The sequence below is a fragment of the Ictalurus punctatus genome, chromosome 8, assembly GCF_001660625.3.
Source record: "Ictalurus punctatus breed USDA103 chromosome 8, Coco_2.0, whole genome shotgun sequence".
In the NCBI taxonomy this organism is placed as follows: Eukaryota; Metazoa; Chordata; class Actinopteri; order Siluriformes; family Ictaluridae; genus Ictalurus; species Ictalurus punctatus.
In genome coordinates, this window is record NC_030423.2 from 14,397,730 (window position 1) to 14,676,402 (window position 278,673).

The 278,673-nt window shown below is 38.1% G+C and overlaps 7 protein-coding genes across 16 annotated transcripts; 5 read left to right on the top strand and 2 right to left on the bottom strand.

The window, feature by feature from the left end:
• The first annotated feature begins 7,598 nt into the window (after positions 1 to 7,598).
• fat2 (FAT atypical cadherin 2) lies at positions 7,599 to 53,143 on the top strand. The gene is made up of 24 exons (XM_017474089.3): positions 7,599 to 7,811; positions 10,533 to 13,826; positions 14,502 to 14,813; positions 16,601 to 16,659; positions 17,534 to 17,845; positions 18,018 to 18,228; positions 20,359 to 20,498; positions 21,404 to 21,679; positions 22,739 to 22,949; positions 26,234 to 30,280; positions 31,236 to 31,432; positions 31,598 to 31,751; positions 33,813 to 34,046; positions 34,861 to 35,250; positions 39,197 to 39,408; positions 40,042 to 40,179; positions 40,408 to 40,551; positions 41,479 to 41,676; positions 41,844 to 42,633; positions 43,148 to 43,302; positions 48,194 to 48,608; positions 49,396 to 49,546; positions 49,869 to 50,386; positions 50,515 to 53,143. The coding sequence occupies exons 2-24, from the start codon at positions 10,562 to 10,564 to the stop codon at positions 50,988 to 50,990; spliced, it is 13,005 nt and encodes a 4,334-aa protein (XP_017329578.1). The 5' UTR covers positions 7,599 to 7,811; positions 10,533 to 10,561; the 3' UTR covers positions 50,991 to 53,143.
• Positions 47,643 to 66,563, top strand: mtnr1al (melatonin receptor type 1A like). 2 transcript variants are annotated; one of them, XM_053682036.1, is made up of 3 exons: positions 47,643 to 47,659; positions 56,431 to 56,618; positions 65,571 to 66,563. In XM_053682036.1, exons 2-3 carry the CDS (start codon positions 56,432 to 56,434, stop codon positions 66,338 to 66,340), a joined length of 957 nt encoding a protein of 318 aa, XP_053538011.1. In that variant the 5' UTR covers positions 47,643 to 47,659; position 56,431; the 3' UTR covers positions 66,341 to 66,563. The 2 variants fall into 2 exon arrangements, with proteins under 2 accessions (XP_053538011.1, XP_017329579.2); XM_017474090.3 differs by lacking the exon at positions 47,643 to 47,659 and having other exon boundaries at positions 56,095 to 56,618.
• A 9,035-nt stretch (positions 66,564 to 75,598) lies between these two features.
• Positions 75,599 to 115,398, bottom strand: slc36a1 (solute carrier family 36 member 1). Of its 3 annotated transcripts, XM_017474501.2 has the most exons (13): positions 115,207 to 115,396; positions 112,352 to 112,432; positions 110,715 to 110,823; positions 110,275 to 110,395; positions 110,036 to 110,126; positions 109,722 to 109,810; positions 108,415 to 108,504; positions 106,565 to 106,649; positions 104,464 to 104,682; positions 102,123 to 102,221; positions 101,770 to 101,936; positions 100,072 to 100,241; positions 75,599 to 76,439 (listed from the first exon to the last, which is right to left on the bottom strand). In XM_017474501.2, exons 3-13 carry the CDS (start codon positions 110,740 to 110,742, stop codon positions 76,207 to 76,209), a joined length of 1,392 nt encoding a protein of 463 aa, XP_017329990.1. In that variant the 5' UTR covers positions 110,743 to 110,823; positions 112,352 to 112,432; positions 115,207 to 115,396; the 3' UTR covers positions 75,599 to 76,206. The 3 variants fall into 3 exon arrangements, with proteins under 3 accessions (XP_017329990.1, XP_017329989.1, XP_053538123.1); XM_017474500.2 differs by lacking the exon at positions 112,352 to 112,432; XM_053682148.1 differs by lacking the exons at positions 100,072 to 100,241; positions 112,352 to 112,432 and having other exon boundaries at positions 115,207 to 115,398.
• Positions 115,399 to 116,431: 1,033 nt separating this feature from the next.
• On the top strand, positions 116,432 to 119,426 carry atox1 (antioxidant 1 copper chaperone). The gene is given in 3 exon segments (NM_001200498.1): positions 116,432 to 116,548; positions 116,761 to 116,833; positions 118,794 to 119,426. Coding segments are annotated over 3 exon segments (204 nt in total). The 5' UTR covers positions 116,432 to 116,542; the 3' UTR covers positions 118,919 to 119,426.
• Positions 119,427 to 129,493: 10,067 nt separating this feature from the next.
• sparc (secreted protein, acidic, cysteine-rich (osteonectin)) lies at positions 129,494 to 138,871 on the top strand. Its single transcript, XM_017474751.3, has 10 exons — positions 129,494 to 129,645; positions 134,447 to 134,516; positions 135,099 to 135,125; positions 135,448 to 135,535; positions 135,949 to 136,070; positions 136,323 to 136,443; positions 137,011 to 137,144; positions 137,835 to 137,983; positions 138,129 to 138,277; positions 138,367 to 138,871. The coding sequence occupies exons 2-10, from the start codon at positions 134,460 to 134,462 to the stop codon at positions 138,393 to 138,395; spliced, it is 876 nt and encodes a 291-aa protein (XP_017330240.1). The 5' UTR covers positions 129,494 to 129,645; positions 134,447 to 134,459; the 3' UTR covers positions 138,396 to 138,871.
• A 6,688-nt stretch (positions 138,872 to 145,559) lies between these two features.
• On the top strand, positions 145,560 to 153,413 carry g3bp1 (GTPase activating protein (SH3 domain) binding protein 1). 4 transcript variants are annotated; one of them, XM_017474629.2, is made up of 12 exons: positions 145,560 to 145,716; positions 146,754 to 146,870; positions 148,708 to 148,786; positions 148,911 to 149,084; positions 149,348 to 149,438; positions 149,528 to 149,621; positions 150,666 to 150,876; positions 151,090 to 151,191; positions 151,742 to 151,862; positions 152,282 to 152,407; positions 152,517 to 152,626; positions 152,718 to 153,413. In XM_017474629.2, exons 2-12 carry the CDS (start codon positions 146,776 to 146,778, stop codon positions 152,943 to 152,945), a joined length of 1,431 nt encoding a protein of 476 aa, XP_017330118.1. In that variant the 5' UTR covers positions 145,560 to 145,716; positions 146,754 to 146,775; the 3' UTR covers positions 152,946 to 153,413. The 4 variants fall into 4 exon arrangements, with proteins under 4 accessions (XP_017330118.1, XP_017330120.1, XP_017330121.1 ...); XM_017474631.2 differs by having other exon boundaries at positions 151,745 to 151,862; XM_017474632.2 differs by lacking the exon at positions 151,090 to 151,191.
• A 7,839-nt stretch (positions 153,414 to 161,252) lies between these two features.
• Positions 161,253 to 219,142, bottom strand: glra1 (glycine receptor, alpha 1). 4 transcript variants are annotated; one of them, XM_017474634.3, is made up of 10 exons: positions 218,189 to 219,139; positions 212,357 to 212,481; positions 205,230 to 205,268; positions 197,789 to 197,856; positions 192,562 to 192,785; positions 188,723 to 188,805; positions 188,226 to 188,363; positions 184,519 to 184,733; positions 180,561 to 180,707; positions 161,253 to 164,962 (listed from the first exon to the last, which is right to left on the bottom strand). In XM_017474634.3, the coding sequence occupies exons 1-10, from the start codon at positions 218,242 to 218,244 to the stop codon at positions 164,678 to 164,680; spliced, it is 1,380 nt and encodes a 459-aa protein (XP_017330123.1). In that variant the 5' UTR covers positions 218,245 to 219,139; the 3' UTR covers positions 161,253 to 164,677. The 4 variants fall into 4 exon arrangements, with proteins under 4 accessions (XP_017330123.1, XP_017330124.1, XP_047013160.1 ...); XM_047157204.2 differs by lacking the exon at positions 161,253 to 164,962 and adding an exon at positions 173,566 to 176,991 and having other exon boundaries at positions 218,189 to 219,142; XM_053682149.1 differs by lacking the exon at positions 161,253 to 164,962 and adding an exon at positions 177,000 to 179,942.
• Between the last annotated feature and the right edge of the window lie 59,531 nt (positions 219,143 to 278,673).

The following is a 278,673-nucleotide window of genomic DNA, read 5'->3' on the forward strand; positions in this document are numbered from 1 at the left end:
ATCACTCAGCGACAATGTGACTGTGGCTCACTCAGCGACAGTGCGACTGTGGCTCACTCAGCGCCAAGGTGACAATGGATTACTCAGTGCAGTGGGGTTTTATGAGACAGTTGCCACGTTCCTTTTATGTTCCTTGTATTGCTTAGCATAGACACATGCTAAGAGGTCAGTCCACTTGCTGCTAAACACAGTGCAAACTGGGTGCATATCTGTCACTTGTTCAAGTGATCAATGAAGAATGTTATAAAGGTTATGAAACCCTTTTACTTTTATGACTAAGCCGTGGCCTAGTCATAGTACCTTAACTGTTCTTATACCAAATGGTTTTTGAATGTTTTTTAAACAGTGATTGAGTCAACCAAGTTTTTGGATTACAGTGAGACTCCTTCAAAAACAGAAACAACCTTATTACCTGTGGATTTATTTTCAACAATAACTTTAAAATATTTTGGTATCAGTATCTACAGCCAGTTCTGAAACACCTAGGGGCACTTTATACTAACCAATCCACTTACTGGCATGTAACCTGATCTCAGGATCATACCAGGAACCCTGGAGATGTACTGACCTATTCAGATATACAGTAGCTACCAGAATATAGTCATTATTCAATACGCCCATATACAATTGAGAGATCATGTTGCCTCTGAATCTAGTGTCAATTCATGATGTTAATTTTGAAATAGACACCACTAAAGTTATACCAGACATAAATAGGAGATGAGTAATTTTAACAGGTACTTGCACAATCAGCTGTGACACAATCTCAAACAGCATGGTCTCACTACACATTTCTTAATAACCTGCACTGGCAGCTGTGGCTCAGGTGGTAGAGCAGGTTGTCCACTAATCGTAGGGTTGGCGGTTCGATTCCTGGCCCACATGACTCCACATGTTGAAGTGTCCTTGGGCAAGACACTGAACCCAAGTTGCTCCCGCTGGCAAGTTAGTACCTTGCATGGCAGCTCTGCTACCATGTGTGTGAATGGATGAATGAGACAGAGTGTAAAGGGCTTTGGATAAAGTGTGCCATTTACGTTTATCCCACTCCAAAAAATTGACCTACAGTAGTTGCATTCAGCCATGGACATTTTTGGGTAACACTTAAGGGTGGTGTTCATGAGGTCAAATGACACTGACATAAGCTCATAAGCTGACATAAACTATTATACACTTATAAAATGTTATAAATTCATAAAGATTTACTCCAATAAGTATCAGCATTCATAAAGCCTTTTCAGTAATATTTTCTATCAAGCCCATATTCATAAATCATAATACCTATGCTTATAATTCTTTGGTTAGTTCCTTGTAAGCATCTTTATAAACACTAATAATGTAGCATAAAGCTTTAATAATGCTTGAAGTAATTCCTTTATAACTTATATTAATGTCATAATAAGTATAACGCCATGTAGTGCATCTGGAATTAAGTATTTCTTTATTACATTAGACAAATAAAGAAGATGCAAATAAATAGTGTCTCATAATTTGCTAGTAATAAGGAATAATGTGATATATTATTTACGTTACTTTAAGCACTCAGTGATGACATTTGAAATATTTTTAATGTTTTCATAACTGTTAATAAATAATGTAACTGTTTGAAAATAATTGACTGGTCATTAATAATGATAATGTTTTTGCAGTACACCACACTTTAGAACATGATTATAGATATCTAGGAATTACTTATTAGAGATTTATGAGGCATTATTTAAGTTCATGAATGTGCTTACAAACAGTCATTTCCAACTTACAAAGAACTGTAAGCACATTTATAAAGTGCCTTTTCTTTTTTCTTTGAAATAATTTTTTTTTAAACATAATACCTGAATGAAGTGACAATGATTTTTGATGATATAGGGCTGTGTTAAGACACGTTCCTGGTTGATTTACATTAGAATGACTATGGCTCAGTGCGCTTATTGTATATCAGTGTTGGAAAAAAATTAACAAAAATGAGAACGTTAAAAAGTCTTCTTACTCAACCTAACACATATACAAACTTGCTTGATCATCACATACATATAACATTACTTAGTTATTATGGAGTTATGACACTGTCATAGGTTTTCATCGCAATCTTCTCCAGGGTAAATCCTGAGCTAGGGTTACCCTTTGTGTAATGTTTCATGTTCTCCCTGTGTCCACGGGTGTTTCCCGTGGTTCTACAGTTTCCTCCAACTATCCAAAAACATTCCGGTTGTCAAATGCCCAATATGAATCACCCCTAGGTGTGAATGAATGTTTGAATGTGTTTTTGCACTGAGCTGGTGTCTGTTTCAGGGTGTGTCCCTTCCTTGCACCCAGTGTTCCCGGGATAAGCTCCTCCAAGGATCCACTGTGACCCTGACTTGGATAAAGTGGTTACTGAAGAGTAATGAATTAATGAAATGCATTTTATGTAAGTATAGTACTTATAGTATTATGGGATTGTCATATGCATCCATACACATGCATTCATACACAAGAAGAAATTAGTAGTAGAAAGTAAGAAATCACAATTTATTTATTTACAGGACGATGAGAGTTAGTGTCAAAACCTTCAGCATGCCATAATGCCAAACAGCAGGTTTTCATTTTTTTGTTATTATCAAGTGCTAACTTCAGGAGACACTGTACTTTCCCACTCAAAAAACATCATTCAACAAGGCTTGTCACATCATCACCATAATGTGATTCTGACATGCCAGAAGCTTACTGAACCCAAAAGTCATAACCTTATAAAAGATGTCACAAATGTGTTTTAACACCACCTTGTATTATGGAAACAACTTGACTCAGATGTTCTGTCAATTTGACATAAACATTGACAAGTCTTTGTGGCATCTGACATATGTTGAAATAAACCTTTTTAAAACATTTTTGTGCCTTTATCTCTTTTAAAGGATGAATATAATATAGGTGTCATGCAGTCTTTTGAAGACTGTTCTGTCTTTTCAACTTAGGTTATTTTTTATTGACAGTTTACAGTTTTTTATTAAGCAATAAGACAATGTTCTTGTTAGATAACATTTAAAAATAAATAAAATAAATATTAATCACACAATTGCATGTTTTGATTAAGTAATGCATTTAGCTTCAATTATACAGGTTCTTTGGAAAAGAAAAGGTAATATTTTTGTAATTTTTTAAAAATATAATTTAAGACTTGAAATGTGTCTTGAAAAATAATTATTTGTTAGGTGGGTGTATTAATACTTTTAAAGAAAAATCATTTATATCAACTGAGGAAAACTGTATTTACTGATGATCCAACTCTTCCTTGGCCTTTTCCTTATTTCACTGCAATTTCCATCACTCAATTGTACATCACTCTTTAATGCCTATTTTTGTCAGGTGTAAACACCAGCTCTAATGTGTAGTTTATCTGGCACATCTGAGTAACATTAGGGAGAACACGCCTGCCCACAGATACAATAAATAAACAAAGAACCCTGCAGGAAAATGGCTGTTTCTTGTCAGTTGATCCTACACCCGCCATGTTGACACACAGACTCTTCTTAGCTAGCTTATTTGCATATTTCAATGGAGGAAGGGAAATAATACAACGACCAGGATGGACACGAGCCAGTAGGCAGATAATTACTTTTTAGTTGCTGGATTTTTTAATTTTCAGATTTATTGAGAGATTTATTATTAACATTTACAGTGTTTAAAAGTTAATTTAAATTTTATGTTTAAATTTTACAGCGATAGGTTAAGGCACTAACAAGTACTAAATGGTAAATGGTAAAATGTAAAAAGTATTAATACAATGAAAATGAACATAATGTGAAAGCAAAGTGAACACGATTCCCAAAGCTTTATTACTTTTACTCAGAGCCTTATTTGGGGAGGTAGGATCATAAGAGGTCAGTAGTGTAATGGTTTAAGGTTACTGACACAGTAAAGAGTATTTAAAAAGGCGCATTAAAAGGTACATATACGTAGGTGTGCAATATTGTATTATTTAAAAAAGGTAAAGAAAAGAAGAGTGTATAATTGGGCATCTAAGATTCTGTATTCCCTTCTACCCAATACCCATTTGCTGTTCTCTCTTTATACTGTCACTCCAGTAGTTATTTCTGCCTTCAAATTTCAGTTATTGCTTCCTTTTACATTAACTCATTTCAATATGTTCAATATGATTGCAAGCAAGCAACAAAGCTAACTGAGAAAACAAAACAAAAGAAGCTGCTTTTTTTTTTTTTTTAGAACTTGTTCCAAGATATATTTTTTCCTTCCATGCTTGATGTATCTATACGTATTTAATGATAGGATAATTACAGGTTGGAACTAAATTTGAGACCACATATGCCATAGGATTGGTCTGAGGAATCATTCAAGGAATCATCATTTGTCTTTGTTGCATTTTCGTGTCATACCTTATTTGCATAGAATGTTAAAATCTTCATTTAAATGTCGTTTGTTATGTTGGCGCTATGTCACTTACTGTCATCACTGAAATGGCAGCTCTGTGTCATGCACATATGTTGCTTGATATTGTGAATATACGGTCTGGTGTTATGTCTCTTGTCAGTTCCCGACTTTCTCCTCCTAACCGTCGAACTTATGCTGTCCAGGCGCTCATACAATTCAAGTACAACTTTCATAGACTGTCTATTCAAACTTCTAATGTGTTCCTAATGTACCAGCTGTATTTTGGGTAATTATGTGTGGCAATTCAGAAAAAATAAGACAGCAGTGGGTGAAATCACAATTACAATCAATGATAGCCACAATTCAGCTGATGATGGAAGGTATGAAGGCATGATCTCTGTCTACGACACTATGTTATTAAGTGTCCAATTCTCAGGAGCCATGTGATCATTGATTGTTGGACACTGTTTAATTGGTGCAGACAGCTGTGACCATCAGTTATCTCATCACTCTGACAGACACCTGAAAGCCTGGCACACACTTAGTTAAAATGGATTGAACTAAAATGGAAAGAGAAACTATTATATTATGTATTATATTCCATCTGCATGCACTGATCATGGTGTTTTCATCCATTGGTCTTCTAAAGCAGTGTTTCTCAAAGTGAGGCTCATAAAGCATAACCAGGGAGCCTTGTTTCCTGACAGTGGTGGAAATTGCAATCCACTATTTTAAAAAAGCTATTATATTTATTGAGTTCTTATTGTTATTAGGCCTGGTTTGACCAGTTACTTGAATTTAATGGGTTTAATCCAAACCTCATTTACTCAAACAAAAGTAGGACTATAAATAATGTAGATTTGAATGTGTTCTGTGAGTGAAAAGGTTGGGAATAAAATGGTCTACACATTTAAACAATGAGCCTTATTTTAAGCATTTAATGTTGGGCTGTGTTTTATTTTATTTTTTTACAGTTAAACTGGATCTTGACTGCAAAAAGTTTGAGAATCCTTTGTTCTAAACCAAAGTGGTTCTAATTTTTTATGCCACTGTGGCTTTTTTCATCTGCTGATTAATCATGATAATCTAGGAGACGATCCTTCATGAAGAAGAACAAATACAGTATTATATTCAACTGATGATAAATTAAACATTTTAACCTACTGATGTGATAAATCTGATACAAGATATAAATCATGCAACTTCTAAGAAAGGAAAGGGCATTATTTGTGGAAAGACATGCCAGGACATCTGAGAGGGAATGAGAGTGGGAGTCATTCAAACATTTAAACTCTTCTTTCAAAATCCAGAGAATAACTTCTTTTGATAGCTAACAATAAGCCTCTCAGTTATAAGGTGTATTAAAAATGACTTCTTGTCTAAATAGTTGGTTTGGTGATTCATGACTCATCCATTAATCAACATCTGAGGTTTTAAACAAACAAGCCAATGCTTTAGGAGATTTAAATCACCAAGTGGCAGCAGAGCACAAACAAGGATACTGTTGTGCCAGTATGTACTTCAAATGCTGCCATGAAAAGACATTTTGATCCACTCCAAATATTTTCTTCATTTGGAGGCATTGCATAAACTGAGAGTTCCTCTCTATCTAAATTGTCCTATCATGCCCTAAAGGATGCACATTTTTCACTGTCTTCAAAGTGCACTTTTGCTAGGTCCACCTGCTGCCAGTGGCCCAATGCCCACCTTCTGTTGAGTCTTATTTGTGGGCCATGCGTGCTTGCTTGCTGGGTCCATGTGCTCATCCACTTCTACTTCCACACCAAAGTAAAGGTGTAATGCAGTGACACTATCTGTGTCTGTTTTTTGTTTAAAATATCCAAATATCTGTATCTGTATTCGGATTTAAACCCCAAGTGGTCACGGCCTAACCCACTTGGGGTTTAAATCTGAATGCATGACCTAAGAGGGGTTATATTAATAATTATTATTATTCTGTAATTTAGTTTTTTAAATCCTCCATGTGCAGATATTATTTTTGTTTATACTGACCTGCGATATTTTCTAATGAATATGGTTCATTCTTTTTCTCAAAATATAATAATATATCTCAAAATATAAACAAACTAGTAATCACCATGACCCTGACCAGGCAGTTACTAAGGATGAATGAATATTTGTTAAATTAATGAACATGGTCTTTGTTTATGTCACAAGCTTCAAATCTGACTCCAAGCTTGATAGTAAAAACCTCTTGTTTACACAACTTGTTGTGTCCAGGGGGGATCCTAGTCCTGATTCACACCTTTACTCTCAACCAAATGCCCTATAAATGTTTTGGGGAAGCTTCATAGAAAAAAAAAACTAGTACGTAAGTCCGTCTCCCATTCAAATCTGAGACTTTATCTATTCATTTCAAATAATGCATTCATAATGGTTAAATTCCTATCGAGTTTGGCATCGTACCTGGCCCATGATTATACCATCTCAACTTAGATAGGCAAGTGGGGCTAAAAACTGAGACCACCCCCTAGCAAAGCTCTGGAGCTGATGACTTTCTAGATTAAAATGGCTGGGGATAAAGCTGCTAACGATAAAACAGATCCTATCAGGACCATTTGTGACTTGAGGTATGATAGACCTGAAGTTTTGAGTTATCTATTTAGAACCTGTCCATGTCTCACAACTCACTCAGCAACTAACCTAACCAGGAGTAGGAGGCTTTGTTTACATAACAATAAACTGAAGATATTTAGCTTTATGGTGTAAGTGGTAGCAAAGGACCCAATAAAAGCTCACTTTCTAGTACCAGTTGGAATAGCTTAATTTTTTTATAATGTATTATTGGACTTACAGGCTAATTCTGAAATGATTTTAATGCAAACAAAAAGTCATGTCCGTTGAAATTGTAACCAGTGATTGAAAATCTTCAAAGCTTCTACAACATCTCACAAAGCGGTCTCTTGCCTTTAAGGAAATTTAAGCTCTCTGATTGTAATCTTAAAGAGCAAGGAGTAAACTTTTAAAAAGCAGACCAAGAGTTTAATCCTTACTACCAGCATGGTACTGTTCTACAAAGGGTTTTGCGTCACACACATCCATCCGTGGCCCAAAGCCCAAATGCAGGAAGGTACAGAGAGATAGAAAGAAAGAGTGAGAGAGACAGACATGTGTCTGCTGGGGTGTTGGAGAACGAAGGAGGGTGTGGGGTAGAGGGAGGGGCAGATTGGGGAGGGATGAACGTCCTGAGGGAAGAAGGTGTCTCACTAGCACGGCACTCTATACCACTTTTCACTTGTGTAAAAACAGATCAGCCGGTGAGAGGAGCCTAACTGTTGATTCATTGGGATTCTTTCCACTTTATTGTTAAACTACATTATGGACAAAAGACAACAACCTGTAATGCCACACTGGAATCTGAAATTACCAAAGCTCTAGGGTGTTGCAGGAAAGGTTCCATGAGGAGTTTCTACTCTGGACCTCAGGTATGTTTGCTGTCACAGGTGTGTGTGGTTAGCGATTTTCAGTGCCTTTATATCTACTTGGCTTTAACTGATTGTGTGACTGGTTGCATCCTCTTTATGGTTAAGCAAAATACAATAATGGGATAATTTATCTGGTCTATGGTTTTGTTAAGAGAAACTCAGCAAAGAAGTTCATTTTGCTCTGTGACGTTACAATTTGTATGAAGGACAGCGTGTGTGACTTCCGAATTTTGGGGGTTTAAAAGTAAGTTTAGACTCTAAAACAATCTGAAAGTAGAAAATACAAAATATATGTAACTGTTATGTAAACTTGCAACAGTTGTACTTTTTTTGTAACATATGTATATCAGTTACATAATATATGCAAAAGGAATTGACTCTGTATTAAAATAATTTACCACATCAGTGACAGTTCTCTTGCTCCAAACTGATCTGTATGCATGGCTGAGCTGACCTGAGATGCACAGTGCAGATAGCAGCACTGCAAATGATTTAAACATCCACTTCTCCCCCCTTCCAGTCCAGACACATAGTTTATTTAAGCTAATATGGACCTCAGAAGAGATAAGAACAGATCCTGAGTTAATCAAATACCTGAAAATGTGTGATAATGTGCAGATCTCGAGTTGTATGTAAGTCTACAATGGTAAGGGCTAGAGTAGGGGTGAAACTGTGCACTTTATTAACACCTCATTTATAAGAAATTGAACCAAATCCAACAACATCACTCCTGTTTATTCAAATTTGTACACACTTCTCAGACGATCAGGTTTTTCCTTTTGTAATAAACGTTAAAGTTCACAGGATGGTGTAATTGGTAAGTAAAATTATTAACTGACTTTTTGATTTTTTAAATAAAACTGTTTTGCCTAAGGGTCTTTTCTGTGGTCTGTTCCTGGTGATATGGGTCATTGTGGTACTGGGTGTGAAAACAGTTACTAAGCCTATGTTCGGTGCATTAAGTGGAAGCAGCACAATGAAGATGCTAATGAAATTACTCTACCCATATTATGCTTTGTAAAAGCTTAATCTTGTGAATTTTTTGCTAGTTTCTTTTTATAATTTATTATCACAGTCAGTCAGGTTGAAAAAACCAACTTTTTACAAGGTATATCATGAAAACCATGAGCAAGAACCCAGTAGTAGGTCTCTGCTGTAACCACATGGCCTCCTGGTTCTCCTGAAGAAGTCGCATGATATAGCCTGTGAGACCTATAATATTTATTATGCATATAACATACATTCTAAAGCTCAATCATGAAAGTATAATATATATAATATGAAGGCACAGCTTTATCAAAATTAACTATATGCTTATGGATTCAGTTTGAAACTACCATGCCAGAGTTTGATAGCTGCCACTAGTGCTAATACTAAATGCCATTTTTGCTTTGTATTTTCATGTCACTATGATCTGCACTTATACACAGTATACGCACACTGTAAGTGGACACAAAAAAGCCTGCTAAAAATGTTAGATTATCCTTAGGGTAATCACACATAGACATAGATATATCAAAAATAATGTTAATTTACTCAATTTATAAATACCATCCTGGAGTTTGATAGATACCACTAGCTCTAGTAACAAATGTCTTAAATCTTCACTTTTTCTCCCCATATAGTATAAGTGAAGAAAAAAAGGCTGTTAAGATTTTGAGATTTTTCTTTGTGAATAAAAGTGTCTGCTAAATGAATAAATGTAAATGTAAATGTAAATGTAATGAATAATATGAAGACACATCTATATGAAAAATAACTATATTTTTTAGCCGGATACATAGTATAAATGTGGAAACATTGACTGCTAATTTATAGATTGGTCTTTGTGGCACATACAAATGGCTAACATAATACCACTTATTAGTATATGCCTTCATGGTGAAACTATGGGGTTAAATTCTGGTCTGAGCATGTGGCTACAGGTAGATGATACTGTAGACTGTGACTTTGAGCAAGAACACAGGACATCCTGTTACTAACAGATATGTTCACTTGCTTACTCACTCGCTCTCCCACTTTTATAAACTGATTTTTCCCCGTGGGTTTTTTTCCCCCACAGTTTCGCAAATACAGCCCAAAGTTTGTATTCCAATTATACAGGCAAAATAACAAGGAAACAGTCAAGTGTTATCAACAACATGCTCAGTTTAACATGTATTTTGAAGCAGATCTAGTTAAGTTATACATTTAAGATGGTACAGAATATAACTCATGTGAAACTTATTGTTCGCATCATATCTTGTACAAAGAGAAAAAGAAAATTGAGAGAAAAAAAATATATATTTAGGGCACAGTGAAATGATCAGAGCTAAAGAGAGCAGACCTGTCGAGCACACGGTACTTCATAAGCTTACACGTAAAATGTTGCTTTTGTCAAGGCATGTTAGAACAGGAGTGAGAATACCTGCCTGTGGCCTTTCACTTAGTGTGTGTGTGTGTGTGTGTGTGTGCGTGCGTGTGTGTGCGTGTGTGTGTGTGTGTGTGCGTGTGTGTGTGTGTGTGTGTGTGTGTGTGTGTGTGTGTGTGTGGTATGTGTGCTGTGAGCTCAGTATTAAATATTTTATATGTATTTAATAATTATGGTATGAGTGCATTCATACTTAATAAAAATCTAATTAACAAGTCTACAAGCATTTGTGACCCTGACCACACACACACACACACACACACACACACCACACACACACACACACATATTCACTTATCTTGTCTTTTCAGGTCTGAGGGTCCATGAGTAGCTACTGAGAATGGCCTTGAAAGACAGGGCTGAACTGCTCAGCCTTCTAGCAGTCCTACTGCACACATCCCTATGTCAGGGGAGCCTTGAAAAGGACAGCTCTCCCTTGAGGTTCACCCATCACTTATATAATGCCACCATTAATGAGAACTCTGCCCCTCGGACCTATGTGGAGAGCCTAGTACGAATGGGCATTATAGTTTCTGATCCTTTATGGAACATCAAGTACAGAGTTGTCACTGGTGATGAAGATGGGCTTTTCAAAGCAGAGGAGTTAACCGTAGGGGATTTCAGCTTTCTGAGGATAGCAACTGGCAGTGGAAGCTCTCTTTCTCCTGTACTGCTCAACCGAGAAGTACGAGATGCCTACACGTTGACTGTTGAAGCTACAGAGAGCACCTATGAGTACCAGTCCAGAACAAAAGTACTGATCCAGGTGCTTGATAGAAATGACCTGAAACCCCTCTTCTACCCGGCTTCTTACAATGTAGTAATCAGAGAGGACACTCCCGTGAAGTCGAGCGTAGTGAGAGTAAGCGCAACAGATGCTGATATTGGTAGCAATGCAGAGTTTTATTACTCCTTCACCACTAGATCACATCCATTTGCTGTTGATCCTTTCACGGGCACTGTCACACTTGTTAAAAGGCTTAATGCCAGTCTGAGAGACAGGTATGAGCTCACAATTTTGGCCGAAGACAGGACAAAGAAAATCTCTGGCGTCCAGAAGTTTGGGAATGTCGCGACGGTGGTTGTAAACGTTGAAAAGGTCACTGACAATTTTACTCTTATCTCACCAATCACTTCAGAGGCTCCTCAAATGGATGCTGAAAGAATAAGTGTGAACGTCAAGCTCGAGCCCCATTTGAAGGCAGGATCTGCCTCTCTGAGTATAGTTGCAGGAGATTCAGAGAAGGCTTTTGAGATTATTCCATCTGCCTTCCAGAATAATGTTTTTCAAGTGGTCTCAATAAAACGGATTAACTGGGCAGAAAACACACTCGGATTAAATGTTTCCCTTCAGGCGAAAGACAGAAGTAATCCCCCACTGCTAACACCAATTAAGGAAATTCATATTCCATCCCCCCAATTTAACTCACTGACATTTGAGCAGAGCATATATCAAGTAACCCTTAGTGAATTTTCCCCACCAAAAACCCATGTACTTAAAGTGTCTGTCCATCCACATTTAGCAAATGTCACCTACCAGATCAAAAACAACCTGGATAGTCAAAAATTCAAAATTAATCCCAAAACTGGCATTATTGTTACTTCTGAGCATCTTGACTTTGAAAAGAAATCTCATTATGAGTTTGATGTCACAGTCAGTCCTTGTGAAACTGAAGCTCACGTAATAGTCAACATATCTGATGAGAATGACAACACTCCTATATTTACCTCACCCTCATACCAGGCCACTGTGCAAGAAAATGTTCCCATAGGAACTAGCATTTTACGTGTCTCTGCTATTGATGTGGACAGGGACAACAATGGTTTTGTCACCTATGCAATTGCAAACACAGTTCCACTACCATTTGTAATAGATCCATTAACAGGAGTCATTTCTACCTCTGAAGAGCTTGACTATGAGCTAATGAAAAGGTGGTACCATCTTAGGATCTGGGCTTCTGACAGTGGAAGTCCCTTTAGCCGTGTCAGTGAGTGTGCTGTGACCATCACTATGATCAACATCAATGACAACATTCCACTTTTTGAAAGAGTGGCATGCAATGTTTCAATACCACAAGATTTAAAAGTTGGAAAGAGCATTGTTGATATTTTCGCAGTTGACTATGATGAGCTAGAGCAAATACATTACAGAATCCAGTCAGGAAATGAGGATAAATTATTTGCAATTGATGCAGTTTCTGGCAACATCATTCTAGCTCAACCTATCCCGACTGAAATTGTAGTGACAAAACATCCTTCATTTACCCTACAAATCACAGCAACTGATGGAAAATATAGCACTGAGCCCACTACAGTCACTGTATATATAACAGACAAAGGAAAGGAAGTTATGAGACACTGTCATGAAACCGGAGTGTCCAGGCAACTAACTGAGAAGCTCATTGAAACAATCAAGCCTATCCTCTCTGCTGAAGAGGAAGAGACCTTCTCTGATGTCCATATAATCAATCATCACTCTCCAAAATTTGTTCTTGGCATTCCAAGCTCCATTGATGTGAGGGAAGACTTTGCTCTCAATTTGTCTATATTACACTTTACGGCCACTGATAATGATAGTGGATTTAATGGCAGGCTTGTCTATGCAATTTCAAGTGGGAATGAAGATGGATGTTTCACAATTGATATGAACACAGGAGAACTGAAAATCATCTGTCGATTAGACAGAGAAACAAAACAATTCTATATTCTGAACATAACTGTGTATGACTTAGGTACTCCACAAATATCTGCTTGGAAATTGCTTGCTGTCAATGTCCTGGATGTAAATGACAATCCACCATTATTTTCTCAACCAAGATATGTTCTGAGCATCCCTGAAAACACAGAGATTGACAAAAGCATCTTTAACGTGAATGCAGTGGATTCTGACCAAGATGACAATGGAATGATCAAATATTCATTGCTAACATTTACTAACTTGTTTGAAGTTGATGAAATCTCTGGGGATGTAAGCGTGAAAGGGAATTTGGACAGAGAGACCTTCCCCAGATATGACTTAAAGATTGAAGCCAGGGATGAAGCGAAAGAGGACCCTCAACTTATCTCAATAGCAGATTTAGTGGTTGTCCTTGAAGATGTCAATGATAATCCTCCTGTGTTTGTACCTAAGGTCTACAGGATTAAAGTTCCTGAAGATGCCCCTCCAGGCACAGTGCTGTTATGGGTTGAAAGCTATGACTTAGATTTGGGCAGTGGAGGCACTGTAAGCTATAATCTGAAGAATATTGAAGGAGGCACCTTTTTGCTGGACACATCCACAGGTTTACTCAGTCTTGAGAAAGAACTGGACTTTGAGAGAAAACAGTTTTATAATCTAACAGTTCGTGCTGTGGACCATGGAAAACCCAGGTCTTTGTCATCCTCATGTTTTATAGAAGTTGAAGTGTTGGATGTCAATGAAAATCTGAATAAACCAGTTTTCAGCTCATTTGTACACAACGCTACAGTTATGGAAGATGCCAAAATAGGCACTTCAGTCCTGACTGTGACAGCAGTGGATAAAGATCTGGGCAAAGATGGAGTCGTTAGATACCGCATTCATGATGGAACAGGACTTGGAGTCTTTATCATTGATGAAGAAACAGGTATGTTAGATTACTGCATAATGCCATATTCATAATGATCTCTTCTATCACAGAAATTCTAATGATTAGAATTCTTTATTTATTAATAAACAACACAGCATATATTTTAACCATTTATAGTTACATTTAAGTTGTGGAATGTCTAAAAAGAAGTTAGTTCCTGCTGGTTGAGTTACTGAGAAATTGCAAAACCGCAAGTTGTCTGTCCTGAAGACTTTCTTGTGCCTGTAAAATGAAAACAACAGCCTTACCTCTGACTGTTACAAAGTGCTGACTCTGGACACTCCTTTCACATTACTGTTCAATGTCACTGTTAAATATTGTAGAAAAATCTCCATGCGTCACCATATGAATAATTACATGTTTTTCCTGGTTCAATGCAAGGCACTGTGAAATAGCTGTTACTATAGACACAATAATGTATTAGAATGAGCACTTTAATACAAATTTGTGAATTACAGCCAGTACTATTATCAGAGCTACTGCTAAAGAAAACTAATCAACATCTTCTAGCCAATCAGATTTGAGAATTCAAAATTGCTGTGGTATAAAACCTGATATCAGGCAAATATAATGCTTGAATGTGATGATCAAAGAGTAGTTGTGATCCTAAATATATTATTAGGTAATACACCATATTTCAGTATCTGAAAACTGTACAACTCTCTATTGCAGGAGTGATTCAGTTGGCAGACACAGTGGACAGGGAATCTGTAACGCACTACTGGCTGACTGTGTATGCCACTGATCTGGGGACAGTTCCCCTGGTGGCCTGGACTGAAGTCTACATTGAAGTTTTGGATATCAATGACAATCCTCCTGAGCTGTCCCAACCTATCTACTTTGCTTCAATCCAAGAAAATTTGTCCAAAGACAAATTTTTGTTGAAAGTGGCCGCCACAGATGTAGACAGCTCATCTGTGGGGAAGATAATGTTCCAAATCCCAGATTCTCAGCGGACGTATTTTAACATCAATTCAAAAACAGGTACTGGATGATCTAAAGGTTTTTCATTTTTACTCATGATTTATCCTAAATGACTAAATTATCCATTTAGCAAATCTATTGTAATACAATTGCAGTGATGAGTCATGCAGAAGTTAGGTTTCTGTTTTGAGACAGTATATTTGATCAGATGTGATAAAAACTATTTGAGTAGAAAAATCACCTGCAGCATTTTGACGGTTCAGAAACAAGTTCAGGCACAAGCTAGGTGTAACCAAGGTGTGTTGAAAGAAGAAAACTGACTTAATAATAAATAATTACAGCGTGTAAAACTCCATTATTCTATGGAAAACTTTAATGCAAGACCCTAGACCATGCAAAAAATTTCTAAAACACCTTATCTCTGGCCTTTGATTGCAACAGAGCTCAATCAGGGTCTTTGAAGTGTGTCTAGAAAATTAGAACAACATTAACCAACATCACAAGTTTGTACTTGTCCGTTCACAGCTTCTCATTTCTTTGTTGCTTCATAAGCTCCACCCCAGGCTAGACAAGGCCACGCACAACTCACTCCATCTTGCAAAGAGGACATTACAAGAGTCTATGGCACATGGAGGGGAAGCTCCAAAGGAAGCTCCACAGATTGCTGGTCTGGTTAAGACAGCTATTTTGTGGGATGATAATTTTAGAGAGTCTACATCACTGTACTTTGAAGCATTGTATAGCAGGCAGTACTCTCATTGTCAAGTTGCGAAGTTTAAATGACTAAAGAAAAAGTCAGACAGCTGGTAAACACTGCATGCAAGTCGAAATGATAAGAATTATAAATGAAAGGATGTGATGTAAGCCAACTTGACACAAAATAGCAAGACATTTAACTGCTCTCTTGTTCAGATCTTTTCTTCCCTCAGATGAGGCTGGATATATCAATAGCCCCATGTTAAAACAGGGCCTAGATGACTCACATCCACAGAGACCAGTGTGACTAAGATAACCGCTAACGGCTTAGTGTAGCAAAATCTTCTCCTTGCCAAAGACAAAACAAATCTGGGGTGGATTGGGATTAGAGCCTCATCTTGAAACAAACCGAAGTAATATATTATATAAAAGTGTAAATGGTGCAACTGAAATGTCTGATGTGTATTAATTACAGAATCTGAATTTAGGCAACAAATTTGCTTGCATTCCTACATATATTAGAACCTTTCCCAAATTGTGTATATAATGAAGTTGAAGTTGTTGTCCAGCTGGATAGTAATGCTAATACCATGTGTTCTAAAATGACACCTGCCAAAATATGGAGTAGTGTAAAAGCCCAGCAGGGTTTGTTTGGAGTGTTGTAAAGGCAGAAGCTCCCTGCTGGTATCTACTCCTCTGTCTTGTAGAAATCACAGCATGAGATGTTTACATATTGCAACTTCTGCAAAGACTACAAACTTATGTTGACTTTGCATTTTAATTTATTTTTTTGCCTAGAGTTCCCAACAATCACTTATCTGTGTCCTCATAAAATATTTCTTACATGAAAAAACCTGCCAATTTAGCCCGTGGCACTTGTTGGGACAGCTCTGATTTTCTGCCAACATAGCTCCCTGATAGTAATAGTTTCTTTATTGTTAAAAGTAAAGATTTTGCTTTGTCTTTTGACAACTGCAATAAATTTGGACAGCAGATCTAGATAAACACTAAAAGCAAAACTGTAGGAAGTGAGAGTGAAACCTTTATTTTGAGGTCTACAAACAGGTGTACCTTCCATCTAGTGTCATTCCATCAAGTGTCATGCCGTTGATTAGCCTGTCTGCTGTCTACCTCTGCCTGTGTTTGCTTAGGTGCGATCAGCACTGTCTCAGCCCTAGATCGTGAACAAAAAGCAGAGCACATTATTGAGGTGAGCTTGCCTGATTATTCTTTCTATCTTATTTATTTATTTATTATTAATTGGGTCACACATCTTATATTTTTTTGTTATTGTTCTTATTGTTAAGCTTAATATCTGTTTTTACTGATTTAAGGCCTTATTTAGAATTGGCAACATAAGTCCAAAAAGTTTAATTAATATTTATGCTGGGGAAGTTGTACAAATTCAGACTTGGTCTAGTATGCAAGAGTCTAGGAAATTGCCAATTTATTGCTACCTGAATAATCCTAGCTGTGATTATCACATTAATTTTTACATTAATTATTATATTTATTTGGTTTAATTTAACAACATAGCTTCTTCCCTTTTTTTCAGCATCTTATAAAATAGCACTTTGCTCAGCACTTCTTAGAATTTTACATTTTATGTTTTTTAATTAGACAACATGTACACAATTAATTAACTTGTGCCACAAGGTAACCAAGTAAACTGAGATCATGAAATCATAATGTACATTTGGCATATGGACTATTTTATCACCCGTTTGATATTTGGGTTTTACGAATTAATAAAACAATGCCAATGATTTTGTTAATTCAATGCACTCTCCTGTAAAGAAAATGTGTCAACAGTTTGAAGGATAAGCTGACCGAGCAATCGTCAAGATCCCCTGGATCTCCTCTTAAGCACGCACTTAACTCAACTCTAAATACAGCCTTCAATGCGCTCAAAATTGACACAAATAAGTACTTTGGTCTAATTCAGATGTACCTTAATAAGCCAAGAATGACTTTGGAGGCTAATTGGAACCTAAATGGATAATAGAATTCAGCTACATTTTACACATGCAAAATAACCTTGCTCCTCTGAAACATAATCACTGATGTTATTCCTGTTTGTGTAGGTGATTGCATCGGATAATGGAGATCCTCCACTGCGCTCCACAGCCACAGTGGTCATTCAGGTGCTAGATGAAAATGATAACAACCCTCAGTTCAGTCACAAGCTCTTCCAGGTAAAACTGCCTGAATGCCATAACAAGGGATTGTCCCAGGAAGTCTACAGGATGATTGCATCTGATAAAGATGAAGGGCCCAACAGCCAGATCACCTACAGCCTGGAAGATAGCATGGAGGGGAGATATGAAATCCACCCCACAACAGGGGTGGTGACTGCCAGGGGGGAGTTTGCACGAGGCAACTACAACATCCTAACGGTACAAAATCACAAATAATACTGTTGATAAGACTTCCTTTTGCACATTATTTAAAACTCACAGTGTGTTTTTATACATTTAGTTAGCATAATAAATAGTCTGAATTATGAACCATTTTAGAAAATGGGACCCTAATTCAACTTACCCCCTTTTTATATCTCTCGTGTCTCAGATAAAAGCTACAGATCATGGCCATCCTGAGAGAATGTCAAAGTCACGTTTGGATGTTGAATGGCTGCCACAACCCGAACCCAGTTCAGAGTCTCTGGCTTTCGACGAGGCCCACTTCACCTTTGCGGTCATGGAGTCAGACCCTGTCACTCAAATGGTGGGAATCATCAGCACCGAGATCACACAGAGCCTCCTCTGGTTTGACATTGTAGGTGAGTACACTGATATCATCCTCTCTTCCATTTCAGCATGCTTCACTAACCACAAACAAGACAACCTGGCGAGAACCCAGTCCACTGTTTGTGCTAACATAATCTTGTGTTTGTGACAGATGCCAAAGCTGGCAAAGCTAAAACAAATGACAATGTTGTAGGAGCATTTTGTTGTTTAATAAGAAGAGAGTAATGCTTGATTATAATAATCCATATGGGTGCATTCAATGGCTTATTAACAGTACTTTTGTGGTGCTTTGCATTATGCACTTTAATAATGCTAATCAGTGAAAATAATCATGTATTCATAACGGGCTCAAACATTCAGCAGAAAATAATTATATTTCATGGATTGAAATTTGTTCTCCCCCTATCTATGTGGTTTCTCTGGTTTCCCCTACCTCATAAAAACATGCCAGTTGGTGAATTGGCTACTCTAAATCCCCCAGTAGGTGTTGAGGTTGTGTGGATGGTTGCCCGTGTCACATACAGGGTATATTTCCACATAGCGCCCAGCATACCCTAGATAGGTCCCACATCCACTATATATATAACGTGATATAATAGTGGGATAAAACATTATATTGTGGACTTTAGTAAATTATGAAACAGCTTTATGAATTGTGATAAATTGTGATAATCAGGAATTGCTCTGCAGAGGACTGGTTACTAGGCTAAACTGAATATGATGAAAACAATATAGATGCAGTTTTCTAGTTTTCTATTTTGTCATCTAAATAATAGCTAAGCAACTCTTAAAGGCTCATAATAAAGTCTCATTATGCTAATATCTGCTGTTAGCGCTTTCCCTAAACACTAGCGATTTTGTGTTAAGTGCATTATATATAGAATACTAAGGGTTTCTCGCCATGTGCTGTTGAGTGTTTAGCTGTTGGTATCTGAACCAGGTGGCAGAGCTAAACCATGCCATATTTTCTTAGATGGCAGGCCAAAGTCCCCAGTCTCCCAGCAGCAGGGTGACCAGAGCCATCCAAATGCCAGTGATAAGCGTATGATCGGTTTCCAACCACCTGCAACTCAGGAAATAGTCAGATTCAGGAAAATAGTCAGCAGCCAGAGAACTAACTGCCAGGGACAATGCTTACCTTTATGTGTAATGGTTCTATGATAGAAGGTTGCTACTACAGGAAAAATAACACAAGGTTCCATCTACTCAACAAGAAAAGTGAAAACCTGAAGTAGTTCTTAATATATGTAGCATGTAACACAGTGAGACCATGTCGGCTCATTCACCGTGCTGTGAATATTCATTTTCCACATAGCACACACAGTATATCGCCTAAAGTTATTCAGTGTCCTTTGAAATATGCTGAAGCCCAATGCTTTAATCTCATCAGTCACTTGTCTATTTAATTGAACTTAGCTTATTATAAATTCTGGCACTAAGTCATTATAACCAATTTTTATACTCCATCTATTTACTATAAAGTGTGTGCCTTCACTGTGGTAGTGTGAAGTGTTGGCCCCTGTCTGGAGAAGACCTATTTATTGATTAGAAACAGCGACAATATCAAACACATTCTTTCCTCAAAAATGCTCTAAAAGTTCATGGATTTCTATACTTAATGTGAACTAAATTAACTTAATGTGAACTAAATTCTATACTTAATGTGAACTACTGATTAAGATGGCTGGTCTGAGTGTTTGCATGCCTGAATCAGTTGTTTTTATTTTGCATACTTTGAAACTCATGGAGAACATTTTATATGACTTCTTTTGTTCATAATGTAGATAACAGAAGTGATAGTGCTGAAAGTCATCTCAGAGCTGGACATTCATGCACATACAATGAAACCCTAGTTCATTCATGTAGATGGAATTTGCTTTTCAATGAGGCTTGTTGAGGTCTACTATGCTAGAGCGGATGTCAATTAAAACGGTTGACGGTGGACAAAGAATAGCGCTGTCACTCTGTTAAATAGCCTTTGCTTAATTAAATTTTACTGCAAACCACCCTGTGCCTTACTGTCATAATATTTTGCACTCTTCACTCAACTATATATATAAGTCTGTAGAGCTCTACTGAGAGACAATAAGAGTTATCCTTCATATGCCCTGTGACTCCATTGATGGGTCTGGTGCTAAAACAAATTTGGTGTTATCTCTTAGGTGGTGATGAAGATCAGGACTTTTACATTGAGAAGAACACTGGGAGTATTGTGATAGCTAGGCAACTGGATGCTGGCAAAAGATCTAATTACAATCTCACCATCAGTGTTACAGATGGTTCACAAACCATAACAACTCAGGTAAGATCATGTGTACATTTGGTGCGAAGACATTATAATAACTCATTATACATACCCTCACAAAACTGAGTCTTTTTTTTTTTTTTTTGCCTCTGGCAAAACTTTTGATCCAGCACAAACATACATAAATGTTACTGGTATTTTAAAAGGCTGCTGTGTATGTCATTGTAGGTAGTGGACAAAACAAGCAATGGGAAAAAAATTACTAGCTACATTTAAATATGGGAGAGCTGGTATAATTGAGAACACAGCACATTTCTAACACAATTTTTTTCCTGCTACAGCATGTCCTTTTGGTTTCAGTGAAACTGAAACATAATATGGGTAAACTTCCACTTGTAAATGTAAACATACGCATGGTGTTATGTGGGTATGAAGTCTGTAATTTATGAAGTATGAAGTAAAATATGATGTATGAAGTCTGTAATTTAAATCAAAGAGTAATTTAACTTAAATCAAAAATTGGTACAACTGTACCAGCTCTATCCTACTTATTTTTAGCCATGGAAAATGGTTTGCTAAGCTAACAAAGCTTTCATTTCCCAAATATCTAGCTTTGGATATGCCCTAAATCCCATTTTATAAGAAGAAGAAGTTTGAAAAATGGATATTTTCCTGACTACTATTGAAGAAGTTTCACTAAACAGGGAAAAAAAAAAAAACTCCTAAACAAAACACACGTGAACTAGCTAGTTCACTAGCTATCTAACAAACCTCCTAAAGAGAGACAACAGTCACCGCTTTAAAATTTCTGAAGGTTCTTCATAATTTTATCACACAAAAAAGTCCAATAAAGGGGATGAAATCAAGTCTTGTGAAATACTCCCATCACATAAATGGAACATTTTATTTGAACAAACTTACACCCATAATCATTGCATTTTTTCCCCTCTTAACAAACACAGGCATATATCCGAGTGCTTGACATGAACGAGCATCGACCCATGTTCCTGAAGAGTATGTATGAGGTGAGCGTTCCAGAGGACACAGCTCCATGGAAGGAGATCCTGCAGATCAGTGCCCAGGATGCAGACAGCAAGGGCAGGATCATTTACACCATCCACAGCAGTCTCAACCCAGACAGCCTTAAACATTTCCACCTGGATCCAAAGAGCGGAGTTCTTGTCCTAACCGAGGAGCTAGACTATGAGGCCATCTCCACACACAGTCTCCTAGTGATGGTAAAATAGTTTTCATCTCAAAACATATTAAAATTAAGCTAACAGAGCAAATTTGTCCAAGAGCTATTAGATGTTAATTAAGCAATTATAATCTAGGAATTAGGGCAGTGTCAAGTGTTGGGTCTGGGCCAATGCACAGGGAATGTGGCTTGTTTTCGATCAAACTATAACCAGCACACAAATGAAAATATACAGGACTTGAATTGGCATAGCTGTTTATAACAGATTATTTCTGTAATGATTTGGAGTCTACACACCATTCAAAATCTTGTCTCTACCTGCTGTGCTTGATCATCTGCTCAGATTCAATGTTTGTACATCTGTAATGGAGACATAACTGGTAAATGAAATTAGGTTATCTGTTATGCATATATAAATGTGTGCAGACATGCACACATGTTATTGCAATTCATTTGAATAAAAAAGTGAATGTTGGCATGAGGTGAATATGTGTATACATGACTAAGACTGAGGAAAATGTTCTCCCAACATTTCTATACATTTAATTTGAACATTTCTCAATAAATAGAAAGTAATTTTATAAATAGAATGAGAAAATCTTGTGGTACGAATGTTTACTCCATAAAAGAGGTAATTACAATCAAATTAGTGAATACAAATAACCTATACATACAACAGGTGGTTATTGATGTTGTTTATTTCTATCAACAAGTCGTAGTCTTTGATCAATAATAGAATCATTTCTTGAATGTGCTCAGACAGATTTTAACAAAAAATTGTTTAATTCTAGTTGCCACTTTCTGCTTATGGCAAAAATATTTAAGATATATATGCCTCCCTTGCCACTCGTCATAGCTGATCCCCACCTGACGCAAGAGTATTGCACTCCATGTTGTTTTATTTGTCATGTGGCAATGTACACTCTGAGTAACACTGACTGATCTACAACATTAAAAATTTATAGAATTTTATGGAATTTTAGCTGATGTATAGCCAGTGTGAACTTCTCAAGGGACCCTGGGTGACAAGTCCTTTCAAGACTTTGATCAAAACCCAAGACAAGAAAAAAAACCTCTATATACTTTTTTTTTAATTTAGGTTCGTGATCAAGAGATCCCTATAAAGAAGAACTTTGTGAAAGCAGTAGTGCATGTGGAGGATTGTAATGACTACACACCCACATTCATGAGCACCCATTATGAGGGAATCATCAGTAACTTGGCTCCAACTGGAACAGAGGTGCTTCGAGTTAAAGCTTTGGATAAAGACAAGGGTAGTAATGCTGAGATTGTCTACTCTATTCACTCAGGTAAGAAAATAGGAGCTACAATTTTATGTCCGTGGTCTATATTATGGTTGTAATCAGCTATGGTAAATCAATTCAGATCCATAACTATAGTGCCTTAATTGCCAGCAAGTAAAATATGATGATTGAACGTTATGTATTAGCATAGACACACATCATGTATCATATCATAGAAATAAATAAAAACTTCAGTGCTTTTTGACCTAATCTCAAATATATAATAGAAAACTAAGTACACCCTTAACCAGAATGACTCATAGAAGTGCTTGGAAGTCTCTGTCAATAAATATATCCTCATACTGGTTCACTAGGTCTGGAACTAAGAGTACTATTAGTCTGAAAGCCATGGGGTGAGGTTAGTATAGTATGCAAAACACCCAAATCAAGGATTTTTTAAAATAACAAAATGGTAATTTAAGTACTTCATGAAGTGGCAGTTTTTTAGTTGCCCTTTGAAGATAGCCTGTTCGGACATCTAAAGCCAAGTTCACACTACACGACTTCCAATGTCGGCAAATCACTGTGCTGTTCACACAACATGACTTCCAACAGCAAATCACTGTGCTGTTCACACTACATGACTTCCAACATCGGCAAATCACTGTGCTGTTCACACTGCCTGACTTCCAACGTTGGCAAACAAGACTTGCTATCTTGTAATCGGGAATCTTGTAATCGTTGTGGTGTTCACACTACATGATTGCTTCGCGACATGTAGTGACATATAGTCACACACTACATGATCTGACAACAACTCTGTCACCGACTACTCTATCTGGTGTCCAAGCTATGTTTGGACACGAAAACACACGCAAGAAGTAACACGGATATATGACACGAAAACCATGCGTGAAACAGGAGTTGTTTAGTTGAAGATGGATGTAGGACAGAAACCAGCGGTGTGAGCTGTTTGTGTGATGATTTGTGCTGAGGAAACCTATTATATTATATTTATTATTAGCCTATTATATTATATTATGATATTTAGCATGCCAAATATTTGTCTGCCATCGAGTGGTTCACAAATAACGATCGACTGCTGATTGGCGAGCACTGACTGCTTGCTGATTTGCCTCCGATCAAAGGGTTTTTGTCAGCGAGATTGGTGACTTGCAAACCGAGCTTTAAATTGTGTACTGTGAAGAAGGCTTAAACCGGGTGCACACCCTGCGATTTTTAATAGTCCTTTGCAGCTGTTGCTTGTCAGACTGGATGCCCTGCTGTAAGCCATGTCACACTGTAGGATCTCAGTTGTCATTAATGTCAGACTGTACAACAAAAAAAAGATGCGAAAAACGGATGCACGCAAGACGACTCGTACGGAGTAGGAGAAGCCACACTACAGGACAGTGCCTCAAATCTTCTGACACTGCCGGACTTTTAACGGAGGAAAAATTGATCGCAACAGCATTAATCAGCTGTCAGGGAACATGTCAAACTAACGATCAAAGACTACAGATTTTGGTTTAGGATTACAGGAATCTTTTAGGATTCTCAAAATGTGTCTCAGACGACCAAATCGTGGCCAAAACCGTACAGTGCAAACTAGAGCTGCAACAACTAATTGATAAAAATTGATAATAATCGATTATGAAAATCGTTGTCAACGAATCTCATTATCGATTAGTTGGTCTGCATGCGGCCCAGGGGAGATTTACTCATTACGTTACTTCTGTTCCGAAAACACGCTTTGGAGAGTAGATACTAAAGTTGTGTACCCAGTGAAGTACTCTACACTTACACTATGCACTAGTGTCTAGTGTGTGGATTTTAGAAAAGTAATATCATCTCAAATTATAACACTAGTGGTTTTTTTACTAACCGGAAGTATAAACCACTTCCTAGGCGACAGTGCATGATGTCATACGCACGCTAGTATTAGCAGACATCTGAGTCACAGACAATGGTTTTCTTCAGTTTACTTTCTGTCAGCGTTACCTTTTATTCCCAACATGACCTCAGTCTCCATCAGACGGAGGCAAAATCATCACGTGACTGAGGAAGAAAGTCCTCTAAAGCAAGGGAGCATTATATATTAAACATCACGGAGATTAAACAGTGCTGCACGAGCACAAACATGTTTATATCCAAAATGCTCCACTGTGTGTAAGGGGCAGGGGAAACTGGTGCAAGCTGCTTAAAAGGTTTAGTTTAATTTAAGTTTATTGTGATATATGCTGTATTTGCGCGCTTGCAGTGTAAATTCTGTTGTTTATTATAACGGAAGTGATGTGTTAGTGATGTGTTAGTAACGAGGCCGTGTTGCTGATCACACGCAGTGTAGAGAGTGGGAGCGCGAGTAAGATCTGAATGTCTAATTAAAACATTATGATCAAAAGTAAACACAAGTAAAATAATATGTCTAAAGGCAGCGAGTAACAGAAACCATGCGGTACAGTGAAAGTGAGTTTTTATTATTCATTTAGGACTGTAGTTTAATTCGGTGATTTTTGTGCATCCATTGTGCATATATATATATATATATATATATATATATATATATATATATATATATATATATATATATATATATATATGTGTGTATATATTCAATTATATATATATAATTCATTTATTTTAGTTTATATTGTATATAAGTATTTATGCATTATTTTTTATGGATGCACAAACAGCACCGAATTAAACTACAGTCCTACATTTATACTATATATTCTGGTGTGTGTGTGTGTGCATGTGTATTGAGTTATTTCCTGTTTTGGACAAACAGTTGTGTAAAGTTTTAGTCTGAAGTTTATATTTGTAACACCCAGTTTGTGGATTTTATTTTAAATAAACAAAAAAAGGGTACTGAAAGTTTGACCCGCCCTATCCGATTAATCGAAAAAATAATCGGCCAACTAATCAATTATACAATTAATCGGTAGTTGCAGCCCCAGTGCAAACCCAGCTTAAGGGAAGTTCATTCCACCACCTACATGCCAGAACAGAGAAGAACCTTGATGCATGCCATGTCCAGTCATCAAAATATAAAATTGAAATCAAGGATTCAGTTTCAGAGCTTAATTTAAAAATACCTCTAACTGAAAACAATTATTGAAGCATTTTATATTAATGTTTATTAACTACCTCAATGACTGCTCTTAGACTACTATAAATAAGTAAACATTTTCTTCTGTTTTTTTCTCAGTAAGGGGAACTATGTGTTTGGTATTCACACATAAGCTACAGATGGAGAAAAATTATGGGAAAAAATTATGCTGAGAAAATCTTGGAATTTTACTTTAAAAAACATAATAGCAATGTATAAAATCAATGCTTTTCTCCAGGAGGGAGTGCAGAAGGAGCTTTCGAAATTGATCAGGAGACAGGAAGCATCCGTGTGGCTAAGTCATTAGACAGGCTCACCCAGGAACAATACCAGCTTGTGGTGAAGGCAACAGACCAGGGCTTTCCCCAACGCAGTGACCTCTGCACTGTTAACATCCATCTTAAGCTGTCTGAGCACACAGCACCCAAGTTTACCCAAGATGAGTACTTCACTGAAATAAGTGAAACCAGTGCTTTGGGCTTTCCAGTGCTATCTGTCTCAGCTAGCTGTCCTTCTGCTGTGAACTACAGGATCAAAGATGGTGACCCTAATGGAAGTTTCCACATCAATTTCAACTCTGGACTGCTATCTGTCCAAAAAGCCCTCAATTTTGAAGAGTGCATCTCTTATCGACTCCAAATAAGAGCCACAAATACAGCAGGGGTCTCATCAGATGCAGTTGTTTATGTGTACATCATAGATCAAAATGACAATGCCCCTGTTTTTCTTCAGGGCAGTTATTATGGGCAGATCAGTGAGTCTGCACCTATAAACAGCATGGTAATGGGAGAGAACAACACCCCACTGGTCATTAAGGCCTCAGATGCTGACAAGGACTCTAACGCTCTGCTGATCTTCCAAATCCAAGAGCCTGAGGCAACGAAAATATTTAAAATAGATGAAAGCATGGGCACAATCTCTCTGATATCTGCACTTGACTTTGAGACTGCACCTGAATTTAGCTTCACGGTTCAAGTGTGGGACTCAGGAGAGCCCTCTTTAAGTGCTGTGAAACCATGTGAAGTCACAATTCATGTCCTGGATTTTAATGACTGTCCTCCTAAGTTCACACTACCTGTCTATACAGCTTCCATCATGTTCCCTGTTTTCAAAGACATGGAAGTTATCCAAGTAATGGCCCATGATGCAGATTCATTGGTCTTGTACAGTATTGGCAATCACAACGATGCATTTAAAATACAGGAATCAACTGGAAAAATCTCAGTGAATAATGGGTCTGACTTTCAGTCCTATTATGTGCTCAAAGTTATAGCTTCAGATGGTGTATATGAAGACACCACTTTAGTAAATATCAATGTCACTCAAATGAAAAGGACTAGTCTAAAGTTTGAGGACAGGATTCATGTTGGTACTGTACTTGAAAACACTACATCTATAAAAACCTTAACTGTACTCAGAGCCATGGGCAGCTACCTCAATGAACCGTTGATCTACTCAGTTCTGAACCCAGTTGATAGGTTTTCAGTGGTTCAGTCTTCAGGCGTATTGCAGACGACTGGCATTGCCTTTGACCGGGAGGAACAGGATGAGTATGATGTGGCTGTGGAGGTCCGAGACATGAGAAATCCACAACGTATAGATGTGACTTATGTCAAAATCTATGTAGATGATATCAATGACAACACACCCATCATATCAAACCTTCCCCATACTCTTATGATATCCGACGAGACAGAACCAGGGGATGTTCTCTTCCAAGTGCTGGCGACTGATAAAGACACTGGTGAAAATGGATCTATAATATTTGCACTAGAGGAAGATTTCAGTCTCTTCAGGATTGATCCCTATCTTGGAGATGTGTCTCTTCAACGACCCCTAGACTATGAGACATTGAACAAGTATGTGCTTAATGTTAGAGCTTCAGATGAAGGCGAGCCTAGTCTTTCAACAGTAGCAGAGCTGTATGTTCAAGTGCAAAACCGTTCCCATCCGATATTTCAAAGTCTATTTTACCCTTTACGCCTACCTGAGAACATTCCTCCCTTCACAAACATCCTGCATGTCCAAGCAAAAAACCCGGAGGGCTATCGTCTTATCTATAACCTCGAAGAAGAAGAAAATGCCACACAATATTTTCACATTGACTTCAAAACTGGCATGTTAAGTGTCACTGACTTTTTAGACTATGAGTCTCAGACAAATCACCTGTTGACCATTCGGGCCACAGACTCTGTAACTGGCTCTTTTAGTGAATCCAAAGTACAGATAGATGTTGAGGACATCAATGATAATACTCCTGTTTTTGAGAAGCTTACCTACAAAGCAGAATTGTTAGAAGGTCTTCCAGTCGGCTCATCTGTAATACAGGTCTCAGCTTTTGACAGAGACTCAGGTAGAAACAAAGACTTAACCTATGAAATAGTTGACACAGGAAAAAATGAAACAGAATTTTTCAAAATCGATCCACTCAATGGACTTTTGCTAACATCACAGGTCTTGGATTATGAGATCACACAAGCATTCAATCTGAAAATCATAGTCACAGACAATGGTACTCCACCCCTGAGCAGTGAAGCTCAAATTATTATGAATGTTATAGATGTCAATGACAACCCTCCAAACTTCAGTGAGCCTCAGTATCGAGCCTCATTGGATGAAATGGCCACCTGTGGACATGTTGTGATCAAAATCCAGGCCTCAGATCCTGACAGCAAGGACAATCTGCAGTATAAAATTCTCTCAGGTAATGAAGGAAGGTACTTTGCTATGAATGAATCCTCAGGTCTGATCTCATTTTCCAATGTTTGCAAGAGAAATTTGCATCCTTTTTACAATCTTACTGTGGCTGTTTCGGATGGTGTGTTCCAAACGACTGCTCCGGTAAATATTGACATGACCAGCAGCAACAGGCATAGCCCATACTTCAGCCAGGATGTTTATGAAGCCGAACTGGCTGAGAATGCAGAGGCAGGAACACGTGTAATTCGCCTGGCTGCTATTGATCCTGACGATGGTCCATATGGCAGCATAGATTACACCATTATTAACAAACTAGCAGATGAAAAGTTCAATATTGATGGTGAAGGACAAATTGTGACCTCTCAGCCTTTGGACAGAGAGAATCCCTCACAAAGAGTGATTGCCATCAAGGTCATGGCTAAGGATGGAGGAGGAAGAGTAGCGTTTTGCACTGTGAAGATCATTCTCACTGATGAGAATGACAATGCACCTCAGTTCAAAGCCTCTCAGTACCAGGTGTCTATTAAGTCCACAATAAATAAAGGTTCTCCTGTTATTCAAATAATGGCTTATGATGCTGATGACGGCAAGAATGCAGATGTCACTTATGCAGTGGATGAAGCTGAGGAAGTGACTGAGGAGGTGATTGAGATTAATCCCTTTACTGGTGTGGTTAGTGTCAAAGAGAGCCTGGTTGGTATGGAAAACAAGATCTTTAATTTCAAAGTCCAGGCTCGGGATGGAGGAATTCCCTTTTACAACTCCACTGTGCCAGTCCAGGTTAAAGTAATCCCTCCAGAGGTCCCTCTGCCCAGGTTTACAGAACCACTATACACATTCTCAGTGTCTGAGGAGTTCCCCATTGGCTATGAGATAGGTACAGTCAAGGCTGATGCTGACACACCGCTCATATATAGCTTAGTAGATGGCAACACTGTGGAAAGCAACAGAGACCAAGTGTTTGTTCTTGATGAAGACACTGGAACCCTTGTGGTGCAGAAAAATATTGACTATGAGAAAACCAAGTGGTATCAGATTGATGTTATTGCTCAAGGTAGTCACAATGGCACAGGAATAGCTTCTTTAGTATCAGTTAACATCCAAGTTCAGGATGTGAATGACAATCAGCCCAACTTTGATGCTGACCTGTACAAAGCCATACTGGCTGAAAATATGCCTGCTGCCACCACAGTGATCCAGGTGACAGCTAATGATCCGGATAAAGATGATAATGGAGAGGTGACATACACTCTGGAGCCAGACATAGATTATATCAGTGAGATATTCAACATTGACTCACAAACTGGCTGGATAACCACCATGAAGGAGACAGACTGTGAGTTCAAACAATTCTACAGGTTCTATGTGGTGGCCACTGACCATGGAGGCACTATCAGGCTCTCCTCATCAGCTCTTGTAGAAGTGACAATCACTGATGAAAATGATAATCCACCTCAGTTCACAGAGGAAGTCTATCACGGGTCCATCATTGAGAACAGCAGGCCTGGGGAGCTGATAGTCATTCTGACAACTACAGATAACGATGTGTCACCTGACAACAGACAAGTCACATGCTATATAACAGGTGGGTACCAACATAGTCCTAGCAGTCAAGCAAAATAACTGTAAACTCATCCAATCAGTCAATCATATGACATCAGCACAATGCTTATACGTCATCAAGTCACGTCAAAAGCTTCAGTTAATCTTTACATAAAACATCAGATTGTAGAAAAAATGAGATCTTAATGACAACCCATACGGTGTGGATGTTGATGGGAGATGGGCTTGTTTGAGTGCTTCAGAAATGGCAGATCTATAAGCAGAAATGCTTTTTGATGGGAAAAGTCAGTGGAGAATGGGCAGACTGGTTCAAGCTGACAGGAAAGCTATGGAAACTCAAATAACCACTCTTTACAACCACAGTGAGCAGAAAAGCATCTTGGAATGTACAATATGACGAACCTTGAGGTGAATGGATTACAGCAGCAGAAGACCACATCGGGTTCCACTCCTGTCAGCCAAGAACAGAGATCTGAGACTACATTGAGCACATGCTCACTGAAACTGGGCAGCTGAAGATTGGAAAAACATTGCCTAAACCAGTCTGGCCATTCTGCTTAGACCTCTCTCATTATTAAGGCATATCTGCCTACAGAACTGCTACTAACTGTTTTTTTTTTTTTTTTTTTAAATTTCATTCTTTGTAAGTTCTAGAGACTGTTGTGTTTGAAAATTCCAGATCAGGTTGAAATATTCAAAGCAGCCCATGCCTTGGTCATTGTCACCGAGATTACATTTTTCCCCATTCTGAGGTTTGATGTGAACATTAACTGAAGCTCTTGACCTGTATTTGTGCGATTTTTTGCATTGCACTCTTGCCACACTGATTGGATAATTGCATGATTAAGCAGGTATACAGGTGTTCCTAATAAAATGGTTGCTGTCTTAAACTTGCACTATTCAATGAGTCAGTCAAATTGTTTTTGGACAGAGTTGGTATTTTAAATGTTCATATTTTGTGCCTAAATTCTTTAAAGATGGAGACCCACTGGGACAGTTCTCAGTCACTGTTGTGGGAGAAGAGTGTAGACTTACTTCAAAAGGGTCACTGGATAGGGAAATGAAAGACAAACACACCCTAAAAGTAATAGCCACAGATGGAAAGTTTCAAACTGCTGCCACAGTAGAAGTTCATGTTCTTGACAGCAATGACAACAGTCCATTGTGTGAACAAGTAAGTAATACATTATTATTCAAGAAGTACACAAAATTAATTTGTGTTAAAACTAATAATTTTTTCTTATTTAACTGAACTGTAGAATGGAAACCTGTGTGCTGTTATTAGCTGAATTTAACTAAATCATTTTAATGTAAAATATCCTGTTCATAATTCTTCCAGTTGCTTTACACTGAAGCAGTCATGGAGAACTCCCCATCGGGACTCTTCATCCTGAAGATCACTGCCTCTGATCCAGATATTGGCACAAACGGACAAGTCTCTTTTACTCTTCATGGGCCAAATGCAGACAAGTTTCATCTTCACCCCATAACTGGTAAAATAATTACTATATACAGTGAGGGAAAAAAGTATTTGATCCCCTGCTGATTTTGTATGTTTGCCCACTGACAAAGAAATGATCAGTCTATAATTTTAATGGTAGATTTATTTGAACAGTGAGAGACAGAATAACAACAAAAAATCCAGAAAAACACATGTCAAAAATGTTATAAATTGATTTGCATTTTAATGAGGGAAATATGTATTTGACCCCTCTGCAAAACATGACTTAGTACTTGGTGGCAAAACCCTTGTTGGCAATCACAGAGGTCAGACGTTTCTTGTAGTTGGCCACCAGGTTTGCACACATCTCAGGAGGGATTTTGTCCCACTCCTCTTTGCAGATCTTCTCCATGTCATTAAGGTTTTGAGGCTGACGTTTGGCAACTCAAACCTTCAGCTCCCTCCACAGATTTTCTATGGGATTAAGGTCTGGAGACTGGCTAGGCCACTCCAGGACCTTAATGCTTCTTCTTGAGCCACTCCTTTGTTGCCTTGGCCGTGTGTTTTAGGTCATTGTCATGCTGGAATACCCATCCACGACCCATTTTCAATGCCCTGGCTGAGGGAAGGAGGTTCTCACCCAAGACTTGACGGTACATGGCCCTGTCCATCGTCCCTTTGATGCGGTGAAGTTGTCCTGTCCCCTTAGCAGAAAAACATGCCCAAAGCATAATGTTTCCACCTCCATGTTTGACAGTGGGGATGGTGTTCTTGGGGTCATAGGCAGCATTCCTCCTCCTCCAAACACGGCGAGTTGAGTTGATGCCAAAGAGCTCCATTTTGGTCTCATCTGACCACAACACTTTCGCCCAGTTGTCCTCTGAATCATTCAGATGTTCATTAGCAAACTTCAGACGGGCATTTATATGTGCTTTCTTGAGCAGGGGGACCTTGCGGTTGCTGCAGGATTTCAGTCCTTCATGGCGTAGTGTGTTACCAATTGTTTTCTTGGTGACTATGGTCCCAGCTGCCTTGAGATCATTGACAAGATCCTCACGTGTAGTTCTGGGCTGATTCCTCACTGTTCTCATGATCATTGCAACTCCACGAGGTGAGATCTTGCATGGAGCCCCAGGGCGAGGGAGATTGACAGTTCTTTTGTGTTTCTTCCATTTGCGAATAATCGCACCAACTGTTGTCACCTTCTCACCAAGCTGCTTGGCAATGGTCTTGTAGCCCATTCCAGACTTCTGTAGGTCTACAATCTTGTCCCTGACATCCTTGGAGAGGTCTTTGGTCTTGGCCATGGTGGAGAGTTTGGAATCTGATTGATTGATTGCTTCTGTGGACAGGTGTCTTTTATACAGGTAACAAGCTGAGATTAGGAGCACTCCCTTTAAGAGTGTGCTCCTAATCTCAGCTCGTTATCTGTATAAAAGACACCTGGGAGCCAGAAATCTTTCTGATTGAGAGGGGGTCAAATACACATTTGCCTCATTAAAATCCAAATCAATTTATAACATTTTTGACATGCGTTTTTCTGGATTTTCTTGTTGTTATTCTGTCTCTCACTGTTTAAATAAATCTACCATTAAAATTATAGACTGATCATTTCTTTGTCAGTGGGCAAACATACAAAATCAGCAGGGGATCAAATACTTATTTCCCTCACTGTAGTCTGCTTTCTTGAAATTCTTTTGATTGTGTACACTAGATAACACTAGATAGTCTAGGTATTTAAAGACCCACTCCTTTTAAAATTTAGCGTTTACCTCAGTGATTGTATAATTTATCTTCATCTGACCTGGTGCTTCCTGTTTAAGCCCATTATCTCCCTAGAATGGCATATCAGGTTCCCAAGATCAAATCTATATAGTTTGGAATTATGTTAAAGGTCATCTTGGGCATGAAGGACTATTTATAGTATGTAGCTATAGTAGAGTGTTGTGTAGATAGGCTGCCATAAAAAACCTCTAAAATACCTTTATAGAAGAACTTTTTGGGAATTTTTTTTTTAATTTCCTTGTTGAAAACTTTGAGATGCTTATATTCTTTGTTACTGCCTAACATTTCTGAGTAAGTCATGACATAATCATGTCTTTGTCATAAACAGGTGAGCTGTTCACTCTCGCCTTCTTGGACCGGGAGAAGGAAACAGAGTATGACCTGGTCGTCAAGGCGACTGATGGAGGAGGACGTTCATGCCAAGCAGACATTATACTTAAGGTGCAGGATATAAATGACAACCCGCCACGGTTCTCCAGTGACCACTATGAGATAATGGTGTTTGACAACACCACTGTTAGAACACCTATTACTGTGATCTATGCCAAAGACCCAGACACAGGTATGTACCCAACTGCTGTAAATGTGTTCATGTAAAATGTCTGTAAAGCACAATGATTCAAATGTAATCCAATTATCTAGTTGTCTCATAAAGCATATCCACGATGGTTTTCATGAACAAAACTGAACAAGAAGTTGATATAAAGTTAGAGTTTGCTAAATGCTTTTGTTTGATGGCTCTATGACAGATCAGAATGAAGCAGAGAGAAGGTGTGCTGTGTTTGATCTAGGATTGTGAGTTGTACAGAGAAACACTAAAGGAGTGTCAGGACACACCTTGTGATGTGTGGGAACATGCATAGGATACAGGATCTACTATGGCTCCTTGCCCTGGGCTCCTATTTGTTTGCGAACAACCTTGACGCATACAAAGCAATTTTAACTGTTTTTTTTGTTGTTGTTGTTTTTTTATAATGAGATTTTTATCACATTCACAGATTGAAACACAAATTTTAGATTCACTAGGACAAACCATCTGACACACTGTAATAAAAGAAAAGTAATTTTTATAAGGTGTATTTATTATATTTTTAACTATAAAAACTCCATCAGCTGAACAAAAGAGTACATATTGGGAGACATGTAACCTTACTCAGTAAATTGAGTTAAGTGAACTACTTTGGTTAAAAGTTGAGTAAACTCAAAAAAGCTGTGCAACATGTTGCCTTGAAATTTTAAGTTAAGTCAACTTTTCTTTTCTTTTTTCTTTTTTTTTACAGTGCAGTTCTGATTTAATTAATATATTTTCTATTTCTATTCTGGACATAGAACTTTGCATCCTTTATCTAAGATGTCCTCTTCTCACACTCTAACAGGTATAAACTCAGAAGTGAGGTACTCCCTCCAAGGAGCAGACAGTGGTTTCTTCTCTCTGGATGAAATTTCGGGTATTTTGCGCCTAGAGCATTCTCTGGCTGACGAGGCTCAATCTACCTTTGAGTTGAGAGTCAAAGCCACGGACAGAGGTCTTCCTAATCACCTCTTCTCTGTAGCCAAGGTCACTGTGCATGTAGTCGATTTGAATGACTACCAGCCTGTGTTCCAGAGCTCTGAGTACATGGCCGAAATCCCAGAATCCTTGCCTGTGGGGACAGAGGTAATTAGTGTTTCTGCCCAAACAAGAGATGGCACTGGCACTGAACCTGTCCGATACTCCATCATCTCTGGCAATGAGGACGGAAGGTTCGAGATTATCTCTGATACAGGTGAGGCTACTTGATATTTCATATATGTCTGGTATTAAGCTGCATAGGCTGGTCAGCATAATGAACATAATATAAGAAATAGTCCCCTGAGCGATCACATATTGAAGGATATCTAACATTAGAAATGCATGAAAATTATGAATTTGATTCTCATTTAATGACAACTCTAGCAATACAGTATGTTGCATATATTCTGCTATCTGGAATTTGTAATTAACTTAATTTATTCCTGTAGCCTATAACAATTAGATTTTTAGATTAAATTAGAAAGGACTTGAAAATAATGCAAAACTAGTAATAATTTCATTGCATTTCATTAACCTTTATTGAGTTATATGATGTATACTGTATGTAATCTTCACAAATGTAACATATTCTAATTTATGTTGAATTTCCTGCAAACATGTATAACCAGCAGCAAAAGTACTATGTTTCATGCAAGTAAGTACTAATCAACGTTTCAACTGCAGAATGTAACATCATTATATTTAAACATGACCTTTGTTCAAAGAGTATTTCACAATCCATAAACATCAAAACAAAAATAGTATTGCAAAATACTAAAGAGATAGGGAGCGTAGACTCTTTTGTCTTCTTTTGCTCTCACAGGTAAGTTACGCTGCACCTACAGAGCCTGCCAAGCTTCTTGAGGATTAGTAAGGGCAGAGCTGGAGAGCCTGTACTAACTTGTTTTTGAACTGTTTGGATTCTCTTTCATTTTATCTCATTTCTTTACCACCTATTAAAGCTCTCTCCACCTCCAAATCTGCTTTTCCTTATCTCCCAATCTGTGTTTTATTTTTCTGACATGACTTTTCTCTCTGAATTTAGACAATTTATTTGACATTTTTCAAACAATTGAGAATTGTACAATTACTAAAGACATAAGTCATTAGATTATTATTATTATTATTATTATTATTATTATTACTTATACATATGGGTTTTTTTTGGGGGAATAATAGATTTACAAATAGATATTAGAGGTTAACACAAGTTTGCTAGTTGTGTTTAATCATCCTCTCTTTTCTTTTACAATATGTACTATATAATTGACAGCGTAATATAATCAGCCATAAATAAAATAATCAGATTTTCTGGTAGGTCACAGTCAAATGTTGTCAAATAGTCACATGATAAATGTATATAATTTTTAAAAAATCCAAAATAAAAACCAGATAATGTGCTTGTGCTTGTTGCATAAGTTGGCATCAGCCAGTAGATGTCACAGTTCTGTATTTTATCTTTACTACATTTGATTCCATGTAATGTACAGAGATGACGCTATGGGTGCGATTTCAACAATAGCATAAGCCTTCAAATAAGCATGAGAATAGGCTGAAACCTTATTCCCTTGTGTGGCTTTGCCTGTTACACTTATGGATCTGTCGTTTTTCATGAGTCATTCATTTTTCATGAGTCAAAAAACACATTTCCCCCTACTGACAGGGGTTTCATATTCATTCTACCTTGGTCAACACTTCCAAGGCAGGAGCTGCTTTAATTTGGTGTATTCATTGTGCAAAACAAGAGAAAAGACAAGAACATCAACTGCAACTGCTGAAGTTGTAACAGAATGTTGGCTAAAAGCTTGCTAAGTTAAACATTAGACCTTTTTTGAAATACATAATATAAAAAGTTTAATAGCAAGTAAGAATACAGTGAATATACCTAGCTATAGTATGAATTTGTGGATTCTTGTCATTCTGTTAGTTCAAAAAAAAAAAAAGAGCTAATTTCTCATTAACCCTTGTGTTCTTGTTAATCAGATTTAAAAAGAGTAAAAAATAATGTATTACTCAACATGTGATAAAGAAGAGAGCAAGTGGTAGTTGTTTAAGCTTTTAGGCAAACATAATACTGAAATGTCTGACAGATGCATTAAAGTTAATATTTGCATATTCAAATTTCTAGATTGTTAAACATGAAAAGTGCTATACTATACAGTAAAATCATATCCTTTTGGATTTCACCCACTGAGATTATATCAGTCAATAATCTGTGTGTTTGAAAAGCACATTTAGGACATTATTTATGAAAGTAGATATAACATTGCTTGACTTCAGTACATTTGTTTGAACTGTAACACAAATGTTGCAACTTACATATACCTCTTACAGCCCTGCTAAGTGTGTAAAGCAGCTTTAAGGACAGCTTGGCAGGACAACCAATGTAGAAGGTGCTCCCATAGGGAGAGAATTAGACTGCACCAAAGAAAGATATGCTTCTAGACCCTATTCTGGATTCTCCCTGGATTCACTCTAGATTAATTCCCAAGATAACAATAGCTACTACTTTACCTTAAGCCTCTACAAAAATAGAAGGGGTGGTACCTGCCTACTTACAATGACTCTAGACAGAGAAATTCCTACATGAGAGTTATGTATGTGTGTGCACCTGCTGACCTGTTCGTCCACCCTAGCGTTGCACCATGTGATGAGAGCCAAAGGGCTGGCTCGCTGTCGCTGCCATCCACGCTTTAAAGATAGGGCTCTTTGCATATTCAAAATCAGTACAATCTTGCCATGGCGTTTTAATACTAACCAAGATTCAAAATGCAAACATACATAGAAATAGAGATGTATGCATGACTTAAGTCAACTTTGTCAACTTTCCTATGATATACACTGGGCTGGATTATCCAATGGGCATTATAGGCACGGGCCCACAATGGCAACCAGCCACAATTCTTCTGGCGACTTTGACTGTCGCACTTGTTTCATATTTTTTGCAGCAAAACCCAGCTGCCTTCATTCTGTATTTTGTCTGAAAAGTGTCTCAAACATAATATGCTGCTTCCTCTACTGATATACAAACATTTTTCTGTAACATTTAATTTTGTGTTGGAAAATTAATTGATTTATCTAAAATTGTAAATGTTTTTTGCACTGACTTGATAATGTAGTAAATAATGTAATGTACTAAAGACCGTTTTCCCACACATTTAAGAAGAAATGACATGTACATGTGCGATTATCACTTTACAAGCTAAAAGATATTTTTGACCAATTTCACTGTTCAGTTATTCAGAGGAGCCTACTCAGAAAGCACACATCAGCATATCCCTTCGGCAAAAATACACTAATAAAACTTTATGGTTAATTAATAAAATATTTGACTGCTAACTGAAGTCAAATTTAGGCCAAAATAGTAAATGAAAAGGCAATAACTAAGTGGCCTATATTCAATCCAGCTGTTTAACTGACATTAAGTAAACCAGTTATTAATGTAAAATAGTTTAGGTAAATTGTGGTTCCATCTGTGATCAGTTTATTTAAATTCCACCAATACTTTTGGTTTTGTAAATACTTTGGTTTAGATTCATTGCTCGAAAGTTGCTCGATTCAGTGAGTCTTTCTGACTCTCTGCACATTTTCAATGGAAAGCGTTAGCATTTAATCCCCAATTCTAATCTTGGAACGTTGCACTACAGAAGAGTTTTCCTGCTCAAAGACACCTGATTAAACACACTATACAATGACCAGGTTTAGTACAATGATTATGATTTAGTAGTTGTCTTTGAGAAAGGAAATCCCCAATGATCCTGTCCCTGTAGAACTGATTTAATCAGTAAACATTTGTGCTGACTTGCCCATGAAGACATTTTAGTCTGTAACTATCTGAAATCTAGATACTGATAGACACATATTTCATGCATGTTTGAAAGCCAAGATCATTCATCACCTAGACTTTTCTCAGCTTAGAGCATTCCAATATGTAACTGGATGTCATTGCTAATGAATCATTAAATTAAATTTTTTCATGGTAGTACCTCTTTTCTTTGAATCAGCCTGCTGCTCTGCTGTCTTAATCCTAGTGCACAATAGGTTTACACGCACACTGTACTGTACATACTGTAGTTTTTATCCAACAAAGGGAGCAAAAGGATCTCTGTCCTTTGATCTTGAAGAAATGCCCCAAGTAATTTTGTTATTCTATGCTGCAGGTGTGTTGTGGGTGAAGGCTCCTCTGGACTTCGAGCTCTGTCGTGAGTATTACCTGTCAGTGGAGGGAACACGAGGCAAAGCGTCACTGTCTGACATTGCTATGGTTATAATCAATATCACCGACATCAACGACAACCCTCCAGTCTTCAGCCGTGGAGACTACAGTGCAGAGATCGCTGAAAATCTCCCGCCTGGAGACACAGTGATGCAGGTATCTTTGCGAGGCTCCCTCACCTGTCAGTGCTGCCTAACGATAACATTATCAAATGAGCTCAGGGCCAATGGGCTTCCTGCTCCAACCTGCCTTTCTCTCATGCCTCTGGATTTAGTGACAGTTACATATACATGAACACGCTCATCCAGTCTGACAGTCTCACATTTCTCACTTTCATTGTAGCAGTTATTTCTCACATTTCCAGAAATAAGAGCTGAAATTATTCAAACTAAATGCTAACATATTGTTATTTTGTAGTAATTGATTAAATCCAAATAACATGGTGATCTCATAAAAATAACTATTGATTGGGAAGCACAATGTGTGTATCCAAGGATTCTCAGTGAACTAATATTGTGATAATGTGAACTAGACTATAATGTAGCAGAGCTTTTACACAGCTTTAGCCAACCACAATAAGGTTTCCATAAGGTAGTCATGTTTGCTGACAGCAGATCTCTCATCCTCACTGTCTGTCTGTCTGTCTGTCTGTCTGTCTGTCTCTCTCTCTCTCTCTCTCTCTCTCTCTCTCTCTCTCTCTCTCTCTCTCTCTCTCTCTCTCTCTCTCTCTCTCTCTCTCTCTCTCTCTCTCTCTCTCTCTCTCTCTCTCTCTCTCTCTCTCTCTCTCAGGTGGTAGCTGTTGACCTTGATGGACCACAGAACAATCTCATCCGCTACTCCATCGTGAGTGGTGACCCATGGCAGCAGTTCAGCATTGATCCTCAGTCAGGACACATTAAAGTGAGATTCATGCTGGACAGGGAAGAGGTGAGCTCATTCATGCTACAAGTAAAAGAAGGCAGAACTAATGAGACTTCTTTCAACTTGCATCTTTCGACTTGTTGCATCTTTCTTCAACTGACAAGCACAGACTTGTTTCCTATAGTTTTAATTGCCATATTTGCATCTTAAGCTGGCTCACTGTACACAATGGAGCATGTGTGATTGCAGTGTCACAAATAAGCTGTGTTAATCCTCTTGACGTGTGTCTTTCAGATCGCACACTACTCCTTGACTGTACAGGCTGCTGATGAGGGGCAGCCTCCTCTCTCCTCGGCTGTCCAAGTGACAGTCACACTGTCTGATGTCAACGACAACCCGCCTGTCTTCTCTCAGACCAGCCACAACCTTGTGCTACAGGTATGGGAGGATATTCATCTTTGTTTTGAGATAAAACTGGCTTAAATATTTGGACACAGTGTACTAGACAGCAGTCTGAATCATGCCTAATAAATCAACAGACCTGCTCCAGTGCCATTTTGTCTGCCATTTTGTCGTCTAATCACAGGGCCAATTTTGCTGTCTTGGAAACTGTTTTCACATCCATTTACCTCCACCCAAGGTGTCTTCTCAGTGTCCAGAGTATTTGGCACAGTGGGGGTAGTTAGTAATAGTGAGGCTTATCTCTGCCCGCTGAGCACTTTGTTTCAATTAGGTGCTCCAGTTGTATTAGCTTGAGTGGAGCACAAAGAGGCAAGGTGCACATATTCAGGCTAAATTACATTTTAATACATATATCTTTATATTCTTGGACTTTTTTTTTTATACAATATATTATGGAGTCATATGGTTATGACTCCAAATCCTAAAATGTATCACTCAGCGAGACCTACAAATATGTCTGAGTATTTGAGTGTTGTGAGTTCTTCTTAAATGTCTTTCTTAATGTTATATTGTCAATATTTAGAGAACATAAATATTACAAAAAAAACTTGAATCAATGTAATACATTATCATTTAGTCCTAATAGTATATAAGTTTGAATAGATTGTGTTAATCTTTCTATTTCATAGAAACATCTTATTCTGCTTTCAGGGCCTATACTATTGGTGTTAAATGACAGAATATGGAATATGTTAAAAATTAATAGCCTTACATTATGGCCTTACAAAAACACTGATTTGGTCTGGGTCAAATTTAATATAAGCCACGATGCTCCTGATTTTGGATGATAATAGTAGATAATAAGAGGAGCACAGCCTGGAGTGGTAACAACAGAAAATTGAGGCATAATTATGCTGGTTTTAGACATAATTATGTTTTTAATCATGTTTAATTGTGTGGCAGGAAGAGGAATCTGTGGGCAGTAGCATTCTGCAACTGTTGGTCAGCGACAGGGACACACCTCAGAATGGACCTCCGTTTACTTTCCACATTGTCTCTGGAAATGAAGGCAGACACTTCCATGTAGACCAGGGGGGTCTCCTGTCTCTGTCCTCCTCACTTCAGAAGAGAGGAAAGTCTCAGTATGTGCTCAAAATTCAGGTATTATGATGTTGAGTTAAAACTGATTTTGATGTATGGCAATTTTTAAAAAATCTCACTCACACCTCAGTAGTTTTTGTGAGAAAAAAACCCTCAAAATACATATTGTAAAGCTACTAATACAGTTTGTTGTCATATAATAGCTAATAGTTTGAATATCTTTGTAGGTCACTGACAGTGGCCACCCGCCTCTCTCCTCCATATGTGTCATTAAAATCAACGTTACAGAAGTGAGCAAGTTTGCTCCTACAGTGGCCCCACTGGATGTGTTCATTACTACAACAGAGCAAACCTTCTCCAGACAGGTAATTGGTAGGCTACACGCCTCTGACCAGGACCCCCAGGATGTTCTGAGTTACATGCTAGAAACTACACACAATGGTCACTTCTCTATGGACTCTGTGGATGGAAAGATTGTAGCGGAGAAGGCTCTTTGGCCAGGCGTTTATTTTCTCAACGTGAGTGTGACAGATGGCAAATTCACCGTCCGTTCTGGAGTGCGAGTACATATATGGGCTGCATCTCAGCAGGAGCTTGATCAGGGCTTCTCCCTGGATTTGGCCGGCCTAAGTGCTGAGGAGTTTGTGTCCGAGTACTGGAGGATGCTCCAGCACAATCTGGACATACCCAAACTGGAGCTGCACATTGCTAGCCTGCAGCAGGAACAGCTGTCTCACAGCTCGGAGGTACAGGTCCTGCTGGTGTACAAGGCTCAGAACAACTCAGCTTGGCCTGTGGATGCCCAGCACCTAATGGCTGCACTGGAACGCGTTAATGGCTCTTTGGGAATGCGTATACTCAGAGTAAGGGGAAATGGCTGTGTTGGGGATGGCTGCCCTCAACCAGGCTGCAGAAGTACCGTACTGATGAATGAGGAGAGGGTGAAGCATTACAGCACTACCCGGGCCAGCTTCTTCACTCCACATCACAGCTGGGAGAGCGTGTGCAGCTGTAATGGTAGGCAAAAAACCCTCCATCAGTTACGGTTTGATAATGATTAACAGAATGATTAGAATCATCATGACCAATATTCATTCATAGTCAGCAATTTAAGTTCAAAAGATATGACAATTTTTACAGAGGAAAAGTTATCCATATTCCTTTCAATATGATATATCAGCAGAGACAATAAAGAAGAACAATTCAAATAAACAATAAAAAATCCAACAATAAAAAAAGTATTATGTGTGGGGTAAAGACATTAAATATTTACATTTTGTGCTAGTGACAAGTAATAGTCATATATCAGTTTTGTCTATTGTTATATTTCATCAACATTATAGCCAAAGATTGTTTTGCAATGACATCACGACATAATCATGAGATGCGTTTCTCTTTTTTTAAAAATTATTTATCATCAATTTATCATTAGAAGTGGTTTCTGCTTAGGCCACTGGTTTGTTTGCTAGGCTGTCAGCTAACTGATAGCATTTTTGGATTCCACTAGCATTTTGCACTCTATGTATTTCAGACTCAGCCATGAGATTTGATGGACATGGGTATCTGAAATACCTTTTTGAGACTGAGGAGGAAAAACACACCTTTCACCTCTCTCTTCGTATCAAAACATCTGATGCTGAAGGCACAGTGATGATGACTAATGCCTCTGACTGGGGAACATTACAGGTATTACAGCTCACTAACAACAGTCATTACAAAACTCAAAGACACTTCAGATTAGGGAAATCAATACATACTGCAACCAATGCAAGATAATAATAGGTTGCATGTAAGAGACTCTTGCCTGCTGAGTATAGTTTTCAAATGTCTTGCCCCACTTCATGCTGTTAATGTTTGTTTTTAAGGTGGTTATGTGAATCTCAAAAAGAAAATTCAGATGTAGATTAGCCTGCCATTTATGTGGGCTCTATATCTCTTAATTCAACTGCCTGGTATATCAGTCAATCAAGCTTTCCCAGAATCCCTGTTATGGCTAAATTGTAATGAGTTTTGCTGTCCTTCCATTCTTTTAGAGGCTTGATGTGGGTCCACTTCCTCTATCTAAAGCATTTATCTAGTGGGTCTGACAGTGTTTGGATATTGGATTACATGTAGGATGAAAAAAAAAAAAAAAAAAAAAAAAAGATTCCCCCAGCTATGTATGTGAGTAAAGAGTAACAATACCAAGAGTACTACTTGTTAAAACTATAACCTTTGCTTTAAAGTAATGTAACCGTACCCATAGGGGCTCTCATATACATATCATAATAGAATATTTAATTGACGAGGCTGGCAGATGTCTCTGCATCTCTGATGTATGCTTCATATTTTTGAATCCTAGCATGCAGGTTCATTTTAACCGCAGAGTAATATGATCACAGTTATATTCATATTAATGTTTCTAATTGTGGAGACTTGTGATAAGTTGCATGTGAAGCTCCAGTGCATCTTTATAATTTAATAATGAGCAATTCACAATCAGCCTTGGATGACTGTCACGAATCGAGGTTGAGCCAGAAGCAAGTGCAGATAATGATATTTATTGAAACAAACGTACTAAGAAACAAAGACACTAAGACAACGTGGAATAACACTGTGGCATGAAACAAAACACCAAGACATAAACAACCAGCGTCTAGGACAACGAAAGACAAGCAAACAGTGCAGACAAGGACTATATAGACACATGAGTGCTCATTAACAAAACGTGAATCAGGTGCAGGTGGTCATGTGACAGCTAGTGCAGTGCAGTTTCTTGATACGTGACAGAACCCTCCCCCAAGGGCACTACTCCCGGAAGGCCCAAAATTGTACGTCCTCCATCTGGTGGTCCTGGCCCCCTGGGTAAAATGTCCCCAGCAGAACCAGGAGGCCGGGCGGCTTCCACAACGGCACAGGGAGGCTGAGATACTTCCTCAGTTGAACATGAAGGCGGGGCGACGTCCTCGGCAGAACATGAAGGCGGGGCGACGTCCTCCACGGGACATGAGATGGGAGCGAGGTTCTCCATGAGACTCAAGGAGGGAACGAGGTTCTCCGCGAGGCCAGGGAGAGGAGTGAGGTTCTCCGCGAGGCCCAAGGGAGGAACGATGTTCTCCGCGGAGCATGAGGGGGGAACGATGCTCTCCGCGGAGCATGAGGGGGGAACGATGCTCTCCGCGGAGCATGAGGGGGGAACGATGTCCTCCGCGGAGCAGGAAGGGGGAGCGACACACTGAGCGAAGCAAAGAAAAGGAGCGACGACCTCAGCCGAGCAGGAAGGCGGAGCGACGACCTCAGCCGAGCAGGAAGGCGGAGCGACGACCTCAGCCGAGCAGGAAGGCGGCGCGACGACCTCAGCCGAGCAGGAAGGCGGCGCGACGACCTCAGCCGAGCAGGAAGGCGGCGCGACGACCTCAGCCGAGCAGGAAGGCGGCGCGACGACCTCAGCCGAGCAGGAAGGCGGCGCGACGACCTCAGCCGAGCAGGAAGGCGGCGCGACGACCTCAGCCGAGCAGGAAGGCGGAGCGACGACCTCAGCCGAGCAGGAAGGCGGAGCGACGACCTCAGCCGGACCGGAAGGCGGAGCGACGTCCACAGCCGGACCGGAAGGCGGAGCGACGTCCACAGCCGGACCGGAAGGCGGAGCGACGTCCACAGCCGGACCGGAAGGCGGAGCGACGTCCACAGCCGGACCGGAAGGCGGAGCGACGTCCACAGCCGGACCGGAAGGCGGAGCGACGTCCACAGCCGAACAGGAGTGCGGACCGACGTCCTCAGCTGAACAGGAATGCAGATCGAGAGCCATTATAGGGGAGGGAGGGTGGGAGTTGGTCTCAGCCCCGACCACAGACTCCTCCTCCTGTCGGCATGACATGACGTAGTCCTTTATGAACGCCGGGTGTGGCCTGGTGCATGGTCTGTCCAGCTGTGGCAGACCTAGCATGCGGTTATTCTGAGCGAGCAGTTCATCTGTCCTTCTTCCCTGCTCCAGTAGTCCTATATACCACTCCACATATGCTGCAAACCAGGCGTCCATCGTGGCGATCTGCTGCTTCTGATAGTAGGTCTTTCGTTCTGTCACGAATCGAGGTTGAGCCAGAAGCAAGTGCAGATAATGATATTTATTGAAACAAACGTACCAAGAAACAAAGACACTAAGACAACGTGGAATAACACTGTGGCATGAAACAAAACACCAAGACATAAACAACCAGCATCTAGGACAACGAAAGACAAGCAAACAGTGCAGACAAGGACTATATATACACATGAATGCTCATTAACAAAACGTGAATCAGGTGCAGGTGGTCATGTGACAGCTAGTGCAGTGCAGTGGCTGATGGGAAGTGGAGTCCAGAGTTTCTTGATACGTGACAGACAGTATATTTGCCAGTTAATTATAATTTCCTATACCCATCCATGATGGAGGGAAGAAAAATTGACATCATTTCTGTAGCTGTAATATCTATAGAAACTGACAGCTACAATCTAATATCACTGAAGCAAACATACTTCTGATGTATTACAAAAAATATATATAATGATCCGATGCATTTAAATGATTCAGTCAACTCAAAAAAAACAAAAAAAAAGAGATGAATGTGTCTGAATGTGTTGAATCATGCTTCTCTTTCTAAGTGGACTTCTGTGGATCAGGCATATACAGTATCATACTCATGCGCTCCTACCCTGGACTTGTAAATAAAAAACAAGAATATCAGATGATTTTCAAAGCACAAATTCTGGCTAATTATCTTCTTTGACTTCATCAATAAGATTTAATCAGTTTCTTTTTTTTTTTTATCTCCCACCCGTTGCCTAATAAGTTAGCTATACATCTTAAGTAGATTTAGAGTAATTTGCATTCATCCACACATGCACCAACAGTAGCAGCTTTCTCTGTTGCAACTTGTAAAGATTTAGCCACAGGCTATTTTGTAGGCAGACATCAATTTATCTGAGGCCCAGCGCTCTATTTATTTATTTTTTGTTAATGCAGACTCTGGAAAGAAAGCGAAGTTCTTACCTGTCAAATTCAGTAGCACAAGCAAAGAGCTTAAACTTCTCTATGAGGCCTCTGAGGCAAAAGTGCCTCATCCAACTTGGGCCAATATAGCACAACAGAACTGCAAGAAAGCGACCAGTCCAATGAAAGTGAACGAAGGACAAATCTCATGAGGCTGAGTGCTGATACATCAAAGGGCATCGTACTCTGAGTGAGGATTCTGCTGCAGCAATTAAATGTCTGGCACCAAAATGATTGCCATTAATAATACATTGACTGGCTTCAAAATCACTGTTATGCTTACAAATTTTATGTATATTTGCAAGGTTTTGCATTTTTAATTTAAGGCAAAGAAGCTGATACATGGTATAAAGCATATGCGTATACAAGCCCGAGTAATTTCATTATATATAAGTGCAATGGCTGAGGAGGCAAAAAACTGTCGACGTGCGTTGTAATACCTGTCCTGGTTTCAGCATAACCTTGGTGTAGCTGAAATGTGTGGTTTTCTGCACAGTTGTGCTGCTTTTACTTGGCTCCTTAAAGGCAAAAAAGTGGTTGAATGGCTGAAATTCAGAAATTCCAAAATGTAATGACTTACTTCATCAAAACATAAAAAAAACTGTTTATTCACTTTATTTACTGTTAACCCCTCAACTTTAAAGTGAACCAGTATGTTCACAGCAAATTCAGAGTTTTTAAACAGATTAATTTAGTTTGTACAGTCATGCTGGACAAAATCTGCATTTGGTTAATCTCTATATTTGTGTCAACGCCATATTATCTGTGTCATGACTGGAGGCAGAGACGGATGCAAGTGCAGATTAGCATTTATATAAATACAAACAAAACAAAACAGTATCTACAGAACTTGTGGCAAACCATTAAGGTAAAGACTAGCTGTGAAACAAAGACCATAAACACAGCAACAGAGACAACGGCAAAGAAAGACAAATGCAAGACAAAGAGTGGAGTGCAAACTGTGGCTATATACACAAGTGCTCAGTAACATGAATGATTCAGGTGCAGGTGGTCATGTGACAGTGATGCAGTGAGGTGCAGTGGCTGCTGGGAACTGTAGTCCATAATTCCTTCTCTGATATACATGACAATCTGAAAGATAATTTGGAAGTAAAACCTAAAAGCCCTTATACTGATAGTTGTCAGTGTTTTAAAGGTCAGAGCCCAGTGTAATGAATAATTTTAGAGTGAAATGTTGTATTCTAATCATTATGTATATTGTTCTTGTATTTATTTTTTTTTTTAAATATACCACATGTACTCCTGTTATTGGTGAAGGATGGCTTCTGTATACTTGGCCAATTTTCTGGAAAGGTTGTTTTAATAAAATCAGGACAAGGTTTCTGGGTGTTCATATTTTTATAGACTAGGACACAAATCTTTTTTTTTTTTAATATCAATTATTTTTAGTACATAGATAGATGGATGGATGGAACATGGAACAATTATTCTTGTTCTGGAAATTCAATGGGAGCTCATTGTTCCAAATTAAATAATAGTATGAAGATAAACAGTGTTGATGAAAATACAGTATTTAAAAAAAAAAAAAACTATTTAAACTTTGTGCAGGTGGTGGAGAACAAGCTCCAATTCCTGTACAGCTGTGGGAATTTGCATCCTGATGTCCTGCATCTAGCTACACATTTGGTGGCTGATGGCCAATGGCACGATGTCTCCCTGGAGGTCAAAGGAACTAACCTGAGGCTCACCATGGACCACATACACTCTATCTCTAGAGACCTGCAGGAGCCTTGCAGGCTGACTCAGGCCCAGGTCCTGATGCTTGCCAACGCCAGCCCTAATACCAACTCTCCAGGCTTTAAGGGCTGTCTGGAGCGACTGTACTTTAACGGGAAAACTGTTATGACAGACGAGGGCTCGCAGAAAAACCGACTCTTCGGAGAGTACCAATGTTGCAAAGAGGAAATCTGTGCCAGTAACCCTTGTGAGAATGGAGGTACTTGTCAGGAAAATTTTAACAGAGGTAAGGATAAAACTCAGTACATGAATACAGTTATTGTGTAATAATACATGTTTTTAACTGCCAAAATTTTATCATTTGTAGTTTGACTGATTGCTTGCGACTAATGTTCATTCTTGAATAAACCCATTATTTGTATTTCATTGTAGTGGTCTGCCTGCTTTGACTTTGTTTTCCATCAACTGATGAAAAACTTTCTAGCATTGATTCAGAATATTGGCTCCGCAAAAGCTCTGCAGTATTCAGTCTCAATTGTAACTTGTATGTCACTTTGGATAAAACTGTCTGCCAAATAATTTATATCAATGTAAACATAGCCTGTATGTCTGTCTGTATCCAAATGAAACTCTAAATTACATAATTAGCATTATGTAAAATACAGTCTAGTAACATAGTAGAGAATAAGTTGGCTTTTTGTTTATATGACCATCAAACATGAAAATAAGCATTTAGTTTCTATGTGTGGTATTTCTAAGTATGGTGGTGATATAAGCCTGACATCTGTATTTAATGCAAAAGTATTCTCCCTTTTCCCCCTGTTCTTGAGGTGCTATCTTTTTAAAATTTCTGTTCAGCAAATTTCTAAGCATATTTGTATGCAGTGACACTACTTACTGCAACTCTAATATGGTAATGGAGCTTAGGATACACAGTAATAAACCTTAACCTATTTCCCCTTCAAAAATTAGCAAGTACGACTCAGTGATTTACGTCATCCATCTTTGAACTCAAGTGAAGTAACTCCTTGTGGACTACGTGAGGATGATTGGGATTTTTTTTTTGTTCGCAGAGTTCAGCTGTAGCTGTCCACTTCAGTTTATGGGCACACGCTGTGAGCTGAATAACCCTTGTGCATCTCAGCCTTGTGGCCATGGCAGCCTGTGTGTGCCAAAGATTGAAGCTTATATATGTAACTGCTCTGAACAAATTCCTGGAAGCAGGTATGATGTGCATGTCACAGCGCTGAAATCTGAAAAAAGTAAAGTAATAACAAAGAACCAAAACTGATATAATTGCTAATTAGTTTTAGTTAGTTAACTTTGAAATTCCACAGTAACAGAGTCAACACAACTTGTCAAAAATTCTAATGAGCAAGAGTGAATTTGTGGCATTATATATGAATAAAGTCATAAGAAAAACTAACCCCATCATTCACACTATGCTTAACTGATTATAACTTTCCATATAAATTGGCCTGTATAAATTTTAAATTGTGAGACTGTATGGCTCACAGATATATCCCTTGTCTCTATTAATGTACAGATGTGAGCTAATGAAGGAGGAATGCTCTAAAGACTCCTGTCTCAATGGATTTAGCTGTATAATGGAAGACGGCTCCATCCATTGCAACTCTTTGCCTCTGGTATCAAGAGGAATTGGATATGCAGAGATTGCTGAGATCTGTGCTGGTGTGTTCAGCCTCATCCTTCTTGTTGCTGCTTTTGTGTGCGCTCGAAAACGCTACATCAGTTACAAGAAGCACAAGCCAGTTTGCGTGCAAGACTCAAATGGTTACTTCCCTACGGGTCTGACCAAAACCATGCTGCGTGATGGAGGAGACTCACCTCCTATGGAGATGAACACACTAATTGGTGTGAACGATCTGGACCACAATCTTTTCCGTTCTCTGAAGCCACGTGAGCAGAGGGAGATGAACCTCCGGGGCCACAAGGCTCAGGGCCCTGTAGTGTGCAGTGTAGCCCCTAACCTTCCTCATCCTCCATCATCTAACTCAGATAATGAGTCCATCAGAAAAAACAACTGGGATCCAAGCTATGAAGGTGAGTATGGAAGTGTTTACCGAGTATCCAGTAATTAAGAGGGTGGGGAATTTGGTTGACTTAAATAAATGTATGTACTGGAATTTTAAAGCAAGTTAAGTTCATCTTACTCTCCTCCCTGTTCTCAGTGTACCCTGCTGACCCAGACTATTTTGGGCGACCCACTGTGCAGGAATTCCCACAGTTTGACATTGTCGAGAGCACATACCCCACTTTGCCCTCCACAGACTCTCGGCGGAACTCTCGTTTTGGGGGTTTCCCATTCCCACTGGAGCGCAATGAGCGCCGTGCACCGCTACCACCCTGCTACAGCCATCAAAACCTGGATGACTTCCTGGGACCGGACGGCCTGCCATTGCCCAGCTCTCAGTGTCCTAACGAGTACACGGCCATCAGTTATTATCCCACAAATCACACACGCAGCATGGACAACGTCTCAGCTGGGTATAAACGGCTGAGCGTGCGGCTGAGTGTGGCCCAGCCCTCATATGCAGACTGTGGCTCCTCCACACGCTCTGCTATAGCCACTCGCTCTTCTCGAGGCCGTGCTGACTCAGACATGGTGGAGAGTGACTATGGCAGCTGTGAAGAGGTCATGTTCTAGCAAGCACATGTTTTCGAAAGACTCCCATCTGGACTGAGATTAAAGAGTAGATGATGAATTATGAATTTCAGGGAGATTTGTGATAGAGAGAAATTAATTAGTTATTTCCTGTCTAAAGCAGTCACATGTGAAGGTAATTCGCAGTTTTTAAATCGCAAATCCATGGTACAAGTTGGTAAACAACGTTTATATGTATGCTCATCGTGCAACATTTGCAAATTGTTATTCACACAATAACTTTATTGTCTACAGATATCAACATGAATTCATAGTTGTTAACTATAGTTGGATTGTGCACATGATCCTTGGAGTCACAATCACAGTAGTAGATTTTTCAAACTGACTTAAGATTCATAAAATTAATCAGTTAACAATCACATCAATGTAAATGTAAACTAAATCTCCCTGTACTGAACAGTATTATTATTTTTCAAGTAAACTGAACAACTATTGCTTGTAAATGTTCAACCAAGAACAGCAAATATTGTTCTTCTGTGCTGTTTTGGGAAGATGGCAGTTGTGTAGATCTGCAGAGTATCCATCCCTTTAAATGCTTCATCGTGGTTGGTGTTTACAGTTTCATTCATGTACTGATATGTAATATATGTTGCATGACTTTATAAAGAAGTCAAAAATGAGGTTTTAAATGGCATCTTTTAGTGTTTGAGCTGATAAATACTGCTTCTGTGTGTTTCATTTACTTTAATCCTTATTTAGCACCAGAAATAGAGCGGTCGCATATTATGTCCAAATTTTAAATCATGGCACCAAAATGAATGATTTGTTATTCCTCAGCATGTTATAAATTGCACGCTTTCTTTTTCTTGGTGAGACATAAATCTGAGAGCATGTTTGGCTTCGTGCGTGCTTGCGCTAAGCAGCAGACTAAATTTTTAAGGGGTCTGCAAATAAAAATAAATATAGATACAGAGGATATTAAATAAAAAGTAGCTTCGAGGGATAATCCCTGTTATTGGGAGTTATCCAAGCTTTTCCCCATGCTGTGCATAACTAAAGATTCAGTTAGTGAGAATATTCCCTGTTTTTAAAGCCATATAACTAGTGCTTGATTGCATTATTAACGTTTTCCTCGGAGCATGCTGAAGCACTTGATATTACCATGTGATTGGTGGATTGAAACGGTGTGGTGTTCGACTTTGTGTTATAACTCAGGCATTTGTCAGCTTTTACCTGTTGGGAAAAGGGCCACCTTAAATTGACTACAAATTGTGAGGAACGTTTTTTTGTTGTAAAAAGGAGATTACATTTATGTAGACTGAAACTGAGGCTGGTCCTTGGATATTTACATATATTGTAGAAATATTCTATATATCAAAATAGATTCCAAATGCTGAGTCTATAAGTGACCGATGTACATTCGTGCATTCTTCACAAGCACATAAGAAGTGCTTTGTGAATAGTTATCAGTTCTATGCAGTATTTTTGAATGTGAAAACATGCACTGTTTTGTTTCCCCTAATGTTGCCAATGTGAAGAGATTTATGATCAAATTAAAATTAGACATTAAAACCATTAATATGCAACCTAGTAGAACAACTACCATGCATTCCTGCCTACTGGTATCTGCTATGGCATTGGTGGAGTGTGAAAGTGTATAATACTGACCCTGCTATTTCACAATTCTGTTACTTTATCAATCTTGTCACTGCTTTAAATGTCATTTATGGTTCTATATCTGCCAACTTGTTTACACGTGTAATGTCATCAGTAGGGATTTGCAGCCCAGTACAGAATCAATGGGTTTAGACTCTGTGATGTGGACATGTGGAAATTGTATTAAAGCTGTACACACACAGCTACACGCTCATTGCATGTCCTATTCTCTGCTACTGATCGCTACATCGTTGTGGTGGATTGTGTGTCGTGTTTGGACACAAATAAAATGTTCTTGTCCTGTTGTTTATGGCAGCTCTGTCAGTTCAGTTGGCCACAAAGCCGTTGTTGTATATACAGTGAGTGCAGTGGTTCAGTGAGTTCAAGAAAGAATGTATTCTTTTGTATTTTCAAAATTCAATGTGGGACGAATCCCATGTTTTAAATCTGTTCCTCTGTGAGAGAATAATTTCCTTTAGGTTTTCATCATCACTGGAAATGAAATAATGCTATATGAATAAATGTCCATGTTTAATTAATGTGTTGTCAAAAGGTGTCATTGATTCCATTTTTTCCTGTTTAATCCTGGTGATTCCAAGTAATATGTCTCATGTACAGTAGCCTGTAAGTGCACAACAAACCAAAAAACACAACCACAAAAGACAAACATGACAGCAAAAACAAAAACACAACAGCAAACAGTTAGGACAGTGGTGGCTCAATGGTTAAGACTATTGGTTACTGATCAGAAGGTCAGGTGTTTTTAAGGCCCTTAACACTCTCTGCTCCAGGGGCACTGTATCATGGCTGACCCATCGCGCTGACCCCTGCTTACTAACAAGAAAAGAATTTCACTGTGCTGTAATGTATATGTCACAAATTTTAAAATCACAAAACACATCAGAAAAACCAAAAACACCATAGCAAAGCTATGCAGCCCCTGAAGTGACCTGTGCAAAAAATAAAATAAATCACAGACACTTTTGCGTGTGCACCCGAAACTTTTTGTGTTACAGTTTGAGTTACAGTGTGTGTAGCTCTCTTCCGATTGCGTCCTTGCCATCATTCATTTACACATAAAAAAAACCGAGAGCATGGATGCGCATGAATTTATAGAGGTATATTTTAAACTTGGCCTTCAATAAAAGACATTACAGGTGCATCTCAAAAAATTTGAATATTGTGGAAAAGTACATTTTTTCAGTAATTTAATTCAAAAAGTGGAACTTTAATATATATAAAGTAATATATATTTCAAGCCTTTTTTGTTTTAATCTTGATGATTATGGCTTACAGCTCATGGAAATCAAAAATCCAGTATCTTAAAATATTAGAATAAAGAATTTATGATACAGAAATGTCAACCTGAGAAGAGCGCTAATCAGCTAATTAACTCAAAACACCTGCAAAGGTTTCCTGAGACTTTAATCTCTCAGTCCGGTTCAGTAAACACAACCACAATCATGGGAAAGATGAAAGTAAATTTTGCATTTCATTTGGAAATCAAGGTCCCAGAGTCTGGAGGAAGAGTGGAGAGACACAGAATCCAAGTTGCTTGAATTCCAGTGTGAAGTTTCCACAGTCAGTGATGATTTGGGGTGCCATGTCGTCTGCTGGTGTTGGTCCACTGTGTTTTCTTAAGTTGAGAGTTAATGCAGCGTCTACCAGGAGATTTTAGAACACTTCATGCTTCCATCTGCTGACAAGCTTTATGGAGATGCTGATTTCCTTTTCCCGCAGGACTTGGCACCTGCCACACACAAACATACACAAATCCAGTGACCACATCCTTTCAAACTGCTGATCATGCAACATCAGCTGCTGAACATACATGGAGGAATGTGCTTACTGCCCTCTTCCACAAACATGAGCTCACATATTGGCTAATGTTGCTCTGATTGACAGGGAAGAGAGTAACACCATCCTTCCCACTCAAATAACACAGCCAATTTTGCTTGGTTGGACTCACGACCGTCAGAAGATAGCAAGCTTGAATATCACCAGTGAATTTTCACTCAGGAGCCCCATTAGCTCCATCTTTAACATTAATAAATAAATTAACCTTGAATTACATTTAAACTCTACTCCATTTCACTGACAGAATAATGTTTGACAAACTTCTAATGCAATTTATTTAATTCATTCTGTCAGTACAGTCATGTAGCAGTTGTTGCAGTAAATTATATGCGGTGAAACTCAACAAGTAAACTCAGTGTCCTATGGCATAATCGTGACTCATAGCAAGATCATATATGCCACATTAAAGTACACCAATTCTCTCCAGCACCTGACCTGTCACTCATGGCTTTATAATAAACTCTGTTGCTGAACTCTTTACAGCCTACCTCAGTGAACAGAACTGCAGTGCATCCCTTCTGAAGGCCTGTTCACACCTAGGTCACTGTACCTACTCACCTCTGGTAAGCATGTGTAAACTTGTATACTCTTAGTCTGACTGCACCTTGCCTGGATTATAATGCAAAAGCCAAATAATGCATCTGTTAATGGCAAGGAAAGACCCTTTCCTGTTAGAGGAAGGGGTGCTAGGTTTTTCATGTAAAGCTTTTATCTGGTAATGGAATCCAAAAGGAAGATGTTCACACAGCTTTATATGATGGGTTTCATAGTGTTAGATTCTGCAGTCCAGCACTATATGAATGAGGCACTAGTTCAACTCCCTGACACTTTAATGCACTGTTGCCAATCTCTATCCTCTGCCTGGGTGTCCCGTTAAACCCCATCTATTTTAGGTGCTTGAAATCAGAATAAAAAGTTGAGAAGAAAAGATGTAAATGACTGGAATTAATCCTGCCTGTGCACATGCATGTGCCATCAAGATGATGCCCATGTGCTTTTGTGTTACTATATCCATAAATATTGTATATGCAATTGAGAACTAAGATGAAGATTGAATGGCTATAAAATTGCATAGTGGAATAAAGTCTGAATTAATTACACTCAAGTAATTGACCACCCTGAAAGGCTTATTTACCAGGGTGGCACTGCAGGAGCTAGATATTTCTTTCGTGGTATACCGTATCTTTACTTCCACTTACCAGTGTACGATTTAATAAAATAATGCATTCATGTTAAACAGCAGATGCCAATTGCACACTGTGTCTAACCACTAGGTATACATCCAATAGTGCCTAATACATAGTATAGTGCATTGAAGTAGATGTAAATATTAAACAGTAGGTGTAAATTTTCCATGCACAAACTGCTTACTTAGATCGGTGCTGTATGCTGGCATTATTATAGGAAGATCACGAGTCAGGGGAACTTGGATTACAGGGAGGCTGAACACTCAGCGCGCGCAACATCAGCAGCGCGAGCAGACGTGCGGACACATGGAGAAGACACGCAGAGACCATGGCATCTGGTGCTTTTTTTTCTTTCTTGATTCTAATGTGAAATTCTGCACCAAAAAAAAAAAAAAAAAGACAATATATTTTTTAAACATACTGTCGTGAATGGAAAGAGCGTAGAAACACTGAATGAGCCGAACTGCACTTCTACCAGATTCATGAAGTAAATTTAGTTCATGAATAACATTGCATCCTTCTAAATTATATCACGACTCTAATGTGGACATTCACTATAATAGCCTGAAGCTTTTTGAAATGTTTGCAAAGTTGCTTGAGAGTTAAACAGATCATCAGTGCCGCTGTTACCGCAGAGCCTGAACGTGTTTTTCCTGTAGTGAAATTACGCGCGTGGCTTCATGGCTTCAGTGTTACAGCTGTGCGAACTCGCCCTGAATGTGCCAGCTGCGCAGAGGGCTGAGGCGTGTGCTGCAGTCCGGCTGCTCGCAGCATGATGTGAGGATGGTAGAGGAGACTTCCGCCCCTCTCAGGAACGTTTCGTCCTCCCGCGGAAACCACGAGAGTCTATCCTTCCCCTGGACGCTCACTCTACTGGCCAGCGTGCTCATCACCACTATAGCAGTAGACGTGCTGGGCAACCTGTTGGTCATCTTGTCGGTTGTAAGAAACAGGAAACTCAGGAAAACAGGTAGGCAATTTGTTTTTCATTAATTTGACCCCCATTCACATGGGTTTATTCTTATATCTAATCTGAAAATGATTTATTAATATCAGCTATCAGATTCCTAGCCTAAGAAATCTTTATAAATAATGATCAGTGAATAGTCTTAGAAAACATACTTCCATGCTATACCACATGTTCAAAACTCTGGTCCTGGAGAACCCCCTTATCCTGCATAATCAGTTAATCATAATTAACAGCCAATCCTGACTAGTCAGTGTGTTAATTAAGGGAAACCACTCAAATGTGCAGGACAAGGGACCAAGGTTGGGAACCTGTGCACTATACAATGTGTGACTGAAACTGTTCCAGATTTCTCAAGGGGTCTGTTAAGTTATATACTGAGTTGGGTGTAGAGTTGCAAAGTAACGTGTTACTGTAATGTAATTACTTTTTCTGATAACACAGTAATGTAATGCATTACATTTTATATTTATGTAATTTGATTACAGTTATTGATGTCAATAAAATTATGTTGCATTACATTACAAATTTGCATAACACATTTATTGTTAAGAAAACAGTATTAAAGTAAAATGCATTTTAAAATAAATCACATTTTGCCTCGAATATTTTTTTCTTTAGCCCCGAATATTTCTCCACTTGGAGCGGTTTGTCACTACGTAACTGAATGTAAGTAGAAAAAGACCGTCTGTAATTTTATACCTTCAGTGAACGGAGACGAGACCAATCAGACAGGGTTTACAGGAAAATACGTGGAAATACTCGTGTCTTATTGGCTGACAGTCTCTCAATTCTGCCAAACGCTAGCACACAGTCAGTGTAAGGAAAATGGATATATGCTGATTTTTTTTTTTTAAACCAGTAAAGGGGTTGAAACTGAAACACTAACATCCTCTGATGCTGAGCAGGAAAACGAGATGTGATTTCCAGTCTATATGAGTTCCAGTTTACATGAACATGATATGAGCAGAGCAGAAGGAAAGATAATGTACTTTGCATGGCACTGTTGCAGCTAAACCCATACAATGATAGTTTAGCTGTGCCTCCCCTTGGCTAGTGACACCAAACTAGCCTAATTTGAAAAGTTTGATATTTTATCGGTTTGCTAGGCCTACAGACAGTGACAACAAGTGAGGCATTTTTTATTATAAATATGTCCTTTTCTGATCATGTCATACATTGACATGCGCTAAAATTACTGAATGAACTATGAGTTTCACTTTGTTGTAGATTTGATAGGTTTTGAAAGTACTGTGAAAGTAAAGTAATTAGTAATCCGATTACGTTTTACAAACAGTAATCAGTAATGAAATCAGATTACAGTTTTAAAGTAGTAATTAGTAGTCTGTAGTGGATTACTTTGTTGAGGAACTTGTGACATTATCAGTTCATAAAATGTAAGCTTTTCATACACCATGTTTTTTCTCAGTATGAATTTGGAAATTTCCCCCTTATGTTTCTAGTATGTTGGTGGATTTACAATTTCTAGCTACGTAAATACTATTTGCCTAATTAGAGGAAATGTCTTACTATTCTGAAGACTTATTTAGGGGTTTGTAGGACCACTGGTGCTGGAACTTTACTGTAATTTCTTTCTTTCTTTCTTTCTTTCTTTCTTTCTTTCTTTCTTTCTTTCTTTCTCTCTTTCTTTCTTCTTCTTCTTCTTCTTCTTCTTCTTCTTCTTCTTTTTCTTCTTCTTCTGGGCCAAATCAGCCTACTGGAGGCCCTGTAGAGCAGGGTTTTACATTTTGCTCCATATCCTACAAACAGTTTTAGTCCCACTGATTCCTTGGGTTTTCCCAAACAAACTCAAGAAACATCTAGCTTCACACACTCAGATTTTTGTTCATTTGAACTAGTCCTAAACCTATACGCAGGAGACATTGAACCTCAATTATGATCAAAAACATGTTTACATTTATAAGCAATATAGCCACCATATGTCTATCAATGTCTAAGGAGGTGGAGCCTAAGTTACTCAAACAGCTATAACTCATGATTTCTTGCATGGTTTCATACACAACCTGAAATTCATATGCAGGACAAGAATCTGATGTTATATGCATGGCTTGGGGGTGTGGTCATACATAGGGGCAGAGCTAATACCAGATAACTGTTTCTCCAAATACTCTAAGGCCAGGTTCTATAAGTTTGGCCAATCTCAGTCAATGCTATAATGTTAAAGAGTTGAAGGATTAATACTAATATAGTACTAATCTACTAATATCTTTTTTAATAGTAACATACTAATATCGTTTAGGATCAAATATCTCCTTGGTTATGTTACAAATTTCAATTAGCGCAAACCTCATTAACACAAACCAGAGTACTGCTGAAATTCTGCACTGTAGCCTCACACCTAGTACACATTCTCTCAGACTCAGTACTTATAGTTACATTTGCACATACTGACATGTTCAGAACTGTCTATTCTGTACATACTCTTCACTTGTACTACACACTTTAGAATTATATTCATCTTTATTTATCTTTGTATATCTCGTTCTCTGTCTTACTCTTTCTCTCACGCCTGATACTTTCACTGGCTCGATACATTCAAGTGGATAGGGCCCCCACTTTGTTCTCAAAACAGCCTCAGTTCTTCATAGCATGGAATCCACAACGTTCTGGAAACATTCCTTTGAGATTCTGGCCCATTTTGACATTCTGGCCCATTTTTTGCATCACAATAATTGTTGCAGATTTGTCAGCTGCACATTCATACTACTCCCATTCTACCAAATCCCAAAGGTGCACCGATGAATTTAAATTGGGGAGGCCACTGTACATGGAAAACTGTACACTGAATGGGTATTGATTTTATATCATTGTCATGTTCATGGAATCGCTTTGTGCTTTATGACATTGTGTATTATCTTGCTGGGAGTATTCATTAAGTTGGGCATATTTTGGTCATAAAGGGATGTACATGGTCAGCAACAATACTCAGATAGTTTGTAGCATTTAAATGGGACAGTCAGTAATTCCCACATGCTATAAACAGTCCATTATAATTCTTGTCCGAAAGAAACCCCAGCTGGCCTGCCTCAATAACAATCACCCAGTAGCACTGACCTCAGTTGTGATGGAGTGCTTTGAAAGGCCGATTAAAGACTTCATCACCTTGTCATTAACTGACACTCTGGACCCATTACAATTTGCATACTGTCCCAATCACTCCACCAAGATATCAGTACACATCTCCTACACACAGCCCTGAGGTATCTGGACACCATGAATGGAAATTATGTTAACCCTTTCATGCATTGTGGTCGCTACAGTGAACAGCTATTCAAAAGCCATTTTTTTGCAAGGATTTCAATAGAATAACTGCACAACAGTCACTAGAGTGGACACTAATTCTTTATTTGAACACATGCAGTGCACTGGAGTGGACACCTCAATAACTTTTTGAAAAATGTAAACGCAAAAGGTAAAATGATTATTTTTATGCCTAAAGAAGAGCAAAAACACACAGAGAAAAAAATCCTTGATCAGGATTTCATAATTCATGCATGAAAGGATTAAATGCTCTTTGTTGACTACAACTCAGCATATAATACTATAATTCCTGCCAAACTCAAGACCAAGCTGGAGGACCAGGGACTTAGCCTGCCCATGCATCAGTCGATCTCCGACTTCCTGACAGGCAGATCACAAGCAGTACGGGTGGGCAGACATGTCTCACCCTCCCTCACCCTCAGCACTGGAGTCCCCAAGGGTTGTGTCCTGAGCCCCTGCTGCACTTATTGTTCACTTATGAGTGTGTGGCCATTGTGACATTGTGGTGGGCCTAACATCGGATAATGGCAAAAAAGCCTACTTGGAGGATATTAAAAGCCTGGAGAACTGGTGCCAGGAGAACAACCTCGTCCTGAACAACAGCAAGACAAAGGAGTTGATAATGAAGCAATTATGATCAAATTATTGTTTCATTAAAACAAATTACACGGCATAATTATAGTCCAAATGAATGCACACTGTAACTGATTAAAACTTATACACATCATTTAGTGTGAATAACCTTGTTGTTGATAATAATGGGAACTATTAAGATTTTACTCTAAATTTAAGATTTTACTCTCAATTTTTCTCTAACTTGTGATATTGATAGTTATGGCTGAATTGCAATGAATTAGCTAGACAGCTACAATATATGTGGAGTGTTGTTAGCTAGATTGCACCACATAATCCTACCTCCTGAGTACATTTGATATTTTTTACTGTCCTTCTCTGACAAGCAATGCAAAATAGTCTGCTGGGCAGTGCTTATCTTCATCTTCAAAGCTACCTGTGCTCTCCCAGTCAAATGGCAGAAATCAAGTGTTGTGTTGCCAGGCAATAGTTGGGCATTATCAATTTGTGCAACGGAGTGGGGCTTTTAGTATTTTTATCTGATTTATCAATTTGGAACACCAATAATGTTACAAAATAAATTACTTCTACATATGTTTCAGTTGATCATGGGGGGTTACTTCCCCCCTCGGAAACTACGCCCCTGTTCCACAGCATTCAAATTCTCTCAGTCTGCATTTCAGACCACTCGCAAAATAGATTTGCATTCGTACTTCTTCTTCAGTGCTTTCTTGCTGAAACCAGAGACAGTATAACCACCCTGACCAACGCAGCACTTCAGCAATGAGCCTGTTCATTAACTCACTGTGTTGACCTCAGGTAGTGTCTTAATTCAATGAAAAATTCACACTGTGGCTCACAGGTTTTCCCCAAGATGACTTGCAATGCATTTGAAAGCTGCAGAATCTACTCATGCCTGACTCTCCACATTTAGAGCTTCCAAAACCATATATGTATAGTTTGTTAGTCCCTAAAACTGAACTGGTGAATATAATGTTAGTGATGTAGTCCACGTAGCAGTCCATCAGGCTCATACTGATTAGCTGTGGCATGGCTAGGTGTGAAATATATACTCAGTAATTCTGAAAATTCAAAGCATGGCCTCCAGTGACACAAATTCAAAAAAAAGTAAATCATGCCTATATTTGCTTTTTTTAGCAGGCAACAGAAGCACTGCTCATCTAAGAATGACAAACTTTTTTTTAATGGAAAAAGTTTTCATTGAAACTGTTACTAACACTTTGGGATCTAGGTAAATGGGCTCAGCAAGAAAAAATATATTGAATTTGAGAGCACAGGGCAATCATTTGTGAGTCAATAGTTGTTAGAGCTTCTCTTAATTGATTTTCCTGCAATTTTGTAGTGTTGATTGCTCACAAAAGGCAGCCAGTTTCCTCATGATTTCACAGCGGGATGCAGACTGGTCCAGTACTGTGTGGGGAAGCTGTTTCTAAAAGCACCATTTTGGTTCTTGATTTGAGTCACTTTAACTTGTATGGTGTTGAAACCTCTGTAATTTCTGTAGCCTGTTCAAGGTCTTATCCAGAGATGTACTAATAGCCACATGGTTCCTGGATCCTTCTGCAGGCAATTTAATTTATTTATAGAGCCAGAATCAAAAAATATTACTCACAAATATTGACATGGCAATTCAACAAAGGAAAATTCCACATACATACACACAACAATAAACAATAAATAGTAAAGTTGTGCACATACACAAATACTGAGTGGGTGTCATCGTAGCCATGAGTTGCAGGTAAGATGAATGTAATTTTCAGTTGGGTGGATTGTGTGGCAGCGGTAATGATAATGGGATTAAAACAGACCTTTAAATCCCAATTTTTTGTTATTGCAAGCACTGACTTTGAATTACAAACTACAATAAAAAAAATATGTGATGGTTAACTAATCAAACTGGTGCAGGCTAGTTTTCCCAAAATTAATTTGAGATTATTTGTTTAATAACATGCTATGCATGTGTATCGTAAATTAGCACAAAAGCTGTCTTTGGCACTTCGTCACAAATCGTGACGGGGCAGAGATAGGACGGATGCAAGTGCTGGATGAACAGTTGTTTATTAGAAAGAGAGACAGGCAGACAAATCCAAAACGTGATCCAAAACGTAATCCACAAACATGCAAGAGGTCAGGCGATTGGCAAACAGGTATACACAGGGCAAGGCAGGAATCTAGGTCGATAAACAAAACAAGAAACGAACTATGACGAGGGACTGGAAGCGGATAATCCAGCGCGAACTAACTCTAAACATGGACCGTGACTGTGACTATGACCCAGACTAAATTAACTCTAAACATGGACCGTGACTATGATCCAAACTAAACTAACTCTAAAGTATTGATCTTCCGCGTTGTGTGCTGGGAGGCACGCGGTATATATGCGGACATGATCAGCGTCTAAACTGCTAGCAGCTGAGAGCAATTCAGACCCATGTGAAATCCCAGCCAATGACAGAACAGGGAGGAGACAGAAACATAAACAAAACACACGTGTCCAGATGTCATTACAGTCAACAACGGAAAAGCAGGTGCTCGCCCATTCGCGCTTAGAGCACGCTGCTTCAAGGGGGAATCGTGACACACTTGGAATAATAATTCAGAACTCTTTGTTGAGAGGTTCTGATTTTATAATTTTTTAAATTGTGTTAGTGGGCAATTGGAACTAGAACCTGTAAACTTAAAGGAAACCATCACCTTGGCATTAAATATGTTTATATTGAAAAATTTGTGATGTGCTTAGAGATTCTTGTGCTGATTTGTTGGTTGGTGCTGTATTTTCACTTCTGTTGTGAGAATTCAGCAGTTGTGCGCTGCATTGGTACCACAGACAGGTACTGTTAGCACAGTCACAATGGCATTTAATAGGAGAAAAAATGTCAGTGATCTCAAACATAAGGGATAATGGTCAGGTTTTACTGATGGCTCCTAAAAACAAAAGAGCTAGAGCTGCTTTTCTCACTCACCATTTTTCAGTGACATTCATTGTCATATTCATGAGAAATCCAACATAGAAATAGCGGCAAACATCAGGCTCAAAGTTCCAGTGTCACTGATCTACAGATTGACAAACACAATGGAACTGATAACCATATTAGCATAAAAGGTGAAGCTTTGGAACCTGATCTGTTTGAGCAGTGTATACGGATGCCAGGTGTTGAATTTGAGAATTGAGAATTTTCGGGTTACGATTCTTAAGAAGAGAGAAAGTGAAAGTACACAAAACAATTGTGCTCTCACTCAGCTACACAATTCCTGCACCAAGCGCTTGGGAGAGTTTACCAAATGGCACACAAAGTTGAAATTGGAAGATCTCTAATTTATTCACAGTAAGGCAGAGTATATATCATGCTTGACACACAACAGACAATGGGTTAATTATTGATTGGCTAGGTGGAAGGGCATATTTGCCTAAAACAGGAAGCATATCAATGTAAGACAGGAGCAATTCCGTATATGGTTTTCAGGAAATCATAGGAATACTAGCAAATGTTATTCGGGAAGGTATGTAAATACTCACAAATGGTGTTTGAGGAGACAAAGGAATGCACAAATGGTGAGATGCTTTATCTGTACCTGGTTGGGAAGAGTTAACAGAGGAGCAAAGAATGTGTTAACAAGGGAACAGAGAGGGAAGAGTGTTCACAATAAACTTATCAATGCCCTCTTAGGTCAAAACAGGACTTGCATACATTCTTCCCATAAGTGTCGAGGAACACCTAGGGATCCATGAGCCTAGAACAGCTCCCTTCAGACATGGCACGAGTCATTGCTTGTGTTCTCAAAAATATATATGTGTATGTGTTAAGGTGAGAAGAGAAGAGCCCCCCTAAGGGCTGCTTGAGTGTGAATTTTCTCCTTTCTCAAGTAAGCTGGTTCTGGTCAGGCACCGTTTCCGTCTACTGGCATAAATCAACTGTTGTTGAGAGTCAGTAAGTACGGCTGTGCGAGCGACGGCTATCACTGTTGTGGGAGGCCCAAAGGTTTTCTAGTACTGTATTACCTGCAGAAAAGTGGAGTAGGTTTCTCTGCAAGTAAAGGGAAAGAAGCAAAGACATTGCGATGCATATTGATACATTTTTTCAGTTAGTTTTTGAGTGTAATTGCCGACAATCATGTCCAGGCGTCCTGTAAAAGAAACACTACGGTTAGCTTTAGTCCACGGGGTTGGAACTGGTCTGCCCATTATGATTTCAAAAGGAGATAATTGAGACATTAGATTTGGCTTTTTGGATGTGAGGAGAGGGTCAGCCCTCTGGCAGACCACTTAGCCATCTCTTGCATCAAACAATTACCATCCTGCGTAAAAGGTGTTAAGTTTAACTTAGCATGGGCATCAGAGTTACGATAGTTAGAGGGCATGAGGGTAGTGGAGTTAGCTGTACTTCCTGAATAGTTGTCAGTTTGAGTGCTATCACTGATTTAGACTGACCACTTACACCCATGTCTAATGAGTTACATACTGAACAAATAACACACAACAAGGAAAAAATACAGCAAAGACGACACAGAACAACGACAACAGGAAGGTGCAGAGTGGTGGTAAAGTATGCTCAAACAGCAAGAGGAACAGCAAAAAAGAAAACAATAGTGCACGCGACCAAGATGGACTTGGTTAATCCTCATATTTTAAAATTCTTTGAAAATAGGGTTATACTATTTATTTACAATAATGCCAAAACACTACTCAGCATCCGGAGCCAAATAAAGCATACACAATAAAGCCTTTTATCTGTCTGTACCCATTTGGGAAGAGTTAACAGAGGAACAAAGAAAGTGTTTAACAAGGGAACAGAGAGGGAAGAGTGTTCACAGTAAACTTATCAAGGAGTTGAGAGAGCTGAAGAGACTGAAGGATTAAAGCACTGCTGCATCTCTGCATCAGTCCTAAATTCCAGTGATATCACTATCAGCAGGAAGGGAACCTAAGGCATTGCAAAATAAATCTTGGCTGTCACTGAAGAGTACATGTTAATTATAAATACTTATATGTGAATTGATCAGAGGGATTTTTTTTATTTTATTTTAACAGTCAAAGAAGATATGACGAATTTACAACAGTTTCCTTTTCCCCCTCCCTAGGAAATGCCTTTGTGGTGAATTTGGCTGTGGCAGATCTTGTAGTTGCCATCTACCCTTACCCAATGGTCTTAACTGCTATCTTCAACAATGGCTGGATTGCAGGAAACATCCACTGCCAAATCAGTGGCTTCCTGATGGGGCTCAGTGTCATCGGCTCCATCTTTAACATCACGGGCATCGCCATCAATCGCTACTGTTACATCTGCCACAGCCTTAACTATGACAAGATCTTCTCCAAAATGAACACTGTGTGCTATATAGTGATTGTATGGGTCTTCACCATCCTGGCCATTATGCCCAACTGGTTCATGGAGTCTTTGCAGTACGACGCACGTGTCTATTCATGCACATTTGCACAGTCAGTCAGCTCTCTCTACACCATCATAGTAGTGGTGGTGCACTTCATTCTGCCTATCAGCATCGTCACCTACTGCTACCTGCGCATCTGGATCTTCGTCATCCAGGTGCGCAAACGCGCCAAGCCCGACAACCAGCTTAAGATCAAGCCACATGACTTTCGCAACTTTCTCACCATGTTTGTGGTGTTTGTGCTGTTTGCTGTGTGCTGGGCACCACTGAACTTCATTGGCCTGGCAGTGGCCATCCAGCCCTCGCTGGGCCAGGCCATTCCTGTGTGGCTCTTCACAGCCAGCTACTTTATGGCTTATTTCAACAGCTGCTTGAACGCAGTTATCTATGGAGTACTCAACAACAATTTTCGAAAGGAATACAAAAGAATTGTGCTCTGTCTTTTTAATTTTCATTGTTAAGGTATTTTTTTTCCAAAGAGGATACGTGCACTGTGAATTTACTAGAATACAAATAATATTCAACCAGACAGAGATGGACTATTTGTTTTCCATAGGCTCATGGCAGAATGCTTTCTATTTACTCAAACGTTACAAGGACAGAGAATCAGTCATGTACGTTTGAAAATATTATATACAGTAAGCTTAGGTTTGCACTAAGTAAACAACATGCCTCTTTACAATATACTTGGATGAATGCAAGAAATACCCCCATCCTAATGATGAATGATAGTGGCTACTGTGAGAAATGGCAGCTGCATCTCCAAATGAATGTTTCAGTTAGCATAATGTCTTACTTAATTAACCTTAACTTCAAAAATTGACAGCTAAAACACTGGGATTCCATCAGTGAAATGAGTGTTGGGTAGAAACACATGTTTCCAAACAGAGATTGGATCTAATAGAATTATGTTCCATAATTTGACTATAGGTATTTAAATGATTTTTTAAAGATCCAAAAATAATGTATAACAATACCAAAATTGTTATTTGACAATAAAGGTCCAGTTTTTTTATGCAAACTAAAAAAAAATAGCAGACTTAACATTTATGGTTGTCAGAAGTCTTTTCTCTCAAAATGAACAAATACATCCTCTCAGGAATCTTTCAGATGAGCAAAAGATGAAGTGTGGAGGACTTTTTATCCACACACTCCTGCAGTTATTTTTGTTTGTAAAAAATAACTGTTTCACATGCATGTCAGGCTGGATTCAGGTCAACCTAATCATTTGAAAACACAGTCATTTTAAAAGTCAGAGCTGAATTAACAGATCTTCCAGACCAAAGGCACAAGATTATTACAGACATTGTAGGCATAAAGACCACAATTAATCAAAAATTTAAGTCATTATAGACATATCAGACAAGAGAGAAAGTCAAGACTTGAATCTTATTGGATGATGCATTTGTACAGAGAATGGTGAATATTATAATAAGGATTTAATGTTATCTTACTGTATGAACACTTTGTTAAAGGAACTTTAAAGACTTTAATTCCTCAATTTGATATTATTGCATGCTTTATCTGTAATAATCTTTTATTTGCATTTCACAATGGTTATAATGAACTCTTATAATGGTGTCATGAATGCATATCAGAATCTGCACGCAAAATTCCAGTCCAAAATTAATCTTCACAAAAGCCAATAAGTAGTGAGTTTATCTCCATAAGAAAACTAAATATTCTATGTTTTGAAATGCACAAGCAATGATTAATTTATTCTGCATTTGCTTGGTGTTTAATCCCATTCCTACCAAAAAGAACACTTTGTACACTGTAGTGTAGTGTGTGTGTGTGTGTGTGTGTGTGTGTGTGTGTGTGTGTGTGTGTGTGTGTGTGTGTATGAGAAAGAGAGAGAGAGAGAGAGAGAGAGAGAGAGAGAGAGAGAGAGAAACAAGATTGATGCAGTTACAGAAACCTACAAAGCACTATTTCACTCTCCATCCTCACACATGTCTTGGTAGTTAATAAGTGTTTAAAAAGAATTGAGAATCATTTAAATGTAGGTAATGTCATGACTACAGACATCTGTAATGTCTATATGTCCATGATGTCAGTTAAAATGTTCAATATAATAAATGGCTATCACTATGCAATGTTATAATATGCATATTACCTCACTGTGAAACGTTAAAATGTTAATTTGTCACATGAAGACATACTGTCACTGACATTTGTCATGTGAAAAAATAAGTACACCCCATGGAAATTGTTGGTGTTTTGACATTTGGACAAGCAAACATTTGATCCTCTTTGAAACAGTGTCTATTAATAAAGTTGATACATTATCAAATGACAAATAAAACTTACATTTTGTGGAAATTTTCACAATTTAAATTAACAAAAAATAAAACAGATCAGTCAAATGGAATAAGTAAGTACACCCCTACATTTATCACACCTTCAAATCCATAAAATTGGAATCAGGTGTTCAAGATTGGGTGCCAGTGATTAGAACCTGCTTAGGAAGTGCAGGTGGAACCCGTATTTTTTATACCCCTCTGATATCTAGTGTCTGGTGTTCCCTTTGTTATTGAGGTGTGTGATGTCATCATGCCAAGATCTAAAGAGTTCTGTAAATCCTTTGGAAAAAAGGTTGTGGTTGCCTATGAGTCTGGCAAGGGATTTAAAAAGACCTCCACATTATTTGAAATATAGCATTCCACTGTAAGAAAAATCATCTACAAATGGCGCAGATTTCAAATGACTGCCAATTTGTCCAGGAGTGGCTGTCCCAGCAAATTCAGCTCAAGAGCAGATCATTTGATGCAAAAATAAGTCTCCAAGAACCCCAAAATTTCATCACAGGATCTGCTAGGAAGTCCAACTGTTGGTATCAAAGTTCATGGTTCAACAATCAGAAAGAGATTGCACACATTTGACCTGCAGGGGAAGCATGCCAGGAAGAAGTGTTTGCTGTTTAAAAGAACATTAGAGCATGACTACAGTTTGCCAATGAGCATATAGGCAAAGACCAGCCTTTTGGAATAATGTGCTCTTCGCAGATGATTCAAAGGTAGAGTTGTTTGGCCACAGTAACAGCAGACCTCTTTGGCACTGACCAAAGACAGCTTTTCAGGAGAAGAACCTCATACCAACTGTAAAGCTCAGTTGTGGAAATGTTATCCCTCAGAAATTTTGCAAATGAAATAATATTGCATGGAAGCCTGGTGGAAAATTATGCAAAACGCCTAGAAGATGTTATTTCTGCTAAAGGGGGCAATACTAGGTGTACTTTCTTTTTTCACAGAAGAATATCACTTCTATTGATATTTCTGTTGAAAATTTCCTTGTGGTTTTATTCAAGTATATCAATTTTATTACTAGGCACTGTTTCAAAGATGATCAAATGTTCGCTTGTTCAAATATGTCAAAAAAGCCAGCACTTTCTATGGGGTGTACTTATTTTTTCATACTTTAAGAAATTAATTGAATATGTTATTTTCAAATTGCAAACTGTTTTTTCCCCCAGTGAAAACATGTATTCATTGTTAGTTTTACAGCCAGTTATTATTTATTTTGGCCTGAAAACCAGCTACTGTGCAAAGAAAATAAAATGCAAAAAATACCGAAAACTCTCATAAAAAATGTCTGTCTGTTTTGACGGGAGCAATTTGGCAGGCATTTCTTTGCATGGTGCCTTTCTGTCATCATAGTGCTCATCACAGTGTAAATCTCAGTGGAGGATTCCTTGGGTGGCAGATTTATGCCTCTGGAAAGGTGGGGAAAAAAACAGAAGTAGTGAGAAAGCTGTAGATGAAATACACAGCTAAGGCAGCTAACATATACCCCAGCAACTGAAGAGGCATATCCAGTTATCTAAACACAAATTATGGTGCAAAGAATAGAGAATCACTTGATGGTTTCCCTTCCATATCTTTCTACCATATAAACATGAATGTTGCATCTCACCAAAGGTTTTTGGTGAAAGTGGCTATGATTGTATTGCTGAGTAATTAATGATGCCCTCATCCTTCACACACAGATTTAGCATTACACTATACTATACTATACTACACTACACTATTATACTAAACATTTACTTCAGGACAGCTACATATAGATGAGGGGAGATACAGTAGCATCCAAAAGTCAGTTTTTATTTAATAAGTATTAACTAAGGAATAAAACACAACAGGGCATGTTGTTATAGTAAAACAATCCATGCAAGATCCATGGTGTGATGCTGTTAACACCCTGAACGTGATTATTCTTCAATAACAGCATGTCCCTAAATGTTTTATTCCTCTTATACTACAGCAATTTGCCAACCATTACACATTTACATTTTTAATTAATATGTAATAAATTGTTATGCTTTTAAGAGTTTATTACTATATTTAACATTTAACACATGACAAATTAGTTCCTGTTATCGCTTACATTATAGCAGCTATAAACATTCCTTCCCTGATCCTGTCTTTTTCTCTATCTTGATGTTAAAACAACACTTTATATTAAAAGATTAATAATTTCAGTGTTTATACATTTTTTTATGTTAAATAATGTGTTATCTTTAAGAACATTAAGACACTGGTGCATATTATACTACATACTGACTTCACTTGTAGAAAAAGAAAAAGTTTTGCAATTGTTTTTTCTGTGAAAATAAAAATGTGATTTTTTTTTGGTGATCTTCTGAAAATGCTCCCTAATGGGAAAGGTGTTTATGTCATTTGGCGTTTGCCTTCTGACATATTAGTGTACAATAAGCATAGAACAGATTTGACATGCAATTTCTCAGGTATATATACTTTTTATAGATATATTCCAGTAGATTATGAAGAGTGTTTGCATTGGGTACAGGAGTGGTGCTGATATGTTATTAACATACTGGTATAATTCACTGTATACAGATATGTTAATAACAGAACCTAGGAACTTGCTCTTTACATAAAAATGTATAAATACTCATGTTAAAAAACATAAGCTAAAAAGAAAGTGTTGTATATTTGTAATGCTGACAAACATTTACCATTAACAATAAAATAATATTAAGCCACTTCAACAGTTGGTCATTTTCATCAAAACTGAACCTTTTAATTAACCCAGTTATCATGCATCACAGGAAACAGGAAATATAGAACACATTTATAACTAGAGCTCACGAACAACACTTCAGATAATAACAGTGTTGTAGCAAGTAAATGTAAACACAGGCCTCCACTAAGCATGACATTTAGACACAGCAGACTACTTCATTCCAGTTTCTGGAGCATTTTGAACTTTTGTTTCAGTAAATATATTTCAAATGAGGCTATTCACATGAAATTTTCACCAGACTTTGGGATTAACTCAAGAAATCCACACATATAAAGAAATCCAAACATTAAAGTCCATAAACGAAGTTATGAGTAATAAAGTGGAATGGCAAAGGAAATTTATTTAATACTTATTGGAGAAGCCTTCGTTTGTAATGACAGAATCTCCCAGTAAAGGGTTCCGTTCATCATTCCTTCAATTATATGAAGTCTGCCAGTACCAAGTGATTAAAAACAGCCCCACACCATGATACTTCCACCTCCACACTTCACTGTTGGTATAGTGCTTTAAGGGTGATGTGCAGTGCCATTTCTTCTCTAAACATGGTGTGTAGTATAACAGCCAAAAAGTTAAATTTTGTTCTTGTCTGACCAGACTACACTCTCCTAGTATTTCATAGGCTTGTCCAAATGAGTTGCAGCAAACTATAAATGAGCTTCGACATGCCATTTCTTGCGGGGTGAGTGTGCATAGAGGCCATGGCGGTGGAGTGCATTTTCTATTGTTTTCTCTGTGACGATGGTAACTGCTGCCTTCAAGTGTTTCTGGAGCTCTTTCCAAGTGGTCCTTGGCTCTTGGGCTACTCTGGTCAGAAATCTTGTTAGGAGTTCCTGTGCATGGCCGGTTGATGACGGAGTGATGTTGCTTCCACTTGTGGATAATGGCCCCAATTGTGATTACTGGAAGATTCAGAAATTTTGAAATACCTCTTTATCCAATTCCATCAATATGTTTTGCAAAAATAAGGTTGCGAAGGTCTTGAGAATTATAGCCATTTAAATAAAAGTGTTATCCTCACAAGGGCACATCAAAAAGTTTGAAGTGGGCATCACTTAAAACTTTTTGATGTGCCCTTGTGAGGATAACATTTTTTTTTTTTTTTTGATAATTATTGATCTAAGGCATCCAAAGAATTGTTCTGCAATAGCTTAATTTCAGTTGAGCGAAAGACCTAGGACTAGTTTGCAAAATTAGGTTTTTTAAAAATAATCTCAAACATATAATGAACAATTTGATTGACAGCAGTGATCCTAGTAGCAAATTTGTTCAAAATCAGGAGATCTAATATAGTTTACAAAGATGTGTATTTCTGAAACATCAGATCATGTACAATCATATACACACAATTTATACATAATAATAATAATAATAATAATAATAATAATAATAATAATAATAATAATCTTAACCTTAACAATTACAGTAGGGTTCGAGCACTATGTGCTGGAAGCCCTAAAAAAAACATGCAATGATCTGGAACAGAGTGCTTTCACTTTTAGCTTTCAGTATTTACAGACCAGCTAACAGTATCTAACAGTAACTATCTTGAGTTGAAATTTTATCTTACACATACAGACACATTTAGACTGAAATTTTACACGGTTTTATGTCTTTTACAACCGCATAACACTAATTAGTTATACATTTAACTAGAAGGAAGTATTGTGAATACAAATTCCACAAAACAGCATTAATATCTTACAGCAAAAATGAACAAACAGTACAGTAATGCAATATAAAGTACAGCATAAGAGACTCAGAGACATCTTTTTTATTGGCACTGACGTTGGATGATCATGAAAAGTAAATGAATAATAAAATCAATCAACAGGAAAAAGAAAATACTGTAATGACCTGCATGATTTCTCTCAGAAACTCATGATATGATAGTCTCTCAACACTATGTTTACTCTTTCATATTTCATGGTGTGCTTGGTTTAAGAAAACCTCCCAGATCTACTGTAGTTACACAGCCAGAGCTTAAGCATTAGTACTGAGGCCTATGTCATCCCTTGCTGGGAGCTGATTGCTCCTTTCTTCATTACATTTTACATTTACAAGGGAACAGAATGGTACAGGTTGGGTCAGGTTGGTACGGTAACTGACAACGTGCTTTCAGTTGATGGACACCCCATTTATGTTTTTGATGAGCTGCAGAGATATTCAAGACTACTATATTATATATTTTTGACTTTAACATAGCCTATAAAATAGTTTTATTCACAAGTTTGTGATTTTTATTCGTTTTGTAGAATATTAAGATCAAGCAATGTCCATAAATAGGTGCAGTTTTATAGCCTACCATTTACTTTTCCAGTTTAATTTTTATTTAACTGTAGATCAAAAATAAAAGTAATATTTGCAATATTATTTTACAATGACAATTTTTTTTTTCTAAAAGTAATGCAGTTTGTTTAATTGTTTAAACCAGGGAGTAAAATGCATATGCTCACTTACTGTAGCTTGAATAGCTTTGGATTCACATGTAAATGTACTGGGAGATTAATAAGAAATTATCATCTTTAAGTAATCTTATCTTTGGCTCATCAAATTGAAGGGGAGGAGCAGAAGCATAAAACTTGGAGAGTCACATAAATTCTATCCAGGTCAAGTTATGTGTACGTATTTACAGTCTATGACATCGCAATGGAGGCAAAATCATTTTACTCAAAGAGAAGCGCTACAGAGAGGTGATAATAGTTGGGGGGAAGGGGACAGCCACTTAATTCAATCACGTGGAGATGTACGAATTTGAATGAAGTAAATTCAGTGAGCTTCTTTAGTGTGTGGACTTCTCTGTTCACTTTAAACCAGTTTTTAAATAGTAAAAGTCTTAATCTAAGAAAAGAAGTTTCCATTGGAAAGGAAATTTCAGTGGAAATAGGTAGCACTTAATAAAAATATGTAGCAAATATTCATCATTGTACATGAATACCACATGCCAAAATAACTAAGGACTGAATGTTTTTTTGGCACTCTGTAAAAAGATAGCTCTGAATTATTCTTGAATCTGCTAGCACAGTCACAACAGCTTATTCACACTGTACAATAATGCTGCTGTGGGTGTGACCGCAGCGAGTTCTGGCTACCATGACGTCACATGCATACACTCTATAGAAAATGGATAGATGGATAAAATCATATAAATTGTTTTTCCAGGTTCCCTGGTGGATTAGTGGCTATCAGGGATGTCCCTTGAGATTTATGAATGGGGTGGGGTGGGGGGGTCTAAGCCTCCTTTAGGGGGATCTTGGCATACTCCCCCCACAAATTTTTTAAAGCCACCAAAACATATTTCTAGTCATATATATTTTAGAGTAACAATGGGTGTAAAATCTATAGAAATAAGGTTATTTTGGTCAAGGTATACCTGTCTCATATGTCTCACGTGTTAGAGACACGTATCTCACGTAACAAGAGATCTTAAATTATATCAAAATAAAGAAATTAAAGTCCACTTTGTCCCCATACATCCAACACCAACAGAAGGCAAAAATGGCTGTACTATGTAACCAAAATACTTTTTGGATTTTATTTAGAGAGTGAGTGAGTGAGATTTGTTGTTTTTATATTGTATTTATATTGTATATTTTTTCTTGTCATTATTTGTTTTGAGTTAAAGCTTTGGCAATATTGTTAAAAAAAAAAACAACAACAAATTGCCAATAAAGGCATGATTTAAACTGAAAAATTTACATAGAGAGGAGGAAATGAGAAGACATTCTGTGCTCTCTCTGCCTGTGTGTGTGAGTGAGCAGCCGAACTGTAACTGTGATAATGGTCAGCATAATTAATAAAACCAATGTACAATGTCTAAACAGTGAACTATGTCGTGTGTGGATCATTCACTGACCAACAGAATGGCTCCATTAAAGTGTATACATTAAAGTGTTTACAAGTTCGATTTCGGAAGTCCGATTTCAGTCGGACTAACGCCTTTACATGACATTTTAAAAAGTAGAATTGTTGCTTTAGCTAGACTGAAATCGAACTTTCAACGTGCATGTAAATGTGCTTGCTGTCCGGCGGTCCGGCGACGGGAGTTACCCACAGTAAAGCCGCTGGATGTGTGTACACCCCCAGGTCCTAGTGCCTACCTGAGAATAGGTTTAAAATGTGATGGAGTAATACCGTTGAAGAAAAAAATAATAAAGGAAATATATTGGCTGATATATTGATTTGCTTAGGGGGGTTGTGGTAATGAATATTAATAGGCCTAGCGACATCAGTGTCGGCCATCATGTGCCGCTCTCACCACTGCGGCCCGGGTTCATTTCCCGGTCAGGGAACCTACCCAGTGCACTCTCAGTCCTGGTCCCAAACCCAGAAAATGGGGAAAGTTGTGTCAGGAAGAGCATCCGACATAATTCGGATCAAATCAGAAGCAAATATGTGGACGGGTGATTGGTTGTGGCAACCCTGAGCAGGAGGAACCGAAAGAGGGGGGAGAAAGCGCATAAATAGAGGTGTGAAATTGATCTTTCCTTCCTTACCAGTCTCTCCAAATTACTTGTCTTTCGAAAAGGAAATTAAAACAATTTTAAAGATTGGTTTGTTAAGCAGTGAGTTAAAAAAAGATTTTATTTATACACACACACACACATTATCTATCTATCTATCTATATATATATATATATATATATATATATATATATATATATATATATATATATATATATATATATATATATATATATAAAGAATAGATTTTATCACCAAAAGGGTGATACCTTGTAATATAATGGCAATAATTCCCTGCAAGTAAATAATAAGAATTTTATAGAAGAAAGCAATTTGGTACTGTCCTTGTTATAACAAAATTCGGCACAAGACAAGATTACCCATCAGCCCTAGCATGACCCTGTCCCATATCTCACCAAGCACTCACACCAGTGTCTGGTCTCACCCTCATTAGCACCCCTATATAAATTGTACTGTTTCTGCACTTCATGGTCAAGCTTTTGTTGTTATCTTGTGTATGTCATGTCATACTGCCATAGCCTAGTTCTTAGCCTTTGTGTTTTTGCCTAGTATCCATTGTTATGTTCATATCCTTGTTTTCAAGGTTTTGTTGTTTGTTTTGCACTTTATTTCAGTGAATCTGCACTTGCATCCGCCACACATTACATGACATGTACTGACCGAATAATACTGTAAACAAATAGTGACGTAAAAAAAAAGGTCAAAGTGACCATTTTAAACTGCACTTTGCATTTGCTCAATATTTTCTTCTTGATTATCCATAATGAGAAATGTACTATGGCAGTGAGCAATAAATTTAACATTAACTACGTTTGATGATCTCCATGATGGAGACATAGGTCCCTGCTACGAAGCCCACCAGGCCAAGAAAGCTGATGACAATGTTCTTAATTATCACCCAGACTAAAATTCCCTCTGTGTGGAAGGTGAGGATATGCAGCAGAGGAGGAAATATGAGCGCTAGCGCACTGCTGCTGATAGAACCAACCAATGAGATGACCAGGTCCAGCTCTGGAATCAGAATAGCCAATGCACCTGCAGAAAAAAAAATAGGGCAAGGAAGTTATTTTCTCATACTGATGAAAATATGATCTGTGGACATTGCAAAGCTGGGGTTCTCAACCTTTTTCTCCACTGACCCCATTATAAGGACTCAAAATTCTTGTGACCCCAACAAATAATTCCTAGTGGAAAATATAAATAGAAGCAGAAATTAATTAAATGAAATTATATTAGTACAAGTAGAAATGATATGCCTATTACTTTATAAATTCACAGTGCATTATTCTGAAACCACAGAATGTTTTGTTTTATATTGAAATTAATATTGGGGGAAAAAAATTACACAAAAACAAAAAATACGCATCACAAATCACATTAAATGGTTATACACCAAAAAGGGAAAGACAGCACATGGATGATCTATATTAACACATTTAACAATGCTTTTATTGATCACTGTTTGTATGCATGCATTATGACTGTTACATCCAATTCAATCCGATTTTTTTTCCCCCATTTCTCCCCAATTCTCTCCTACTAGCCAGGTCTCAACAACATACAACAACTAACACATGCTTCCTCTGAGACGTGTGAAGCCAGCCAGATGCATCTTTCAAATTGCTGCTCATGCTGGGTCACAGAACAGCACAACACATTCAAAGGAAAGAGCTTACTGCCCTCTTCCACATACATGAGCTCGAAGATGCACATAACTGATCCGCGTCGCTGTGATTGACAGCAAGGGTATGGACTCCCCTCCATTCCAGAGAGTGTCTACAATTTTGCTCCCATAGCTCCCAAATGTCTGTGGCATCATCAGGATATTAACTTGCAATATCTCAACTATAGGCATTAATCTAATTTGATGAACACAGGTCCCTGCATCCCATAAGAGCTTGCAAATGGTTGGGTTCATCACCACATTACAGACTGAAATATCTCTGATGTGCTCTTTAGATTATGCAAATATAGTATGAATTTTTAATTTGTAGCTTATTAGTTTGTAGTACTTCTACTCAAACAATGGCTGTACCACAAAAACTGTTTTTTTATTTTATTTTTATTTTATTCTTTTTTTATTTTATTTTTTTTATAGCTGCTGTTTTGTCAGTTTTCAGTGTCAAGGTAACTTTGGTAAACATAAACACGTCTGTTGTAAAATTGAAGAGCTATAAACTGACTAAAGGCTAATAAAATAAAATAATAATAATAGTTATTATTATTATTATTATTATTATTATTATTATTATTATTATTATTGACAACAACAATCATCATCATCATCATCTAACATAATGCATAAATAATAGATGCATCACTTTTATATACATTACAATTTCATTGCAAATAAAGGTTGGTAAAAATCCCCAGGGTTGAGGAGCTATGTTTTAAAGGTGTGTGGGGGCAATGAATAGATGCCAAAGGCAGCCTAACAAGCATTGTGCTGATAAGTGAATGCTTTTCATGTCTGATGGACTTTAATCAACTTCTAATGAGGCTGGAAGAAGCATGAACATGCAGCTTCGCTCATACAAATATCTTGACTCTGTGGTCATGCTGCTCTTCACTGATGGGTTCTTCTTTTGCTTAGAAAACTAGCAGCAAATCAAGAAATCCTAATTTCTTACCCTCATTACTTAAGCACGCACAGCTGCTAAGGGCCTTGTTGCCACTTATAAACTGCTGTTGGAGTGCCTGTTAAAAGACTGGTTGAGCAAACATGATATATTTAGAGCAATTGATGCAAGACACTTGTATGTTAACTCTAGAGGCTGTAGTCCATTTTAGAAAATTTCTCAAATTAAGCCAGAAGGGAGATAGACGGTTGCCCTTTAATTTGGAATCCAGGAAGCCACCCTAAGGCCAAAAAATCTCATTTACAGCCAGCCTTAGGTTTCTGGTGGTGTAAGAAAATTGTGAGGCTAAATTATAAGGCTCAGGGCTCAGAAACATGGAAAGGTAAAATGCTCTGCCAGATCAGGATATCGACCACATTGCAAACTTGTACACAGTGCAGAAAGAATACAACTAAATAGAAAACTGAATCCCCAGGTGAGCAAGATAAAGCACAAAAAGGCAGTGAAAAATTAATTCAACGCTATGATATGTCCAAGGCCATCAAATGAAACCAGTGCATAATGGTCCTCACTTAATACAATACTTGGAGGAAATTACTTGCAAATTATTGAGCACAAAGAGATGCAAATCTGGAGGGTTTCTGCAGCCTTTGAGAGGATTCATAATGATGTCTTTTCCTCACCAAGGCCTCCAACCATATTTATAAATCAGCACCTGAATTCCTCTTCAGAGAAGACTAAAGCCACTAAAAGTTCATTTGTCTCTGTTGGGTCATTAATCAGCTTGCAAACTGTTCACAATGGCTTGTTTAACTAAAATTGAGCTTCCTTTAATGCACATCTGTCTACTTCAGACCTGGGCATTCTACGGCCCACAGGCCACATACGGCCCTTTGGTTGACTCTGACAGGCCCGCGTAAGGTTAAGTGGAAATTACAAAATAAACATATTTTCCAATTTTACCTCATGCATGGACTGAAGCTGCATTGCTTTTATTTTTAAATTGTTTTTTTTTTATTCATGTGCATAATGACAATACGTAAATTAATACATGCGCATGATTGAATCAACACAAGCAGGTCACAAGGCGATTTTAGCCCTTAAAAATGTTCGCTCATGCTAAAAAAAGAACGGTAGATGCGGAATGCAGGGTTTTCAACAAAAAATTGACAAAAACTTGAATGATGCTGAAAAGGCGCGGACATCAGAAGCTTTGCTAGCTAAGCTACAACAGCAGCAAGGCTTTTTTACCAAACTTCACTCATCCAGGGATGCAGCAACCTAGACCAGGTTTATGATATCCCACAAAATCACCAAAAACAGTAAGCCATTCTCGGAGGGGGAGTTTGTCAACGAGTGCTTGGTGGACTCTGCAGCACTAATATGCCCTGAAAAAAAAAAAGGAGCATTTGAGCAAGTTCCGCTGTCCAGGCGAACCGTGACGAGAAGGATCGAGGACATCGCGGGGAATTTGGAGCTTCAGCTGCGACGTGAGGTGGGAAGTTTTGACTTTTTCTCCTTGGCTTCAGACGAGAGCGTTGATGTTCGTGACACCGCCCAGTTACTCATATTTGTCCGTGGGATAACGGGCTTCAAGATTACGGAGGAGCTGGCAGCAATGCGGCCAATGAAAGGGGGGACGACAGGGAGCGATCTTTTCACGGAGGTAAATACATGCATGGAGACGCTGGGACTGAAATGGGAAAGGCTGGCAGGAGTCACAACGGACGGTTGTCCAAATCTAACAGGGAAAAATGTCGGACTTTTGAAACGTATGCAAGATAAAGTGACTGAAATTGACGCAGATCAGAAATTGGTAATTTTGCATTGTATTATACATCAACATGTGTTGTTCAAGTCAGTGCTAAAAATTAACCATGTCATTGATGTTGTAACCAAAATAGTTAACTTCATCAGGGCACGAGCATTGAATCACAGACAGTTTGTTTTACTTTTGGAGGAGCATGAGACTGAACATAGTGACATCCGCTACCACACAGCTGTCAGATGGCTCAGCCTGGGCAAAATACTAAAAAGAGTTTGGGACCTGAAAGCAGAGATTCGAGAGTTTTGTGAGAAGAAAGGCAAAAACATCCCAGAGCTCTCAGATGAGGACTGGATGGCAGATTTTGCATTTGCTGTTGATGTGACTGCACTGATGAATGAACTAAACACCAAACTGCAAGGCAAGGGCCTTTTTGTTCATGAAATGCACAGCCTGGTGAAGGCTTTCATGAGAAAGTTGCAGTTTCTTTCAAGCCAACTGGAGAGCAACACTCTCACTCACATGCAAACCCTGAAAGAAGTCACACCATCAGCTGATCACCTCCGCAGGTACTCATCCATGTTAGGAGCACTGCATGTTGAGTTTTCAAGGCGATTTGAAGATCTCAGAACAATCGAGGATGAAATGCACTTGATTTCCTCTCCCTTTACCTGCAGTGTGGATAATGCACCCAGTGATGTTCAGCTGGAACTCATTGACCCGCAGTCTGATGCAGTACTAGCAGAGAACTTTAATTCAGGATCACTGCTGGATTTTTACTCTTCTCTCAAGGAGGATAACTTTCCAAACATGAGGAGACATGCTCAGATGATGTTGTTTCTCTTTGGCTCTACCTACATATGTGAACAAACATTCTCAGTGATGAAGTTTGCCAAACCCAGGTATAGATCCTCTCTCACCGATGCTCATCTGTCAGCTGTGCTTCGCATCTCCACCTCAGACATTCAACCTGACTTTGATGCACTCGTTAAAGCCCAACAGAGACTAGATTTCTCTCATTGAACAAGAAAAAAGAACTGAAAAACATCAAATGTGGTGGTTAGACTACAAATGTAGGCATTTAAAGGCACCAACTAGCAGTGAACTGGGACATTTTCTTTGGAGGCCTTTTTCTCAAAATTACAGTTCAGTGACAATCATTATTATAATATGATGTATCTTGCTTAATATTTGGAGTACAAAGACAATGTTGTTATGTCTTTAGAAAGCCAAGAATCTCTTTCCAACAGTATATGAAACTCAGAATGTGTTTTGGGGTGAATGTAAATGAAAATGATCACTAATATAATAAGTAACAAATGGTAAAAATGTTCACATTTTGTTTACCATTGTTTTGGGAAATTTGATTGAATAAATGACACTTTTTATAAGGCAACCTCACTTTTTCATTGATTAATCATAACATAATCTCTTACCAAACTTACCAACTTGTCAAAACAGTGCTATTTACTGCTTTTTTATAAAGAAATACAATTAATATTATGCAGAATTGAGTTAAGCCTTTTGGTCCGGCCCTTCACAATATTTTGTGTTTCTCATGTGGCCCCATGGAAAAAATAATTGCCCACCTTTGGTCTACTTGAATGGTGTCTGTTCTCTGTGATTTGCTTCACTTTCACAGGATCTTCACTGTGATTTAGGCTACTGACAAAACCAGTCTTAACTGCTTCAACCACAGATCATCCCGAAGACTCTTCTGAAGACAGAGTCCATTAGACATCCTTTGATTGGCTGGGCTCATCCGTGCTATTCATTTGTGGCGTACGTTCAACTCGTCCATTTCACAGCTTTGGCTAACCTTGTAGTGTCACAGTAACAGTGAACAGTGTGTGTGTGTGTAAGAGCACATTTTCATTCTGTCAGGGACACAAAGAGAATCTATATGGAGAAAATCCATTCAAGGTTTTTTCATCAAAAAGCAAGCACTTAAGTAGATATTTACTTAGCTATTAAAGACAGACTCAGAGGACCTTGTGTTGAACAGGGAAGGATGATGGTAAGAGTGAAGTCATTATAAAAAATAAAAGAACAAATATGTATAAGGCCATAATAATACTCATTAGGAAGTACTGTAGTTAATGTATGCAAGATTGTACCATAAATTATACCACAACACTTTTGAATTCTCAAATGTGATTGGTCAGAAGGTGCTGATTAATTTTCTATAACAGCAGCTTTGATAGTAGTTCAATCTAGAATTCAAATAACAGGTTTATGTACATTAATGCTCTCTTTCCAATATATTATCATTTCTGTAGTAACAACTCATTCAATCTAAGCTGACTAGTAAACAATTATTTAACAAACGTATAATCTTTAATGTGGTGAGGCTATTTCGAAGGGCAGGTTTATTTAACATTTACGAAAGGACTCTAGTGTCAAGCTACATTTTTTTTATTAACTTCAAAAAAGAGTTTAAACAAACAAACAAACAAACAAACAAACAAACAAAACAGCATGACACACTGATGACCAGTCTCCAATAATACACCACAGCATGTGTAGCATCACAGAAATGAAAGAGACAACTGGCAACAAATGCAAACCCTATAGCTCATTGGGAGACAGATCTGATGCACTAAAACTGTACTTCCTGGGTCAAAGCGGTTAATCTATACTGAAACTTATGCCCATACCAATCTCTTCTTTTAAAGGCCTGTCAGATGTAGAGCACAGAATATGGAAACCGGAGAAAGTCCACTCAAATTTAAGTCCCAGACACTTTGAAAGTTCTCGAGTCACAGGGCCATGGTCATGAGGTAATTGAATAACAAGGTGATTGAAAGGCAGTTCTCATGAAAGCTCTTAAAACTATTCATCATATTAATATTAACAGGCAAAAGTATGTGGACACCTGACCATCATACCTATATATTCCTGAGAGAGATTATATATATATATATATATATATATATATATATACATACACAGTGAGAGAAAAAAGTATTTGATCCCCTGCTGATTTTGTCCGTTTGCCCACTGACAAAGAAATGATCCGTCTATAATTTTAATGGTAGATTTATTTGAACAGTGAGAGACAGAATAACAACAAAAAAATCCAGAAAAACGCACGTCAAAAATGTTATAAATTGATTTGCATTTTAATGAGGGAAATAAGTATTTGACCCCCTCTCAATCAGAAAGATTTCTGGCTCCCAGGTGTCTTTTATACAGGTAACGAGCTGAGATTAGGAGCACACTCTTAAAGGGAGTGCTCCTAATATCAGTTTGTTACCTCTATAAAAGACACCTGTCCACTGAAGCAATCAATCAATCAGATTCCAAACTCTCCACCATGGCCAAGACCAAAGAGCTCCCCAAGGATGTCAGGGACAAGACTGTAGACCTACACATAGAAGTTGAAGGATAACACGGCTATGGAAACGAGTTTCTTCCTGGTCATTGTTGACAGAAGGAACACAATGAATTTGCCTTGCTAAATCATTTAATACACATTTACTGAAATACTAGCACCAGAGAACATAAATTACACACCATCAATCTAATGTTTGAAAATCTTGGCATGAACTAATGAACTCACCTTTAACAGAAGTAAAAGAAATAATATTAACTAAATTATTAAAATAAATACTTTGCTTCAAGACCACCACCGTACCACTCAACATTGTAGTTGGTGGAAGTGGATTGTGCCAAGTTCTCAGACCCATAAGTCTACAAGCGTGAGTATCTGTGCCCAGAATACTAGCCATGATTTTTTATTACTTTGATTGGCTTTATAGTGCCTTCAAATATTTAAATCCTAGGGCTGAGCCACTTCAGAAACTAGTAGATCAGTCAGTTTTGTCTAAGGAGATTTACCCCATATTTGACTCATCATCCTGCATGTTTTGCACCTCTGCTTTAAGATCACAAACACAATTTATAACCAGAAAATGCAAACCAGATATAAAAATTAATTGAATTGATTTTGGTTATTCCAAGGGAATTGGTTTGATTCTATTATACTAGTTAAGTACTGGCATAATGTAGTATACGTGTGGATGTAAAAATAAAATCAGTGTTAATGTAAAGTGTCTCCTGTTAGAGGATTCATCGATCTCCCAGTTTCACTATTTTGTTCTGGATAAGGCAGAAGACTGGAGAGAGACATCCTTTAAAAAAATAAAATAAAAAAATAAATAAATAAAAAATAAAAGACATACGCAGAACCCGTTCATACTGAAATATGACTGAGCTTTGTATCTAATGACTACCTTTGTATGACTTAATGAAGATTTTTGACGTGCTTGTCCAGGGTTCATTATATGTCAAATGGTAGAACTTTAATCTCTTTGTGGATGAGTTTGGAAAAGACCCTTTTCAATGGTATTCATGGTAACATCCATCCATCCATCCATCCATCCATCCATCCAACTTCAACCGCTTACTCCTTTTCAGGATCACGGGGGAACCTGAAGCCTATCCCAGGGAGCATCGGGCACAAGGCGGGGTACACCCTGGACAGGGTGCCAGTCCATCGCAGGGCACACAATCTCACACACATTCACACACCCATTCATACACTACGGACACTTTAGACTCATGGTAACATATCAGCAATTAATATACCAAGACATTTTAAACTGAAACCCGCCATCAAAAATAGATTTGTTCGACTTGGTGTAGCATTTCCTACTGACCTATCTAAATGTTTGCTTTAAAATGCCTTACATGAGGCAGCAGACATTCATACACAGCTGAACTGACTGTGTCCATGAGTGACCACGATTTAATATGGGTGAAGGCAAGGCAAAGTGTTCCTTTTTTAAATGTGACCAGTTCATTGTGGGCTCATGGACAGCTGAAATGTTTACCAACGTTACAGTAATTACTTTTACTTGCCAATAAAAATGGAGCATACACAATTTAATGAACAGCTTTTCTCCTTCAGCTGAGAAACCAAATAATTTTCTCAAACCTAAAAAGAGTCCATCAAAGCACTAAGGCTGAAATGCCTCAGCTCAAACCACTACAGAGCCTGACTGAGTAATAGAAAAAATTCAATCTGCTTCAACAAAATAAATTTTTAATGATCTTGCAACTAGGAACATAAAATAAAATGAGACAAGCTATACCATCAGGGAGTCATTTTTGCCTTCCTTGATGCTATTGGAAATCTTTTTAGGTCAAAATGAAGAACAGAAATGTTTAGTAGAGAAATAAAGAAACTGGGGAAAAAAACACCAATATTTGTCAAAAGTCATCTGCTGTCTGTATTTTTTAAAATCACTCCATTTTGTTCACCCCTCAGTACTCCACTCCGTTTATAGAGAGGGACAAAGAAATTGAGTGCTTTAAAAATGCACTTCAGCTGGAGATGGAATAAAAAAAAAAAATGTTTTCAACATTTAGTCATGACATAGTTGGGCAGGATTCTTGTTCCTCAAACAGCCTACTCTGCTACACCAACTCTCATCTACACACCAGTGTTCTCACCGATCGCTGCAGCTCCAGCAACATGACCCTGCTTCAGCCACATTGACCCGCTTAACAACACACATCTCTGTCCACTCAAACAATCTCAGTTACATACCAACACTCTCAAATCCATTCACATCAACACTCAGCTACACACAAACCTTCATCTCCAACCACACCAACCCTCTCAGCTCTAGCAACATCAAGTCCTCTACAACCAAATCTCTCAGGTCTAGCCATACTAACCCCCTCTGCTACAATCACACAACACTTAACTACTGTACTAGTGCTCGACCGATAGTGGATTTTACCAATATCTAATTGGGCAGTACCTGCCGATAACCAATGAATCAACCGTTTGTAAAATTGATACTGAATGAAAAAACACTAAAAGTAAAACATTGCTGAACTTACAAAAAAACAAAAAAAACACTTCAAATAACACAACAAAAGTTGTCAGCGAGTTTTCATTTCGCCTCTAGAGGCCACTCTCGTACTGTATAATGACAGTGGACCCTTCTCAGCCGCTCTCTAAATGGACACAACCAGGAAAAACTATTGTGTGGATTTTTGCAGATGACCGATATTTCCAGCAATTGGTCATTGGTGCCAATTAATCTGTAAAACCGATCAATCGGTCGACCTCTATTAACTACACATCAATGTTCTCAGCTATATTGACACCAACTCTATCATCTTCAGCCATACCAACCCTCTCAGCTCCAGCCACAGCAATTCTCTCTGTACCTGTGACCTTCACCCTTCACATCTGTGAAAACAGACGTTAATGTCCAAGAATCATGACATGACAGTGCCACTATTAGCCAAGTAAATGAGAGCTAATAAAACACTTCTCAGCATCAAGAGGATGCATACACTCTGAAAAGCAAATATGGAAATTAAAAGATGAAATTACACTATTATGAAAAAAGAAACTATACTCTGGCAGATACATCTTTGCAAAGCAACTGCAACAACCAAATAATTCTACAATTACATTTTTGAAATCAATAACTGATGCATGTGTAATTTTGTTCTTTACTTTCTTGCAATCTCATACATTTCAACTTGTTTAGCTTCTTGCTCGACTATTTCATAGCTCTTGCTGTTTTAATAAAACTTTTGTGACTTTTTATTATTTGATCATTCCAAATAACATGTTCCTCCTTTACAAGAGGTACCTTCTATGTAACAGCACAGTGCAAGCAACTGCTTCAACTACATTCCTGGATGTTTCTACTGTTATGTTTGTCTATGAAGTGGTAAACACATCACACTCTTCATATTCTGATAACCAGCTTTCTTACCTCCATGCACCTGAATAAGTAGAAAGCACTTGTCTGGGGTTTAAATCATTATTCTCAGTTGTTTGTTATGTCAAAAGAATGGAGTAGCAACCCCTACTGTTAACAATCATTCCTCGATATCCACAGGTAGGCGTTTTATTTTGCAAAGATTGTGGCATCAAAACCCACAGGATTTTTATTAGGTTTTATTTTGATAGGTAGATAGGTTTTATTTTTTTTTGTTCAGGCTATGATGGGAATGCATACACAATGACAAAGCAAGTGCTCTTATTACTCTGCACATAGTAGACTTGTGCACCCAACAGAGTGGAATAGTGTCACCCACTAGGGTTGACTAAAAAAAATAAAAAATAAAAAATAAATAAATAAAAAATAAAAAATAATAAAAAAAAAACAATTCCTGATACACTTGTGAAAAAAAGTCAATACTTTGTGCTACCTCTCTTTGCCAAGAAAACAGCCCCAAGTCTTCTCCTATAATGCCTGATGAGGTTGGAGAATATATGGCAGGGGATATGAGACCATTCCTCCATACAGAATCTCTCCAGATCCTTCAAATTTCTAACTGGGTTCTTAAAACGCATCAGAGAATAATGATTATTATAGCTGGTTTGAGTTGTGTACAATAGCTGTTTGCATTTTTTGGTGACAAATAAAGGCTTTCTTCTTTCTTTTCTACTGAAACCTCAACAGCATTTGTCTTTTGGCGTTTCAGTTGGGGTTTCAAGTTAGCTAGACAGCTAATGATACCTTTCTTTATATGCTGTTGATAATCAAGGTGGTGTTCACTTCAGCATAGCTTACTTGCAAAGTTAACATAAGAACAAAATGAAAAGAACGTTTTTTGATTAGTTGTGTCAATAGACATGAAAAAGTAATTTGTAAAAATTGCTCAAGTAGTTTTTCACCAAATAACTTGTTTACTTGACTACTTTTACTTAAATTAATAATGAGACTAGAATACCAACACTTTTACAGTCAGTGTGTTTTGTACTCTTTCAATCATTTATTTTTAGGGACTCAATTTAGTTGAAACTTTTAAACTTCACTCTATATTCTGTAACTGTTCTATCACTATTTTTTATCTGATCTTTAGAGTCATTTTGAGCCTTTTGAGTCATTAATTATCAGTAGACTTTATAAATGACATTTTAATATTTTGACTTAAAAAATGAATTACAAAATTTAATGAGATTCACCATGGAGCACCTCCAGCACTGAAATCTATTTACACACACCTGGAAAAATGGATTTTAGTAAGTGAAATGTAAAACTGCCCAGACGTACATTAGAAATCATTCAAACCTAGGACAGTATATCAAATATGGATGGAAATATAAGCTATTATTATCTGCTTACTATTAAAATTCCACTGTCTGCCAATTATTCCCTTGCTTAATTGGTTCCAAGTCTGTAAAATCTTGCTTCAAATTCAGACATGGTTTATAGTATGCCCAGAGTTTGTACGCACACGTTTGTCTTCCAATGACATTATTATTAATGAAGCTAATTTAGGTCATGCCCTAACCTCTAAAACCAAATTAAAACTTTTTGGCTTTTTTAATGCTTATCCAAATGTCCCCCCAATGTCAAAACTCTCAGATATTCCCATCAATGTAGAGACTTTTGGTCCCCACCAAGATATAAAAACATACCAACCTCCAACACACAAGTGTGCATCTTGTGACTACTGCATATTCTGATAGAAGATGTATTTCAGCAATGTTCACCTGTTCTTATCTGGCATTCTCACAGACTCTCTGTTTTCAGTCATCTGCTTTAGCTCCACACATGGCTGAATAGCACGCAGTCGTGCTGATGGGAAAAATCTACAGGAGGTCAGTCAAGCAGCTCCAGGGCAAACACCACACCATGTTCCAGGTGCTCAGCAGTCACTGTTCTGCCAATGGTGACAGGAGAATCCAGGACAAAGTACATGACAAAAGTGGGCACGGGCAATGATCCCTCCGGTTTCCATCAACAGAATACACATACACAGAGGTCTACCTGAGCCAAGACCACTTCTTCCTGTAGGGAGAATGCATTCTGCTACAATAATAATTGTGCTAATTTTGTCAGTAACAATTAAAATAAAACATGTTTGTCAACAACCTTTTGTCTCAGGGAGTTTTTCCACTACAATCTCTGGCTTGCTCATTAGGTATTCATCTGGATTTATGTAAAGCTGCTTTGTGACAATGTGTATTATATGTTACAAGTTTTATACAGTGACAATTTAACTAACAGTGCTTATTTGTCCATGAACCATCAATACCTAAACACAACTGCAAGCAAGGAACCAACAGGGAACACGCTTGGAAAATTTACATTTTAGTCAAGTGATAAATGTTCAGTTTAACCATGTGCTGCAAAGACTATGCCAGTTGGAGCATGAAGCTTACACCATCACTTTACTACAGGCGAAAAATTAAAATTCATGCATTTGACATGCACCATGGAGAAGGCCAGTCAATTTTCCAACGTCCAAAAGCATCAATTACACTGCCTCATTTTCTTTTAGTGAAGCATGCATATCACTTTGTGAATATGCAAAATTACATATGAATAACACAATACTATGTAATTAAATTCATACCAAAAGAAGTGAACGCAAGTTTTCAAGAAACAAACAAAAATATACAATGAGAAAGAAGAAAAACACTGAAATGGAAAACTGTGAACTTAGTGGCAAAGATTTTACATGGTCTTCAAATAAACAGCACTCTTTGTTACCACTTTTCTTAGCTTCCTTTTCGCTAATAATGGTTTATGAATGCGCTGCTGGAGTTTTTGTTTACGCTCCACAAGTTAATTGTCTCGTTGTATATTTGTGTTTGTTTCTTGAAAAAAGTTATGTTCTTTTTGGCACAAATTTCATTCCATACAATACTGATATTGAGGTAGAACAAACTGCAAATAAATAATACAAAAAGGTGGACTATTGCTACAATAACAAAAAAACAATATTTTTTTTCCATTTGTTAAGGCTAAATTGCATGTCCTTGTGAGTTACCAATAAAATATATGAGGTTAGACTAACAAAAAATGAAGAAGAGAAAAAGGGACACTGATTATTGCAGTATTTTCTTTTGTGCATTTTCTTGATATTATTGCTAAAATTGCATAACAGATTTTATCCCCCTTCAAAAACCATGTACTTACAAAGTCAAAATGAGTTTCCATTGCATTGTTAGTTAAGTCAAGCAGCAACTATACTGCTACCCCTAAATAAGCCAGTCTCATTTCCATGTCTTTTTAAAAAAAAAAAAAATAATAATAATAATAATACCATTCTTATTGCTCTGCACAGTATCAGCTCAACCCAGGCTCTGATTTTCCTTTAGTGTACACATGCAATCTTTTTGAGGTAGGAACGGAGCTCCAGTTCCACACACCAGATGAAACCCTGTGGCTTTTTTCAGCAGATCTGAGGTTCCTGCAGTACATGCCAGAATACTTTTCCTCCTCCCCCTCTCATCTCCCTAAAGGAAAAAAAAGGCAGCTCAAAGCAGCCCTCTCCAGTGATTAATTCAGTGGAGAGTCTTTGGTGTTTGATGCTGGTTGCAGACTTTGCTGAGTCTAACAAACTTGCAGTGCTGTTATTTCAGTGTGAATATTCACACGATTCCCCCCCACCCCCCCTTTATTCTGTGTAGAAGGTTTTTAAATGACGAACCATTCTGGAGGGTATAAAAGATATTAAAAGTTTAGTTTAAGGAATAGAAAAAATTTGTATTAAGTGCAGTCTCAAAATAGTTTTTGTACTGTTTTGGCTCTGTAATATGTGGAGTTTGCATGTTCTCCCCTTGCTTGGGGGTTTCCTCCAGATATTCCGGTGTCTTCCCCCAGTCCAATGACATGCGTTATAGGCTGTTTGGCATGTCTAAATTGTCTGTAGTGTGAGAATGTGTGTGTGATTGTGCCCTGCGATGGGTTCGCACCCTGTATAGTGTGTGCCCTGCCTTGTGCCCAGTTCTCAGGGATAGGCTCCAGGCTCCCCCACGACCCTGTGCATTGTAGGATAAGCGTATGGAAAATGGATGGATAAAGCTGTCTCTCCTTTGCACAGTCACCACGATTCTATATCACTATGCAACTTGAGTATGAACATAGTAACAGGGCTTCACCATTGTGCATAAGCATTGTCTGTGAGATCCTTTCCCATCCTTTAAAAGTTTAAACAGGACCACTTCTGATGAAAATGAATATCTTTACTAACCTTATTGTCAATAATAATTTATTATTTATTACACTACTTATGCATTGCTTTTATTTTGCAGGTAGTGATAACATCAATATTTATTTATAAAATGATACCATTGGGTAATTTGTTTCATTTAGTGATATGTTCAATTTAATCCTTTAGTAGGTCATAGCATTTATGACCTACTCAAGTATATATGTACTTTATATAAACTTTCCTCCATATTTTTTCTGTGACTGAATATCAAAACAGTGAGCATTGGGTACAAAACTATTGTTATTTCAGAGGAAGTGCACTGTTTATAAATGGAAACATTTCAATCAATGTAAGGTAAACTTGTATGAAATCTAACTGATGATCCCTGCTCAAGGCCTAGTTCTGTCAAACAAGTGGTTGAACAAGCTTTCTGGAGACCCCTAAATCTTTTAAAAGAGAAGCACCAATCATGAGTGCAGACTTACACTACCTGCCCATGACGTGCTGGATTGCATCAATAACTTTCAGGAACACCTATATCAGATTTGTTCCTTGGCTACAAATACTGTCTAATAATAATAATAATAATAATAATAATAAAAAATTCTCTCAAACATGGGAGATAAATTTGAAAAGAAATTCTTTCAGATGGAAGCAAATATTAGCTTTAGTCAAGTTTAGTTCAGTATTTGGGGAAAAAAATGATTGGCTTATAGGAATCTAATCAAAACTTTAGTAACACAGAGGTACATATATGAGGAGGCACAGCAAACAGATACAAAATGTGCTTACAGAGTGTCTGAAATAACATTCAGTTAACTAAGGTACTAGCTCATCATGCAAACTGCATGTGGGACTGCCTACTGCACATGCTCTGCATTAAACACAAATTGTTTAAAAAGGCACTGTGGGGGAAATAGTGGGAATGATCAACCAGAACTGCCAAAAAGGTCGGCGCTTAAGAGGAAGCGCAGTATTGAAGATACTAGGCTAAAAAATAAATACATGTGTCAGGACAACGGTGTGGAGAGCATTAATATGACTGATACGCCATTTATGTCAATTGAATTGATTTAAATAAAAAGATGTCTGTGTACAGAATGAGCTAGTTACTTCATATAAAAATGTACAATTAACCTCTTCTATTTTTCATTGTGATCGACTATTGATAATATTTGAAAAATTGGACATGTGATCTTGTTTAATGTGAGGAAAACTGATGCGTGCTCCTGCCAGACATGCTATGAACACGGCTGCCGTATCCCCTTGAGAAAAATGGCCAAACTGAAACCAGGAGTTCTTTTACCAAGGTTCCAAAATGGTTCTATAGTATTACAAATATTTTGTCATATATTTCAAAACCTGACAAGTATCCCAGTTTTGCAAGGCTTCTAGCAACACACAAACTGACTGCCATGAATTGGCCAAACTATAGCACATGAAACAGAATATGTAATCAGCAGCTCTTTCCATCTCTCCACCCCATGCCAATTTCTGTCTTTGTTTGCGATCCGATGCATATGTATGAAGGCGATAAGTGCACTTTGTGTGTTGTCCTAAATTGCACATTTAAGTTTGCACCCCACTCTCATGCATAACATGACGCATGAACCGAATGCATCCCAAGTTCACCTAAAAGCAGATGCAAGCAGCTTAGCTTGGCTATAAAACCCTTGACCTACTTGACCCATCAATCAGTGCATAATGCCCCCTATGGGTTCAAAGTGATTTACTTACTTACTTAGAGAAATAGAACAACTAAATTTATTAGAAAATACCAAGACAGGCAGAGACAAAAATAATAACTGCACAATATTGCATGAACAGTCTCATGCATGAACATTTATAATAGAGACCAATTATGAACTCGACACATTGTTTTTCAGTGTGTCTGTGGGCATAGTTGTAGGTTTTATATTTAGTTTAAAAAAAAATAAAAATAAAAATAAAAAAACACAACAACAACAAAAAACCAAAAACAAAACACAACCACAAAATAACCATCAACATCTGTGTTAAATCCGAATACAGATAAAAAATGTTTGGGCCACTAAACAGGTACAGATGCAGATAGTAGCATTGTATTACTCCCTTAATATTCCTTCATAAAACTAATGACTTCTGTCTAATCTGGTGCTGTTGCTATTTTTGAGCACAATTAGTGTGCTCTGGCCTCCACCTCTCTCTAGTCCATTTACTATACATATAATTGCACTGTAAATGTGTGGCAACATGAGTTTTCAATGGCTACTGATGATCTTGTACCAATTTAAAATGAGTAGCAGCTCCACGTTTTCATTAAACACACTACTCAACATACTTCAAAACAATTCACACTGCATATGATAAAGATTCAGGTTACTGACCTACAGTCAGTGGCCCTGCATCCTTCAATTAACCGTTCAATCACAAAAAATCATCGGTAACCAAAATGACTATGTTTACATTTTGGTCTATTTATGCCTAGTTTGAATATGTTAAAAAATGAAGCAATTTAAATAAGAGATGTTCAGAGATGTGAAAATAATCTCCAAAGGATTTTTCCAACTTCCCTTCTCATATACAAATTACATTCTGTAACTCCTTGTCACGATTCCCCCTTGAAGCAGCGTGCTCCAAGCGTGAATGTGCGAGCACCTGCTTTTCCGTTGTTGACTGTAATGACATCTGGACACATGTGTTTTGTTTATGTTTCTGTCTCCTCCCTGTTCTGTCATTGGCTGGGATTTCACGTGGGTCTGAATTGCTCTCAGCTGCTTGCGGTTTAGACACTGATCATGTCCGCACATATACGGCGCGCCTCCCAGCACACAACGCGGAAGATTAATACTTTAGAGTTAGTTTAGTTCGTAGCGTATTCATAGTCACAGTCCATGTTTAGAGTTAGTTTAGTTTGGATCATAGTCACGGTCCATGTTTAGAGTTAGTTCGCGCTGGATTATCCGCTTCCAGTCCCTCGTCATAATTCGTTTCTTGTTTTGTTTATCGACCTAGATTCCTGCCTTGCCCCGTGTATGCCTGTTTGCCAATCGCCTGACCTCTTGCATGTTTGTGGATTACGTTTTGGATCACGTTTTGGATTTGTCTGCCTGTCTCTCTTTCTAATAAACAACTGTTCATCCAGCACTTGCATCCGTCCTATCTCTGCTCCGTCACGATTCGTGACAGAATCTTCCACCAAAACATGGATGCAGCAGGAGAATGGAGGAGACGCAGAACCTGGAAGTGGACGCCAACCGTCCCCGCTATGGACTCCGTCCACTTCCCACAATGGACATTTATGGAGCTTCCTGATCCATTTGATGGATTTTTCGGTGCCCCTGAGTATTTTCTGGTAGACTGTCGATACTATTTCGCCAGCCTGTTAGACCCTAAGCCAGAGGAGAAGCATTGGCTCCGATTCATGTGGTCCCGGTTCTTTGGACCGGCCAGTCAATGGGTGCAGCTCAAACTGGATAAGCACTGTAGGAACCTGGACGGTGTAGAACAGTTTGTGGGGGAATTCATGGTGCGATTCGGGTGTCCGGAGGCGAAGGATGAGCTAGAACAACTTCTCAGGGGGGTAAGTCTGGCAGGCGAACCTGCCCTGCCGTTTACCTACTACTACAGGCAACTTCATGCAGAGCTCAAGTCCCTGAGATCCAAGTCAAGTCTCAAGTCCCTGAGATCCAAGTCAAGCCTCTAGTCCCTGAGATCCAAGGCAAGCCTCCAGTCCCTGAGATCCAAGGCAAGCCTCCAGTCCCTGAGGTCCAAGTCAAGCCTCCAGTCCCTGAGGTCCAAGTCAAGCCTCCAGTCCCTGAGGTCCAAGTCAAGCCTCCAGTCCCTGAGGTCCAAGTCAAGCCTCCAGTCCCTGAGGTCCAAGTCAAGCCTCCAGTCCCTGAGGTCCAAGTCAAGCCTCCAGGCTCTGACGCCCAAGTCAAGTCTCAAGTCCCTGAAATCCAAGTCCAAGCCAGGCCTCTCGTCCCTGAGGTCCAAGCCAGGCCTCTCGTCCCTGAGGTCCAAGCCAGGCCTCTCGTCCCTGAGGTCCAAGCCAGGCCTCTCGTCCCTGAGGTCCAAGCCAGGCCTCTCGTCCCTGAGGTCCAAGCCAGGCCTCTCGTCCCTGAGGTCCAAGCCAGGCCTCTCGTCCCTGAGGTCCAAGCCAGGCCTCTCGTCCCTGAGGTCCAAGCCAGGCCTCTCGTCCCTGAGCTCACGTTCAAGCCTGCTGATCCAGATGGCCAAGCTCTGCTCACGCCCCAGTCTGCTGACACGCCCAGCCAAGCTCTGCTCACGCCCCAGTCTGGTGACACGCCCTGCCAAGCTCTGCTCACGCCCCAGTCTGCTGACACGCCCAGCCAAGCTCTGCTCACGCCCCAGTCTGCTGACACGCCCAGCCAAGCTCTGCTCACGCCTCAGTCTGCTGACACGCCCAGCCAAGCTCTGCTCACGCCCCAGTCTGCTGACACGCCCAGCCAAGCTCTGCTCTCGCCCCAGTCTGCTGACACGCCCAGCCAAGCTCTGCTCACGCCCCAGTCTGCTGACACGCCCAGCCAAGCTCTGCTCACGCCCGAGTCTACTGACACGGCCACCCAAGCTCCGCCCATGCCCAAGGTTCACCTGGTGACCTCAGAGCCTCAGTCCCCCTGTTCAGCTGAGGTCGTCGCTCAACCTTCCTGCTCCATGGCAAATATCGTTCCCCCCTTCTGCTTCGAGGAGACCCACGCTCCTCTCCCTGGCCGTACGGAGACCCACGCTCCTCTCCCTGGCCGCACGGAGACCCATGCTCCTCTCCCTGGTCTTACAGGGGACTTCGCTCTGCCTTCCAGTTCAGCTGGGGACGTCGCTCCGCTTTCATGCTCCGACGAGGACGTCGCCTTGCTTCCCTGCTCTGCCGAGTACAGTGCTCTGTTTCCCTGCTCCTCCGAGGACGTCGCTCTGCCTTCATGCTCCGACGAGGACGTCGCCCTGCTTCCCTGCTCCGCCGAGGTCGTCGCTCAGCCTGCCTGTTCAGTCGAGGATGTCGCTCGGACGTGGAAAATGAATACTTTAGAGTTAGTTTAGTTTGTAGCGTATTCATAGTCACAGTCCATGTTTAGAGTTAGTTCAGTTTGGATCATAGTCACGATCCATGTTTAGAGTTAGTTCGCGCCGAATTATCCGCTTCCAGTCCCTCGTCATAGTTCGTTTCTTGTTTTGTTTATCGACCTAGATTCCTGCCTTGCCCCGTGTATGCCTGTTTGCCAATCACCTGACCTCTTTCATGTTTGTGGATTACGTTTTGGATCACGTTTTGGATTTGTCTGCCTGTCTCTCTTTCGAATAAACAACTGCTCATCCAGCACTTGCATCCGTCCTATCTCTGCTCCGTCACGATTCGTGACACTCCTACCCAATTTCAGTTATTCCAAGTGCGCGGAACAGCAAAAGCAATCAGCTTACAAACAAACAATTCTGGATGCAAAAAAAAAAAAAACTGCCTTCTACTAATGATATGGACTATGTGAGCTGCCATGTGAAGAGTCCACAGCCTGATGGGGATTAAGAAACCCAAAAACCAATACATCATGAAAATAGGAAATGTCATATTTTGGAGCTCCTAAAAATAGGCCACCTATAAAGGGAATGGTAAGTATACGTGCCATGCAAATCACTGGCAATACACAGCAATTTCTTGTGTTTTCAGCAGGATTGAATGTGATTGTTTTCACCACAGACAAACACTCACACACTCACAATGCACACTGCAACTGTCAGTATCCTGCTGAGAACCCCCCCCCCCACACACACACACTCATACAGTCACACCATGGCCCATCAATTAAACATCACACAACAGTGAGGACATTTCAGTAGTCCTCCATTCAAAAATCCTATATTAGGTGTAAAGCTTTACCCTCAGACACAAAAAATGAATGGTAGCTAAAGATTGAGGGAACTGGATATCTAATGAACCATCGTCTGAAGATTGAAGTTGATCCATGCTTTGATACAATATTTCTGAAGGATAAACTTCCACAGCACAGAGGTTCAGAATGTGATGTTGGATAGATGGCATTTTTGCTCCTAAACAAACCATATTCCAATTCACCCAAAATGAGGGCTCTCACACCAACAATTGTGTAGGTTTAATTTTTTCCCCCTTTCACATGAGTATTTTAACAAGGTGTCTAGGAAAAGAACCTTTTACAGTGCACATCTTTCACACTTTGTGAAAGGAAGTTCAGAATAGAAAATTGCATTTCGACTTTTGAAGCAAGTCTACAGCTCTCCAGCTATACAAGTCCATACTTCTGCAACAAAACTCACAGAGTAAGAAAGTTCATTAAATTCATTCTTTCATCTTCAGTAATTGCTATATCCTGGTCAGGATCTTGGTGGATCCAGAGCCTACCCAGGGAACACTGGGCTGGGAAAGAAATACAGCCTGGATGGAACACCAATCCATTACAGGACACCATGTACATACTTATTCACACACATCTAGGGGGACATTTGGAGTAGCCAACCCACCTACCAGTATATCTTTGGGAAGTGGGAGGAAACCGGAGAACTCAGCACACAGGGACAGCATGCTAAACTGTACACGGACAATTAACCCAAGCTCAGAATTGAACTGGAGACCTCGGAATTGTGATGTGGTAGCACTACCTGCTGTACCACCGTGTCATCTAACCAAAAGCTGTTGTATTACAGACAGTTAGGGCTTTCTACGCTCCTTTTACACAGGCAACTCCAGAATTATTGGCACCCTTCCAGTCTATAATGAACTGATGTGAAGGCTAGATACACGTAGAGTATGAAGATCCACTGATGAGAACATTTCAAGCTCCTTCGGCATGCAATTGACAGATTAAATTTTACCCAAGAAAAGTAAATAGCACAAATATCAATATCTGCTTCAGGACTGTGGAAGATGCATACAGGGTACAGTTATAGAGTGCCATTACCCAGTGTGGTGTAATGTGTAGTGTGGAATGTGTGAGATTTTATGAGATGAGGAATATGTAAGCTTTTGAGAAGTGTAATATATCCAATGTCTAATAGGTGTCAAGTTTGAGGCTTAGTTGTAGTTTAGTTGTGAAGTGATGCATGATATAGTATATTTGAAATTTAGTGTAGTGTAATACACTTTATGGCCAAAGGTTTGTGGACACCTGACCATCACACCTATATGTAGTTTTTCCACTAACTCTTACCACAAAGTTGGAAGTACACAATTGTATAGAATGTCTTTGCATGCTGAAACATTAAAATTTACCTTCAGTGGAACTAACAGGTCCAAACCTACTCTAGAATGATATTGCCTCTGTGCATAAAGCGAGATCCAAGAAAACATGGTTTGTCAGGATGATGTGGAAGTCTAGTGGCATGCACAGAGCCATGACCTCAATCCCAGTGAACACCTTTGGAATGAACTAGAACACAGACTGCATGCCAATGGGAAGTTCAACAAGAATAATTGTGTATGACAGTCAGTTGTCTACAACTTTTTGGCCATATAGTGTACATATGAGGTTCAGTAAGTTGTGAATTATAGTTTAAATGTCCAAGGTGTAATATAATATGTGCAGTGGCCAGGGAAAACCCCTCAATTTTGACATTTTCTACTACATCTACAGTTATGTGAAAAAATAAGTACACCCCATGGAATTTTTTTTTTTTTTTTTTTTTTTTACATATTTGGACAAGCAAACATTTGATCCTCTTTAAAAGTGTCAATTAATAAAGTTGATATATTCTATCAAATTACATAAAATTGATATTTTGCAGTAATCTTCACAATTTAAATGAACAAAAAATAGATCAGCCATATGGAAAAAGTAAGTACACCCCTACATTTATCACACCTTCAAATCCATAAAATTAGAATCAGGTGTTCAAGATTGGGTGCCAGTGATTAGAACCTGCTTAGTGAGTGCAGGTGGAACCTGTCTTATTTATACCCCTCTCATATCTAATGGCTGGTGTACCCTTTGCTATTGAGGTGTGTGGTGTCATCATGCCAAGATCTAAAGAGTTCTGTAAGGCCATCAGAATAAAGGTTGTGGATGTCCAAGAGTTTGGCAAGGGATTTAAAAAGATCTCCAAATTATTTGAAATACATCATTCCACTGTAAGGAAAATCATTTACAAATGGCACAGATTTCAAATGACCTTGTAGTCCCAGCAAATTCAGCCCAAGCAGACCGTCTGATGCAAAAAGAAATCTCCAAGAACCCGAACATTTCATCACAGGATCTACTAGTAAGTCTTGCAATTGTTGGTGTCAAAGTGCATGCTTCTATAATCAGAAAGAGAATTTGACCTACGTGAGAGTACAGTTTGCCAATGAGCATGTAGTCAAAGCATATAGTCAAAGACCAGACTTTTCAGAGTAATATGCTCTAGACAGACGAATCAAAGAGAGTTGCTTGGCCATAGTAACAGCAGACATGTTTGGTGCAGATCAAAGACAGCTTTTTAGGAGAATCACCTCATACTAACTGTGAAGCACAGTGGTGGAAATGTTATGGTTTGGGGTTGCTTCACTGCCTAAGGGACTGGACAGCTTTCATTTATTGATTCAATTATGAATTCTGCATCATATTGAAGAGTGCTTGAAGATCATGTGAGGCCATTTGTTCAAAAGATGAAGTTGAACTGAAAGTTTACCTTTCAACAGGATAATGATCCTAAGCACACTTGGAAATCCACCAAGGAATGGCTCAAAAAGAAGAAATGGAGGGTTATGGAATGGCCCATTTCATCTGATATTTCTGTTGAATATATTATTTTCCTTGTGGTTTCATTCAAGTATATCAACTTCATTAATAGGCACTGTCTCAAAGATGATCAAATGTTTGCTTTTCCAAATATGTCAAAAAAGCCAACCATTTCCATGTGGTATACCTACATATTAAAAAGTACAGGCTTTCCTGAACTAAGCATTTCTTTTGCACATAACTTAATTAAACAGTAAGCATTTTAAAATCTGGTCACTCCCCAAAAGTGAAAAACTGCTTTAAAGATTCTGTTCTAATTGCAGCATATGAGCATCATCTATATTTTTGACAGCTGGTATCAAACTGAATTGATTACGCTGATGTCTTTTTCTATCCGACAACCTGATGAAAGCTTGGAATTCATGGTTTCAAGAAATTACACTAAGATAGGACTGTTATTATTGATGTGTTAGTTAAACTGGCACCAATATAATATTTGCAGATAGACAACCAAGGCAAGTTTAGAAAGTAAATAAGATTCTCCACATTTCCACAGAGTTTCTTTTTTGGCCATTTTCCAAAATTCTTCCACAACAACATCCGACAGGTTTTTACAGGTTGCCACATATATAGATTTTTACAAAGTATTATACTTGTGGGGTTTTTAGAGGTGGGAATGTGCTAGGCTTTTTGATGCGTTTTTTTGTATTTTGGCTCACATGTAAGGAGGACGAGGCCCACACGGATGCTGAGGTCCACAAGCAGTGCCCACCTGGGCCTGACCCGTGCCACTGCTGGGGGAATCAGAATTTCGGCTGGCACATAGAACTGCAGTGCGTATGTGATGTAGATCCCAAATGAGTACAGCAGCTTCACAATCTGATACATCCTACAGAAGCATAAATACAAAAACAGTAGATCCAGAAAATCAGGTTCAGTAAATCACAAAGCAAATATGCCACCAAACAAAACCCTGGCAACCTTGAAAGACCTCCCATCCTCCATCCAAGGAAGGCTGAACCTTAATCAATAGGTAGGGCACTTTAAACGGACATGAGCTTCCATGCTGCGCACTCTCATTTGCGGAACTCACAATTTCAGCTGCCATGCATCCATGCAAGTGCCAAGAACTGGTGCATCCTTAAATAGTGTAATATTTAATGATACATTGATGTATTACTATGATATATTGATTTTCATCATTAACAGTGTAGCTAGTGTACTGCATTTAATCCCACTAAAAAAAGTCTAAAAATAGCTATGCTTTGAAACCATTTTTACTTTAACTATGAAAAAAAAGACTAGTTGACTCGTCAGCTACTTTTCTGAATTGCTGGTCAACCAGTAACATTGGTAGTCATGCTACCCCTATCACATACTGGCTTACTATAGAAGCACACTACTTATTCTTCACAAGTGATTGATGCTCTTAAAACTACTTCTAACTAAAAACTAATTTAAACCACAACCAAGTGCTACTCCTTACAAAAAGATAGAAGTGTAATTTCTTTGGTCAGTTTTGATTCTACCATACAAGAGTTTCACAATAATGTTTCACCTTTAAAGAGATCATTAATCATTAAAGGAGTATTAGGTGAGATATGTAAAAATTTGTCAAGATTATGTCTCTAATGGTTAAATGAAATTTGAATTATTTTTTTTTTTACTCCTTTAGGATGCCCCCACATACACAAGGCTCTGCCCCAGAACCTAGTGTTTATTTGGCATTCAGTTGATTCAAATCCATGTTATAACCCAATAAACATTTGCAATTGAGCTCATACTGATTTATGAGAAAGGTCAAGAGTGCCTTTGCGGTGTTGTTTTATTTGTAATTAAATATATTTTTTACATTTTGAAAGTGTAAAAATGCAGTTGATGAACTGGAATATGAATACAAAAAGAAACACAGAAATATGACTGCTCCTTGACATTATTATAGGTTTATCTGAGCTTTGGCAGACATCTCTTTTTCTGCCTGTGTAACTTGAACACAGTTTACATCTTCATCGTTCCCCGAAGAGAACAGCGCACATACAGGTTTGAGAGGTCAGACTATATTCTGAGCCACGTGCTGAGGTTTGCAATAGCTATTCTGGTCAGCTCCATTCTCAGTGACCGGTTTAGACCACATATTGGCACAGCTGGCTGGAGAGAGGCTGAGAGCAATCTCCTGCCTACGCTGTCAAACTCGATTACAGAGAGCAGCAGATGGCACACTCCTGCAAATTAAAATGAAACCATGTTTGCTTTCAACACCTGAACACTCACTCAGCCGGTGGTGCTTTGCTTGTCCGGACCATACAGCATTATATAATATACAGGAGATTAAAATACAAAGAGCACACTTTTTTCATCAGCAGGCAAGATGTGGCGTTCAGCCAACTGTAAAATGCAGACGTGTGCACAAATCTCACCAGCAGTCAGGTAAGTTGAGTGTGATGCTGCCCCCAATGCGTGCACCAAAGCAGATGTAGCCGATGGTGCCGAGGGAGATGTACAACATGGTGACGATGCCCATTCCCAAGTACAGCACTTTGCTGAAGTTCTGAGGTTTGTGCATTTTGTTCTCTAGTGGCAGGACCTGTGGGTTTACATATGAGATTATGAAAGAAAAATATAAATAAATTATATTTTTGAGACACACACACACACACACACACACACACACACATACTTTTGATGAGTTTAATAATTCATAATTCTAGCAAGATATTGGATTAAAAGCTGTAAAATGGTGTAAAAAGCAAAACAAAAAAAACCAACTCACTACACCGATTCCTTCAAAGGCAAATATAGCAGTTCCAAAGAATAAAGGGTAGTCACCAGGTTTTCCAACCAATGGAAGGTTAACAGGGTGTGGAATATGCTGAGGAGGAAAAAACAACAACAAAGCATATTGAAAAAGCTAGTCAGATAAGCATGTGAATAGTACATTGTTCTGCATGAAAACAAAATAGACAATTTTCAGGCAAATAAATCAATGCTAGATTCAGGGTAGCTCACTAGTAACCCCATGAGAAATGTCACAAGCTGGCAGAAAGATAGCATTGAGAAAAAGAAATCTTCAATCGATAACTGAAAGGCAGTGAAATGGGGCACATTGTGGAATTTAAATGATTAATTTTTACCCAATAATCTGTGAGACTTATTCCCCCATTTAAAGCTTATCAGCTAAAAGCTATGATTCTCCTTTTTGAAGAACAATAGAGTCGATTTTTTCACCCCCAATTTTCAGCAAATTTCCCCGTGGGGATCAATAAAGTATTCTCTCAAGCTAGGTCCATGTAATTATGGACTTTTCTTTGTCACCTGCTAGTGTCAAATCTTCACCTCTGAGCCACTTGAATACCTAACAAGGAGGAAAGGTCAGTGGTGTGTTGCGGCATGTTGCAGGGAGGAGGAGGAAGAGGAGGAGGACGAGGTGTGTACTGCCTTTGAATCTCAATAAGGGAGAAAATGTCTGTGCTGCAAAACTGCTTGCACCATTGCAAATCCAATGCAGATTAAAGTAAAATACCTCTCAAGGAGCTGTTGCTTTCACTTGCCTTTTCATCCATATCAATCACTCAAGAAAGAGAAGAAGTGTGTCCGGAGAGAATTGGCCTAAGCACACTCACTACTAGATATTTTATAATCATTGTGAAATTAGGTTTCACTGTGTGCATCACTCCGCTCGTAAAATTTCCACTTCCTAATTCAAAACCGTTATTACAGCAGTGCTAGTGACATTATCAGCAGACATGGCAAACAACGTCAGATGAAGATGAAAAAGGAAGAAGGGATGCCAATTTCACAGGAAGCACCTTTAACAGGAATGTACAAAATCAACATGGGCTAACTAGCAAGCTATAAAGTGAAGGCAGCTTCTTTGGGATCAAGTATTTCCACTAAAAATAAATAAAACATTTGGGCATATTGTGTCTGAAATGTAACTTACTGGATATTAATTTCTTGTTTAGAGAACTGTTGTGTAAAAGCAACATTGCACTCGCAATCGTGCGGTTATACTGATTAGCTACGGCACTCAGACTTCGGCTTCATGTCTACGGCCACTCACAGCCATGCTGATATTCAGTATAACTGCTCTCTTATTAGTGCGATATTGCTTAATGATACTACAGCGCTGTTGAATTCTCAACTTTGATTCTTCAGAGGGTGTTGATTAATTTTCTATAACAGCAGCTCTGACAACAGTGCCGGCTGCAATTCAAATCACAGGTTTACATTATCGCTCATTAACAGCTCATTCAAATGGACTTGTATCCATAAAATCTAAGGCTAATAATAAACTAATAAACACATTATTTAACAAAGAAAAGTGTATAGTTGTTGATATTGTGAAACTTTAAAACTTTGTACACTTTGTAAGGTCAGTACATTTTCCACCATGGGAAAGTTTTCATCACAGAGAGCTTTGCACTTTTTGTGGTTTCTCAATAACATGACAAGCTGCATTTTTTTGTCTTAATGGTTACATTAAAGAAAATGAAGAAGGGCTGGTGACAAAATGACCATTTATATAGCATACATACATGGTATAATATAAGTTACTTTCACAATATACCACGACATTAAATGTAAGTATAAACAGTTTTAAAAAATACATGATTAAATACGTTTCTAATTGTCATCAATGCCAAATTGCTGCTGTTTAACAGAATAACACACTTCGGGACATGCTGTTATTGGAAAATATTCAACCTCAGCGCCGATAGAACATCATGTCCCGTCATGTTTTATTCCTTCCAAAACTAATTTTTAAATCAAGGCACCTAGATATATAATAAAACAAGCATGAAAAATTATTAAAGAAAAAAAAAAAAAAAAAAAAAAAAAAACCACAGTAGAAACTGTATAAAAATAAAAAATAAAATTCATTAAACTGATGAGAATAATGCTTAAGTAATTCAAGTAGTATAAAAGTTATTATATAACATTTTGGGCTTTTATAGTGAAAAAACATTGAACTAATTCTTATTCACTATAAATAAATAGGAAAAGCATCTCAACGCTTATGAAAGGATGCTAATAACTGGTGCATTTGTACATCACTATTACAACCTTGAAAGCACATCAGAGTGTGTATGTGTGTGTGTGTGTATATATACCGTTAGGCAGTAGTAGTAGATGAGCACCAAGCTGGCAGACATGACCACGTTGGCCATGAAAGAGAAAGGGGTCAGGAACTTAAGGTTGCGAGTAAACACCAGAGCAATGATGAAGGGGAGGAAGATAACCATGTAGATGCGAGAGTCAAAGCTGGGAACAATCACTGCCGTCTCATTGGTGTTGCAGTTCATTGTGGTCCCATTGGCTGCCTCAATTACCTGACCAAAACATGACTTAATGTGAATTTCTGAAGGTGTGCGTCTAAAAGTAATTCATTTAAATAAATCCAGTCACAGAATTATATACACCTATACATTGACAGGTTTTACACATTTTGCAGGAAAACTTATTTTTATAGGCCAGTATGTAATATAATATTTTTGTTCATATGACAATAATTGAATTGTGTTCACACACTTATTGTGTTTCTCAGTGTTTACTACAGAGAAACAGCTGTATTCTGGGTCGATAGAGGAACCACAGTGTTGTGCAAGTACATTACTGACTAGCCTAATTCTTTGACAAAAACAAGAATACCAACAAACACCTCCAGTGCCCTCTGGTGGTAAGGAAAATCGCAACAACATAATAAGCAAAGAGACCCAACATACAGTATATTCTTGATATTGGAAAAGTATTTGCTGATTTCTTCTGTTTTTGTGTATCTCACACTAAATTGTTTCAGAAAACAAAATCCAAAATAAAACAAAGGCAACCTGTGTAAACACAAAATACAGTTTTTAAATGAAAATGTTATTTATTGAAGCAAAAAAGTAATCCAACATCAACAGGGCCTGTGTGTAAATGTATTTCCCCCCATAGTTACTAATACCCCAAATCTATTAAAATGGCCTGATTACTGCAAACTCTGTTCAATCAAATCAACACTTAAATAGAACTTATTCAACAGCATGAAGTTGTTTAAAAAGGTCTTACCTAGTAACACACCATGCCAAAATTGAAAGAAATTCCAGAAATGATGATGAAGAGGGTGATTGAAATACATAAATCAGGGAAGGGTTTCAAAGCTATTTCAAAAGGCTCTGGGACTCCAAAGGACCATAGTGAGAGGCATTATCTCCAAATGGAAAAACTCGGCACAATAGTGAACCTCTCCAGAAGTGAATGACCATCCAAAATTCCTCCAAGAGCACAGCAAGTGCTCATTTACTCATCCAGCAAGTCAAAAAAGAGTCAAGGACAATGTCAAAGGACCTACAAGCCTCTCTTGCATCAATAAAGGTCACTGTTCATGACTCCACTATCAGAAAGACACTGGGCAAAAATGGCACCATGGAAGAGTGGTGAGGTGAAAACCACTGCTAACCCAGAAGAACATTAAGGCTCGTCTGAATTTTACCAAAACACACCTTGATGATACTCAAACTTTTTGGGAGAATGTTCTGTGGATATTTGAGTAGAAAGTGGAACTGTTTGGAACACAGAAATCCCATTTCATCTAACCAAACCCAGAATTCCACAAAAAAAACATCATAACTACAGTTAAGCATGGTGGAGGTAGTGTGATGGTGTGGGGATGCTTTGCTGCTTCAGGGCCTGGGCAACTTGCAGTAATTGAGGGAAACATGAATTCAGCTCTCTACCAGAAAATCCTAAAGGAGAATGTCCAGTCTTCAGTCTGTAAATTGAAACTCAAATGCAACTGGATTATGCAGCAAGACAATGATCCAAAGCATAGGAGTAAATCCTAGTCCTAGAAGTAAGTGAAAGACTGATCTCCACTTATCGGAAGCGTTTGGTTGCAGTTATTGCTTCTAAAGGTGGCACAACCAGATTATAAGTTTAAGGGGCCAATCCTTTTTTCCTCATGGGTGATAGGTGTTGGATAACTTTTTTTGCTTCAATAAAAGAAAATAATAATAATTAAAACTGTATTGTGTGTTTACTCAGGTTGCCTTTATTTTATGTTGCATTTCATTGAAGATGTAAAACTATTTAGAATGCGATATACACAAAATCAGAACCCCCCCCCCCCCCACACACACACACACACACACACACACACACACACACAAACACACACAAACACAGCAACAGCATGAGTACTGACTGAGGCATGTCTTCTGACTGACTACTGACCTGTTTAAAATTGTCACTCAGGAATACAAAGTACACACAGCAGAAGCCCAGCTGAGTGATGATCAGGAACAAATTTACCAGACGTCTAGCAACACAAACAATTCAAATGTATTTTTAGCTAATTTAGCCATGATCCACATTTTTAATACTTAATAATATAAAACAAGCAGGAAAATGTAACATTAGTAAGAGTCTTCAATATCACATGATATCAATGTGGTTTAGGACAAGTGCTCAGGTGGTCTGTTAAAAGTTATAAGTCTGCTATATAAAAGTCATGTGATATGTCTGCTAAACTTTTCCAAGATCAGTACCAAACTACTAACATTAGCATGCATCCACAGGATACTTTTGCAGTGTCTTGATAATAATTATCATTCTCACAGTGTACCAGAAGTAGTGGTGTGTGCAGGATTATTTTTTAAAACCAGTTCCCGCCTTCTCCCGCTGACATTCCTGCACAATCCTGCCTGTTCCCACAGAAAGTTTGGCCAATCCCACCCAACCTCTTATTTTTGTTTGCCTCATTCTTTGCTAATGAAATCTGTTGGTTCTATTTCCAAAAATACAGGCAGGACCATGACCAGGATAAAGCAGCAACTAAAGGTGAATGAGTAAGCATGACATGTGAGCACCCTGCTGAAACTAATATGCTGCTATATTAATGAACATGGTCTTTCTTTGTCCTGTAAGTTTCATACCTGACCACCCACTCCTTTTATTTTGTTGGCTCTCAGCCCAGATATACACCTCTAAGTGGAAGTACGCTACAAGATACATAATTCAGACGAACCCATTTAAAATCTAACCATTGTTGATTTTCTCTAAACTACAACCATGTTGTATGATTACATAGTGGGTGTGTGCTGTCTCAACAGTGTTAAACCAATAGTTGTTATTTTGCACTCAGACCCATTCAGCAGGATTAAATTCCACTAAGCTTTCAGCTTGATTATTCTTTTGCCACTTTGATACAAATTTATTTTATTTTATTAATTTAACTGCAAACTTAGAAGCCAACACTACCACTGAACACCTAAACCTGCAAGCTTAATTCATCTTTATTCCTATTCATACTTGAGAAAATGATCATTTGACAAATGATTTAAACACGGTAGTTTGGTGAATCAAATTTACACAAATTTCCACTTCAAGAGAAATCTTAGCCCCTATACAATAAATATACAACTGTTTAATCCAGTTTTCAGTAATGTCAGATTTGGAATGGTTTAGGATACAGTATGACTCACTGTATTCTTTACAAATAAACAGAGCCCCATTGTGTTGTGATAAATGCTGTACTGTTATAGGGCAGCCATCTTGGACACTTGAATCACCTTATTTATATTTATTTATTTATTAGCACAGTATGGTAGTAGAACTGTATTTAAAAACGCTGAATGTTATGTTTCTGATAACTTAGTTTCACTTTAAACATTCAAATCATTCATTCATCTTCAGTAAGACACCAGGCCATTACATTGCACCATGCACACACACACACTGTTTTAAGCAAGTACGAACAGGAAAAGATCTGGGCATGTAGTTATAGAAAGGTTTTCACTGAGATAGACTTCTATTACTTCTTACCCTCATAGATCAAGTGCAAAACCAAAGTACTGGATGCCAATCATGTCCATACATGTTTTAGCCGATCCACTACAATTTGACTAAGCAGGAAATTGTGCACATTTGACTTTTCACCAAACTATTCCTTTAAGGTGCATATGATTTTGAAACTACTTTACATCAACACAAAAGAACCAAATAGAAGATTAGAGGATATACAACACCATCACATATTTTCAATCATGTATCATCTTTCCAATATAAAATAACCGCACAATCACCTTCCCCATATAGAATGCCTTCTCAACCAAGACACATTCTCCATCCCATATTCCACTGCCTCTCCATAGGACAGAAATGGCTTTCCTAACCTAAAAAAAAAAAGAATCAGCAAGTCAAACTTTCTGTTAATTTGAGGATTTGGATAAATGTCCCTAAGCACAGATGTTTTAGATATTTCAGTCAAACCTGTTCAAAAAATTCAAAATAGCCAAGAATGAATTTTTCAGAAAACATTGTAGTTTCGTAGTTATGCAAATCTATGAATAACTATGTATGATTGTGTTTTTTGCCATACTAAGCTGCTTTGGTTTTCACTGAATTTAGCTATAAGCAATTGTCCATAGTTCTAAATACACATGACTGAACTTTGTCAAATAGTAGAGTGAGAAGCTATGACTATAAATGTAAGTGATGGGAATAGGTCAGACGCTGCTTTGCACCCTTTACGTCTAGTCGCTTACATTTTAGTTTCACAGATAGAGTTTTTCCTTGAGCTAGCTGTTCTGCTTTACTGTGTTTACCACAAACTGCTTTAGGGTTGTGCAGCTTCACTGCGGAGATCCTGCACCCATATCCACGAGATCAAAGTCAAATTACCTGTCATTATATTTATTAAGCCTCTAGGCACACTGCACTAAGCACAAAGCTCAATTCATGGCATATAATCGTCAGTAAAATCAAATAAGTCATATCCGATTCACTACTGGTTCAGTGTTTCAGTCCATTATCAGCACTGACAGTGAGGTACATTCATTAGTACATTCCTAATGATTCTGACACTCTACTAAATTTGATCCCTCCAGTAATCATGTGTCTTCTCTTTAGTTAAATAAAATACTTTACCTAAATGATCAAACTACACAAATTAAAGTGAACATGACAAAGCTTTAGATTTGCTTCATCTCAAATATAATAAAATCATGTTATGCAGTGTTTCTATTCTAGCTGAGTATTTTTCACACTCGTATGTGTAGTACAATTTTCACATAGCCCAAGAAGATTCCACACAGAAAACTGCTGATCACTGCACAAGTGATTCATGTGACCATGTATTAAACAGTGATTTGTCTAGACTTGACTTTTCCTTTCTCTCTCCTGTCTTTTGAACAAGCCAGGACAATATATTTCACATTCTAATGTATAAGTTTAGTTATAGCTACTATTTTTATTATGTTTACATTTTGCTTATTTTAACCTAAAAACTGTCTCAAATCAGTACATTAATGTAATATGTAATAGTAATAAACAAGTTCCACGGGCAACTAATAAACAGTAAGTAGCCATTTTGGCCAGGATGCACTCTTACTTTGTGCTTAGATGATGCGAACAGTTCACAAGGATGTGCATGCAATGTACAGCCACAATGCCCATCACCAGCAGACTCAGAGGGCCCAACTGCCAAGAACAATTTAAAGAGATGAATGAAATCTCATTTGAAACGGTTATGCATTGGTTATTTTAACAAGTTGCACATAAATTCGGTCTTTTCAATAGAATGTACATGAAAGTTTACAGAGTTTACAATGTAGCACAATCAAACACATGCAAACTGCAGAGCAGAGGTAATAGCTGAAAATGCATATTAATGTAATAGAGTTGAAATGATCTGCTGTATCCTACCACGAGCCCTGCATTCTTCACAGCTAGAGGCAAGCCGAGCAGTCCTGTACCGATGTTTCCTTTCAGTAAATGAATTAATATCTGTAAGAAACTGCAAAGATGATAAATAGAACACCATGAAACATCATCTACCTGTTCACACAAGAATAACAAATGTTAAAAAATAAATAAATAAATAAATAAAAAAATAAAAAATAAAAAAAAATAAATAAATAAATAAAATAAAAAAAGAGTCTTACGAGGATCCAGCTCTGCCCCCAATTCGCTCGTACTCGCTCTGCCTGCGGGAAGGACTGTTCGGGTGGATGGGTTCATCATCATTATCTTCTGGGCTCTCGTTTATTTGGGAAAACACTGGTCCTGTGTCAGGTATACAAAAATGCATAACTAATAATAAATATCATGATGTGCACATATGCTTGTACACATTTTATGTTTTCTAGAGACAAAAATAAAAAAGCACATTCTCAATTAAATTAGGTTTGAAATAAATCTCCTAATAAAACACACCAAAGCACAAAACAGTCAAAAATAACCTGTGAATAAAGACATTCTTATAACCAATAAGAAGAGGAAAAACAAAAAACCCAAGTACACTCAAAACACCTAAAATCATCATGCGTTTAAAATGAGCAGGCCTGCGAAAACCAGGCTCCTAATGCACATTAAATTCAGTTACCATCCTGATAGTTGATATCTGAAGCCATGGCTGTGCTGCTTGGCTGTGTTTGCTATAAACTGACTCAGCACTCTGAAGCTTCACTGTGGAGATCCTGCATCCAGGGTCACTAAGATCAAAGACAAATCAAATATTATTATTTTTATTAACCCATCTGCTACACAGACACAGTGCCGGTTGCCTCAGTTGAGCTTCAGTGCACGCAAAATTTGCTCAAAGGACAAAAAACACTGAAACGACGGTATCTGAGAAATGCAAGAACACGTAGGAATGATTTATTTTATTTATCCGGTTCTAACTTTGAACTAGATGAAAACAATTATGTGCATAGTGTATCACAGTTGCTGAATCACAGTGGATTTAAATACAAAAAATAAATAAATAAATACATTTTTTTTAAAAAGCAAAAATCTCCAAAATACCAGTAAAAAAAAAAAAAAAAAAAAATAATAATAATAATAATAATAATAATATACATATGACTGTGGCTTCATTTCAAGTGATATTTCAATTATTTGGATGCTTCTTACAGCGGTACAAATCCCACTTAAAAATAAAAAATAAAAAAATAAAAAAACACACACATTACTTCAGAGCTCTAGGAATAGATCAATACTCTATACAAGGGGGGTCAAGCTAATTTCAGGTAACCTTTAGTGCACACTTGTGGCCTGGTCTAAAAAATCAGTTTAGTGACTCATAACATAATTTCTCTTAATTGTGTTAATTTAACTGCATTTAACATGGTGCTTTGTAAACCGTTTAGGATTTTCTACATTTCTGCATAAATATGACCTAAAACATCATCATACTTTAACACAAGTCCTAAAAATAAATAAAGAGAACCCAATTAACCAAAGGAGACAAAAATATTATACTTGGTCATTAATTTATTTAGGAAAATTATCAATTATTGCATATCTGTGAGTGGCAAAAGTATGTGAACTTCTGCTTTCAATATCTGGTGTGACCCCCTTGGGCAGCAATAACTGCAGCTAAACATTTCTGGTAAGTGTTGATCAGTCCTGTACATCGGCTTGGAGGAATCTTAGCCCATTCTTCAATAGAGAACAGCTTCAGCTCTGGGATGTTGGGGGGTTTCCTCAATGAACTGCTTGCTTCAGGTCCTTTCACTACATTTCTATTGGATTAAAGGTCAGGACTTGATGACTTTTCCATTTCAAAACATTATAGTGCTGCAACTAGCGATTATTTTCATAATCAATTAGATGGCCAATATTTTCCCCCCTCCTTTCCCCCCCAATTAATCAATTAATGGGGGGGGGGGGGGGGAGTTCAGTACTTTTTTGTTTATTTAAAATAAAATCCACAAACTAAGTGTTACAAATATAAATTCAGGCTAAAACTTTACACAAGTGTTTGTCCAAAACAGAAAAAACACAATATGCACACACACCCCAGAATATATTTTTCATTTAGGACTGTAGTTTAATTCGGTGCTTTTTGTGTGTCCATAAAAAATAATGTATAAATACTTATATATAATATAAACTAAAGAAATTAAATAATAAATAAATAAAAATATATTATATATATAGTATTTGTGCATTATTTTTTATGCATGCACAAAAAGCACTGAATTAAACTATAGTCCTGAATTAATAATAAAAACTCACTTTCACTGCACCTTGTGATTTCTGTTACTCGCTGCCTTTAGGAATATTATTTTACTGTTGGTAACGACTGTTGGTTTAACACTGTTGAGACAGCACACACCCTCTATGTAATCACACAACATAGCAATTAGACATTACAGATCTTACTCGTGCTACACTGTGTATTACCGTGCATGAGGGGCAACACAGCCTCGTTACGAATACATCACTTATAATTATAATAATTATAATAAACAACAGAAGTTACACTGCAAGCACACAAATACAACATATAATGACAATAAACTGGAATTAAACTAAACCTTTTAAGCAGCTTGCAACAGTTTCCCCAGCCTAAGTTTCCCCAAGTTCCCCAAAGTGGAGCATTTTGGATATAAACATGTTTGTGCTCGTGCAGCACTGTTTGATCTCTGCGGTGGTTAATATAAAATGCCCCCCTGCCTTAGTGGACTTTCTTCCTCAGTCACGTGACGATTTCGTCTCCGTCTTATGGTGACTGAGGTCATGTTGGGAATAAAAGGCAACGCTGACAGGAAGTAAACTGAAGAAAGTCACTGTCGGTGACTCTGGGTATCAGGCTAAAGCTAGCGGCATCGCATTATGTGCGTATGACGTCATGCGCCGTAGACTAGGAAGCGGCTTATACTTCTGGTTAGTTTTAAAACGCTAGTGTTATATTTGAGATGATATTACCTTTCTAAATTTCGCAAACTAGACGGTAGAGTACACATTACATAGTGTAAGTGTATAGCACTTCATTTGGGACACAACTTTAGTATTTACTCTCTGGCATGTTTTCAGAACAGAAGTAACGTAATGAGTAAAAGCACCCTGTGCCACGCGCAGACCAGCTAATAGATAATGAAATTCATTGACAATGATTTTCATAATCGATTATTATCGATTAGTTGTTGCAGCTCTAAAACATTACCTTTATTATAACATACAGTAGGGGAAATAAGTATTGGTGTATGAGTATGTGTGAATGAGAACCAGTGTAAAGTGCTTTGGAACCGCTAAGGTTAAAAAAAGCGCTATATAAGTGCAGACCATTTACCAACACGTCAAAGATTTTTTCAGTAAATATATTTCCATTGAGGCTATTCACATGAAATTTTCACCAGCCATCAGTATTAACTCAAGAAATCCACAAATATAAAGAATTCATAACATTAAAGTCCATAAATAAAGTTATGTGCAATAAAGTAGAATGTAAGGTAAGCAATTATACCTCCTATCTGTGCAAATTAATATCAGCTAGGTTAGTAAACTGATGGTCTATAAAAAGGCTTTTCATTACCAAGGTGTCACACAAGAATCATCTCATGATGGGTAAAAGCAAAGAGCTCTCCCAAGACCTGTGCACCCTTATTGTTGTGAAACATATTGATGGAATCGAATACAGACTTATTTCAAAACTTCTGAATCTGCCAGTTAGCACCATTGGGGGCATTATCTGTAAGTGGAAGCAACATCATCCTGTCATCAACCGGCCACGCACGGGAGCTCTTCACAAGATTTCTGACCAGGGAGTCAGAAGAATAGTCAGAAGAGTAGCCCAAGAGCCAAGGACCACTCAGAAAGAGCTCCAGAAACACTTGTAGGCAGCAGGTGCCATCGTCAAAGAGGAAACAACAAGCAATGCACTCCACTCCGTTTAAAGTTTGCTACAACTCATTTGGACAAGCCTATGATATAGTGGGGAAATAATGGGAGAGTGTAGTCTGGTGAGACGAGAGCAAAATTGACGACCAAAAAAAAAAAAAAAAAAAAAAAAAAAAAAAAAAAAAAATTTTGGCTGTCATACTACACTCCATGTTTGGAGAAGAAATGGCACTGCACATCACCCTTAAAACACTATACCAATAGTGAAGTTTGGAGGTGGAAGCATCATGGTGTGGGCCTGTTTTTCATCACACAGTTTTTCATCTTTACTGGGAGATTCTTGTGAAGAATCTGCTGCCATCCACCAGGATGATGAAGATGAGACGTGGGTGGACTTTCCAGCAGGACAACAATCCAAAACATACAGCATAAAAGAAACTCTCACTTGGTTTCAGAGAAAAAAAATCAAGGTGTTAGAATGGCCCAGTCAATCATCTGACTTGAATTCAATTGAACAAGATTTAAAGACAATATGTTTAGAAGAATGGGCCAAAATCACACCTGAATACTGCAGCTGATTAATTTCTTCATACAGGGAGTGTCTTGAAGCCGTCATTACAAACACAGGCTTCTCCACTAAGTATTAAATAAAGTTCTGTTAGAATTTTCAATAGTTTTTCCCCGTGTTACTCTTCTTTATTAGACATAACTTCATTTATGGACTTTAATGTTTGGATTTCTTGATATGTGTGGATTTCTTGAGTCAATCAGTATGAGAAGTACTGGTTTCATATACCACAAGGAGAAACTGTTGACTGCTTACTAAGCAGTGGTTTGCTGAGATACAGAAGTTTCTTCCTAGGCTTCCAGGTTTATGTCCTATGAAGAAACTACTGTTACTTATTCAAGGAGAGAGGCAATTGGTGTTTTCTTTACCATTAATAAACAGCACAATAACACGATTCACAAGAAAACATTAAGAACATCATTTACCTGAATATAGTTCAAGTTCACATGAGCTTCAAATACTCTATCATATAGAGTTTAAATGAAACATAATCTAGATTATATTATCATAATACTGAGTCACATATAATCGATCTGATCATTATAACACTTATCCTTTCCATTAAAAACGCGTTTTACTGGCATATATTTCAGTTCACCATTTACTCGGTCATTTCAGCACAATCAGTGAACACACAGGCTGGATCTTACTGTGTGAACTGCATTTATTATATCAGACTTACCACAAAGTCGAGACCAGCAGCAGTCAAATATTATCACTTAAGTAGCTTAAAATATTATGCAAAAATATATACATGTAAAATAACTGGACATTGTGTTATCAAAACCCTGACTTCTGATCATTTCACTCCACAACAAGCCTGTTCCCGGTTAGGTTATTTCCTGCTAAGTAGCCTGACTGTGGCCAGTCACGTGATCTGCTCAGTCAGCTGGTACAACTTCCAGGGAGCGTCTGTGTAAAATATATCAGTGTGTCAGCGTACAGCGACCTCAATCTGCTTGCGGTGGGGCCTTTTTTAAATCTGCGTTTAAAAGTCGAATCGATTAATAAAGCAGCGATGGCAAACTAACGCTTTGTGAAGCATTGGAGCTCCGGACTGTTTCGGAAAATAATTCATTATTAGTCGAAGCTTTTTCAAGAGTGTTCAAACTAGTGACATCTGGTGGTTAAAGGGCTGAAGCGCAGACAATAATCTACTGCATACCGTGGAGGCTGCAGTTGGTTTCGGACAATGAACAATGAAAGGCAACTGTGTAATGCTGTATACAGTAAAAACAATGCCCTAATATGACATTTCTAGCATTGAATGCATCTATGTATGGTGAACCTACTGACAAACACACACACACACACACACACACACACACACACACACACACAAATAACTAATACATCTTTATTTAACCATCTCTAGTCCATCTCTTATTACTGAATGAATAGATGAAAAGCGTGAGTTTAAGTGAATAAAATGCAGTATGAGGATTTGATTGTGCTTGTTAATTTTGTCCGTGAAATTATTAATATCTTATGCACATACATGTTTCTTTAGTGGATTATGAGTTTCTTCCCCAAAACTTCAGAACGCTCTCGTTTCTTTTCTGTTTATATAACAACAAAATACTTTTATATCACTAATTCAATCTTCTGTGGTTTGTGTTGCTTTAAACCAGTTCAAGGCAACCACGTGGTTGTGTCCCCGGAAACGCGGCGTTGAACGTCACTGGTCACGTGTTTGTTCAAGAAGGAATACAGTGTTTCCACTAAAGTATATAGATTTTTTCAAACGGAATAAAGGTTGACATAACTATAGAAAAGTGCATATTAATATACATAAATCTACGGATTTATGCCTGTGCTGAGAATATGAAATTACTGTTCAAACAATAAGCATAATATTCCTTTAACCAAATCAAGTGAATGTTCATAAACACTTTAGAATTGTTCCGGGAATTTATCGATTGTCCCTAAAGTCACACGTCTACAGTCAGCTCAAAGTGCCCGAGTTTGTTATTCATTTGTGTGTTTCAGCGGTATATCGAGTTAACGCTGATCGGATCATGGCTGTAAGTATGTATTTGGTCTTTGAATAGTGAGTTTACCAAAGCCGATGGGTTTGCTATTGGTTTGAAGACCAATAGTTAATTTGAATTCTGTGTTTAGATCATTTAGACCAGCTAGCTACTATGAGCAGTTTATAGGTAACTTCAGTTTGTTGAAGTCGACTCAGTATTTCACCTCTTCTAGTGGACTCATCTTTTCTTCTTTTTCTTCACAGACCCACGAGTTTTATGTTGATATGACCTGTGAGGGATGCTCTGGTGCAGTAACTCGCGTCCTTAAAAAAATAGGTACGTTAACGCAACATAGGCTAATGTGATGTATTTTACTTTATATATATATATATATATATATATATATATATATATATATATATATATATATATATATATATATTGCGCCAAATAAGACTTAGGCCTAACTGCTTTAAACTAATTATTGTATCCATAGTATCAGTACAATTGTTCTAACTTGCTAATGCACGTTACATGGCTATATTAAAAGCACCTTAACTATTAACAAATGTACATTCCATGTAAATGACTTTGAGATGCAGCCCTTTTTATCTGTAAGAGTACTTTTTTACTTCAGTGAAGTTCACAATAAGAGGGCATTATTGCCAAGAGTAATCACACATTCAAGAAATTTGAGTTGGAAAGTGAAGCTTCCAGTGCATACACAAATATGTCAACATATTAGGGATGTGACGGTGAGGAAATTTTCCCACCATCGACATGGGACAATACCGGTATGACCTGCAGGGTGGGGCCAGGGGCAGGGCATGGTTTTCCCCTGTTTATGAATTCCTGTGCAGCCCTTTCACTTTCGAATTTGCGGCAATTGCTTGAATGGTGGGTTCATTATTATTCTTCATAATGAAAAACACAACAACTACAAAACAGTACAAAGACTTGCTTATATTAAACAAACTTGCTTATATTAAACAGAACTTTTGAAAATAAATCTTCCGCCATCGTCTTGTCAGTCAGCTCGCTTCACTCTTGTCACGTGATAAATGAAATCTGACTCCTGCTGTTCTGTGCTGTGACTCATTAGGCTCATGCTGAATTGAGCAGATACATTCAGTTTTTAACTGTTGTGCCCATTCTGTAACTGAACTAAATGATTTTTATTACTATAAAAAGGCAAAACAAAGGTGGGGGTGGTCCCGCGGTGGGCAAGTGCTGTAATCAGTGTGCGCCAGAACACTGTGTAACACTGGGAGCCCCGACTATTGCAGCAAGCCTACAACGTGTATACAAATATGACAGTAACTCATATAATAAGAATTAAATAAGTGATTGTGTGTGTGTATATATATATATATATATATATATCTCATACAGTATTGCAAAAGTTTTAGGCATCTTATTTTTTCAGTACAAACTTTGTTATAGATTTTTATTTTATGACACATATTATTGAGTCAGATTTCCAGCACAAAATTAAGTTTCATAGAAAAATGTCAGTTTGTATGTCAGTAAAGAAAGAAGTATATTACATAAGAGGCCACTTTTCAGACAAAAACACAATTAAGGTTGCTGGCTTTTGCTGCAAAAATAAGAAACAAGTGCAACAGTCAAAGTCTCCAGAAGAACTGTGGCTGGTTCTGCAAGATGCTCAATAAAACATCTAAAAGATATCCTGCACCGGAGACTACTAATTGTATCAGAGACTACTAATAACATTTTTTTTAAGCAAATGTTTGACATGCCAAATATCGACTTTGTTTCATATATTTCTGTGTACTGCTCGCTATAGTATTTATTTATTTATTTTTAAATGTAGAAACATTTAATTTCATTATGTTTGAATGCATCTTTGCTCTACAGCATTTCTTTGCATGTGCCTCAAACAATTGCATAGTTTTATTTATTTTTATATATATATATATATATATATATATATATATATAACACAATAAGCTTAAGACAGAATGGACATGTCATGGTGCTGTGCTGTAAGGGTAATGCATTGTACAGGAGGTAGGAGTATATACAGGTAATAAAATAATAGCAGTGAATTTACAGTTGCAAATAAGAGTCTATCTACAGGAGGCAGATAACTGTTCATGAGGGCAATGGCATACGGGGGAAAAGTTGCTCTTGTTTTAGTGCTCAGTACTCTATAGCGTTGGCCAGATGGCAGCAGGGCAGCAATTAATGTAACAGTATACGTAATACAGTTAATTCTGAACATGTGCATTTGCCCTAAACGTGTTCCCCCCCCCCCCCCCCCCCATATCAACAGACGTCAAGTTTGACATTGATCTTCCTAACAAGAAGGTCTTCATTGAGTCGGACAAAGACACAGAAGTACTGCTGGAAACCCTGAAGAAAACCGGCAAAACTGTGACATACATTGGTCCTAAATAGACCAGATGTTAAACATTAACTGTCCATATGGTACAACAACATATATTCCAACATGTATTCCTATCATCCTCCATTTGTAATCCCTTAGTATTTGTATAATTTTTAACTTTAAAATTGCTTTTGCATGTTAAAGTTGCACGTTATTCCATATTGTACTACTAATGGTATGTCTATATACTATTTTTCATTCTTAAGGTTCAGCCCAACTCATTTGTAATGATTATGCTGACAACATGAAGAAGGTCATAAAGGCTGGACATATGTGAAATTAGTCATAAGCTGATTAATGGACATATATTATATGTCTCATGCCAAATTGTAATAATGTAAACTGTTCTATATATTTGTGCATTATACCACTTTATTATGTTGACACACACTGCTACTGGGTTGTGAAATATCTGTGGCTTTATGGACTTTTTGCTCTTGGGCTCATGCTAATTGAACATTCATTATTACATGTAACCTGAAAAACTATGTAATGTATTAAACAGTTGAATGTAAGGAATCTAGATCAAATATATTTTCTGAGTCTCTAAAGCTTATGCATATTATAGGAAAAATATAATTACCTTCAACTTTCCAGTGGGGGGCAATATTACACTTTCATTACAGTAAACCACACTGGGGGGAAATTGGTATAACCCTGTGTGTGATTCCTACCAAAATAAAATAAATAACACTGGTAAATTTTTTGCTATTTTATATATTATCAGTTTATTGTAATGCACTACAGTAGAACACACATAAAAATCCAGTCTATTTGCTGCAAACTAAGGTAATTATGCAACAAAACCATCTGACTTATGTACACAGAGTATTTAGGAGTATGTCGAAGGCAATATGGCTGGCACTGGCGAGCCCTGACCTCCATCTGGGTTTACTGGATCAACACTGGAAGAGCCTTCTACAAACCCCAATGCCACAGATACCAGTGAGGCATAGACAAGAGTACCACAGCAGATGTAAAAAGCCCAGCCAAGGAATTTGGCCATCTCAGGCATCTGTTCCTCGATGGACACTATGAAGGTGATGAGAGCACTGGCACAAAAAGCAACTGAAAAAATAGAAACACTAGTCAGTACACAACATAAAATAATATACTTATTTCATGGGATGCTGATCATACAAGCCACTATCACATGGTATATAGTTTATAGTAATCATTTAATGTTATGGAAAGTCCTCAAGACAAGTTCCTGTTATCACTCATATTATAGCAGCTATAAACAGTCATTCCCTCACAAGCCTTTTTCTTTAATAAGAGTTAATAAGAGCAAAATACACAGCTTGTAATGTAGTAAAGACTTTTTCCATAAATGTTAAACATCCCCTTACCGAAAGCTTCACCATTTCAACAATAATTATTTTCTTTGTTAAATCACATATTGTTTAATTTCATTTAATATTTGGCTTAGATTATTTGTAGTGTGCACCACACAAGTCCACCTGTTACTATAGAATCAATAACGTGTTACCGGACCGACTGTCACGGTCACCTACTGTAATGTAATGATTATTCAACAGTTAGTTCCAGGGCACTAGTTTGTTTGGTCGAGCGGTGTTCCATGAGTGCTTATATTTAGTATAACTGCACTGGGACGTTTCACTGTGTGTCACTCCGCTTGTCTGTGTTCACCACGTAAAATTCCATTTGCTAGTTCGAAACAGTTACTAAAGTAGTGTTAGTGACATCATCAGCGGACATGACGAACGATAATTTTCAGGAATATAACTTTTGGCTTAAAATATGAAAGCTCGTCAGATGAAGATGGAAAGGAAGAAGGGACGCTAATTTTAACAGGAAAGTACAAATCAAAGTGCTAGCTAGCCAACTAGCTAATGGGTTATAAAGTGAGTGTAACTGCTTCAAGATCTATTTCTGCTAGCGGAAGAAAAATAAACAGAACATTTGACCATGTTGTGTCCCAAATATCACTTACTTGATATTAATTTCTTGTTTATAGAAGTGTCGTATAACAGCAATATTGCACTTGCAATTGTGTGATTATACTGAATATCGGCATGGCTGTGATTACCTAAGGCACTTGCCCTGTGGGCTCGTGCTTGCACCAAATCTCTCTCTCTCTCTCTCTCTCTCTCTCTCTCTCTCTCTCTCTCTCTCTCTCTCTCTCTCTCTCTCTCTCTCTCTCTCTCTCTCTCTCTCTCTCTCTCTCTCTCTCTCTCTCTCTCTCTCTCTCTCTCTCTCTCTCTCTCTCTCTCTCTCTCTCTCTCTCTCTCTCTCTCTCTCTCTCTCTCTCTCTCTCTGCCTCTCTCTGCCTCTCTCTCTGCCTCAGCCTGTCATTTTACTGACAACCCAGAAAGCATACTCTGATTACAGTTGGTGTAAACTCTCGATAAACTTTGCAAAACACTATGACTGTCACAAAGCCTTTGCAACCAGGATAAATAAGCACTTACAATCCTTCCATAAAAAACATCACCACATCAATTATTACAGGTTTTACTTTTTTTAAACAATACATTTTTGAAATCCGTTTATTATTAGTCTTAGATTATCTTGCGCATCTGCCTTAAAATTCCATGTGTATGAGCTGTTACTAAAGAAAACAATAACGTATTGGAACGAGCACATTAATATTAAGCTATTATTCCTGTTACAGCTGGAACTACTTTCTAAGCCTTGCTGTTGAAAATAATGCACACCTTCTGACCAATCAGATTCAAGAATTCTACAGTACACTTGTATTATTTTACTTAGCTAAGTTGCAGGGGTTTTTCCCCTGATATGTTCTTCACGAGATGCTTGGAAATATATTTGTGAGTCCATAATTTATACTTGTATATCTTAATAATAATAGTGCAACTATTTCAGATTTGCTGTCATACAGGTATCCCATGACACACCACCTTCTGAGCAAATCATAAAAAACATCTGTAATGAGGAAAAAGATCAACTGTGCATGACTGCATAGGCACCATCTATGATATTTGTTATTTTGTTATATTAGGCACCAGATGTTGCTGAGTGAGGGAGGAATTCAGTAATGCAACATGAATGCCCTTTTGTTAATTGTATGAATCACTGAAATTACAAAAGTGAAAGCAGAAGATGTAAAGCTTCTTACCTGAAAAAATGTTTAAAAGAAGAGCTACAATGGCTCGTTTTCCATTGCTAAGAGCTGGTCTAATGGTGATAAGCGTGAACAGGGAAAGTATAGAGGAACTTGACAGGAATATCCAAGTCAGGCTGTATGAGCCTAATCAGGAGAAGCAATGTAAAACTTTTTTGCATTGGTTTTTCATATTAACTATTGAACAAAGGTACAGTAATGATCTGGAAGTACAAATTCCTTGCTGTCAAGTATGTCTGTTATCAGGAATGTCTACAGAATGGAAAGATATGATGCAAGACACACTCACCCATCCAGGCTGGAAATGTAGTGCAGCTGGAGAAGCCTTCATAAGTGTTACAGATAGCAAAGAGGCCTTCGCACACTCCCCCTGGTTTCACGAGCCACTGCGGCGCACACAGACATATAACATACAACAGGAACTCCACACAGACCAGAGAACTCATCACATTCACTGAGCTCTTCATGATCAGCCAATGAATCAACATCCAACTCTTCCTGTTTTGCTCAGGTCTGCGAAACGTTCTATTCAGTATTCTGAATTAAATATCAATTCATCACCATCCTGAGCAGATTTATCTCTTAGAGATTTAAGTATTTTCTTCCTTGACAATCCACAAGGAGATGAATTGCTGTTTTAAAAGAAGTGTCGTCTTGTCTTTTTTACTGAATAATACAGATAATGTGGTGATGATGATGATGATGATGCTCTTCTCACACAGGCTGTAATCCAAAGAGCATGTTGAGCATAAAGAAGGTAAGATAAATCATGAACCCAGATTGCCTGAAATCGAGTCTGTTTGCTTTCATGCTTTTCAGCAAACACACCACATATTGACACACTGCAAACACATATGTATGCTGCTCTGTGGCCTTTGTGCATTATCTGCCTGAGAATAATAACGTGTTATCTAACAGACTATTTATAGCACTTGAATAAATTTTAACATAATTGACAGCAACACATTAATCTACTTTCTTCTATCTGGGAAAATATTCAACCAATTATTAACCAATTTGTATCCAATTTTTCTTTAATTATATACTTACTCTATATGGTGACAATCAGATCATTAGGTGAAATCATACATAATCATATTTGTAAGTCAGGACACTCAAGGCGAATTAGGTTTTTTTTTTTAATCAATAGATATCACAATCTTTTTTCAAAATTTTAAATCCATTTTTTTTTTTACTTTTTTAAAAATGCATTTCTTTAATGCTTTATATAATTAAATATACATATATTTTCATATTTTATAAAACCAAAAAGCTAAGCAGGAAGAACTTTTATGTAACAGTTTGTTGGAATATCATATTTATAATTGAATTGGGAAAATAGTATGAACTGTTATGCCATTTTCAGTATGAAATCTATCATAACAAAAAGTGGACAAAACTGTGAAATAAGCATATTTCTATTGAGTTTAGATTTTTTTTTTATTGCTACAGTTTAAGGGTAAATACAGTTTAACCAAAAATCTGAAAATGATTAATATGGACAAAATCGTAAATTCTACCAGTAGTGTTCTGCCCTAACATGACTGACTTGCCTTAAAAAGCCCCTGCCCTCTCCTCCCAACCCCCCGCGCCACCACCTCGAGATTCCATATAAAACAGATGGCTGCTGAAAAGACCCATCTTGTCTCACCAGCAGGTAGCACTGTGTAGCCAATCAGAAAAATTCCACTTACATTCCATGTACTTTGGCAGAATTAAAGGACAGACTGTACCTGCCCTGATAAGGACAAACATGCAGCAGACCATCATTTCAGCTTGCTTTCTAGTTGCTGTACAACTAATCATATCTGCAGTAGATCAGTGTATATGATGAATAGATCACAGAGTGAAAATGCAGAACAAAAAAAAGAGTATAAATATCTAACACACTACAAAGTAAAAATGTCTGAAATCTGAAGATTTATTTATCAAGGTTTATTATATATAAAAGGTTTGGCAATGACTATGTGATTAAATCAGTGTATTTAAGTGAGCCAAAGACTCAACAGTTTCTTGTTTAGTCTACCCTCTTGAGAGTAACTTCATCTATGCAAAGGGAAAGAGTAGCAGGCATGCCATAACACTGTTCTCTCTGTTCAATCTTTTCAAGTCTTTTCACTTCTATAATGAGATCTGAGTTGGGCATCAGCATCAGGACAGAGAGAAGACATCTCAAACAACCCAATAAACATTAACAATGTTTACTGCTCCATGACAACGACATTCACCCCTGATATACTGTATACTGTATTTTAATTGCTCCCTTTATTATTGCTGCTGCTATTTTCTGATGCTAATTTTATGTACATCTGTTCTACATTGGAGATAATAAAGGTCAATATTCTCATTTAACAAATGGCAGGATAAATAAAAGTTTATTAACTTCAGTTATATTCAAAAGACAACAACAATACAACTGACAGAAAGCTTGAATTTAATTTGCTTGGCTTTAAGGATATGACATGGCAAATTGGGAGGTATCACAGCCTCAGCTTTCCAACTGAAGCCATTTCAACTTTGCTGCTACTGAAAACTGAAATTGTTAAAGAAAGTGTTAGTTGATAAGCCTGCTGCTCACAATTTTTAAAAATCTTTCATTTTTAAGTCTACAGGACAGAGTGTGTGTGCAGGCATGCCGTACATGCAGAGGCAAGTGCAGTCATGCACTGGAGACTCCACCGTGTCCATCACACAGTGCACAAAGTTTCAGGATTTTCCCTCTCCACATCTCACAGTTTAGGTTTCAAATGTTTCCTTTTTACAGTCACCAGAAGGTCAAAAGTGATTATCTTACTTTACAATATTACACTAATTCATATAATGTTCTTTAAATATCAGTCAGTGCGCAGACTTGCTGGGTCAATATTTAAATGCAGATTAGACCGTTGAAATAAAACTGATGACGTGCCAATAGGACATTTTATACTGTGTATCATTTCTTAACATTATAATCATGAAAACATTATAATTTGCTCAATTGGAAAACATTTATTCCAGCCATAACATTTAACCCAGTCATATCCTCTTGCTGATCTGGAAGAATGATATATTGGAATATAGTGAAAAGCTAAAATTTTCCAATACATTTACTTTCATTTTAAATTGGCATTAAAGAAAAATAATTAGAGAAACAGAAAGCCTCCCAAGGCTATAAATCATTTAGTCATCTAAACTAAAATATCATCTAAAATATAAATTTTCATAACCCAGTTTATTCCAAACCAAAATTGTGAAATATTACCTCATATCCACCATATGTAAAAGCTACTTAAGATATCAAAATTGCAGTGTTTTCATTATACCAGCAAACAATAAATATTTCTTGTTGTTTTCAGACATCCTCTGAACTTTAACTTCGTGCTAAAACAGTTAAAACAGAAAAAACAGAATGTGCAAGCCATGTCTGCTGTACACGTCACCTCTTCTGCAACAGCGAAGTTCTTGCGTTTACAGTCATCACACCACTCATCCACCCTTCTTTTTCAACAAAGTGCTGCCCTGCTGCTATTACACCCACTTAACAGCTGCAGGAGAAAGCTACCGACAACGCAAACCCACCACGCTTGCTATTCTGCTCATATCCTCCATCTGGCTCCCAGTCATTATTCTCTGCTTTGATGGATTCTCCAGATGTTTTCATTTCGCTGCTGTCAATCCTCATAGGAAAGTACACAGGGGAAGGAAAGGATGAGCAGCCACTGTGTTTCTCATAGTCTGCTCAAGATTCTTTCTCCATTAACAGCAGACAGACGTCCTGCAAGAAAAACGTTGTCCCACCCTTTGTTTTTTATTGTTATACTGTTGCTATAGTTTATGTGGAGTGTTGTCATTTTGTAAACATGAAGAACATGAGATGATATTTAATATGCCAATCTCAATCACCTCCTAAATGGCAGCTAAAATTTCCTATAATGTGGCCATTTCAGAATAAAAGACTTTGAGACATTGATCAAATTAATCCTGAAATAGACTTTTTTGGGCTGCTTTTGAGGAGATGTAATGGAGACTCATTTTATAAAAATGAAGAATGTCATACGATGTCAAATGAAGACTCAAGACCCAGCCCTTCACTAAACACTATCTATGTGGCTTATAAAAGAAAACATATTACTAACTCTTATGTAACAGGGTTTTAGCCTTATGGAATTTTTATGCTGTGTTTGACTAAAACTCTTAAATCTGAATTTTTTATCTGGGACTAGGGAAAAAACAAAGAAAACATCTGCTTAACTTGGAATTCCTACTCAGAAAAGTCTTGAAGGTCTTCTCATCCCCAAGTTAAGCATGTGATGTCAAATCAACATGTCTGCTCACAGCATCAACCATAAAAAAGTAGCACTTCTTTATTTTTAAGTGATTTAAGCTGTATGTAAGGGATAGTCCATGGCTAGGTGCGCATTAAAATCATATAACGCACACCTAGCTGTGGATTATCCCACTTAAAGCATAGTCACTAGCCAGCATTGATAAGTTAAAGTTGTCAATGATGTCTGCAGTGCAAAATTTGATAGGATAAAAGTAACAGTTTATTTTCGTTAGTTATTTTACATACGGGTCATTAGATCTAGAATTGTCCCTGCTCTAAATCATACCCACAAATAAAGTAGTGTGATAAGATTACATTTATTTGAATGAATTATAATAAATAGTTATTAGAGAGAGAGCGAGAGAGAGGTGTGCATGTGTGAATGACCTACATCTATGCCTCATCTCTACTAATGATGAAGCTATGAGTTTAACTACTGTATACAACCGTAACTGTATGTTACTATAGTTACAGTTTATAGGCAGCACATTAATTTAGAGCAGTGATTAAACTGACTGGAATTACCTGTGCAGTGTACAGTTTGAACGCACACCTTCCAGCCAATCAATATCGAGTATTCAGACAGACCGTGGTATAAATACAAATAGATCAATCAACACACTGAAATATTAGCTTGTTAAATCTATCTAATTGAAAACATTGAACACTGAATATACAGTTTAGTGTTTGAGGAGGAAAGGATACAGTACATCACTCATTTTGTTGCTAACAAAAGACGAACATGGAGACTTCCAAATTAAGTCGAAGGCAGCATAAGATTATGACTTATTTGTACTAATGTTTAAGATAGAGAATTCTCTCTGCCACTCTGTATAAGAGTGTCTGTTAAATGCTGCAAATGTAAATGATATTTATGTTACAGGAATGTTTCATATCCCTGAGGAACTTCATGTTATATTGTATTACCCTACTAGACTCTCAATGGAGATTTCTCTCAAAGTTTACAATTATGTGTTTTACATGTGATGATGATGAAGCTATATGGTTATTTACCAAACAGAGCCACAGTAAGGCTGGTTTATCTACATTATAAGCACAGGTGCTATGGTTTATTCTGCTCCCATGCTCATATTATAGTTTATTTACTATGGCAGGATTTCAGTATGCCCAGAGTTTACACAGGGGCAAAAACAGGAACCAGAATGAATAGAAGCCTTGTTCAGCTGAGGTTGTGATCCTTTTAAGAGTCTGGGTAGGAAACCATGGTCGACGTTGTATCATTTGCTGCATGAATCAGAATCTAACTATGTTCACACAAGCCACTAGAGAGGTATTTCCCATAAACTGGCCCTGAAGGGGCTACATTCCAATTAAATCAAGCCCCCACAGCAGTGATGCAACAATCTGATTCCACTATAACTTAAATTAGCATTATCAAATTTTGAGTGCATCCAAATAACTGATCGCTAAGGTGTCCCATAATTTATAACCTCACACAGTTTAGGTCCTTGTGCCTGCAGTTTTGCAGATGGCAGCAAGTATAATTAAGCTTAATTATAATTAGATGGGGTCCCAGGGGTGGTGGGTGAGGAGTATGGGTATAGGATGGTTGGGTTTCCCTGAGCCTATGGTCATGTGAAGACATGTTAGGCTATTGTAGACAATGCCACGTCTGCAGCTTTGGAGAAGTGAGTAATTACATCTTCTCTATGGTTTGATCTGCTTTGACGCTCTGTGTCTGCTGCAGCCAGAATGGAAAATGCCACGTTGCATAGCTGCTACTTTTTTCCAGCCTTTTTCACATCCAGATGTTTCTCTACATACTCCTCAACAGACGCTGAGAGGACAGGCATTAGCAATCCAGAGCAGAGTATCTCTGACTGCAGTCTCTGAGGCAAAGGGTGCCAAAAGCTGAATGGAACAGCATATAGGATTACTTTAGCCTGATAAATTCTTAGTAACCCACAGTACACATATCCAACCTCTGTCTACCCCCCCCCCCCCCCCCAAATTCCCCCACTCACTCTCACACACACACACACACACACACACACACACACACACACAGAAGGGAGAGAGGGAGGGAGACAGACAGACAGACAGACAGACAGAAGACAGAGACAATATGAAAGTTTACTCTAGAAATACTGTATAATTACTTCAAGTATTTTCACAAAGAGTAGTATTAAGATATATGTGCAAGTTTATATGAAGTATAATGACCATTAATGACTCTAGAATCATATATGAGGACCACTAATTACTTTTGTTGAAAATTTACTAAACATATGTGTTTTTCTCTTAAATATCACACCCACTGCCTTTTTATTTATTTATTTATTTTTAACTGTGCTATTTTCCCTTCCTGAGCAACTGGGTGAGAAGAGTCCTTGTATGCCATGTTTTCATTTTTGAGAACTCAATATAACATCCCTACAGAATTAACACTGATGATCACAGTGCAAAAAACAATATCTTGGCAAGTGAAATATTTCAAATATATTAATATAGGCAAATTCAACTAAAATTTCTCTTTACTAGAATGCTTTAAAAAATAACAATATAAGGTTATTAAGACCAGTTTAATAAAGTAAAGATAGACCAGTGAATGGTCTATTCTATTGCTATTCTATTGGCAGATAAATAGCTTATTTTAAGCATTTAGTTCTAGAAGGAAGAAATTTTTAACTTGAAATGAGTAAATATGTCTAGAAATAGGCTTAATTGTCCTACATTTTTTATATCATAGTCTCATAATGTGAAATACTGCATTAAAGTATAGGAAAAGTATAGGAATACTTTTCCTTTATTCAATTATTAAATATCTTCCCTTGCTAAGATTTTTATTTATTTTTTGCCCTGTAAAAACAATACACAAAACACAACATAAAGTCACACTACAACATCATGATTTTAGGCAAATTGTAAGTTAATTACAATAAAGATATGGCATTTCAGGAGCAATATCTCAGTCAAACAACAAATCTGGTCGATTCAAGTCTGAAATAAAACATTTGCAATTTTGCAAGCTGTACTTTTGGTGCATTCTCCCAAAGTAATTTAGTTTTTCTTTAAAAAAAAAAAAAAAAAAATATTTGCAAACTTTTAAAAGCAAACCTAAAACATTAGAGTATGAAATCCACTCCTGTACTCATTTAAACATGCACAGCAGGCCTGATTTATAGGGCCTGAACCAGAGCTTCAGCTGACTACATAGAGTTAAACAGTGGGACGTCCCACTCCAAGGTTTGACTGGGCCTGCCCACTGCAAATGTCTTCTGTGTCAACTTGTGTTGCTGTTAGATAGTTCCAGACCCCTGCTCTAGCTGACTTCTCCATTGGCTTGCCTGCTTGCTGAAGCGAAGGTAAGACCACTCCATCATTTCCTGACTCCTAAGTTCTTATGCTGGCTGTGAGGTTTTGTTTCTTTTTTTAACTTGCAAAAGAGAAATACATGTCTTCTAATATCATCACTGCTTTGATGCTTTGTTTAATGCTTTTATATGCAACTTAAATATATCAGATAAACTATTTTGATACTGTCATATATTTCTTGAGAACAGCTTCAAGGTTCCAGTGTTATGTTATATGTCTATAAGCTTCTTGTGTCTATTTTGCTTCCAAATGTTACAATCTCTCAATTTTTAAAGGCACCATTTGAGGACACTTTAATAAAATGTTTGCCAGAAATGAGAACATCTCTATCTATTGTTGACACTCAACTAAGGAGCTATGTTAAAGTATTGTGTGCCACATAGGCAATGGGAGGGGTGACCATGTATTTGGGGGAAAGTGGGAGGGGAAAAGGAGTACAAAGCCTGAGAGAGACAGAAAAAAAGCAGACATAGAGAAAGAAAGCAGGTCCATTTTCACATAGATCCCTCCCCTCCCAGTTACTCCCATCGAAAGGAATGCGAGTTGCCATGGCCATTCACACCAGCTGTTAAAATTGTGAGATGTCAGTTCTCTTGACAAACAACAGCACTGTGAGAACAAACTAAATGTCCACAGCTGCTGGATGGACTGTCTGATAAAAAAAAAACATGGAAGTGGGATAATGAGAAAAAACAAAAAAAGAAACAGTGTTTACACAGCAGCCGGTTTAATCCAGGCAATATTCATTTATTATTTAATGGGGAAACATCAGGCTTACTTTAGACACCTGCACAGATGTTTTTCAAAGTATCATTAGAGAGGAAAAAAATGTCACCCAATAATAACAATTTTATCTCAGCTTTTCTTTAGGACTGTAAAGAAAGAGAAATGAAAATCTGAAACTGAAATTGTGGTATATTTCAAAACCACTGGGTAAAAGGTTCATTTCATTTGTCACTTCATAATAGTGATCTTTTGAAAGTCACGACCAGGCTGCAAATATAAGAAGACCATAAATGAAATGTCTTGGTCTAAAGACTCGCCAAATAAAGCATTTGTGCAGTGAGGGCAGGGACTTCCACATGCCATCACCATTTCACTTGGATTACACTGACATGTGAATGGGAATGTTAAATTCAGCAAGTAACAGCTTGGCTTGATGTCTGCTCTGAGTTAAATGGAAGTCTGGATGAAGGCAAAGAGGGCTTCTGGTTTATAATCCCCAAAGGGGGATTAACCTGTAGAGCAAACCAATCCCATGGCATGTAGCCAGAATGCAAAATGGATGTGTCTTGTAATCTAGGAGTGGGCCAACTGGCTATATTTCTGACTTCACCATAATCACCTCATCGCCTTTAAGTCTTATTGAGATAAGAGACTGCTCATAGCATGAATTCCACTTTTAGAGAAAACCATGGGAGCCCAAATTTCCTCAATGGAAAAATTTCCCATTTCCACAGATTCCACAGCTGTTCTTTTTGGCATGAGAAAATTTGACCAGAGAGTAAATCACTTAGAGTTTTAATGTCCCAGCGGCACTGGGGGAAGGGCGAAAGGGCTCCAAAAGGTCAGCTGACTAGAAACTCAGGTTACATGGATTCCATTGCTCTTCTCTGACTCTCTTTTGTCCATGTCTGAGCTCCCTGGGATCAGTATGCTTAATTTCTATCAACCCATTTAACAGAGGGTGGGACAAAGACTACTTCCTTCTCTTGACTTTTGATTGCAGTAAAATGAAGGCTACCTGAAGGATATTCTTAAAATGCAGGGAAAAGAGGAGAGATAAGTATCCATTCATTACCTTCAAGCTACAAATAATCAGAGTCAAACCAAAACAAGTTTGGTGTTTTGAATAGAGCGCCTGCCGTGCTGTCTGTGGTTGTCCTTTGTACCTCTTTCAAAAACCTTACTGGCTTTTGTCAGGTTGGATCTTATTTGTATCTGACCAGCTGACTTGCTGGCAAGTGTTCTGTTTTGTATACTCAGTGGAGATATCAATGCTCAGCAATGAACATCATCCAGACGAAGCACAGTAATTACCTGGAAATGGACAGGTGGCTTGCTCAGTGGTTTCCTGTTCCAAATACTGAACTCTTGTGCCACCCTTTGTGCCCACAGATGCAGGACTAGGCAGAAATTATGGTGTTTTAACACTTATTGAGAAGGGTAAATATTAGCGTTGATGTTTTGAGGCCATGGATGATACAGAATAGGCTTAAATATTCTTTCCTAATTATTTTGGACTCTATAATTTGGAATAAACTTGTTTGTTTCACATTTGAAGAAACAAGGTTCTTTGGGCAAATTGCATGGACAGTGATAAAGAGTGACTCTCTTTATTTTGTGGATTTGTACAGTGTGTCAACGCTACTATTTTTCCAGACCACCTGTTTAAGTCACTCTAGAAAAGCAGAAGGAATTTCCTAATTCTGGCACTTTGAGGGGAGAAAGTGTCTTTGAAGAAGCAGAGCACTGTGCCTCTGTTTTCGTCTCACAGCTTGCTTACCTAACTAACCTCTAAATCAAATAGTGAATGCAAAAAAGGCATCCTTTATGCTGCTGCCACCCCTTAATTTCAAGCTTGTTTGAGTATGAGCACTACTTTCCAAATAAAACAGCTTGTTTTGCTCTTACGTAAGTAGGTCCATCGAACTAACAGCGTTATGCCTCATCTGTGAAAATAAACATGCAAATTTATGTACAAATGTCTCTCGAAGGGAAAGGAATGATCCTTCCAAGCTAAACACTACAGATGATGTGAAGTATTTAACTTTTTTATAGGACAACGTATTCCTAGGGAAATTGTGCTATTTTCCCCTTCCTGAGCAACTGGGTGAGAAGAGTCCTTGTATGCCATGTTTGGAGTCATCAGCCTTTGCAGGGCAAACTCTGTGTTTTTCCACGACTAAATCCATTAGAGATGGCTGGCTGACATCAGTTCCTGAGCAGAAGCTCACTTTTACCCTCTCCAATAAAAAACAGATGGGGGAAGAGGCCTCGATTGGGATTGTTTTGAGTTTGGCTGGCCCGAGTGCTATTTGGCACAAGTCTTCTTCCCCAGCAGCTGCTTGGAGAAACGTGAGATCATGCCACATCGACACAAGAGCAAACATCTGCATCTACAGGACTTGTCAAGGCACATTTGGAGTATTGAATCTCAAAGTGCTCATCAGATTAAATACTAATGATGGGCTACTCCCTGAACATTGCACACTACTGAGTCATGTGAATGCTTACTCTGAATTTTTTCAGAAGATATTGAAATGCCAATGGACACTCAATGGCTGTAAAATATTTAAAGATATAACATAACAAAGCACACAAAGTGTGATTCACATCTTTAATTTCATCCCACCACGCGTATTTCCCTAAAGAATGTGAACTCTTTGTTCATGGAACAAGGATTCCTCTGTCTGTGGCAAAGCACCAGAAAAGATCCTCCCCAAGTTAATCAAGAAGCTTGTAAATCCCATGAAGAATGTTACAGTTCTGCCAATCATATATGTGTACATAAAGTGATATAATCTCTCTCCATATTCAGTCAATATAGCATGTAATTTTAATGCCTTTCCCAAGCATATAATCATCAATACCCTTCTACTGTGTAGCCTATTCATATTCAAAATGAGTTTGAAGAATACATGCTTCCTGTGGTCCCAATGAGAAGCCACCACACAAAGCACAGATCCCTCTTAAACACTGCAATGTCTCAGTTTCTATTTGAAAGGGAATGTCTGCCATGTCATAGTCCCACGAAAAAGCTTCTCAATTGTGAAGCTTTCATCTATGCTGACTTTTAGAACATGTAACCATGATCATCTGATGCATTAGCACAGCACAGCAGACATATGGCCTTTTTTGAACATAAACAAAGTCTCTCTTTATTTATTCACTTATTTTTACTCCCATTTTCTCCCAGTTTGGTCATTTGCCAGTTCCTGCTCACTAACTGCCTTGCCACTATCATACAACGCCTACCAACCAGGGAGGAGGGCTAGCATATTCCTCCTCCTTCTCCACCACTGCCACTGCTTTTGAAACTGTTGCTCATTTTCAGAGAGCAGCTGAACATGTTCAGAGGAAAGTGCTAACTGCACTCCTCCACATACTTAACCTCACAGAAACCCATGATTATGGTCTCTTGTTCTCGCTGACATGGATGGCTGTGGCATCTTTTGGATTCAAATTGATCTCCTGAACTCACAATCTACCTTTTATATGAGGGACATGTCTGTATAGTGCTTTTAAATAGACATTGTCACAAAGCAGCTTTACATAAATCCAGATATAGATTTAGATCCTATTGAGAAAATCAAACCTCATTTTTAATTTGAATCTGGTGGGGGTGTGCTTGTGTGTGTGTGTATTCATAAAGAGAGCACATCTCTTTTAGGGATCTCCCTGAAAATGAAGCAAACAGAACACAGGCACTCAGTGTTAAACATCTCCTGGCTATGGACTCCCAGATGTGAGAGTTAAGCAAGCTGACTCATTTGTGTATAATTACCTCTCAGAGAGAATAAATGGCCGATCTGGTTGGAGAAATCACTTCTAATCGGTCCACTGAAGGCCGCTATAAGGATTATATAAGAATATGCATGTGAACAGGAGTAATATATCTCACAGCACAGACCTGGGCACGTTCACGCCTGATTGTGAACGTGTCAAGGTTGAAATGCACAAATATCATGTAAAATACATGGAGCATGTTCCTGTAGCCAGATCCTTGATATGAATGTATGCACTAGAGCACTGTGATATACTTGGGTCTTTTGGTTTGTTTTACTGCAGCCTGAATCCCAAGATGAGGGTGTGGATCGTCTTCCTTTTGTGCCTTGCTGGAAAGGCCCTGGCTGCCCCAGTAAGTTCACTATCTTTACTGTGTGTGTGTGTGAGTGTGTGTGTGTGTGTGTGTGTGTGTGTGTGTGTGTGTGTGTGTGTGTGTGTACAGCATGTTTATTTTATATATCTGTGGGAACAAGTGTCCCCACAAGGATAGGAATATCTGACAGTTTTGACATTGTGGGGACATTTGGCTGGTTCTCATGAGAACAGCTTTTTATAAAAGCTTAAATGGTAAAACAAACAAACAAACAAATACATAAATAAAGAAATAAGCCAAAATGTCTTAATTTGTTTACTGAGGTTAAAGTTATTGTTAGATTTAGGTGTAGCATAGCAAAAAAAAAATATAGCTGCATAACTGTGTCATTGGAAGGTCCTTACAAGAATACTAAGACAAACGTGTGTGTTATGCACTTGGAGGTCGTAATATTCTCACTAATAAAAAGTGAAGGTGATGATTCACTAGTTTTATGAGGAGTTTTATTTGCTTAAGTTAATTAAATTAGCCCAAGTTTCTGAGGTCAGCTGTAAGGACTTAAACAAAAGTGAGCATCTAATCACACAATTTTTTTTTTTACGGTGTACATTTATTTTGCAGGCCGAAGAGGAGCCAGTCATTGATGAGGTAAGTGCCATTTAATCTGGATATAAAACAGACCAGTCAGGTTGAGATCTTGCAGCTCAGTTTCTCTACAATAGTTTGTTGGGTTTTAGAGAATGAGCACATCCTCTATATGGGATCAGTCATTTTGTGTATAAGGACATCATCCAATCCTGACCCCCTCAAACCTCCTTGCCTTTCCAGTTCACACCTATTATTTTCTTTCAGTCTTTATTCAGATAAAACAGTGTGCAGATTATAATAGTGACTGAATGTTTCTGACAAATATCGAGTCACCATCAGTTATACACACTGTTCCAACACTGCTCTTTATCTCATAACCCAGCAGGTAGAAGTAGGATCCAACCCAGTTCAAGTGGAGACCGGAGAGTTTGATGAAGCCATTGAGGTTGTGGAGGATGTTGCTGCAGAGAGTAAGTAAGCTAAAAAATCCTAAAAAAACCTCAGGAGCTGGAGTTATTAGTACAGATGCATGTAAGAACACAGGCTCTCCAGTGAATCTTACTTTGTTACGATATTCTGAATTCTTTACTTTATAAAAATCTGTGTTTATTTCTCTGTGCCATTTGTGTGATGATAGCATGAGGAAATTATATAGCAGCAAGTTGATGAAAGCTCTGGTAATGATAGGCTGCACTTAAGCCTAAACTAGACTAGCTATAATTATGGAGTGCATTGGACTGTGAGTCTGGAAAATCAGCCACATGGCATGTCTCACAGTTGTGTCATAGAAATGTCTTAACCAGAAAAACGGTATTTTAGAACATTTACTCAAGATGGAAATGGGCACTGAAAAATTTTTTTTTTCTTGCGCTTCCTCTCCCAGACCCCTGCCTCAACTATCACTGCAAGAAGGGCAAGGTGTGTGAGCTTGATGACAACAACGAGCCCCTGTGTGTGTGCCAGGATCCCCTGACGTGCCCTGCCCCAGTAGGAGAGTTTGAGCATGTGAGTTTTTACTGAAGTGATCCTGAGACACATTTCTTTCCTTTCTAACTTTAAAAGGCTATAAATGGGGTTTGGCAATGATGCCTAGTACTACAGAGACATTTTTCTGAGAGAAAAATTTAATTCAACAAGTTCCAGTCAACAAATCACAAAGGAAACAGCCAGACCTCTTCCAGACATGCCCAAAATTTTTTGAGGAGTATCAATCCTGTCATGCTCTCCTATTTACTTTAACGTCCTTGTATCTAACAGGTCTGTGGCACCGACAACAAGACCTATGACTCCTCCTGCCACTTCTTTGCCACCAAATGTGCTCTGGAGGGCACCAAGAAGGGCCACAAGCTGCACCTGGACTACATTGGACCCTGCAAATGTAAGTGCACATCATTGCAGATTTCAGAAAAATGCCATCATGCCAAAATGTGGGCCTTTTCCTCCAGAGAATGTTTAACATTTAAGCCAGTCACAGCATCATCCATAAAAGTTGTGCAAAGCTGAGTGTTTCACTATGATTGATGAGCTCCAGGCTCTAGGCCTCCCTCATAGGGAAAACTACAGGTCCTGACAAGTCTGCATTACTCCATCCCACAAAGCAAGGAGAATTCGCTCCTAAACATGTGCAAGAGAGAGTGTGTGTATGCAGAATCACCTGACTGTCTGGCCTGAAGGGTCCAGATGGAGCTACTCCTCTGGTAAAGCCATGCAACAAAGTGGAGCTGCATAGTCACAGATAAACTGAGGAAAATTTGTTTTGACATGACTTAATATCATTAATGCGACCCAGGGCCCTAAGGTTGTAAATTATACTTTAATTATATATTTAGAACTAGGACCATGGCTGCATAAATGTTTCGTTTACAGTCTGTCAAGATGTTTACTATATAGTAAGTGCGAAGAAGCATGTTAATTACTTTTTACTGTTTGTCTTCATCTAATCTAGACATCGCTCCATGCCTGGAGAATGAACTGGGTGAGTTCCCCCTGCGTATGAGGGACTGGCTGAAGAACGTGATGGTCACTTTGTATGAGCGTGATGAGGACAACAATCTGCTGAATGAGAAACAGAAGCTAAGGGTTTGTCCAAGTTCTCTCTGCCTCATTAGCCCTTCAGAACCTCATTAGTTCCCATACTATCCCTAATACCTTATTGTATATTTGAATTCCAGTGAGGGTACTATAAATTTCCTCAACATGCACTAATATCAAACATGCCAGCTAACAGAGAACGTTTTTCAATATTCAGTAAGGTATTAAGCAGGCTTAAAGGTGAGACCACAATGATTTTTCAGAACGAATTGTCTTGCAATGTTTGCAAAGTACATGTTGCAATAAATTCCCATTTCACAACCCAACTAACATTTTTAGTTTAGCAGAATGTTTTCTGAATGTTCTGGTTCTAGGTTTTAAGACTGTTCAGCATGTCAAGTTTCAGTGAACATTTGTCATAATATAAAGTGCACATATAACGTTTTTGTAAAAATTCAGTCCTAAAATTTTGCTGTAGCATTTTTATTTGTATCAGACTTAAAGTTTCAATAATGTTGTTTTTTTTTGTCTAACCATAAGTAAATATGTCATCAGAACACCCAGGAAAAATGACAGATTAAACCTAAAATTGTTAGCTGGAATGCATTAGGATTATTTTGAAAAATAAAATGCATAGTAATAATGGATGCAAAGTACTTTTTATACAAACGATGCATTATAACTGTTGACCACAGTTGAAATGCTCTAGGTTTTAAGAAAGGTGTGTTTTGTCTCCAGGTAAAGAAGATCTTTGAGAACGAGAAGCGTCTGCAGGCTGGTGACCACTCTCTGGATCTGCTGGTCCTGGACTTTGAGAAGAACTACAACATGTATGTCTTCCCTGTGCACTGGCAGTTCGGCCAGCTCGACCAGCACCCCTCTGATGGGTATGTTCTCACAGGTTTTAGTATCCGTTTGCCAACAAAATAAGTGTTTGCTTATTTTACAGGTACAATACTCTCAAAATACTCTCCGCTCCCCCTCCAAAAAAAAGACCATCTTCATTACAAATGTGTGAATGATGTGTTTCAGCTTTCTGTCCCACACTGAGCTGGCCCCTCTGCGTGCCCCTCTCATTCCCATGGAGCACTGCACCACCAGCTTCTTCGAGGCATGTGATGCTGATCAGGACAAGTACATCGCTCTAGAGGAGTGGGCCAACTGCTTCGGCATTAAAGAGCGTGAGTTTCAAATATTTTTGGAGGTTTCTTCCTTGTGGTTTAAAAAACGATTTATTGACTTTAATCCATTTTTTTGTTTCTGTTTGCAGAGGATGTCGACAAGGACCTTATTGTCTAAAAACTGGCCACCATTGATGCTTTCTAGTTAGCCTGCTATTGGGACAAGGTGCTAACAATTCCCATTAATGGTGCTATTTGCAATTTCCAGTAACCTATGTATACCACTAAGATTTAAAAAAAAAAAAATTAAAAAGGAAAAATGCACAGTCCACATCTACAATCACAGAAAGTGATAATAGCTTCCCATTAAAAAAAATTCTTGTTGGCATTATTTTTTCCAAAATGTGCAAATGGTAAAGCTAACTGAATGAATAGAGTGGACATTTAAAATGTCTGAACATCAGAATGGCAAGATAAACGATGGACTTTGAACGTCGGAAGCCTTGTTTGGATGTTTATGCACAAAGAGTTAAATATGTTTTAAAAGAATCAGGGCTTGATTTTAATGTCAGTTTTAAAGATATTGAGGAGAACTTGTAAAAAGGAAAAAAAATAAAGTTTCCAAATAAATGTCCTTTCTGCTTGCTTTATAAACCTTTTAGTTTTGTTTATTGCACTCTTTGCTGGGGGATACACTGTCTTTGGTTCTTTGTTAGATTTGAGCTCTGAGTAGAAAAACAGTTGATGTGTATTTTCCTGTTGATTCTTGTCAGGGCGAAATGTTGAGCGTTTTAAAAATTTGGACAAGAAAAGAAAATATTAATTGGACTCAAAGAGGAAAGTATCTCGCAGGATGAGAAATTTCTCCCTCCATCATGTTCACGTGCATTTGCATTATTTGCCAAATTGTGAGCTCTTTGAACTCCTTTACACGAATAAAGCTAATGAAGTGTCCAAACCCAAACATTGCATGCATTCTCTCAATGTTTCATCTTTCTGCTCTGGATATCTGCACTGTCTCCCTTTTGCTTCAGCGATGAGATTTCCCATATCTTTGTTTGTATCCAACACAGCTTGCAAAACACTATTAACAAGCTGAGTGTTATATAATGACCCTTTTTTTCTTGCTTATTTTTTGGGACTTGGATCAGTAACTGTATAATTATATGTTAATAGTTCTTATGAACCCTTTCATGCATAAATTATTTTAAAACATATCCAGATTCTTTCCATCTTAAACTTATATTTCCATCTTAAACTTATATTTTAATTTATTCACTTTTCTTGACTGTCCATGTTTTGAATACCATGTATAAAAAGGATTCAACCTTTTACATGAAATTTGTTCATAAACAAAAACTCAACATTCAGGTCTAAAATATATAATGTTGATTACCAAAGTTATAGAATATATCGTTCTGTAAATACGATATAGTAATATTACGGTCAAGTACAAAATCTACATAGTTTAGGACTGTTACATGATGCAGCTGATTTCTGAAGTTCAAACAGCAACAACAGAACTTCCATTAAAAAACACATAATAAAAAAAAATAAAAAGCTAAGGTGTTCCTTGGAGACTGGAACAATTTTTTCTTTTTACTTAACTTGAATTTTTGTATAGAATGCTTTTAAAGACAAACCAGCACTGAGAACAGCAAACAATCGAGACAGCAGCAGAAATCAGGATGATAATATTTACATAAATTTACAGTTATGTTAAAGTCTCAAGTGATTTGGAAGTGATTTACATCTTATATTTGAATTTTAAAAAACTAGCTGACTGGCCATAAGTGTGGACATTATGCTTGAAAGGGTTAAAGCACAGTATTCAAGGGGACAGCATAACTGTGAGAGCTACATAAAACTAGGCTACTGTATATAAACAAGGGCAATCCAAAATGATATTATTTAGAACTTTGGGAACTTGCATTTTAAAAATCTAGCAACGATTAACACATGTGCAATTTCCCTTTTGACCAAGGGTGGAGTAAGCATCTGTGTTATGTTTCTCTTGGGCAAAGAGGGTATTTCTGTATCCTATACTTAAGAGAATTTTTAAAAAGGAACTTCCTGCTTCTTCCACAATTCAAACATTGATGTTTAAGGATATACATATAAAAACAGCCATAACTGCTGTTTAGAGGTATATGTTGGGGTCAGTGTTGTAATAACCAGTCAAAATCTAAATTCTACCTTTTCTACCTATAGCTAAAAACCAAATGTAGGACCTTGTCTTATTCTGTAAACACACGTCTGTTAGAACATATCCTGGGAAATGTGAGACACGGCTCTGTGTTGAGTTACAGTGTAGCAATGCAGGTAAGGCAATGGCCCTGCTCTAGTGAGAACCAATTTCACCCAGTCTCCAGCTTTACCCTTCCAGCCAGACACGCTGGTCAGGAATCTCAAACAATGGCAGAGCTCCAAACACAAAGAATTGGAGACGGAGAGGCCGGCCCCTTACACAACAGGGAGGAAAGAGCCTCAGCTTTCCAGTCCTCCTCCTACATGGCAGCAAATGAGCAAAATGCAATTCAGAATAGCTTAAGCCCATGGAAAAAAGTCAGAAAAGTGTATTTGCATGTAAATCTATACAAGAGGAATGCACTATCAAAGAACATTGCTAAAAAGCATTTTTATTTAGTTAGTGTAGACGTGGGCCTAAAAGATTGTTAGTGCAAATACAAATTGAATCGTGGCCTGTTAAACATGAAAACGTTTGCTTCTATTCTTTTCAGATAAATACTTAGTCAAAAATTAATCATTACCCATTGACTGAATGGCTGACCTTATATAAGTAGATTATGTTGAGACTTTTTCCCTGCTGACTGGGAAGTGTCGCCCCCAAGTGGAAGAACAGCTTCCATTACGATTTTGTGTTTATTTGAATAGCGCACTCATACATTTCTGCACGTACTAGTGTACTACTCTGTGTACATGGATTACACAGGACACACATAAACAAACACACATAATACAAAAAATGGTACACAAAACAAATTAGACAAGTGAGCTATTTAAACATGCAAATACTATTGTGTAATTCAGCTAATACGGTAAAACTTTGAATGTTGACATGATTCATTCATCTTCAGTGACCACTTCCTGGTCAGGGTCACTGTAACTCCAGGGCCTAATCCCTGGGAACAGCATGAGGAGGGAATACACCATGTATGGGATGCCAGTCCATCACAGTGCACCATCCACACACATGCTCATACACTCATTCAAACAGTACCTAGGGATAATTTAGAGTAGTAAATTCACCCACTGGTATGTTTTTCGGGCAGTGGGAAGGAAACGGGGAACTCATATAGACAGAGAAACTCTGCAAATACATTAACTCAAGCTCAGGATAGAACCAGGGACCCTGGAATTGTGAGGCAGAAACACTATAAGAGTGATACAGTGATAATTCACACTAAAAAAGTGAATATTTTAATGGACTCTCTATGAATACAGTAATTTTTTTTGCAGAGATACAGTATATTTCCATATATTTACAAAAAAAAGCAGATTGTTGGAAAGGGCACTCAGTGTTCGGAAGTATAAATAATCACTTTCGCCATAGTATACTGTACATACAGTATTTGGAGGACATTCAATTACGAAGTTTGCATCAGTCAGATTCAATCAGTTTCTAACAAAAGTCACAGCATATTTGACAACACAAACAAGGGGGTGAATGATGTATTTCTTTGTAAAGTTCCACATTTCCTGTGCAATCACCTATCTGTATATATACACATGCAAGCACTGTGATTTGCACCAAAATATATGTGGGGAAAACAACCAAAAAAACTGAGCTCATGTCTCTCCAGAATTCTCCCTTAAATCTGAAATGTTGCAACAAAAAGGACCTACTGTCAATATTCCAGTAAATGTTAAGCTTAAACACTATTTTTTCAGTGATAATGTGGATTTCAAAAGCTTTAGTGTCTTGTTAATAGTCACATACTGCTTTTATCACAAGTGAAACAACTCCATAGCTCTGTTTATGACACTGTTCATTTGTAAAAACCCCATCTGAACACAGTAATTCCATATTTGGATAAAATCTATTTATACATACCAGCTGTATACCTGTAACATGTAACATGATAGATCAGGGTTCTTTAAATCTTATCCTTGAGGTCCACTGTCGTGCAGAGTTTAGCTCCTGATATCTGCTGATACTGATATCCTGTTTGTTGCTCGCCTGACCCTCTGCTTGCTTTTGACTCAGAACTTGCCTTTTGTTTAGGAACTGTCTACTGATTCTCTATTTAAAAACTGTTCAATTGTAACTGCATCCATCGCAGCCTCTCCATTGTGACACAAACATAATTACTGTAAAATAACATTAACTTTTATTATTTGTTATGCTTATATTACATATCTCAAAATGCATGAATAAAGTAGGCTTTTTCCCAGATTTCTACTAGCCCTAGCTTTGTAACACGTGGAATCTAAATCTGGAATCTCAGCAGAATGTTATTATAGAGGACTTATTGCTCTGAAAATGTCAGGTTTGTATCTGGTATCCCACCAAAAATATTCAACAGGAAAGTGAGAGGAATTTTAAAAATTGTACTCTCACCTTTGTAAAAAAAAAAAAAAAAAAAAAAAAAAGGACTTCAGTCTAAGGAACAAGAATGCGCAAAATGATTAAGTAATTATATATGTACCTTATAATGTGCTATATATATGTATATATATTACTGTGTGTATATACATATACAGTGGGAGAAATAAGTATTGAACGTGTCAACATTTTTTTCAGTAAACATATTTCCAATGAGGCTATTCACACGTGTGGTATTTCTTGAGTATTAACTCAAGAAATACCACACATGTAAAGAAATCCAAACATTAAAGTCCATAAATAAAGTTATGTGTAATAATGCAATAATACATTTCCATTAGCGTGTTCAATACTTTTTTCCTGTGTCATTCTGCTTTATTATACATAAATAAAGTTATGTGTAATAAAGCAGAATGACACAGGAAAAAAGTATTGAACACGCTAACGGAAATGTATTTAATATTTAGTGGAGAAGCCTTTGTTTGTAATGACAGCTTCAAGATGCTTCCTGTATGAAGAAATTAATAGGCCTCAGTATTGTTGTCTTTAAATCTTGTTCAATTGGATTCAATTCAGGTGACTGACTGGACCATTCTAACGCCTTGATTTTTTTTTTCTCTGAAACCAGTTGAGAGTTTCCTTTGCTGTATGCTTTGGATCGTTGTCCTGCTGGAAAGTCCACCCACGTCTCATCTTCATCATCCTGGTGGATGGCAGCAGATTCCTCACAAGAATCTCCCAGTAAAGGGCTCCATTCATCATTCCTTCAATTGTATGAAGTCTGCCAGTACCATGTGATTAAAAACTGCTCCACACCATGATACTTCCACCTCCACACTTCACTGTTGGTATAGTGCTTTAAGGGTGATGTGCAGTGCTATTTCTTCTACAAACATGGTGTGTAGTATGACAGCCAAAAAGTTCAATTTTGCTCTTGTCCGACCAGACTACACTCTCCCAGTATTTCATAGGCTTGTCCAAATGAGTTGTAGCAAACTTTAAGTGAGCTTCGACATGCCTTTTCTTTAGTAATAGAGTCTTGCGGGGTGAGCGTGAGCAGTGGAGTGCATTGCCAATTGTTTCTCTGTGATGATGGCACCTGCTGCCTCCAAGTGTTTCTGGAGCTCTGTCCGAGTGGTCCTTGGCTCTTGGGCTACTCTTTTGACTATTCTTCTGACTCCCTGTTCAGAAATCTTGCAAGGAGCTCCTGTGCGTGGCCGGTTGATGATAGCGTGATGTTGCTTCCACTTGCGGACAATATGTTTCGCAACAATAAGTGTGCACACATGTTGGGAGGGCTCTTTGCTTTTACCCATCATGAGATGTTTCTTGTGTGACACCTTCGTAGCGAAAAGCCTTTTTATAGACCATCAGTTTACTAACCCAGCTGATATTAATTTGCACAGATAGGAGGTATAATTACTTACCTTACCTTGGAGAACTGATTTTTCTTAGCGTGTTCAATACATCTTTCCTGTGTCATTCCACTTTATTACACATAACTTTATTTATGGTCTTTAATGTTGTGAATTTTTTATATTTCCAGATTTCTTGAGTTAATACTGATGTCTGGTGAACATTTCATGTGAATAGCCTTATTGGACATATATATTACTGAAAAAAATGTTGGCACGTTCAATACTGTATGTATGTATTTTTTTCAGTATGTATTTTCCCTATATAGTTATTAATTCCCCAAATCTATGAAACTGCATTCATAATGGGGTTCAGTTGGACTAGACACAACCAGGCCTGATTACTGCAAACCCTGTTCAATCAAATCAATACTTAAATAGGACTTTTTCAACAGCATGAAGTTGGTTAAAAGGTCTTACCCAGTAACACACTAAGCCAAAATTGAAAGAAATTCCAGAAATTATGAGGAAAGCTGATTTCAGGTGATACATCAGTCTGGGAAGTGTTACAAAGCTATTTCAAAGGCTCTGGGCTGCCAAAGGACCACAATGAGAACCATTATCTCCATATGGACAAACTCTGCACAGTAGTGAACCTTCCCAGAAGTGACCAACCTTCCAAAATTCCTCCAAGAGCACAGCGACTACTCATCCAGCAAGTCACAAAAGACCCACAGACAAATGACCTACAGGCCTTTCAAAAATGGCATCCGTGGAAGAGTGGCGAGGTGAAAACCACTGCCAACCCAGAAGAACATTAAGGCTCCTCTGAATTTTGCCAAAACACACCTTGATGATCTTCAAGCCTTTTTGGAGAATGTTCTGTGGATTGATGAGTCGAAGGTGGAACTGTTTGGAAGACAGGGGTCCTGTTACATCTGGTGTAAACACCAAATTCCACAAAAAGAACATCATACCTACAGTCAAGCATGGTGGTGATGGTGTGGGATTCTTTGGTTTGGATTTTTGCAGATTCAAGGCCTGGGCAAATTGCAATAATTGAGGGAAACATGAATTCTTCTTTCTACCAGAAAATTCTAAAGGAGAATGTCCAGTCTTCAGTCTTCAATTTTAATACAATGGTATTGGTATTTAGTACATATTTATCATTGGTTTCTGAAAATACTGTTGTGTTATTTTATACAACGATTATACGATCTCTACGTCCTTCTCACACTGTCTTTGAACGCTGCCTGGAGAGCGCCGTTCTAACAACCTTGCTTGTGGATTATACCACCCCAATTCAATTTAATAGGTTGTTGGAAATAAGAACGTTGGAGATGATTGGTTAATTCTTGGAACGTTTCGACAGTTAGATCAGTGATTGGTCGGAGCAGCCCTGTCTTGGCCATCTATTGGTTCTCATTAATTGCGGCCCGCTCCAGGGCGTGCACGCAGTTAGTGCCAGTTTGAAACCGGCTAAGCACGCGCTGCCATTCTTACTCCACCCGGTGGCGAGGCGAAGTCATTCAGCTCACTCAAGATTTCTTCTAAATAATTACAACACCTTACTACTGGTGAGTAGCGTGAATAAGTAGAGGACATGTACGAATATTACTTGCAGGTTTTTTTTAAGACTAACACAGCGTGCTAGTTAGTTAGCCGTGTTGGCTAACGTTTCGTCTTAGCTTAGCGACATCGGTGTAAGAGTGTTAGCTAGCTGTGTAACGTTACCAAGCTAATTAGCGAAATTGTTAACACCGGCCGTGTGAAATACATATTCAGTTTTGACTCGGAATTGAGTTTGTTTTTATATCTGATATTACTGCGTCTATCAGGTAGTCTAACTGAATTTCACTACATTAGAAATGCAGTTTGTTAGACTGTAAGAAGCGCTAGCGCGCTAAGCTAAACCATTGTACTGAACGCAGCGCCGCATTCACTTAACCGGATACAGTTAAATTAGCTGCAGCATATCAGTGTGAAGTTAATCGCCAGGTTGACGCTTGTCGATTTTTTTTCCAATACGAGTCGGAACCTTTTTAATTTTATTATATCACTCGTGTGTAGTTGGATATGAAGCGTGACGTACATTGCGACTGCGGTGTCAGATATCCGACGCAGCGCCTCACTGATTAGCTATCGAGTCTGATCTGAAATAATGGGGAACACGTGCTTTAAAAAAAAAAAAACTATCAAATTTATTCGACGCCGTTTATCAACCGGATTTTTTGTTGTTGTCTTAATTAGTATCTCATAGATCGATCATGATTCTCAACCTGACGTTATAGCAAAGCCAAGCTGGTAGCGAGGCATCCTTCTCCATGGCCGACACTCTCGGGCCTGGCCTGCATACCGTCAGCCCCAGCGGTAACGCGTAATCTAACCGCGCTACTGTTTTACAACTGAATGTGTCTTGTGTTGCCATGGAAACAAACGTTTACTGAAGGTCGGAAACACAAGTTTGATGCTGACATCGAGTTGATCTTAGATAAGGGCACACCATGCGCCTCCATCTTGGCTTATAAAGGATTTACTTGTATTGGTAATGGGACATATGGCCTTGGGGTTTTTTTTGCCAGCAGGTGTGATTTTTGAAGCCTTTCTGTTTCAGTTTAAACCCGCTGACCAAAGAAATGGTGATGGAGAAGCCAAGTGCCCAGCTTGTCGGGCGAGAGTTTGTCCGACAGTATTACACCCTTCTGAACCAGGCTCCTGACTACCTGCACAGGTAAATGCTCAAAATATGACCCAATAAGACAATGAAATGTTAATTTTTTCCCCCACAGGTGTGGTTGCTCTCGCATGATATCACAATACTTGACATCTTTATGATGCACAGTATGTATGGTATCATGTATCATGGTATCGAGGCAAAAATATAAGGGTCTGACATTTTGTGGCAGAAAAGAAGGAAATAAACATGTTTACATCAAATTGTATTATGGGTGGAAGCTGTAACAAAAATATCACATTATGATACTTGCCAATTTCTACAGTACGTTCTGCTCACTATATAGGTTTAATGCCAATCTGCTGCCGAAACCCTGACAAGGAGGAAAACTAAAATTTTTGCAAACAAATTACAAATCTAATAACTTCATAAATTTGTGTAACCTTTTTTAGACCTTCAGAACAGCAAAAATTTACATTGAATCAGCTACTTTTAGAGTTTGCCATTGTTATTTTTTGATACTATCCATCACAATACCTGTAATATCTCAAGAAAAAAATGCATTATACTGTTTATATCGTCCTACTCCTCTGCCCTTGATTCTTGGTGAAATGAGATCTCAACTATATTATTATATTTGTGTATATTAAACTATCGTATTGCAGTAGTGGACCTACTGGCTCTTTGTGTACGACTTCTCATCTGCGTTTTGAATTACTGATTTGTACTGTAGTAGGTTATATCCTGAGCTAGGAAATTGCTATTTAGTGTCGTAAAGTTTATCATATTGGCGTGCTAAGAGTGTGCAGTGAGTTACCTAAAGTTAGGAAACCAGACATAACAGCTGGTTAAGTGATTAGTAGTTATTATATATGAATCATAAATAAGTTAGTTGTGGTAGTATTTCTGATCTGCTGAAAAGTATTCCTAGGCCACTTGTGTAAGAAAATCAGTCTTTATTAAGACGTGGCATGTATAATGTGTTGCTGGCAATTTTTGACAAGACTACACATGTAGCCATGACTCCCTCACCTCATTCCTTCATTACACATTTAATAAATTATTTTGAAATCAGGAGAGTTAATATTCGGTGTAAAGTATTAAACATTTTATTTGGGACAAATTTTCCCTTCATTACAAGCAGGTGTTTGGGTCATTTTTAAAAATGTAAAAACCTTTTGTCCCTCTTTTCCTCCTGTAGATTCACTGTACTTCAATTTTGAGAACATGTGGTACAACATCTATTGAGTTACTCTGACAAACAAACAAAGATCGTTACATTAATAATTTTGTGCAGACTTTGTAGGTTTATGATTTTGTTCTTTGACACAATTCATTCTACACAGACGCTGGACCTCAGGGTGGCTAGTGTGACTGCGTCGAGGCAAAGTCTTTGATAGTTTTTGGGTTCTTGTATGGGTCTGCAAAAAGCATTACTTAAGAAAAATTAATTCACTTTTAAAGAAATATGTCATTATGGGTGTTGTGCAGATGAACTGATAAAGATTCAAGTCCCTTTGGTTGTAAATGTCTTATTATACATTCTGTTATTCTCATTAATATGACCTGATGGAGGTCTCATGTGTTTTGGTTAAAAATGACCTCTAAAGATTAAGTGCTCTCACTAAATGAGAACAAGCCTGGAAAGTAAAAAAAAAAACAAAAAAAATAAAATTGATTGTATGGCTTTTCATGAGGAAATGACAAGAACTCTGCAAAAACATCCAAAATGGATGTTTATATCCTGTTGACCAGTTGTTTCTGAAATAATGTAACTTTAACCATAAAAATCCTGATGAAATGAAACAATTATGTAACGTATTGCTGTAGCAAAGTAATATTTCAGTAGAACTCTGCTTCATATGTTATGCCTTAATCTAAAAAAAATTTTCAGGTTTTATGGCAAGAATTCTTCCTATGTGCATGGTGGTTTGGACAACGGCAAACCTGCAGAGGCAGTCTATGGCCAGTCGGTATGTACGCCGCCTCTTTATTTATTTATCTATCTATCTATCTATCTATCTATCTATCTATTTATTTATTTATTTATTTTTCTTGAAGTGTGGTGGTTTCTAAAAAAAATATCGTTCTGGATAGGAAATTCATAAAAAGGTGATGGCTCTGTGCTTCCGTGACTGCCACACTAAAATCAGGCATGTGGATGCTCATGCCACTCTGAATGAGGGGGTTGTGGTGCAGGTGATGGGAGAGCTGTCCAACAACATGCAGCCCATGAGGAAGTTCATGCAGACCTTTGTGTTGGCGCCAGAGGTACAGCATCCAACATTTTAAAGCTTTCATCATTTTATAACCTCATGCATCACTGGAGTTCTTAGAAATGTCATTTGCCATAAGTTTCATCTTTTTTATAAATATAAACTCAAAATATAAACTGTTAGTACATTTGTGCAGCCAACCAGTAGAGTTGGTAAAGATGCATATTGAGGTGGCTAGTGTTCATCTGTATTTTTATGATCTTTCGATCATGTCAGCTTCACTTACTTGTTGTTTGCTCCAAATATCCTTTGATTCAGGGCACTGTTGCAAACAAGTTCTACGTACACAATGACATCTTCCGCTATCAGGATGAGGTCTTTGGGGACTCAGACTCTGAACCTCCTGAGGGTGAGCCCCTTGCATGTTATTTTAAGGTGCTTTCATGCAGGCAGCCTCTGTGCATTGCAGATGGCATCATTCATCTCTTACCTTTCCAGAGTCCGAGGAGGAAGTTGAGGAGCTGGAGGAGAGGGTGAACTCGCCTGAGGTGCAGCAGGAAGAGGCGGCTGCATTCTATGAACAGAGTCCTTGGTAATGTCCCATTTTCTATTTTTGTGCACTTGCCGGAAAAGAAGTCTTGTGCCAGTAACGCAGTAGTTAAGTTTGATGGCCAGAATTGTAGATAGATGGCTGTACTTTAAATGATCCCCAAGGGAAAGTGTGGCTGTTGCAGTAATCAGATTATGCATTATGTATACACACAGTCACATACTTGCACACTACATATTTACCCACACAGTGCAGTGGGGTGTGGTTTATTTTTGTTAATATGAAAACATTCAGTGGAATGTGGGACATGGAGTTTTATTTATTATTTTTTTTCTAGGTACTATGTGTGGACAAGGTTGGGTTTTAGTTTATGGTATGGTTTAATTTTGCTTGTTATTAAAGTCATGATTAATCAGTTGCTTGGCTAAGTTTGACCTATTTCCTATTATGTTTAATGAAGCCATGTTTGTTTCACAGTGTTAGAAATACAGTTAACACATGGCTTGAGCTTGTGGTTTAAAGGGCAAGTCCATAAATAAAATAAAAAGTCTTAATTGTACAAATAACCTGGAGCATATCGAAAACATGATTCAATTGAAGAGTTTAAACAATGGCCCCTGCATAAGTGTATTAAGTGGCTGAGAAAACCCATTTGGAAAGCTGGTTTATAGTCCCGAATGCTTGTGTATGATGTGCCTCCTGTCAGTCATTGTATAAACACTCGACTCTACAGGCCACCGTAGATCCTTGGGGCAGGGCTGTGTTCTGTGAGCATGGGTGGGAATGGTCGGTGTGTTCAAGGAGTAAAAAAAAAATTAATTCAGATGTTGAATCCACCTAGGTAACTGTTAGAGACCTGATCTTACCTAATGCACTGAAGTCAATTGATGCCAATATCTAATGTCAGCCAACTTGAGCAAAGTGTACATGCCTTGAAGTTGATCGTTTAATTGTTTGTGGGAGCCAAAATTGTCTGCATACTGTAGTCTTTACCTTTTCTCTAGGAGGCTACAGTTTAGCATGTAGTGCAGCATCAATCAATTCACAGAGGTCAAAGTGTAATATTTTAAGTGTGTGTCATTTCAGTGTGGAGCCAGAGGTTCCTCAGGAGGAGCTGTCTGTAACCCCTGAGCCCCAGCCTGAACCCGAGCCAGAGATGGAACCTGAGGCAGCTGCTGTGGAGCTGAAAGAGGATTCACCAAGCCAGGTTGAGCCCCTTAGTGTGGAGAAAAGCCTAAGAGCTCCTCCTTCACCTACTCCTGCTGAGTCTGCAGCCACCATACCAGATGAAAACCGGGTATGTGCCCATTCCAGTTACTGACCTAGCCTCCATATAAGGGCTTGGAAGCTCTCAGGAAGCTTAACTACTTTTAATTAGGCCAACTTTAGCCTTTTCTAATTTCATTTGCTTAATACCAATAATAGTGTATAAGATTTGCTCAACGTAATATATAATATAGTACAAGTATAGACTGGGCTTTAAGACGCAACTTTTTTTTTTTCCCCTCAGCCTTTTTCATGGGCTTTAGTCACCAGTAAGAATCTCCCCCAGGGAGGAGTGGTGCCAGCTTCAGGAATCCCCCCTCACGTAGTCAAAGCTCCAGCAAATCAGGTGTGCCATCATAAACAGCTCCTTGTTTTAATTCAGTAGTGGTCTAGTCTGTTGGCAAGTTGCTGGGTTCACTGATTGACAGAAGGAAAATCCACCCTGAAATGACTTCATAGTACATTAGTCTTTTCAACATGTTGGTTTATTTTCTTTGGTTACCCACAATGCTTTTTCATTACCTGCTGATAGTGGTGCCAGTAGAATTTAATCCTTGCTTCATCTCTAGCCCTTTAGCTTTATCCCTTACATTTGAGTTTAAATGTTATATTGAACGCTATTGTAACTGTGCTAGCAATGTTTGTCACGTCAGAGTGGTAAAAACTACTTGTGGAAATTAAGCACCATACAACTAATTATCACTAGAATTGCTAAGCACATCATCTATTTCAGTATAAAGGTTTGTTTCAGGGTGAACTTTTCCTTTAATAGCAGTTCTGGTTTATTTAAGATAAACGGTGAGATTTTGTGCACAGTGAAAATATTAAAAACGAAACTTGATGTGTACTGTTTTGTTTGTTGTGTGTTTGGGTATATATTGATTGTCTTCTTAAAGCAGCCCAGAGTTGAAGTTAAACCGGAACCCCAGACCACAGTACAGAGACCTCAGAGAGACCAGAGACCACGTGAACAAAGACCAGGGCCCCTTCCAGCACAGAGAGCTCCGAGACCAGGAGGTATTCAATACTATAGACACAATGTGCAATCCTAAATGCACTCTGTGTAAATCGTTTTAAATGGTTTGTTCATTGACAGTCGATGTGAATGCTATCTGCTGCTTAAGGGTTTGCCTTTGCCAGAAGTAATTAGGTCATTTTAATGAAAGTAATTACATAAGACCCAGGCTTCATAAGTAAATGGCTTTTTATTTTTTTCTTTCTCTGGTGTGATTTGAAACTGCCTTCAGCCAGCGTAACTATATGCAGTATCCTTTCTCTGCCCTCACTAAATAAAATTGCATCTCTTCCAACTAAATAAAGTTTTTATAATGTAAAACACTATAATACAGATAGGCTAGAAGCAATTTTGCATGTGGCAGGGTTAATGTAATGTAAATCATGGCTTCATCTCTAAAAGTGCAGTTGTGTGTTTGTAGTACGGGAAGGAGAGAGTGGAGAGCCTGAGGTAAGGCGGGTCGTTCGGTATCCTGACAGCCAGCAGCTCTTCGTAGGAAACGTGCCACATGATGTTGACAGGGCTGAGCTGAAAGAATTCTTTGAACGTAAGTCTGCATCCCTGTGTACAAGGGGAAAATTTGCATGCATGATGCCACATGGGCTTCAGTGTGTGTTGATTTTAAGTGTGATTAAGTGTTGTTTGTCTGACTTCAGAGTATGGAACAGTACTGGAGTTGAGGATCAACAGTGGTGGTAAGCTGCCCAACTTTGGATTTGTGGTTTTTGATGATTCTGAGCCCGTACAGAAGATCCTGAGCAACCGGGTATGTCTGACATGGGAATTATTTATACTTTGTATTCTTGATGGTGGTGATTTTGTGGATATGCCAGTATTGGTCATCTTGTGTGTTGTAGCCCATTAAGCTGCGGGGAGATGTTCGTCTGAATGTGGAGGAAAAGAAAACTCGTTCAGCGCGTGAAGGAGAAAGGCACATCCGTCCCAGGGGCCCTGGAGGACCACGGGACAGGATAGGAGGGCCGAGGGGCCCACCTCCCCGAGGGGGCATGGCTCAGAAGCCAAGTTTTGGTGCCGGGCGTGGTGCAGGCACCAGTGAGGGGCGTTATTCCGGACCACGCCAGTGAAGCAGCTCTCGTCTCAAATGCTGATTCAAGTCACCCTGAGTAACAGCTTTCCTCATCCTGTTTGCCATGCTGCTCCTGGGCTGCAAAGTGGCATATCCCCTTTATCTGGACTCCTCCTGTATTTGAGTTTGAACTCGAATTTGTTGTAGACAAACAAACTACTTGAATTGTGGAAAAGGAAAAACCCAGTGTTTCGTTTTCTTTTGTTTTAGCGTTCTCTCCCTGTTTCTTAAAGGAACGTGTTTTTACTGCTCGGGCAATCCTGTGTATTGCTAGCGCCCGCTTGTCAGGTCAAAGTGCAAATATGGTTTTATTTGGAGTTGTCCCCAAGTCAAATCATGGTTGTGTCGGAGTGACTAGCATGTAAAGAATCCTGTTTGCCTTCTACTGTTGCACTTCATCAAGAATAACATATTTTAACAACTCTGCTGATGAGAGAACAGAATAAACTTGATGTACTGTTTTGAACCCTGTGTTTTCTTTGATGTGCTGCAACAAATTTTTCGAGCTGTAATCTTGAAGTGCAGCTTGGTTGTTGGAAACTGCTCAGTTTGCACATTCCTGCAGATCCCTAAGGCAACACCTCAAATAGGTAGAGCTTGTTTGTTTATGACATAAGTGTACCTGTTTACACGTGCTCCTCCAACCGAATTTACAGTTTTCTGCTCCCACTCAGTGGCATCCCAAAAATGTTACTTGTGTTATTCAGGAATACCCAACACATTGCACAGAAGTTTGAAATTTGTGTATATATAAAGAGGGAAAAAAAGTGGTTTTTGGTTCTTAAAAAATTGTGCCATAAAAATAGCTAATTTGGACCCCTGCCCACATAATACTTAATTTTATTGAAAATAAATTCTGGTGTATCAAGTGCACCATTTAAAAATTTCTGTCCCCTTCATGTTGCTTATTTGGGTTTTTGGAACATAATTTTGCTGTTCTAGGTTTCCTATGGCTGGCTAGGAATGATCTCCATGTACCTAGTTAACAAACTGACAACTTAGTTGGAACATAACTTGAATAAATCTGCTTTGCTGTCCTGTACTTGATAGGGCAGTGTAAATATTATAGCCTGTATAGAATGACTGCTCCCCAAAAAGTGTGGAGAAAACTCTGAAATACTTTTTCATAGCACAGTTACAACCAGCAGTACTGAACTTGCTTCCTTTTAACCCCTACTTAAACAATGGGGGAAAAAATTAGACATGTGTAGTACCTGAGAAATTGGATTAAGTGTAGGTGGCCGCTGTGTAGAACCCTTCAACAGAGTGAGGTGAATTTGTCTCAGCAGGTTGCATGAGATTAGTATTCAGAAAGACCTTTGCCTCCCTCTGTCTCACACACATGCTGGAGTCCTCACCCCATGACCCACATGAGCTCAAGATGTCCTCCTCAGCTGGCACTGACCCACAGAACAGATGGACTGCCCTAATAAAAGCCTGCAATTTGAGATGCATTATGCAACTGCATACTATTTTGCTTAGAGACTAGATATTAAAAGGCATCAGTATATTCTGAAGTAAGGATAGATTTATACACTTAAGAAATTTAAAACCTTTAATGGTTCTAACTAACACAACCTTAAAACAGTGTTTTCTTCTCAAAGGGTCCAGCCCTTTCTTGGACCTTAAGGACCTTTTAATAATCCAACAAATCTTTAAAAAGCCCATATGTTCTAAAAGTATACAATAAGAATCCTGCTGTGTTTGAGTAGTGGAGTTAAATATATTTATTCCACAGTGCTCAAATCTGACTGGTCTGAAGGTGATTTATTTTCTGTAAAAGCAGCTCTGACAAAAATACTGACTGTAATTCAAATCACAGCTTTATATTAATCTTCTTATTCTAATGCATTATTGTTTCTGTAACAACATCTAATTCACAAGGACAGACACTCCACAAAATTGAAGACTACTAATATACTAATTTATTCAATGGCATGAAAAATATACTGCTATTTAACAAAGAGCTGACATTGATATGGTGAAGATTTTTGTAAGGAGAACATTTATGGAAGGAATCTCCAACATCAGCACGAAGTAAAGCTGTTTTTAAGTTTTCTGACATGTGAAACTCTTCTGGATGGAGGACTTTAAACTTTGTTTTTTTGCAGTACCATGAAAAGCTGAATTTAGTTATAATGCTGTGATTTCTTATGTTTTTGTGTATATCTCTTACCAAATATTTTAAAGTGAGTAAACCCACAATAGTTTATTTTTATTAATTTTATTGAAGGAAAAAAAAAAAAGTTATCCAACACCTATCACCTATGTAAAAAACTAATTGCCCCCTTAATACTTAAAATCTGGTTGTCACCTTTAGCAGCAATAACGGCAACCAAACACTTCCAATAACTGGAGATCAGTCTGATTATGGAGTCATGAACAGTGACCTTTATGATGCAAGAGAGGCCTGTAGGTCCTTTGATGTTGTTCCTGGCTCTTTTGTGACTTGCTGGATGAGTAGTCGCTGTGCTCTTGGAGGAATTTTGGAAGGTCGGCCACTTCTGGGAAGGTTCACTACTGTGCCGAGTTTTTCCATTTGGAGATAATGACTCTCACTGTGGTTCTTTGGAGTCCCAAGCCTTTGAAATAGCTTTGTAACCCTTCACAGACTGATGTATCACCTGTAATCACCTTCTGCTTCATTGTTTCTGAAATTTATTTCAATTTTGCCATAGTGTGTTATTGGGTAAAACCTTTTAATTGAACAGGGTTTGCAGTAATCAGGCCTGGTTGCATCTAGCCCAGCTGAACTCCAGTATGAATGCAGTTTCACAGATTTAGGGAATTAGTAACTATGGCAGCAAATACGTTTTCACACAGGCCCAGTTGGTATTGGATAGCTTTTTTGCTTCAATAAATTTACATTTACATTTATTCATTTAGCAGACGCTTTTATCTAAAGCGACTTACAAATGAGGAAATACAAGCAAAGTGATATATCAAGCAGAGAACAATACAAGTAGTGCTACCATACAAGATTCATAATTCAGTTCTAGAGAAGCAAAGTGCACAGAGTAGAGGTGAAAGAGTAAGTTAAAAAAAAAAAATAATAATGTGGGGGTTGGCATTTTAGTGGTTCATTAAGTGCTCATGGATGAGGTGGGTCTTTAGCTGTTTTTTGAAGATAGTGACAGATTCTGCAGTCCAGATTGAGGTTGGCAGTTCATTCTACCACTGAGGGACAGTTAGTTTGAAGGTTATGGAAAGGGACTTTGAGCCACGCTGAGTAGGCACTACTAAGTGTCAGTCGATAACCGATCGCAGATTGTGTGAGGGAACGTAAGCCTCAAGGGGGATGTTGAGGTAGGAGGGTGCTGTTCCAGACAAGGTCTTGTAAGTGAGCATCAAGGTCTTGAATTTGATGTGGGCAGCAACAGGAAACCAGTGGAGGGAGTTGAAGAGGGGTGTGACATGGGTTCTATTTGTTTGAAGATGAGGCATGCTGCTGCATTCTGAATAATTTGTAGGGGTTTGATGGAGCTGTCTGGGAGGCCCGAGAGTAGTCCAGTAGTTCAGTTTTGAGATGACAAGAGCCTGGATTAGTAGCTGTGTAGCCTGTTCGGTGAGATAGGGCCTGATTTTCTTGATGTTACACATAATGAACCTGCAGGATCTTGCAGTTGTTGAAATGTGGTCTGTGAAGGTCAAGCTATCATCAAAATTCACCCCAAGGTTCCTGACTGTCCTGGTTGGCTTCAGTGTGGTTGAGCTGAGCTGTACAGTGAGGTTGTGGTTGAGTGAGTGGCAGGCTGGGATGACGAGAAATTTTGCCAAGTTGAGCTTAAGGTGGTGTTCCCTCATCCAGTTTGAGATGTCAGACAGGCAAGCAGAGATTCATGCAGAAACAGATGTATCATCAGGCTGATAGAGCTGGGTGTCATCAGCATAGCAGTGATATGAGAAGCCATGAGTCTCAGTCACAGGCCCCAGAGATGTAGTATAAATAGAAAAGAGCAGTGGACCCAGAACTGACCCTTGGGGAACCCCATTTGTAAGTTGTTGAGTTTCAGAAGGCCCCCGCCTCCACAATACCTTGAAGGATCTGCCTGTCAGATATGATTCCACCCAGCGCAGAGCCATTCTGATGATGCCTAGGCCAAAGAGAGTTGACAGGAGGATCTGATGATTCACAGTGTCGAAAGCAGCAGAGAGTTCGGGTAGGATGAGGACAGATTATCTTGAGGTTGATCATGCTAGTCGTAAGGCTTCAGTGACGGAAAGCAGAGCAGTCTCCGTGGAGTGACTGCTTTTGAAGCCAGACTGCTTGGTGTCCAGGAGGTTGTTCTGTATAAGAAAAATGGAGAGATAAATAACTAACTATCATTTAAAAACTGTATTTTATGTTTACTCAGATTGCCTTTGTTTCATCTTAATTTTGTTTTAATTTCCAAAACAATTTAGTATGAGAGATCCACAAAAACAGAAGAAATCAAAATGAGGCAAATACTTTTCACAGCACTGTATGTGATCAGAGAAACTAATTTGTTTCACTGACATTCCACAACAGTAAATGTAATGCAAAACGGATAAAAAAGTACTGACGTAGGTCTTTATATCACGAAAGTCACTGGTCCACATCTCATCTCCCATGCCATGTTCAAGCACTGTGCAGAGCAACTAGCACCAATATTGCCAGATGTTTTTAGTGAGTCTTTGAGGTCTTGAAGCAAGCAAGAACAATGTACAGTTCCAATCATCAACCCGGTTCCAAAGTAGCTTAAGATCTCTGACCTGTATGACTACAGGGCAGTCACTCTGTTGTCCATTGTAATGAATGGATGCAAATGAAAATAATAAAGACCTTTGAGTGACTTATTCGTGGATATCATAAAAACATGACCAAGGACTTCTTGAGGCCCCTACAGTTTGTCTAGAGAGCCAACAGGTCAGTTAAGTAGTTATTAAATCTCTTATTCTTTCGGTTGCTCTCATTAGGGGGTCGCCATGCCATCTCCATTATTGAAATTCAGTTTATGACACATCCCTTCCATTTGATCTGGGCTTGGGCAACCCCCTTGGCTGGGTTTGGTGCCCAGCATGGTTCTCAAACCCATGATTCTGAAATGTGTTAAATATAGGCCTAAATTTCATCAACCAGCATCTTGACACAGCTGGCACATACGCAAGAATCTTGTTCGTTTACTTCAGCTTAGCCTTTAGTATGATCATTCCAGAGCTGCTGGACTTGAAACTCACAGAGCTCAATCTGCCAAACTCCATCTGCCATTGGATCATAGACTACATGACAGACAGACAGCAGAATGTGTGGATGGTAAATTGTATGTCAGGTGCAATATCCCTCAGCACTGGTGCCACTCACTGATGTGTGGTCTCCCGTCTATGTTTCTCCCTATACACCAACGATTGCACCTGTAAGAACCCATCCGTAATGCTCCTCAAATTTGCGGACAACACCACTCTTATAGGCCACATATCCAATTATGATGAGACGATATATAAACAGCCGGCGACCTGGTGCCACAATAATCTGGCCCTGAACCTCCCCACCCCCACCCCCCACATCAATTTCAGGAAAAAAAACAACCCCATTCATACTCAAATTGCTCTAAGGGACTCATGGAAATAGTGGAGTCATTCAAATACCATGGTACTGTCATTTAACGCAATCTCAAGTAGGACAGAAACATGGTCAGTACCATAAAAAAGGTTCAGCAAAGGCTAGTTTTCCTACAACAGCTGAAGAAATTGAATCTACACCAAGCAATACTGGTCCAGTTCTACACAGCTATCACTGAGTTCATCTTGACATACTCCATAATTGGTCCTGCTTCTGCTCAGGCCAAGAGAAAAACACAGCGAATCATTTGCTCTTAAGAAGAGATAATCGGGTAATGCCTGCTGTCCATCAGACAACTATACGAGTCCAGGTTACAGAAGAGTTCAGAGAATATCATTGCAGACCTTTCCCATCCTTCCCATCATCTATTTGAGCAATTGCACTCTGGAAAATGCTTCAGAGCAACTAAAACTAAGACAGCACATCACTCAAATCATTTCTTCCCGCAGGCAGTATCCTTTATAAATAAACTCTAAACTTGTCCATCGTGTTATACCTGTGTACCTGCACTGTGCCTTTTGCAACTCACATTTCCGTATAAACATTGTACTTTAAACCATGACTATCTATATTTGCACACTCTTGCCTTGTGTTTATAATTAGCTTTACTTGTACTATGGCAGAATTGTTGCAATGTTGGTATTGGAGGAATTAAACTCTTTAGATGTGCTCTTATAGGAAAATAATAAACATCAGCCACCATGAAGTTATAGGAGCACACGCTGTAGTGTTTTTCCTTAACTGTTTAAAAGAAACAAATTTCTGACACCATGTGGGAGGGGTTTCAGAGGCTGAGGTGGCCTGAGCATCGAGGAGTCTGTACTACAGTTTTGAAGTTAGCTATATGGACAAAAGTTTGTGGACACCTGACCATCATAACCATACCCATAATTATGTGCTTTCCTAAAAGGCTGGAAGCACACAATTGTATAGAATGTCTTTCTAAGTTGTAACATTACATTTTCCCTTCACTGGAACTAAGGGGCCCAAACCTGTTCCTGTATGACTGTGCCCCTGGGCACAAAGCGATCTCCGTGAAGACATGGGGAATGTCTCAACCATCTCCGTGAAGACATGAGGAATGTCTCAACCAGGTCCCTAATTCAGTAATCAGGGCACTGATCAGCGCTTAAAATAGGGCTGTCTCAATTGCAGAATCCTTCCAGTGGACTGGAACATTCACTCCATAAAAGATCCCACAATGCACTGCAAAAACCAGGGAGCATCGATGCTCACTATGTTCCCTTACTGGAAATGACATCACAGTCATGATTTCTGAAGCCTCTCAACGGGGGACGAACTCTCAGCCAACTTCCAGCAACGATACGTTTTATATACATTTTATGTGAGTCTAACGACTTTTAAGTGTAAAAAATCCACTAGTTTGTGTATGATTCTGCTTGACATATTATCAGAGAAATTCATGTGATTAACCTAACAAATTTATATTGGATATAAAACCTAAATATTTTTAAGTTTTTAATTTTTGGGGACATTTTACAACACGAGTACATAGTCATGTTGCAGGAAATTCAGTTATCAGTGTACCAATGTGTAGTGAGCCAGGGTCCTTACCAGTGCTGAACTTGTGTAAACTGATTCAGTACCTACTGAACGGAGCTGGTTGAGACATACCCATGGTTTGCCAAAGTTGGTGTGGAAGAAGTGAAAGTGGAGTGGCCTGCATTAAGCCCTTACATCAACCCCACTGAACATCTTTGGGATGAACTGGAACACTGACTGCACACCAGGCCTCCTCATGCAACATCAGTGCCTGACCTCACTAACGTTCTTCTGGCTAAATGAGCAAATCTCCACAGCCATGCTCCAAAATCTGGTGGAAAGCCTTCTCAGAAGGGTGGAGGTTATTATAACAGCAAAGGGATGGGATGTTAAACAAGCACATATGAATGTAATTTTCAGGTGTCCACAAATGTTTGGCCATATAGTGAGAGTCTTTTGCCACAATCTACTTTAATTACATTAATATTTTAATGTAATTTAAGACAAACAGAAGACACACAGATCAATTTTATATTTATTCATTCTGTGTAGCTATAAAGAGACATATCATTATTTGACTTTCTTTATGTGATTGATAATTTTTTAAACTTTCATAGTAACACAAATCATTATGATTTGAGACAAAACGTCTTGAACTGAGGATAATTATTCAACATTAAGATTCATTTAGCTGCATATCGGTATTCTCTACAGTGATATTTTCCAATAATAAACCCATATGCAAAATTGATTAATATCATTTATATTCAGCAGTAAAGCAGGATGAATTGTTAGTTATCCCTCTGTCATCATTTTTAATGCTCATTCATAATGAAATGATTGGTACTCATATTTATCCTTGGTAAAATAGCATAACATCAACATTATTTATTGATAGTTGCTTTTGTTGCATTGGTAATTGAACAAACATACACTTGCACCATCAATTTAGTCTTACAAAATCACACAAGAGCCTCACAGTAATTATGTCTTTATGAACAAGTACAAACAAGGGAGCTCTTTTCTTTTGGACTTTCAAAACTCTAAGATTACAAAGCTCTTTGTGTTTATTAACATAAATAAACTATCCAAATGCCCACAATCTCTCTCTCTCTCTCTCTCTCTCTCTCTCTCTATATATATATATATATATATATATATATATATATATATATATATATATATATATATATATATAAAAAACAGTTCAGAGACTTTGTTCAGAAAACCTTTAATAGTAGAATTAGCTTCAGCATAATGACATATTTCAATAAATATTTAATTATATACAGATACAGCAGAAATGGTACATTCCTTTTTTTTCTTCAAATTGCTCACATTTCTGTACAAGCCAAAAATATCTGCCATTATTTATGTTCATGCAAAATATTCTATGCTTCAGATTTAGAAATAAAAAAGAACACATTTGCTATTTTCTTTACTGCATAAAAGGGAATTGCACACTTTAATTATGATAATTAGCAAATGAAGAGGTGCACTTTGTGCCAATACATGATATACGCAAGTAAAACAAGAAATGAAAATATTGATTAAGGCCATACAAGCTTATGCAAAAAATGAACCCCCCCCAAACCTTCTCCAAGGCTTTGTGCCACAAAAAACAATCATGCCTAAAGTCACTCTCACTGCTCGACCTTCAACAGTTAGTAATAAAAAGGTATCAATAGAAAATAAGAAATCATTAAACAAATCATATCATGCCTCATAAACTGACCATTTAAAGAACCAATGCAAAGTTCTAATTGATATTTGCATGAGAGTTTGGCCTCATAAAGGCTTGGTTGCACATAGCAAATGTTTCAAATTGCACTGTCCTCATTTCCAAGTCACTATTAGTCCTCTATGAACTTCCAGTCTCTAGTACCATAGCTAGCAGGATCCGAATGTGAATGCAGTCTTAGACACACAGGACAAAACAGCAGTGTGAGTACGATAAGTGGCTTGAAGCATCGTTTATCATCAAGGGCATTTGGGGAAACAGCAACATTTAGCTAAGCATCAGTTATACAAATGCTGACAAGTGTTAAATCATTGTTGAAGATGTTCGATTTCAAATTTAATTTCACAGCTGACAGAAATGTATAAAGCCAAAATGTAAATTGTACAACATACTACTATATGAGTGGAACATCTCAATGCATGTCAGCATGAAGAAAGGAAATGATTCTTAAATTAAATGCTACATATCAAAAAGAAAATCTACACATCTAATGATAGTGAGAAGGAATCACTGATCAGTTTAATAACTGAATTGCTACAAATTCTGGAACTGACTGAATACAATGGCAGCTGTTATTGATTAAAACTGTGTCAGAATTCGCTCAAGTCAAATCATGTTCTGAACGGTTAAGGTACATAAAGAGAGAGGTTAGTACTTGTAACTTTCAGCAGGACTTTCATACATAAAAAAACTCTAAATAAATAAATGTGAGAATTCCTATGAATTTAACATGAGAGAGTGGCTCGGTGGAGGCGCACAGAACAACACGGTTTAGTATTTTTCCCATTTCCCCTGTCATGATTCAGTGCAGCACACAATTTTCATTCCTTGCACAAGCTGAATCATCTGTCCTGGAGCGAGAAGGGTGTTAAACCGGGTAGTTCTGCGATGATTGCAGTCTGACACACCATGCCAGTCCCACTCTAATGCAATATCTAATGCGACATTTGAAATATACTTAATAAATGAATAAATAATTAACCTTATGCAGTAATTACATCTCTTATTAATTTGACCATGTTTCCCCAGGCAATGCTACAAAAACTCAAAAATGATATAATGCAATGTTGTGATTTTTTGTTGTTGTTGTCAGATCTAACCAAGTTAAGGGATAAACAACCTACTGTCCAATGAGAAAGTTAGTATGCATATTTCTCATAAACAGATAGACGCTTTATATCAGGTACTCGCTTGCACAGCTGAATGGCAGTGGCAACGCTTTAAGGAGATTACTCTTTGGCCAAGAAAACAAATCAAGTGGATAAACAGAATGTAGAATGGAGCGAAAACACTGCACCAATGTCATGAACGGTAATGAATCATAATTCACACTGCCTCCAGGACCTTGCATGGGGAAAATGTACTTTCATTTCTGTCAAGAAAATAAAACATTAGCAAAGTGGGAAAATGGAAAAAACAAACCCCAACAACAAACAATGTGCATAATGTAAAGAAGGTAGCCTTGTCACGCATAGTGTACTGGGTGCTTCTTGAATGAATGAATGAATAAATGAATGAATGAATAAATAAATAAATAAAAGACAACATACATATAATTTTGGTAATGCGACCCTAGGCCACTTGAGGAAATAAAAAAAAAAACTAAAATAATTGCATATATTCTTATTGCATAGAGAAGCCAGATGAGGATGTAGTCCATGGAAGCATGTTGTAACCAAAATCAATATTTAAACACATTGCAAATTATTTACTCTGCTGCACGATACATACTTTGATTTAGAGTTAAAAGTCACAGTAATACACATTTGGTTGTTAAATATATATTTAAGTGTATGGCAGCACTGGCTGCTTATAAAAATAACACTTTCTGCTGGAGCCGATGTCAATGCAGAAAACAACATGATGCTGTTAAGGGGAAGAAAATTATAACTTTTTTTTCCCATGATGTCTATGCTGTGAAAATGCAAATCGATGTAGCTGAGAGACAAAAATACTTCTCATATGTTTTCCTCTTGTTTCAGTCATGTCATAATACATAGCTTGTAAATATGTCCGTTGTCTGAATAAATAAAGCAACAAAGGGTTATAGCCCAAAGTTTCTTTTTTTTTTCTCGTTGACCACAAAAGCTGAGGAAACATGGTACAGCAACATGCTGTTCACTTGGCACATAAGTAAATGACATAATTTGGACAAAAAATTCACACTGACCACAGCTGGTATATATAAACAATATATTTTTTGACGGTCACTCGTCAAGCTTCCACTGTTGATGTGACATCATGACAGGACTTTGTCATCATGACATCCTGTTTTTCTGGGCATTGACAAGTGCTTGCAATACATATATTGAAGCAAATCTAGATATAGATATATTCCAGTGACTCTTGCATTACTTATTTATGGAAGCACCAAACCACATGACGTTCTTTAAAACCTTTCAATTTTTCCAGTTATCTCTCTTGAAATAATTTGAGTTTTGTTTTAAATACTTGATATATTACAGTGCTGCATGTAATCTCCTTCATATTCCCATAATGCAGCATGTCTTCAAAAAAAAAAAAAAAAAAAAAAAAAACAATTTCTCCCAAGAGCAACATCCCCTTGAATTTCAGTTTGCTCAGAGGTTCTCTGATGTATCTGTAAAAGTCTAATATTTATGTTGCCATTTTTATTTAGATTTTATTTTTTTAGTAAATATATTGCCACATTCATATATCATGCATTTTACTGCATTGCTATTGCACAGGTCCAGATTATTCAGGAGAACAGTGAGGGAAAGGACAGAAGAAAGAAAAGGAATATGGAGAAATACCTCTGCTAAGGACTCGGCACTGAAAGCGAGTGAGTGCTGAGGAGAGGAAGTGGGCACAGGGGAAGTGGGGGTCGGTGGGTGCGACAGCGGCAGCTTTTTTAGCTTGGATCTCACCCTTTTCTCAGGAATATTTACTGCTTGTGAATATCCTCGCTGCGGATGATCTTGTAAATGATCCAGTAGAAAATGTTAAAAATGAGGAAGACGAGTGGGAAGGCGACCCGTGACACCGTGTCAATGCGCTTGGCGCGGCTGATGAAGAGCTTGCGCATCTCCTCTACACTCTTCTCAGGTGGCATGCTGGAGGCAGGCGCATTGTTGTTGCCCTTGATGGCCATGCCGTCTTTGGCCTGCAGACACGCAGGGCCCATGCCATAGGCGGCAAAGCTGAAGCGCCCTTCACCTGCATCCTCCTCCTGCAACACATATATCGACATACACCATCTGTTAGCAGTCCAAATGGCAGTTAACTACAGGTTAACATTCACATTTTAGCTTTGTCTTCACTGCTTAGTAATGCGTGTTCTACACTGAAAAAGTGAAAATATCTTGGTTTATCTAGTATTTCCTGTTATAGGATTACACTAAACCAAATATAAGATTAACCTATTTCAAGTCAGTTATACTACATTTCAAGCTTGTTCCATTGTCATATATTTTTGAAAATTTTACGCATTTAGTTCTAGAAAGAAGAAAAATTATCTGCCAAAAGAGTAAGACAATTTTATGTTTGAAATTAAACAGGTTTAGTAATCTTATATTTGGTTTATTGTAATCTTTTAATAAAATCAATACTAATACTAGATCAATTTAACTATATTCAAGCTAATTTAACTTGCTAAGATGTCATTTTTTTGCAGTGTATTCTGGCCCTGCTGTATATAATACTCAGGCCACCTAAATATTTTGATCAAATAGGCCTATATCATGTGACAGGATTTTGTGTGCCTGGTTCTGAGACAAATTCCATGTTTGTGACAGCGGGCCATCCCAAGCCATTTCTGATGATTTTACAGTAGTTTATCCTAACATATACATTTTTTTTTTTTAAACATGTAAATATAAAAAAAATTCTTAGGAGGTATATATGCAGATGGAAGTGCAAAAAAGAGATGTGACAGGGATTAGTCATGCTAATCATACAAAGTAAATATAATAGTAACCATTTTTAAACATCATCTTGTTAGTCTCAATTTGAAATAACCGTAATTTAAGCAGTGTTATAAATATATTTGTTTATTTAAAAAAAGTACATATAATTTAATAATGAAAAAGTGGAACCATGTTCCAAATTATTATGCACATGCCATTTTTGTTTGTTTTTCCTAAACAGTCAGTATGATTAAGGATTTAAAAAAAAAAAAAAAAATCCTCAACAAGTGGATGTTATGACAGGTGAAAGAACTGATAATGACAACAGCTTTATTGACATTTTGAAAAGAACGCAACATACATTGTTCCAAATAATTACGCAGAATGCAGTTTGAAAACAGTCAGTGGGTTATTATGAGCTCAAAACAGAAATCTGTCATATGTGCTGCATGGACAGATCATTTTTCAAAAAATAAACACAATTTAAAACAAAAAACCTATTTACAGTTCAAGTTAAATATTAATATATGAATCCTTCTTTGAGATGACTAACAACTCTCTCATCCATTGAAGACATTGTATAGTTTCTGCCTGAATTTCATTTGAGGATGACAGTATTACCTCTCAGAGCTGATTTTTCTGAGGTATAGTGCCACCCACCCTCATAGATTTTAAGGATGTTACACAGGTGCTCAATAGGATTGAGCTCAGAGGATGATGGTGGCCAAACCATAATTTTTTCTCCTTTTATGCCCATAGCAACCAAGGAGGCAACAGTGTTTTTTGCAGCATTGGATGGTGTGTTGTCCTGCATGAAAATAATTTTATTTTGGAAAGCATGATTCTTCTTTTATACCATGGCAGAAAATGGTCCGTTAGGAAATCAACATATCTTACAGAGGTCATTTAGACACCCTCAGGGACTCTAAACGGACCTACTATCTCACTTCCCAATATTCCATCTCAAATCATTACTCCACCACCTCCTTGCTGACATGGCAGTCTTGTTGGAACAGTGTGGCCATTCACCAACCATCCAGAACTCCATCCATCTGGACCATCCAGTGTAGCACAGCATTCGTCACTGAATAAAACTGTTTCAAAATTAGTCTTTATATATTTCCAAGCCCACTGCAAACGTTTCTCTTCATGAGCTTTGGTGAGGGGTGGCCGAAATGCAGCTTTATGCACAACTTCCACCCTCTGGAGGATTTTCCATCGAGCAGTTTTTGGGACTCCAGAGACACCAGCAGCTTCAAATACCTGTTTGCTGCTCAACAATGGCTTTTTTATAGCTGCCTTTTTAATACCATTAATTCTCTGACAGAAACTTTTGTTAATAAACCTTTATCTGACTGAATTGCTCTGTGCTCTCAATCACTCACAAATCTTTTGACAGTTCGATCATTTCTATTCAGTTTTCACGAAATATCAGTTGTTTTCATGCCTTCTGCAAGACCCTGCACTATTTCACGCGTTTCATCTTCAGAAAGATCTTTCTTCCTCCTCATATTGCATGAGAACTGTGACTTGCTTAATAATGTGGAACAACCTCTTTAAGTAGGTTTCCCTTTAACTAAGCTCACCTGGCAAACTAATTAACAAACCTGTCTGAGATTGACACCAGTTATCTAAAAAGATATGAGAAATAATACAAACAAACATTTTCTTTGAAAAACTAATGTTTATTTTACTGAAATCCTACTGATATGTCACTTGCATAATAATTTGTAACATGGTGTATTAATGTTCAAAAAGCCTTTAAAATGAATGTTACTGATCCATACACAGCATAAATACTGTCGTGTTATTGACTGGATTAATCCTATTTGGTTGAACTTATGCCATCCCTGCCACATTGTGAGGCTTTTTCAGACTAGGTGTGTTCATGGGAATTAATTATTGACATAGCAGGTCTGTAAGAGCAAGGGGTGTGATTTAAGGCATCATTTTTTTAATAGGTGAATTAATGGAACAACTACAGTACGTTTGCACATGCTTATTCGAGACTGAGCAGATGCTTAATATATGCAAACCCAATGCAAGTGCCAAGATTAATTACATTTTGGTACGCACTGATGTTTCACTACTTGCTAAAGCACAAATTGTTAATGCAAAGCAGGGTACTTATCTTTGTGCGAAGCTTGGTGCCCAGATGTAAACACTGAGAACTGAGATACGGTAAGTCTGCTTCGCCTTAGTGAGAGACCAGACGCGTTCTTTTTTTCTCTCCATGGCTCCATTTTTAGCCGCTTCACCCTCTTTTTGTCCTTGCCTTCTTTTTATTCCATTTCTATCCTTTAATGTGTGTATGGGGAAATGGAAGAACATACTCACATGTACGTGTGTGTGTGTGTGTGTGTGTTTACATTTCCTTTGCCCTCCAGCTTGGTGCACAGGTTTCTCTGTGATGCCGGGTGCAACGACCTTGCATTGTCCTTGAGCGCCGCACCATTTGTACCCATTACAGATGCTCCACTTTATTCCTGCTGCCATATGATTAATGTGGTGGCGTGGAGACGTGACATGGTGCTGTAAAGAGGAGCAGGGCTGCGGTGCTGTATCACTCCCCTGCTTTGTCCTTCGCGGTTCTGCTGGATTCATTAGCTCCCTCCGTAATTAAAATGGTGCCATTACCAAACACTGCAACATGCCAGGCTTCTTCCCAACCTCGCTGGCAGACAATACGATAAAAACAACAGGACGAAAAAGCAATATGCATCATTAAAAGCTCCTTTTAAAATACAATTACGTCACTGGCCATTAGAATGCAGCTCACTTCTGCATTTCAGAGGCATGAGCATCTGGTGCCATGTACCTCTTGGGTCTTTCAGCCACCATCCATCTTTTTGCTAGGGAGTGAGGCATCTATAGTCTCGCCTGAGCTCGTGTGATTAATATCACATATTAAACATCCGACTATGTGACAGTCAGTCAAAGCTTTTATCGCATATGCGCTTTAATATTTTTTGCATGCCATGAACCTCCTAGGAAAGCTTGTTTAGTGAACAATATGAAGACTGGGACTATGCATAATAAATCTGCACTCTCAGCCTGTGTTCCATTGCAATATATTAGATTTACATAACGTCCCCAACCTCTGAGTTTTCTATCGATTATTATTATGCGCTTCTGCATATGATTACACTGCATTTTACTACAAATGAAATGGAATAAAATAGGCATGTATTATGCAAATATACATAACAATTATGATTCTGTTGTGAATATATGTTTCCAAAATGAGATATTATTTTTGGTTTGAATTCCATTTGAAGCGATAACTCAAATTAATTATTTCAATTATGCTGGAAAGAAACAAAACATCCAAACAAACAGGAACCTAATGGGTTCTTGCACGCCAAGAGTTTTTACAGGCTGTCTTACTGCGCAAATCAATCTCACTCAATCATGTAATGTGCCACCACTTATTCATCCCTTCAGCACACACAACACACTTCAGCTAATCGTACTGTACTGATCATAACCAGTCTCATTTTACTGTCCATTCAAGTGGCCACAAGTCACAAACTTCTACATACTACAGTGCACCCCACCCGAGGACAGTGCAACCCAAAACAGTGGCTTAGTGATCTCTCCATTCTTATTTACTGTACATAAATACTCCTCACCTGTATCTGTGCTCAGGGCGGGTAAATAGCCGAGCCTGAGATAGGGGAAAGGAGACTATTCTGATTGAGTGCTCCATCTGAGCAGCAATCAACACTAACAAGTTGATTGATCACCATCAGTATGATACTCCCTAATCCTCACTTAACAAGGCAAAGGCTTCGCCTTCAGTCAAAAGCCTTTCAGATAGTTAGTAATGCTCTGGATGAGCATAATGTGGAGCAGCTGGGGACGACTGAAAATCTCATGTACCCTGTCGTGTCCCTTGTGTGACTACAGAGCTCATCGTTCCGATAGTCTGAGCCTGATGGTTACACCAGAATGTGTGCTAAAATTATACTTCTGCAGAAATCTGTTTGGGGGTTATTTTACTGCAAATTGTACTTTTTGTGGCCATCAGCCACAAAAAATCTTGATTGGAATGCAGTAAACACAACTTATCTTTGGGATTAAATTCAATTAAAATGTATAGGTTTGTGTATTTGTATGCACAGGTTGCAACCTATATTAAATACCACTTTAGAGATACACTTTTTGCACTGCAGCACAAGGCTTTGCTTATCTAAAAACCTCTTGTAAGCTGTTCCCACTAGATTAAACTTCCTTCTCCGAATGGAGATGCTTTTACTCCACTAGTGTCTGTCCAGCAGGGGGAATCCTGTGTCTACTCTGTGAGGCAGCATGAGACAAAAGGGGTTGAGTAAGCGCTTGTAACAGCACTGAGATGCAGCAACCAGTCTGAATGATGACCCCTGCAAGGTGCGATGGAAAGCTTGAGCCCAGCTGTGGCTCACCTCTGCCAGCGAGCTTCATTAAGAGAGGTGGTGATAGTGTTTCAACCCTGCTGCTACCGCTCAGTCTGCTCAACATCGATCATGTCACTGCGCTCCACCGGACAACTGGGACACTACACCGACAACATACACAGCCATTTTGTGCCTCAGATGCTATACGTTGTATACTCTTGTATAGCATACAACTGGTATATCACACAGTATATCAGAATTTTGTTATATGCATTTTTTTAAATATATTGTGCAAAAAGCCAAAGAGAATGGCCAAAAAATGGTGTGAGCAGATTTATTAAAAAAATCTATTTGAATGCTAGAAATCATATTTCAATGGTGGTCCTAATTGAAACACATGCAAACTTGATAACGGCAAAAGTTAAAAAAAATATACAAGCAAGTTTACTAACACGGTCTAATGGAGGAACACGTAACATCCGTCTCTAAAAGAAGAGAACACAGGGTGGTGTCTATGCAGAGATTAATGAATTTAGCGCTAGCAATATGATCTAATGCAGCCTCAAAGTCACATTGGGAATGACTGTGTGTGCAAATTAATAATTGACATTTTGTAAGCCTGTTTCCACTGTTTAAAGACACTAAAACCAAAATGTTATTAATTTTTTTCAATATTATAAGTTATTACTTAATATTACCAAAGTAAATTGTTAATACTTGATATCCGTTACATGTTTGCACAGGCAGAGCCAACAGCATTTAAAGGCAGCCTGTGAAAAGGTTTTCTTTATATATTTAATTAGGAACAGGACTGGAAAATACTTGAGTGATTGTACTTTGTTACTATAGTTTAGTATTATTTTTATATAGGTTGCTTGAGTATTACTGAAATGAGATACTTGTAGTCTTTAAGGTTTCTTGTGTGCTCATCCAGTTCATGACTGCACATCAATCCAATGGCTCAGTTTAGTATCCAATCATTTTTTTTAATGTAGAAAAAAAACCTATCAAGAATATTGTTAATTTGACCATGACCTTCTCATGCGACACAATGTAGTTAGTGCTCTAGCTGTCCGTGTGTGCTTGAAGGCACTGGACTAGCCACCCTGGCATTACCTCAGTAAAATGTTACAATATGATGGAGTAAGCAATTCAGTACTAATTTGCTAACATTAACTGGCTATACTTAAATATGTTAGCCTGTATTCTTTGCTAATGCTAGGTTAGACTAGCATTGATTCCAGTAACTAAAATAATTGGCTAGGCAGCAAGTTAAATTCTAGCTAATGGTAAATATTTCAAACTTAGAGAGACTGAATGATGTTTTCAGATCAAATCATATTCTATCATTATAAGATATCTAATGCAGTTAGTTTTCTCATGACAGTTAAAACATTTCCTTTTAACTTTTTAATATTTGAGTACTTAAAGTACTTATTTAAAAGTAGCATTTTTTTTTTAATTTCACCAAGTAAGATTTTGAAACATGATCTATACTTTCACTTAAGTCTAATTTCTCTAATTTCTCTACATTATTTTATTTTGTATTCACATTGTATTTTGAACACTTTAAATATATTATTTATCCTTGATGAGTAAATACACATAAATTTCTTTAAGACCTGAACTCACCAGATCCCTCATTTGTTTCCTTCCCTACATTTCATGACATCATTTACACAACTATTCTCTGAAAATTCCCAGCAACATGCCTACACAATATAGTTGGGATTGATCAAATTACCTCATAAATCAGAGCCAGAAAAGAAACAGTCTTTTTTATTTTTAGTTTTTTCTTTCTTTCTTTCTTTCAGTAAAGTTTAGAACATTTTAGTAAATTTTCTGCCAGATTTACAAAACTTTGGGAAAGTCCCATTTTTGTAGTCGCGTGCATATCAGCTGTAAAGTGCAACACACATTCCCAATACAGCTCATTTGTATGTAGTGACACCTACAAAACTCCATAAATGTTAGTCAGGTTATGAGCATACAAATGAATGATCAGGGTAAAGACTGAAAGGCAGAAGTGGACATTATGTTGACTCACTATGCCATTAAAATACGTAAGAATATGTAATAATAATAATAATAATATTAAGTGAGCTTATTATTATTATTAATAATAACAGCTGAGGCATTTGTTTACAGATTATGGCCATACACAGACAGACTGACCTGTCCTCCATTTATATGGTGCCATTTCGTTTGTCATAAGTGAATAATTTGTTTTATCTGTCTTTATTTAGGGGTTTATGTTGCCTCACATGGTTTATTTTTCATATTGTTTAATTAAAGCCAATAATATAAAACAACTGGGTTTTATAAAATGTTCTTTATGGTACTCTCAGTCCCTGACCTAGTGAACTGGCATGAGAATGTGTCTTTGATAGAAGCTTATTTCTATAAGTTGCTCTAGATAAGGGCATCTGCTAAATGCTGTAAATGTAATAAAATAAACAATTTTACCTGTCCACTATATTCCATTTATAAAAGTGTAGTAATCCATTCAAATTATATGATTTGAAGTCGATGATTTGAAGCTGTGGTTTACATTAGTTAGTATTCTTATCCGTAAATTTACACACACTCAGGAGCAGGAGTAGGATGTGAATGTTTCCAAATTTAAGGGAATATTCATGCATACCAAATTTCTTGTGCAACCATTCATATGAACAATTAACAAATATATCTATTCGTATCCAGTTTGAAAAATGAGGCCCATTGTTACCATCGAGTTGTGGGTTATTATGTCAGTCGGATTTTTAAAATAGTATACAGGTATATAAATTGTATAATGATTTCTCTAACTTAATTGAATGTTTTTTCTTTAGTATACTCTCTGTGAATATTCTATATCCTCTGCACATGCCTAAAATACTGTAGTTCTTAGTTCTGCTAAAATGCAAACTAATATTTCTAGCAATATCACTTAGATTCCCATGACCTTGTGCAAAAGGTTGCATCTTGTATTGGATAGTGAATCTGGAGTGAAACAGCAGGATTTGCAGCTTGTGCTGTTAGCAGGTAACTGGTGAATAATGCAGGATGAGATCAACTGAGTACTTTCTCTATGTTGGATTTACCTGGAGATAGCTGGGAGAAGAGTACATTGTTGTTATCTGCACCTATTGGGTTATGGATCAGAGTAGGATTCAAGATTTAGGTATAGCCCTATTTTCTTTTTAAACTCTGTGAATAATTGTAAATCCTCACATGGCAAAGACAGCCAGCTTACAGAGTGGCTACATTTCAGCTTTCCACCACTTTACTAATGAGATACTTTTCAGTTCATAGGATTTAGCAATATACGGTTTAAGGATTTATATTAATAGTATTTTAAATTATATTATTCTGGTGTTACAATAAGGTACAGGGGCTATAAGGATACCATTAGTTCTATTAAAAGTGTCTCTGCTGTATGTGTTAAAATATAACAGGATTAGGTGATTTACTGTCCTATATTTCCTGGTATACACTACAGTATGGTTAACAAGGTCCTTTGTTATCCCCCCCCCCCCAAAAAAAAAGCTTAATTTAAGCTTTGTCCAATGTTTCAGATTTTCGTTTTTGTAATGTCACACATCATATGCATTGGGTACAACTATGTACACAACACTTGCAGTATTCAGAAAATGTTTTCGTGGAGGATTTTAACAATTTTTGTACCATTTCAAATCTTCCGTTTTTGGCAAAAATACTTGAGCATGTTGTTGCCTCTCAACTATGTAAGCATCTTACAATTAACAACCTCTTCGAACCACTTCAGTCAGGTTTTCGAAAACTTCACAGTACTGAAACGGCGTTGGTCAAAGTTACCAATGACTTGTTGATGGCCTCTGATTCTGGCGCTACATCCATTCTTATTCTTCTTGATCTTAGAGCTGCTTTCGATACTGTGGATCATGGTCTTTTACTTACCTGCTATGAAAATGTTTTTGGTGTGTCCGGGACAGATTTAAACTGGTTTAAATCCTATTTTACTGACCATTACCAGTTTATTTCTATGGGTCTGACACAGGTCTGACACAAGCTCTGTGCTCACTGGTGCTCCTCACGGTTCAGATTTAGGCTCTTTACTTTTCAATATCTATCTATCTCCACTTGGGCATCTGCTGCGATCGCTCAGCTTCTATTATCACTTTTATGCTGACGATACCCAAATCTACAATCACTCAAAATCTGGTGAAAAGCTTGATGTTCGTTTTCTTTCTGACTGTATTTCTGAGATAAAAACATGGATGAATAATAATTTTCTGTGCTTGGACAGCATGAAAACCGAAGTTATGCTTATAGGCTCCGTCATCAAATTTGCAAAGCTGGTCCACTGTCTTTGTTTGTTGATGGCTCTGTTCTAGAGACCCAAAGTAAAATGAGGAACCTTGGAGTAATTTTTTTATACCAGCCTCACATTTGATTCTTTTGTTCAGAGCACTGTGAAGGCATCCTTTTTTCACCTCAGAAATATAGCTAGAGTGCGCCCAATGCTAAACTTCTCTGTGGCTGAAAAGCTGATTAACTCATTTGTTGTCACTCGGCTGGATTACTGTAACGCCGTTTTAGCCGGAGTTTCTAAATCCACAATCAACAAATTGCAATAAGTTCAAAACTCTGACGCCAGGAGCCTGACGGGAACCAGGAAATGTGAACATATTACTCCTGTTATGGAGTCCTTACACTGCCTCCCGGTCAGGTTCCGTGTCGATTTTAAGATCATGATATTGACATACAAGGCACTACATGGCTTGGCTCCGCTTTACTTATCTGGTTTATTAATCCCTGTGCTCCTCACAGTGCAATTTGTTAACTGTTCCACAAACCCACCTAAAATCTATGGGTGACAGGGCTTTTTCTGTCTATGCTCCTTCACTTTGGAACTCTCTTCCTCCTGAACTCAGGAAGCTCAGACTTTTGGCATTTTTAAAGCTCTACTTAAGACACACTTTATTAAACTTGCATTTGACTGCTGATGTCTTCTTTTATTAATATTATTATTTTATTATTATTATTAAGGTTGTTGTTGTTCTTATTAACTTTTATGATTTATTTTTCTGTGTATTGCTTATTTTGTGTACAGCGCTTTGAGAAGCTGCTTTTAAAGGCGCTTTATAAAATAAAGTTTATTATTATTATTATTGCAGGGCCCCTCACCAACACTATACAAACGAAGGAAAATAATTAGGAATTAAATATCTAAACAAGCAAAATTATGCAAATAAACTAAATAAAAAGTCAATAAATAAAATGCCATGGCTAGTAGTAACATTCTAGCAACTTAATGTGTTAGCCTAACAGTTCTTCCTCTAGATACTAGCTGGCTGATTAGTCACTAAATTTTTCCATTTCAATTACATCAACAAAACAGAAGTAAGAAAGGGGACAACTAACTAAATCCAATTAATCAGGACTAAACCCTTCATGATCACTGCTTCTTTGTGCTGTTCTGATCTTTGTTACCTAAGTTAATCACATAAACTGCAGTTTCTATTCTTTTCACAATACAAGGGAGCATGATATGTAAAGCTTTTTGCCAATTAATTGGTGTTTTGCATATCTATTTAAAAATTATGAAGCCCACTTGTGGTCTAGAGGCTCTAAGCTATCGCTTATACTGCTTATAAAAAGAAACGGTCCTGAGTATTTCTGTAATCATTAATTAGATGAATTCTTTGTAATATGGGTATTTGTCCAGCAGAAATCTGGACCATCTAACCCAAAAAGAACTGCTGTGGTTGCAGGTTTTCATCCAGTCAAACAGGATACACACCTAATAATTATTTGAAGATCAAGGTGAAATAATGAAACAAAGGGAATCAGGTGTAGCTCTTGAAATGAAAACCTGCAGCCAAGCCGGGCCTTTCCAGATAATTTTGGACTCCTGTCGACCATCATTTGTCCTGCTAGGATTGCAAGCGGGTAGGAAGCTACACTCTAAATAACGAAGCTTCCTAAGTTAGCAGTTTTCAAGCAAGGTAGAAAGATATCACTGCCTGATGTCTAAAAGGACGCATGTTTATTTATTTATTTATTTATTTTTTAAAACACAGCACTGTTGTACACTGTTGAATCTGATGTTAGAAGATGTTGATTAAATTCATATAAGAGCTCTGACAGTAGTTACGGCTACAAGGAAGGCTCATACTGGCTTGGAAACACCTTATGTTTTGGCTGAGGTAAGGTTGAGTGAGTTCAGAACAAGCTTGAAAACTATTTTATTAATCAGTTATATTAATATAGAACTATTACTGCTCAGGTAAAATAGTTTATGTAACCATGTTTATATTTACTGACTCCCATATGTAAAAGAATGGGATGAAATGAATGTTAGCAGAGAGTCTAATATGTAAGGAATAGAAATTGATGGGGCATGCTGTTACTGTTACCACTCCAAAGTTTATAAAGATTATTCTGTCACCAACCTCTTTTCTCTCTTTCTGGTGAAGTTAAAAAAAAGCTTATAAGGAAAAAAAAACACAGCTTGTCATGTTATTAAAAAACCTCAGAAAACAAAGTCCTCTGTTCTGAAGACTTCCTGTGGTGGAAAACTTGAAAACGTACTGACTGTTACAACGTGCTGACATATAATTAAACTAATATTAAATAAATATCTCATTACAGAAAATTTCACCATATCAATGATTATAATTTTCTCTGTGTTAATCACTTTTTTATCCATTAAATTAGTAGTAGATTATCTGGAGTATCATACAAGTCCCTCTGAATTAGTTGTTAAAATAGAAACAATAAAGTATGAGTGCATTAATGCTATCAGTGTGCTCCATCCATCCATCTTATATCCTTTAGGGTCACGGGGAACCTGGAGCCTATCCCAGGGAGCATGGGGCACAAGGCGGGGTACACCCTGAACAGTGTGCTAATCCATCCATGTCATCGCAGGACACAATTGCATACACATTCACAGTAGCATGTCTTTGGACTGGGAGAGGAAACCAGAGTACCTGGAGCAGCACGGGGAGAACCTGTAAACTCCGCACACAAAGGGCAGTGGTGGGAATCAAACCCCCAACACTGGCGGTGTGAGGCAAACATGCTAACCACTAAGATTTTAGAGTTCAGATATAAATATAGTTATTATATTTATTATACTACATTGTTCTGGTTGCACTATTTAGAATATTATTTTCTTGTGGGTTTAATAGCTTTATCCTATTGGTAGGTGTTAGGACCAATCATGATTAAACGTGTATGACGGTGTGAGAGTGCACTGTATGCCTGTGGGTTACACACAGGAGTGTGGATAGAGCATTATGAAACCTGTGTAATTCTGAATGGGCTAAGCATATCTAATTGTGTATGGGTGCAAATTAGACATATACTTCTATATGTCATCGACGAGTGCAGCATATTAACAAGAGCAAAACAGGCATACAGTGCACTTTCAGACTCACACAACACACAGTCATGATTAGTTCTGATACATGCTTATAGGATTCACCTAGGACAAGAATATCCTATATAGTAGGATAATCCAAACATACAGTCTAATAAATATAAAAAGTGTATATGTTAATGGTTAATAGTTAAGGTTAATAGTATTTTAACATCACAAAGCACAGCCCTAATTGGTTATTTTACATACTGGCAAGTTTGTCATCAATTCCAAAGCTTAAAAATAGCTAAATAGAATTGAAAAACAGAGCAGAGGCAATTAATTTAATGCTACATGAGACGCCTGGCCTCCCCTAAAGTTTCATTATGTTCAAATGAAATGTTTGTACAGGGTGTCCCAAAAGTCTCCATACATAGGGGAAATTAACTCTTAATAGCAAAATGTCTTTTTCATACTTTGTTTATATATATATATTTCAGATAGCCTTTAAGAATGACTTTGACAGAAGAAGAACGTACTGAAATCATTCTCATGGTTGGATCAGGAAGCTGTCGCAAGGTTGCGATGGAATTTATCAGGAAACATGTCAAGCACATCACACACATGATACTGTTGCCAAACTTATTAACAAATTCAAAAAGACTGGAAGAGTTGCAGATCAACCGAGAAGTGGACGTCCACGAACATCCACTGAAGAAGGCACAACCGATGTGGTGCTGGAATACATAGTCCCCTATGTATGGAGACCTTTGGGACACCCTGTATATTAAATGTACAAATGTGTCTATATTATTCATCACTTTTGGTGAAATTAAATAATTTAGTAAATCAAATGATAAAATACCTCACTGCAACTTCAATGCGCTGTTCGTTCATTTAATGCAAGGTTAAATATTTCAGCACCAGTCAGACTCGAGTACTATAGTGCTCAGTAACCTGATCCATATTCTGTTATTTTATCATTGTAATCGGTAAATATTGTAAATCAAGCGGATAAAGTTGTGTTTGATTATTTGATGTGTTTTCTTCATTTATAGGTCTAGATAGCTAGCTGTCTTCTTCTGTAAAATTGAGTTAGTTAATTAGCAGCTTAACGGGCAGACAATTTTGTCGACCTGATTTTCAAAAGGTCTTCTGATGCTTTTACTTATGAGGAAATACTGAGAATTAAACAGGAGGCCAGAGCAACACATGAAACAGATCAAATAGAATGCACACGCACATACAGTATATGTCAAAAACAGACACCTTTGCTGCCCCTATTTTAAAAATCACCAGGCGCCACTGGAGCAGAGAATGGAAAAAGGCTGCTGAAGCAATAAGTACAAAAAAGTACAGGTTATATTATCTGCATGGGCTATGAAGTTGACATTTGGCACGTTTTATTTAGCATTGGGTGTTTGTCTGTAATTTCATTTTAATTGAGTCAAGCAGGTGCTAGATTGTTTCTCTGTATAACTGTTGGCAGGTATGGGTCATAAAAGGTCTACTGGGCATGCATGTAGGTATTTGCAATTACCTAATTTCTCCATAATGATGAGAATACATAGCACAGAATACATATTTTTTTTATTGCTGAGAAACTTAAGTGTTTTAAGCAAAACAACAGAAAAAGAAAAAAAAGGGGTTACAGTGTAGCCATAGCATTATTTAGCTACAGTACAAGCCATAAGCCAATGTGTGTGTGTGTGTGTGTGTGTGTGTGTGTGTGTGTGTGTGTGTGTGTGTGTGTATGTTTCGTCATTTTTGTTATTTTTATAATCTCCAAAAATGCATGTATTTCATATACAACCCCAATTCCAAAAAAGTTGGGACAGTATAGAAAATGCTAATAAAAACAAAGAGGTGTGATTTGTAAATGTACTTTGACTTGTAATTAAACAAAAAATGTATAAAGGCGTTTTCAAGATATTTGATGTTTTACCTAATCAACTGCATAGTTTTTTGAAGGTAAACATTTATTTTGAAATTGATGCATGCAACAGGTTCCAAAAAATTTATGACAGTCTCCAAAACAGGCCTAATCCTTCAAGAGCAAGGATGGGTCGAGGCTCGCCAATCTGCCAACAGATGTGTCAACGAATAATCAACACTTTGAGAAGAACATTCCCCAAAGACAAATTGGTAGGATTTGGGGCATTTCACCATCTACAGTGCACAATATAATGAAAAGATTCAGGGAATCCGGATAAATGTTGGTACATAAAGGTCAAGGCCGAAGATCACTTCTGAATGCGCATGATCTCTGATCACTCAGACGTCACTGTCTTAAAAACCATCATGAGTCTGTAATGGATATCTTGAAATGGGCTCGGGAATACTTTGGTAAATCTTTCAGTCAACACCATTCACCTCTGCATCCACAGATGCAAGTTAAGGCTTTACTATGCAAAGCAGAAGCCATACATCAACACTGTCCAGAAGCACCGCCGACTTCTCTGGGCTCAGTTTCATCTGAGATGGACAGTAGCACAGTGGAATCGTGTTTTGTGGACCGACGAGTCAACATTTCAACATTTCAGCGCATGGTTCCGTAAGCAGAGAGTGCGGGTGCTAGCATGGCCTGCCTGCAGCCCTGACCTGAGAATGTGTGGCACAATATGAAGCACAAAATAAGGCAACGAAGGTCCCATACAGTTGTGCAGCTGAAGAAATACATAATGGATGAATGGGGGAAAAATTCTGCTCGCAAAACTAACCAACGGATGATTTACCCAAATGAAGTGCCCAAATGCTTGTGTTATTTAAAGAAAAGGTGATGTTACACAGTGATAAACAGTCGACTGTCCCAACTTTTGTTGAATGTGTTGCAGTCATTACAATTGAAATGAGCATATATTTTCAAAAATAAATTAAATTCACCAAATAAAACATCAAATAATGTGTTAATAATGTGTTTTCAATATAGTACATGGCAAATTGAATTTTCAAATGACTCTTCTTGTTTTTTTTTTTGCATTTTCCATACTGTCCCAACTTTTTCGGAATACGGAGGCTGTAGCTTCTGTTCACCTTAACATTCTATTTCCTGCAGTGTTTGTGTGTGCGCATGTGTATGTATGTGTGCGTCTCAAAGAGAGAAGTTCAATGTACCCCACCATTTTTATCAATTTGTGAGTTCTCTGTGTGTGTCAAGTTCACTGTAAGATCCCATCCACTTCAGTGTGTGTGTGAGTGTGGCTGTGTGGGTTCGGTCACCTTTAGGTGTCGTCTCCTCCTGTGGAAGCGCAGCAGCTCTTTGTGCTGGCGAGCGATGAAGTTGACAGCAGCATACTCCAGCAGAGCTGAGAAGACAAACAGCAGGCACACAGCCATCCAGATGTCAATGGCCTTCACATAGGAGACCTGTAACAAAGACATGGATGTAGATTATGTTAGCAATGAGACACAGTACAGTGAGCATGTCAGTGTGGAGTCATCGTAAGTCATTTCCTTAGACATAATTCACAACTGAGGCATTTGCGCTTTTAAAATGGTGCCATGTGTCATAAAATATGACAATTCTATTCAACAATTCCTCCAAAGCCATAGAGAGAGAAGGAGATAAAAGCAGTCATCTTTTTTTCACCCAAAATAATGTGTCACTGAATAAAAACACAGCAAGGTTACATTTTAATGTATTATTGCTCCTAATTCTTCACAAGTCTGCCTCTTAGAGCATGATTAATCATCAATGACTAATGCCTCAGGACCAGTGGGGTCGGCAATTAAGATATGCCGTGATTATATGTCTTCAAAAAAATTAGGAAAGGTGAAAAAAAAATTACGCGTCTGTCTTTCAACCTATTTCTTGGACTGGATAATTGAGTCTGAAATCCGAGCATTAAAATATTTCCACAACACATTTTTCATGTGTTTGGAAAAGTGAACTGGTTAAATTCACATGATTATGCATGATGGTGATAATGCAAAACACAAAGAGAAGAAAAAAGAGCCAGAAAGCACAATGTAATTTGTTGCAATTTTTCAAAACTGACCCGTTAATGCATATGTCACAGTTAACTTAATTATAAGGTATTAAAAAACCATTAAATGGACAACAGTGACAGGTCCTGTAAATAAACAAGATGTATGGAAAATATACAGAAGAACAAAAGAATGCTTCAAAACAGCAGGGATACCTTTCCTAATGAATTTATTTATAGAAATATCATAATTTAACGGTTTTAACAGGACTGCTTTTTTACTACCCCTCTCCTGTCAAAAAAAGCCTACTCATAATAGTGGTGCCAGCTAGGTACACATGGAAAACAGATCATGTCGAAAATAATAATAGATTTCTGTAAATAAACACAGGTTTGGACAGACAATATAAGTAAGAAAAATATCATAATTTATTTTCAATCTTAAATAACCATCTAAAAAATAGTCTGCATAATCAGCTAGGTGTACGTTTTACACTATGTCTTTGAAACTTGGAAATTGAAATTTACAACCAGAAAGATACTAATGAATAGGAATATGTCTAGTTAGTGCAATGGGCCACAGTATATATATATATATATATATATATATATATATATATATATATATATACACACACACACACACACACACACACACACACATATATATGTGTGTGTGTGTGTATGTATATATATATATATATATATATATATATATATATATATATATATATATATATATATACAGTATCTCACAAAAGTGAGTAAACCCCACACATTTTTGTAAATATTTGATTATATCTTTTAATGTGACACTGAAGAAATGACACTTTGCTACAATGTAAAGTAGTGAGTGTACAGCTTGTATAACAGTGTACATTTGCTGTCCACTCAAAATAACTCAAAACACAGCCATTAATGCCCCACAGATGCTCAATAGGGTTTAGACCATCACCTTCACCCTCAGCTTCTTTAGCAAGGCAGTGGTCGTCTTGGAGGTGTGTTTGGGGTTGTTATCATGCTGGAATACTGGCCTGCCGCCCAGTCTCCGAAGGGAGGGGATCATGCTCTGCTTCAGTATGTCACAGTACATGTTGGCATTCATGGTTCCCTCAATGAACTGTAGCTCCCCAGTGCCGGCAGCAGGCATGCAGTCCCAGACCATGACACTACCACCACCATGCTTGACTGTAGGCAAGACACACTTGTCTTTGTACTCCTCACCTGGTTGCAGCCACACACGCTTGACACCATCTGAACCAAATAAGATTATCTTGGTCTCATAATCCTTGTCCTTAGTCTACTTGTCTTCAGCAAACTGTATGCCGGCTTTCTTGTGCATCATCTTTAGAAGAGGCTTCCTTCTGGGACGACAGCCATGCGTACCAATTTGATGCAGTGTGCGGTGTATGGTCTGAGCACTGACAGGCTGACGCCCCACCCCTTCAACCTCTGCAGCAATGCCTGCAGCACTCATACGGCTATTCATTGAGGGAACCATGAATCCCAACATGTACTGTGACATACTGAAGCAGAGCATGATCAGTATGCAGTATTCCAGCATGATAACGACCCCAAACACACCTCCAAGATGACCACTGCCTTGCTAAAAAAGCTGAGGGTGAAGGTGATGGACTGGCCAAGCATGTCTCCAGACCTAAACCCTATTGAGCATCTGTCGGGCATCCTCAAACGGATGGTGGAGGAGCACAAGGTCTCTAACATCCACCAGCTCCGTGATGTCATCATGGAGGAGTGGAAGAGGAATCCAGTGGTAACCTGTGAAGCTCTGGTGAATTCCATGCCCAAGAGGGTTAAGGCAGTGCTGGAAAATAATGGTGGCCACACAAAATATTGACACTTTGGGCCCAATTTGGACATTTTCACTTAGGGGTGTACTCACTTTTGTTGCCAGCGGTTTAGACATTAATGGCTGTGTGTTGAGTTATTTTGAGGGGACAGTAAATTTACACTGTTGCAAAAGCTGTACACTCAGTACTTTACATTGTAGCAAAGTGTCATTTCTTCAGTGTTGTCACATGAAAAGATATAATCAAATATTTACAAAAATGTGAGGGGTGTACTCACTTTTGTGAGATACTGTATATATATAATATAAAAATAAATAAAATTTTCAATTATTTTAATCTCTAAATAATATTCGTGTATTTAAGTAAATTAAGTGCACTATAAAAAACATTCTATGTATATAATTATATGTATATCGGACAGCCATATCATTAATTTAATAATGCTCATATCTGTAAATCAAGAACGCCAGCGTTTTCATTTATATGGCAGTAAAATATCAGTCTGTATCACTCTTTAGCACAAATTGAATTATTAATGTGCATCACTTCTAGGGTCAAGGTTGTCAAAGAAGACAGAAAGAGACAGCAGAATCCTGATGAAGTGAGAGGGTGTGTGATAGATGGCAGAAACCGGGCTGAATGGTGGCATTTCTATCCATGACCGTCACCAAGGGAGCAATTCCATGTACCAGTGTGTGCCGTGTGTTCAGTGTGTGCACGCAGATGCACCTCTGCTGTTACAATGATTAGCATGACATCAAAATTGTATGGGAGAGAGTTGAGGAAACCATTTAACCTCACAGTTTAATCTCCAAAGAGAAAAAGAGTGAGAGAGAAAGAAAGAGAGGGCTAAATTCCTTAAAAGTAGACAGTGTACAGTTTTATTGTAGACTGAATCATTGTACAATATAAGCATTACTACAGCTAAGTTGTATCATACATAGTTCATATTGATTATGTTCAGTAGCTGAAAAACATGATACATAAACAGTTATATATGATTTTATATGCTGTCAAAGGGAGGCTCACATTTTGATAGATATACTACTCAGAATCATCAGGTTCTGGTTCTTGTAATCTCTTATTTTGCTTTCATAAAACAAAGAAAATAAAAAAAATCACTTTTCCAGGTCAATTCATATATCTATTAGTAATTCAATAAATGGTCAATTAGTAAGTCTTTATCATGAAAAGCGATAAAGTCTCTTGAATAACTGGCCAAGTCAATATCTAATCAGTCTAAGTAGTCTTATCAAAGACTCAGCAAGCGGTCTGAACTACTACTGTTTTAACACTAGCTACAAGATATGTTCATACATGCAGTCTTTATTGAAATTTATACATATTCTCTAAATGAGAGAGAGAGAGAGAGAGAGAGAGAGAGAAGAGAGAGAGAAGAGAAGTGAGAGTGGAGATCTAATGGAGTTTGTCATGACTGACCTTTGGCAGAGAGGCTCTGGAGCCCGAGCTCTGTGTTGTCATGGTGAGCACAGTGGTAATGCCCAGGCCCACACGAGCAGGAGCAGCATCCATGTTGATCCAGAAGGACACCCAGGACAGGATGACGATTAGCAGACTGGGGATGTACATCTGAATCAGGTAGTAACCCATCTGCCTCTCCAGATGGAAGCGGGCCTCGATGCATGTGAACTTCCCTGAAACACGCACCAGACAAATATGGTTATCATTACAAAGACCCAATTTCACTGGTACATGGCAGAAAATATTAATAGGTGTGAATGAATTAAGCTGCACACATACTGAAAGTAAATTGAATGCATTGTTTTTGATATAATGAATGTAAGGAATGTAAATAATATATGATCTTATGTGTTATAAATCTTATCTGGTGATATTATTCAGCCTATGTCTACCAATTCTAAACTTTTTTTTTTACCCAATTCTACTTCTTTAATTTAATTTATTATATAATTTTTCTTTCATTTATACAGAGTTGTCACTTGTGGTTTTAGAATAGGGAAAAAAGATCAAATCTACAAAAAGAGAATTCCAAAATGTTAAAAATGTGAGGATATTCTGCATACAGTTTATTTGAGAGTATTTATATCACAATGAGATACATATCCATGAGGGTTTCCTCCAGGTTCTCTGTTTTCCTCCAAACTCCCAAAAACATACCCCTAGGTGTGAATGAGTGTGCGCCTAGTGTGTGCAGACCCTGTTAACCCTGTGTTACTGTGGCAAGGAGCACCCATGGTGATCAAATTGAATGAAATGTTTTGAAATGTTTGTTTTTGTTTTGTTTTTTTTTACATCGTTTTTGTAACTTTTTAAGCAGGTAAAAACGCTGATTTATTCATTTATTTTACACAACTGATAGCTACAAAGTAGCAGGGTTATTCTCTCCTCAAATACCATTTGATTTATTATTCAAAATCCATTCCTTGTAGCTAAATCTTGAAGTTTAAGTGCTATAAATGCACCTGCTCCATGTGTCTATAGAGTTTATGCTGCTGGAATGGTGGCAATGTGTGCCAAGCAGAAATAGCATACACCAGTTCTGCTGTGCTTGTTTTTTTTTTAAATGTGACAACAATATATGGGAATGCATTGAAGCTGAGACACCACTTAAAGCATAATCACCCACAATATCTTCATATACCTTCTCCCAGAGACCAGAAACCAGCAGCCTCAACAAGCAGAGAGATGTATCAAATTACCATTTCCGAGGAAGTTACAGATGTACCACATACACTATAGGCAGAACTAGGTGGAAAACATTAACTGACTCCATAAAATACTTCTTAGCTCAAGGTATGCTACATTTCAGCACAGTGGAAATGCCAGCGTTTAAAGTAATTTGTGAATAATTCGACACACAGTATGGGTTCCCACTGAGAATATGTTTCTCCAACAAGGCAATTCCCGGCCTTTTATAGTACAGAAATGCTTTGAATGCCTAAGGTTGAGGTAGCATAACTGCTGTGTAGAAACATTTTGTGTCTAAATCATTTTCCAAATTAAAACAAAAACAGCATGGCTGTTATTCAGTTTTCATCACACACTTTCATGGCATGTGGGGGCAGTGGCTTAGTGGTTAGCATGTTTGCCTTGCACCTCCGTGGCTGGAGGTTCAATTCCCGCCTCTGCCCTGTGTACGTGGAGTTTGCATGTTCTCCCTGTGCTTCGAGGAGTTCCACTGGATACTTCGGTCCAAAGACATGCATTGTAGGCTGAGTGGGTGTGTGAGTGATTGTTTACCCTGCAATGCAGAGCACCCTGTCCAGGGTGTACTCTGCCCACCTCAGGGCCCGCCCTGAGTCACCTGGGATAGTCTTTAGGCTCCCAGCGACCCTATGTAGGATAAGTGATGCAGAAAATGGATGGATGGACTTTCATGCTATGCATTAAAACAACAGAGTAGTGGATTAGATAGGGAAATATACCAAATACAATCTAATACCAATTCAGCATTTTAGGCCAATATCAGTCAAGTGTCAATGCTCAGTATCAGATTAATTTATTCAATATCCTGATTAATTTAAATTCATTGTAACACTACCTTTGCTGGCGCAATGATGAAAATTATATCTAAGATCTGTCTTAGTCACAGAGACCCATAGGAGACAGGACAGAAAGAAGACAAACTATACAGATGCCAGAGACAATGTCTGCACTCAGCAAATCAAACAAGACTGCAGCTAATAAATCAGAATGAAGACATATGAATATCTGTAGTCAATGGAGAACCAGGGACCAGCGGTACAGCTAGAACGATGAAAATTCAGGGCCAGCTAGGGAGAATGTTTGTCCTTGAAGAGTGAATTAACATTGGTGGGATAAGACAAGAGAAGTGAGGGGTGAAGATGGGAGGTGAAGGAATAGATAGGAGGGAGGCACCCTCAGGATTTGCACTGGTGTTGTGCCATGAAGCTAAAATGGAAAGGTGAAAAGGGGAGACAGAGACAGCATATTGCAGCAATCTGCTCCTCAACCACATACAAGGAGCAAGTCAGCAAAAGACACAGAGAGAAAGTTAGAGAGAAAGTCAGAGAGAGAGAGAGATTTTACTCTGATCTCTTATATTATGCTATAGATGAAGCACACGCAGAGTGACATAGCTCAACTCTTCATAGACAAGCAGGCAGATGACACTCATTTCTGACTCATAGTTTTATCTCTCAACCAGTGTCAAACTAGGCCATTTAATTTATGAAAAATATCCCAAATTTGATGTTTCAACATTGAACTATATATTTAAACCTTCTATATATGTGACAATATAATGTCACAAATGTGGTAATGCACTCAAGAAACAAACTGAACATTTGTATGTACCAGCTATAGATATATGCTACTAGCAATTTCACAAGACAGGACACAGATCAAATCACTCCGCTGACCTTCGTTTTTGCACAAATTCTACACCTCTTAAAGTAGCATTCCTGATGGAGCAATACACCCTGTGTCCTTTCTGTTTTGCTATGTTTTATATTAGAGCCCAAGTAGATTAGCCTTCAAGTCTAATTCCCACTTTATCTTGAGGGTAACAAATCCTGACTGGCGAGAATGACCAGACAGATGGTTTTTAACCCAACTGAAAGACCATGAAGGAGAAACGGAGCATGGCCATGATGCTTTTTCTGCCACCAGAGACTATTACTGTTTTCAGAACTGCTTGTAAAAAAAAGAAAAAGAATCATAATGTCTCTACGTGTGCCTTGTGTATAGTGTCCCACACCCTGAAACATTCATTTAGAAAAAGAAAAATACTTGAACTACAGTACATCATACTTTGAGATCAATACATTGTATAATATTACTTTTGCTTATCAGCACCCTTACAATGATTATTTTGTGATGCCTGCTCTATGAGAGAATAACAGCACTGAGTATCTTCCTGTAATGTCTAACAAGGGTGGACACAGGTATAGCTGGATATTGGTCCACTCCTCCATGCAGTACACTTTAAGGTCTTTTATATTCTTAGGTTTGTGCTTATAGACAGCCTGCTACAATCCACATAGGTTTTCTATATGGTTCAAATCCAGAGATGGGCACTGCAAAATATTGTGGGTCTGCATATATACTTATATGTCTTTGCTGGTTTGGCACTCCAGAAATAGCAAGGGAGCTTCACGTGCACAATATTTCCCAACCTCAGCAAGTGTGGGGCGGGTGCTAACCTGTGTTGTAGTGTTTGGTGCAGTAGCGTAAATCTTTCTCCTCCTTCAGGATAAACTGGGGTAACGTCAGTCCATCAGCCACTTGCACAGCACCTTTTTCGTCCCACTCAAATATCAGATCATTCATAGTGTAGCCAACTGAAAACGAGAGGGGTAAACAAGTAGTGAATTAACACTTGTGTGAAATAATCTGATAAAAAAATGATAAAGAGACAAGAAATATTGCGTAAATTATAACACTGCAATTTGTACTACCACCTAGTTTTGCTAAGTGCCAGACCCCTTGAATGTGCTGCATCCCTAAGGACAATAACTAAAATAAGAGTGAAAGAAGGAGCAGGCAATAACCTGAGCTTGCAGCATCTTTCCACACACTCGACTTTAAGGTGCACGTAAATTACTGTGCTCCTCATTTCTTTCTACGAGCCAGCAAAACATCCATCTCTGAGCCAGTGAATAAATCTTCCCCAACATTGTGATGAGCAGGGCATACTTACAGCTCTCCAACTGCATTATACAAGTCTGCACGTCCATCGGGAAATTCTTCAGGTCCATGGGACAGGCCAGAATTAGTGTTATCCTGTTAACGATCAGATCAGGCATTGCAAGCAAACATTACATTCTAAATGCAATTTCAGCCATTCCCTCTCTTATCTGCCAATTTCAGAGGTCAGAAGTAACAAACAAATGCATTACATATAACCGGTAAAATCTAAATCTAAAGTGTTAGACAGTCGTTTCTATACATGCGTTAAAGTTATTTATCCTGAACCTAATGTAGTCTAGAAATTAACTTCAGTGAATTTCACACATTTTGTACTCTATCAGGATGACAGCATCACTACCACAGAATAAGAGCTACTGTATTTTCCAGCGTGCAATCAGAGTGTGCACCAGCCCTGATGCAATTTAGAGGGTGTTCATAGCCGAAAGCGGTCTGATTCGAAGTGTTCATCTGATGGTGTCAAGTTAAGAGATGATGAAATTCAAGATACTACACATTACTTTCCTGCCCTCAAAGCATACTTTAACCCCTTAAATTCAAAGGGTCCAGGCTTACATTCTGCACTCTGAACTACAAACCGTCCATATTAGTACATGGGACTGTACACTCATAATATGGTAGAGTTTGCTACTTTAAATGCAGTACTGTCCATGTACTAGTTCTACACTTACTTCAGACTAAACTGGAAAAACAAATACCTGTTTTTAAACGTATTATAGTTGTGTTTTTTTCTCTCTAAAATATGCTATTAGTACATATTTTAATGCCACTTTTTAGTAATAGTATTTGCCATTAATTTATCATTTGTTCTGATTTTTCTTCACTCGTGGGCTTCATGAGACAAGCTAGTCTACCTTTATTTAGTGATGTATACAGCAGTATTTACAAAAAATAGGGCTGTCATAAGGCCATCTTTCCCTTCTCTTCGGTCCATGTGTACACCATATGGAGCGATTTGCTTGGCAGCTTGTGATTACAGTCGGTGCTACAGGTTTCCTGTCCTCAAAAGCTGGGGATAGCCTCTTCTCATCTCATCTCATTTCATCTCTTCTGCCTGAGTGAGTGTATTTTCACATTACTAGCGCCCTTTTACGCATGCTACAGAACACCATGACGTTTTGAGTTGGCTTTCCCTCATCAGCCTTGCTAGTTTATTAGCTATCGCTCAGCATGCTGTTTTCTACAACTTGAACTTTTGCAACTGCTGCTTACAGTTTTCCCTTGCCATACCATGTGTTGTTGTGTTCACTGCTAATTCTGTTAAGTTAGCTGGTTATTTGCTAATGCACAGATCTGGTGCTCGAGTTGGTTTTCCCTTTAAACAACAATCCATGCTCAACAGTCCCTTATTCTATTCATTTTGTGTTGGATTGTTTTCCCCACCATACACTGAGTGGTTAACCTAAAGCACCACACTGAAAGACACATGCAGCTGGTGTCTGAATTCTTTGAAGGCCAATGATAATCACCAGCTATGTGCTCACTGCTCATTGACCATCTAAAGGGGTGTCCAATCTTATCTGGAAAGGGCTGGTGTGGGTGCAGGTTTTCATTCCAACCAAGCAGAAGCCACACCTGAGTTTACTGAAAGCCAAGATCAACAGATTAAACAGGTGGAATAAGGTGTGGCTCCTGCTTAGTTGGAATGAAAACCTGCACCCACCCCGGCCCTTTGCGGATAAGATTGGACACCCCTGCTCTAACACATGCAATATCTGACACGGACATCCCCTGCACTGCCTGCGCTGCGATGACAATGCCGACTTACGACATTATGCTCAGCTGGCAGATTTAGACCCTGATTCAAAATCCAATCTGACTCAAGCCCTGCAGCCCAAACACTTGGCTAGTTTTTCACATCTGGCAGGTGAATTCATGATTTGGCGGCAGACCTGGCTCAGCTGAAATCACTGATTGAGAAGATGAGGCCATTCAATTCTGAGGGTCTGGATTAGTCCCTGCAGCAATCACAGACAAAGCAGTAGCAGCCTGAGCAGGATTGGATGTTACTAGGTAACGCACAGCACCAAATGCAATCTTTCAAACACTGGTTACAGCAGAATTACAGCAAGTAGATTATTGAGAAGTATTAGTACAGGCAGCTCATCCATGGCCGATCTCTATGCCAGATGTCTTAGCTAATATAATAAATCCTGAGTAGGTCAGGTTTGTCCATAGGTCTGTTGTTGATGCCTGTATGTCATTGCAGTAGTTTCACCAGATGAAGCACTATGTCTAGATTCATGCTAAATGCAGATGCACCGATAATGTTCTAGTCAGACCTTACAAAATTGCACTGTGTGGCATGCACTGGTAAAACATTAACAGTAATAATGTGCATTAGAGCAAACACTCTAACCTACAGAAATTGATTACTCTGTGAGGGAGCTCATCAACATCCTGTTGTGATAGCGGTGAGACATCTAGTGGTGAGACACCTTGGCTAGGATATGGCATGACTCCAGGCAGTGACAGCTGTAAGCAACTACTTCCGATCACTGATGAAAATGTTGCAGTGGTACAAATTTCACAAAAATGCCCAACCTTTTTCAGGGCTCATTGTTTTGTCAGAGCCCACCAAAATATCAGACCACTCCAAAGTTATTGCTTTGAATGGATTAGTTTTAAAGAGCTGGACAGAGATGCACTCATAAAAGTAGACACCAAAATTCAAGACAAGCAGTTTTACTGAACTTACATCCTTGTTCAGAAGAACGTTTGCCAATTCATGATTTGAGAAGGTTAAACTGGTTAAAAGACATATTCCCATTCTGAATGTTAAAGTGGTCACACGTAGTTCAAGCTGAACAACCTTAGGACTGGTTCACATCGGTGGACTTGCGCAACACTTATTTTCTTATCCCTATTGCCCCAGAACACAGATGCTCTCTAAGGTTTGCCTTACAGTGAGTGAGAGAGTAGGGCCCATCGAAACTTCAAGTTGAACCTGATTAGGGTTTTACATATGGAGGACTATCCTGAATATTGCAAACCTCCGACTTACTGAGTCTCAGCTCTAGAGGCACTGATTTCAGCTGAACCATATCTACTGCCAAGTCATTTAGAGAGTAACTCTTCTTACAGCACTTATCATTAGTAATATGCCTGGGCATTTACAAACAACAGGCTGTTTAGACTAAGAATCCTGGGCAAGATTCAGACAGAATTCAAATCTACCAGCCAAGCATACAGTATGTGTATTACCATGCAATCATCCCAGGAGATGGCAGAGTCAGACACAACATCCTTAAGATGGTCAATACTAAGGCAATGAGCATGTAGTGGATGCACATTATTATTTTTAAAAACATTATGTGTATAGTTAGCAGTGGCTGCCTAGGCAGTACATTGTAGACTATGGGGGCAGTCCGACCCAAGTCCAGAAACACACACATTTTTTTGTTAAGGGAATAAACAATCAAAAACAAGGAGCTGTGTATTAACCAGAATCCTAGCTAAGAACAGCAGACTTGGCAGTAAACAGTGCATGGTATAAAGAGGGAATTCAAACTTTATGATACTTAACTGCAGGTTAGACACAGACTCCAATAGTTAATTAGTACATCTGGCAGAATACCACACAAAAAAAACACAAAAAAGTGTAGAAAAATGAAATATTCCCAGAATTCTAGTACAATCATTGCCCATTTTAAATGGCCCATTTTTAGGCCCATTTTTATCTTGTAGTTAAGGCCTTGTCATAACAAATAAAAAATATGATACAAAAAATAAGCAATTTATCAGCCAAAAAGCCAAAATAGACAATCATATAATCTTTGAATTCTGAATGGATCCAGCAGTACGAATTAGATTGATTATAAGACTTGTCACCTTATGCTATACAACACGTTCCCATTTTTAGAGATCCTCAGCAGCTTGTTGTCAGTGGTAACCTCGTGGAAATTGGCACCCTTTTCATTGGCAAAGAACAAATCTGGCTTCCAAATTGAGTCTAACATGGAGGGGTCGAGGTCGAGGGAGTCATCAGGGTATTCACTGTAAGCCAGTCGGGGGTCATTCCACTGCTGTCTCAGGAAAATATTCACCCTGTAATCCTGTAAGACAACAGCAGCTATGTCAGCAGACCAGAAGTGAGGGTATGCATCGATTCCATTCTAGCTACCAGCATTAGTGCTTTTAAACTAACATTACCTAGGAAGAAACATTTCAATGTAAATGTAAACAATTTTTGGATTCTTTTTGCTTTGTTTGTTTTTAAATATATGAATGAAAAAAATTAGTTTTCTGAGTGCATACAGTGAGGGAAAATAGTATTTGATCCCCTGCTGATTTTGTATGTTTGCCCACTGACAAAGAAATGATCAGTCTATAATTTTAATGGTAGATTTATTTGAACAGTGAGAGACAGAATAACAACAAGAAAATCCAGAAAAACGCATGTCAAAAATGTTATAAATTGATTTGCATTTTAATGAGGGAAATAAGTATTTGACCCTCTCTCAATCAGAAAGATTTCTGGCTCCCAGGTGTCTTTTATACAGGTAACGAGCTGAGATTAGGAGCACACTCTTAAAGGGAGTGCTGCTAATGTCAGCTTGTTACCTGTATAAAAGATACCTGTCCACAGAAGCAATCAATCAATCAGATTCCAAACTCTCCACCATGGCCAAGACCAAAGAGCTCTCCAAGGATGTCAGGGACAAGATTGTAGACCTACACAAGTCTGGAATGGGCTACAAGACCATTGCCAAGCAGCTTGGTGAGAAGGTGACATCAGTTGGTGCGATTATTCGCAAATGGAAGAAATACAAAAGAACTGTCAATCTCCCTCGGCCTTGGGCACCATGCAAGATCTCACCTTGTGGAGTTGCAATGATCATGAGAACAGTGAGGAATCAGCCCTGAACTACATGGGAGGATCTTGTCAATGATCTCAAGACAGCTGGGACCATAGTCACCAAGAAAACAATTGGTAACACACTACGCCGTGAAGGATTGAAATCCTGCAGCGCCCGCAAGGTCCCCCTGCTCAAGAAAGCACATATACATGCCCGTCTGAAGTTTGCCAATGAACATCTGAATGATTCAGAGGACAACTGGGTGAAAGTGTTGTGGTCAGATGAGACCAAAATGGAGCTCTTTGGCATCAACTCAACTCGCTGTGTTTGGAGGAGGAGGAATGCTGCCTATGACCCCAAGAACACCATCCCCACCATCAAACATGGATGTGGAAACATTATGCTTTGGGGGTGTTTTTCTGCTAAGGGGACATGACAACTTCACCGCATCAAAGGGACGATGGACAGGGCCATGTACCGTCAAATCTTTGGTGAGAACCTCCTTCCCTCAGCCAGGGCATTGAAAATGGGTCGTGGATGGGTATTCCAGCATGACAATGACCCAAAACACACGGCCAAGGCAACAAAGGAGTGGCTCAAGAAGAAGCACATTAAGGTCCTGGAGTGGCCTATCCCATAGAAAATCTGTGGAGGGAGCTGAAGGTTCCAGTTGCCAAACGTCAGCCTCGAAACCTTAATGACTTGGAGAAGATCTGCAAAGAGTAGTGGGACAAAATCCCTCCTGAGATGTGTGCAAACCTGGTGGCCAACTACAAGAAACGTCTGACCTCTGTGATTGCCAACAAGGGTTTTGCCACCAAGTACTAAGTCATGTTTTGCAGAGGGGTCAAATACATATTTCCCTCATTGAAATGCAAATAAATTTCTAACATTTTTGACATGCGTTTTTCTGGATTTTTTTTTTTTTGTGTTATTCTGTCTCTCACTGTTCAAATAAATCTACCATTAAAATTATAGACTGATCATTTCTTTGTCAGTGGGCAAACGTACAAAATCAGCAGGGGATCAAATACTTTTTTCCCTCACTATATATATAACTCCAATAAAAGTAGTGGTAATTTGCCCCAAAAGCCTGTCTTCACTGTCATGCTCTCAAACCCAGCCATGCAGTTGTATTGTATTGGCAGTAATGTACCTTAGGATGACTTACAAGCATTGAAGCAAATATACCAGTTGACCTTTCCAATAGCAAGCAGCCTCAAACTTTCAAAGCAAATATCCTAATGCAAGTCAAAATTTCTAAATATTTCAATAGTTTACTATAATCTGTTTCTGGTTATTAGATTTGTGCCTCAAAAAAACAATCAGTACAGTGCAGATGGAATAGCAGCCCTCACAGTTTATACCAATATTTTCCCATGCCAACTGTAAAATAACAATGCAACCACATCAAGCTCTAAGTGAACAAGTCCCTACAACATTATTACCTTGAGTGATTTCTCGGGTTTTCTGAGTGCCTACTTCACTGGATTGTACTGTTTTAGGAACATGATAGGATATCCCTTTGGAACTCTCTTCCTAATGAACTTAGGAAAGCTCAGAACTTTGACATTTTTAAACCTCAACTCAAGACATACTTTTTTAAACTAGCATTTGCTTGCTGATATCTACTTTTATTATTACTATTATTATTATTATTATTATTATTATTGTTATTTTTATTATTTTCTTTCCCCTGTACTGCTTATTTTGTGTACATCGCTTTGAGACGCTGCTTTTAAAGGCGCTCTATAAAATAAAATATATTATTATATTATTATTCATCATGCATTTTGCAGTTAATTGTTAATCGTTCTCTCAAATCTACCATGGCTATCTGGCTGTCCATTACTACAGCCCAACTCTAGACAGAGAATGAAAGCCTAAAGGAAAGGGTACCCTTTTAAGTCATTTTTTTCCAACAGAATGATCTAGCAAACAAGTATGGAGTGGGCATGCATTCATCAGCATAAACTCAAGGGGGAAAAAGACCTCATATTTCCCACTATGATTTCTCCAGGCTAAGGAGACTGATTTATGACAAGAGCCGACACATAATGTGATTCAAGCTCAAGGCTAAGATCCCTTTCTGATGGTGACAGATTAGAAAAAGTTTGGCTGTTTTCATGACTCTACTTCAACTACCACTACTAACAACAAGGAGACTTTCTGGATTTATTTGTGCTCTCTCTCTCTCTCTCTCTCTCTCTCTCTCTCTCCTACTTGAGAAAATGAAGAGCGGATGAGCTTATTAAATGGCCGCTCAACCCCTCCTTGAGTCTCAGACATCCTAAACAGTGTAAATAATGTGGCTAACAGCAATCCAGGGGGAGTTGCTGGTCCAAGTAGTGGTCAGGTACTGTTTGTTCACTACAGAACAAAGCACGGTTTTCAGTAGCCCAATCAGATTATCGATGTCATTCTCATTCGTAGTGCCTTGCTCCATCCTCTCGTTTGAACATTAGTGTCAGTGACCGATCAATTTCTCTGGCTGCGGAGGAGAAAAAGAGTGGAAAATACTGCATTTGTTTTGCATGAGCTACTCCTGTGGGCTGCAGCAATTTTTGGTCAGTTCAGCAGAGGCTGAGCAGTAAAGCTCAGCTATTCAAGCCTTGGCATGGAAACTACTTGTGTAGCTCTGCTGGGGGGATTTGAGAGTGCGGTAAAGTGCTTATGAAAGGGTGTGAATTGTTATCTGCAGGATTGTTTCAGCACCAACCATAGTGTCCTTAAGAAGGACTGGGTTATAAAATTTTGTGTTTTTTGTGCTGAATTTTATTTAACCCTTTACTGCATGGTGTTGCCATATGGCAACAATTAATTTATCTGCATTTTTTATAGGCAATAATACAAAACTACTATTTTCCTATGTAACTCAAAAAAGGGGGCTTGAACTTTAAAAGTAAGTTACCATCCATCCACATATGTTTTTACAACTGTAATTCCTTTCTAGAAGAACATTATATATTGTATTGGTAATAAACTTCCAGAAAAAATGTGGAAATGTGGAACTCCTGTAAATTCAATTTTACAATGAACCCTCTACTACATGAATTATTATATTTACCTAAAAAAAATTCTGGATTTTTTTTTTTACTTGAATTAGCTCAAGTAATTAAAAAGGGGGGGGGGGGGGGGGGGGGGGGGTAGTAGGTAAATTGTTTCTGTATGGCAATAAACAATGTGCAATGGTAGAAAGTATTATTAACATAAGTATATATATATATATATATATATATATATATATATATATATATATATATATATATATATATATATATACACATATACACACACACACACACACACACACACATATATATATTACCCTTAAGTGTACTAGTGTATAGAGTCTGTGTTGACACATCAAAGAAAACATGTTGGTTTATGTGTTTATCAAAATACTAGGTCATGCGGGCTATGAACAGAAGACACATGGCTACGAGCTTTCATTTTACATTCATTATGTATTTTAAACAATTGGTCAGTGTTTCTATCTGCCTTTAATCAGCATTATACTTGACATGTAATTATGCACAGGTGCCAAATTTCAGTCCTATTGAGAGAACTCTTTGACACCCGAACACACCACAGCTAGAGAGAGCAGTTAGCATGTGCAAAATCCTCCTTTAACCTTTTTAAACCAACCAACAACTTCAGTTGCCACAAACTACAGTCCTATTTTCTCTTTTATATAAAAAGTTATATTATAAATATTTTTACAGAATTGAATATGAAAGAATATAATTATATTAGTGAGTTTTGTATACACACAAGAATCTTCTTTACTTCCTATCATTTGATAAAGCCAACTTTCTGCAACTACTTATTGAAAGCATAAGTCAATTCCTTCAAAACATAGGTAGAATGTATATATTTACGGTACATTTTTGTTGCTATGTTGATATAAATTAAATTGTGAATATCTCTACAAACAAACAAACAAAAACAAACTCTGTGTAATAATATACACACTCTACAAAGGGCACATTTTGGATGTACAGAAAAAAAAATATTGTATTGTATTTTCTTAAATTGATTTGCTTATTTTAACATATCAAGATTATTTTAAAAAAATATTTAAATGTATGAAATATTTCACTGAATTTTAATTAAGTGAAATTACGGTTTGTTTGTTTGTTTTACACCTTAACAGATAATCTGCAATCTGTACTCAAAAGCAAAAAATATAATGGACTGAGTATCAAGAAAACTATATAATTGGATATTTATTATGTAAAAATAATCTTTTGGCTCACCATTGTTGTTTCAGCAATGGATCCAAAACTGTTAATAAAAATGTTGCATGTTACATTCACAGGTGGACCTGTAAAAAAAAACAATATATCAGTCATGTCAGGTGTAATATTAGCCAAGTAGGTCATATTAATCAACAGATACAGCTTTATTTAAGGTTTAATATTTAAAAGTTATGATTCTTGTAACTTACCTGATGCTTAAGATAAACAAAGAGTCAAAAAGAAGACTATTTACATAATGCAGTATGAAAAACACTACCCTTGCAAACATTATTTTCCAAGGTGACAGTCTTTGGTCAGCTGAGGTAGGATACCTTAATACCAGTGAGCTAAAATAAATTCCACTGAGAGGACAGTATCAAGGTCAGAGAAAATAATTCAATGTTCTAGTGACCCTCCTCACTGGACCTGAATACTTGCTCATACAAGCATTAATAAGATTAGACCATGAGTGGAACAGACTTTCAATGAAACCTGGGCTATGCTGTAAACAAGCAAGCCAATAATGTTTAGATGAGTCGTGACGTCCATGTCTATGATATAAGGTATGACTGCCAAGGTGCTCTCTTTTTTAGGGCATTAAAATAATTAAAAAATAGTCTTTGCCAGACAAACACAAGTCGTTCAATATAACTCATGTTTTCAGCAAAAGAAATGAAAGCAAAGATCGCATCTTCTTTCTGTATATATCACTCAGAGTGACACATCTCATAAATGCTGTCCACCTGTTCCAGATTTCTGATATAGTCACTCACAGGCCTGCTGAACAGCCGAACAGAAAAAAAATCCAACTTTCTATTTCTGCCCAATGTCCAAAGCTCAAGTCAAGTCAAGTGTCTTTTTATTGTCACGAAACAATGTTCCTCCAGGACCATGGTGCTACATAAAAACAACACACTAACGACATGAGACGACACAGAACTAAATAAGACCTACACATTTCTATATAAAGTGCACGTTCAAATGTGTGCAAACAACACAAGACAGTACAGTACTACTAAAACAGGACAATGGCACAGTAAGTTATAGTGTAGCTCTGACCAGTACACAGTTCTAGTGTGGAAATGAATAGAGATAGCTATAGAGCATCTCAGGGTTCTGAATAAGGAGACTACTGGAAAGTAATCAGTATATCATATATCAGTTTCCAAGGGAGTACAGTTTTCATCTCTTTTAGGTGGTAAATTTTCCCTAAAAAAGAAAAATACATACCCAGAGGAAATTGCTACCGTATTATGTAACTTAATATTTTCTAATATATTAAATAAATGGGCATGGCATTAAAATTAATTGAAGCTCTGTTTTATAGCATACAAGAATTACTTTGATGTAAAACATTTGAATCAGTATCAACATGTTTTATGGCCAATTTCATATATGTGTGAGCTATGTGCATTGCAAGGCTTCTTACCCTCACGCAGTTTGCGCACTCCCTTCACCGGCTAATGTGCTGCTTAGAATAATTTGTCTTTTCTTGACATTCCTTGCCGTGTGTGACGCAGTGCTGCCGCCTATGCGGTTTATTCCCGACCTCCTCCAATGAGAAGAAGTGACTGTGCTCATTAACTGTAAGACCAGGGTGACTCATCGCCCAGAATGGTTTGTTTTACTACATTTTTGCCAAATGATCTGGGAAAACCTGCAAACACACACAGCAGCCATAAAAGGAAGATTTTTTTTGTCAGCCTCTGTGTCCCAGTGAATCGAAGCCTCATTTTGGTGGCATATCTCCACACCCCTTTTGCAGAATGACGGTAGTTAAGAGGCATCCCACGTTTCACTGCGCTTCCATATATTACAGGACCATAAACACAACACGCTTGCTCTTAAAGGGCAGTTTTACCCCTCCAAAAGGAGAACTGATCAGAGAAAGCTTGGTTTTGGAAGCTTCAGTGTTGTAGGCTATGAGCAATTGAGTTCCCCAAAAGCGCAAATGAAGAAAATCAGAAATTCATTATTCTGATTAATTCCTGCAGTAGATCACTTTTCCAGCTTCCTCCTGGGTAAATGCCTCCAGGGTGAATGCAGACAAATTACATACTTCCTCACAGATGCAAATATGGAGGAGAAATAAGTGTGTCTAGAGACCAATCACTATTTTATTAACCAACACTGCAACCTGGCAGCTGACTTGTTTATAGCTGTCCCTATACAGACCACACTGCGTCAGCCAACTCACAATACCAATGTTAGTACACAGTAAAGTTTTAAGAATGATATCAAACACCTAGCACCTATCTTTCCCCCTACCAAGTTATTTGAGGAAATATCATGCCTGGCCTGATGTGACCAAATGACAGCCCTCTAAAAGCAAAGCAAACAAATTTATTACAATAAACTGGCGGCTCTTGGATAAGTGGATTGCCACTGAAGAAAATGCGCCACATAAATAAAGAAATCTTAATGATATTGCTTATGTTAAAAATACAGCTGCTCTCAGCAGAATCACAATGCCCATGGCACATTAAATATTCATATCACCCAGGCTGTACCTAGAAGGTGTTGGCAAGGCAAGTTTTTATTGAACTAATAAACAGGATATTGCCCACATGCATAGACAAGTGGAGCACAACTCATTTTGCCTTCACTGAGGAAGAGGAGAAAGCAAAGTGCTCTCCAGATGCCTAGAACTCTATGCCGCTGTATGTCAATGCTGTGTTAAATGTCAAAGGCTCTGTTCTTCGTTTATAAGCACCTGAGTTGACTCAGCACACAGTGTGGTTTTTAATTTCAGACAGCTACTGAGATGTAGAAAAAAAGTCAAGCTGACTAAAAGAAAAGGTTCAAATTCAAGCTGCGAACAGCCCAGTTTTGCACAAAAAAGGGAAAGCAAATCATATAACCACATTTTCCTCTACATCAGAAAGCAAGGGATTTGATCTTAATGTGGGAAAATCCATACAGGGTATTTTTCAACAGACTCCCAAAGTATCATTCATGGTGAACAGCATTATATGTAGCTCCCTAGCATGAACTTGACAAAATCTTATAATGCCTTTCAATGAAATACAACTACTGCAGGATGTCCTAAATGTCCTATGTTGATCACTGCTGGTAGACACCTATCTTCAGCCATCCTGCCTGAAATGCTAAACCATTCGACTATTTCTGCATCCTGTTTATACCACAACAGAATCCAGATAAGAAGGAGATTAGGACACAGCCTGACCATCCATCATTGTACATTTCATTCAGCTAGAGGCAACCCCCACCATTAGAAAGATTGCATTAAAATTCATAAAAGCAGTGTTGCTGTGGGCCAGGCTGAGCGAACAGTCTGAGCGTGCAACGTCACACTCCTGAAAGTAATGACAGGTTGCTAAATCACCAGAGTCCCTTTGCTGCCCCTGAGGCCAGCACTGACTGACATGGGGACATGACAGCCTTGTGCATGGAGAGGGACATAAATCAATAGGAGGGCCATGGCATGCAGTTCGGGATAAAGAAAAAATTGACTGCAGTGTGATTATACTGGCTTATGAGCCTAGTTTTTCCCCCCAGATCAGATGAAGGATTGGACAATGTGGTCAACAGTGTAGTGAAGGTGTTTACTCTGAGACTTTATTCATGATTATAACAGTGGATAAACATACTCTGTTGATCTATAGCTGCTGTGTAAAACATAGATGGAAAAAAATACAGTTTTATGATGGCTTTACAAAAGATCAGCTCTTCTCCATTTGAGACTGACGCAGCACAATTCTTATAGTAGTCTATTTCTGTGTTGTATTTCTAAGAGTAAAAATATTCAAGTAAAACAAACTTCATTAATTAATTAATACCTTGCTGAGTCCACAAGTAGACATTACATATAGGCCTAAATGTGGCTTAAAAATAAAAGTCACAATTATATTTTCAAATTCAGGAGACATGCAGAGGTTATAAAATTGATAATCACATGAACAGGAAACATTTTAAACTGGCTGATAACTACCATGACTGTATCAGTCTTACAGCCTAGCAGAAGCTTTGCACTATGCTGTGTTATAGTATACCTCATGATCTTAGGGGATTACTGCAGAAGAACTTCTCTTACCACAAGATTGTTAAAAAGTACAAGTTTCAAGTACCTCCAAAATCCAAAGAAATTAATAAATCTTTTTTTTTTTTAAATAAAATAAAATAAAAATCACTCAGTGTGATTCTCTCGGGGCTTAAAGAACTCTTAAAAAAAACAGTTATGGTTCACAGAAAAAAGATGTCTATCTCCTAAAACAGAAAATGTCCCCCCGCAGGACAATCTGATTAAAACTCAGAATGATTCACCCTGAAGCAATCAGTGTAACTCTTTGAGACATATAGCTTCTCTTAATGTTTCACTGTCATGATATCCCCATGTATAATTTATCCTAATTATCAAGTGATAAATGGTGCATCACAATCAAAATGAAAATGCCATGATGCGTTAAGGTATTTGACTTTGATGTAATGTATGCAGCAACGTGACGCGCACTGCATTGACATTAAAATGAACAAAGTATAAGACATTGGAAACAAGGGATCAGTAAAGGAAACAACAGGCATATAAGCAGAACTTACTAATTTTATTACAAATATCGTATTGCTATAATAAAAGAGAAGATCCATTTTAGATATCAAAATCAACTTTGTTTTACATTCTTTTGGATAGCCCCCACTAGCAAGGGGAGTGTATCTATGTTCCCAGGGTCCTATGTTCCCCATATTTATATTGGACATAATGAACACATGAAAATGGGTCCTATGTTGCCCAGCATTATATAGCACATAATAGGAACCTGAAAAACATGTTCCCAGCTCTGTTTTTGCTTAATAGGTCATGGGTTATTGTGGGAACTCGTCAAAGAGGTTTTCTGTTCCCCGGACCCCAGTCCAATTATGAACGAACTCGGAATTGTCGTGCACTCGGGTAAATCTGTACTCAAATTTCACATGGACTCAGACATTTTGGACTCTGAAATTTTTCAGAGTACAGTCGAGTCCGCATCATGTGTGACTTGAAAGAAAAATAAAAAATAAATAACAGCATAAAATTAAGATAACAAGAAATTAGTGAATGTCTCCCTGCCTGACCAGGGGGCTTTCTGTGCGCGCACACTTGAAGCACACACACAGAAAACTGCCTCATCGTGCATGTACCTAATTGAGTTCTCTTTAGCGGCTTATTATGCTTGGACGGTCAAATAAATACACATGCATCATGTCAAAATGCAAGTATGGCCGAGTATTCATGCAAACACAGTCGGTTATGTCTTAAGTGAATATAAGCAGTTGGGAAAAATATCTGAGGTGTGTCAATACAATATATCGGATCTGTGCATTAGGTTTTAAAGTGGCAGCAGTCTAATAAACCGGCAGCTGTCTGTGTCATTAATGTTAAATCAAACAACAGAAGACAAAGAGAAAATCACTCATTCACTCATTTGACTGAATAACTTCAGTAAATTTAATAAGAATCACTGTATATGTCATACAGTGAAGTCTATTTTATTTGACATTTAATTGTTTTATTCAATTTCATAGTATTTCTTACTTGAAAACTACTGATAGACCTACCGGAAAAAACATATCGTTATCGTGAAATAAGATTATTATCCTTTGGTGATTCCTGTCTTGAATCTCACGTGAAATGTGAAATGAAACCCTAATGACAGCGATTTTTTTTGCTATTTAGGAATTAAAATGAAAAAAGTTACAAGAACAGAGCTGTATTCAGAAATGAGTTTGTTGTCATTCATAGACAAATAAAAACAGTAATAAAGTATGAAGCTTGTTGTTATAACATGCTGCTAAATGTAAATCTACTCTGTACTCTTTCTCTCAGCCTATATAACTGTGGGGGAGAGGCATCAAATAATTGAAATGTCAACTTGAACTGGAGGACACAATATAGTGTGATACAATAACAAAACAGGATCATTTGTATGTACTCGACAAAGGTGGACCCAACACTAGTAAATGTATTAGCCAGAAGCTAAAACAGTACTTACTGAGGTAAAACTGTTTATCCAGAAGTCAGTCAGAATGCAGCACTTAAGCTAGTTTGCTAAATTCTAACAGTAACATATCTTGGAATTCATTGAGCAGTGACAGTATTTCCCCACTGAATTTTATATAAAATAAATTATTAATTATAAATACTCAGGCATTTCTAAAATATTATATTTTACATATTTTATCTAGAGTCAGACAATTCAGACTAAACTAGCAGAATGCATACTTTATCTGTGCAACGCAATGCACAGTCGTGACCATAGTCACATCCATTGAGATGTTGATAGGACTGGCAAAAAAGGTATTGCATCTTAATTACATCTGCTATTTAAATTTTACACATCAAGATATTTTAATTTCTGTAACCACCCAAAAACAGTGCTTTTCAAATCAGTGTAGAAATGTCAAATTAATGATAAATACATATGCTAATATATATTTCCAGGAGCATTTGTAAAAGTTGCTTCTATAAGGACTGGGGTAATCTTTAGTGGGGTAAATTATAATTAAAAAACTGCATGGTGTATGAAGAATAATGCCCACCAAGGCAATTTGTGGATGCTGATGCAATGACAATCCATTTGATACTACTGGTGCACTGAAACATATCCCCGAGGTTGTGAATTACTCAATACCAAACTGTTGTGTTTGGGAACGAGCCATGTATACAACATCCTGAACAGCTCTTGATAAAGCTAAATAAAAGGAGTGTAATAAGGATTCGATGCCAGTGCTGAGCCAACAGGTCTAAGACTGCAGTCAGTGCTAAATCTGCTCCTTTATTATCCACACACACACACACACACACACACCCACACACACACACACACACACACGCACACACACACACACACTCTCACATACACGGCACAGACACTTACTACAATCCAGCTTTATGTCAATATATAATTTGCATTGGAATTAAATTTAGATATGTTATAATGAAAATATTGTGATTTTATAAAATTATTTCTATAAAAAAAATCACTGGTGCAGGAATAACTCTTAAGATGAGAGTAAACAACATTCAACAATACTAGTTATAAAGCCCAAACTAGCCAACTCTATACAGCACCAAGAGCTTCAGGGTGCGTCAAGAGCAAACACCAAAATGCTATTATCCACAGAGAGGCAAGATTTAATAGCAAACTGATTTGATATATAAATCATTAGTGCTCTGCTCAGGATACTTTCAGCTCACACACAAGACAAAAAATGTGCACTGACACTGAAGAAAGAAAAATGTCTGGATCAACATAAATATATACAGATTCTCAGCCGTAAAACAAATAAATGTGTGGTCCTGAAACACACAAGCACACATCTCCATCTACTGTTACAGACCACTGTATGCCAGAAACCTCACACAGTCTAGCTACTGCTTTATATAATGTTAGAACGACGTCACTCCAGTTTGATTACGTTACTACTAAGCTTGATTAGTCCTGGATAAAGAAAAAGGAAGTACCTTTCTTGTGAGTACCATCCGATTTGGGGCCATGTGGGTCTAATGAAAAAAAGATCAGGATTAAACATATAATATTCTAACATCAATAATGTTATGCCGTTATTTTCTCTGCAAAAACAACAACAGAACAGAGAAAAGGAAACATAAGAAGCATGGCCCAATCCTTCAGCTAGTTTACTTTACCATACACTTGTGCTTTGACGTGTATGGCAGGGAAGACTAGGGCCAGCATATCAAAGGCAAGAGCAGGTAGGATGCACTTATCTGTCCAGAAATCAGCGGGCAAGGAGAAGAGGTGATGCAGAGAAATGAAAAGGGGGTTTGGGAGTGTGCAATGCAGATCTCATTACAGGAGGCAAAGGTGGGTTAGCAAAATGCACTAAGAGATGCAAGTACATTATAGAGAAGGGAAAATGCAAAGACTACATGTCAAACTGGCCTCACTGAGCTTTGTGGGTAGCTTTTTCATTTTTCTTGGCTGGTAAATTGCAAAAAGCCAATTTTTAAAAATTCTTTCCTTAAGGCTCCTTTACTCCCCTTTGTTGGTATATAATCCCATCAGATAGCAGAACTGTGTCAGACAAAGAAAAATTACTCAAAGATAAAGTACAGAAAGCATTCATGGTGAATGCTCTATACATTCTGTAGCCTTCATTCCTTCATCAGAGCATGTGATCTATCAGATTAAGGCATTTTCCCTTACAAATTTCAAGCAGACACCAGTAGAGGTTAAAGCTCAACCATTAGTTAGTTTGAAAAACAAATGTATCTTGAATCCAAAAATCTTTCCAAATTCCCAGTAACACATCTGGCTGTTACAAACTTGCTGAATTATGATATTTTCAGAATTACCATGTCTGCAGAGTAGTAACACAAAATGGATATATTGTAACCTTGGTTGTCACATGGATTGATAAGTGCAGAACTGTTAATTTCTTGTTAAAAGTAAATGACACCAATGACTCTAAAATACTAAAATAATAATATCAGACAAAGGTTTTAAAAAACACGAACTATGAAGAGACTTCTTTTCCAAATTGTTGAACAAAAGCAATTATGTTGGATATTATAGGAAAATAGAATAGGCAATTTCTGTGCACACACACACAAACACACTTATATATATATATATATATATATATATATATATATATATATATATATATATATATATATATATATATATATATTCATGCAGTATGCACGTGTCTATACTCCAGAAAATCTCATACATCTGTCATGAAAGGCAAATTTATCATTATCTGCCTGGTGAGGAATGGAAATCTGCCTGCAGGAAAAATTCTTGTTGACTGCAGTAATCCGTCTGTGTAACTTGCAAGGGAACTCAGTCGTAAAATGAACTGCAATTACTTGGCATAAACATGAACTGCTGCAGACAGCTGACTTAAGCTCTGTAATGGGAGGCATTTTTCCTTCTATCATGCTACCTGACCAGCAATCCCCTGTGTCAACATAATCCTGAAGATTCAAAGGGGCTTATCCTTTGTGAGGAGGATCTGTATGAACTATTCGAGCCTCAATACCTCTGACCCAGCTTTGACTGTGCTTTGTAAATGCTACATATTATAGTCTTTGACTATCTGCAAAAGAGCTAAGTCCCTTTATGAATGTCAGCCAACAGTATAAAGAGATGCTGTCTAAAACATATTAAAAGAGGCAGTGCATGGGAACCATAGAGAAATCATAACTAAAAATGAAAGAACAACCATGGTGTTAGCTACGCTGTTAAGGTGTTTGTTTTCCTTTAATTTGTCAGTAAAATGTGTGATTCAATCAGAATTTAACCAAACACTTTTTTCACTTTCATGTTTAAAAGCTTTCGTATTTTTCCCCAGATTTACACTACTTGTATCAGTCAAATAGTGTACATCCATTGCCTACTATCTTATCAGCATTGGTTCGAGCAGTACTGTGAACTTATGGAGCTTGTAAGATAACAAAAGTATTTGAATATGAATTTGGGATATTTGAATTACGTACATGCCACATGAAATAAATTTTTTTTTTCTTTTATTATTTTTTCCCCCATGTTAGAAAAATTCTGAACCCTAAACACAAATCCTAAAAATGTAACAATACAAATCGTGTTTAAATTACGTCAAAGGTAAGTCATTCTGGAATCCCAGAGAAAAGTAGACACCTTCAGAGTGGTCATACGTCTGTGACTGGGTAACTGCTGAGTTTGATGACTCTGAAAGCATCTATTTTCACCCCCGAGAAACCTTTGACCTAATTTACACAACATTTTTAAAATTATTTTTGAGATTATAATTTCAGGGATTTATATTTAGGGCTCTGAATTTTTTAAATCTGAAATTTTAGGGTTCTATTTTTTTTTTTTTTTATCTGAAATGTTACCCCTAGCAATTTCAAAACAAAGGGAAAAAACATCAATTCAAAATGTAAATGTATTAAAGACAAAGAAAAATAATTTTATTTAATGTGACGTGTATATAATTCTAATGTATGAAATTCATATTCAAATACTTTTTTCATCTTTAAAGCTCCATATGAGCTCAACTCAAAAATTGGTACCACAGCACCACTCCACCACACACTAGCATAACTACACCTATGATTACATGTCTAAACTGCATTCATTACTACAACCATTCATAAACAAACTGGCAAGGTTCCATACTGGGTCCCAATCATGCAGCTTGAGTCAGCATAGTTGAATTGTAGCTGCCACGCACGCTGACTTCAAATATGAGCAACATCATTTACAGAATGAAATTCCCATGGTCGATGGTGTCTGCAGTCCTGAGAGAGTTGGAGCTTTTATAACAATTTAAAATGTGTATGAAATGTTAAAATCAAATCTACCCTGCTCACTTTGTACTGGATGACTGCTCTGTCACACTACATATTTACTTGCCTGCGTTGTCTATGCAGCTGTGCTCTGCCCTTTTCACGGCCCATGAGAAAACAACAATATTCCTACTTCTACCGTATGACAGCAAGTGCCGCATTGGAGATATGGTTTAAACTACTTTCTACTACTTTGATATGTTGGATAGATTACATCATTTGGCAGTGGGGAATCCACCAGAGAGACACCGTTAGCAGCATGATCCAATTTCTTTTTGGTTTTAGCTTGGTTCCAGCATTCTTACATTTGGAATGACAGATTCCCCCAGTGCACAATGTCCCACAGCATATCAGCTCACAGCATTATTTCGTTAGATTTTGTAAACAAATCAAAAACCACAGAAACAAGTCCTCTATTCCCGGTATGAATTCTACACTCCCTCTCATTATAGAAGCTCTCATCAATCAATTAAAGTCCAATTACTGAATGCAGATAGGACCTAAATCAAGCTCCAGCAGCAAATCATAAATCTTCTTTAGGTTAAGATATACATGAGGTGTAAATGCATAGAGATTATAAACAGTCATACAGGAATATCCAGAAAAGAACAAAATCAGATACTACTGTATGTACTGCAAATATACCAATAACACACGTTATATTTACAAATGTACACCTATGTATCCATTCAAATGTAAAATATCACAGTTCATATATACACTGGTCAATAGTCTAATGCATTGTGGTTGCATTTTTAAAAATCTGGATGGTCAGGACAGATGAATGAACAGCAACAGATCTAAAGCAAATCACAGTAGTGATATCTTTCTGGGCTTCGTTGCACCTCATTGTGCTTGACTCCACTGCTCCTCAAATCCACTGACAAGGTGAACAAGGAGACTGCGGTCACAGCTATACTCCACTCCAGTTGCCAAAAACTGCTAGTGATTACATCAAAGCCTGTTTGAAAGAGCCTCAGTGTCTCAAACTTTCCTGACTCCACAACCACAACAGAAGAAAGTGGCTTTTCAAACCAAAAACACAACTGAAGAATATCCTTGCTTAGGCGAATTGAAAGTTGCAAATAAATTTAAATGTCTACAATTGAAATCATTTGATTTGGTCATCCCGACAAGGTTTGTCCTAAATATGGCAGGATGACTATGACTCTCTAAATCTTTTTGATGGATTTTTCTACAGTGGGTCCCAGCCATCACCAGTATATAGTTTCTTCTCATGTTGGCACATTCATAGCTTCAGGCCATTCTCTATCATCAAATTAGCAGGAGTGGTGGTAGAGTGCTCCTTCACTGTAAGAGCTGGAAATAAATGTCTACTCAAGATAGACAGTGTGTGTTCAAAAGCAACCTCTGGCTGAGGACACCATCATGAGTTCGGTGTAATAGTTCCAACACTGAATGAATGTCATTACTGTGCTCTACAGCAGAGAAGCCAAAGGCAGGAATGTGAGCACTTCCGGCTCAATGTGCTCATACACTCCTGACTTGACAGCCATGACATCCCATTGACTTTCATAATGCGTGTTCATGTGACCATGGCTGCCTCCCGGCTCTTAGACAATAAAGTAAATTTCATTGTGTTGTAAGGTCACAGTGAAGGGCCGGGGCTTGATTATCATATTTTCTTATTTTTTTTAAATATTCTTTCCAATTGCAGTGGTCTTAAATTCATCATGAGGTTAAAATATACTCAATGTACTGTAAGATAACCATTCTCCAACTTTGTAGTGTGGCTTATTTTAGGCGAAAGATGTCATGCACCCAGTTTGAAGGGACACAGCTCTACCTTCAAATAGTCATACAGCTCCCTCTTGAATTTGCTCTCTGTTTGTAAAGTGTGTGTGCGCACTCAAATTGATCCTGCTCGCTCACAAATTTATTCTCAGGTTTATCTCTGCCCAAGTCATCAACCAATCAGAAGAGTTTAAATTGTTCATACCCACCAATAATCTCACTGATAAAGGAAAGCACAAGAGGCCAGCAATTGTTTTTTATATTATTTGCATAATTTTTTGTATGTTGGCAACCAAAATGTTCATATATATATATATATATATATATATATATATATATATATATATATATATATATATATATATATATACACACACGTATGGAATTTATTCAAAGTTCTGTAAATACATTCCTGGTTGAAAAATGTGATCTTAAACATATGCCTGCATAGGAAAATAAATCTGATAGAAACTCACATGTTCACATAAATTCATAGACATCTGGATGCAGGAACTTTATATCAGAGAGCAACAATTCTACTATTTTAGTACCTATTAAACTTGTTGTTTAAAAACAACAGCAAAAGACAGAAAATACTAAGCCCTAAATTATTCTCATTCTTAGCTAGTAAAGCTTAAGACAGCTTATGTAAACAAATTTTGGCAAGACTAAATAAAAAAATCTCATTCACCTAATTACTGTGGCAGACATTATTTTGCACAAACATGACATTAAAGTGGCAGAGTGTAATTACTATTACTATTATATTACTATAACAATTATCCCATGGATTAAAGATTTCTGCCACCATGATGGATTTCTGTCACAGTGATCTAATGTAAATCATTTTTGAGTTTGACATACATACAAAGGGTTTTGGGTTTATTGCAAATCAGATTTCACATAATGTCACATAATAAATAGCATATGTGGCATAGACGCAAATATTCACACTTTACTGTATGGGTTTTCTATTACTTTTTTTTCAGAGGTTATATTGTTTAACATTTGTTTTTCTTTTCTAATAGTGTGAATAACAGTGTGCTGCTGCTGTTCATTGATTCATTCATTTTTTAAATTATGTAAGATACAAATGCATTTAGTATTAAATATATATTTGTTCATGACCCACCCTTCCTTGGAGCTTGATCTGAAATTAGAATGCACCTATTTTTTTGTAAGAGAGCAAAATGAATTGGTTAAATTTTGTGCTCCTGACTTCAGGAAGGCAAAATAATGCCACAGTTCCTAGCAAACTAATAAAAGCGGATCCACAGAGTTTGCACAAGAAGAGCCTCACGCAGAATTACCCAGTATAGATGAGCGCAGGGGATGGTTTACAGCGCTCACTGGTTTTTGCTGCATCTTAGACAAAATGAATACATTCTTTGTTATCATTTTACAACTGATTTATTAGATAAAAATTGGCTTAAACTAAATTGAAATCAAATATAAATCTAAAACAGGAGCACAGCTTTAAATGTCAAAATGCATTTACCAAACAGCCTTCATTGTAGCAGAACGTTTCTGCATACAGCAAAAAAAACAAAACAGCAACCTTAGCTATGAGCAAGGTTAAGATGCACACCATCACAGAACCAGTGAGACCATTTCCTATCAAGCAGCTGAAAATAGAAGACAACAAACATTCTGAAATTCAGAACTTTTACCTACCAGTAGTAGTTCAACGGTTACAGGGAAAGGCACAATTAGCTAGTTCTATTTTTCTATGTCAATTCTAGGTTGTGATTTTCATTTTTGTTATCTACATTTCATATATATATATATATATATATATATATACAGACCAACTTTTAAATATGCAGCAATATTAAGGACACCTCTGACATGCATCTTTCAGTGCCTCTTGTTTGGGATTGAGATAATTTCTTATTACACATATCACACCAAACACTGAATCAAAAGGCAAATACTACCCCACACACACTGTTAGGACACTAACGTAAAGTTACCGGCTCCATACAGGAATGTAGCCAGCCTAGGAAAAACCCTTATAAGGAACAGCCTCTTAAAGTCTTAAACAAAGATTATCAAAGGGATCATTTCCAAAAATGAATAGAAATGAAAATCCAATTTCACATGCTAATTTTTGTCATGCTTCGCTGCACTGAAATATGGACATAGGTTTGCTGTTCCATTCACATGCAAATGCAATTTTTCAGTAAATCTTGGGGATTATAATTCAAACTTGACTAGGCACCACACACAAAAGGTTCGCCTAATTTTTTAAGCTGATTTTTTTCTGACACCTTATATTTTCTATAGGAAACCCAGTAAAGCTTGAGCATTTCAGCATATGGTGGAGACATTTTGGATCAATAGCACAATTGATCACTTGCTTCCGTAGCTTTTTCTTGACCAGTGATCAATGGTCAAAATGCACTTTACTTCAATATGCAATTTGGAACGAATCCCCAGCTCTAAAAGACACATGCCCAAGCATTTCCAGCTATTCAATCCAAGCCATTGCTTGGCTACATTCCTGTGTTTTTCGCCGGTGTGTCTATGGCTGCACCTACCTTTAAAATTAGGTCTGATTCTTGCGTCGTACCCAGATACTTTCCCCACAAGTTTGTCCAAGAATTCTGAAGGGGGCATAGGGGAGGCAGCTTTCCGTGCTGCAGCTTGCTGGGATGCTGCCAAGCTGAAAAATAAGACAGAGAAACAGAGGCAGGTGTGATATAAAATACTACACTTTTCCAACCTTTTTTATGTGTGCAGACAGGACTACAAAATGGACTAATTAAGATGGTATTTCGATTACACATTTTCAGAAATTGCAAAGAAGACTTCTGCAAATAAGGCATGTTCACAACCATATTTTACTCTACATTTTCCCTTTAAATATAATCAGAAACCAAACACATCTAACTGGTTCTGGCCAATTGTGATCACAAGCGTTCTATCTTCAATGCTGGTAAATGTTCCTCAGGTATACTTATCCTATTTTTTAAAAATCCTGCCAGATCCAAACTTACACTCTTCTTAATACTTTCATAGTAATTTCACTGTAGTATCTGAATAATTCATTATGCTTATTGTTAATAAATAGGCTTTAAGATTAATAATTCAATAATATGTTTAAAGGGTGTTAACTGACCAAAACACACATACCATTATTGAATTGTGATGCTGTGGTTTGTGAAAATCACATCCATATGTGCTTTTTGAACATTCCATTTCGCATTTAGTCCTTTCATATCACTAGTCTGAGACCAATAGTGAAAATGCTTCTATTTTGCATTCATTGCTAATTTAATACAACACATTACATTATTTACAACAACTTGAGTGAAAAGTAGAATCTTTGAAATATTTATATGAATTTCAGAGATTCTTAGTATTTGGTACGTCCCATTTTTGCTTTAATGACTGTGCACTTGAGCTGGCATGGATTTCAAAAGTTTGCACAAAACCTTATGATCCATTTTAGATCAAATCCATTGGAGTGTCGTCTGAACACACGCTTCAATAGAAGAGATTAATCATGAGGAAAATCTGACCTTTTGTACAAAGCAGTTAACATGGTCAACATCACAAATTTGCATTTATTTCAATAGGGACCTAGAAATAGTGGAGAATCTTGAATATTAAAGATGTTGAGCATTTACTTTCTTTATTTTAAACATTTCAAAATTCTTAAAACCTTAAAACCAAGTTCATACAAGTAATGTATGAAGTATTACATTTTTTTTTTTTGCAATTTTTATTGACATTAATCATTTACTTGTTTTTAATTTGGAATAGAATATTTATTGTTGTATTGTAGCCAAATAATTTTAACAATGCATTAATAGAAGTGATACTATATACAAACTATAGAAAATCAATTTTAGCAGTATACACTACTATGCACTGTTACAGTCTGCTATCTAGACAATGCACTCTCACTTTTGTCACTTTCTAAGATACACAGCTGAAATAGAAAGACATATAAGACATTGCAATTGGCTGTGGCATTATGATTCCATATAGTGATGACCTGACAATATAGCTGTAACTGGATAATGATGAAAAGTGGCAATTGTAAATATTCTGTTTTAAATGTGCAAAAGCTTAAGAATTAAATCAATTATGTGCCTGCAGAGTTTGTCATCTATTCAGACTAAAGGTCATTATTCCTGTTTACACACCTGCTGGTTTAGAACAGACTTTCTCCCTAGTCAATGTTCATGTTCACGGCCACTGCATTGATGATTAACACATTCACACACACACACACACCCCCCTCCCCACACACACACACACACAGAGCAAAATAATCAATAAATGAATTTACTCTAAGGAGCAATTTACTGATCACAGAATCAATGTTCGACAAAAAGAGATCAATAATCATTACGTAGCTCAGACTATACCGATAACACTCATGTCCTTGAAACATCTACTTGCTTTGTCCAGCTTTTCTTTAATTTCTGTTTAATTTGTGGTTGACACTCCCCCATTCAAAGTTAACTAACCAGCAGTCAGCCTCATCCTGCTTCACACATCATTAAGCTTTTAGCTCATTAACATTTAACACTGCGGTCTTCTTGAGTGACCGTTCAGGCACATTTCTAGCTTTTACACAGGGTTGTACAGTATGCATATTAGAAAAATCGCATCTAATTTACATTTTAAAAAAAGCTACATGACTGTATTTACTGTATATTGTGCAATATGATCCTTCTTTTGGATAAATAAGACTGAAATAAGCAGAATTTCATTTGACTTTAAACAGTCTCCAAATTTATTAACATGATCACAGCAATCGAATAATTTACTAAATAATTTACAGGCCTTAAAATAAATTAAAGTATACATCATAATAACTATAAGATATTTTAACAGTGGTGTAATAATTTGGTTATAAAAAGAAATGAATAGAGTAGTCTACACATTATTACAAAACAGCTATATAAAATGAGTCAAAAGGATGGCATAGAAGTGTCTTAGAATTCCATGCAAAGAGGCAAATTTTTCTTGTGTAGGTGGCTGTAATCTGATGACTTGCTTATTCAGCTGAGTAACATTTAAGAATATAAATGGCACATTACAAGTCTTCCTGGTATGTAGACACAATGTATTCAGCATTAGTAATACAGACAAAATCTGTCTCTTTTGTCCTGAAGATATGGTCTTGCAGTGAAACCCCAACAAGATTTGTCATGGTTTGCCTGATTGTTGTGTTGTGTCCTATTCACAGATTTATACCTATTATAACCTACCCCCTACCATGAGTCCATTCTGTTGATGAAATCTTTTTGACAGTGTGAAATCTGTGGACCCTCTCTCTTTTCAAGTTATCTATTTTGATTTTCTGCTATCCACTCCATTCGAGATTAAGAGTGTGTGTACCCTGGTTAGTGTGACTCATTTTTAGCATACTAATAAACCATGTCTAATGATTAAAGATTGTAAAGATCAGAGTAGCACTGTTCTAATTAATTTGGATCAATGCTGGCTGAGGCACTTGTGAGGTCTTTATGCTACTGCTGATGCAGCACCAAAAAAATGCCTGAGCCCTCTTTCCAGAAAAACAATATGCAAACATCTCAGACACTTGCACGCTTTAATGCAGAGCTCTTATCAGTAGCGTTAAATGTTCTTACAGCCTTTAAAGAATGAATTTCGAATTGATTCATTCTGTGCATTTTGTAATACTTGAAAAAAATCAAGCCACATTCAGTTCCAATATTGCACTTCCTTTAGACATTTCCTGCTCAAGCCAGTGACCAAAAAGACCAGCATAGATCTTAACAAACTCTAGATTAAAATAAAGTACCTGCGCTTTTCTGATTTTAGCTGGCTTCTTTTACATTTGCCACATTCACACAGCTGTACAATGGCAAATGAATCCTAAATCCTAAAATTAAATTGAGTTATTGCTGACTGGAGTGCACTGCACTGCTGATTCACCTTTTTTCATGATTGAGAGTGATAGTTTGTTGATAATTCATTTGAAGTGCAATCAGTCTTGGGCAGTGGAAATCAATAATGTATTGTAATGCATGTGAACTTGTCCAAAAACCAATACTAACAGGAATAAGATAGAACTCCCCAAAGTATTTTGTTCTGATCAAAAGATTTTGATTTAACTCGAACTGCAGCAGTAAAAAGGAGATAAAAACAAAACAAAACAGAAACCGATTACTGGGCCACCGCGACCCACTGTGCTTGAATAATTACCACAGGGTCTCATGTGATCGAGCCACACATAATGAATCACATTCTTATTATAAACAACGCTGTTTACACGCAACAGCGCAATTTTTTTAATTGCTTCCTACTATCAGAAATGAGATTCCTACTTTCTACTGCTAACCTGCCTGTGCACTACTATTTTCAAGGCTGGCTCAAGGTCACTTTGGGGTTTTCGTACAATCAGCATAAAGCAAAATTCAGTTTGCATATGGTTCAACAGATTCATTTAGAAATTAATTTGGCATCTACCTGTTCCGGTCTAGAGGACTCCAATAATCCATGACCATTCTTATATTCAGTGATAAGGCACATATTATAAAGAAACAAGGAACATACTGTAACCTCATCTCCAGCAAGCTCACCAAGATCCATTCATAGCAGGGTTCTTCAGGAGGTGTATTCTCATATCATGTGTGCTGAAAATAACATATCTTTCATATACATTAATGTGTACTGATTCATTCATCACAAGCAGCTGCTTTATTATGGACAGGGTTGCGTTGGATCCAGAACACTGGGCACAAGGCAGGAATACACCAAGGATAAGCCCATTACCTCACAGGGCACCAAGCACACACATTCACACATAGGGGCAATTAGAGCAGCCAATCCACTTACCACCATGATTTTGGGCCATGCTGCCCAGCAACTGTTTATATGGATAAAATTTGGAAAGGGTTTGGTAATGAATTTTCAAAATTTGGAAAGGGCTTGGAAATTAATTAGTGAAATAAGAATGACATGCAATAATATCATGTAGGTTATGGGTCGTGTTTTACTATTATTCATGCATCAGTCCCTCCACTAGACCTCACTCCTATTATAACTCAAGCACAGATAATGTGAAAACAAACATGGACCAGAGTTAGCAGATGCAATTACTAAAAAAATGTTGTTTGTGTGCAATTTGCATTCATCAGTGGTACTGGCACTGACATGATAATCAATGTGTAGCAATAAGTCTGTATGTTGAATGAGATCTGTGGTCAGCCTGAGACTGGAAAAGAGATATCAATTAAGAGAATTTGCAAAGTTCAGCACCGAAAGCTGATGCTGCAATATCACAATTCATGCTCATAAATGAATGGCCCATGCAGAATACAAAATAATTGCTACAAGCTCCTATGCAACAGTAAACAGAACATTCAAGACATTTATGTGCATGTAAGTGCCTTCATGTTTTTATGTTTATCTTCAATGTACAGTAAATGAATGAGAAACAGAATATAGATATTTCTCTTGTGAGTAAAGATAACTAGCATTTTGCTCAATTACGCATTTACACATCTTTCTCATATTAGCTGATAAAACTGAACAGAATTCAATATCATGGAGCAAATGAAACTTTGAATCAGCAAGCTTCCTATTAAGAAAGATGGACACATATATGACCAATATAGGTAATGTCCTAAAATTCATATTAGGGTCTGAACACCACAGCTCCAGCACTGCCTCTTTTGATACTGTATGGGTGCTGACCAGCCAGGTTTTTAGTCTTATCCATTCAGTGCAAAGAAAAAACAAACAAGCAAAAAAAGGTACAGCTGTTAATACAATACTAAACAAAGTGTTTCAAATTGCATATGAATCTTGGACACAAATATTAGATTGTCATGGTTGCACAAGGGCCTCACTAGAGTGGATTATCCTCCTCCTCAGAAGAATAAGAAATAATTGTGGGGAAAATTAGTAATAATAATTTCTATATTTATATTACACCTTTAAAACAATAAATGCATAATGTGAATATGTAATACATATTAATTGTTTGTCTGTTTTTGATTCTGAATCCTTCACAATGCTTTAGTGAAAAGCCAATGGTTAATGGTAATGGCGCTTAGTGGACGCTACTGGTCGCTGTTACGCTGTTCGTCCTGCTAAACTGGAACCGCATGCAGCTTTCCTGGCTTCTTCCACCTGCCTCAACAGGGGAGGCATTAGCCTGTGAGCAATTATACCCACTTTCAAATGCCTTTACACACAAACAAAGCATGTCAGGTACCCTGAGTACTAACATGAGCTACCACGAGACCTTCACCTGCCATGCTAAAATGTTTTCCTCCTGCCGAGAACGCCCATGTACTCTGTATATACAGATTAAGCGATGTCCAAAATGACTCCCTTAAGTAAATCGTTTCACATTTCAACAGTTGAAATTGCCTACTCACCTGAAAAACACTACGGTTTCCCACAAATAAATTCCGAGTGCGCTTAATCTACACATTGTGGCAGCTTTGAGGTCTTCCTTTGCACGATTTCTGAATTGCGCTGATGATTGATTGCTATTGTGTCTGCTCGCTGTTAGGGTACCAGATCCAAAGGTAAGGCAGGGGATGTTTTTAAGACCATAGAAACGAGGTGATCATGATCCTGACACCGGATGTCGGCTGGCACCCAGCGAGGCTTCAGTTCGCGTGTTCAGAAGCAGCTCTCCGGATCGGGGATGCGATCCAGTTCAATTCAGACGTTCACTCCGGGCAATCCATAACGGCGCGCCAAATATTCTCGCTCCGTCAATGCATCTGTGCTTCACACGTGCACGCCGAGTTGCAACGTCCGAATTTCAACTCTCAACCTCCTCAGCACGGCGCGATTCCAATAGAACTTATATGGAATAAATTAATACGTGAGTGTTTTTTTTTTTTTTTTTGTTAAATTTCTTCACGCATCCATTGACACGCGTTCCGGGATACAATGCGTCGCTTCGGAGCCGCGCGCGCTCGCAGGAACCCGGCCGGTGCGGACCGACGCGCTTTTACAGATTCTCTTATTTCCTGCGTGCTTGTTTCCCAAGGGCGAACCAGTACTGCTGCAGGAAGCCACTTCCATTGTCCGGTCCACTTAGGAGACACGACTCGTTTTCGATTTCATAGTTAAGCTGTTTTTTTGTTGTTGTTGTTGTTGTTGTTTTAATGATTAGTATTATTATTATCTTGTTTTTTCAAGGAATTTCAGTAATCAGTGCAACCCAGAATTGTAGGGGAAATAAAATTGCGTCGTTCAGAGAGTCTCCCATTACCAGTAAACCCGTGCAAACGCTGCTGTATTTCTTGCTGCAGTCATTTAGTAAACTCAAAAAGCAGCTCACCTTTGCGCGCACGCCCCCGCGCCGCTGCCATTGGTCCGAACAGAGACCCTGCCATTTCGATGCTTCCCTGCGCGCGCACATACGCGTGTGCGTATGTAAACGGGACTGCAGCAGGTTCACAAACACAATATGAGGTGTAATACTGTGACTTTTAGCTGAAAGATAGAACGTAGTCTACATGGTCATCTAATTAGCATTGCATATTTATTCTCCGTAAGTGAACACTATAATTCAGGTCAAATGACGTGTTGATGAAGGCTTAATTTACCGCTGTTTATACACCTGCTCAAAATCACCATCTCCAAACATAAAGGTGATAGGAAGGGAGTTTGCATCTATGTAATTTTCAGCTGTACATCAATGGTCACTATGACAGATGGGTTTAGCATAGTTAAACAGCTTAGCACTTTATATAAAGAAAGTGGAGAACACAGAAGTATTTTTTTCTTAATTGGCAAAATGGACCCAAAAACAACAATAACAACAACAAGAAGAACAACAGCAACAACCAGATAGATGGAATCTAGATAGTCTGGTGATCCATTACCCAGAGGACATGACCAGTGAAGCAGGAAAAAATACTGAAACAAGCTGCTCAGATATCACCCTGAGACACTCAGATCAGACTTTAAAAGGCAAGGTGAAAGAGCGGTAATGACAGACCATTACGCCGCCATACTTACATGGCAGTAAAACAAAGAACAATGTTATGCTAACATCATACTTGAAATGTAGTTGTTTATCCGACTTGCAAGGAGAGAGAGGCAGGGAGAAGGATAGCTGGGGTCAGAGAGAGACAGGGACACAGAGATAAACAGGGACAGAAAAAGTGAAAACTTACAATTTGGGTGGTTCGAGCATGGACTAGTATGCTGTACTAGTAGTAGTAGTAGTAGCCTACTAGTAGTTGTACTAGTAGTAGTAGTAGTAGCCTACTAGTAGTTGTACTAGTAATAGTAGTAGTAGCAGCTGTTGTTGCTGTAGTAGTAGTAGTTGTACTAGTAGTAGTAGTAGTAGTAGTAGTAGTTATTGCTGCTGTTGTTGTAGAGCATAGTAGCAGAGAATAATTGCAACACATTTTGGTAAAGCTATGCAACCCTAAATTTTGCTAGCTGGTATGATTTATGATTTCAATAGATCATTCATATTGCTTCTTTGCTCTTTTAGCAGTTTCTTAGTAACTTGATTGGCCACTTTTAGCAAGTTCATACTGTGAAATTTGATACATACAAGTTTACTTAAAATTAAAGTACAATGTGACATTACTGTAAAGAAATAATGTAGTAAGAAAACTGTAATATTAATTATATACAATAACTGTTGCCAAGAAATACTGTAAATGTATTTGTTCATTTTTTGCAGTGTACTTGTGCTGCCATGTTATATGTATTACTGTATATAACTTAAACCTATATCATATCCAATTACAAAGCAGGTAGACTAATTTTCTATCACAATTGGTCTTGTCAGATAAGTAAAAATGGCAATATCGATTTATTCATTTATTTAGTGTATTTTGCTTTTTTGTGCGATGTAAAATAGTATCAGCAGGAAATATTCAGCAGACTGATGCAACGAGAGAATTGCCCAATTTAAAACAAAAATTAAGCTTTTTTTTTATTAATAAATAATTGTCATTGATTGCAACAAATGAAGAACACCACAGGGGAGCCAAGCAATTTTGAATGTCAGCCACATAGGCTTTGCCTGCCTGCACTTTATGAGATAGTTTTATGTTTTCTCAGATGGTGTCTGTCTGGCCATGGGTTTTTATTAAACCTGAGTTTGCTGTTAGTCATATCAAGTAGTATATAAAAAAAAGGTGAGTTTGCAGAGCAGAAAGTGGTACTTTGGAAGACCCATATCAGGTAACCGAATGTATGTCTCTTTGATATAAAGCACACTGAAAGAGCAAGTGCCAGTGGGCATTAAAAATCACTTTTCACATGTGTAAATCTTGCAAAACAAGGACAAAAAACAGAGCCTAGCTCAATGAATTGTACCCTCAAACTGCAGTGCTAGTCAGTATTATTATTAATAATAATAATAACAACAGTAATAATTGTTATACTTATTATAATTATTATATTGTGTGTGTATATATACACATACATACATACATACATTCATACATACATACATATATATATATATATATATATATATATATATATATATATATATATATATAATAATTATGTATACATTTTATACACACACACACACACACACACACACACACACACACGTGTCTGACAAAGCAATCTCTTATTTTATTGCCCAAGCAAAACAAAATAGAGTACTAACTGTTTAGGACCATTTGCTTAAAAATGCTGAGAAAATAAAATCTCTGCCCAGTGTAAGGTAGGATTGCAGCGAGTGTGAATCGGGCAATGATGCATGCTGAATGGGCACACCTCTGACTGGGCATCCATGAGAATGAACACATGGGTGAGCCAGCAGGTTAGACATTCTGATTCTGAGCAGCAGCTGTCAAAGTTCAGCCAGTTCTTGGTTACTTCTGTCCCTGTACAGTACGGTTGCAAGCAATTGAAGCGATAAATTCTTTCATTCCTTCACCTTCAGTAGCTGCTTCAATCTGGCCTGGGTTGTGGGAGATCTTTAGATCTTTAGGCTCTTAATTTCATTGTACATGTGTATAGTGACAATAAAAGGCATTCATTCATTCATTCATCACAGGAACACTGGGAGCAAGCTGGAAACACACCCTGGGTGGGACTCTAGTCCATTGCAAGGCACCATGCACACATTCCTTGCATAGTTTTGCATGTTCTTTTCATGTTCATGTGGGATTTCTCCTCTGAACAGAAGCATGCCGCAGGAATGGACTAGCTACTCAGGGCTACACCTGGCCTCTAGGTGTGAATGTCTGTTCATGGTATCCCATCCAGGTTGTATAAAGCAGTTACTAAAGATGATGAATGAATGAATATAGTATAGACTACAGTATAGATTAAAGTATTGAATTCAGTAGAAGACAGTATTCTCAACGAGTCCTGTCTCAGAGTGAAAGGCTGCTTTTTATTCTGGTTCAGTATGTTTCAAGAGAGGACATGTAGGTCATGATGAGTAACACATCACATAGACAGTATGAGATTATACCTTTCTATACAAATATCTTTGAAACCACTCTGGTAGTTGGCTTACGTTACAAGTGGCTCCCAAAACTCAAGCCCAAAATATCATACTTATTGATACATACTGCTTGTTAAAACATATCAGTTCATATCATGTGTGAATAAGTTTTGGTTGTTACCTCAGTGGTATATATACAGCACTAGAATAAGAGGGGCATTTTACTCTGAGAGCTTTACATATGACGGGCAGTTCTCTCACTTAATTAAAATGAAGTCATGCAAAAAGTGGCAGTCATGTTAAGGTAAATATATCTTTTGGAACCCTGCCAGACCCGCACAAACTTATGGCAGATTTTCTTATCCACTGAGAACTTGTTCTGGCATATACTAAATTGAGAGTATTTAGGAATAATCGCTCCACAAGAAGGATCGTGGATATATCCTTGGTGTCTGTGTCATGTACCCACTATTTCTCAGACCAATTCACGTCCGCTAGTAATCATGATGCAAATGCTTGACACAATACAGTGTGTAGCTTCCTCTGTATGGCCAAACTTAACCTTGAGTGACAGCACATCTGATACTGGCACTCACATTAAAAATGACCTTTCATCATATTCACACGAGGGAGACATATCTTACAATCTCTTTAATTCAGGCGCATCGATCAATTGTAGTGCTGTTCATCAAGTTGCCTCAGGTTGTCCTGACTCCAGCATACACTGTCCTTGAGATTTTTTTTCTATATCACTGTGTCTGTGTTGACATTTGAATAAGGATAAACAGTGGAATATGGAAAATGCTGAAAGTGCCCAAGATCATGCTCACAGGTTACAGTCATATTCTCTACCATGACTATATTCTCAAAGAAGCAGGTCAAAGACTATTTATGACAAAAAAAAATTATTTGTGATTAATCCACTCTCCCCGCTTGTGCTTTCATTGTATTAGAAGAACCAACTGACCATACTAGTCCAGTAAAGTCAGTGATCAGTGATAACATATGGAAACTAATGAAAATAACTATGAATCTGACATTTTACAATTAACATTTTATTGTTTTCCTTGTCTTTCATAGTTTTAATCCCATGAGCCAGCATGAAATCACCTCTCTGTCAGTCAAAAAAAAGACCTTTAATTTGAACTACACCATGGAGAATGATAATGAATAATCCATAAGACGAGTCTGCTTGTGTTATTGGTCTGAGAAGAAGACAATTACATCTCCCTCAGGTGCTTTTTTCCCCACAAAAATGATTGTTTCCTTCTTTGAAGAAGGCAATTTTCTCTCTTTCATAGTAAAAACAGTGAATTTTACACTATTTCTATTTGATAGCTTCAATAACATGATATTTAAAAAGTGAAATATACATGAATTTATTGATCCAAAACCTGCACATTCATGTATGTGGTAGTATGTGAAATTACAATCTCCTTTGTTTTAAATGTAAATACACTCAATGAACTCATTTCAAGATACAGACACTACTAGAAGTGTTCAGACATAAAAATGGCCTCTGTATTGAGATCCCAGGACAATTATCCACAATATATTCATACTCATTCTTTCAACACACTTAGTATTTTACTTTGATTTTATAGACCATAATATATAGTTGTATAAGTAGTATAATGATTTATAATACATTCACATAGCCAATTGGGCTACTGATTGGAAGGGCATCTGCCAAATCCCATAAATGTAATGTAAATGTAATACAACTATTCAGTGTCACTCAGAAGAGAATAGATTTCCTTTTCAGTCTGGTTCCTCTCAAAGTTTCATCTCAGGGAGGAATATTTTTTTTTTTTTTTTTTTTTTTTTTGGCCACTGTCACCTCTGGTTTGCTCATTAGGATATAAACATCAGGATTTCTGTAAAACTGCTTTGTGGCAATGTCTGTTGTTAAAGTATAAAGCACTATACAAATAATATTAAATTTAATATAAATGATATAAGATTGTATATCCAGTAAAAAAAAAATCATACCATAAGCACAATCATGAACATAATAATAATAATAATAAAAATATTTACTAGGAAGAGCACAACATATGAGCATACTGTAGGTGTCCCAACATTTCTAGAATGTACTGTATTAGTCTTTCTAGTCTTTTTTGAACACAACTAAACACACACATTTTTTGTACTACAAGTTTGTACTACAAGATTCACATGGATTTGTGCAGGAGTCCCGCTCAATTCACCTAGGTATATTATATGATAAATGCATCATACGATACATTTTCTGGGAAAAACATAAGTACCAAGGCAACATCTGATTATTGAACTTCTATGAAGAATATAGAGGAGAATCTCTACTTTCATGTATGTGGCCTTGGACTCGTATAGTTAGATTGCAGCTATTGTTAGTAAATCATTCTGCCTGTAATAAAACTTTACATAATTATAATTACGACCAATAATACGCCTGCTACACAAGGGGGCTAGACTGATTTGATATGACATGAGGAAGATGGATAAAGCTTCCAGGCAAGGATAAAAGGACATTGCCACAACCTTCAGGTTCCTCAGCAGCAGTATATAGGAGTTCTGGCATCAACTCTCTGTCAGGGTGATAATTGGCAAGATCAGAGGCAGCTGACATTTGCTTCTCTCTTGCTAAATACTGTCAAACGGTCGCAGATAAAAAGATACTCTCTTTTCCACCTTGAAGTGAGTGAAAATTCACTTTCAAATGTAGATGTAATCTATTGTACTGTATGCTTATTGCAGCCTAGATTACAAAATGCATAATAGATGCAAGATACATATGATGCAGGCTTTCTCAATGAATTGTTAATGAACATATGCACATGGAGAAGATATTAATGTTTTAATATTAGAATATTTGTGTATCAGGTCAAGTAATATCAGTGACATACAAGATCATAACCATCTGCACAAACTAAAGCGATTCCCTCATTTAGTTGAGTCACTTTAAAGTTCTTTATACAAGAGTTTCGGTCCACTAATTTGTCTAGAGGTGCTCCAGGAGTTCCTATATTTAGTACAACCGCATTGAGATGTTTCACTTTGTGTATCTTATGTGTTTGCCCCATAAAATTCCACTTCCTAATTTAAAATGGTTACTACAATAGTGTTAACGTCATCTTCAGTGGACATGGCAAACAATACTTTTCAGGAACATAACTTTTGACTTAAAATATGAAAGCTCATCAGATGAAGATGAAAATACATTAAATACGTTATATACATTTAACAAGAAAGTACACTAGTACACAACTAGCTGATGGGTTATAAAGTGAGTGTAGCTTCTTCGGGATCTATTTCTGCTAGCGGAGCTAAAATAAATAGATTATTTGACCATATTGTGTCAGAAATGTCACTTATTGATATTAATTTCATGTTTATATAACTGTTGTAGAAAAGCAATATCGCACTTGTGCGCAATCATGCAGTTGTACTGATTAGCTACAGTACTCACCATGCAGACTCATGTCTACCTCCAAATCACATCCTTGCCAATATTCACACTCTTACTTGTGCAATTATTGCTTAAATGATCATCTGAGTTTTTAGCATTTATCCAATACAATTAAAGAACACTGGTTTTGTTTCTTAGCATAGATTTTCATTCCTTTCTTGTATTTTTCCTTATCCGACAGACCAACACGAAATCCAATGTGACCTATTTACGTACCATGCATCTGACTAGAATGATGCCATATACATTATTTTCTATTTTCCTCTCATCTATATTGTTCGATGTAGGCCACGGCCCAGCTGCATCCCCCAAAGGCCATTAAGAGCAGATGTAGAAGACAGGAAGTCAGAACAAGAAAAACGCTGTGTTCTGCAAAAAGGAGAGTCCCAAAATCCATACAGAACCTGATGAGTCATCAAGTAAACATGCCAAATACAACATCTTAATATGTAAATTTGGTCCTCTGAGAAACAGTTCTCATTATCATGTTATTAACCTACACAAGAATTACTAAACAGTGATTGGAAATAAATGATTGGAAAAAAGTCTTACTGCTGAAACAGGCCAGATACACCTTCTAACAAATATTGTGTTTCTCAAATTCACTTTGCATATACAGTGGCAAGAAAAAGTATGTGAACCTTTTGGAATTTCATGGTTTTCTGCATAAATTTGTCATAAAATGTGATCTGATCATCTAAGTCAAGGGTATTGACAAATATAATGTTTCTAAAATAATAACACAAAAAAATTCAGATCTTTCATGTCTTTATTGAGAACAACCAAAAAAACCACGTAGTGCTTGTGGAAAAAGTATGTGAACCCTTGAGTTAATGACCTGAAAAAAGCTAATTGGAGTCAGGTTTTAGCACACCTGGAGTCTTGTTAAGAAAATGAGTTTGGAGGTGTGGACTACAGCTACTTTGACTGATAAAAACCCCTCAAACTTTTGGAGTATTAGCAGAGTATTATATTAGCAGAGCTTGGTCAACTGGATCAGCAGGCTTGGACGTGAGCTCAGGGACGTGAGACTTGGCTTGGACCTCAGGGACGTGAGACTTGGCTTGGACCTCAGGGACGGGAGGCTTGGCTTGGACCTCAGGGACGGGAGGCTTGACTTGGACCTCAGGGACGGGAGGCTTGACTTGGACCTCAGGGACGGGAGGCATGACTTGGGCTTCAGAGCCTGGAGGCTTGACTTGGGCTTCAGAGACTGGAGGCTTGACTTGGACCTCAGAGACTGGAGGCTTGACTTGGACCAGGGATGGTTGCGGGGACGGTTGGCGTCGACTTCCGGGTTCTGCGTCTCCTCCGTTCTCCTGCTGCATCCATGTTTGGGCGGAAGATTCTGTCACGAATCGTGACGGAGCAGAGATAGGACGGATGCAAGTGCAGGATGAACAGTTGTTTATTTGAAAGAGAGGCAGGCAGACAAATCCAAAACGTGATCCAAAACGTAATCCACAAACATGCAAGAGGTCAGGCGATTGGCAAAGACATACACGGGGCAAGGCTGGAATCTAGGTCGTGGTCATGGGAAACAGGGTCGATAAACAAAACAAGAAACGAACTATGACGAGGGACTGGAAGCGGATAATCCAGCGCGAACTAACTCTAAACATTGACTATGACTATGACTATGACTATGACTATGACACGAACTAAACTAACTCTATGGTATTAATCTTCCGTGTTGTGTGCTGGGAGGCGCGCGGTATATATGCGGACATGATGAGCGTCTAAACCGCTAGCAGCTGAGAGCAATACAGACCCACGTGAAATCCCAGCCAATGACGGAACAGGGAGGAGACATGACAGAAACATAAACAAAACACACGTGTCCCAATGTCATTACGGTCAACAACGGAAAAGCAGGTGCTTGCGCATTCGAGCTTAGAGCACGCTGCTTCAAGGGGGAATCATGACACCAAGAAGTGGGCGCCCAGTCAAAATGACACCAAGAGCACAACGAAGTCTCATCAATGAGGTAAAGAAACAACCCCGAATGACAGCCAAAGATTTGAAGGCATCATTGGAACTGGCTAACATCTCTGTTCATGAGTCTACAATTTGTAAAACACTGAACAAGCAGGGTATCTACGGCAGGACACCACGAAGGAAGCCACTGCTTACTAAAAAGAACATTGCTGCATGCCTGAAGTTTGCAAAAATGTTTTGTGGACTGAAGAAACTAAGATTGAACTAATTGCAAAAACCACACAGCACTACATCTGGTGTAGAAAGGGCACGGCATATCATCATGAAAACCTCATCCCAACCGTAAAGTATGCTGGAGGAAACATCATGATTTGGGCCTGCTTTGCTGCTTCAGGGCCTGGGCAGCTTGCAATCATTGAGCTGAAAATGAATTCCCAAGTATATCAGACAATTCTTCAGGATAATGTGTGAATGTCTGTATGTCAGCTGAAACTGTGTAGAAGTTGGGTGATGCAACAGGACAACGACACAAAACACCGGAGCAAGTCCACAACAGAATGGCTTCAGAAAAACAAAATCAGGCTTTTGGAGTGGCCAAGTCAGAGCCCAGACCTCAACCCAGTAGAGATGCTATGGAATGACTTGAAGAGAGCCATACACATGAGACGTCCAAAGAATATGACAGAGCTAAAGCAGTTCTGCCAGGAAGAATGGGCTAAAATTCCTCCTGAACGATGTGCAGGTCTGATCCACAGCTACAGGAAGCGCCTGGTTGAGGTTATTGCTGCCAAGGAGGGGTCAACCAGTTATTAATTCTAAGCGTTCACTTACTTTTTCCACTGCCATTTTGAATGTTAAATGAGTGTGTTCAATAAAGACATGAAAGATCAGATTTTTTTCTGTGTTATTATTTTAGACACATTATATTTGTCAATAATCTTGACTTAGATGAAGATCAGATCACATTTTATGACAAATTTATGCAGAAAACCATGAAATTCCAAAAGGTTCACATACTTTTTCTTGCCACTGTATGGTAGATGTCATGGTGCTAACAGGCAGCAAAACAGTCAGAATTACTACTCATAATTGTCACAATCATTCATCCATAATTTTAAATGATAAAAAAACAACATTTGATTTAATTAGATTCCATATTGTATTAGACTGTATTTAATTCTATCTATACAGTCACATTTAAAAAGTATTTTAATTGTTTAATATAAACACAGTAGGAATCAAATACATTTCAATAAACATGCTACCACAGTATGCAACCAAATAGATAGTAAAAACTTATAAATGGGGAGGTTGTGAATTAATGAACAGACAATGCAAACTGATATTGAATTAACCTTATTCAACCTCCTAGCTTTACTTAACATCAGTAATATTGCAGTCAATTAAAAGTAATAGTTAACCTAGCTTCAAATATAGCTAGCTAGCAAGATTGCCCCCCAAAAAAGTTCCTATTCCTGCATCTCAGTACAATAATGGAGTGTATGCTCTTGGCTACTTTTGATTTCTGAGGGAAAGAAAAAACACTGAATCATGAGGTAGGTCATGGGGTTTTCTTTTGACAGCTCCAGCTTCCTCTGTTTGACAACAGCAGGCAAGCTTCCTTCCTATTAACAGCTGAGCTGTGTCTTGATAACACAACACCTAGCTCATCTTTACAGCTGAAAACCGTACTTCCCATTTTTCTTGTTTTCTGAATTTTTGGCACTGTCCTACTATGAATTAAGAAGCAAAATTAATTTTTATTAGGATACATACTGTGAAATCACTGACAGATTAAAAAGGGAACTTCCTGAAGGGTTGGCAGAAAGCAAAACGCATTGCTTTTGGGTGTATCTAAAATTAGTCCTTATATTATTAATTCATCAATGAAGGTTTTGAGTTAAAAATCATTAAGTCAGCCTGAGAATCATATGTAGGTCCCCCTGAATACATGCCATACAGTACAAATTATGATAGGTCTGGACTCGTTTTCGTTTTTAGTGTTTACTTCTTAAGACATCTAATGATTAAGCATATTTATTTTTGCTTTTTCTCATTAGTCATATAATTCTACAGGCTAGTAAACAGTCTGTTTTATAATGTCAAGCATGAATGAGAAAAGCAGATTATTATTATTTTTTTTTGCTTAGGCTCTTTTCTTCCCACCAAATTAAGAACCGAACACTCCCTTACAATGACAGACTCAATTTTGTGCAGCATTGCTCTGACATTAAGACAACTAAGACAATTCAGATCAAATTTCCCATCTACCATCCAAACTGCAGCTAGCCAAATTAACCCAGAGGTAAACATATCTCACAAGCCCCTCTTATGTTCCATATTAGTTAGTTTTTTTTATTTTGTGCTTAACCAGTTTCCAAGACCACTGCACCATGAAACGATTCACAGCTCTGTCCAGTCCCATAACGGTGATCTCACACTATGCAGGCTGGAGTTTCTCTGCTAATTATAGTGAGTGCTGTGTTGTGCATTCTGCATTGGACTGTGAGACAGTTTCTCGGTGATCTTGACGTTCACATCAATAGCAGTTTGAGAATGATGGATTTTCAGTGCCAACAACACAGGACACATCTTGATTACAAATTCGACACATCCTGTGATGCAAGAGGTATGGGGTGAAGAACAGATAGAAGCAGGAGAATTAATAAAATCTGATCTCCTCTATTTTGAGCAATTTTAATAGTTCAAAGCTGGATGACAGCATTGTTCTTCATGTTCAGAAGAACATTACTTGGAGGCACAATGAGTAATCTCTCATTAGTGAGATGAGGTTATCATTTATTTCTTTGTTCACCTAGGCTGGGTGGCAAAATATCTTATTAAAAGCTCTATATATTCAAGACATTTGGGAGTACCAGGAATTAAGTAGATTTTTAGATTTTCTGAGAAGCCAGTGCCTTTAAGAAGATAGGGGAAGGGTGGGTGTGAGCAAGGCTCCTGGAACACAGAGGCGTGTATTTTATGGTTTCATTTCTTCAGGGACAGGCTTGTCTAGCTGGCCGTATCCTGCGTCTGATCATGATGAGCGGTGATATATGGCAAGGCAAGATTAATGCAATTTGCTCAACAGCTTTTGCTGTAGAGCCTCTTATCAATATCAAGGACCTAGCCTGAATTATTCCTTTATCATCTTGGGCATCTACTATGCCCACATTAGTTTTGCAGCCAAGGCTAGAATACTGAAAAGAAAGGAAAAACTTATACAAGATGTTGTCAGTGTGAAGAATGCTAGCACATACAGCTGCTGTAAGTAAGAATTTGGGGACATATAATACTAAAGTTTGAAAAGCAATTCAAAGTAATTGTTCATAGCTGTATAGACTTATAATGCAGGCTGTATTGCTGTTGTACTGCAGCTTGAATTCTGTGTATTCATTTTCACAGTCTTACCTACACTGGTGCAAAATGTGCAAATGGCACAATTAAGATGTGTAGTATGTAACATGTAGGCTATGTGTGCATTGCACATATTCAGTTTATTCACTTATCTTCTTTTTGTTTATTCATCTATCAATGTGAGTGCAAATTGTTTGTGGTTTCGCGTTATTTATAATAGCAATGCTAAAAGAGAAGTAAGTTATAAATCAAGTACCATTCTTCCCTAGGTTATGTCAAATATGTAACAAATGAAATACCGTCTATTACCGACTAATAATTATTCTCACAATAAACCCATAATTATTCAGATGACATAATGACTCGGTAACAGCTAGCTCTAGCACTTTGGTGGCATGTCTATTAAGATATTTTAATCTTTATTTCACCCCGAAATGATATCCACCTCCAAATAAGGAATGAGGTTCTCTTTAAGCCCATTTGTGTGTAGGCTACATATCGGAATCTATTAAACTGCATTTAGTCAAAAACTGCATAGGCCTACACTGTATTTCCCTTCGGCTAAAGCATTAATGATTATACATCGGCTGTGTAGAGCTTTTAGGAACATATGTTTGCTAATGACACGACAGTGAGCAAAACTCCCATATGCATTTGAATGGCATTACATTAGAGCACTGTGGCTTTAGAAAACAAATGAATAGTTTAGTTTCACAGCAACATTCAACAGCACTTTATTATGACATTAACCTCTGAATATTGGTAATTTAAATAAAAGCACAGTTTGCCCCTTTACATCTACCTGTCAACTTTTACTCATAATTACCTTACTCAGAATCACCACTATCTTATGTGGTAAATTTACCATATTACACTACCAAAAATGAACAATGTTGATCTTTTCACTTGACATTAATAACATCAGAATGAGGAATATGCTTACCTATTTAACCCCAGATACACTCAGAGTCTGAGGCTATATTCAGACATCAGGGCAAATATTATGTATTAAAAGTTAGATTATTACACTTAGATTTTTAGAAGTATTTGCACCACTAATCAAAGTAATCAAATCTGAAAAAGTAGGGTGATTAAAAGTGAGCATGCACCCTTCATTTAACATTTTTTATGCCATTGAAAGCCTAGATATTGAAAAAAAGAAAAAAGATAATAATCAAGTACTGATTTTTTTAAATAGACCTATAGCACATGGTTTTACATAATGCCAATGTCCAGCCACACAGTGTAGACTCCAACACAGACTAAAGAGGGTGGTGTGCATTGTTATTGCTGCTACTTCTTGTTGTTTCATGTGGTCATCAAGTTTCAAAATCAACTGTTAAACACCACTTTCACAACAACAAACTGTTTGCATGCTCTGAACTTTTGACAAGCATCATTAAATCTACAATTGGTAAGTTGTGCTTAGATGAGACCAAAATAAAACTTTTTGTTGTCATCATGCACATTATTAGTATGTTTGGCTACATAAAGGAAATGCATACAAGGAAAAGCACCTGATATCCACTGTAAAATATAATGGATCACTGCTAGCTTTGAGGCTGTTGTGTGAGCCACCAAGTCTGGCAGTAGAGCCCTCACAGTGGCACAAATGTGTGACGACTCAGTTTCAAAACCAAGGCTAATGCTAAGACTTACCCACAGAAAAAGCACTTAACTCTGGTTTACATGTCTAACAGGTTTGCCTCACTCAGAAGCCTGTTCAAAGTGCTCTGCTTATAGGAAGCACTTGAAATTAGCTGGCCTTTAGGGGCACCAGTAGCTGTAGTTAGCTGTCTATTGGGAGCCAGGGAGTTAGACAATCTATGGTAATATTAGAGTAGTTAGACAGTTATCCATGTTTGTGCTAATAATGTATGGCTTAATCAGATAGAGGTAACTAAGGCAACATTTCAGCGCAAAGGCAGTGTCTGATGTTATAGTATGCTCTAGCCTCAACTTACATCATGTTATGGTTGCTGAACTGCTAAATGTGGACTTTATAGACAAATAGTAGTTATGGATAGAGTTGCAATCAAAATTACTGGAAAAATGTACAGACTTTCAGCTGTTTGCAATGAACAAATCAAACAAAAGCAATTGAAATAGTTCAATACAAAGCATGCTTCAAGTGGTTTCCCCAAATTCAACTGAAAATGCAATTTATAATGACTTCTCCAGTTTCAAAATTATTCAACCCCCTGAAGAGAATTCCTCACAATAGCACAAATATGCAAAACAGGTGTTGTCTCAAGCACACCTGATGCAACTAATCAAGGGCTTAATTAGTTGCATCAGGTGTGCTTGAGCTGGAACACATGAAATACCTGAGCTGGCTAGGGGTAGAAAATTCATGAAATACCTGGACAGTGCAGAAAAAGGAAGCTATCAATGGCTGCAACCAGATTTCTGAGAAGGCAGGTTGTGAAAAACCCTTGAGTCACTGCAAAAGACCTGTAGCAAGACTTGGTGGCAACAGGCACTGAAGTTTCAGTGAGCACAGTATGGTGCATACTAAATGCAGAAGGTTTCCATGCCAGAACTCCAAGACATACACCACTACTGACCCAAAAGCACAAGAAACGTTGGTCAAAATTATATAAATAATCCACAGAAGTTTTGGGATTCTGTTCTGTGGACTGATGAAACAAAACTGGAACTTTTCTCCATGATGGATCATCGGTATGTCTGGAGCAATTAGAATGAAGAAAGAACACTTTGTCCACAGTCAAGCATAGTGATGGCTCTGTGATTCTCTGGGGCAAGATGGATTCATTGAAGTATCAGGAAATCCTAGGAGAAAACATCATGTCGTCTGTGAGGAAGCTGAAGCTTGGGCATCACTGAAACTTCCAACAGAATAATGATCCCAAGCATACATCAAATTCCACCAAGGCTTGGTTGCAGAAGAAGTCCTGCAAGAATCTACAGGGCCATCACAGTCATCTGACTTGAACCCCATAGAAAATCTCTGGTGGGATTTGAAGAAGACGGTTGCAGCATGCAAACCCAAGAATATTACTGAACTGGAGGCCATTGCTCATGAGGAATAGGCTAAGATTCCTCAGGAATACTGCCAGAAGCTATGCATCTTGTTTGCAGCAGGTAATAACAGCAAAAGGGTGCTCTACTAAGTACTAAAGATGCTTGCAATGAAGGGGTTGAATAATTTTGAAACTGGGGAAATCATTATAAGTTGCATTTTCAGTTGAATTGGGAGACACCACTTGTTGTGTTGAGCTATTTCAGTTGTTTTTGTTTGATTGTTCATTGCAAACAGCTGAAAGTCTGTAAATTTTGGCAATAAACCTGATTTGCAATGGGGGTTGAATAATGTTGATTGCAACTGTATACTGTATATCTATCTTGTAACTACTCTTGGTTCAAGCTAATTAGGTGAAGTCATTAGTGAATGAAATTGTAACATTTAATCCATGTTAACAGATAGTGGTTCCATACAGTTAAATGGTACATCTAAAGTGTTTCAAAGTAAACTTTAAGTAAAGTAAGTAAAACTTTATGTTTATTTTGCATCTTCTCCCTGATGCAGTCTGGATCTCCTTTGTAATTTTGTCAGCATTACTTCCACGAGAACAGCTTTGCTCTGGATGTGTGTATGAATCAATAAAAGGACGAAATATCATTCCACAGGATATGTCAAGCTTATAAATGCAAACCTACTACTGGGATACTGAAATATTCCAAAAAGGGGGACAAATTCAGTTTTGCAAATCTCCACGATTATACCAATTTACTCTAAGAACGCCGAATATTCAAATACAAAAATCAATAGAAGTGAAGGTAAGCTTTTGGTTAAATATAGCATGGGTCTTTGCCAGGTCAAAGCCTAAGGCAACAATGTCTCCATTTTTGCAGGTTACTGGTTATATTGGTCAGGGAAGGAATCTACAAATAGTTTGGCTTGATGTATCTCTTGGCTAAAGATCAGACTAAATGTGGCTGTTAACCTGATTAGACAGATACTTGGGGCTAAGTAACTCTTTATTCTTTTCCACTTAGATGTGCTGTAATCACACTTATCAGTGTGTTTTTGTTATAATCGAGAGAAAGCATAATCTCAACTAACAGTTTAAGTGGCCTATGGCCAACGATTAACATTAACACCATTTTCTGTTGGTAGACTAACCAGAATTAGGGTCATTAGAAGCAAAGAAAGGCACTGGATGTCCCTAATAATTAAATTTTTCTTAAACCTGCATTTTTTGTTTGTTTGTTTAAAATGAGTAAGGGGGAAAATACTCCTGACAATTCAGTAATAATAATTCACAATAAATTTTCAGGGGCGTCAGGTTAGATTTAACAGGAAATGTGTATGTATGCGTCATATGCCTGCTCAAATATATAAAATGTCATCACACCACCACTTCAAGCATGGAAGAGGCTACATGGTGTTTGGCAGGAGCTGCAGCCAATAAGGAGAGGGAGTGATAGAGTGTAAACAAATCAAATGTAAATCTGTTATCGAATCTCATATGAAGCTGTAGACTATAAGGTGAAAACGTATTCAGTTTTTATTCTTGCTGAGTCCCTACAATCAGCTCACAGTCTGGTGCATGCAGCAACCCTTTTTCCTTCAACCACAGCTTATATTTAACATTAGTTGACAAATAGCTGTTTTATGATATGGCAGAATAAACACAGTTACACTGCAGAATAAACACAGTTGTCGGCAACGCACGGGCACCACTCCTTCATCAGGCAGTCACAGTAAGAGTTAACCAACTGATAATAAATAAGGTTCTTGATGAGAGGTTTTGCTCATTTTGTCTGCTGTTCAATTACTGAATGAAAATCACATTCATGAGCACAAATCTAAATGCGATGTGTACAATCGTTGCCATTAGTTCAATGCATGCAGTTGAGGAAAAGTGAAGCACAACCTATGATTTGAAATGTTCTCCAGCAAACATTTTTCTGTCAGATTTTTCTACCAGAGACACCCATCTTACACCATGTATATTTAAAGACTTCAATTAACATGCTAACAAATCAGCAACAGTGCAAACCAATGAACTTAAACATGGATGTGCCATTCCAGTCGGAGTGAGCAAGCATAAAACATAGAGCCAGTGACGGCCACTAAATAGAAATGAATTTGCTCCAACTGTTCCATTATTATATGCTATATATGGCAGTACGGATGCCAAGGCAGCATATGGCTGCTGACTAAGTGTAAGGAGGTGGAGGAGCTCTGTTTTTTCTGGAGTGATAAAAAAAAGTGTTGTTCCAAAACTTATCTACTGACCCATGAAAAACTGCAGGAAAAGCTATACTACAAGAATACATTTGTTCATGATGAAAATGAAACAATAAAGCAGATTTTCACTCACTGGTCAGTGTTCATTATTCCTTATTCATGTTTCTATTTTCAGTACATAAGTTTGGTACCTGTTTTCATTTAGAGTTTTTGGTGGGTTTTCACATGTTCCACAGCGAATCTAGTCATTATTCCCTGTTCACACAAACTCTTCCCATCTTTCTCTTACTCTCTCTCTCATTATCGTTCTCTCATATACGGTAATTTACTGACACACAGGCACTTTGGAAATTTACAGTTGAATTTACTGATTTGAACAAATTGATCATATCTACTGATGGTGTGAGTTCCCAAATCGTTCCACATTAATTATTCTATCAGTGCACAGACTTTTGTGCTGCACCTACCTGGGTAATTAATCATCCTGTCAAAGGACCAAGCTTGTGATTCTACACTGTGTTCTTTCTACAGGCATATATTTAGTGGGGAATTCTTGCTCAGCTGCTGCAACGCTGGTAGAGAGGTTTGTAAATGGGCTCCTAAAGCTATAGGTTGGGTGTAATTATTTACACGCTGCCTAGTCCCAAGGGAAGCAGGTCTGGATGTTCATGGGGAACTCCATACAGTTGCTGTGCAAAAGAAATTACTCAATTCTGGTAGCAGTGGAGGTCATGTCCTTATGCTGCAACTCTGACAATATGCCTGGAGTAAGTTACTAATTCAGTCTCAGTGCTACCACAACCCTCTGTCTCTGCCTAATATGTCTATACCCCCCCCCTCTCTCTCTGTGTGTGCGCGCATGCACTAAGTGCAGAGCTAAAGCATGCAGATTTCTCTGGCATTTTGCCAATTTTCTGCTTTTTTGGTTTCTTTTCCTAACCAGTACTGGATTAAATAAGTAAAGGCATTAAAGTATTATGCACACAAATTGTAAAAAGCTGAAGGTGGGAGAGAATAAGCGTGGTGTATGGAGCGCGTGAGAGCAGTTTGGTGTCCTGCCAAAAATTTCTGCAAGATTGTTTTCTTTTTCCTTTCTTTTATTTAATTTATTGAATGTGTAAGTTAAGTGAGTATTAGTAACCGGTAAAAGTTTAGATTGGGTGAGAGTGAGCGGGACGCCATGGCCTCTGAGGCCGGAGTGGAAACGCTGTCTCTCCGCCATGGCGTCAGGTGTGTACCGGAGAATGGAGGACAGGTGGAGGAGGTTCTGCTAGCGGTGAGAGAGCAGGTTGGGTGCAAAAACATCTACTCCGCCTCCCAAATGTTATTTTCCTAAAGAAAGAAAGATTCGCCAATACGCTGTCTGAAAATGGAATATGGCTGAAAGGGGTCATGCTACACGTTACCCCTCTTTCTGCCCCTGCGACACGGGTCGTTATTTCCAACGTGCCCCCTTTCATTCAAGACGAGTTGATAATGAAAGAACTGGCCCTCTTCGGAAACTTCGCTGGCCCCATGACTGATATTGCGCTCGGCTGTAAGAACTCTGCGGTGAAACACGTCCTGTCTTTCCGGAGACAGGTTTATATATTTATTAACAACCGCAACCAAACACTGGATGTTAACTTTAAGTGTAAAGTTGGTGACAGTAGCTACACAATTTTTGCCACCACCGAATGCCTGAGGTGTATTGGGTGTGGGGAAATCGGGCATAAAAGGCTGAGCTGCCCACACAGAGCTGTACGGCCGGGGTACAGCAGCAGCAACGCGGAGACAGCCAGCGGGAGAACACTGGAGAACAGGAACTTGGGGCAGAGGGGAGTAACGACACACCAAGGTTACAGCTGGAAGAGGTCAGTGATGAACACAACAACACCGAAACAAACACAGCACCCAGTGATAGCACTGACACCCGTGTCCGTGATAGCAATAAAACCAACACCGCACACAGCATTCATAGCAAACCCTACACCACTATCGCTGTCGGAGCTAGTGACTCCGCACAACAGAAAACAGAAGAACCCACAGGACAAGAACATTGTGAACAATAAAACTGAACTGGAAACAATAAGGGAGAAGATAGACAAGGAGGAGGAATCGTTTAAACAACCTCAGCACAATGTTGTGATGCTGGAAGACTTGGGCCCAGAGTGTAGCGCAGGAGCTACAGGAGCGGAACCCCTCACAGACATGGAGGAGGAAGAGGTCACCCCAGATCAACCATATACTTTTAACCGTCCAGAACAACCTGAACAGTTTTATACAGCAGAACAGATTACAACAGATACAGCAGTCGTAAGAGGGGAATTGAAGAACGGCACTATGGATTTGACCAGAATGGATGCATAGTGGACTGGGGTGGGTTTCTTTTAAAAAAAAAAAAGGAAATATACCAAAACTGATGCATTAAAGGCATTACAAATCTCTCTCTCTCTCTCTCTCTCTCTCTCTCTCTCTCTCTCTCTCTCTCTCTCTCTGTGCATGCGCTGAGTGCAGAGCTAAAGCGTGTAGGACTCTCTGGCATTTTGCCAATTTTTCTGCTTTTTTGGTTTCTTTCCCTACTGGATTAAATAAGTAAAAGCATTAAAGTATTATGCACACAAGTTGTAAAAAGCTGAAGGTGAGAGAGAGTGAGTGGGACACCATGGTCTCTAAGGCTGGCGGGGAGAAGCTGTCTCTCCGGCATGGCGTCAGGTGTGTGCTGGAGAATGGAGCACAGGTGGAGGGGGTGCTGCTAGAGGTGGGAGAGCAGGTCGGGTATGAGAACATCTACTCTGCCTCCTGGATGAACAAAACAGTGGAGGTGTTCCCAAGAAAACAAAACCTCATCAATAAACTGCTCCAAATGGAATATGGGTGAAAGGAGCCCCGGTACAAGCTTCCCTTCTCATTGCAGGGGCAGACATAATTGTCATCTCCAACATGCTCCCATTATTTCAAAACAAGGTGATAATGAAGGAGCTAGCCCGCTTCGAGAAGTTCCCAGCCCAATAAGACTAATTCCACATGGCTGCAAAAACTCGGCAGTGAAGCCAAATCTTGTCTTTTCATAGACAAGTTCTTATGCCTTTGAATAGTCAGGACAATACGCTTAATGTGAATTTTAAATGAATTTTAAATGCGGATGTTACTGTAAACAACATCACAGACACCGACGGTGGTGTTAGAGCTGTTAGTAACGACCCCGGCCTCAATGACTGCACTGACCGTGTAAAGCAGCAGCAAAAGAAGAAACCACAGAGCCCACACAAGAACACACTGAGACAAAAACATACTGCCGAGTTTAAGAACGATAAAGCTGAGCTGGAAACTGGAGGAGAGAAGATGGACAAGGTGGTGGAATCGTTCAAACAGCCACAGCACGGTGTTGTGATGCAGGAGAATGAGGGCCCAGAGTGTAGCACTTGAGCTACAGGAGGGGAACTGCTTACAAACATGGAGGAGTCAGAGGTCAATCCAGATAAGCCAAATACTTTTGACTTTTCAGAACAACCTGAACAACTTTACACCACAGAACAGATTAACCGGTTTTTAGAACTGACCAAACGAAAACGGAACATCTCGCTGACAAACTTCCCGGACAAAGAAAAATTTGTCAACCCTGCACAACACACAACAAAAAATGAAAAACTGAATGTGCTCTGACCATACAGATGGTTTATATTAAGAAAATGGACATCAGCTGCAAGAAAGGCTTTAATAGAAACAGGCTGTAGACTTTCATACAGATTTATGGACTATAATGGATTTATAGTAAGGCTGAGGGGGTTTGGGGTTCTGGGCAGGGGGTCTGATGGGGTTCTTTTTAAATTTATTATTTTTTAAAAATATGTAAATATGCTACACTGATACATGAAAAGCGTCTTAAAAAGTAGAAAAAAATATCTATCTCTCTCTCTCTCTCTCTCTCGCTCTCTCTTTTAATAGCGCATTGCCTCTGTATAATGTGACCCCACAGCCACTGGGGACTGAGCTAAGGCTTCATACTTTTTAATGCAATTTGCCTGGTTATGAATCTGAGGTTGCAGTGACAGCTTCATCCCAGAGATGTCACTCTGAAGTACAGGATATCTATACCAACATGCAGTGACTTGGGGGGTTATAGTTGAATTGGAAAATGTCTTTAATCAGTGATTATAGGTGCTATATTTCATTCTTGTTAATACATACAGCCTTATGAAGCCCCCCCCCCCCCCCCCCCCCCCCCCCCCCCCCCTTTAATCTGTGGACTCTAATGTGGAATGCTAAAGAGTGTGACGTCCAATGCATTCGTAGTTTTAGTGGGAGTAATTTAATAAGTAAAGGTAGGATAGAATTATGGCTAAAACAGATAGTGGCTAAAATAATGACTGAAATGTAGAAGCATTTTATTTACTCTGTGATGATATAAGAAGACAATGCCCCACCCACACAGTGTGTATAAGATAGAAGAGTGTGACTACGGAAGATTGTTAAATATGTTAAATAGGGAAATGTTCATATGTCCTGCATCTGCTAGCATCTTTACAGAGGGTTCCACATACATACATGTAAGAGACAATATAACATGGAGTGGCATTACAATGATCATGATTATTTTGCTCAATATAAAAGTCACTGATTATTATTATCATGATTCGACCAATTTAGAAAGAAAATAGCTTTGCTGCCACTTTTTTCCCGCATTTAACATTGTACATTTTTATAGATTTCTATATAAATTTTATATACAAATTATGGGCATTATGTTCCTTCATTTATGGAAATCTGACCATTACACCTATATATGGGTGTATAGGATGTCTTTGTATCTTGTAGCATTGCAGTTTCCTTAACTGGAACTAACGTGTTCCAGCATGATAATGCCCCTGTGCACAAAGCAAGCTCCATGAAGACATAGCTTGCCAAGGTTAGAGTAGAAGAACTCGAGTGGCCTGCACAGAGCCCTGACCTCAACCCCACTGAACATATTTGCATTTGGGATGTGTGTGTGTGTGTGTGTGTGTGTGTGTGTGTGTGTGTGTGTGTGTGTGTGTGTGTGTGTGTGTGTGTGTGTGTGTGTGTGTGTGTGTGAAAGAGAGAGAGAGAGAGAATATAATTCTTGAACAAAAATGACACAAGGATCACTGCTATTGCAGCTAATGATGTTTAATTAATTGAGGAAACAAAATATCTTGATATTTTAAAAATAGGATCTTGAAGCCCTAAAATACAAGGCAAACTGTATAAAACATACACTCATCTTGTTCTCCCCAGCCACAAAAAAGAAATAATCAAGTGTTTCTGTGAAACACTAGTTTACAAAAATGCAAGAATTAAGCTTTATGCACACATAAATCTGTGATTATACCTTAGATTATTGCCTGCACCAAAGATTTTCATATATCCTACACTTGCCCTCAGGCATCGAGTATAAATCATCTACAATCAATAACCACCATTTCCAAGTTCCCTTACAGACAGAGTGTAGTAAATAAATGCAGGCCTTCTATGAGTGGAAAAAGCACAGACAGGGACAATGTTAAATTGAAGGTTAAATACTACAAGTAGGTCTCTCTCTCATGAGAACTGAACCTTACATTGGAATGTGGACAAATGAGTGCTCTACATCCTACATTATTTTTCTATTAAAAAGGGAATTACTATGAATCTCTCGACTTTCTATTCAAATATTTACTTATGACCTTACTCCATGACTTGGAGTTGGAGGTTGGGTAGCAGAAATGGAATCATGTGTTTCGTTTGGTTACAGCCAACAATCATTTTTAATTTGCAAACACTGAAGCCTCACTGAGCTCCACTAATAGATGAGCAGTGATTGGGCCAATGTGTGACCCACATAATAATAGCCATTGTAACATTTAACTGACATTTATGGGGCACATATCCCTCCCTCAATTTAATTCCAGCACAAGACATTTCAAATTCTTTTCCAAACAGCTTGAATGAGTCTAGGCAAAACACTGGCTTTTAATTATCTGCACAGTATAGAGTTCATGAAACATTTCTGAAGGGCCCAAAATGGCACAAGATATAAGCGTTCACCCTGTTGTCAGGAGATCCCAAATTTGAGTCCTGACAATGAAACTGGGGACAGCTGTCCAAGATAGCATAATTGGCCCTGCTCTCTGGGTACAGTAGGTAAGATGACATACAGTATGTGTCTGTGCAGTATGATCAGAGCTGCCATGCAATAAGGGAGCAGGTGTCAATTTAGTGGAAATAAAATAAATCTGAAAATGCAAGAACTTTTTACTTTAAAATTTTATATCACTGGAATGTTGTATGTCATTTCCACCCACAAACTGTGATGTCAGTAAGTTTGATGATCCACTGAACTATGCTCTGTGAAAGATACTGATCTTCTTGTAGTGTAGATTGATGGTCTGATGGTCCATCACTGTCAAATGAGGAAAGTGAAGCTGCAAAGTGTGTGTGTGTGTGTGTGTGTGTGTGTGTATATATACCATATGTAAAGCCAGGCTCTGTAATACCAGGCCGACCCAGTCACAGATCCTTCTTTACTCCCACATGAGTGAACGGATAAAGAAAATGGAGCCAGGACAAGCATGCCAAAAAGGTTCCATTCATGCATTGCCCCAAATCTCCCTGGTATATTGCTTTCAAAATAGCATAACAACAACCTTTAAAGGCATCACTGGTGTGCGGGCCTCAAATGCAGCCAGACTGGCTTGCTCTCTCTCCTCACCAACAAGCCATCTGGCAGCAGCCAAGCATTTTTAATGGCTTCATTATAGGATAGCGATGCCTTGGCTGCACAAGCTGCGATTGAAGGACTGTTCTTTTGGCCATAAAGCAAACAGGGCAATGGCAACTATAACTCAAACACGGTGTGGCTCTGCTAATGATAAAGGCCACGAAAAGCATGAAAGTCATTTTTCATTAACAAGGTGTACTGTAGTGTATAGAATTATAGGCTAATGTCCCAGTGGGAGTATTGCCACAGAGCTGCACCCCATTGGAAAGAGAGTGGCGCATACTGTGCTATCACTCATAACTCTATTTAGGCTGGCACTAACCCATTCACGCTCAGCTCAAACAAGGCATCAGCATATTCCCCAGGTGTGAATTCAGAGCAATCTTAGTCAAGGGTGTACATATCCTTTGGAGAGCATGTGCAAAGACGTGTGTGCTCACAATTAAGTGCGTTCATCCAGAGGCAAATGTTTACTTGAGTGTAAAAAAAAAAGCATATTGTTTTATAGACTGTAAATGCGAATTTGGATGTATTTGCCATGTGTACTCTAGACAAGGAGTTTAATCTCATCATTTGTGAATGATTCAGGATGGATAGGCAGATTTGAATGACACAGTTTCGCAATGTGGCACTGTGGCACTCAGTGCCACTAAATCACTAGTGTAACATTAGTGTAGTGTTTACTGTATGAAAGTTACTTATGTCCTTCACCTTCTTACACAGTAAAAGGGAGAGAATGAGAAACAGAAGGATTGTGAAAGTAGCAGCAAAGGGATGGGGGGAGTATGAGGGGCAATATGGCCTTAAGCAGGACTGTTTTAATTGCAATGTGCCCTGTGAAGCCCCAAGGCTGGGTGATGAATGCGCGAGGAGGGCCCACACATCTCCCGGACTGGAGTCAGGAGTGCTGAAGCCTCCTGAAAACACCTAATGGCTCGTAAACTTGCAGTCCAGCCGTGGCTTACATATTGGTTTTGCTCTGCGATTCAGGAGGCATATTTCTGTCCCTGCTGGCATTCACAGGAAACCCCTCTTGTTTTATTTTATTGCTTTCATTTTCCTGTTTTTATATGCTCCTTTTTTGGAGGGTGGTTATTTATCATGGGTCCTGCTGAGAAAAAAGCAAAACAGAGCACAAAGCACAGGGTTGGGGGGATGATTTATTTGCTGCTCTCCTTGCTGCGCTCCACTTCTGCTCTCCTGAGTCAAACGTAGAAAGACAATTCACTCTCACCAACATTTGCTCCTTCTCATGGGTCTCTTCCATGTCTGCCTTCCTACACTTTTACCAATGATAGACAAATGTTCCTGCAGCTGCTGTCTAAGTGTCTGTTAATTACCCTGCTAATGAACTTGCAGAGCCAGGCTGATGTGTAAAATGTCATGAGAGCAGCCCAGTGATTTCTGTACAGGGAACAACCCTGTCTCAGTGCAAAGATGTCAGTTGACAAAGCCCTGCGGAGAGCGAAGGCGCACCCACAGATTAGGTGTCAAAGCATTTTGGCATCACATCCATGGGGTAGGAGAACACTGAGCAGCAGTTGGGGCAGCAGTGTATTGCCACACTGCTGTGCACCCTTGCTTCCTTGACTGCAGTGATGTAGGAAGCCCCAGGCTCTGACTCTTCACTGGAGATTTAGTGATGGAGGCATTGTGCAAGATTCAGCTTTTTATTCAGCACTGTTCTCAAACATCAACATTTGCCTTTGTGGTCCTTGAATGCATCAATATTCACCACCCCTAACTTAGAAAGGACCCAAAAGGCATTAAAATGTACGGATTTACTGAATGTGTTTTGTAAAAAGCTTGGATGTTATTTATTAAGCAAAAGGAATTATCCACAATTCTCACTTGTACGTATAGGGCTGCATTTGAGTTTGCTAAGTGAAAAGTTCATTTGAATGTTTTCTTTTAAATTATATGGCATCCTGAAGCTCTACTGTCTATTTGAAAACTATTTGAAAACCTGACAGCAGGTGCTCATCACAGAGCTGATGGTGTTTGTCTGTAGAGCACTATAGGGGGTCAAACCCAGACACCCAGATGAATAAGCCAAAAGAACACTTGACATGCCAAAGAAACGGTCTAAGATGATATGAACAACAAATGAGGAAAACATCAAAGGGAAGGTCACCCCTTGCTATTTCATCTCTGCACATTCAATTCCCCTCCCTTGCTCTGTGCTTCAGGATAATATAATAGATGCAAAACAAACTGAGGCATGATAAGCATGACTTTAGATCACCGAAAATTATGCATCCATCCTCTACACATATTCATCTTTTTAGCCAAATTTCTTTGTGGAATAAACCATAGTGTTTGCCTCTGATATTTTGTTACCCTACCTTTAATTTGGCTGTGATGAGAGTAATATTCTGCCCTTGAGGCTGAGGGAGGATCATCATCATCATTAGCTTGAAGCCACATTTGCTCAGTGCATGCTCATTCATTTGGCTCACCAGTGCTAATGGTCCCTCCAATGTCATGCTACACGATCAACAGAATCACGATCTCTCAGCTTCTCTTACAGTGTTGAAATACATTTTTATCTGTGAATGTGTCCAAGCTATAACCTAAACTGATCCCCAAAACATGGCCAGCTAGTCGAAATTGTTATACAGCAGCCTACAGCAGTGTGGATGGCTCCAGTTTGATAATAAGAGACAGCAGATAGCTAATATATCTGATATTTTAATACGTTTGTTTTGAAGAAAAACATAATGTGATGTGAACTCTTTGAGTATAGGAGAATGTTTATTTTGTATATGTGCGGTGGAAATGCCTGTTCTTGTGGCAATTTGGTGAAATTAGACCCTAAGAAATGGATTGTAAAACATTTATGTTTCATACACAAATAAATATCTTTCCTGAGCTCATTACCATTGGGTATTCTCAACCATGTCTTTAACCCAGATGTGAGCAGCTAAATTAAGGGATAATTCTCAATAGTAAATAACTGCTCAAGGTGTAATATAGGCATATTAAGCTAGTATATGATATTTAGATACTATTTTAATATTCTTATATAATATACTTATATGTACTAGGTATAGTATATTAAGATAATATTTCTTGCTAAGATGGCAGTTTGTGGTCACTGGTCCAGAGTTCAAATGCACAGAAACACCTCCCAAATTTTTATTTTCATCATTAACATTTACAAGAGACTGTAAGGATGTTTAGACATTTTTCTTGCGTGAGTCTTCATATTATGGCGCACGGTGGCTTATTGGTTAGCACGTTAGCCTCACACCTCCAGGGTTGGGGTTTTGATTCTCGCCACGGCCCTGTGCATGCGTTGTTTGCATGTTCTCCCTCTGCTGGGGTTCCTCCCCCAGTCCAAAGACATGCAGGGTAGGCTTATTGGCATGTCCAAAGTGTAGTGTAGTGTAGTGTAGTGTTTGTGATTGTACCTTGCGATGGATTGGCACCCTATCCAGGATGTATCCCGCCATGTGCCCCGTGCGCACTGGGATAGGCTCCAGGTTCCCCATGACTCTGTAGGATAAGCAGTATAGAAAATGGATGGATGGAGTCCTCATATTCTAACTTCACTAGAGTGGGTGAAAGTCATTGAATACAGATGGTATACATACTGTAATTAAATGAATGTCAGCTGATTGATCCGTAATCATGGACAATGAACCTCATTTGTCTTTAAGTACATTGGACGGTGATTAGGGAGCATATCAAAAGCCCCAAAAACCTTAGTCTATTACAGGCAAAATGCATTACATGTTCACACATTTGATGAATTAAACATTAACATAATGTAATTAGCATGGGGTTTGTACAGGAACACTCATTAGTAATAATTAGCTATTTATTTAGGATAGTTCCAAGCTTATCAAAGTCAAAAGACTAAGCAATGTTCTAGCATTCTTAGATGAGAACTGTATACATAGATTATCTTCCAAAAAAGTAATACCTAGTAGTCCAGAATTCCTTTTTCTAGCTACCGCAGAGAAAAATCCCAACAGGATCTCCTTTATATATCCTGGGGGGAAAAAACGAGCTCAAATAGAAGCCTTTTCTGCCTCTGGATATTTCAGAACATACCTTACCTTACTGAGTTGAGACATTTTCCCATAGGCCTGCATCAGTTTAATGTTTGTGTGTACGTACAAATGGGTGACAAATTCAGTGGCTAAAATTTATTCTGACTGATCACCTTTATCATGTACAGACACATTCCTGTCGGTATCCTGATGGGAGTGGTCTCTTTCAGGATTGCAGTGTCCCCATCCACAGGGTGATGAATATATGAATGATGTAAAATCTCAACTCAGTTGAACACCTATGGTAGTTTGTGGAGCACTGTGTTAGACGCTGCTCTCCTTCATCATCAAAACAGCAACTGATGGAATATCTGTTGGGGAAATGGTGTTCATCCCCTCCAGTACAGTTCCAGATACTTGCAGAATCTATGCCATGGCACAGTGAAGTTGTTCTGACACTTTAATAAGATGCTTTATGTTGTTTTAATGTTCCTTTAATTTATTCACCCATATGTGCAATGTACCCTTCCTCTCCTTGTGGTAAATGCAACAGAAGCATTGAAATGTGAGGAAAGGGGTGGGGAGGGGTGGGAGGAGGTGATCACCCTACATAGCTCTACACGAATACATACATTCCCACACACATCTATACAGTACACACACTGCTGCACATAGTATGTATCAAGTGGAGGACATCCATCTGTGCTGGAATAAATAGCTTTCTTGCTAGACAGAAGATAATTTGATTGCCTGTGACAGTAACCAAATCTTATGCAAGACTTGGTTTCACCCTATCCTCAAACTGTGGGATAGCAGAGCCTTTTGATTTTCGATTTTGAGAGAAGCATCTATTTTTATGTGCAAAAAGCACAAGACAGGATAAACAAAGTAAGAACAATAAGTGAAGTCTGAGATCCTGTCAGTTGTTACTTGTTATATTTACTGAAGTAAAGTGGATTTATTTTCATGGCTTCACAGAGCACTGTACTGTAGGTTGTATTTGTTAATAAAAGCCTCAGACAACTACAGTAGAAATAAATATATTTATTTTACATTTTATAGTAGTAAGTTATTCCATTGGTTATGTTTATGTAGGGTGCATCATTTCAATATTCCTGTAGCGTTATAATTTCATGTAATTTATTTGTAATTGCATTGGCTTACTCTGTGTGATATTATACTAATTGTCTTTAGTGAAGTTAGGCCTGTAGATGAAAAACTATAACTTGACAAAAGATTGACTGTGTTATTGAATGATTTTATGTTAGTGTATGATTTGAGTAACACTAAAAGCAGGGCTTGCCAATGACCCCAAATGGAAATTGAACATAAATGGAAATTATTTGGAATTGATCCAAATGACCCCAAATGGAAATTATGAGTTTTCTGTGATGCCAAGCTTTTACCAGAGCTGGGGCTAATAGAAAATTTCTAAAGTTCACATAATTCAAACATTAAAGAAAACTCACAGTCATGTGCTTTCTTATGCATACAGAGTGTGTGTTTGTGTGTGTGTGGGTGTGTGTGGGTGGGTGTGTGTAGGTCTGCCTACTATGCATATAGAAATGACAGGTGTTAGAGCTATATTTTCTGATATGAGTGAAGGTACTGCATTGCACATCGATGATTGTGAAGATTTGCACAAGCTGAAGCCTTCAGCTGCCTCCTCACTGTTTTTCTAATTAAAGGCAGTGCGTGGGCTTAGCAGAAGGGGGCAATAAATCACCCACACTCTCAGGTGCATTCCCTGTTCATTGACATTTCACTGTCAGGCAAAAGTGATTGACTTTCCCTGGGTGTTTCTGTGCACTAAAACTGCTATCTCCTTGCAATGAGGCAAAATGGAATTCTAGGAAGATGCTCTATATTTTAAACACAGGGGGTTGTGAACGATGAGAGGTGGTAGCACTCCCAGGACTTGGGTAGCTCTCTTTTGTTCTATAAGCCTCCTGGCTAATATCTCTATAGAGAATTTAGCTTTGTAAATAGGCCTCACAGTATGTGCTTACGTGTTCAGTTTTAGTGCATACTTTTATAAATTGACATTTGCTTTATGTATACTACATGGACAAAAGTTTTTGGACACCTGACCATCACACCCATATCTGGGTCTTCTCCAAACTGTTGCAGCAAAGTTGGATGCACACAATTGTATAGCATGTCTCTGTAAGCTGTACTATGACAGTTTCTCTTCATTGGAACTAAGAAACCCAAACCTGTTCCAGCATGACAATGCCCCTGTACACAAAGTGAGGTCCATGTGTGCACCATTGCGTCCATCCCCAATTGTGTAGGAGGAGTGAGGGCGAACCACAGCGGGCAGTGTGTTGTCTCCTCAGAGCCGAACACATCCACTTCTGCTAGGCTGAACCTCCGCCATATGGACTCCAGCACTTGTGGATGGAGCCTCAAATCCCCAGACCTCAGTCCCTGCCTTGACAGGAAGTCTGCCCCCACATTCCGGTTACCGGGTATGTACATTGCACTCACTGAAAAAAACTTTCCCTCTGCTCAGAGAAGAATTAGTTGCGACTGCCTGAACAGGCGGTGTGAACGTCACCCTCCCTGATGGTTGCGTTAACATCGGGCTCTGCTTTTTGCTGACTACTGTGGTGATAACACCTCTGAACCGGGGGTTGGGGGGTCGAGCTCTGAACTTGACCCGGTAACCCTTTTTTATGATAGACAGAACCCATGGAGACACATTTGGCAGTAGTTTCCATGCTACCAGAGAGTCTTTTAGTGACATTAACTCTTCCACATTCTGTTAGAGGGAAAGCATCAGATTTTTGTTGCCCTGTGACAGCTAATTGACCAGTGAAGACTGAGAACTTGGGACAGCCTTGGCTAGTGGAGTAGTACTGGTGGCTAACTGCATTAACAACTTCATGTTCCCTGATACTTCCTCCATGGCCCCTCAGGACTGCTTCGTCTTTGTCTACTTCGCCTTTATGATCATTCTCAGATCAAGCCTATTAGCAGGCTGTGACTGTGGCTGCCTGGTTCCCCTGAGTCTGTGTGGGGGGATACAGGCTACAAAACTCACCTTCTGTGCCTCCCTTGTACTAGTGCTGGCCCGGGCTCTACTCGTGGGTGCCTGGGTGAACTCGACATGATGGGGAAGGAACTGGCTGAACATTGCCGTATGCTGAACTCACTCAGCAGGTCGGCTTGGTAGGCCTCCAACACTGTCATTGCATGCATTGACACACAAGCGAGACCCTCTGCCACATAGGCTTTGCCCATCAATTCATCACAGATTTATAAATATGGTTAGTGTGTGGTTTTCCCCAGAAGCATAATATTTCATCATGCATTACTGGAAAAAGGGGAGTTTTATGCAATGTGAGGGAGCTTTATTTTTTTTATTATTTTGAGGAGCCCTTCTGGCTCCTCAGAGGATTTTTTTCTTGGCTTTCCATAGCGGAAAGAGAAGTCGCTACATGAGCTCTAAAATCTGGCAGGGAGCCGGACCCGGAAAACAGAGCAAGAGATAGAGCAGCACTTGACTCCGGCTCCTCTCCCAGATCCATACGAGATCCCCAGGACCTGAGCTGGCTGGCTGCAGCAACCGGCCCAGATCCCCAAGGCTCTGAAACCCAACTTAATTCAGCCGAGAAGAGAGCAAGCCGCAAGCTGCCTGATTGCAGGGTGTTCACAATGTGCACAGTCAGACTTCTCGAGGGCTGCCCTGGTGTGCTCCACCCATAGATACTTCACACAAAGTGTGTGTGTGTGTCCACCCCCACTGTGATGAAATGGGAGCAAGGCATGACACACTTCCTGAATTCTCTCTCACTCATACTTTTCTCTCTCTTTTTTTTAAAGGGACAGAAATATAAAGAGATTTTTCTTTCTTTTTTTAAAAAGATAGTAAAGAAATTAAGAGTCTTTTTGCGAGCAACATTCAGTCTTGCTGAAGATAATAAGGCTGACGGCGCAGTTCACAGGTGACATTTTTATATCACGTGACACGCTTAATTGCCATGTCAACTTATCATGGCAGGCCTATAAATAGGCATGATGTTACACAAGCTTTAGATACCAGTCATGCTGGTACCAGTCAAGCTCAAGCTGTGTTGAGTTCCCTTTAAAAGGGAACAAAAATGGTCTTTTTCATTGACATTAGGTTTTCATTTCCTGTTGTGGTTTCACTTTGCTCTTTTAGCTATTTGCTTTCAGATGATTTGCTGTTGGAACAACATCAAGAGATGAAACATGAAAACAAAACTGTAGTGTCTTGGTTTTCCTCTGTATACTGAAAATAAATTATTCAATGACTCAGTTAGAATGACAAGAATAAATCTCTGAATTTTACACAAAATCCCAATGGTGCCATGTAAACCTTGCTTAAACTATGCTTGCTTAAACTATGCTTAAACTATGCTTAAACTATGTACTAACACTTTGTGTGGAGATTGTTACCATACTTTTCTTAAGTAAATCTCACTCTAAATTTTTTTTTGTCTACCCACATATAAATAAAAGAATTTAAAAAATGGGTTAAGCAGACAAAAATACCACTTCCTCTTACTCAAAGTGATGTGTCCTCTGCTTCTTCAGCCACCACAAAAAGTGTTCGATCCTCATTTTAAGGAGGACAGTGACTGCACCTGAGTAAAGCTAATTGGCTGCCTGAAAATAGGAGGACTTTTTGTTCTTCTCCAGTCCTTTGTTTGTGGCCAGTGCTCCTTTTTTCACTGCTCTGCTTGGATCAATACTTATGAATATTATACAGAATTGATTCTTTTTTGCTGTTTGAAACTCTGATGAAACCGTGTTTTCATTAGCACATCAAAGTACATTTTAATGCACTTTTGCACACTTTATCTAAAGTTACAAAAGGTTTACGAAGCTTGAAAGACATCACAAATCAACCAAGGCATGTTCACTGTACTGCAAATATAGTAGCACAAAATACTATGCACTGAACATGAAAATGAAAAAATGCCTCTCCTATACAAAACTGATTTGTTCATCTGACAAGCACACTATCACAAGCCTACAGTTTCACTGCACTGATTAGCTAGGACAGGAGCTAGCTGTTGCTGCTGTCTGTCCTTTAACTTATGCTGAGGTAAACAGCATTAAATGAAAGAACAGCAGAAAGAATAGCAAATGAAACTAACTGAAGTTTGGTATAATGCATTTAAATAAGCACAGTCCAAAGAGAGGTTATATCATCCTCATTTTTCAAAGATTGTTCAGTTTAATTTTCTAAAAATTTAAATTTTTCTTAAAAAGTTGTAAAGTATCAAAATGTAAATTTATATTAACATGAATTATAACAGAGGAGAGGGTGTACACTATTTTTACTTGCTTCTATCAAGTATTTGCTGTTTCATGTACTTCACCATTGGGTGAGGATGAACCTTTCAGAAATACACCATCATATATACAGTAAAGTGTGAGTCATTTATTATTCATAAAGCCCTTAACATCACAGATGATAATTTGAAGACTTGAGCCAGGCCTGTCCAGTGCAAGCAATATAAGGTTGGAGAACAAATTTCTTGCAAGAACAGAAGCAGGATGCCATTGGTTTGAATGAATACCCAAACCATGCAGACTGAAATATTAGAGAGAAATAAAATTAACCTGACATAAATATACGGCTGGGATGCCTAGCTCTACCAACATTTGATTGCAATATAAATCCTACCCATTAGACAAGAACTCTTCTTCCACACAATATAGCCTTCTTCCCTGCACTAAAGAGCAGAATGTAACATGGCCCTGGTATCAACTGTAACAGTAGTATGCATTTATCCCACAGCCTGTTGCACCACACACATCATTAATAGTCTTAATTTTAGTCAATCTACTAGTAAATGGCATCATGACCTTTTCAGAATCAAGTTGTGTGAATCAAGTAACCCACATGCAACATGGAAGTAATGGTAATTCTTTCTATGAAGCCCATGCTTATAATGAATTATAGCCCCATTTATAATTATATATAAGCAAGTATTACTGCACTATAAACACTTTTATAATGACACATAAAGACCTATACTTCATTATAATAATAGTTATAGCTACATTTATATTATTGTTATAATTACTTATAAGTGGAGGCTGCAGCAGTCAATGACGTGTCACAGGTGGCAGAGAAGAGGCCATGCTATCCACTGACAATTGTAAACACCTCAACCTCTGCCAAGAGAGACAAAGCCTCAGCTGGGAGAAAACACTGTGTACTGTCTTCAAAGGAAGAAGTATAGCAAGACTATTTACAAATGCAGGTCCTGTGATGTGTTCCTGTGTACTATGTTGGATCATCTTTGTTTCACTGAGTTTGCATGTTAGAAAGTGTTACCAAAGTAATTAATAGCTTGTATTTCCTCTTTTTGTATGAGACATAGGGTTTGGTTTGTAAGCCCTTGCTTTGTAGGGAAAGACATGAACAACTAATTCATATCTGCAGTCAGGTTTCTTTAATAAAAATTGTTTATTAATGCAAAAACTCTCAATACTTTAACTTTTGAGTCCAATCATTTCCAAATAGTTTTGTGCTTTAACTCAAGTAAAAATATAATTAGAAAACCTTAACTTTTATTAAGGTACAGTGGGGGAAATAAGTATTGAACGTGTCAACATTTTATTCAGTAAACATATTTCCAATGAGGCTATTCACATGAAATTTTCACAAGACTTTGGTATTAACTAAAGAAATCCACATATATAAAGAAATCCAAACATTAAAGTCCATAAATAAAGCTATGTGTAATAATGCAGACTGACACAGGAAAAAAGTATTGAACACGTTAACTGAAATTTATTTAATATTTAGTGGAGTATCCTTTGTTTGTAATGACAGCTTCAAGACACTTCCTGTATGAAGAAATTAATCGGCCGCAGTATCGAGGTGTGATTTTGTCCCATTCTTCTAAACATATTGTCTTTAAATCTTGTTCAATTGGATTCAAGTCATGTGATTGACTGGGCCATGTGAATGCCTTGATTTATTTTCTCTGAAACCAGTTGAGAGTTTCCTTTTCTGTATGCTTTGGATTGTTGTCCTGCTGGAAGGTCCACGCACGTCTCATCTTCATCATCCTGGTGGATGGCAGCAGATTCTTCACAAGAATCTCCCAGTAAAGGGAGTACATACAAGTGTGTACATACTGCAAAGAAGCCATTATGATGACGAGAGTAACACTGTACATCATCTGCTTCTCTCAACTTCCCGATCTCTACTTTTATTGATCCCGCAAAATTACCTGAAACTGCGACTGTGACCTGCTCGTGTAGACACAGTGGTATATTAATAATAATGTTAATGCTACAAGGTGGGTTTTTATTCAAACTTCCTTATTAAATAATTCCTCACTAATCATAATCAAGAGTAGCAACTGTTTAGGCTGTACACATACAGCACACTGCCGATCTTCTTCACTCTCTTCACTAACTCCTCCCGGCTCACACACACAGTGCATTCATTTCATTTAAACTCACGGTTGCCAGATATCACTAGAAAAGTCAACTCAAGTTTCCATGATCTGATTTAATCCTCCCAAAAAACACAATATTATCAGCAGACATGGCAACACTGTACTGGGGGAACCGATCTAAAAGCAACAACTGATAAACAAACAAAAAAAACTAATAAAATGTAAAGACATAAAATGTACTTGTTATAAATAAATCATTTAATATAAAAAATAGATATTATAATGACTTCATACAATAAGAAATTAAATGATGTTTAATTACTATGGGTTGCGCTTAATATCAATTTGACATTAAGCTTAGTTTGCTATCTCCTTAGAAGGCTATTAGCATTTTCCTAATATGGATCATGCTTCTGTTGGTCTACATTTAATTTAGACTCTTATATTTAAAAATACATATTTTATGCTTGTTTATTTATCAATTAACCAACAGTATTTCTCATTGCTATTATTTTAATTCAATTAACAGTAACCATGAGCAGAGAGCTTACATTTAACTGTTTATGACAGACCTCCTGATTAAAGCTTAACCCCAAAAAAAAGATTGGTATCTGGATCGGTATCGGTCGTAAAAATCCTGATCGGTGCATCCCTAATGAACACCATTAAACTAAAGCGCTGTGCATCTGACTGGTAAATGAACTCACCCAATCACATCCTATATGAGATTATTCAGATATCTACACAATATATGCAGAGCAGTTCGAGAACTGGCTCCAGCCCAGAAGCATGACAATGGAAAATGTCTAATAGCGTAGCTTTAAATATATTTAAGAGGAGCCGACTTGAAGACTGAATATTGAGGTTTTTTGTATTTGTTTACAAGGTGGAATAGGTTAACGGTTGTTTTTTTTTTTTTTTTGCATACAGACTGTAAATTTAACTGAAAATATTAAATTTAGTTTATCAGAAGGTAAATTTATCTGTGTGTGGCCGGTTGTTGACAGAGTGATATTGCTTCCACTTGCAGATAATGGCCCCAATGGTGCTTACTGAAGGATTCAGAAGTTTTGAAATACGTCTGTATCCGATTCCATCAATATGTTTTGCAGCAATAAGGTTGCAAAGGTCTTGGGAGAGCGCTTTGCTTTTACCCATCATGAGATGTTTCTTGTGTGACACCTTCGTAATGAAAAGCCTTTTTATAGACCATCAGTTTACTAACCCAGCTGATATTAATTTGCGCATATAGGAGGTATAATTACTTACGTATTTCAGCTGGTTCCTTGCCTTACCTTGTCTTGGAGAACTGCTTTTTCTTAGCGTCTTCAATACTTTTTTCCTGTGTCATTCCACTTTAATACACATAACTGTATTTATGGACTTTGATGCTGTGAATTCTTTATATTTCTGGATTTCTTGAGTTAATACTGATGTCTGGTGAAAATTTCATGTGAATAGCCTCATTAGAAATATAGTTGCTGAAAATTTTTTTGATGCGTTCAATACTTATTTCCCCCACTGTATAATTTTTTTTTTTTTGCATTTTCATTTGCATATTAGCTTCTAATTCAGACCTTTGAGTGAAGCTACTTGACTAAGCAAACTACTGTTATGAACAGATATAGCTAATGACAGATATAGCTAATGAATATACATAGAAAACCAACAAATCCTAAACTAACTAAATCTTGTCTGCATCAGCTGCTCTTTAGGGACAGTGGACACCACTGGGCTTTCAAACAACTAGCTAATCTCAGTAACATGCCATTTAAATTTATTTGTTGATATCTTCCTGATGAGACACAGTGTCAAAGTTTTCACTGGAGTATTGGAGCTCAAACACTTCATAGATAAAAATATTGAGAAAAAATTTCTTACTTTTTGTCAAGGACACTTTCTTAGAAAAGAATAATGATGTCCCCTATGCAAGAATTTACATAGATCCACCATAACATTAAGAAGAAGAAGAAGCCTTTATTTGTAGTTTATATACATTATAACACAGTGAAATTCTCCCCCCCCCCCACATACCCCAACTTGTTGGGAAGCTGGGGTCAGAGCACAGGGTTAGCCATGATATAGCACACCTGGAGCAGAGAGAGAGTAGGGACTTGCTCACAGGACCAACAGTGGAAGCTTGGGGTTCTGGGTCTTGAATCCCCATCCTTCTGATCAATAACCCTGAGCCTTAACCACTGAGCCACCACTGCCCTAAAACCACCTGCCAAATATTGTGTTGGTTCAACTTGTGTCTTCAAAACAGCTCTGACCCATCGAGGCATGGACTCCAAGACCTCTGAAGGTGTGCTGTGGTATCTGGCACCAAGATGTTAGCAGCCGATCCCTCAAGTCCTGCAAGTTGTGAGGTGGGTCCTCCATGGATCAGACTTGTTTGTCCAGGACATCCGATGCTCAATTGGATTGATTTCTGGGGAATTTGGAGGAAAAGTCAACACCTTGTACTTTGTCATGTTCCTTAAACAATTCCTGAAAAATATTTGCAGTGTGGCAGGACAAATTATCCTTCTGAAAGAGGCCACTGCCATTAGAGAATAATGTTGCCATGAAGAGGTGTAGTTGGTCTGCAACAATGTTTAGGTAGGTGATATGAGTCAAGTTAACCTGCACATGAATGCCAAGAACGAAAATTTCCAAGCAGAACATTGCCCGGAGCACCCAGAACTTTGCGTGTAGCCCTCAAGGTGAATTCATTGACAAAAAGCCATGAATAGACCTATTTTCAAATAAGGCTGAACCAGAGTCTGGCAGAAAGTCTCTCTTTTATATTGTGCTTGTAAATGTACACAGTACATGCCTCTCATGCATGCATAACTAAGCTCTCTGCACACACTGGCATGAGGCCAAGATGGTAATGCGAATTAGTTTTTTTAAATTTTTTTAGGAATCAATAAAGTGAGGCTTCAGCACAAAATAATTGAGTAAGTGAAACTAAGAAGCATGGTTCTATAACCTTTTCCATAGAATATTAATATTTCTGTGTCCAGTTTTCATTAAATAAAATGATATGCTGTGTTGCATTCTAATTATTATTGTGTATTCATTGTAGAAATATCAAATACAATAATCATGAGAACAGCAATGCATCATATTGTAATTTTTAATTTGTGTGTTTTGGGATTGTTTTGGTCAGTGACAATCAAATATGATACACCTTATGGCCAAAAGTATGTGGACACCTGAATATTGACCATCTCATTCCAAAATGATGGGCATTATTATTGAGTTGGTCCCCCCTTTGCCAGGGGTGGATTTAGTGATTTGGGGGCCCTAGGCAAAATAGGAATGGGGCCTGCTACTGCCTGTCCCAGCCTTGCTGTTCTTTGGCTGTAATGCTAGAGCCGTCAGTGCCTGCAGAACTACTGTCACGATCTCCCCTGCAGACGGCGCCGCAGCGTGCAACGTGCACTGAATGCGTGCACAAGCCAGAGTGCTCAGTGAGCGCCCGCTCTTTGATTGCGTATGGAGGACTGTGACTGTTTACTATGGACATATGCCTTTGTTTTGGTTTTTGGTCTGTCTCCTCCCTGTTCAGTTATTGGTTGGTGTTCGAGGGTGTGTCATGATTGTTTCCAGCTGTCTGTGTTCAAGTTTAATTACGTTTGTGATTTAAACCCCTGGTGTTGCTGTGCACCTCGCGCTGTATTACGTTTAACTAACTAAGTATAAGTATAGATGTGTATATGGAAGTTGGCCTTAAGCTAAGCGGTCGTGTTCTCGTGTCCTGTTTTTGTTTCATGTTTCATGCCTCGAATCTCGTTCCATGCTTCGACCGTGTATCTTGTTTCCATGTACCGTGTATCGTGTATCTTGTTTTGGGGCTCCGCTGAGGACGGCGCCCCGAGTTCCAACCCTGCTGAGAACACAGCCCTGATCTCGAACCCCGCTGAGAACACAGCCCTGATCTCAAACCCTGCTGACGGCGTTCTCACGCGTTTCACGGCGGAGGGCACTCAGTTTCCTGGTTCAGCAAAAGACAGGTCCCCGAGGGGACCAGGACCACCATTGGAGGGGAATGTCCTCCTCCCGGTGCGCCTTTGAGAGGAGGGGGGGTTTTTGTCACGATCTCCCCTGCAGATATTGCTGCACCGTGTGACTTGCACGGAAAGCCGTAGGGTGCGTGCATGCACGAGCCAGAGTGCGTGAGTGCTCTGCGAGCGCATGCTCTTCGATTGCGTATGGACGATGGTGACTTTGTTTACTATGGACACCTGCATTTGTTTTGTTCTGTCTCCTCCCTGTGTTGTTATTGGTAGGTGTTCGAGGGTGTGTCATTATTGTTTCCAGCTGTCCAGAGTTATTTAAACACCTTGTTTTTCTGTGCACCTCGCGCAGTATTATAAGTTTAAGTACAGAGTTATATGTGTATACGGTAGTTACCTTGATGCTAAGCAGTTGTGTTCCTGTGTCTTGTTTTTGTTTCATGCCTCGAATCTCGTTTCATGTTTAGACCTCGATTCTAGCTTCAAGACTAGCTTCAAGACATTCTAGCTTTAGACCACGTTTCATGTTAATTGACTTTGTGTTTTTCTATAAAGCCTTTAATCTGCACTTGCTTCAGTTTCCAGTCTCGTCACGTGACAGAATACTGCGCCCTACACTCGGAAGCAGCAGACCCAAATCATGGAAGCAGCAGGAGAACGAGGAGAGCGTCATGACAGTAAATATACGGATTACTGGCCACCTTTCTTATCAGTCCAGTTTCCACAGAGGATTGGCGCTGAATTCCCGCCGGAGATGTATGGGTTGGAGAGCTGCCAGCTGCTGTTCCTTTTTCACAGCCAGGTGTACATCGTCAGCCTGGCGCACCCCAAGCCGGCCAAGAAACAGTGGCTTGGGTCCTTAGTGTCCCGGTTGTATGGCCCAGCCCGGGACTGGGCGGAGCAGCTGGTCCGTACAGGGTCCAGTGCCCTCCACGATGTCACTCAGTTTGCGGAACTTTTTCTGGAGGATTTCTCGCAGCCAGGGCAACTAAACAGCCTGGATGTACTGGAGAGGGGAATCAATGTGACGAACAAGGCGGCCCTGCCATTCCACCTCTATTGTGAATGGTTGGACCCGGTAGAATCCGCAGCTCCACTTCAGGTTCCGGTCAACGTGGTGGAGAGCACATCAAGATGCATGACAGAGGGCATGCTTGAGACCCATGAGAAGGTCTCCACTGTAGAACTCCAGCCAGAGGTCAACGTGACGACCTCAGAGCTTCAGTCAGAGGTCAATGTGGTGACCTCAGAACTCCAGCCAGAGGTCAACGTGATGACTTCAGAGCTTCAGCCAGAGGTCAACGTGGCGACCGCAGAGCTTCAGCCAGAGGTCGACGTGGCGACCCCAGAGCTTCAGCCAGAGGTCAACGTGGCGACCTCAGAGCTTCAGCCAGAGGTGGACGTGGCGACCTCAGCCCCAGAGTTTCAGCCTGAGACCCAGGAGGAGGTCTCAGATCCAGAACTCCAGAATAAGGGCAAGTTCCTGCTAGAGGTCAACGAGGTGACCTCCCAAGTCATGTTCAGGTCTGAGGTCGAAGGGACGGACTCTCATGGTAAGTTTCTGCCCAAGGTCGAAGAGGACGTCGCCCCGATTTCCAGTCCTGCTGAGGGCGTCGCCTCGCTTTCCAGCTTCGCTGAGGACGTCGCTTTGCGTTCCAGCTTCGATAAGGACATCGCTCTGCGTTCCAGCTTCGCTGAGGACGTTGTCCTGATTGCCTGTTCCGCTGAGGACGTCGCCCTGCTTGTCTGTTCCGCTGAGAACGTCACTTTGTTTTCTTGCTCTGCTGAGGATGCCGTTCTGTCTCCTGTTTCAGCTGGGGGCATTATGCCCAGGGGGCCGGGACCGCCAATGGAGAGAAGTGTTTGGGGGGGTTTGTAACAACTACAACCTGCCTTCACACAAATCTGTTAATTAAAACACTTCATAGGCTTTATAAAAACTTTTTGCTTTCCTCCCACTTTCTCTTTTTTTCAGCACCACTGCTTCACTTCATTTTTGCTCTGTCTGTACACTGCACGTGACATTGTCGATATTTGGGGGGGGTGCTTACACACTCATAAATTAAGCATTCTGATGGCATTTTAGCATATAGATTTTTAGAAAAACATAATTAATTAGTGAAAGGTAAAAATAAAATTGTCTTAACCATAAGTTTATGCAGCATTTTCGGGACCCTTGGTAGCTCGGGTCCCAAGACAATTGCCGACCTTTGCCTAATGGTAAAGTCCACCCCTTCCCTTTGCTACTCTTCTGAGAAGACTTGATTTTGGAGCATGGCTGTGGGGATTTGTGCAAAGTTAGTGTTCCGAATGTTCCAAAAGGTGTTCAGTGGGGTTGAGGTCAGGGCTTTGTGCAGGCCACTCCAGTTCTTCCACACCTCACTTTGTGCACAGAGGCATTGTCATACTGGAATAGGTTTGGGCCTCTTATTTCAACTGAAGGGAAATCTTAATGCTACAGCATATAAAGACATTGTAGAGAATTGTGTGTTTCCGATTTTTGGCAACAATTTGGGGAAGAACCGCATATGGGTGTGATGGTAAGGTGTCTAAAAACTTTTGGCCATTTTGTGTAACAAGAATCTTGAAATTCTTTCCATATTTAACTCCTCATTTTAAGTCTCTAGTTAAAGTATTTGATATGTACAGCAGAGTCTTTGGGGACCATGTCATTGCCAGCAGTGAAGATTGTTTTTTTTACCCAGTTACATCTGGTTAAATTATCAGCTAGTTAATTTTAATGTACCATCATGAAACACATACTACTTACAGTAGATATTATGGTAGGTGAACTTGGGCTGAATACTAAAAAGTTATGTGACTTTGAAAATAGTGCTTACATTTGAGTGCAATATCAACAATAATAGAGCATGCCAAAATCATCAGAGTGTCTGGAAATACCTGGGAGGATATTATTAATTGTGAGACATCATTAGTCAGGATGAATTTTTTTTATTAGTCTGTAATTTTAAATAAATATAATAAGTTGACTTTACATGCATGATACATGATACAACATAATGTGTTGTTTAAGTTATTTAATTGTTTCTAAATTGCTTCTAAATTAAGAAGCTAACTGCTTACACCTACTCTCTTGAAATTACCTTGTTTTATCTAGAGTTATACAGATTTTCTGCTTGAACTAAAAGTACATTCACAGTATAGCACTCCAGCTGACAGTTATAGAAGTACATGGAGGATAAAATGCCAAGCACCGATCCTTTTTACTATTTGAACATTTGTTGGCCCACTGGTCATTTTGTCCCAGATCCTTGACAGCTGTCCAGTAATTAGACAGAAATGGATGAAATATCTGGTAATGAAATGTGAAGGGTCTAACCAGCTGAGAAAGTTGCTGACCTCACTACCCTTGACGGTTAGACTGGTGTGCACTGAAATGTGTTCTGAATGGAAAATATGCACCTGTTACAGCTGACAGTGCTGCTTTGCAAAGACATAAATGTTTGGATACTCCTTTAGTACACTACAGCAGACATCCAGCAACCTAAACTCTTAAGACAAAGTCAGATCAAAGTCTTGAATTAATAAATAAATAAATAAATAAATAAATAAATAAATAAATATAAGTTTGCAGACACAAATGAAATGTTTCTCATGATCTTAAAAATCTTAAATCTTTTTTTCAAGGTGTATGATTAAATGTTTGAAATCGGTGTTGTAGACAAAAATATAATTGTGCCAACATATTAATTTCTTTCATTAGAAAACTAATATTTTATTTACAAAAATTGTTTTTAAAGGATTACTTGCAGCGAAATATTCCAAAAAGCAGCCAATAAGTGTCCAGCATAGGTGCGAACTCCTTTAATACTGTTTAAAATGCATCTCAGGGGGCTTCCTCAAGAAATTGGTTGAGAAAATGCCAAGAATACATTTCTGGAAATTCTAGGCAAAAAGGGTGTCTACTGTCAAGATGTTAAAATATATATATATTTTTTTATTTAGTGTTGATCTTTTATCACAGCATACTTCCCATAGTTCCATTTGTGTTATTCCAGAGTTTTGATGACTTTATTATTATTCTAAAATGTGGGGGGAAAATAATAAAGAATGAGTGGGTCTAAACTTTTGACTGGTAGTATATATACAGTATCTCACAAAAGTGAGTACACCCCTAACATTTTTGTAAATATTTGATTATATATTTTCATGTGACAACACTGAAGAAATGACACTTTGCTACAATGTAAAGTAGTGAGTGTACAGCTTGTGTAACAGTGTAAATTTGCTGTCTCCTCAAAATAACTCAACACACAGCCATTAATGTCTAAACTGCTGGCAACAAAAGTGAGTACACTCCTAAATGAAAATGTCCAAATTGGGCCCAAAGTGTCAATATTTTGTGTGGCCATCATTATTTTCCAGCACTACCTTAACCCTCTTGGGCATGGAGTTAACCAGAGCTTCACAGGTTGCCACTGGAGTCCTCTTCCACTCCTCCATGATGACATCATGGAGCTGGTGGATGTTAGCGACCTTGTGCTCCTCCACCTTCCGTTTGAGGATACCCCACAGATGCTCAATAGGGTTTAGTCCATCGCCTTCACCCTCAGCTTCTTTAGCAAGGCAGAGGTTGTCTTGGAGGTGTGTTTGGGGTCGTTATCATGCTGGAATACTGCCCTGCCGCCCAGTCTCCAAAGGGAGGAGATCATGCTCTGCTTCAGTATGTCACAGTACATGTTGGCATTCATGGTTCCCTCAATGAACTGTAGCTCCCCAGTGCCGGCAGCACTCATGCAGCCCCAGACCATGGCACTACCACCACCATGCTTGACTGTAGGCAAGACACACTTGTCTTTGTACTCCTCACCTGGTTGCCACCACACACGCTTGACACCATCTGAAACAAACAGGTTTATCTTGGTTCCAGTAATCCATGTCCTTAGTCTGCTTGTCTTCAGCAAACTGTTTGCGGGCTTTCTTGTGCATCATCTTTAGAAGAGGCTTCCTTCTGGGATGACAGCCATGCAGACCAATTTGATGCAGTGTGAGGCGTATGGTCTAAGCACTGACAGGCTGACCCCCCACCCCTTCAACCTCTGCAGCAATGCTGGCAGCACTCATACGTCTATTCATTGAGGGAACCATGAATGCCAACATGTACTGTGACATACTGAAGCAGAGCATGATCAGTATGCAGTATTTCAGCATGATAACGACCCCAAACACACCTCCAAGACGACCACTGCCATGCTAAAGAAGCTGAGGGTGAAGGTGATGGACTGGCCAAGCATGTCTCCCTGACCTAAACCCTATTGAGCATCTGTGGGGCATCCTCAAACAGAAGGTGGAGGAGCACAAGGTCGCTAACATCCACCAGCTCTGTGATGTCGTCATGGAGGAGTGGAAGAGGACTCCTGTGGCAACCTGTGAAGCTCTGGTAAACTCCATACCCAAGAGGGTTAAGGCAGTGCTGGAAAATAATGGTGGCCACACAAAATATTGACACTTTGGGCCCAATTTGGACATTTTCACTTAGGGGTGTACTCACTTTTGTTGCCAGCGATTTAGACATTAATGGCTGTGTGTTTAGTTATTTTGAGAGGTCAGAAAATTTACACTGTTACACAAGCTGTACATTCAATACTTCACATTGTAGCAAAGTGTCATTTCTTCAGTGTTGTCACATGAAAAGATACAATCAAATATTTACAAAAATGTGAGGGGTGTACTCACTTTTGTGAGATACTGTGTGTGTGTATATATATATATATATATATATATATATATATATATATATATATATATATATATATATATATACACAGTGCCCTCCCTCCACTAATATTGGCACTCTCGGTAAATATGGAAAGCAAAGAAGGCTGTGAAATAATATTTTTTTATTGATCAAACTTTTGATCTTTTGTTAAAAAAAATCACAAAAATACTCTGCTCTCGTGGATATCAAACAATTGCAAACAAAACATAGGTTTATCAAAAAAAAAAAACTTTGTTAAATATTGGTGCGCAACAACTATTGGGACCCCAATGAATTCATATGAGAAAAATATATTTGAAGTATATTCCCATTGATATTTACATTTTTTTAGTACACCTGGGTTACTAGGAACAGGAAATTGTTCAACCATGACTTCCTGTTTCACAGAGGTATAAATATAAGGTATCACATAAGACCAAGGAAGATAGCTGTGTTGTGCGGCAAAAGGGTGTTGAGCTTCACAAAATGGGAAGTGGCTATTAGAAAATAGCACAAGCATTGAAAATGCCCATTTCCACCATCAGGGCAATAATTAAGAAGTTCCAGTCAACTGGAAATGTTATGAATAAACCTGGAATTGGACGTGTGTCTATATTGACTCAACGCACTTTGAAGAAGATGGTTCAAGTGGCCAAAAAATATCTAAGGTTCACAGCTGGAGAATTGAAGAAGTTGCTTTTTATGGGATTAATCTAAAATCTAGCTGTGTCATGGGGTCAGAAAGTTTCCAAAACTACAATACTAGTCACCTACATCACCACAAGTTGTTTGGAAGGGTTTAAAAAAGCCTCTACTCTCATCCAAAAACAAACTCAAGTGTCTTCAGTTTGCCAGACACTACTGGAACTTCAAAAACACCAGAGGTGGTTGTGGCACACAGAGAGGTAGCCATATGGAAAAGTACCTCATGTCCACGGTTAAATATGGTGATGGCTCTTTAATGTTTTGATGCCAGAGGACCTGATCATTTTCTTATGATACACGGCATCATGGAGTCTATCAAATATCAATAGATATTAAATGAAAACCTGACTGCCTTTGCCAGAAAGCTTAAATTGGGCTGTGGTTGGATCTTCCAGCAGGACAATTATCCAAAACATACATCAAAATCACCACAAAAATGGTTTACTGACCACAAAATCAAGGTCCTGCCATGGCCATCCCAATCCCCTGACTTGAAACCCATAGAAAACCTGTGGTATGAACTGAAGAGGAGAGTCCACCAGAGTTTGAAGGATCTGGAGAGATTTTGTATGGAGGAATGGTCTCAGATCTCTTGCCATGTATTCTCCAAACTCATCAACATTATAGGCGAAGACTCAGACCTGTTATCTTGGCAAAGGGAGGTAGCACAAAGTATTGACTAAAAGGGTGCCAATAATTGCACACCTATAGTTATCAAAGTTTTTTTTTATATATATACAGTGAGGGAAAAAAGTATTTGATCCCCTGCTGATTTTGTACGTTTGGCCACTGACAAAGAAATGATCAGTCTATAATTTTAATGGTAGGTTTATTTGAACAGTGAGAGACAGAATAACAACAAAAAAATCCAGAAAAACGCATGTCAAAAATTTTATAAATTAATTTGCATTTTAATGAGGGAAAAAAGTATTTGACCCCCTCTCAATCAGAAAGATTTCTGGCTCCCAGGTGTCTTTTATACAGGTAACGAGCTGAGATTAGGAGCACACTCTTAAAGGGAGTGCTCCTAATATCAGTTTGTTACCTGTATAAAAGACACCTGTCCACAGAAGCAATCAATCAATCAGATTCCAAACTCTCCACCATGGCCAAGACCAAAGAGCTCTCCAAGGATGTCAGGGACAAGACTGTAGACCTACACAAGTCTGGAATGGGCTACAAGACCATTGCCAAGCAGCTTGGTGAGAAGGGGACAACAGTTGGTGAGATTATTCGCAAATGGAAGAAGCACAAAAGAACTGTCAATCTCCCTCGCCCTGGGGCTCCATGCAAGATCTCACCTCGTGGAGTTGCACTGATCATGAGAACAGTGAGGAATCAGCCCAGAACTACACGGGAGGATCTTGTCAATGATCTCAAGGCAGCTGGGACCATAGTCACCAAGAAAACAATTGGTAACACACTACGCCGTGAAGGACTGAAATCCTGCAGCGCGCGCAAGGTCCGCTGCTCAAGAAAGCACATATACATGCCCGTCTGAAGTTTGCCAGTGAACATCTGAATGATTCAGCGGATAACTGGGTGAAAGTGTTGAGGTCAGATGAGACCAAAATGGAGCTCTTTGGCATCAACTCAACTCGCCGTGTTTGGAGGAGGAGGAATGCTGCCTATGACCCCTGGAACACCATCCCCACCGTCAAACATGGAGGTGGAAACATTATGCTTTGGGGGTTTTTTTCTGCTAAGGGGACAGGACAACTTCACCGCATCAAAGGGACGATGGACGGGGCCATGTACCGTCAAATCTTGGCTGAAAACCTCCTTCCCTCAGACAGGGCATTGAAAATGGGTCGTGGATGGGTATTCCAGCATGACAGTGACCCAAAACGCACGGCCAAGTCAACAAAGGAGTGGCTCAAGAAGAAGCACATTAAGGTCCTGGAGTGACCTAGGCAGTCTCCAGACCTAAATCCCATAGAAAATCTGTGGAGAGAGCTGAAGGTTCGAGTTGCCAAACGTCAGCCTCAAAACCTTAATGATTCGGAGAAGATCTGCAAAGAGGAGTGGGACAAAATCCCTCCTGAGATGTGTGCAAACCTGGTGGCCAACTACAAGAAATGTCTGACCTCTGTGATTGCCAACAAGGGTTTTTAAACCAAGTACTAAGTCATGTTTTGCAGAGGGGTCAAATACTTATTTCCCTCATTAAAATGCAAATCAATTTATAACATTTTTGACGTGCGTTTTTCTGGATTTTTTTGTTGTTATTCTGTCTCTCACTGTTCAAATAAATCTACCATTAAAATTATAGACTGATCATTTCTTTGTCAGTGGGCAAACGTACAAAATCAGCAGGGGATCAAATACTTTTTTCCCCCACTGTATATATATATATATATATATATATATTTATAAACATGTGCTTTGTTTGCAGTTGTTTGATATACATGAGAGCAGAGTATTTTTGTCAATTTTTTAAACAAAAGATCAAAAGGTTAAACAATAAAGACAATTTTTCACAGCCTTCTTTGCTCATATTTACCAAGGGTGCCAATATTAGTGGAGGCCACTGTGTATTGGGGGTTGGGGGTTCGATTCCCACTGCTGCCCTCTGTGTGCCGAGTTTGCATGCTCTCCCTGTGCTGTGGGGGTTTCCTCCAGGTACTCTGCTTTCCTCCCCCAGTCCAAAGACCTGCATGGTAGGCTGATTGCCATGTCCAAAGTTTCCATAGTATATGAATGGGTGTGAATGTGTATGTGATTGTGCCCTGCGATGGACTGGCACCCCATCCAGGGTGTACCCTGTCTTGTGCCCGATGCTCCCTGGGATAGGTTCCAGCTTCCCCGCAATCCTGTAGGATAAGCAATATAGAAAATGAATGGATGGTTGGATATATACATGTACATACCGGCAGCTGCGACAGTTCCTGTAAATTAACCTAATGCCAATAAACCTAATAGTTTCAAAATGTTCCTCTAGCTGTTGCTTTTTAGTACTGTAATACTTTTCCAGCCTTTTGTTGCCCCCGTCCCAACTTTTTTGAGATGTGTTGCGGCCATCAAATTGAAAATGACCTTTTTAAAAAAAAAATTAATAAAATAATAAAAATGGTACATTTACTCAGTTTAAACATTTGATATGTTTTCTATGTCCTATTGTGAATAACATATGGGTTTATGAGATTTGCAAATCATTTGCATTCTGTTTTTATTTACATTTTACACAGCGTCCCAACTTTTTTGGAATTGGGGTTGTAGTTCATAGTTCTTTTTTTAGTTGAAAGGAAAGTCATTTTCATAAATTGAGTTGATGTCACACAATTTTGTGAAGCACTGAATTCATTATGTGCTGCAGCGTTTGAAAGTTTCACAAGATTAATTTTGTCACATAATTTATTTTGAGTTATGAAATTCATTTTGTTACAAAATTATTTTGTGAGTCAAATGATTTATTTCAACAGAGTGAGGATTATACAGTGGCTTTTTCTCCAATGTGATTGTACTGGAATTGTATCTAAAATAGGAATATGTTTCAGTGAAATTAATCTGGCAGTAATTACAGTAAATTTTTATTTTATTTTTTTTATTTTACACACCCCTGTTAAAACTGCAGGATTTTGTTTCCCTAAACATTTATATTTGCATTTCACTTGATTTTGATGGTTGTTATTAAAGGTTTAAAAAATAAAAAATAAAAAATAAAAGTTCTGATATGATTGATCTTGGTTCAGTTATACATCACAAAAACCTATAGTTGAAACAGGGGTGTGTAGAGTTTTTGGTGAATTTCTCTTTAGGATTAATAAAGTTAAGTTATCTATCTATCTATCTATCTATCTATCTATCTATCTATCTATCTGTCTGTCTGTCTGTCTGTCTGTCACAAATATATAAACATAAATATAATATATGTCCATATCTACATTCTACAATATATACTCAAAACACTCTTGTTTATTTAATGTAGCAAGTTTTTCCTGAGCAGCTATTATTACATATTAGCTGAAAATGGTATTATGTGAATCTCAGGTTACACAGATTGTGCTTTTGCCATGTAATCAGAGAAGGAACTCTGAACTACAGTTCCCAGCAGCCACTGCATCACAGTCACATGACCATCTGCACCTGAATCAAGTTCCTGTTAATTGAGCACTCCTGTATATAGCCACGGTTTGCACTGCACTCTTTGTTTCACATTTGTCTTTCTTTGCCTTTGTCTATGTTGCTGTGTTTTGTTCTTTGGTTTATGTTTAGTCTTGGCCACAGTGTTTTGCCCCAGAGTCATAGAGTCTTTTTGTATGTTGTTTGATTCTTTATTAAACTTAAGAAGTCTGCACTTGCATCCTTCTCAACCTCCATATAATGATAGCTTTACTGCTTTCCTCCATATCAGCTGAGAGTGTTTTAGTTTTGACAGTAGAGACCTACAGTACATGTGGTGTCATTTCTGTTTGAAAAATGAAAATTACTTGGCAAACTTCATTTCTCATACCTCCACGTTTCCTGATCACTCTATCTCCCGGATAGCTTTTTCCACACACACCACAATGCTACAAAAATGAGCAATGCTTAAACAGTAGTTTAGTTTAGTTTTGAGTTCATTCATCAAGCTTTTCATTTCTGTGAGGCCAGAGAATTTCATCCACACTTTTTTTTTTCTAGTAACACACCTAGGGGGGTACAAAAAACAGAGCGAGTATATGTGGAACCTGGATTTTGCCTTGTCTGCAAAAGTTTCTTCTGTAGCCTATAGAGGTCTTACCCTATCTTGTGTATAGGACAGGAACTCAATAGTATTCAGAAGGGAGGAATATGGTAGGGGGAAAAAACACCACCAGGAAACATGGAAGAATTTCAAACCACTGATGCAACCTACCACAAATTGTCTCAATTCCAGTTCATGACATTGTAATTTATTTGTTCAGAAAATTGATATGCTCACCAATCTTTCTCCAGACCTTTTGTTTGTTCAGGCTCTAGCACATTCAAATGTGATTCTTACACATGGTAGAATTCTGACATTTGTGTGAAGAGTTACATAGCAGTTGAACAGAAAGTTGCACCATGTTGTACTAACTGACCTCTACTTGGGGTAAATGGAAAGTGTGGATGTGAGCAGATAGCAAAGTGAAATAAAATGTTAACTTTATACAGATATTTACTTGTAGTTTTCATTGCACATTTTGTTATTTGTGTGAAAAACATGAAAAAGATTTTTTTTGACATCTAGATTAAGACAGTTGGTTATACCAAGAGCATCAAACTTAGCTAAATTAGCAGAAACCTTACCACACGTAATTCCACCAAAATTCACACTGATTATAGAACATTCATTTGTACCAAATAAACTCTATTTGTTTGTTTATTTTGTGCAAAAATAGCTAGCTTTCATTCTCAAGATAATTGTATTCACATATTTTTCCACAATAGATTGTTTCACGATATATGTTGTTAATTCAGTACAGTCATAATTACTTTTGATATTAAAAATAACATGTTCTTGACATAATATAAAGTTTTTATGCAGACAAAGGTGCATCACAATGTTGGTGTTTTTTTCATGCAATTCATATCATGTTAAATTTAGCACCATTGGTTCATACATTATCACATCATTAAAATAAAAATATTAATCAACAGTCCCATATGCAATATGTGTAGAATTGTATGGAAAACACGAAAAGATAAATAATGGCATCATTTCAGCATATACAGCCTTGTTTATGTTTGTATGTTTGGATGACGTACAATCCCACTGAGATAAGGTCCCAAGTTTACAAAAACAAGTTTAGATAAAACATTATGGTAAAAATGGATATTCTGAGGCTGTGGGTTTGCTGTCAGCTACAATGTAGTTGGATTTACCCAATTCTTTAGCATTAACATTTTGGAAAAGCATGCACTGTTATGCCTCATTCAAAAAGCAGTCCTGCCTGAAATGTGCTAAACAAACTGTAAAGCTCAGAGTGAAATCTGAAATACATACATCTGGGATGTCTGTAAAAATACATTTAAACCTCTCCTATTTACTTTTTTCATTACAGTAACATCACAACAATTAAGAATTATAAATTGACCTATTAAATAGACTGTCTTACAGTGGCGGCTTGTTCAAATGGCTCTGCTCCACCATATATCAGCTGTTCAACAAATGTTAATCTTCATGTCCAACAGGTTTAAAAATATACAGATATAAGCTGATGATTCATCAATTTGCCCGCCTTCCTAGATGTTGCTCAGTCATGGGGAAATGTGCTTACTGCTCCATTTAGCTCCACAAAGTTATTATAGCACCTAGTGATAAAACATGGGAACTGCACTACCACTGGCCCAGCAATCACACTGCACCATGCTCAGTGGAGGAGCAGCGGACAGGACAATTAATGATAGGGTTTCCAGGGTCATGTTTTTATGCCAAATTTGAAATTATTTTGAAAATATACTCAGTGGCAACCAAACTGGAGCATAAATTATAGTTTAATAATTGGAATTAAAGCCAATAAATTTCTGCAAACAAAGTCAAAGTATAAGTGCAGACAATGTATCTTTAATGTGCAGAGCCATTTCTACAGAAAGATATAATGAAAAGATTGGTAGAGGGAATGGAGAATAATGCAGTAATAATGTGTGTACACCAGAAATGTGTATACACAATGATGACCTTGTTTCCCAAGCAAAGGCTTTTTGAGATGCAGTTGGGCTGCGATTTTTCTGAAACATAAATTTTGTAAACACACCTGCCATATCAAACTCAAAGTTTAACTAAAAATGTTAAAATCAAGCTGCTAGGCTCTTTGCTGTTGATGTTGTTGACACTTAACTGCCTTTTATGGGGTTAATCTAAAAATTCACTGGATAGTAGCCTATAGCATAAGACAAGTGTGATAGCCCCTAATCTTAAAATTGTTTAGGTTATGTTGTTATTAATTTTGACCTGCCCCACCAACATCTACAGTCATGTAAAAAAATAAAATAATAATAATTACACCCCATGGAAATTGCTGTTTTTTTTTGTTTTGTTTTGGGGTTTTTTTTTTAAAACATATTTGGACAAGCAAACATTTGATCCTCTTTGAAACAGTGCCTATTAATAAAGTTGATACACTCTATCAAATGACATAAAATTGACATTTTGTAATAATTTTCACAATCAAATTAACAACAACAACAAAAAAAACAGATCAGCCCTATGGAAAAAGTAAGAACGCCCCTACATTTATCACACCTTCCAATCCACAAAATTAGAATCAGGTGTTCAAGATTGGGTGCCAGTGATTTGAACCCGCTTAGGAAGTGTCTTTTTCTACCCCTCTCGTATCTAGTATCTGGTGTTTCCTTTGCTATTGAGGTGTGTGGGGTCATCATGCCAAGATTTCAAGAGTTCTGTGAGGCCTTCAGAGAAAAAGGTTTCGGATACCTATGAATCTGGCAAGGGACAAATTATTTACAATACATTATTCCACTGTAAGGAAAATAATCTACAAATGGCACAGATTTCAAACGACTGCCAATTTGTCCAGGACTGGCTGTCCCAGCAAATTCAGCCCAAGAGCAGACTGTCTGATGCAAAAAGAAACTTAGAAACTTCTTAGATGTCTCTAAGAACCCCAAAATTTCATCACAGGATCTGCTATTAAGTCTTTCAATTGTTGCTGTCAAAGTGCATGCTTCTACACTGAGAAAGAGATTGCACAAATGTGACCTGCATGGGAGGCATTCCAGGAAAAAACCTTCACAAGACTACATTTTGCCAATGAGCATATAGGTAAAGACCAGGCTTTTTGGAATAATGTGCTCTGGACAGACGAATCAAAGAGAGTTATTTGGCCACAGTAACAGCAGACATGTTTGGTGCAAACCAAAGACAGACTTTTAGGAGAAGCACCTCATACCAACTGTGAAGCATGGTGGTAGAAATGTTATGGTTTGGGGTTGCTTCACTGCCTCAGAGACTGGACAGTTTGCATTCATTGATTCAATTATGAATTCTGCATCATATCAAAGAGTGCTTGAATATAATGCGAGGCCAACTATCCAAAAGTTGAAGTTGAACTGAAAGTGGACCTTTCAACAGGATAATGACCCTAAGCACACTAGCAAATCCACCAAGGAATGGTTCAAAAAGAAATATATGGAGGGTTATAGAATGGCCTAGTCTAAGCCCTGATTTGAATCCCATAGAAATTTTGCAGGGGGATTTTAAGTGGGCAATACATGCAAGAAAACCCTCAAACATCTTGTAACTGAAAACATATTGCATGGAAGAATGGTCGAAAATTCCAGCAAGCTGATGTCAGAGACTGATGGACAATTATGCAAAACAAGAAGTTATTACTGCTAAAGGGAGCAATACTAGCTTCTGAGGCCAAGGGTGTACTTACTTTTTCCACAGATGAATATCACATATATTGATATTTCTGTTGAATAAATGATTGAAAAAGTATTTTAACATACTAGACACGCTTTCAAAGATGATCAAATGTTTTCTTGTTTAAATATGTCAAAAAAGCCAACAATTTCCATGGGGAGTACTTATGTGTGGACTTTATGGGCTAGTGAGGGAATGGTACATTTTGAAACTTAAATGTAATGCTTGCTTCAGGTCTTTCCACCACATTTCTATTGGATTAAGGTCAGGACTTTGACTTGGCCATTCCAAAACAATATCTTTATTCTTCTTTAACTGTTCTTTAGTAAAATGGCTTGCTGCATGACCCACTTTCCCTTGAGATTTAGTTCATAAACAGATGTCCTGACATTTGCCTTTAGAATTCGCTGGAATAGTTCATAATTCATTGTTCCATCAATGATGGCAGGCCATCCCAGCCCAGATGCAGCAAAACAGGCCCAAACCATGACACTACCACCATCATGTTTCACAGATGGGATAAGGTTCTTATGCTGGAATGGAGTGGTTTCCTTTCTCCTTTTTTCCTTTCTTTAAACCAAAAACTTCTATTTTTGTCTTATCCATCCACAACACATTTTTCCAAAAGACTTCTGGCTTGTCCATGCGATCTTTAGCAAATGCTGACAGGCAGAAATGTTCTTTTTGGAGAGAACTGGTTTTCTCCTTGCAGCCCTGTCGTGCACACCATTGTTGTTCAGTGTTCTCCTGATGGTGGACTCATGAACATTAATATTAGCCAATATGAGAGAGGCCTTTAGTTGCTTAGACATTACCCTAGGTTCCTTTGTGACCTCGTGGACTATTCCATGTCTTGCTCTTGGAGTGATTTTTGTTGGTCAGCCACTCCTGCAGAGGGTAACAATGGCCTTGAATGTCCTCCATTTGTACACAGTATGTCTAACTTTGGATTGGTGGAGTCCATACTTTTTAGAGTTTTGTAACCTTTTCCAGCCAGATGAGCATCAACAACTCTTTTTCTGAGGCGCTGAGAAATCCCCATGTACTGAATTTGAGGATCAGAATTTGATAGTTCCCTGTTCTTTAAATAAAACAGGGCACTGACTCACACCTGATTGTCATCCCAGAGATTTAAATCACCTGACTCTAATTTCACCTTCAAATTAACTGCTAATCCTAGAGATTCACATACTTTTGCCACTCACAGATATTTAATAATCAATTATTTTCTTCAATAAATAAATTACCAAGTATAATATTTTTGTCTCATTTGTTAAATTAGTTTCTCGTCATCACCTTTTTGGACTTGTGTTAAAATCTGAAGAAGTATAGAAAATTCTAGCAAATTCTAACTTTCAAGCACCACTGTGCATATCAAATTAAAAGAATGCAGATTAAACCAATGTTACAGGTGATTTGAAATGGGCAGACATGAACATAACACAAATTTAAATATTCTGTAGCCTCCTAATAACAGTGACATGTATTTCCTTTGGAATTATATATCACTACATATTTTGAATAATTTACTTGGCAAAATTATCAAGTTTCAGACAAAAAAAAATTAACAATGAGGAAAGAGATAATTAAAAATGCATTCAGCACATTTTTTGAAGACTTATTTCAAAGAGGTCTGCCCTCACTTTGCATATGGTTCAACATCTCAGAGAGTTTTTTTTTTTTTTTCATTTCAAAGCTTTAAGGGAGAGTCCTAATTGTTCCATATTATTGACTTTTGACATAAAATACATTATAGAGACTTTCAGTTGGGCAATAGAGTTTGGCACAGAGCAGCTCTAGCATACTGTGTGAATATTACTGGATAATCAAGCCTCTGCTAATTTTTGGGCATCTCTGACATACTTTAGCACGCTAATCATCACTGGACCTTTTTGAATGGCATCATTTCAGCATTGGTCCGTGCCCTTTAATTTGGGTTTATATGTACAGGTGTGCAGCTCAGAGTTTATTTTAATGTGCTGAGCATGTAAAGACTAACATTAGGAACTAGATTTAGTATGTTCTATAGTCCCATCTCTGTCTGCCTCCCCAATTTACATGCATGCACAATTGCTGAGATGTTGCACACAAATCATTTTATTTCATTATATGAAAAGCTGTTTAAAAGAAACGCCCATTGCATTCTGAACAAAAATTCTCCCAGCTTGAATTTTTTTTTTTTTTTTTACCCTACAAGCATTAAAATGAATAAACTGAATGTTCTGCATTCATTTTGTATTCATGCATGTATATTTATAGACAACAATAAACCTTGTGATTTTCAACTATTACCACATTCCACCATTTATAGACATTCTAGACCCCATCTAGTGTAAAAAGATTCAGGAATGGACACCAGATCAGTTCTCAAGTCATAAGAAGTGTGTAAGGTACAATAAACTCACTCTTTTTTTTCCTGAGAACATTGCACAGCCTGTGGCACTCATTTTGAGTCCCTTAATTTGAAACTTTGTCATGTACTGTAATGACTTTGGTGATTAAGAGGATTCTCACACAGATTAAACCTTGAACTAGACCTGTGGATGATGCAGTCATCTCCAGAACTATAGTCACCCTTCATGACAGCAGGGTAAATTAAGATAAAAATGATTAACACAATAACACATATTGTAACTTACATTCCTTATTCTCCATATTACTTATATAAGTCAGCTACATAATTATAGGCACCCTTGGTAAAGATAGGTGGAAAAAGTTCAGTAAAAATTTCTTTGTGGTTAAATTTTAGCTTAATCACTCTCTTTATATGATGTACATTTATTCAAAGAAAACATACATGCTGTTCACACAGGTAAATTACAATAATTTCCTATTGGGTTCACTGTAGTTACTACATAGCTAAAATAGATACTTACTAATATGCTTTACAATGAATTATAACTGTATAATCGGCTATGAATTTAAAGGGCTAAACATATGAGGTCATTATATAATTTTGTTTTAACACTAGGTTGTGAAATACTTCACTTAGTCTCTACCTGTAATGTCCAACAAGGGTGTAGAAGAACCTTAGATCACTCATCAATTCTTAAACATTTTAAGCTCCTTTATATTGTCTGGAGTTCTCAGGCATGTGGACTTTAATTCAGACCACAGATTTTCAATTGCATTCAGAATATGAAATGGCCATTGTGAAACATTGATTTTGATCATTGACTATTTCTGTGCTGGTTTGAAAGTATGTTTGGGGCCATTGTGTTTTTGGAAGGTCCATATTTTTTCCAAGTCACAAGAGGTAGCCTGGTTTGGGCCTAATTATCTTGTATAATTCATGATGTCATCAATCCCCACAAGCACTCCTGGACCACTATCTGCAAAACAGTCCAGGTGCATCATGCATCCAATTCCTTTCAGCTGTTCTCGCCAATGGAAACATTTTTTAGTCCATGGCTCTGCTGAGGCTTAATTGTTTTATTAACTTTATATTTTATATACATTACCCTACTTGTTGGGTGCACGGTGGCTTAGTGGTTAGCACATTTGCTCACACCTCCAGGGTTTGATTCCTGCCATGGCCCTGTGTGTTCGGAGTTTGCATGTTCTCCCCATGCTGCAAGGGTTACCTCCGGTTACTCCGGTTTCCTCCCCCAGTCCAAAGACATGCATGGTAGACTGATTGGCATGTCCAAAGTGTCTGTAGTGTATGAATGGGTGTGTGAATGTGTATGTGATTGTGCCCTGTGATGGATTGGCACCCCATCCAGGGTGTACCCTGTCTTGTGCCCCATGATCCCTGGGATAGGCTTCAGGTTCCTCACGACCCTGTAGGATAAGCGGAATAGAAAATGGATGGATGGATTTATGGATGGATACCCTACTTGTGCAACCTCATAGTCAAAGACAACAATGGATTTTCTGGATACTGAAAGCAATTAAACTATTGATTTGTTGAAATATGGACATTTGTTTGCAGTAATTTTACATATAGAGGAGGTTAATAAAAAAAAAATTGTGTGGGTTATTTTTTTTTTATTGTTGAAGAAATGTAAATAGTCTCTAGTGGTTTGGACATTTTTAATCATTGTGTGTTCAGTGTATGATTGCTTATACAGTAATTTTCCCCTAGTTTCTAGGTCCCAAAAGACATACAGTACTATTAGGTAAATAATCGGCCACAAGTTGGTGTGATGTGGTCAAATACAAAGTAATAATAGCTTTTTCCAAAGTGTTTATTCCTCTTATACCACAGCAAGTTTCCAACAATTTTTGAAAACATATCCCTTACATTATAGCAGCTATAAACAGTCATTTTCTCACCAGCTTCTCTTTATATATATATATATATATATATATATATATATATATATATATATATATATATATATATATATATGCTAAATAAATGTCTCCTTACAGAAAACATATCAACCATTTCACATTTTACAAATCTTTTTATGTGGAGCATCTGCCATACACATCCCTTTGTAAGTTGTCACTATATAAACAATAACATACTAGAATGAGTGCACTGATATAAACTAGCCAGAGCTACTGTCACAAAACTGTGTTGCTATAGAGAATTAATCAACACCTTCTGACCAAATAAAAATTTTAGCATCAACAGCACTGTAGTGTAAATGCATGATGACCAACTGGCCTCATGTCATAGTACTTGAATTTGTGGCTGATACCCCTAAATGATACTGGCCTAAATGTCTACTATAAACAAAGCCTGTCACTTTAATTTTACCATGTAGCTTATCATCACTGGTTCTGCAAAATCTTCCTTCCTTTCCTATGGCTGCTCTCAAAGCTTTATACAAACTGATAGCCATTCTGAACACAGAATCAATGCTTTTATACAAAATGATTAATCTTATTAGCTCAGCACTTTATTCACTTCACCCGCTGTCTGATTTGAAGGTCTAGACACTCCACACTTGAGAGTTACAGCACATCAACACGACCTTGAAATTAGATCATTGGTTATCTTCCGGGTCTAGGTCCTGGCCCTACAAGATTTCTTGCTAAAGTATTATCAGTGCTGAATGTCCACAGAACACTGGGCTTGCAGACAAGATGTTATGCGATTTGGTGTTAATCTCCCACACTCTACTGCAACATAGATCTCAGTTTTATGTCTCATAGTGTGATTTGAATTTTAATGGTGTGTGTCCTTACTGCGGCAACCCTCCAGCTATTTTATTATAGTGAAAGCTCGCCAATTAATTACGTAGACTGGTTACATATCACCAAGTTGGGAGAGACACTGTTGTATGCCATTAGAAGGATTTTTATTTATAAATGGCAAAAAACTGAATGACACATATTCTCTGTTCACACTTCAGAAATTGAGCAGATAGAAAATAATTGGATTTAAGTTGGTGCCAGGTTCTTCTTATACATTTCACTTTGCACCTAAAGCCACTACAATGAACAAGACACATAAATAAGAAAACATATCCGTGTCTCAAATGCACTTTAATTAATGAATATGCACTTTTCTTAGCCATGCACTGGATCAGTCCTTATTTCATTCTGTTTATGGGTTTAGAAAACAGGAACAAACAACCAATTTAAATCACTAGTCTATTCACAATATCAGACTTTTTACAATGAAAATTCCACCTGCAGAAAAGTCAGAGGCTTAAAAAAATTAATACCCTTTCCTGTGACTTTATCTTACTTTTGATTACTT

What these genes read in the sequence shown, in the direction of transcription:
- mtnr1al (XM_017474090.3), top strand. Translation starts at nt 56,366, where the DNA reads ATGTGCCAGCTGCGCAGAGGGCTGAGGCGTGTGCTGCAGTCCGGCTGC. An exon ending in CAGGAAACTCAGGAAAACAG is followed by an intron (nt 56,619 to 65,570) that starts GTAGGCAATTTG and finishes CCCCCTCCCTAG; the next exon opens with GAAATGCCTTTGTGGTGAAT.
- glra1 (XM_017474634.3), bottom strand. Translation starts at nt 218,244, where the DNA reads ATGTGTAGATTAAGCGCACTCGGAATTTATTTGTGGGAAACCGTAGTG. An exon ending in GGATGGTACTCACAAGAAAG is followed by an intron (nt 197,857 to 205,229) that starts GTACTTCCTTTT and finishes TTTTTTTTACAG; the next exon opens with GTCCACCTGTGAATGTAACA. An exon ending in GGAGGAGACGACACCTAAAG is followed by an intron (nt 164,963 to 180,560) that starts GTGACCGAACCC and finishes TATGTGTTGCAG; the next exon opens with GAGGAGGATGCAGGTGAAGG.
- slc36a1 (XM_017474500.2), bottom strand. Translation starts at nt 110,742, where the DNA reads ATGGCTTCAGATATCAACTATCAGGATG. An exon ending in TGAGTGACAATTTTAAACAG is followed by an intron (nt 104,683 to 106,564) that starts GTCAGTAGTCAG and finishes TGTTTTGGTCAG; the next exon opens with GTAATTGAGGCAGCCAATGG. An exon ending in GGGCCTCGTCCTCCTTACAT is followed by an intron (nt 76,440 to 100,071) that starts GTGAGCCAAAAT and finishes TTTTTTCTGCAG; the next exon opens with GTGCATTGGCTATTCTGATT.
- fat2 (XM_017474089.3), top strand. Translation starts at nt 10,562, where the DNA reads ATGGCCTTGAAAGACAGGGCTGAACTGCTCAGCCTTCTAGCAGTCCTA. An exon ending in TAACATCAATTCAAAAACAG is followed by an intron (nt 14,814 to 16,600) that starts GTACTGGATGAT and finishes GTGTTTGCTTAG; the next exon opens with GTGCGATCAGCACTGTCTCA. An exon ending in GAGCGTGTGCAGCTGTAATG is followed by an intron (nt 42,634 to 43,147) that starts GTAGGCAAAAAA and finishes TATGTATTTCAG; the next exon opens with ACTCAGCCATGAGATTTGAT.
- g3bp1 (XM_017474629.2), top strand. Translation starts at nt 146,776, where the DNA reads ATGGTGATGGAGAAGCCAAGTGCCCAGCTTGTCGGGCGAGAGTTTGTC. An exon ending in GAGAGCTCCGAGACCAGGAG is followed by an intron (nt 151,863 to 152,281) that starts GTATTCAATACT and finishes GTGTGTTTGTAG; the next exon opens with TACGGGAAGGAGAGAGTGGA. An exon ending in AGAAGATCCTGAGCAACCGG is followed by an intron (nt 152,627 to 152,717) that starts GTATGTCTGACA and finishes TGTGTGTTGTAG; the next exon opens with CCCATTAAGCTGCGGGGAGA.
- sparc (XM_017474751.3), top strand. Translation starts at nt 134,460, where the DNA reads ATGAGGGTGTGGATCGTCTTCCTTTTGTGCCTTGCTGGAAAGGCCCTG. An exon ending in CAGTAGGAGAGTTTGAGCAT is followed by an intron (nt 136,071 to 136,322) that starts GTGAGTTTTTAC and finishes TGTATCTAACAG; the next exon opens with GTCTGTGGCACCGACAACAA. An exon ending in GACCAGCACCCCTCTGATGG is followed by an intron (nt 137,984 to 138,128) that starts GTATGTTCTCAC and finishes GATGTGTTTCAG; the next exon opens with CTTTCTGTCCCACACTGAGC.